At 46.6% G+C, this 285,497-nt stretch overlaps 8 protein-coding genes across 17 annotated transcripts; 4 read left to right on the top strand and 4 right to left on the bottom strand.

Moving 5' to 3' along the window:
- Positions 1-397: 397 nt before the first annotated feature.
- TTLL9 (tubulin tyrosine ligase like 9) lies at positions 398-41,029 on the bottom strand. Its single transcript, XM_024743223.1, has 12 exons — positions 40,947-41,029; positions 36,811-36,922; positions 35,685-35,870; positions 23,385-23,453; positions 21,434-21,524; positions 19,835-19,875; positions 18,895-18,982; positions 8,852-8,907; positions 7,868-8,064; positions 5,686-5,799; positions 4,347-4,471; positions 398-474 (listed from the first exon to the last, which is right to left on the bottom strand). The coding sequence occupies exons 1-12, from the start codon at positions 41,000-41,002 to the stop codon at positions 398-400; spliced, it is 1,212 nt and encodes a 403-aa protein (XP_024598991.1). The 5' UTR covers positions 41,003-41,029.
- A 21,341-nt stretch (positions 41,030-62,370) lies between these two features.
- On the top strand, positions 62,371-71,053 carry DUSP15 (dual specificity phosphatase 15). The gene is made up of 7 exons (XM_024743209.1): positions 62,371-62,447; positions 63,142-63,175; positions 65,088-65,170; positions 67,246-67,295; positions 68,277-68,351; positions 69,504-69,675; positions 70,510-71,053. Exons 1-7 carry the CDS (start codon positions 62,427-62,429, stop codon positions 70,780-70,782), a joined length of 708 nt encoding a protein of 235 aa, XP_024598977.1. The 5' UTR covers positions 62,371-62,426; the 3' UTR covers positions 70,783-71,053.
- Positions 71,054-74,453: 3,400 nt separating this feature from the next.
- On the top strand, positions 74,454-85,807 carry LOC112398563 (interferon regulatory factor 4-like). 2 transcript variants are annotated; one of them, XM_024743208.1, is made up of 8 exons: positions 74,454-74,776; positions 79,659-79,848; positions 80,159-80,259; positions 81,045-81,132; positions 81,252-81,317; positions 82,083-82,454; positions 83,106-83,192; positions 83,419-85,807. In XM_024743208.1, exons 1-7 carry the CDS (start codon positions 74,603-74,605, stop codon positions 83,168-83,170), a joined length of 1,056 nt encoding a protein of 351 aa, XP_024598976.1. In that variant the 5' UTR covers positions 74,454-74,602; the 3' UTR covers positions 83,171-83,192; positions 83,419-85,807. The 2 variants fall into 2 exon arrangements, with proteins under 2 accessions (XP_024598976.1, XP_024598975.1); XM_024743207.1 differs by having other exon boundaries at positions 83,074-83,192.
- Positions 85,808-85,924: 117 nt separating this feature from the next.
- On the top strand, positions 85,925-87,581 carry FOXS1 (forkhead box S1). The gene has a single exon (XM_024743122.1). The coding sequence runs from the start codon at positions 86,327-86,329 to the stop codon at positions 87,317-87,319; it is 993 nt and encodes a 330-aa protein (XP_024598890.1). The 5' UTR covers positions 85,925-86,326; the 3' UTR covers positions 87,320-87,581.
- A 9,699-nt stretch (positions 87,582-97,280) lies between these two features.
- On the bottom strand, positions 97,281-109,549 carry MYLK2 (myosin light chain kinase 2). The gene is made up of 12 exons (XM_024743218.1): positions 109,498-109,549; positions 108,546-109,020; positions 107,232-107,533; positions 105,556-105,661; positions 104,899-104,992; positions 102,598-102,707; positions 102,375-102,516; positions 99,522-99,592; positions 99,272-99,400; positions 98,635-98,787; positions 98,306-98,438; positions 97,281-97,361 (listed from the first exon to the last, which is right to left on the bottom strand). Exons 1-12 carry the CDS (start codon positions 109,547-109,549, stop codon positions 97,281-97,283), a joined length of 1,848 nt encoding a protein of 615 aa, XP_024598986.1.
- A 14,506-nt stretch (positions 109,550-124,055) lies between these two features.
- TPX2 (TPX2 microtubule nucleation factor) lies at positions 124,056-181,749 on the bottom strand. Of its 4 annotated transcripts, none has more exons than XM_024743298.1 (18): positions 181,638-181,749; positions 177,808-177,922; positions 166,912-167,080; positions 164,440-164,559; positions 157,159-157,285; positions 150,327-150,455; positions 149,316-149,444; positions 147,437-147,558; positions 146,323-146,474; positions 144,724-144,895; positions 142,576-142,714; positions 141,545-141,761; positions 132,494-132,589; positions 131,294-131,470; positions 130,715-130,861; positions 127,103-127,214; positions 126,267-126,454; positions 124,056-124,865 (listed from the first exon to the last, which is right to left on the bottom strand). In XM_024743298.1, the coding sequence occupies exons 3-18, from the start codon at positions 167,015-167,017 to the stop codon at positions 124,755-124,757; spliced, it is 2,244 nt and encodes a 747-aa protein (XP_024599066.1). In that variant the 5' UTR covers positions 167,018-167,080; positions 177,808-177,922; positions 181,638-181,749; the 3' UTR covers positions 124,056-124,754. The 4 variants fall into 4 exon arrangements, with proteins under 4 accessions (XP_024599066.1, XP_024599067.1, XP_024599068.1 ...); XM_024743299.1 differs by lacking the exon at positions 181,638-181,749 and adding an exon at positions 181,415-181,596; XM_024743300.1 differs by having other exon boundaries at positions 124,372-124,865; positions 126,267-126,433.
- A 13,025-nt stretch (positions 181,750-194,774) lies between these two features.
- Positions 194,775-245,706, top strand: BCL2L1 (BCL2 like 1). 3 transcript variants are annotated; one of them, XM_024743012.1, is made up of 3 exons: positions 194,775-195,396; positions 195,689-196,175; positions 244,051-245,706. In XM_024743012.1, the coding sequence occupies exons 2-3, from the start codon at positions 195,801-195,803 to the stop codon at positions 244,186-244,188; spliced, it is 513 nt and encodes a 170-aa protein (XP_024598780.1). In that variant the 5' UTR covers positions 194,775-195,396; positions 195,689-195,800; the 3' UTR covers positions 244,189-245,706. The 3 variants fall into 3 exon arrangements, with proteins under 3 accessions (XP_024598780.1, XP_024598778.1, XP_024598777.1); XM_024743010.1 differs by having other exon boundaries at positions 194,821-195,396; positions 195,671-196,364; positions 244,051-245,699; XM_024743009.1 differs by having other exon boundaries at positions 194,827-195,396; positions 195,689-196,364; positions 244,051-245,699.
- Positions 245,707-261,143: 15,437 nt separating this feature from the next.
- COX4I2 (cytochrome c oxidase subunit 4I2) lies at positions 261,144-273,528 on the bottom strand. Of its 4 annotated transcripts, XM_024742859.1 has the most exons (8): positions 270,730-270,804; positions 270,012-270,128; positions 268,690-268,726; positions 267,083-267,118; positions 265,978-266,059; positions 264,255-264,419; positions 263,314-263,445; positions 261,144-261,384 (listed from the first exon to the last, which is right to left on the bottom strand). In XM_024742859.1, exons 5-8 carry the CDS (start codon positions 266,057-266,059, stop codon positions 261,248-261,250), a joined length of 516 nt encoding a protein of 171 aa, XP_024598627.1. In that variant the 5' UTR covers positions 267,083-267,118; positions 268,690-268,726; positions 270,012-270,128; positions 270,730-270,804; the 3' UTR covers positions 261,144-261,247. The 4 variants fall into 4 exon arrangements, with proteins under 4 accessions (XP_024598627.1, XP_024598628.1, XP_024598626.1 ...); XM_024742860.1 differs by lacking the exon at positions 270,730-270,804 and having other exon boundaries at positions 270,012-270,399; XM_024742858.1 differs by lacking the exons at positions 270,012-270,128; positions 270,730-270,804 and having other exon boundaries at positions 268,690-269,412.
- Positions 273,529-285,497: the final 11,969 nt, after the last annotated feature.

The following is a 285,497-nucleotide window of genomic DNA, read 5'->3' as shown; positions in this document are numbered from 1 at the left end:
CCCCCCCGTGGAGACATCAAAGGGTCAAAGCCAGGAAGATTTGGTTGCAGCCAACAGCATCCCCTGAGCCAAGCCTGGAGCCCGAATAAAGACTGTGATCCTTTATTAGATGTGATCTCTGGGGTAGCAGAACTTGCTGCATTTGTCCTCTTGGGGCCTGACCGCCAAGCCAGCTGATCCGTCAAGGTTAAAGTCTATCCAGTCCTGGGGATTGGCTCTCTCCTGGTGCAGAGATGCCCAGGGTAGGGTGGGGGTGCCAGGCTAGCAAAGCAGCTGCCAGGCCGCAGGGAGGGGAGGGAGGTAGGTGAGTTCTCTGAGGTGCTGCTGTGCTGGAAACTGGGAGCAGGGAGAGAACTGGTGTGGCACCTCCCCTGGTCGCTCTCCTCTGTGCTGGGGATTAGTTGGGAGTTTTCTTCTGGCCTTGAAGGGAGCGGAACAGCTGCCTCAGCTGTTTTTTCCGATCATTGACGCAGCCTGGAAGGAAAGTGGAGTGTTGCCTGGGATGGGCTGTCCCAAGTAGAGGGGGATTTAGGGGGAGTGGAGGGGCCTGTGCTCCCACTACCTGCGGGAAGAGGGGACAGCAGGAGCCATGCAACCACGGATGGCCTGTGGTTTGCATCCTGGCTCCCCTCCTGCCTGTCATGGCCCTTAGGCAGGTCATTTACCTCTTTGAGCATCCGCTTCCTCATCTGTAAACCAGGATCCCTGCTTTATGGGGTGAATGTAAGGATCATCAAAAGAAGGCAATGTTCACTGGGGGCTTACCTCAAACCAGGGGCTGCTTCAGGTCCAGAATGTGGACTGACTTGTTGAACTTTCACGGGAATAACGTGTACAAGAGAAAACTGAGGCTCGGAGAGGTTGAGTAGTTTACTCCAAATCACACAATAAGTAGCAGGACTGAGGGCTAAACCCAGGCTATCAAGCTCCAGAGGCCCAGCCCTTAACCACCACCCCACATTGCCTTACCTTCTGGCTTTGCTCTGAAAATGCACTTAAAGCTAGCACAGTGCCTGGTACCTAATTGGTTAAATGTTAGTTTCTTCCCTTATCCAACCCCATGTGTCAGGCACTTTCATCTAAGAGATGGCTCTTCCCCGCAGGTGGCCCCTACTCTCATGAAAATGTGTCCCAGGCAGTCCTGACATGACCTCCCTTCTCTGAGCATGTTCACAGTGTTCCCTCCCTTTTGCGCTCAGAGCTGATCCTTGAGGCAACTCCGTGGTCATTTGATCTTGGGCCAGGCACACTGATGGCACTCACGAATGGTGGCTGACTGACTGAATCCCCATGGGGACAACTACTGACCTGGAGGTGTCTGCCATCTTCTCAGCACCCCAGAGCCCCATCCCTGCCTCCTAGGCACTCACCAGCCATCAAGGCTTCACTGAGCCGAGAGTCCACTAAATGCATCCTCAGGGTTTTCCAAAGTGAGTTCCATGGAACCTTAGCTTTAACTGTAATTGACTTATTCATAATTCTCAAACCTTTGTGTCCAGTGCAAATCTCTTCTTGGAGTTCTAGACTCATCTCTGAGTTATCTGTTTATCTTTTCACCAGTCTCAACACATCCCTAACTCATTTCATCAGTACTCTTCCATCCCCAGCCAGCTCCTCCTGTATTCAAAACCACCCACCCGGACACTCAACTGGAGACTTCTGAAGCACTGGCTCTCAACGTAAACTGTGCTTTAGACTTATCTGGGAGCTTTGAAAAATACTGACGTCCAAAGATATTTATCTCCAACCGGCATCAGTTTTTTTTTTTTTTTTTGGCATCAGTATTTTTTAATTCTCTCGCATGATTCCGATGTTCAGCCAAGGTGGAGAACCACTGTTCTGAATCTTTGCTACTCAAACAGGGTCCAGGAACCAGCAGCATTGATATCTGAGGTGGATTGTTAGCAAAGGCGGCTGCAATGATCCTCCCAGGCCTATATGCACCTCTCTGCAAAGTGTGCCGCTCCTCCCAACAAGAAGTTGAGTCTATCTCCTTGTCCCCAGAATCTGGGCTGGACTGGCTTTGGCTAATGGATTGTGGTGGAATGACATTGTGGGATTTCTGAGCCTAGGCCTCAAAAGGCTTCGCTACATCTTCTCTCGCCCTCTTGGAGCCCTGAGACTACCATCTGAAGAACCTGGGGCAGGGCTGCTGGAGGATGAGTGGCCACCTGGAAAGAGAGGCTGCGGACAGTCAGTCTCAAGCACCACGCATGTGAATGAGGCTATCCTAGACCATCACGTCTCAGCAAATCTGCTAGGTGCCTGCAGCCCTGTGAGAGACCCCGGGCGACACCTGAAGAATCATAAGCAAATAAGATAGTTGTTTTAAGCTGCGAGGTTTTAGGAGGGTTTGTTACACAACAGTAGCTTGTTAGGTATGCAGGGTCTTAGCCCCCTGCTCCAGACCTACTGAGTCATAACTGCATTTTTAACAAGATTCCCAGGTGATTGCACAACTTGAAAGCATTGTATAGTCATCCTCCAACAACACCATGGGCAGGTACTAGGGGTCTGCTGTGGGAAAACCATTCACAAACCTTCTCTCCCTTGCTTTCCTGAAGGCAAACTACTTGACTTCCCAGGCTTCCTTGCGGCTGAGGTGCCATGTGACCCAGCTCTAGTGGGTGGGAAGTCAGCAGAGGTTGCTGGGAGGGCTTCCCTTTTGGAATAAAGAGTCAAAGCTTGAAAGAAAGGCTTTGGCCCTTGGGCCTTCCTGTCTCTTCCTGCCTGAGACAAGGACACGGTGTCTGGAGTTGGAGCAGCCGTTCTGTAGCCATGAGGCAACAAGCATGAGCATCAAGGCAACATGCTGAGAGTGGCAAAGCAGAAAGAGGAAAGAGCTGGGTCCTTGTGCAGCTGTTGTGTACGGCCTACCCCATGACTTCCTGTGGCTTAAGATAAATCAGTTCCTATCTGTATAACTATTAGTTGGCTTGTTAGTGTTTGCAGCCGAACCCAATCTAAAAGATACTTAAAACTTCTTTTCATCAAAAAAGAGAGAAAAAATGCCACAAACAAAATTTAAAAAGCAAAATGACAAACTCAGGAAAATGTTTACAATAAGTTTGACAGAGGGATGATATCCTCAATATATTAATATCCAAGGCCTTTACAAATTTAGAGAAATGTAAGCCCATTGAAAAATAGAGTATGGACAGCTTACAAAAGAAGAAATGCAAATTTAAAATCTGAAACCCCACCCATAATCAATGGAATGCACAGAAAACAAGTCAATATTTTTACCAATGAAGTTGGCAAAGGTTTTTTGTTGTTTTAAATTCAGAACTGGCAAATTTGTGTAATATTTCTAAGAAAGCAATTTGACTGTAATAAGTGCGTCCTTCTGACCCAGTAATTCTATTCCTAGGAATCTGTCCTAACGAAACAGCCAGAGTTTCAGCTGAGCTTTATGTGAGAGGTTGTTCTCACAGGATTATTTATAAAAGTGAGAAAGTGGAATCATGCCAAATGCTCGATAATATGAAATTGATTTCATAAATTTGGGGATGTTTTACAGCCATATGGTAATTTTGGTTTTAATTGTGCTAAGGGACAAGCACTAGCAGCAAGCATTCGGGTTTTGGAGTCACAGACAGATCAGGGTTCAGGTCCCCGCTCACCACTTACAACCAAGCCCATCAGCAAACGATGTAACATCTGGAGGCCATTTCCTCATCTGTAAAAGAATAAAAGCTGCCTAAAAATTAAATGAGATAACGTATGTAAAATAGGTAGTCTGGACCTGGCCATACAATGTTTCCAAAAGAGAGGCTCTTATTACTGAATGAGATGAAAAACGCTACATGGGAAATTAGACTCAAAGCTCCAGCCCAATGCCAATTTTGTAAAAGAAAAAGCATGAATATATGCATTTTTGAAAAACTGGATGGAAATACACCAGACTGTTAAAGATGGTTACGTCTGGATGGGTTCTTTTTTCATTTTCTTCTTTAATTTTCAAATATTCTACAATGAGTATGAATAATTTTTATAGTCAGGGAAATTTTTCACTTTTGAAAAACAAAATTTAAAGTCAAGCCCCGAAGTCCTTAATTTGTCTTAACAACATATCATGCTTTTTGTTTGGGTGCCACTTAGGCCTTTTGAAATCCACCTCGTGACAGATTAATAATATCTCTCACTACGACATATATTAAGACAGAAACGATTTAATCTCTGTTTTACAGATGAGGAACAGAGAGGTAAGTCCCTTGCCCAAGGTCACACAGCTGGTAAATTGTAGATCAAATTCAGTCTAACCACTGTGGCAAGCTGCCTCTTAGACTACTTGGCACCTCCCATGACTCATCCCTGGTGCCCACTCCCCACCTGGCCCCACATACCAAGGTGCGTGTTGGTCACAAAGTTCCCCAGCCCTGACAGGTCATGAGCCCCGTCTTCTCTGCTGACAGGGCCATCGTTCCACATGAGGTCGAAGCCTCCCACTCGCTTCTCCCTTCCCGTGAGTCTGGACAGGCAGGAGACAAAAGGGGTTAATGAAGGTGCACCTGGTAGGGCCCTAAGACTCAAGCTAGGTCCCTGACTGTTCCCTGCACCCGACTGGTGCCCACCCTGTCAGAGTACCTTCTTTTGTCCATCCATTCACTGGCCATTTCCCAGGCGCCCACACAGGCCTCAGAGGGGTCATCCCCCATTTGTCCCCAGGCTTCCACACTTGCCCCCAGTAACATGCGCCTATTCGTGCTTTCTGGTTTAAAGTCTGCTGTTCTTCCCAGACCACAGACTCCTTGAAGTCAGGGACTAGGCCTGTCGTGTCCTTTATTGTGTCCCCAGTGTGTGGCACAAGGCCTAGCATATAGTAGGGGCTCAAATGTTTGTTGAATGAATAAGTGATGGTGGATATAGTGGACACCTGAGGTTCTGCCTGCTCAGCATACATTTCACCATTTTTTAGCCTGTGGGTACCTGGGTTTTTCTTTGGAAAACCATGCCTCCCTCTCTCACTCTCATGGCTCAGGTGGGGTTAACCGCACCCCCTGGGAGGTGGGCACAATACCTAGGTCAATCAGAGTCACAGTGATTGGTTCCGGGAGGGGCATGCGACTCAATCCCCACCAATGAGCAATGAGAGTCAGCCCTCAAACTTTTGCCAGAATAATTGGGGAAAAGTTAATACGGAGGAAAGAGATGAGAGAGAGGGAAGTGAGAGCAGACAAACCAGCCAACACTGCCTGAGCCATTCCTAAAGTCAAACCCTGGATCTTTCTATTATATACACATCATTATATCAATAAATAGCCTCTTACTGAGTACTTTCTGTGAGTTACACACTTTATAATAAATTATCTTGGTAAATTAATCTAACAAAACTGAGAGGTAGACAGATATGAAATCTCCCATTTTACAGATGAGAAAACTGAGGCTCAGAGAGGTGAAGTGAGTGGTTCAGGGTCACACAGTCAGGAAATATTGAGGAAATCCTGCTGGACCAAATCTCAGAAAGCTGTCGTTGGCCTGCTCTGCTGGGACAGGGCTGAGTCCCTGGGCCAGGATCTGACCCTGTGTGGACATTGCAGTCTCTCCATCTGTAGAATGCTGGGGCGGGGTGGACAGAGCCATCTCTGAGGGCCTCTTAAGTCCCAAGGTTCTGAGTTCTCTATCCTCGGTGGGAACCCTGATGGTCAGGTACAGGGATGCATGAGCAAGGTTGCTCTCCCTCACCTGGCCTCCATGTCCACGATGTGCAGAGTGTCTTCCAGGAGGCAGGTCTTGAGCTCATAGTCCTCCTGGCTGCTGGCTGTCAGTGATGGGGATGCATTGACCTCCAGGAGCCACCTGCGGAGGGAAGGGAGTAGAGAATCTTAAGTGTACCTGGTCCCTGAGGCCCCTGGAATTTCACTGAGAGGCTAGATAGGGTGCCTGGGTCTCACCCTCAATTCAACCAGGGATGCTCTCTCCACATTTCCATTTGAAGAAAGCACTCAGGGGCTAAAACTTTCTTTTATTAATTTAATTAATTAATTAATTGATTGATTTTTGGCTGCTTTGGGTCTTCGTTGCCGCGCGCAGGCTTTCTCTAGTTGCAGCGAGCGGGAGCAACTCTTCGTTGCGGTGCGCAGGCTTCTCATTGCGGTGGCCTCTCTTGTTGAGCAGCACGGGCTCTAGGCGCGTGAGCTTCAGTAGTTGTGGCACACGGGCTCAGAGTTGTGGCTCGCGGGCTCTAGAGCGCAGGCCCAGTAGTTGTGGCGCACGGGCTTAGCTGCTCCGCGGCATGTGGGATCTTCCCGTACCAGGGCTCAAACCCGTGTCCCCTGCATTGGTAGGCGGATTCTTAACCACTGCGCCACCAGGGAAGCACAAAACTTTTGAAAACAACTGTCACAAACTTGGGCAGTTCCCACAGGGTCCAGCTGGTGACTTATATGATGCAAGTTGGTGGGAGTAAGAATGATTTTGCTGCCCTCACGCTTGTTATCGCTTTTCCTTCTTTCAAAAGAGCTGTGAGTACAAGAAAAACTCCTTTCCTAGTGAAACTTTGCCCATAAATGGTAACCAGCCTGACACGTCAGGGGGTGGGGAGTAGCAGGGAGGGGTAGGGACTGTGGTGAGCCAGAAAGAGCATTCCATGTCTAAAGAGGTGGCTATGGAGGCTCTAGGAGAGCATTGCCCTGTGAAAATGTGAACCCAGAATTGCAAGATCCTCTGACTCTTCCAGAAAAGCCAAAAAATCCAGGTTTTTGTGTAAACGTCTTCCAGTTATTGGAGACTGTCAATGAAAATCAACCAAATGCAAAAACGTCGGGAAGGCCAAACTCAAAGTGTGCGCAGGCCAGAAGCAGCCCAAGGGCCGCCAGCCTGCAACCGCTTGTTTTGTGCAACCCTGTCATTTTACAGACAGGAATCTGGGGCACATAGAGGGCAGGGCTCACCCAGCAGGTCAGTGGGAGACTAGGGCCCCCTTTCCACTATCTCCTGCCTCCTGCCAAGCTTGTTTCCCCTTTCAGTGTCCACTTTAATGCCCATAGCACATCTTGCATCCCCGGGGGCAAGGGAGAGAGACCTGCTGGTGCCCGGCCCCTGTTTCTCTTGAACTTGGGCCTGACTTAGGTCTTGCTCTAGGGCTCCTACTCCTAGCTCAGAAAGCCCCTCAACAGCTAAACAGTGACCCTGGGGAGGGGGTTGGGTCCAGGAACCTCAGTGCTGTGGGAGCAGCTCAGCCCAGGAACGTGGACCCTGGGCCTGGCTCAGCCCTTGACTTACTGCATGACCTCAAGCTGCCTCAACAACCCCACTGGGCTTCTGTGCCCTGTTGTATCACGTAAGGGCCATCACTGTGTTCCCTGATAGTTCAGGTTTGTTCTACTCATCAGCTCAACCTCCTCGTGGGCACTGGGAGGGCACAAAATTCTTGGCAGGGATCGACATGGTAACAGTACTTCCTTACATGGCACTTTGCATCCTCAAAGCACCAGGGCTAACAGAGGGGAAGCATCTTGCCTGATAGGAGGGGAGGATCGCTGACTCAGCAGATGCTCAGGAAAGGCCTCAGTGCCAGGCATGGGGCTCAGTACCTCACTTCTTCCTCATAACAATCTTACAGGCAGAGTGACCGTTTTATTTTATTTTTTAATCTTTTTTGGCCGCACCGCGCGGCATGCAGGATCTTAGCTCCCCGACCAGAGATCGAACCCGTGCCCCCTGCAGTGGAAGCGCAGAGTCTTAACTGCTGGACCGCCAGGGAAGTCCCACAGTGACCATTTTATAGACAGGCAAGCTGAGGCACAGAAAAAGAAAGTGTGCCCCACTGGGAAGTGGCAGAGCTGAGCTCAAACCCGGGCAGTCTGGGTGCAGAGTGTGTAAAACATCCCTCCAGGCTCTCCGGGCCGCGAGCCCGTCCACTTACGGCTTGAGGTCCTGGTCTATGAGGATGTCATAGCCGTACAGCTCGAAGCAGTGCTTGTCGCTGATGATCGCCTTCTGCACGCTCTGCAGGCTTCTGATGAAGATGTTGTCCATGTCACTGAAGAGCGTCTCCACTGCCTTGGGCCCATGCTTGGATGCCAGATACTGCCGGAAGCGCTGCAGCATCCACTTGCAGCCCTGGGACCCCGCCGCCGGGTTGGGAGAGGGAGCCTCGGTCAACCCGGACCTGGCCCGTCCAGACCATCATTTACCATCAGCACAGCCCCTAGGCTTGGACGAGAGGGGCCCAGCCCTGAGCCCTGTGATTAGGAGAACCCAAGTGTGTCCCTCCTTGAGGGGCGAAGATTCTACACGCCCAAGAGCCTGTGCCTCTCTTTCTAGAGCACAGCCTGCTATCCACCACCCCAGAAGTCCCTGACCAAATGCCCTGCGCCAGCTTCCTCCCTGGGTCTGCCCTTATGCAGACAGACTGCCCCGACCATGTGTGCACCCCAAGGCCCAGGGAGTCACCAACAGCTTGCTGTTTTGGGTGTGTGTGTGTGTGTGTGTGTGTGTGTGTGTTTGAAGGAAACCCCTCGGGGTGATGGGGAGCTGGGGACCATCTCTTCCTGGGCTCTTCTGTTCTGGCTTTTAACTCTGAGAAGTCTGAGTGTTCTAAATATGAACCTGGCCTTGCAGGTTATTAGATACATAGATGATAGATGATAGATAGATAGATAGATGATAGGAGTATATCTGTCAAGGTAGGAGGATACAGCACATTTTTTTAAAGGGTGTGTTCATTTGATTTGTAACTCTTAAATATTTGGATACATGATGTGTGGGCCTCCATTTGTACTCTTGCCCTGGGCCCTGCAAACGGGAAGGGTGATCTGAACCCTCTTGGGCTCCTTGGCATCCCTCCTCCTCCCCCCAGCGCAGTCCCAGAGGCCATACCCGGAGGGCAGAAGCCCAGGTTCCTCACCTTTGGGTGGTAGTCGGGAGACGTCTTTTGCACGGCGACATTGGTGAGGTGAACATCTGGTAGAGATTAGTGGTCAAGGGCCAGTGCGGACAAGAAGGTGCTGAGCCTTACGCCAAGTAGCCCCCAGGGACCAAACTGAGACCCTTGCTTGGGAAGTGATGGGGGAAGGCTACCAAACAAGCCCAGAGGTCACGTGCGGGGGCTTTGGAGTCAGATGGGCTCGCGCCCCTGAGCAAGTCACTTAACCTCTCTGAGCCTGTTTCCCCACCTATTAAATGGGGGCGTGTAGTAGTATATTGACCTCACAGGGTTATCTGAAAAATCAGATAAGGTGCTGTGTAGAAGCGCCTCTTACAGTGCCTGGCGTGGCTGATATTAGATTAGGGTTGTTCCACTCAAGAGGAGAGAACACTCTCTAACACGTAGAAAGACCAAGCACAGAACAGCCATCTCAGGACATTCTGAGCTCTCTGTCACTAGAGGGGTTCAGGCTGGGTGGCCACTTTGCAGGAATATCAGAGAAGTGACCCAGCATTGGGATGGGGTCAAGTTGGCCGCCTTTGAAGTCCCAGCCCTGAGAGTCTGCCTTTCGGTATCATTACCATCGTCACCACCAGTGACATCGGCAACACTTTGAAGCTTACAGAGCATGTTCACACACTTCAGCTCATGTATTCCCCAAATCATTCCCATCTCACAGAAGAGAGCTTCGAGGCTCAGAGAGGATGACACCCGCTCAGAATACCCCTTCTCAACATTCTCCTCCACATAGCTAAGTAGGATGGATCCCCAAAACCTTGTGTAGTGACAAGACATAACTTTCACTTGGACTTGTTGGTGAGACAGGCTGAGACCTTTTGCTGCAGTGCTTGCACCTGGATACACAGAATCTATAAGGGACTAAAAATAACTGCATGCATGCGCAGTTGGGGCAAGTTATGGACAACAAGATACAAAGAGACCAAAAAGCCCAACTGCCACTTCTGAAGAGCCAGGAGCAAAAGCAGAGGGTCGGGAGCAAAAGCAGGGTATTGCACATGCCCCCTACACACCACCACCACCAAAGCGTTGGGCAAACCACCTAAGCCACCCTTCTGGCCCGACCCCTGGACACACCCCTACCCTCATCCCATATAAGGAAACAGCTCCCCCCACCTTGGTGAGTAAGGGAACTTGTTACTTGTTCTTGCCCCCCACTGCTGCAGCAGGGGCCCCAATAAAGCCTTGGCTGAATTTCTTCTCTGGCCTCTGATCAATTTCTATTGATTGAGGAGGCCAAGAACCCTGGTTGGTAACATTGGGACATTTCACAGATGCGGAGGTAGAGGCTCTAGGTCACTGACCCAAGTCTAATTCCCCTGACACGTATGTTTCTCCATATTTGTGGCATATTGGACAGGGCTTCAGCCTCTCCAGAGAAGGTGGGTATTCTCTGTAGCACCATTTTCCTAGAATGTCTTCTTTAGGGCTTTTCAAAGACTTTTTTTTTTTCATATTTGTCTGAGAGATTTTCTGCCTTAATTTCAAAAGAATAAGCACATAACAAACCACTAAAAGGAAGGGAGCCCTTACATTTTTGGTCAATTGATTTTCGAAAAGGGTGCCAAGACAACTAAGTGGTGGGAAGCAAAGTATTTCCAACAAATGGGGTGGGGATGCCTGAATATCCATGTGTGAAAGAATAAAGTTAGACCCCTTTCTCATACCATAGACAAAAATTAACTCCAAATGGACCACAGACCTAAATATAAGAGCAAAAACTATAAAGCTCTTAGAATAACATTTAGGAATAAGTCATTGCAACCTTGGGTTAGGCAGAGCTTCTTAGCTGTGACAACAAAAACACAGGTGAAATACATGCAGAAAAAACTTTTGACAAAATTCAACACTGATCTATGATTTAAAAATTCTCCAGAAAGCGGGCATAGAAGGAACCTACTTCAACATAATAAAAGCCATATATGACAAACCCACAGCCAACATCATTCTCAATGGTGAAAAACTGAAAGTATTTCCTCTAAGATCAGGAACAAGACTCTCACCACTATTATTCAACATCATTTTGGAAGTTTTAGCCACAGCAATCAGAGAAGAAAAAGAAATAAAAGGAATCCAAATTGGAAAAGAAGAAGTAAAACTGTCACTGTTTGCAGATGACATGATACTATACATAGAAAATCCTAAAGATGCCACCAGAAAACTACTAGAGCTAATCAATGAATTTGATACAGTAGCAGGATACAAAATGAATGCATAGAAATCTCTTGCGTTCCTATACACTAAAAATGAAAAATCAGAAAGAGAAATTAAGGAAATACTCCCATTTACCATTGCAACAAAAAGAATAAAATACCTAAGAATAAACCTACCTAAGGAGGCAAAAGACCTGAATGCAGAAAACTATAAGACACTGATGAAAGGAATGAAAGATGATACAAACAGATAGAGAGATATACCATGTTCTTGGATTGGAAGAATCAACATTGTGAAAATGACTATACTACCCAAAGCAATCCCTATCAAATTACCAATGGCATTTTTTACAGAACTAGAACAAGAAATTTTACAATTTGTATGGAAACACAAAAGACCATGAATAGCAAGAACAATCTTGAGAAAGAAAAACGGAGCTGGAGGAATCAGGCTCCCTGACTTCAGACTATACTACAAAGCTACAGTAATCAAGACAATATGGTACTGGCACAAAAGCAGAAATATAGATCAATGGAACAGGATAGAAAGCCCAGAGATAAACCCATGCACCTATGGTCACCTTATCTTTGACGAAGGAGGCAAGAATATACAATGGAGAAAAGACTGCCTCTTCAGTAAGTGGTGCTGGGAAAACTGGACAGTTACATGTAAAAGAATGAAATTAGAACACTTCCTAACACCGTACAAAAAAATAAACTGAAAATGGATTAAACTTACCTAAATGTAAGGCCAGACACTACAAAACACTACTCTTTGTAGTTTGTACAGAACTACAAAACTCATAAGGCAGAACACTCTATGACATAAATCACAGCAAGATCCTTTTTGACCTACCTCCTAGAGTAATGGAAATAAAAACAAAACTAGGGCTTCCCTGGTGGCGCAGTGGTTGAGAGTCCGCCGGCCGATGCAGGGGACACGGGTTCGTGCCCTGGTCCGGGAAGATCCCACACGCCACGGAGCAGCTAGGCCCGTGAGCCATGGCTGCTGAGCCTGCACGTCTGGAGCCTGTGCTCTGCAAAGGGAGAGGCCACAACAGTGAGAGGCCCATGCACCGCAAAAACAAAACAAAAACAAAAACAGTCTGAGAAAAACCATAAGTCAAAAAGATACATGTACCACAATATTCATTGCAGCACTATTTATACAATAGCTGGGACATGGAAGCAACCTAAGTATCCATCAACAGATGAATGAATGGTTAAAGAAGATGTGGCACATATATACAAGGGAATAGTACTCAGCCATAAAGAGGAACGAAATTGAGTTATTTGTAATGAGGTGGATGGACCTAGAGTCTGTCATAGAGTGAAGTAAGTCAGAAAGAGAAAAACAAATACCGTATGCTAATGCACATATGGAATCTAAAAAAAACGGTACTGATGAACCTAGTGACAGTGCAGGAATAAAGATGCAGATGTAGAGAATGGACGTGAGGACACTGGGGGAGAAGGGGAAGCTGGGATGAAGTGAGCCGGTAACATTGACAAATATACACTACCAAATGCAAAATGGATGGCTAGTGGGAAGCTGCTCCATAGCACAGAGAGATCAGCTCAATGCTTTGTGACAACCTAGAGGGGTGGGGTAGGGAGGGTGGGAGGGAGGCTCAAGAGGGAGGGGATATGGGGATATAAGTATACATATAGCTGATTCACTTTGTTGTACAGCAGAAACTAACACAGCATTGTAAAGCAATTATACTCCAATAAAGATGTAAAAAAAAATTATATTGAGATTAAAAGAAAGCACAGGTGGCAATAAAAAAGTAGATAAATTGGACTTCATCAAAATTAGAAACTTTTGTGTTTCAAAGGACTTTATGAAGAAAATGAAAAGGCAGTGCGCAGAGGATTTTTAGGGCAGTGAAATCACTCTGTATGATACAATATGATGGATACATATCATTATACGTTTGTCCAAACCCATAGAATGTACAACCTTAATGTAAACTATGGACTTTGGGTGATTATGATGTGTCAACATATGTTCATCAATTGTAGCAAATGTACCACTCTGGTGAGTGGTGTTGATAGTGGGGGAGGCTATGCACACATGGGGGAAGGGGTATATGGGAAATCTCTGTACCCTCCTCTCAATTTTGCTATGAACCTAAAACTGCTCTAAAAAATAGTCCTAAAAAAAAAAGGACAACCAGGGACTTCCCTGGCAGTCCAGTGGTTAAGAATCTGCCTTCCAATGCAGGTGATGCAGGTTTGATCCCTGGTTGGGCAACTAAGCCTGCACGCCACAACTGGAGAGAAGCCTGCGCACTGCAACGAAGAGCCCGCGCTGCAACAAAAAGATTCTGTGTGCCTGCAACTAAGACCCGACCCAAAAATAAATAAATAAATAAATAAATAAACATTTAAAAAAGAGAAAACAAACAATGGAACAGTATATATTAAAAAATATAAAGGATAACCCACAGAATGGAAGAAAATATTTGTAAATCGTGTATCTGATAAGGGAGCAGTATTAAAAATACATTTAGAAACTTACAGCTCAACAATAAAAAAGACAACCTAATGAGAAAATGGGCAAAGACTTTGAGTAGAGATTTCTCCAAAGATTTACAAATGGCCAGGAAGCACACAAAAAGATGCTTAACATCATTAGTGATCAAGGAAATGCAAATCAAAACCACTTCACATCAACTAGTGTGGCTATAATAAAAAAGGACAGATAATAACAAATGTTGGCAAGGATGTGGAGCAACTGGAACTCTCCTACCATGCTGGTGGGAATGTAAAATGGTGCAGTGCTTTGGAAAATAGTTTAGTGGTTCTTCAAAAGGTTAAACATAAAATTACCACGTGACCAGCAACTCCACTCCTAGTATATACCCAAGAGAAATAAAAACATATGTCCACACAAAAACTTGTACATAAATGTCCATAGCAGCATTATTAATAATAGCTCAAAAGTAGAAACAACCCAAATGTCCATCAACAAATGAATGGATAAATAAAATGTGCTATATCCATACAATGGAACATTGCTTAGCAATAAAAAGGAATGAAGTACTGATACCAGTTATGACATGGGTGAACTTTGAAAACATTATGCTTAATAAAAGAAGATACGAAAGACCACATATTATATGAATCCATTTATATGAAATGTCCAGAATAAGCAACATATAGAGTAAAAAGTGGTTGCATAGGGCTGGGAAGTGGGGTTGGAAGGAAATGGGAAACGACAACTAATGAATATGGATTTTCTTTTGGGGGATGGTGAAAATGTTCTAAAACTGAATGTGGTGATGGTTGTGTGAAGATGATAAGAACCCAATGAGTTGGGACTTTACTGGTGGCGCAGTGGTTAAGAATTCGCCTGCCAATGCAGGGGACACGGGTTCGAGCCCTGGTCCAGAGGATCCCACATTCCGCAGGGCAAGCCCATGTGCCACAACTACTAAGCCTATGCTCTAGGGCCCAGGAACCACACTACTGAGCCCGTGTGCCACAACTACTGAAGCCCATGCGCCTAGAGCCCATGCTCTGAAACAAGAGAAGCCACCACAAGGAGAAGTCTGCACACCACAACGACCCCACTCGCCACAACTAGAGAAAGCCCGTGTGCAGCAACGAAGACCCGACACACCATAAATAAATAAATAAATTTATTTGTTTTTTTTAAAAAAAGAACCATTGAGTTGTATGATTTAACTGAGTGAACTGTGTAGTATGTGAATATATCACAATACAATTGTTATTTAAAAAATGGAAAAAGAGGATGTTCAGGCAAAGTGAGTTACTGGCTTTAAGAGGGGAAATCGCTCCCTTGTGATGGAGGAAACACTCACATTTCTCCGCACACTGCTCCGGCCTGCGGGGAGGAGACATCAGGGACTTCCCTAGTTTCCAGGGAGAAGCAGAGGCTAAAAGAGGAGAGTGGGTGACTGGTCAGCTGACCTCAGAGCCTCCCCTCTCCACAGATGGACCTGAAACCAGGTTCCAATGGACCAACAAGCTAAGTGGCAAAAAGTAAGCAAACAAATGGTCCAATTCACAGAGAAGTGGAACTGATTAGCTGTGAGATCTTCAGGGGGAAAAGGATTTTCTTATCTTAGAAATGACAATAGAAATCACAGAGGAAATCAGTGGATATAGTCAACTATGTGAAAAGGAAATTAATCAGATGTCAAGGCAAAAATGAAAGGCAAACATGACTAGAGAAAAGATTGTAACAAATATGACAGGCTAATGTTTTGTCACGTGAAAATCACGCATAAATTGTTAACAGTAAAATTGTATGACCCTAATAGATAAATAGATAAAGGATATGAAAACATAAAAGAGAAAATATAACTGGTAAAAGACCATCTGGGAAAGTGCCCAAAGTTTCTAGTAATAAAAGATACACAATTTTAAAGGGATGTAAATGGGGGAAAAATGCAAATTGGAAGAGATGCAAACTCTAAGGCAAAAAATCTGCTTCCCCATCAAGTCAGTTACATTTTTTTTTTAACCTTTTTATTGGGAAAAAATTTAAAACCCACAGAATACTTGAAAGAATAGGACAATGAATTCCCATATATGCTTCACCTATATATGCCAATTGTTTTGGAAATGTGTTTTTTTTAATAAATTTATTTATTTTATTTATTTTTGGCTGTGTGACGTCTTCGTTGCTGCGCACGGGCTTTCTCTAGTTGTGGCGAATGGGGGCTACTCTTCATTGCGGTGCGCGGGCTTATTGTGGTGGCTTCTCTTGTTGTGGAGCACAGGCTCTAGGTACGCGGGCTTAAGTAATTGCAGTGCACGGGCTTAGTTGCTCTGCAGCATGTGGGATCTTTCAGGACCAGGGCTTGAACCCGTGTCACCTGCACTGGCAGGCAGATTCTTAACCACTGCGCCCCAGGGAAGCCCTGGAAATGTGTTTTTTAATTGATCGTCCCCAGTACTGGGGAGCTGGGATGAAATGTCAGTGGGAGGGTAAAAATATGAGGAAATCTTCTGGAAAACAATCTGGCCGATGCCCTTGACCCAGTATTTATACCCCTGTGGCATCATACAAAGGAAAACATTTTAATATAGTACAAGATTTATGAAAAAAATATGTTTCTTTGCAGCATTGTTTGTCATAACAGGAAGAAATTGACTATTTCCCAAATGCCTGCAGCAAGTAGGATCAGTAAACCGGTAAATCTATTCAGTGGAATACTTTGTAACTAATAAAAAATGTCTATAAGGAAAATACTTAAATAATGTTCAGTGAAAAAAAGGTTATACTTATACAGTGGGATCGCTCATATATAAAAGGCCAAACAACAACAAAAAACCTGGGAGGAAAGACATCAAAAAGGTAAGTAGTTATTTCTAGAAAGTGTGACTAGACAAGGTTTCTTTTCCTCCCTCCCCCCTTTTTGTACATTTCTGTATTTTCTGATTTGTCTTTAAAGAGCTATACTTTTATTATGAAGGCTATATCCTTTAGATGTTTTATTCTCTTTACTATTAAAGTAATTCATAGCAGTTATAAAGAACAGTTCATAATATAGAGAAATGTGTAAAGTTGCAAGTAAACGTTTCCTGACCTGATTCTAATCCTCTGAATTTTTCAAAGTTAATAGATTCATGAGTATCCTTTCATACTTTCTTCTAAACAGAAACGTACTTCCCTAAAAGCAAAAATGGGATTGTAAGCACATCCCAGTTCTACACCACACATGTTTCCACCTCATGGTCTGTGATAGATACGTTGGGGGTTTTTTTTTGTTTGTTTTTCTTGGCAGAGCTTTGCAGCTTGTGGGATCTTAGTGTTCCCAAACAGGGATGGAACCCGGGCCCTCAGCAGTGAAAGCGCAGAATCCTAACCACTGGACCGCTAGGGAATTCCTGTAGGTACTTTTCCATGACATTTCAATCACCTCATTGTATTCAACAGCTACACAGGATCCTGGAAATGCTTTATCATTCATTTCACCATCCCTCTAGGGTGGGTTAAGCTGTTTCTGCTTGTTTACTCCTACAGTGTTGAGGTGAACATTTTTGGATTTTGGGTGTGTGTATATGCGTATATGTATCTGAATAATTGTGTGTAAACTATATATGTTATATATATTTATTTAAAGTCGGGTTAATAATATTATATATTATTATTTTGTGATCCCAAGTTGCTTTATTATTTTAAAAGTTGCTGTGTTTCTAAAGCAAATATGGCAAAATATTAATATCTGCTAAATCTGGATGGTAGATGCATAGATTTCTGTTACAGCCTTTCCTGCAGTTTTTGTAGAATTTAAATATTTCAGTATTTAAAAATTAAGAACAATTAAAAGAAGGGATGGAAAATTACGTGTATTCACTCACTGTGAAAACAGCAAAGGCTCATTAAACAGAAACTAGCCCCGGGAGAGGCCTCAGTTTAATAAGGCCCCGTGATGCCTGGAGATAAGCAAGCACTTTTAAATGGGGGTCGGGAGACCACTAACGTGTACTGAGTAGTCATTCTGGGTTAGGCATTATCTAAGTGCTTTACATGTATCATTTAACTTTAATAAGAAATGAGGTGGCAAAAAATGAAAGTAAAATAAATTTGATGAGTTGCATATGGTAAAGGCTTGTTAGAATCACAAAATAAAACAAACATACTGGAAAGGCTGAAGTTGGCTAAATAGAAAGAAACAAATTGTAGAAAATTCTCAGGAAGGCCTGAGCCCTTCTATCATGCAGGGAATGTATTACCTTGGACAGACACTTAATTGAATAATGAAATTAAGGCACAGTGATGTGAACTGACTAAAAGCATCAGCTGGATTGCCCAAGCCAGAAGCTTGGCAACATCACTTGTCATTTCCACCTCTCCCATATGCAGGTAATCTAGTCGTGCTGATTTATCTCCTAAGTATTTCTGATCATCTACCCCTTTTCCTCTGATGCTCATGTCTGAAAATCTTAAAAACAATCTTTGATGTTTATATCTGAACCAGATAATACATTCACATAGTTCAAAAGTCAAAAGGTATAAAAATGTATATAAGGAGTATCTCCTTCCCACCCCAGTCCCCACCTATCCATTTCTCCTCCCAAAGGCAAATTCTGTTTCCTGTTTCTTCTACATCCTTCCAGAGATATCTAGGCACAGATAAAATAACCACTGCGCTACCAGGGAAGCCCCCCATTCCTTTTTAACAGCTGTATAGTACTCCACTGTATAAATGAGTAATTCATTTAGTTATTTCCTTTTTTAAAAAGTCTCACAACAAGGCTGTGCAGTGAATAACATTGAACCCCCTCTTTTACTATATTGTTAGTGTACCTGCAGGATAAACTCCAGAAGGGAATTGCTCGGTCAGAGGGTCTGTGCATTTGTCTTTTGATAATTTGCCAGATTGCCTCCTAAGCGGTTGTACCAGTTCACATTCCACCAGCAATGTATGTACTCCCCTAGCCTCGCCAATATAGCATGTTATCAAATTTTTCATATCTGTCAGTTTGATGGGTGAAAAGGACATTGTATTCAAGTGAATGAGTGAGCCGATGACTAGGCATGTAAAAGGATGAAAACATTCTCCAAAGGGACTCAAACATTCCTATCCTATGAACATGAATCAGTGTGAAATGATTGGCAAGCAGAGAAGCCTGGGGTGAGACTGCTCTCCTCAGATCACTGGAGGATCCCCCATCTCCACAAGATTGTAAGCTCCGGAAGGGAAGTGACCAGGGCTATCTTGTTCACTGCTGTATCTCCTTGCCCAGACCAGAGCCTGGCACTCAGCAAACATCTGTGGAATGAATGAGTTATCTCAGGACCAGCCAGAGGACAGGCAGAGCAGGGTATGTGGAGAACGCTTAGGGGTGGGGGGTGGGATGCCAGGATACACTGGTCATCGATGCTGTTCAGCGTGAAGCGGGTGTTGGAGAATCGGGCGAAGCCGTCCCGGTACAGCCAGGCTCGCAGCGGCATGTACTGTGGGGGAGGTGGAAATGGAGAGAGAGAAAAGGGAAGGGGAATCAATACCAGCACTTTCACACTCCTAGCTTTTGCACCTGCTGTTTCCTCCGCCTGGCATGCCCTGCCTTCTCTCCCACATCATCCTTCATGAATGTGCTCAAACATCAGCCTCCTTTGATTCGATCCCCCTCCTTCCCTGGAGGTAGAAGTAAGGGTAGGGAGATGCAGAAGGGAACAAAATTAATGGCTGTCTTCTCTGCTCCACCACCACATGTGACACCCACCAGCTCACGGTGTGTCCATATTCCCCACCAGACTGTAAACTCCAGGAGGACAGGGGCGGAGCCTGTCTTGGACACATTTATATCCTGTTCCCAGCAGAGAATGTTGCACCATGAAGGTTTAAGTGTTCGTCGAATGCATGGGTGGAGGGAGTATAGCACCTCCTTTGTTAAGAGAGTAGGATGCCTGGATCCCAGTCCCAGCCCTGCCACTCACCATCTGTGTGACCTCAAGCAAGTCACTCAGTCCCTCTGATCTGTTTCCTTATCTGTAAAATGAGGCCAATAAAAGATCCTACCTCCCTGGTTATTAGGAGGACTGAATGAGATAAAACCTGCTCAATAAATGCTAGCTGTGGTTACCATGGACGACTGAATGAATAAAGAAGGAAGGCAGAGTGACAACCAGTTGCTGGGGTCTCTGAGACGGCAAAGCTTGGATCTGTTTACCCACCCCCTGGGCTCTCCCAGGAAGATTAAACCAGACAGCTCACACGGGTGCCCCCAGAATGGCTTCTGCCCCTGTCCCCCAGTCCAACTGTCCCTTCCCCGCCACTGGAGGAAGGCACCTGTACTGGTCACTCACCGACATCACCAGCACGTAGACACGCAGGTCAAACTTGCGGCCTGTCAGGCAAGGAAAGAATTAATCACTGTAACGAATATTGATTGTGTACCATGCTAGGTTTGGGGGATACAACAGTTGACAGGCAGATGTGAATCCCAGTGAGCCACAGGAGGTACCGGGTGCCTGCCTAGCCCAGAGGGGGCGGGGCCTTCGCGCAGGAGGAGCTGCCTGGGTAGAGGCCCAGAGGCACAAAGAGCTTGGTCCAAGGGCAGAGTGGAAGGATATGTCAGTGAGGTCAGCAGAGGCCAGGTCATGTGCAGTTTTTGGATTTTGTTCCACCAACCATGGGAAGCTACTGAAGGGTGTCCGATCCCTCTGGCAACTGTGTTTGGAGTGGAGCGAAGGGGGCCAGAGCAGTGGGCATCAGTGCGGAGGCTGGCGTGTTGCCTGGGAGGGAGAGGACAGTGTCCGGAACTGGGATGGAGGTGGCCAGCAGGTTCAAAAGCTGCATGGGAGCTTGATGAAGAACCGGATGTGGGAGGGAAGAGAGGGATGCTCCCAGAATGGTCTCCACCTTCTGGCTTGGGGGTGCGAGGGCTGTGTCCCCGGGGGGAGGCTGGTGGGTGAGCCAGATGGTGGGGGGAGGACAAGGGCTGGATTTTAGTCCTGTTGGATTCGAGTTGCTGAGAGATGCCTGCGAGGGGATGATACAGGCTGCAGGGTCTGGGGTGCGGGGCAAGGTATCGGCTGCAGACAGAAAGCTGGGAGTCACTGGATCTGGGTGGTGGTTAAAGCCACGAGAGAGGATGGGGTCACTGGGAAAGGGAGGGGTGGAGAAGACACCACGGACTGACCCGGCGGAAGGACATTGCCTGAGGAAGTGAGAGGAGGTAAGTGATGTTGTCCCCTTCGGAGCACTGGCTCCTTCCTCTCAGACCAGACCCTCCCAAGACGCCCCTCCTCACATACTGCCTGACGTGTCTGTACTTCACGGCCCCTGTGTGGGAAAAGCAGAGGTGGAGACGGCCTGGGGAAATCCGAGAAGGTTTCATGCGCCATAGCCTGGTTCCGCCTCAGGCCCTTGGCCCTTACAGCTCCCCGGGGCCTCCAAATCTACCCACGGGTGACTCCTAGCTGTCATTCCGGGTTCAGCTCCCGTCACCTCCGCAGAGAGGCCCTCCCTCACTCTGCACTTGATTTACTTCCTAACACTCACCGTTGTGTGGAACTATCTTACTTCTTTGTTTCTGGTTTATTGCTGTCTGCTCATTGGAGTGTAAGCTCCAAGAGAGCAGGGTGGGCAGCCAGCACCCTGGACAATGGTTGGCACTGACTAGGCACTTTGTAAATATTTGTTGGATAAACGCATGAAGGAGCTGGTTCTTGAAGAATGAAGAGGATTTTAGTGAGCCAGGAAGGGAGAGGGAAGGGCATGCCAGGCAGGGGGAACCTTAGGGGCAACGGCTGGGAGGTTGGGAGCATGCAGGGTGGGATTCTGTCTTTGCATCCCATCATGCCTGGTGTCAGGCTGAGCCCACGTTGGGCTGCTAATCAAGGCTTGTTGACTGACTGACCGACCATTCCATGGAAGGGCAGGAGCAGAGACAGCCATCTTACCTCCTATCAGGTAGGGATTTTCGATGTAATGCTGAGCTACATAGTTCTCCACGGGAATATCATCTTTCTGGTCATCAGAACTTCTTGTGTCCTAGTTGTAATAATAATTGCTATTAACATTTTTTTTTAGCATTTCCTGTATACGAGGCTTTGTGATAGGCACTCTACTTGGGGGTATATGATCTGATCCTTAAATCAACCCTGTCGGGAAAGTACTAATGTTATTCCCGTTTTACAGATGAGAAACTGAAGCACAGAGAAGGGGGGTGACTTGCCCATGGTAACACAGCCAACTGGTGGTACAGCTGGGAAGTGGACCCACACAGGTGGGCCCAGAGCCTGGGTATTTAGCCTCTAGATCTGTGCTTCCCAGTAGGGCAGCTACTGGCCACATGTGGCTATGTACATTTATATTTAAATTGATTAAAAGGAAATGATGTTACATGCTACAATATGGAGGAACCTTAAAGGCTTCATGCTAAGTGAAATAAGCCAGACATAAAGGGACAAATATTGTATGATTCCACTTATATGAGGTACCTAGAGTAGTGGAATTCATAGAGACAGAAAGTAGAAGGGTGGTTGCCAGGGGCTGGGGGCAGGGGGGCAGGAGGGGATTAGTGTTTAATGGCTACAAGTTTCAGCTGGAGAAGATGAAAAAGTTCTAGAAATGGATGGTGGTGACTGTTGCACAAAACTATGAATGTACTTAATGCCATTGAACTGTACACAGAGTTAATTTTATGTATATTTTACCGCAGTAAAAGAGGAAATAAATTAAAAATCCAGTCCTTCAGTCGCACTAGCCTCATTTCCAGTGTTCAGTATATCAACATGTCGCTAGTGGTCAGGGCACTGGAGAGCACAGGTGTGCACCGTTCCCACCACTGTAGAAAGTTCCATTGGTCAGTGCTGCCTGGAGTACCACCCAGGCCTCCAGGGACGTTCCTCTCCCTTCTCTACCTGCTGATTCTTTGCAGGCCAGCCCAGCTCAGGAGGATAGCATGCTCCTTTTCACCTCACCATCTGCAAAGCCCTTTCCCACCCACTGTCCCCTTCACAGTAACCTTGTGAGAAAACTGAGGCCCAAAGGCAAATGTCACACGCCTGGTAAGGTCACACAACAGCCAGTGGCAGTGAGCGCTGGAACTCAGGGCTTCTGGGCCCAAGGGCCAGAATTTTCTACACCTACCATCACCCCCACCCCCAAGCTGCTTCAATATCGAGGCAGCCAGGTCTTCTCTTTCTGGGACCCAGGGCTACCCCCACCTATACTCGTGTGGCTGCCAGAGGGGTTGACAGCGCTTGGAGCCGGCTGAGCCTCCAAGCTGGTGAGCTTCTTCGCGGCGGTGCCCCGACAGTTTCATGGGAGGAATCAGGACACACGGTGGGGAGGAAAAATTCATTTATTGAGCACCTGCTGTGAGCCTGCTGACAGGGTAGGTGCCCGTTGTGGAGTTCTGTCATCCTGCCCCTCACACCCACCCTGCACATTATCATCCCTAAGGGGTTCAGCAGTTTCCCCAGGACCACACAGCTGCTGAGGCAGGATTGGGACCAGGATTTCTGCTGTGACAAGGACGGGGTTGGGGGAGGGAGGGACCTGCCTTAGGCTCAGTCCAGGACCTGGAGGAAGAGTTAGCCAAACTCTCCGCAACCAAGTGAGCAGGAGGCCCGGGAAAAGGATGCACCGTTCTCTTAGACATATTAACCTACCGATTCACAAGGGCACAGAGAGGTGAAATGACTTGCCCAAGGTCACACAGCTATTAAGTGACAAGGTGAGGATTTGAACCCAGGCAATTTGGCTCCAGAGACCCTGCACCCATAGGCAGGCCTGTGGGCACAGCTTCTTGGCCAGCCCTCCAAGCTTTGAGGGCAAGGAGGAGGGGCCCCTCATCCATGCAAGGGCAAAGGAGGGATGGGGAGGAAGGGGGAGGGGCAAGCTCACCTTCTTCCAGTCCATGATGTCCTTCAGCCTCCGGAAGAGGAAGATGCCCTTCCCCTGTGACCGGGCTACCTGGGTTGGGGGTGAGGGCAGAAAGGTTGGCTCTCAGCTCTGTGTAGTTCCCTGTTGGTCCGTGGGCTTGGGGGCCTGGGGGGGCCTGGGGCCCCTCCCCAGGGGCCCCTCCCCAGCATTTTTCTGTTTCCATCTTCCCCGAGGGCCCCCCAGCTGTCCCTGAGGAATGGCCCAGCCCAGCCTTGAAGGGGTTGGGACAGAGAAGGTGCTAAGCATGGTGGGAGGGAGAGAGGGAAGTGGGAAGGAAAGTGAGAGACGACTGAGCTCACAAAGGCACACAATCGCATGAATAATACAAAGGAGCAGACAATTAAAAAGCCATTTCTAACAGTCCTGGGGACACATCATCCACTTCTTTTTTTGGAAATCAATTTGCCTTCCTAATTAGATTTTACTTCAGCTAATACTGCAATCAGCCTGCCTTTATTGAATCCCAGCATGGATAATTCAAAGCTTCACAGAGTCTAGGGGTTGGGAGAATCTTTCATACCATGCAGGGCAGCAGGCACCAAAGGCATTGCTCCCTCTGTGACATCCCTCCACAATGGTCACCTGCCTGACCTTTCACATTCACAGTGCCAGGGAGCTCACTACCTTCCCCCACCCCTTGACAGCCCATTCCATGGCAGGATAGCTCTATTAAGCAGTCGTTTCATCCAGAAGGTACATATTAGGTGCCTACTGTGTGCTTGGCTTTATGCCACAGCAGTAACCCAGACCTCATGGAACTTTCACAGCCTAACCTGTGTTGAGTTAAAATTCGCCTGCCTGGTTCTGGCCTCTAGGCCTCCTACAACAAATCTGGTTCCTGGGCCCCAGAACAGCCCTTTGGTTATTTGCAGCGACTGAGCAAGTGCCCCGGAGCCATTTTTTCTCCAGCATAAATGCACCCAGCCTGAGCAAACTCTCATTTCGTTCTCATCTCCTCTGAGCATGGCCCAGCTGGTCAAAGCAAGGCCACTGGTACAATGTGAGGCGGGCAGGGCCATCAGGCATGGCCGCGGGTTGTCGCGAGAAGGGCTCCCAGCGGTGGGGGCAGTGGGAGCTAAAAACCCAGCCCTGCTCTGCCTGCCATGCTGTGCACCCTGGTTCAGGGTTGTGTGTGCCCAAAAGATGGGTTGCCCAAAATACTGGAGCACTGGCAGTGGCGCAGGGGCAGCCACACGTGCACATATCCTTTGGAAAACAATTACTCAGTGTGCATCCAGGGCTTCCAATGGTTCACAGCTGTGCAAAGACTTGACCGGGCACTTCGCGAGAGATGACCCAGAGTAAGCAATGAAAAGGCACTGACCCATAGTCTTCACGGAAACGCAAATGAAAACCCCAATATGATAGCACTACACACTCCCCAGGAATGGCTAAAAGTAAAGGCAGACACTACCAAGTGTTGGTGAGGATGTGGAGAAACTGGAACGCTCACACACTGCACTGCTGGGAAACTGTTGGGCAGCATCCACTAAAACTGAAGGCAGGCACCCCTGTGACCCAGCGATTCCTCTCCTAGGTAACTCCGTGACAGAAACGTGTGCACGTGGGCATCCGTGGACACGCACGGCAATGTCCAAGCAGCACAATTCATAATAACTCCAACCTCGAAACTCTCAAATGAATAAATATTCTCTCAATGGAATAGTATACAACAATGCTTAACAATTTACAGTTACCCACATCAGTATGGATGAATCGCACGGACATAATGTTGAAGGAGAGAAACCAGACACAATGTAGCTGTACTGCATGATTCCAATTATATAAAGTCCCAAAACGGACAAAAGGAACCTATGCTGTCGGTGACTGGGGTTGGTGGGTGGAAAGGGGTCTGGGGGAGCTGCTGAGGGGCTGGCAATGCTCTGTGTATAATCTGGGTACTAGTGTTCACCTTGTGAAAATTCATCAAGCTATATCCTTAATAATTTGGGCGCTTTCTGTTTTATTAAATTTCAAATAAAAAAATTTTTTTAACAGTTCATACCTTTTGATCTAGTAACCGCCACCCCCACCCCTGTTGGTTGACTTCCCTAAAGCCACTCCACTTCCTCTTGTTCCTGGCTGACAAAACCCACCTCTCAGGATGGAGGCTAGAAAGACCAGATACTTGTTTTCCCAGCCTCCCTTGCAGCTAATGGAAACCATGTGACCCGTTTTGGCCAAAGAGACCTAAGGAGATATCTGCTTGGGGCTTTGAGGAAAGAATTTCATCCTTATTAAAAATATTAGGGTTGGGGAGAGATTGGGGGTGGGGGAGAGAGAGAGAGAGAGAGAGAGAGAGAGAGAGAGAGAGAGAGAGAAAGTGCCTGCCCCTTGTTTGAATGCTACATCTGAGGAGGTGATGCCTGCAACTACAACAGCCATCTCACATCCATAAGGTGACAAGTTTGATGACAGAAACCCAACACACTGAGGAGGCAGAGTGGACAAAGAGAAGAAGCCTGGGCTTTTAATGGCAACTTTGAGCACATCCCTAAACCTGGAACTGCCTACCTCCAGCTTTCTTCTTATATAAGATAATGAAAAGCCTTTATTGTTTAAAGCCTTGTTAGTCACTGACATGGCCTATTCCAGGAGATGTCCTCCTAAGGGAATAATCCTAAAGAGTGGAAAATAAACTTCCTGCATGGTTATATACCAGGGTTGTTGAGACTGGAAATCACCTAATATCTAGCCCCACCAGACTGTCGTTTCCAAAAGCAATCACAACGATATTCCCAGTCCCACATGTCTTCCACAACCTTGCTACCCACCACCTTCCAACAAGAGGAAAGTCAATGTCCGTCCCCCTTGAATCTGCATGAGCCTTCAGGACTGTCTCAACTAATTGTGTACAGCAGAAGTGATGCTGTGGGAATTCCAGTGCTGGGTCATAAAAGGCAACACAGCTTCCACATAGCTTTCTCTTTGGAGATGGTCACCCTTGGAACCCAGCCACCATGCTGTGAGGAAGCTCAGGTCACGTGGAGAAGCCCACACTGGGGGCAACTGAGTCTTCCAGCCCCCAACCCTGGCTGAACTCCCAGCCAGCAGCCAGCAGCCAGCACCAACTTGCTAGCGGAGCGAGTGAGTCAGCTTGGCAGTGAATCCTCCAGCCCTCAGTAAATCCGCCCAGGTAGATGCTGGAGCAGCCGTGAGCCTTCCCTGTCAAGTGCTGCCCAAGCCGGAGGCTCATGAGCTAAATAAGAGATGATTGTTGTTTCAAGCCACCGAGTTTTGGGACGCAGCAACAGAAACAAAACTTTAGGGGAATAGTTCCTAAACAGTGGTAATATTAGAAGCTAATACTTCTCAACAATGAACCAGGCACAAGGATTTTATACACATTTCCTCATTAAAGCTTTATTTTTTTCATCTTGCATTTTCTGTTTACTTTTTTTTTTTTTTTTTTTTTTTTTTGGGGCGTTTTTGGAGCACAGGCTCCGGACACGCAGGCTCAGCGGCCATGGCTCACGGGCCCAGCCGCTCCGCGGCACGTGGGATCCTCCCGGACCGGGGCATGAACCCGCGTCCCCTGCATCGGCAGGCGGACTCTCAACCACTGCGCCACCAAGGAAGCCCTCTATTTACTATTTTACATTAAAATTTTCTGACATATCAAAAGCAGAGAATAGTACATACTCCCAATACACAAATTCAAAATTATCAAACTTTCATTTGAAAACAAATCCCAGATGTCATGTTACTTCACCCTTACAGACTTCAGTGTGCATCTTGTTTTCAAAAAATTGACACTCTGCTATATAACCATAATACCATTATCATACAATGCTCTCTCACTTCGTCCCAGCTTACCCTTCCCCCCTCCCCGTGTCCTCAAGTCCATTCTCTACGTCTGTGTCTTTATTCCTGTCCTGCCCCTAGGTTCATCATTTGTTTATTTTTAGATTCCATACATATGTGTTAGCATACGGTATTGGTTTTTCTCTTTCTGACTTACTTCACTCTGTATGACAGACTCTGGGTCCGTCTACCTCACTCAATTTCGTTTCTTTTTATGGCTGAGTAATATTCCATTGTATATATGTGCCACATCTTTATCCATTCATCTGTCAATGGACACTTTGGTTGCTTCCATGTCCTGGCTATTGTAAATAGTGCTGCAATGAACATTGTGGTACATGACTCTTCTTGAATTATGGTTTTCTCAGGGTATATGCCCAGGAGTGGGATTGCTGGATCATATGGTAATTCTATTTTTAGTTTTTTAAGGAACCTCCATACCGTTCTCCATAGTGGCTGTATCAATTTACATTCCCACCAGCAGTGCAAGAGGGTTTCCTTTTCTCCACACCCTCTCCAGCATTTGTTGTTTGTAGATTTTTTGATGATGGCCATTCTGACTGGTGTGAGGTGATGCCTCATTGTAGTTTTGACTTGCATTTCTCTGGTGATTAGTGATGTTGAGCAGCTTTTCATGTGCTTCTTGGCCATCTGTATGTCTTCTTTGGAGAAATGTCTATTTAGGTCTTCTGGCCACTTTTGGATTGGGCTGTTTGTCTTTTTAATATTGAGGTGCATGAGGTGTTTATATATTTTGGAGATTAATCCTTTGTCCATTGTTTGGAGGCTATCTTTAAGGAGTCTGAGATTTTCTGTCCCTTTTCCTGTTGACAGAGGGAGAAAAGCAAAACAATTTCTATAGTAGTATCATATGCAGTAGTTTTCTTGTAGTTATCCCTCCACATAATTATAGCTGGAATTATGTGTCCATTGATTCGTTTGCAAATATTTTCTCTCATTCTGAGGGTTGTCTTTTCATCTTTCGTAGTTTCCTTTGCTTTGCAAAAGATTTTAGGTTTCATTAGGTCCCATTTGTTTATTTTTGTTTTTATTTCCATTACTCTAGGAGGTGGATCAAAAAAGATCTTGCTGTCGTTTATGTCAAAGAGTGTTCTTCCTATGTTTTCCTCTAAGAGTTTTATAGTGTTCGGTCTTACATTTAGGTCTTGAATCCATTTTGAGTTTATTTTTGTGTATGGTGTTAGGGAGGGTTCTAATTTCATTCTTTTACATGTAGCTGTCCAGTTTTCCTGACACCACTTATTGAAGAGACTGTCTTTTCTCCATTGTATATCCTTGCCTTCTTTGTCATAGGTTAGTTGACCATAGGTGCATGGGTTTATCTCTGGGCTTTCTATCCTGTTCCATTGATCTATATTTCTGTTTTTGTGCCAGTACCATATTGTCTTGATTATGTAGCTTTGCAGTGTAGTCTGAAGTCAGGGAGTCTGATTCCTCCAGCTCCGTTTTTTTCCCTCAAGACTGCTTTGGCTACTGGGAGTCTTTTGTGTCTCCATACAAATTTTAAGATTTTTTGTTTTAGTTCTGTAAAAAATGCCATTGGTAATTTGATAGGGATTGCGTTGAATCTGTAGATTGCTTTGGGTAGTATAGTCATTTTCACAATATTCATCCTTCCAATCCAAGAACATGGTATATCTCTCCATCTGTTTGTATCATCTTTAATTTATTTCATCAGTGTCTTCTAGTTTTCTGCATACAGGTTTTTTGTCTCCCTAGGTAGGTTTATTCCTAGGTATTTTATTCTTTTTGTTGCAATGGTAAATGGGAGTATTTCCTTAATTTCTCTTTCAGATTTTTCATCATTAGTGTATAGGAATGCAAGAGATTTCTGTGCATTAATTTTGTATCCTGCAACTTTACCAAATTCATTGATTAGCTCTAGTAGTTTTCTGGTGGCATCTTTAGGATTCTCTATGTATAGTATCACGTCATCTGCAAACAGTGACAGTTTTACTTCTTCTTTTCCAATTTGTATTCCTTTTATTTCTTTTTCTTCTCTGACTGCCGTGGTTAGGACTTCCAAAACTATGTGGAATAATAGTATGCTCTCTGCCTTTTCATCTCGTCTGTCTTTCTGTGAATGTGGTTTTTGTTCCACAGGCTGCAGGATTGTAGTTCTTCTTGCTTCTGCCGTCTGCCCTTTGGTGGATGAGGCTATCTAAGAGACTTGTGCAAGTTTCCTGATGGGAGGTACTCTTAAGCAACTTTGAGCTCAATCTTGACCTACAAATTACAGCTAGCCATGTGACTACCCTTTAAGAGTGCTTGTAACCTTGTGTGTCTGTACAGTACTTGAAAACTTTTAAAATTATTATTATACAAGCCATAGTCACCGTAGAAAATTCTCAGCCCCGGGTTTACACTGGTAGCTGCCTTTGCCACCACAGCCGAAAACCAACTTCCGATCCTCATTAAAGCTTTTTAAAACACTTGTATGTAGGCATTAATATTATCCCCATTTTGCAGCCAAGGAAACCAAGGAAGAGAGAGGCCAAGCACTCTGCTCAAAGTTACCCAGCCAGTAGGTGACAAATCCGGCCTGGTTAAATCTGTCTTTCACAAGCCTGGGGCTCATTCAGCTCCTGCAAAGTGTGAGGGAGTAAAAACAGAATCACGTGATAAACACGGTGCTACATCTGGGAGCATCAGTCTTACTTGATGATTTGGGAGGAAAATACTTTTATTAAAAGATATGTTATTGATTGGGAAACAATATTAGTGGATTATTTAAATGAACCATACTTTGATTTTGTGCCACCTGTGGCCACTCATGGCCCTTCACCTCCTGCCTCCCGCTGCCTGGCCCCTGGGGCCCGTTCATCACGGGGCATTCAGCGGGTGTTGCACATGCGGTTGGTGGTCTCCCCAGCAACGATTCTCTTTTTTCCCTGCCAACAGAGCCCCATTTGGATCTCCTCTTTCCAGTAGCCCCACCCTCTGGGGGTGTCTGAGCCCTCACGGTGGTCCCATGTCCCTGCCATGTGATCGGTTCAGGCATGAGCCAGCAGGATGCCAGGGGAAGTCTGTTGCAGGAACTTCTGGGACTTTGTGTCTTCCTCAAAAGGGCCACAAGACCAGGGTATTCCCTTATCCTTGCGGCAGGTGGAGATGTGAGGAGGTGAGTTAGAGCTGCAGCAGCCTTGTTGTGACTGAGAGGAGCAGTCAGCCCACTGAGCTGGGAATTGGTGACAGTGTTGAACTGCCCACTGAACCAGCCCTGGAGTTGACCTTTCATCATTAAAGGAAATTCCCTGGGGTCTGTAAGCTTGAATGAGAAAAAATTTTTCATCTTTATTTTCATTAATCCCTGACCAGATTTTCACATTTCCTTCCACTATGAAAGCAGGCAAGAAATCCTAGTAGTATTAGCCAGGCCTGTGACTTTGTGCTCAAAAAAAAAAAAACCAGTTATTTTCATATCACATTACAACTGTTGTCGGTTATCTATCTCCAAATACTGGTTATATTCATTATGACCTTGAAATTACGGTAACGGTTGAGCCTGCTGTTAGACTCTCTTTAATTGTTAATGAAAAGAACATATATTCCTACAGCATAAAGAATGTGTTCATATTTGTGGTGGCTCCGTGAGAAGTACCCGCAGGCCTCTGACTGCAGGAGAGTAGCTGACAGAGCACCAGCTGCTGTGGCAGAAATCCAGCCCGGCTTGCCAGGCCATCGATGGGGAGGCAAGGACCCGAAGACTGGCCCACTCCTGGGAGACAGGGGACTCCTGACAGCGACTTGGGCTTGAGGCCTCCGCAGGCCTCGTTGAACTTCCGTCAGGCCACAGGGCATTAGGAGACTTCGCCCACCCTTCCTTCCCTCTCTCCCTCACTGGGATTGGCCTTGGTGGGGTGACAGCTCCCTCAGCCTCCACAGGCTCACTCCCCCTCGTCTCACAGGCCAAACTCTGGCCTGTTAAATCTTGTCTTGGCATCTGTTTCTCAGAGGAGCCAGACAAACACAGCTTGTAACTGTTTTTCAATACAGTTGCTTTCTTTTATAATCAAACATACTTTATGTTATGCTTTTAAAAACGCTCTTCTGTGATGGGGTCCACACATTACACCAGATGCCAAAGAGAACAGTTCAGAACCCCTGCCTTATTGTTTGAGCTACTGTGAACTGGGTTTTCTGTTATCTGCATCCAAAACATCTCAACTCTTAGGAGATTTCAGTGAAAAGGTGTGAGAAGCTCTGGTTGGGGTAAACCCGTGTAAGAGAATGTTAAAACTAGGCTCTTACCATCCTGCACTTTGGACAGAGGCCCCCCAAAGCCCAGAACAACACAGTGGTTGCCCAGGATGCTCACAGCCCTGAGCGAAGTGTTAGACCAGCTCTGTGGACACACAGAGAGACGGACAGACAGGGTCCTGAGAGCCTAGCACCTGCTTCCTAGCCACACAAGGGAGGCTAGAGGAGCAAGCGTGGTCCCTAGGATCTGGGTCCTGTCCGTTTCCCTGACAAACCAGAGGGCCTGGGCTGGTGGGAGGGGAGAACACTTAGATGGGAAAAAAAAAGTTTGGATTGAGATGGGCTTTACACTAGACTGATGGGGTGGCGTGAAGGGGGTGATGCTGCCTGCTCCCTTCTGAGTCCAACTCAAACCCCGCTTTCTAGGACTGGTCTGCCATCACTGGGGAGGAAGATGGAGGCTTGCAGGCCCTGGAGAACAGGGCAGAGGAGACATCTGAGGGAAAAGGCAGGCGGGTGGCTGCCCCCACTGGCCCGGCCACTGCAACTATGTGAACATGTTTTCTTTTTAAACATTTCCCCACACCAAAGGAATCCAAACAACAGGATCCCAGAGCTAATGGTCTAGCCCAGTGGTTCTCAGAGTGTGGTACCCAGACCAGTAGCATCCTCATAACCTGGTATGATGGTTAATTGCATGTGTCAACCTGGCTGGGCAATGGTGCCCACTTGTTTGGTCAAATGCTCGTCTAGATGTTGCTGTTAAGGTATTTTATAGAGGTGATTAACATCGAAAATCAGCAGGCTTTAAATAAAAGATATCAGTCTGGATGATGTGGGCGAGCTTCATCCAATCAGGTGAGGGCTTAAGAGCAAAACTTGAGGCTTCTGGAAAAAGAAAGCAATTCTGCCTCAAGACTATAACAGAGAAATCCTGCCTGAGTTTTCTGCCCTCACAGATTTCAGACTTACCAGCCCCCGCAAGATCACACAGCCAATTCCTTATACACACACTAATGGTTCCATTTCCATGGAGATCCCTGACTGCTGCACCTGGGAATTTGTTAGAAATGCATAGTCTCAGGCCCCACACCAGGCCTACTGAATCCAACACTCTGGGGGTGTGTACTTTAATAAGCTTTCCAGAAAATTCTCAAGTTTGAGAACTGCCCCTCTATATTCTCACTACTCAAAATGTTGTCTGTGGACCAGCCCCAGTCGCATCACTGGGAGGTGGTTAGCAATGCAGACTCTCAGGCCCCACCCAGACCTGCTGAAAGGGGCTCTGCATTTTAACCAGATCCCTGATGATTTGTGAGCACGTTAAAATTTGGGAAGCACTGACCCAGTGCTCCCCAGGGGCAGGGGGAAGAGGCAGTGTTGTCTGGACTCTCAGTGATAACAATAAAAATGGTTAATTATTGGGCACCTAAGTGCCAAGCCCTTTATACAGCTTGTATAATTCGTGTATACAACCCGTGTAACTTCACTGAACCCTCTCACAACCCTGTAAGGCAGGTGTATACCCATTAAGGCCGTTTTACAGACGAGGAAATGGACTGAGAGGGGTTTAGTAACCTGCTCAGGATCACACAGCTCATAAGGGGCAGATCAGAATCAGAACCAGGCTTCTTCTAACTAGAAGCACCCACTCTCCACGCCAGACAGGGCGCCTCAGCGATTCAGGAGCGAGGACACACACACACACACACACACACGCACGCACGCACGCATGCGCGCGCGCGGAGCCAAGGTTCCTCCTCGTAATTACAGCCGTCTCCGCTGCTGACAAAGGCGGGGCTGGGAAAGGAATCAACGTAATATGAAATTGCTTGCTCCCAATTTGCACAAATGACCATTTGTCTGAGGAGATAATGGTGGGAATTGGGATCCGCCCGGTGGGTTGCCGTGTTCATCCGCCTGACACCCTTCTGAGCCCTCCTCGCTGGCCTTCCCGCCTTCCTGGGAAGGGGGCCGAGCCTTCCAGTGAGACTTCAGGAGGCCTGGGTAAATCCTGGCTCTGTCCTCTTTGGGAGCACTCGGTGTTTTTTGCCAGTTTCCCCCTCCACTCACCTGTGCTATTGGCTAAATCTGCATCAGCCAACACTAGCCCATCTCCAGCTCCACAAGGGGGGCTGCCCCCTCCTACCTTACCCTCCAACTCCCTTCCTGGGGCCAAGCACATTTCCAATCCCAGAAAATACTAGGGGGGCTTTGATGATGCCATTCAAGGCTATGGTGGCATTGTGGTGAGAGCCAGTCCTGGCACGAGGAAGGGCTGAGGGGCCGGCAGGTGCTCTGGTACCCTTGCCCGCCACTCAGTTTCTTGATCTAGGGCTTCCTCCAGATGCAAAGCCTTTGGTCATGCAGTTCCCTCTTCCTGGAATGCTCTTCCCTACCTCTGCCCTTCTCCAGGCTGACTCCTCTGCATCCTTCAGGTTGAAGCTCAATACTAATTCTTTTTTAAAAATTTATTTGTTTTCTTTTGTTTGTTTGTTTTTCATACTAATTCTTATAACAACAACTATCATTCATTGAGGACCTAATATGTGCTTTACCTGTGTTAACCCATTTAGTCACACAACATTATGTGATAGGTGCTATAGTTATTCTCACTTTGCAGATGGGGAAACCGGGACACAGAGTAGTTAAGTAATCTGCCTGAGGTCACACTGTAGGTGGTACAGCTAATATTTGAACCAAGGGGTTTGGTCTCAGAGCCCAATCTCTCACTTCTTCCAAGAAGCCTGCTGAAGGGCTGGGGGAAATCCTCCTGCTGTTTCCTCTGCTGGCACCATTCTCCTTATTGACACTTAGCACAGCTATAATCACACGTGTATCCTCTGCATATTGTCTGCCCTCAAGGAGGGCAGAGACCCACGTCTGACTTGCTGAGAGCTGTATCCCCACCATCTAGTTCTGTACCTGGCACATGGCAAGTGCTCAATAAGCATTTGTGGGATGCTTGAATAAATAGGTCTCAGGCTCATCATCTTTAAAATGGGGCTGGTAATACCTCCTCCCAAGGACCATTACAAGAAGTGGGGCAATGCAAGTAAAGCACTTCTCACAGCCTGGCCATTGTTTTCATTCATATCAGGAAGAGAGACTCTGGATTCCCTGCCTTGGTGTCCTGAGGACCACTTGTTTATCTAGTGAACATTTATTGAGCATCTACTGTGTACCAGCAGTCATAGGTGCTGAGTCCACACACTGCAGAGAGGAGGAGATGTAGTCAGTCCTTTAGGGCAGTGGTCCCCAACCTTTTTGGCACCAGGGACCAGTTTTGTGGAAGACAATTTTTCCCACGGACAGGGGTGAGGGTGGGGGTGGTTCAGGCAGTAATGTGAGCGATGGGGAGCAATGAGTAGCGGCAGATGGAGTGATGGGGAGTGATGGGGAGTGATGGGGAGCAGTGGGGAGCGATGGGGAGTGGGAGATGGAGCAATGGGCAGCAATGGGAGAGATGGGGAGCAGTAGATGGAGCGATGGGGAGTGATGAGGAGTGATGGGGAGAGATGGGAAGAGATGGGGAGCGGGAGATGGAGCAATGGGCAGCGATGGGGAGAGATGGGAAGCGATGGGGAGTGATGGGGAGTGATGGGGAGAGATGGGGAGAGATGGGAAGAGATGGGGAGCGGAAGATGGAGCAATGGGCAGCGATGGGGAGAGATGGGAAGCGATGGGGAGTGATGGGGAGCGATGGGGAGCGATGGGGAGCGGCAGATGGAGCAATGGGGAGAGGTGGGGAGTGATGGAGGGAGATGGGGAGAGATGGGGAGCAATGGAGAGTGATGGGGAGTGGCAGATGGAGCAATGGGGAGAGGTGGGGAGTGATGGGGAGAGATGGGGAGAGATGGGGAGTAATGGGGAGCGATGGGGAGCGATGGGGAGAGATGGGGAGCGATGGGGAGTGATGGGGAGAGATGGGGAGCGATGGGGAGCGATGGGGAGCGATGGGGAGCGATGAGGAGCGATGGGGAGAGATGGGGAGCAGCAGATGAAGCTTTGCTCCCTCGCCCTCCGCTCACTTCCTGCTGTGCGCCTGCTTCCTAACAGGTTCTGGACTGGGAGTTGGGGACCCCTGCTTTAGGGAAAGGCAAATGGTGCATCTAAGGCTGAATTCCCAGGCAGAGTCCTGTCCTTCTCCATTGGCAGACTCCTGTGTCAATGGAGGATCCCTGCTCTGGTCCCTGGGACACCCCCTGTCCCCAGTCCCCAGCACTGGGCACTCACAGGCTTCATGATCCAGGTGATTCCTGGGTTTTTGCGAAACTCCTCCACAAACAGATGGTACTCGCAGGGCATCTCAAAGGTTTTGGGGAAGAAGTCGCACTTGGCTGCCTCCAGCTTTCCCGCCTCGCGCTCCAGCTGTTTCCTGAAGCGCTTCAGGTTCTTCACCATGTAGTTCTTGCGGGTCAGCTGAGCAGCACGATGGACAGGAAGGCCATTGGCGCTCATGCCCACTGCCCTGCACCAACCGTCCCACCAACTGCCCCTCTCCAACCACCCCACCAACTGCCCCCCACAACCCCCATTCTCTGTACGGTAAAAGTAACAATAAGAGGGACTCCCCTGGTGGTCCAGTGGGAAGGACTCTGTGCTCCCAATGCAGGGTGCCTGGGTTCAGTCCCTGGTCAGGGAACTAGATGCTGCATGCTGCAACTAAGAAACCCGCATGCTGCAACTAAAAGATCCCACACGCCACAACGAAGATCCCACGTGCCTCAAATAAGACCCGGCCCAGCCAAAATAAATAAATAAAAATAAATCTTAAAAAAAAAAAGGATTAAAAAAAAAAGAGTAACAATAAGAGTAACTTTGACTGAGAGCCTGCTATTCTATAATTATCCCCACTTTACAGGTGAGGAAAATGAGGCTCAGAAAGGTTGTCAGTTGCCCAGAGCTATCCAGCTAACAGGCAGCACAGCCAGGGTTTGAGCCAGCCTGTCTGATGCCAAAATTCTTTTTCTAACTGCTAAGCTGCACTAAACTTTTTAAATCTCCCACCACTGGCCCCTCGAGTCCCATCTTTGTGGTATGGTTCCTTCCAGAGCTCCCTCCCATCTCCAGACTCCAAACAGCTCAACTTGCCTCACCCTGAAATCACATAATCCCTCAAGCATCCTGCTTCTTTAGGCTTCGCACCTGAAGTCAGACGGCCCATGACCTCAGTCCCCTCCCCAAGGTGGGCTGTTCCTCAGGTTTGAGATCCCTATTCCCTCAATCATGAATCTAGGGCACATATCTCTCACCTGGCATGTACCCCAAATTCCCTTGTACTTTTCCATTCTGGTCCTTGTACCCCCAAGCCAGCTCCTGCTCATTGCCACACCCAGTCCCCTGGGCCCACCCGGCTCACCTCGTAGTGGTTTCGGAAGTGACTGATCCGCACGTGCTCATCCATGTAGGTGTGGTCGAAATTCTCCCGGAGCCAGCTGACGTCGCACCAGTAGAAATCCCACTCCCCTTCACTGGGGGTGGGGGTGGGACAAAAGTCAGGACCTGAGGACCTCAGCACTGCTGGGGATCTGGGGCCCAGGGAGGTGCAGCTGAGGGGTAAGCAGCGGTGTGTCCATCAGGTAAGTCTCAAGGAGGTGGCCTCGGGCTGTCGCTGCCCACCATGTACTTTGTGAGGCCAGAGTGAAAACTACAGAAATGTCCCTGCAAAAATCCAGGCTACTGGTTTCCTTCGAACAATCAGCCGATCTGGCCACGTTGAGCCCAGATGCCCCCCGGCACCCACCACCTTAGACAGGGCACACCCTCTCCAGATCACAGTCCCCACCGTGCCCTATGGCCCATGACAACGGGCCAACCTTACCTGGTCATGTTACCTGCCTGGGCTCTGGAAGCATCCAAGTAGCCACCCCCGAGCCCACACTACCAGGCAACATTTATAAGCTCTTCCCAGTTCAGAAAGCCCTCCTCTCACTGAATCCTCAGAGCAGCCCCAAAAGTGACTACGATCATGCCTGGATCCCTTAGAGAGGGACAGCCTTGCTCAGTGAGGACACGGCAGCCTAAGGATTCACACCCAAGCCTGCCCGACTCCAAATTCTGACCCTGTTCTTCACCACCTTGCCAGAGAGGGGGACAGGAAACCAGACTGATCTACCAAGTCCAGATACCAGAGCTGGAGTACACAGAGGAGGTGCTTCAAAAAGACTTGACAGGAAATGAAATGCACAACCATGATTACTTCCAAATTTTTTAGTAAAAAATTACAGATATAACTGAAGCCCCGCGTAGATTCCTGACTGATTCTATCTCCTACTCTCCTGTCCAAAAGGAAGCCATTAGACTGAATTTGGAATCATTTCTATGAGTGTCTTTATAGTTTTACTGTGTATATATGTGCGTACCCATATGTGGCACATGGCATCGTTTGGCATGTTCTTAAAACTTTCTAATGGCTAATACTTACTTCCGCTTCCCATGTGCCAGACACTGTTCTAAGTACTTTACAAATATTAACTCATTAATCCTCACAGTAACTGTTAAGCGTTAGGTTCTTTTATTATGCCCATTTTAAAGATGAGTGAAGTGAGGCACAGAGAGGTTAAGGAACTCACCTAAGTTCATAAGCTAGTACGTGGCAGAGCAGGACTGGAACTCAGGCCATCGGGCTCCAGATTCCAAGCTCCGTGGTTAGAGCTACTCTTGTCTATTTCCTTTCACAATTTGCTTTTTTTTTTTTAACCCCCCTTTGTTTTAGTTGAATGAATAATGGATGAATGAGTGAATAATGAAGTATTCATTCATTCATACAACACATAGGTGTTGAGGCTGTCTTGGTGTCAGAGACAATGTCGGATGCAAGGATATAGGGGGAACAAAAACACCTGGCTAGGTGGTACATACAGTCCTGTGGGGAAGATAAAAAATAAACAAGGAAACAAATACACAACTCTCTAATGAGGAATTGCGAAATGTTATAACCCAGTTGGAATAACCCAGTTGGAGGCCATGGGGCAGGGCAGCTGAGGAACCTGTTTAGGTGGAGGCTACCCTGTGGAGCTGGCTTTTCAGCTTAGATCTGAATGGTAAGGAGGGACAGCCAGATCAAGGGCAGTGGGGAGAGGGTTCCAGGAGTGGGAAGGGCAGGAACTGAGGCCCTGAGGTTGGAAAGGGCTCATTCAAGGATATGAAAAAAAAGCCAGAGTGGAGGGAGAAACGTAAGGGATGACACTGAAACTGGGGTAGGGCCCAACAAACAGCGCCTTGTAGACCATGATGTGGATTTTGGATTCTTTTCCAATTCCACAAGTTTGTTCATTTTGTACACCATCTTCATGATTATCACAGTCAAGTTGCTCTTAAATCACCCAGGAAGACCTTAAACTGCTCAACAAGGCCAACAGGAAATCCAGGTTCTTTCGACCTCCTCATCCTGCCATCCTTAACACGTTGTCTTCATGCTCATCACCTCAAGGTCACAAGATGGTTGCTGCAGTTCCAGGCATCAAGGACAGCTTTCTTTGTGGGAAGCAAGGGAGGGGACAGCTCTGGCCACATCTGTTCCAAACTCTGACCTAACAGGCTGATGGTCTGAATTGGGACCTCGTTCTATCTGGAAATACCAGACCCCAGCTTAGGTCCTAAGGAAAAGGCCTCACATTCACAGAGCCATGTCTGGTGTAAAGGCCCTGGCCTCTAGCCTTTCCTGACTTGAGGACTCTCGAGGCAATGTGGGATCAGCCAGGAAACAACCTGCTTCATGGACTCCCACACCATCAGCACCAGACAAACCCTCAGACCTTCTTCCACTTGACCATGGAGAAAGGCTGAGGAGAAACAGGGGGCAGCTTCAGATCACGTGGCAGGTCAGGACAGTGCCTTCTCCCATATACCTGCCGGTCACCTCCCCTGCCTCATCCTCCACTACATCCAGTTCTTCTGGATCCAGGGAAGGAAAACTCATTCTGATATTAGTGTGATACATGAGAGAACCAAGAAGGAAAATCCACAGTAGCTGCCGTCATCACCACCATCACCATCATCACCATCATCACCATCATCACCATCACTGTAATTAATACTCCCCAAAGTGCCGGAGAGAGGACTCTGCCATCTTGGATTCCCCATACCACGCTTGCCACCGTCAGCCAACTCCTAAGTTTTTTGTGGGATGATTTAGTAAGTGTCTGTCTCCTCTGCTAGACTCCAGCACCAGGCAGCAGGGAGCATGGATTCACCTATTCACTCATTTGTTCCTTCAATTACTGAGAGGCTGCTAGAACAGGGAGGATGAACCTGGGACTCTGCAGACAGCCAGACTAGGTGAAAACCCTAGCTCAAGCCCCGACAAGATGGTATATTCCAACACTTTCCAACATGGTATATTTTTCCACTTTCCAACATGGTATATTTTTCCTTTTTGTCCAGATTTTTCACCAGGAAAATGGGGATGATGATAGCACCTACTGGAAGGTTTACTGGGATGATTCAAAGAGGTCATACGTGTAAAGTATGGAAGAGTGTCTAGGAGGCTTAGTTGTTGTTATGCAACAAATATTTATTGAGGACCCTGGCAGGGTAGCTGGTTGCCCTCACCCCTCATATCTATTCTCTCCTTTTCCTACAGTCATAGAATTTCCAACGTTTACCTGGAAAATGTAGTCTACATTTTTCAGATTCCCTTGCAGCTAGGTGTGTCCCCATGGCTAAGTTCTGGCCAGTGAAATGTGAGGGACTTCTGGGTTGTGTCCTTCAAGGGTAGGACATGAATTTTCTTGTCTCCTTCCTACCTCCTGCTGCTTGGAATGTACAGGAACTCCACCTCAGACCGTGAGGATGAGGGCCTCACTCAAAGGATAGCAGAGTGGAAAGACGGAAGCAGATGGGTCCCACATTTGCATACCATCTTTGAACCTCCTACATCTGGACTTCAATGGGAGGGGTAAATAAACTTCTAGTCTGTCAAAGCCTCTTTTATCTTGTGTCTCTGTTACATGCATCCAAACCTTAACCTTCACTAATATTAACACCTACTACGTGCCAGGGATTGTTTGCTTTTTCATCTCAGTATCCCCAGGGCCCAGCATAGAAGAAGAAATGTAGGCTTAGGGGTCAAAAAACTTGTCCAAGGTCACAGAACTAGTAAGTGGCCAGGACCTGCCATCACCAGAGGATTCACCCCACAGGTCTGTGATGGTTGCAAAGAGAGCTATAGGACACTGGCTGTGGAATAGTCAAACTGAACTGGGTTTGAATCCCACTCTGACACTTACATGCTGTGTAACCTTAAACAATTGGCTTAATATTTCTGAACATAATCACATCTTTCTGGATGGTTATAAGGCTTAAACAAGACAGAGGTGGCATCAGTAATGCACCTAACACATTGTGAATGTTAAATAAATGTCGGCCCCTGTCACGGCCAAGTTGGGACAAGTCCCAGTGGCCACCCAAGGGAGCTGGGACAAAAACGAAGGGAGACAAGGACCTGTGAGACAAAGGGAAGGAGAGACAAGGCTGGGGGTGAGGGCTTCTTACTCCTTTACTTCCACCCATCCTGGCCTGTGGTGAAGGACATCCATGAGGGTATTCATAAGAGTGGCCTTGAACCGGATTGATGCTCTCTGCTCTCTGCAAGACACGGCAATGGAACACTTGCTCAGAATCAACTATTTCCCTAGGACAGTCCAGGGATAGGAAAAAAGGGAAAAGAAGAAAGGTCAAGTTCCATACATGGAAATGCCAAAACATAGAATTACTGAATTTTAGAGTTTAGCATCATAGCGTGAAACAAAATAATCAAATTGAGAATGATAGAATCTTTGGATCATTGAAAAATAATAGCAATCATTGTCTTCAGTGCCTTTCATGGTCTGGTTGCTTTACGTATGCCATGGCTAATCCTTATACTAAATGACACATTTTTGCAAATCCCCCTTTCTGTCACTCATCTGAGAAGATGGAATGGATATACTCTTCCCTCTTCCTCCTACCAGGACAACTGAAACCCCAGGGCATAAGATATAAAACAAGTATAAGAAGACCTTGAAAGGTGGACAGAAGAAGGCAGATCGGCTGAGGACCTCAGGGCCCATGGAACAGCACGTGGTGAATTCCCTGGGTTATGTCTTTGCCTCATAGATCCCAGATGTGGAGATGGAGAAGCTAGCAAGTCCGAAACACCGATGGGCACAGACAAAAAAAAACCCCAGCAAAAACCTGCTCTCTCCAGCTGACAAAACCACGAAAGGAACACTTAAGACAATAACTTCTCTGCTCTGGCCAACCCCAGCAGAAACAAATCTGTGGCCCACCCTCACTTATGCTAGCAAAGGCGGAGTGGGGAATCTAGACTTCCCACCAGGTTGTAACAAGGTACCCAATATCCCCCAAGACCCCTGGCTAGGCTGGTGTCAGAGAAGGTCAAAGACGTAGCCGGGACTTTCATCCCTAGCAGGTGGTAGTGAGGTGCCCACCCCTGCTGTGTCAGTGGAGATCATGTGCCTGGGCTTCCACCCCCACCTAGAAGTAAGGAGGCACCCCTCTCCCTTGGGCTGATGTCAACGGAGGCCTAGTGGAGAGTCGGGACTTTCAATACCACCCAGTGGTAATGAGGCTGCACTTCCTGTGGTGTTCATGTGAGTCAGGTAGGGAGCGGTAGCAAGGAACTCCTAACCCTCCTGGCCAGGGTGGTATCAGCAGAGGCCTAGTGGAACCAGAACTCCCATTCCACCCAGCAGTAAGAAGGAACCTCCTTTACCCTCAAGCGTCAATGGAGATCAAGTGGGGAACCTGGACTTCTACACTCTATGGTAGTAATGAGGTGGTACCATGCCCCCTTCCCTGGCCGGAGTGATGTCAGAAAATGTCACCTAGAAGAGGTTTAAACAAGATCCAGAGTTCTATGGCATAATACCCCAAATGTTCAGGTTTCAACTGAAAATCACTTGTCATACCAAGAATCAGGAAAATCTCAATGTGACTAAGAAAAATCAATAGATACCCAAGAGGGAAGAGATATGGGAACATACATATATGTATAACTGATTCACTTTGTTATAAAGCAGAAACCAACACACCATTGTAAAGCAATTATACTCCAATAAAAATGTTTAAAAAAATCAATAGATACCAATGCCAAAATGGCACATGTGTTAGAATGATCTGACAAATATTTTAAAGCAGCCATCATAAAAATGTTTCAATGAGTAATTAAGAACACATTTGAAGAATATGTGAAGAACACTGGAAGGAAGCAAGGGTGTCCGCTCTTACAACTCTTATTCAACATAGCACTAGAAGTTCTAACCAGTGCAGTAAGTCAATAAAAGGGACACAGATCAGAAAGGAAGAAAGAAAACTGTCCCTTTTTGCAGATGACTGTGTAAAAATTCCCACGGAATCTAAAAAACAATTCATGAACTAATAGGTAAGTACAGTGAGATCACAGGATATAAGATGAACATACAAATCAGTTATATTTCTATATACTATCAACGAACACATGAACTCTGAAATTAAAAATACAATTTACAACTATTACTTTTAAAAAAAGGAATATTTAGGTGCAAATCTAACAAAACATGTGCAGGACTTAGGTACTAAAAACTACAAAATGCTGATGCAAAAATTCAGAGAAGGTCTAGATAAATTGAGAACCCTACCATGTTCATGGATTGGAAGACTCAGCAGTGTAGAGATGTCGATTCTTCCCAAACTGGTGTGCAGACTTAATGCGATTCCTGGGATCAAAATCCCAGTAAGATTTTTTTGTAGATATAGATAATTCTAAAATGTATGTGGAAAGGCAAAGATATTAGAACTAGAATATCTAAAACAATTTTGAAAAGAAGAATAAAGTGGGGTAAATCAGTCTAACCAATTTCAAAACATTATGTAGCTACAATAATCAAGACTGTGTGGTATTCACAGAGAAAGAGATACAAAGACCAAGAGAACAACCAACCAACCAACAACAAACAAACAACCAAGAGATGGACCTGCACAAATATGCCCAACTGGATTTTAAAAAATTATTTATTTGGCTGTGTGCGGGCCCTTGGTTGTAGCATGCGGGATCTAGTTCCCTGACCAGGGATCAAACCTGGGTCCCCTGCACTGGGAGCGTGGAGTCTTAACCGCTGGACCACCAGGGAAGTCCCTGCCCAACTGAATTTTGACAAATGAACAAAAGCAATTCAATGGAGGAAGAATAGCCTTTTCAATAAATGGTGCTGGAGAATTGGATATGCACATGCAAAAAATGACCCTAGGCTTAAACCTCATACTTTATATAAAGTATAAAGTACTTTATACTTTAACTCAAAATGGATCACAAACTTAAGTGTAAAATGTAAAATTATAAAACATAGAGGAAAATCTTTGGGATCTAAGAGCTAGGCAAAGGATTTTGAGACTTGACACTACGAGCATGGTCCATAAAAGGGAAAACTGATAAATTGGACACCTTCAAAATTAACGATTTCTGCTCTTTAAAGGACTCTGTTAAGTCAATGAAAAGGCAAGGTACAGCCTAGGAGAAAATATTTACAACCACATATTTGACGAAGGACTACTATCTAGAATACATAAAGAATTCTCAAAACTCAACATTAAAAAGAAAACCCAATTAGAAAATGGGCAAAAGACATGAACAGATATTTCACCAAAGAGGATATACAGATGACAAGTGAGCACATGGAAAGATGCTCAACATCGTTTACCATTAGGGAAGTACAAATTAAAACCACAATGATATAGCAATACACAAGTATCAGAATGGCTAAAATAAAAAACTCTGACAACATCAGCTGCTGGAAAGGACACAGAGAAACCGAATCACTCATGCGTTGCTGATGGGAATATAAAGTGGTTCAGCCACCTTGGAAAATAATTTGGCGGTTTCTTCAAAAACTAAGCATGCAACTACCGTATAAGCCAGCAATTGTACTCCTGGGCATTTACCCCAGGGAAATGAAAACTAACACACAAACCTGTACTTGAATGTTCATAACAGCTTTATTCATCATAGCCCCAGACTGGAAGAAAACCCAGATGTCTTTCAATAGGTAAGTGGTTAAACGCATGGTGGTATATCCGTTCCCTGGAATACTAGTCAGCAATAAAAAGGAATGAACTGTTAATCCACTCAACAACCTGAATATATCTCTGGCAAAGTTGCTGAGTGAAAAAGGCCAGTCCCAAAAGGTTAGTATATAATGTGTGATTCCATTATAAAAACTCTTTGGGGCTTCCCTGATGGCGCAGTGGTTGAGAGTCCGCCTGCCGATGCAGGGGACACGGGTTCGTGCCCCGGTCCGGGAAGATCCCACATGCCGCGGGGTGGCTGGGCCTGTGAGCCATGGCTGCTGAGCCTGCGCGTCCGAAGCCTGTGCTCCGCAACGGGAGAGGCCACAACAGTGAGAGGCCCGCATACCGCAAAAAAACAAACAAACAAACAAACAAAATCTCTTTGAAAGGACAAAATTATTGAAAAGAGAACAGAACAACAGTTGCTGGGGGTTAAAGATAGGGTACGTTGGGATGGGGAGGAAGAGGGGGAGGGAGGGGAAGTGGATGTGGTTATAAAAGGCACTATGAGGGATCCTTGTGGTGATGGAAATATTCCCTATCTCGACTGTATCAATGTCAATATCCTAGTTGGATGCTGTGCTATAGTTTTACTCTGTTACCACTGGGGGGAACTGGGTAAAGGGCACATAAGATCTCTCTGTATTATTTCTTACAACTGCATATGAATCCACAATTAAAATATTCAATTTTAAAAATTAACATTTTTTTTTTTTTTTGGCTGCATAACTTGCAGGATCTTATTTCCCTGAGCAGGCATTGAACCAGGCCCTTGGCAGTGAAAGTGCGGAGTTCTAACTGGACTGCCAGGGAATTCCCAACACATCTTTAGATGTCTGGATAATGGCTACCTTTATCGAGCAATGATTAGAAGAGGGCATGCTGGTGATGTTCTGTTTCCTGATGTGAGTATATTAAGTTTATGAAAATTCACTGAGCTGTAAAATTATGATATACTCAACTTTCTGTATATATAACAGAACTCTATAACAAAATATACCACAAATAAAGTTAAAGGACTACCTATAGATTAAGAAAAAATATTTGCGGTGCTTATAATCCATAAGAGATTTGGACCAAGTACATAAAGAACGACTACAAATCATTAAGAAAAAGACAAACTCGATAGAAAAATGTCTAGAAGCTATGAACAGGCAATTAATAGCATAGGAAATTTAAATGACCAACAAGCAAGTTAAAAGATACTCAACCTTACCAATAATTAAGAAATGCAAATTAAAATACCAAGAAGAGGACTTCCGCTTTGGGTTATGATGTAAAAGAATGTAAAAGACTTTCAATCCTATAGTAACAATGAGAAAAAAATGTACAAAATAAATATACTTGTCCATGGGGCTAGTGGAGAGCAATAGACAAAAGAAAACTTGATGAACTGATTCCAGAGAGAAACAAGGCCTTCATGGGGGGGAGCAGAGAGATGCAGCCGTTTCCAGATCTGGGCTGGCTGCCTGGCCTGGAGTGGGCAAGTGGAGGAACAAGCCAGCCGTGGAAGAGAGAGTCTGTGGCACCGGGAGAAATCAGCTGAGCTTATACGATATGTAGGATGGCAAAACACATCAAAACCTGGAAGGGCCCATTCCAAAACCAGACCAAACAAAACCGGATTCTGGCAAATTTGCTTAAGAAAGGAACAGTAGAGAAAACAGTACAGCTGAGAGAAAACCCAGACTCCTGCATGTTTACATGGTCTTTGCATTCCGGCAGCCCTGCCAGAGTTGAATTCAAAAATGAACAACAATGGGCTTCCCTGGTGGCGCAGTGGTTGAGAGTCCGCCTGCCGACCCAGGGGACACGGGTTCGTGCCCCGGTCCGCGAAGATCCCACATGCCGCGGAGCGGCTGGGCCCGTGAGCCATGGCCGCTGAGCCTGCGCGTCCGGAGCCTCTACTCCGCAATGGGAGAGACCACGGCAGTGAGAGGCCCGCGTACCGCAAAAAAACAAAAACAAAAACAACAACAACAACAAAAATCAAACAAAAAAACTGAACTGCAGTCCAATCTCCTCCCAGGTCAAATACTAACAAGCTCAAAATGGTAGTACAGGAGGCTGGGCTTGGGGTGAACTCAGTGTAATTAAAGCTTTGGTCCAACCCATGTTCCCAGTGCATATAAAAGTTATGTTTACACTATACTGTAGTCTATTAAGCGTGCAATAGCATCGTGTCTTTTTAAAAATGTACATATCTTAATTAAAAAATACTTCATTGCTAAAAAAAGCTAACCATCATCTGAGCCTTCAGTGAGTTGTAGTAGTAACATCAAAGATTGCTGATCACAGGTCATCATAACAAATATAATAATCATGAAACAGTTTGAAATGTTGTGAGAATTACCAAAGCATGACACAGACACGAAGGGAGCAAATTCTGTTGCAAAAATGGCACCATAGGCTTTGTTGATGCAGGGTTGCCACAAACCTTCAATTTGTAAAAGACATATCTGTAAACTGCAATAACGCAAAACACAATAAAATGATGTATGCCTGTATACACACGCACACATACACATATGTGGGTGTGGGTGTGGGTGTGTGTAATTTTTTGGTCTTCACTGCTTTTTATACACAATGACCAGAATGGAATATAAAAAATAGAAGACATGCAATAATAAAGCAGAAAAATTTTAATGCGTGATCAAGAGGAAAAACTCTATATTTTGTTACAGAGTTCTGTTATATATACATAACTCATAAATGACCCAATTATTGGAATTATTAAAGACTTTAAACAGATATTATAAATGTGTTAAAGAATTTACATGCAAAGTGAGAGAGAGGCATGGACATATATCCACTACCAAACGCAAAATAGATAGCTAGTGGGAAGCAGGCGCATAGCACAGGGAGAACAGCTCCGTGCTTTGTGACCACCTAGAGGGGTGGGATAGGGAGGGTGGGAGGGAGGGATACACAAGAGGGAAGAGATATGGGAACATATGTATATGTATAACTGATTCACTTTGTTATAATGCAGAAACTAACACACCATTGTAAAGCAATTATACTCCAATAAAGATAAAAAAAAAAGAATTTACATGAAAAGGTGGATATAATGAGTAAATATATTTAATTATTTAAATATATTTAATGACATTTAATCAGTATAATGAGTTATTGCAGAAAAGACACTGAAAGTCTAAAACAGAACCAAAATGGAAAAATGTAGAGCTGAAAATTATAGTATCTGAAATTAAAAATTCATAGGATGAGCTCAACAGGGGATTGGACATTGTAGAAATAAGGATAGTAATGTTAGTCAAAGGGTACAAATTTCCAGTTATAAGAGGAATGAGTTTTGAGGATCTAATGTACACCAGGGTGACTATACTGTATGATAGGCTTGAAAGTTGCTCAGAGTAGATCTTAAGTGTTCTTAAGTAGACCTTAAGTGTTCTCAAGTAGATCTTAAGTGTTCTCACCATAACAAAAACAAAATGGTAGTTATGTGAGGTGAAGGATGTGTTAGCTAACCTTATTGTGGTAAGCATTTTACAATATATATATGTGTATCAAATCATCACATTGTCCACCTTAAATCATACAATGTTTTATGCCAATTATATCTCAATAAAGCTGGAAAAAAATTTAAGATAATAAATTTGAAGACAGGTCAGTAGAAATTATTCAATCTGAATTAGAGAAGAAAAAATTTAGAAGAACAGAATCTCAGTGCCCTATGGGATAATATCAAGCAACCTAACATACATGTAACTGGAATCCCAGAAGGAGATGGGAGCAAATAGGACAGAAAATAGTTTTCAAAAAAATGATGGCTGAAAAATTTCCAAATTTGACTAAATTATCAAGTCACAGATCCAAGAAGCTCAATTAATTCCAAGCAGAATAAATACAAAACACACACACACACACACACACACACACACACACAAAGGCAAACAAACTATAGTCAAATTTCTGAAAACCAGAGGAGTCTTAAAAACAGACAAGGGAAAAAGACACATACAGGTGTGTGCGTGTATGTGTATGTGTAACTGCCGGGGTGGTGGTGGGGAGACAGTGTAAAGGACAGCTGACTTCTCATCAGAGACAATGCAAGCCTAAAGACAAAGGGACATCATCTTTTAAGAATTTTAAAGGAAAGTTCTTCAGGTAGAAGGAAACTTATACCAGAAGGAGATTCAGACCTATAAGAAGGGATAAAGAGTGGAGTAAATTTGAAATACTTTCTTCCATATCTTAATTTAAAAAAACAAACAGTTAACTATGTAAAGTGAACATAATGAGAATGTATTGTAGGGCTGGGACTTCCCTGGCGGTCCAGTGGTTAACACTCCACGCTTCCACTGCAGGGGGTGAGGGTTCGATCACTGGTCAGGGAGCTAAGATCCCATGTGCCAGGTGGTGTGGCCAAAAAGTAAAAAAAACAAAAACAACAACAACAAAAACCTACATTGTAAAAAAAAAAACGAACGTATTGTAGGGTTTATAATATATTTACAAGTAAAATATACGACAAAAATAGCAGCACGAAAGATGGGAGGGGAGTAAACAGAGCATGCTGTTCTAGGGCTCTTATGTTGTACACAAAGTGGTATAATATTGAGTCAAGGTAGATGGTGATAAGTTAAGGATGCATATTGTAATTCCCTAGAGCAGTGGTTCTTTTTTTTTTTTTTAAATAAATTTATTTATTTATTTTTTGGCTGCGTTGGGTCTTCGCTGCTTTCCCTAGTTGTGGCGAGCCGGGGCTACACTTTGATGGCATGCGCGGGCTTCTCTTGCTGTGAAGCACCTGCTCTAGGCATGGGCTTCAGTAGTTGTGGCACGTGGGCTCAGTAGTTGTGGCTCACGGGGTCTAGAGCGCAGGCTCAGTAGTTGTGGCACTCGGGCTTAGTTGCTCCAAAGCATGTGGAATCTTCCTGGACCAGAGATGGAAACCGTGTCCCCTGCATTGGCAGGCAGATTTTTAACCACTGCACCACCAGGGAAGTCCCAAAGCAGTGGTTCTTGACGTGTGGTCCAAGTACTCCTCAAGGTCCCCAACTCTCAGGGGTACACAAAGTCCTCCCCTTTCAACAACATATCTTTGTGAGGCTAGATTTTCTTCCTACTCTGCAGGCAAAACAACGTATCACAACAGATTGAATACAGAAAATTTGAGAAGCTGAATGTTTTCTATTAAGCCAGACATTGAAGAGCCTCACAAAAAATGTAAAACAACCACCACTCATCTCAGTAAATTTGGGGGAGGGAGAAAATAGTTACAGTTCATAAAAATATGTTATTTATGCTTCCATGTAATGAGTACGTGATTGCTTTTTAAATGAATTAATAAATAAGTATTTTTTAAATTTATCATTTAAAATTTCTAATGTGGTAAATATTGATAAGCCGCATAAACAAAAGTTATTACAGTCTACAATGATTTTTAAGTTGTAAAGGGATCCTGAGGTCAAATTTTGAAAACTACTGTTCTAAAGTAGTGAAATATTTAAAGCTAATCCAAAACAATAAAGAAATACAAGTTCAAATCCATCAGATTGGAGAAAATATTTAAAATCAGGCAAATACCAAGTGTTTGCGAGAATGTGGAGAAATGATAGTGGTGCTGATGGGAGTGTAAATTGGATAAACTTTTGGAGAGAAATTTGGCATATTAAAACCATCGATTACTGTTTCATACACATTAGACTGGCAAAAATCTAAAAGTCCAAGTTTTAGCAACAATGTGCTAAAATGGAAACTCCTCCTCTGCCAGTAGAAGGCACTTTGAAGAACCACATGGCAGTATTTAGTAAGTTGAATGTGCATATACTTACACCCAGCAATTCTATCCTAGATCTACACCCTAGGTAGATACCCTACATATGTACTCGGCAATATACATACAAGGATGTTCATCTGTAACTGTTAATATTTTTATGGAAGTAATCCGCAGCACACACTGTTGGTGGTCCATCCTTATCCCTTGGGCATTTGCCATTCCTGTGCGTGCAAATCACAGGGCTTTCCTCTGCCAGCACCTGCAGTTCTTTACCTGAAGTCTTCTTCTAGCCCTTGGTGTGCTCAGCCAGTGCTTGGAGTAGATCTGAAGTACCAGGGAGTTAACTGCCCTCCCCCCAACAGCATAAAACCAATGATGACTGAAGTTTATGGATAAATCCTCCAGCTCTTTCATCACTCAGTTGGAGTAAGTCTACGGTATGTTCTACACTGTCTCATAGGAATCCCCGGTGGGATGGAGCCCCACCTGCTCACAGCAATAACCTGTCAATAATGCACTTTTTATTGGTTTCTCTCCCTTAGCTGTCTCACTTCCCCACTTCCCGGCCGATGCTTACTGGAATCACCTTCCAGATAAACGATCTGCTCTCACATCCTTATCTCAGGGTCTGCTTCTGGAGGAAACCAATATAAGACACAACCTAAGTGCCTTTCACAAGGCAGATAGATAAATAACTTGTGGTATATAATGGAACTCATACAGTAGTTAAAATGTATCCAGAGCTACATGCACCAACATGGATAAATACTGAAAGTATAATTTTGTGAGATAAAAGCAGGGTGCAGAATATAACAGTATAATGCCACTTATGCAACTTTTATTCCTAGCCACTCGGGCAGCTAGGGGTGTCCATGTGACACAATTTGGGTCGATAAGATAAAAGCATAAAACCGCTAAGGAGGGTAGGTTCCTGGGAAGTGTTTATTCTTTTGATTTGAGAGAGAGATGGCTTGAGTCTGCCCTCCCCCCTGTTTCCCATCTTGATCATGACATGAAGGCTGAAGATGTATCAGCCACTTGGTGTCCATCAGGAGAATGTGAAGGCAATCACAGAGACACTAGCTCTGACATTGTTGAACCGCTGCACCAGCCCCACAGAAGCTTTGTTACATGAGGAAAAGAAATACAATTTTTTAAAGGTACTATTAGTTGGGTTTCCTGTAGCTAAATGCATTTCTAATCAATATCTGCCTTGATAAAACAGATGGATGGGTCCTGTTAACTGAAGTGCTCTTTGTTTTGTTGAGGTGGCAGTGGGTGTGTAAGTTTAGGGCCAGGAGCTGGAACACAGTGGAACACTGTGCATGCAAGAGTGAAAGGTTTGAAATTGGTGGAAAGGAGTCAGTACAGAGACAAAGAAGGCAAAGAAGATGGGTGCTGCATGAGAGGAAGGTCAGAGGCCATGCATGCCTGCCCCAGAGGTGGTGTAGCCAGGAAGGGCATTAGAAGGAACAGAAATATATCATGAAATAGGGCATAGAAAATTCTAAAATATTTGCCATGGTGTGTGCAATGTAAGCTACCTCCCCTAATTCGCACAAAAATCTTCGGTAAAGTCTGCATTGCTCGCTCCTGCTTTGTGCAAGTGGATTATTTTTAAGAAATCCAAAGAGGTGCTGAGTTCTATAACCAGGTTATTGGTGCAGAGCGATGCAGAAGTTCAGAGTGCAGTTGACATTTGCATTATCAAGTCAACTTCACGTGGTTGTTGAAGGAGGCAAGGAAACACAGTTAGACACAACATGGGCCATGGAGTCCAACAAGCTCTGCCACTAACAGGTGCTATGGTCTTGAGCAAGTAACAGCCTCCCTGAGCTTCAGCTTCCCCATCGGTAAAGTGGACATAAGAGTAGTATCTATTTCAAAGAATTGTGGTAAGGATTCGATGAGATATACAAGTAAAGTAACAAGCCCAGGGCCTGGCACATGGTAAGTGCTCACTGATCGTTTATTATCATTATCATTATTTAAGTAAAGAAGTGGGGAGGGAGGGATGGACAAAGGGAAGGAAGGAAGGCAGCAAGCAAGCAGGAAGTTAGTTCTGGGTTTATTGGATTGGGTGGGACCACTCACCGCTCTCTTCCCTTTGGCAGTCCATGCCCCTTGTAATTTTGATTCTGCAATGAGAAAAGGAAAGTGATGTAATTTTATGCATATCTACCTGCTTCCCAAATCAACTTAATGTAGATATTAAAATGCTCAAACTCTCAGACTCAACACTGCCCAGATGCTATGACATGAAGGTTCAGCCTGGCCAATTTCTTATTAGTCAACATGTGCCTAGTAACTTGGTCCTTGAAATGAACCTCCAAGAATCCGAGGGTCCACCTCACTGTAGGCTTACTCCACAGGCATGACCAGTATAGTGAACGTCCGGTTTTCAATGCTCTAAAAGTCCAACCATGAACCCCAGTTTGAGGGCTGAACTCAGCAGGCTCTGTGAGAAGGATGTGGACCTACTCTAACCTTGAATGTTTGATTAGACCCATGATCCAGGAGGAGCTGGGTCAAGGACTCAGAGCAATGTTAATTCCTTCTACCCAAAATGGACCTTCCAAATCCTCAAAGGGTGGTAGGTATTATTCTCCTCCAACTATGTCCAAAACAGTTTCGACCTCAGTCCTGATAAGACTAATCCCTAAGGCAGATATGAAAAAAGAACTAGAAATTGGTCCGATGCAGGATGACCTTTGCACCTTGGACAGACGTGCCATCTGTATTAGTTTTCTACTGCTGCACTGCATAACAAATTACCACAAACTTAGTGGCTTAAAACAGTGCAAATCTATATCTCACAGTTTCCTTGGACCAGGGATCTGGGCACATCTTAGCTGGATCCTCTGCTCAGGTCTTGCAGGCTGCAATCAAGGTGATGGCTGGAGTTGTGTTTCTCCTCTGGGGCTTGGGGTTCTCTTCCAAGATCATCCAGATTGTTGGCAGAATTGTTACTTGGGGTTGTAGGACTGAGGTCCCTGTTTACTTGCTAGTCATTGGCTGGGACTGCTCTCAGCTCCTAGAGGCCACTTGCAGTTCCTTTTGAAGTGGCCCCCATAGGCAGTTCACAACATAGATGTTGCTTTTCTTCCAGGCCAACAGGAGCATGTCCTTCTGATTTCCAACCTTCCCCCCACTCCAAGTCAGCTATGGCAGAGTCTTATATAATGTATTGTAATCATGGTAATAACTATCCCATCAAATTCAGAGGCTCCATTGACACTCAAGGGAGGGCATTATACAAGGTGTGTACACCGAGGATGGGAATCTTGGGGGCCACCTTAGAATTCTGCCTACCACACAATCCTCCCCCTCAAAAAGCCAGTGGAAGGGGATAGAGCCCCTCTAATTCCTCCAGAACTAGTCAAGTGTCCTAATCTTTTTTCATAATATCTTTTCTATTCTCATATGTTTATGTATGTTTATTCAGTTGCTCCAGAGTCTTTGCTTGAAAAACCTTCCCTTTCCTCACTGAATTGCCTTGCCTCTTCTGTCAAAATTCAATTGACTATGTATATGTAGGTCTATCTCTAGACTTTATTTTGTTCTGTTGACTTATTTGTCTACCCTTATGTCACTACCACACTGTCTTAATTACCATAGCTTTCTAGTAAATCTTTGAAATCAGGGAGCATAAGTCAAACTTATTGTTTTTCAAGATCGTCTTCGCAATTTGAGGTCCTTTGGACTTCAGTATAAATGTTAGGATCAGACTTCCCTGGTGGTGCAGTGGTTAAGAATCTGCCTGCCAATGCAGGGGGCATGGGTTCAAGCCCTGGTCCAGGAAGATCCCACATGCCGCGGAGCGGCTGGGCCCAAGTGCCACAACTACTGAAGCCCGTGCGCCTAGAGCCCATGCTCTGCAACAAGAGAAGCCACCGCAATGAGAAGCCCTCACACCACAATGAAGAGTAGCCCCCGCTCGCTACAAACTAGAGAAAGCCCCCGTGCAGCAATGAAGACCCAACGCAGCCCAAAATTAATTAATTAATTTTTAAAAATGTTAGGATCATTTTGCTATTCTATCAAAAAAAGTATGTTGGGTTTTTTATTGGGATTGTATTGTATGTACAGATCATTTTGGGAAGAAGTGACACCATAAACTATTGAGTTCATCATTCCATGAATATGGTCTATCTCTATTAATTTAAGTCTTCAATTTCTTTCCACAATGTCTTCTAGTTTTCAGTATAGAAGTCTTGAACGTTTTTAATTAGATTTATTCATAGGTATTTGATTTTGTGATGCTATTGTAAATTTTTAATTTTCCAATTATTTGATAATAGTATATTGTGGTAAACAAAATGATGCTCCCTCAAAATGTGTCCATGTCCTCAGGCTTCCCTGGTGGCGCAGTGGTTAAGAATTCGCCTGCCAATGCAGGGGACACAGGTTCAAGCCCTGGTCCAGGAAGATCCCACGTGCCACAGAGCAGAGCAACTAAGCCCGTGCGCCACTACTACTGAAGCCGACACGCCTAGAGCCCATGCTCTACAACAAGAAAAGCCACGGCAATGAGAAACCCGCGCACCGCAACGAAGAGTAGACCCCGCTTGCAAAAGCTCGCGCGCAGCAACGAAGATCCAGCGCAGCCAAGAATAAATAAATAAATTAATTTAATTAAAAAAAAATTTTTTTTAATGTGTCCATGTTCTAATCCCTAGAACCTGTGAACGTGTTACATTACATGGCAAAGGGAAATTAAGGTTGTAGATGGAATTAAGGTTTGGAATCAACTGACTTTAAAACAAAGAGATTATCCTGAAGTACACAGGTGGGCCCAATGTAATCACTCATTTTAATGCTCTGGGAGGGAAATAAAGAAATTTATTTCTTTAGGTACCATTCATCAGAGGTGCAACACGGGATAAGAAGCAGGTTGGGGTGGGAGAGCTGGATTCTAGAGTAATTCATTCCTCTCTCTGGGTCTATTCCTCTCTCTGGGTCTAATCTTTCCCACTTCTGAAATGGGGGAGTTGGCCTGTGCACTCCTAGAGGGCAGGGGCTTGTCAGATTCACCTCTGTGCCCCCATTGGCCAGCACTGGGGTCGCCTGGGAAAAAAACACATTAGCGTTTCGGGGGTGGATGGATGGAGGGATGGATGAGCGAGTCACAAGTGGGCGCGGGGTGAAAAGATCTCTAAGAGCTTTTCCAGGTCAGGAAATCCGAAATTCTGAGCTTTCCCGGGGGTCACAGAAATCGCTGAGTACAGTTTAGAATCCTAGAGTTTCATAAATTTCCCGCCAGCAAACTGGGTTTCTTGGACTCTCGCAGGAACTCCGGCGTTGCGCGGCATGCCGGGACTTGTAGTTTTTTCTCTGAACTCGTCATTTTCTTCCCATTCTAACCGGAATCCCTCCACGAGGACCCCACAACTTCTGAATCCCTCCGCGATTTCCCTCCCTCTCTGGGATGATGGAACATCTGGATCAAGGGGCACCCCTACCTTCTGTCGCGACATGATACGATTCCCCAGGGCCCGACCCAAACCGTCACCGCGTCCCGCTCGAGCGTTTGCGTCCCGTTGCCAAGGCGACGGAGGGAAGGATCTGCAGCTCTGATTGGTTGAGGCAAGGACACGCCGTTTGGCGCAGCTCGCAGTCTCGAGCTGATTGAAGCCCTTGCGTGTCATTGCGGCCCGGACCCCTCTACTCCCCTCTACTTTCTCTCCCAGCCCCATGCCTCCGCGACCCTGGGGCACACCGGGCCAGAGACCGGCTGCTAGCCGCGGGCACTCACTGCCTAGCGTCTCCTCCGGCTGCACTTCGGCTGAACTAAATAGCGCTGCGTCTGAAAAGTTGTCAGTTTTTGGTCAATGCGATGGTTCTAAGTTTCCTTACTCGGTCCCTCACTGAGTTACCTGGTCAGTTGGTCACCTGGCCAATCGGTCACTTCTGATCTCTCCCAGTCACTCTAATTCTTAGGCACCAACTATGCTAGGACTCGCCTCAATGCCTGCAGTAGCCTCCTGTCTAGTTGTGCCCACTTTGCCCTATCCATTCCAATTCATTCTCTGCACTGCAGGCAAAGAGCCCTTTAAAACACAAATCTGATCTTGTCTCTCCCCTGCGTATAACCTGAAGTGGCAATTTATTCGTCATTGCACCCTGTATTGGCTCCCTGTCCTTCCACTGCCCTGGAATCTCTATACCTATATCTATATAGCTGACTAGAAACTATTAAAAAAATTTTGTTGTTGTTGTTGTTTTATACCAACAAAACGTAAGTTATGTAGGAATGTATTTAACAAAACATATGCAAGACATTCATTAAACAGCAAATTATTATTAAGCATCTACTCTATGTCTTGCCCCATTCTTGACTCTGAGGATACAGCAGTGAACAAAACTAGTAAGGATTGTGGAGTTAATATTCTCATAGAGAAAATTACAAAACATTATTGAAGGACATTAAAGAAGGCCTGAATAAGTGGAGGGATATACCATGCACGTGGGTGGGAAGACTCAATATCATAAAGACATGTATTTTCCCAAATCCAATCAGGATTTTTGAGAGCAAAAACAACCAAAACAAACAAAGTGTATTTGTTGGGGAAAGGAGATATTTCTCTGCCTATTAAGTCACATTATGGTGCAGGGAGAGGCAAATATTAATGGAGATCCTAGAAACAGACACAGGTGTGTGTGTGTGTGTGTGTGTGTGTGTATGTGTGTGTGTGTGTGAACTTGATGTACCATAGAGGTGGCATCATAAATCAGAAGGGAAAGGATGGAGAACTCAGTAAATGGCACTGAGAAACTGGCATTCCATAGGAATAAAAAATAAGATACCTAATTCAAATGGATTAAAGAATAAATATGGCAAACAAATATTTCGGACTACAGCTGACCCTTGAACAATGCGGAAGTTAGGGGTGCCAACCCCAAGAAGTTGAAAAACCACCTATAGCTTTACAGCTGGCCTTCCCTATAGACGGTTCCGCATCCTTGGGTTCAACCAACCTCCGATTGTATAGTACTGTAGTACATATTTATTGAAAAAAATCTGCATATACGTGGACCTGCTTAGTTCAAAATCATGTTGTTCAAGGGTCAACTGTATATACATACATACATATATATATAATTTTATGACTTAATGGTGAAGAAGGATTTCTTAATAAAGCATAACTCATAAGGGAAAAGTTGATCTGTGACTCTCTCAAAACTTAAACTGCCATGTAACAGAAGACATTGCAAATTGGATTAAAAGACAAGCAATAGACTAGGAGTAAAAATCTGCAACCTATATAACAAAGGGCAAGCATTCAAAGAACTCCTGAAAACCATTAAGAAAGACTCTCCCCCACAATCTGCAAAAGAAAAGTGAACAAAATATATAAATAGGGAATTTTCAGCGGAAAAAAACTTGAATTGCCAATAGGCAACTGAGATACATAAATCAAAATAATTATAAGAGATGATTTTAAATACATCAACTAGACAAAATTAAAACACATATGCATGCCAAGTGTCTGTGAGCATGTTGGGGAACAGGAATCTTTATATGATTACATTCACACTTTGGAAGGCAATTTGGCAATGTCTCATAAAGTTGAAAAGGCACACACCTTACAACTCGTCGATTCAACTACTGGATATACAGCCCATAGGCTCTCTGAATACAGCTGCACAACCCATGGACTACCTTTTGTTTTACAGCTAATGTGCAAGATGACAACCTTCCCTAAAGAAATTTGAACACTTGTGCATAGGTTGTATGTATAAGGATGTTCTTTGCGTATAATATAAAGCATTCTTTATATTAGTGGAAAATATTAGAAATGATTTAAATGTCCATTGGTAGGGTGATGGATGAATAAAAGGGGATATACCCTAATAAAAAAATACTATACAGTGATTAAAATGAATGATCCAGCTCTATATCAACATGGAGATATCCCCCAAACCTATTGTTGGATCAATAAAAGAAAGTTGTAGAATGATAAATATTTTTAAAGGTTACATTTGTGTTAATTATAAACACACATACAAAAGCATATTCTATATATTTATGGGCATATAGGTATTACAAGTTTAAAAACACAGACTGGAAAGATGCACACCCAATTCATGATAGTGTTGCCGGTGGGGAGAGAATTAAGGAGGAGGAGAGAGGAGAGGAAACTTCAACTATGTCAAGTTTATTTGAAATGGTTTTTTTTTAAAGAACCCAGTTGAAGCAAATAGGTCAAAATATTCTTATCTGGATTTGTTTTTCTTTTTTTTCTAAATGAAAAACAAGCCATAGTAATAAAAGAAAATCACTACTATGATAGAGGAAGTTTAGGATGTTTTGGGAATGCATAACAGTGAGGTCTAACCAATTCTAATTGGGGTCAGCAGAGACTTCCAGGAGGAAATAGGAGTTCATCTGGTAAAGGGGATGGGAAGGGCATGCCAGGCAGAGGGAACAGCATGTACAAAATTGGAAGACAGAGTGAAGCATGTTTGAGGAAGTGAATGCAGATCAGTGACCAGGAAAGAGTGAAGAGAGGAAAGATGAGACGGCCAAACCTGTATGTTTTTGTTTGTTTCCTTTTTTACAGATGCAGAAACAGAGTCCTAGCGAGGGGAGTAGAACCCAGGCCTCCTAACTCCCTGTCAATTGCTCCGTGATAATAATAATGACAACAAAAATGATGATGATGATGATGTGCTGTGTGCAGTCTCTCTAGTAGGTACTTTAAATATGTCCTTGCATTTAATCTCACTACAGACCTAGAGGGGTTTTTTTCCTCCCCATTTTACAGATGGTAAAACTGAGGCCCATAGAAGTTAAGAAATTTGCTCAGAGTCACAGTGGCAGAAGCCCAGTCCCACAAGGCTTTGTGTGCCGTACTTAGCAGGCTGGACTTTTCCCCAAGGGCACTGGTGAGTGTATTAGGTTCCTATTGCTGCTGTAATTACTGTAAACTGAATGACTTAAAACAGTACAAATGTATTAGCATATAGTTCCTGATGTCAGGAGTCTGAATCGGGTCTCACTAAGCTAAAATGAAAGTGTTGGCAGGGCCGAGTTCCTTCTGGAAGCTCTATGAGAGAGTCTGTTTCTTTGTTTTGCCTTCCTCATGGCCTCCTTCCATCCTCGAAGCCAGAAATCATAGCACTGTGACCTCTGCTGCTGTCATCACATCCCCTCTGACTCTTATACTCCTGCTTTCCTCTTTCACTTATAAGGATTCTTGTGATTACACTGGACCTTCCCAAACAATCCAGGATAATCTCCCCAACTCACGGTCAGCTGATTAGCAACTTCAATTCCATCTGCGGCCTTAATTTCCTCTTGCCATGTAACATAACACGATCCCAATTTCCAAGAATTAGAGGATGGACATCTTCGGGGAGACCATTAATTTGCCTACTATGGTGAACCACTGAATGGTTTTAAGCAAGGAAACCCAAGGTGAGAACTGCATCTTAGCATCTTCATATTACTGGTTTTAAAAAACTGTCACTTCCCGTGACTCATTTAAGGCTTGGGCTTTGTAACAACTAACACTTTCAAAGGCTGAACAGTATATAGATATTAAATGTGTTAAATCTAATAACTACATTTTTTTCCAGGGTTTTTAACCTGATAGAGTTCTTTCCTACCTGTGCTTTGATTATTCCCCCAAAAATCAAGTAGAGGTACATAGGGCTATGTGGTAATTGCCCCCAGATGGATGAGGAAACAGACCCGGGGCATTCGGTCACCTGCCCAGGTTCACGGAGCTGCAAAGGCCAGGGTCATGATGAGGAACTGGTCTTCAGGCCGCCTTCTCGGCATTTCTTTATGCCATCCATAGGGTGGGGCCTTCTGGAAAACTCAAGTCAGACAGTACATCTTTGGTGCAATATTTCATGTATAACCTGGGGCCCAATAATTATTTGTTGAATGGATTACTAACCCTGATTTTATTTCTGAGGCACAGATAGCGATTTTCAAGGCAGGAAAACTGGGAGTCATCCTAGAATTCCTTCCTTTTCCCCACATATAATCTATCTACAAGTCGGTTATGCTGCCAAAATACTAATATATGCTGCATCTCTCCCCTTCTTTCCAGCCTCTCCACTCCCTCTTTGTCCCAGGGCACCTCATCTCTTGCCATCTCTCACCATCTCTCCTCAAAGCCTCCCTTCTTTGCCTCTCTAATCTATACTCCAGTTAGGGGCCAATATGATCCATGTAAATCAGATGACATGGCCACTCTGTTTAAATTTTCCTACTGGCTTTCCATCATACTGAGAAGGAAACTCTAAACCCCCACTCATGGCCATACATGGTCCTTCATGCTTGGCCTCTTCTCCTCTTTAGCCTCAATCTTACCACCTCCCCTTGGCCTCCTCCCCTCCACTCCTACTGGCTCTTCCCAAAGACCAAGCTTTCCCACCGCAGGGCCTTTGCTTGTGCTGTTCCTTCTGCTGGAAATCTCTCCACTCTTTAAACAGCTGTGTCCTTCTTACATGTCAGGTCTTATCCAAATGTCTCCTATTTACAGAGGTTCTTCCTGTCCCCCAGTTTGTTTCCTCCATAGAAAATTGTGACTGTTTGTAAATGCTTTGTCTATTTTGTTTGCCTTCCCTCCTAGCCCTGATGTCCAGTATGGAGCTACCAGCCACATATGGCGATTAAGCATTTGACATGTGGCTAAACTGAATTGAGATGTGCTCTAAGTATAAAATACACACTGGATTTTAAAGACTTAATACAATTAAAAGAATGTAAAATGTGTCATTAATAATGTTTAAATATTGACTACACATTGAAATGATAATATTTTGGCTATACTGGGTCAAATAAAACCATTAATGACAACCTGCTTCTTTCTACTTTTTTAATGTGTCTACTAGAGAATTTATGATTACCCATGTGGCTCACATTGTATTCCTACTGAGCAATGCTGGTCTAGACCGTTAGCCAACAAAGGTAGGAACCACTGCCACCTTATCTGTTAGGGACACCCCTAATGCCTACTATATAGTGGGTACTCAGTAAGTATTTGTTGAATAATTTGGTTTATATGAGAACCTTGGACACAGAGCTGAGACAGGCAGCCCCATGTACACTGTGAATTTGAGGAAGAAAGACATACCAAAGAAACACTATTTTCCTGCAGTCACTGCATTTCAAACAGGTTCCTCTGACCCTGTCCTTCTCTGTACCCACATTCCTCCCACAGTCACTTACCACTACAGATGGAGGGGGGCAGGTGACGGCTAGAGGAGTAAAGCTGGTTCAGCTGCTTCTATTTCAGTCCCACAGGAGGTGTGTGCTCTCAGTTACTTCACATTCTCCATCTTCGGTCCTAGTAGCAGCACACTAGACATACCGTTTGGGTAGCTGGGAGCCCAAATGGATTTGCCCAAGGTCACTGAGCAGGTCAGAGGTGAATGAATAGGGCCTGGAACCCTGGTCTCCAGACTCACCTTCTGAGACTCTTGCCTCTAACTACATCCTGTCGTAGTCTCCTTTACTCCAAGGAACCCAGGTGACTGTAACCCTCACTCATCTCCCTCTCCTCACATGCACCTCTGATTTACTGGGGCCCCTAAGCAGAGTTATGCCTGGTCCCAGCAGAGCTGACCCAGATGGCACTACCCTCAGAGGCCAAAGTATATGTGGGAGGAAGAGATGGGAGGATGGCTGGATGAGTGACCAGACAGACGGAACAGTGAATGGATGGAGTGGAGGATGGGAGGACAGACTGGCTGCAAGAGTGGGGGAGGAGGATGGTTGGCTGGTAAGATGCCTGCATGGGGGGCGGAGCAGGGAGATGTACAAAGGGAAGGAATTACCCACTTTTCTCGTCTCAAACAGAATCTGAAGATCCAAGTCCAGCCCCCATCACGTTTCCGCTAGAAAACCGAGGCCGAAGGAGCTAGGCGTTTCGCCCCAGGGCCCGCAGGGAGGGCCGGTCAGAGCTGGAGCTGGGATCCGGAGTCTCTGAGCCCGCGGCTGGGGGCTCTCTCCGCCCCCGCCCCGCCCGCGCCTGACGGTGCCAGGGTGGGGGGAGCGCCCCGCCCCCACCTCCGGAGGTGGACGCCCCTCGCGGCCCCAACAAGCTGCCGTTGTCCCGCGGGCCCCGGGCCCGGCACACTGGGGCTTTGTCCAGCCCCCTAGCTGTGACCCTTGCGCTCAGCGGGTGGCGAGCTGGGGGTGCGCCCGGATCCCCGCCCCCGGGATCATGGGGAATGGCATGACCAAGGTAGGGGGCCGGGATGGCGCAGCCCGCACCTGGCCGGCCCCAGCGCCGGCCGGGCGCCCGCCTCTGACCTTCTGGCTCTGGCGGTCTGTGTGTCTATTTCTCTGTCTCCCTGGGACCCTGAGATCGTACGTCTCTGTCTGTCTCTCTGGGGCGGTATCTCTCTCTGACTCTGCCTCTCTGTGTCTCTGTCTCTGACAGCTTCTGTGACTCTGTATTTCTTGCTGTGTCTTTCTGTGGCACTCTTGTCACCCCCAGACTATCTCTTCCTGAGTCTCTTTCTCTGTCTCCATGTGTCTCTGTCTCCCTGGACTCTCTCTAATGCTGTTTCTCTATCCTTCCCCATCCCCCACCCCAAGGCACGACCCCCATCTGTCCCTGCCTTCCCACCTCCTTCTCAGAATTCCCCATCACCCACCTTAGCAAGTCCACCTCTCCCTTTGCCACCCCCCCTGTGCTCCTCCCACCCTCTTTCCCTAGGTCTTTGTGCCCCTCTTTCCTCTTTCCTCTCCCACTACCCAGGCTGGCCTCCCTTGATGCCCCCCTGCTGCCCTCCCCAGACATCATTCATAGAGCATCCAGGCCCACAAGACGGGGGTGATCGCTCCCTGAGTCCTGAGGGCCAGACGCCCTTCATGGGACTGAGAGGGGCTGCATGCACCCCTACCCGGCTGACCCCGGCCTGTCTCTCCTGTAGGTACTTCCTGGACTCTACCTCGGAAACTTCATTGGTGAGCACCGCCCACTCTGTCCCAAGGCCATGGCACACTCCCTGTCCCAGGCCTGTGTCCACCATTCATGCTCCGGCCCACACACCCTGGACATGCTCAGGAATGGGGCCGGGGGCAGGGAAGCGATGCCAGGCTGGGAGGAGGAAAGAACTCATGAAGACTAAGGGGGACGTGGGTGGAGGAGCGTCCCCAGTACACAGGGCTCAGAACACTGGACACTGGGCAAGGCTGTACCTGCTCTGAGCCTCAGCCTCTCGCACAGCACAAGGCCCACCCCCGCCTCTAAGGATTTTGCCAGCCCTGAGGTTCTGGGTTGAGGTCTGTTTGGAGGTGTTGCTTCTAGCTGGGAAGCTGGGAAGGCTTCCTGGCACAACCTCCTCCTCAGAGGAGAGGTCTCTAGAGACTGGACTCTACATCAGAAACTTCACCGGTGAGCACTGCCCGCTCCGTCCCAAGGCCACAGCACTCCGCCTGTCCCAGGCCTGGGCTAAGAGAAAGGCCGGTCCGGAGCTTGGGAGACCCAAGGCAGGAAAAGTCACTTCCATCTGTGGAGTCAGAGAAAGCTTTAGGGAGGGAGGGGCATCGGCACTGGGGCAGAGCTTTCCCCATCCACTCCTGTCTCACTCTGGGCTTAGGGGCCCCACTTTCCTAAACCCTGGTGCCTTCCTCCCCGGGAGCTCCCTCAGCAGCTCACACCACACCGACTTCTGAATATTTGGTAAGTAAGGTCTGAATCCCCTTTAAGTGTGTAGGCCCATGAGGGCAGGAGCCATGAACTTGACCCCACAATGCCATGCCCAGCCAAGGCTGCACATGGTAAACACTCAGTAAATGTGGTGAACGAGGAAGTGGGCATGTGGAGATCGAGTGTTATTTACTTCGATTATAAAAGGTCTGCATGCACTGGAAATCCAGCCCCTAGAGATGGCTACTGATAGCTGTGGGAGGTATATCCCTGGGTTGTTTTCATGTATCTTTGTACATATAGATATAATATTTAAAACAAAAATGGGGGCCTATTCTGCATGCTGTTCTGTAACCTGTGTTTCCCATTTAATAATATATTGTGGGCTTCCTTGCATATCAGCACACAGAGATCTTGTTAGTGGCTGCACAGTATTCAAGTATGAATATACCATTATTTATCCAGTCCCCTTGTGGTTGCTGCATTGGGTCTTCGTTGCTACACGCAGGCTTTTCTCTAGTTGCGGCGAGCGGGAGCCACTCTTCATTGTGGTGCGCAGGCTTCTCATGGCCGTGGCTCCTCTTGTTGTGGAGCACGGGCTCTAGGCGCACGGGCTTAAGTAGTTGTAGCACGCGAGCTCAGTAGTTGTGGCTCGCAGGCTCTAGAGCGCAGCCTCAGTAGTTGTGGCACACGGGCTTAGTTGCTCCATGGCATGCGGAATCTTCCCGGACTAGGGCTCGAACCCGTGTCCCCTGCATTGGCAGGCGGATCCTTAACCACTGCACCACCAGGGAAGCCCAGTTCCCATTTTTAACTGTTTCTGATGTGTTGACAGTCATAAGCAGCAGTGCAGAGAACCATCTTCTACACACAGCTTTCTGTGTGAGTTAACCCTTCTGTAGTCAAGATTCCTAGAAGAATTGCCTGGTGAAGGATATGCCACAGAAGGGTGTTTGCAATGGAAAGAACAGCAGGGGCAAGGCTGGGGAGGTGCTGGGCTGTTACCTGTGGGTGCCCCAGTGGAGAGACTGAAGCTTAGGGGTGTGACAGGACCTGTCATGCTGGGAGCAAGAGGTGGTGAAGGAGCAGGGAGCCGGCAGAGGGTGGGCCAAGGTGGAGAGGGCGGGCTGAGTAGGAGAGTGGGGCAGTGAGCTCCCGCCTCACTTGGCCATCGGAATATATAGGTCACACCTGCCATATTGGCTCAAGCATCCTTGTTTCTTTCAGACGCCAAAGACACGGATCAGCTAGGCCGGAATAAGATCACACACATCATCTCCATCCACGAGTCACCCCAGCCTCTGCTGCAGGTAAGCCTTACCCGCATCCCAGAGCTGCACATGGGTGGGAAGGGGGGTTTCAGACCCCCACAGCACCCATTTATCAAGTACCTACAACGTGCCAGATCCTCTACTGGCACACAGGCCTTCCTGACCCATATGCTAACTCATTTGCTTAAAAACTGGCCTGTTTTACATTAGCATCCCTATTTGCTCCCTCTTTGGCAACTGAGGACCAGAGAGGTAAAGTAACCTGCCTGAGGTCACACATCCAGGAAGCTAAGGAGCTGGAATTTGAACACAGGCCATCTGGCTCCAGAGGCCTCACACTAAACCTTAAAAAGTCTCCCACAGGGGCTTCCCGTTGTCCAACTGAATAGATGACTCCACATAGATGTTTCTGGGCTCTGTGTCTCGCTTGTGACCTGGGGCTATGATTTCACCTGTCTGGGCCTCTGATCCCTCAGCCCTATCTGCCCCCAGGGGACTGTGATATGGTAAAGATGCTTTGCACACTGTACAGCTGGCCCCCACGGGGAGGGTTGGAGCTGGTATTATCGAATCCTGGAAAAGACGGGGTGAGGCTGTTATGACCTAGAGTAGGGAAGTAGGAAATCCAGACCACATGTGCTGGAGTCAGGAGCTCTGAGTTCACATCTTCACCACATTCTGTCTGTAACCTTGGGCACAGGACTTCACTTCTCTAGACCTCAGTTGCCTGATCCGTAAAAGGGGAATTTTATAACAGTACCTACCTCACTGGGTTGTTGAGAGCCACAAAATAGGCGCTCAACAAATTATAGCTGACATAATAACAAAGTTAATCATATTCTCAATCGATAAACAGAGCCCCTTCCTCTTTATCTGTTAGAGTCTGGCTCACCCATCGACGGGAGAGAACTGTGGGTGGGAAGGGACTCTGGAGATCTGAGATCCAGACCGGGTTCTGTCACAGCTTTGCTGTGTGCCCTTGGGCAGGGTCCTCGCCCTCTCTGGGCCTTAGTTTCCCCTTGTGTCGTATTTGATGGTCTCTAAGAGCTACCTCCAATAATCTGTGGTTCTCAGTGTCACAGAGACACTAGAAGAAATTTCCAGGTCAATGGAGTCTGATTTTGCTTTATAGAGCAGGCTTGTTTTGGAGTATTTGGAGTATGCAAGTCACTAGAGTGCCTGGGGAAGGTTGTCTAGGCATGACTATATTTACTAATGAAATGACTACTGGCAAAATGAGTCCCTGCTCCGGCAGCCCTGCCCTCTTCTGCCTCCCCATCCATCAGTGAATTTACCAGTCAGGGTTTGATAATGCCCTGCAAATCCAAGGCCAAATGTGTTGCAAAGCGAATTTGCGAACCTTGCAAAAGATGCAGGCTTGCAAAAGATGCAGGCTCATGTGACCTTGGGGAGAGTGAGTTACAGAGAAGGGCTGGAATCTCACACAAAGCCACTAACAGATGAGGACCTAGCCAGGCGGTCACTTAGTCACTGGCTGGAGGTGCGCCAGTCCCTTGAAAAGAGCCATTTGAATATCAAAGGACTGAGAGAGGTCCCTGAGAAAAGTGATTCTTGGAATGTGGGCAGGACTCATCTTTAAGATCTTGTGTGAAGGTTAGGCGTGGAGTGAAAGCTGTGGTAGCAAGTTTGTTGGAGAAATTCCTGACAATTCATTCCTTGATTATTTTAATAATTAGCACAGAGTTTTATAACCACAATTCATGAACTAAAACTAATCTTCATATTTCTTGTTTGTTTTCAAGAGAATAAAATCTGCTTTGCCCTTCTTACTGTGTAATTTTGTAATCCTTTTATGGAGGGGAGTCAAGTTAAGTGGCCCTTTCCCAGCTCTTAAATAAAAGGTCCCTGAATCCTTTTTGGCAAGTCTTTGTGCCCAAGTCAGCTATGGGGTTAGGATAGCATCTTCTCAGAAGGTTCTGGAACCACAGATGGTCAGACCTGGGAGGCCCTCAGAGGAGGTGTCTACCCTCTTTGGACAGAGACAATAACAGTGGCCCAGAGAGGGGCAGGAACTGGCCTAAGGTTGCGAGGTGCTTGGGAGGCCCAGGCTGGGGTTGGGGTGCAGGCTGCCCATGTGTGTTTTGTACTTGCAGGACATAACCTACCTTCGCATCTCAGTGGCCGACGCCCCTGAGGTACCCATGTAAGTTCCTCTGGATGGGCTGACAGATGGACAGACAGCTGCTTCATGTGGTGGGAAGAGGGAGGGTGGGAGGTGGTCTGAGGGAGGACAGAGAGGACTCAGGCCACAAAGCTGTCCTGGAGACCCCAGCACAGGTGTTCTCCCAGACCACCTGGACTCTGTCTCAGCCACACCCTTGCCTATGCCGCTGGCCAAGCCCTAACCTCCCAGAGCTCAGTCTCTTTGGCTATGAAATGGAGAAAACACCCTGTCCCTCAGGCTCAGACGCCCCAGTGGATTTGAAAGGGTCAGGCTCAGCCTGTTCCTGGCCTTGGAGTTAAGGCATCTGGGTTCAGGCCAGGCTCTGCCATTTACTTGCTGTTTGACCTTGGACAAATCACTTCCCCTCTCTGAGAGAGAAAATGGGTGTGTGAGGGGTTGGGGCCATCAGCACCAAGGAGGCTGTCAAAGATCAGATAGCACAGGTTGAGGATCTAGGACAGGGCCTGGCGTGTGATGAGGGCTCAGAAAGCAGGATTTTGGTTTATGTTATTAGCAGTAGCACACCCCAGCCTGGGAGGGACCCAGCCAGACACTCCTGCCCCTTGGGACTCTTGCTCCCAACCCTGTTGTTGACCATTATTGTCCCCAGGTGCTCTGTTTGCAGACCCCAGAGGAGTGGGACTCCTCACACCCATTCCTTGAAAGGTCAAGATAAACCCTCCATGAAAATAGGATCCACAGGACCCATTGAAGAGGTGCTCCTGCCTCTGTGGTGGGATTTGCCATCATTGGCCTCTCTCACCTCCTGAAACGCCACCATTATTGCTTCACACACACCTCCACCAGTACTACAGTATCAGCCCCTAGTCACTGCACGTGCTGGCTGACCTGAGGATCCAGGGCTCTGTTTCTTGCCATCCCAGAAGTGGGGAGGGGGACAACTCCTAGAAGACCTGTCCCCCCGGCCAGTGCTCTGTACCTTATTGCTTTCTTTTCTAGCAAAAAGCACTTCAAAGAATGTATCAACTTCATCCACTGTTGCCGCCTCAATGGGGGAAACTGCCTTGTGCACTGGTGAGTTAAGAGGGGAGTGGGGGGAGGGGAAGTGAGTGGCCTTCCTCCATCCTGAACATGCCCTCATCCTGTGGGGAATGCAGAGCCTGCGATGGATCTTCTCCAGCCTGTCACAATGCCTGACAGTCCACCATTCGTCTGACAGGCTGATGGAGGACTCAGATCAAGGCTCTGTCTATTACCAGCTGTATGGCCATGGCCAGATAGCTATTTCTCCCTGAGACTCAATTTTCTCATCTGTAAAATGGGAAAAAAGAATGTTGACCTGGCGAGCTATTGGGAGGAATAGGTGAGGTCAGGCAGGTAGCCCAGCATCCTTCAGTAGTTCCAGCTCCTTCTCCTCCCCTCTAGCCTTTGAGGCAGTAGTACAGGGCAGTGAGGAGCCCCAGGCGGGGAGATGGGACCCCTGAGTTTTCCCAGGGGCCCCTGGTCCTGTTGATTTCATTCATTCCATAACTTCTCACTACGCCTGGCTCAGGGTAGCTCTGCCTGAGCCCCAGCCATAGGGACGGCTCCTCCAGCCTGCCTCTCCCCTTCTCTTCCTCCTTTCCTTGCTCCAGCTGTGCTGGCCATCTCCCCATTCTTCAAGTCCACCAGGATCCCACCCACATGGTCTTTGTACACTGCCCAGAACATTCTTGACAATCCTTACCCGTCTTTCAGGATTCAGCTTGACGTCACTTCCTTGCGAACCCCTTCCCTAATCCTCCGCGTCCCTTCCACTAGGTTAATACCTCTTCTTATACAATCTCCTAGCCACTGGGCTCATCTTCGAAGCAGTTACCACCACCTGAAATTGTTTCCCTTGTTAGTGTCTGTCTCTCCCAACCACATTGTAAGCCCCAGGACGGCAGAGACCACGTCTGTTTTATTCGCCACTATATCCCCAGTACCTGAAAAATCACAGATGATCAGGAAACGTGTACTGAATGATTGAGTGAAGTGATGTTTCACTCAGGCCTTTGATGTGGGTGAATGCCAGGCAGAGGGAACAGCATAGACAAAGGCCTGATGTGGGAAGACAGGTCCTGGCAGTTTCCTTGTGGTTGGAGCTCAGGAGGCAAGGGTGGGAGAGCTGAAGTGGGGATGGGGTGCCTGGAGGACACGGAGGAGATTGGGCCTTACCTGAAGCCTTGGGGTGGGATGTCCCAGCTTTGCAGGCGTCTCCCGAAGCACCACCATCGTGACGGCATATGTGATGACTGTGACAGGACTGAGCTGGCGGGACGTGCTTGAAGCCATCAAGGCCACGCGGCCCATCGCCAACCCCAACCCAGGCTTTAGGCAGCAGCTTGAAGAGTTTGGCTGGGGCAGTTCCCTGAAGGTAGGGGCAGGGGCAGGGGTGGGAAACTCTTCTTACTTGAGCTGAGCACTGATTGGAAAGAATTTAGCCTGTGCTTCAGACCTGGCAGAAGATTTTTCTGGGGTCTTGAACTCGTGGCTCTTGAGCTAACCTAGCCCCTAGGTTGGACGGCCAGGTGTTTTCTTTTCCTTTTTAACTTAGGATTTGAATGCCCGTGGGCCTGATTATGGACCCTTCAATCTGGCTAGGTTCCAGCATTGCCTGCTCTGCCTACCTGGAGCCTGAAGGCATTTGAACATTTGGCTCCCCTGGGGAGACATGTCCAGTCCTTATTCCACCCCTGGGTCCTTGATGAGGCCAAAGCAGTTCCTTCTCTTATGCCCACTGGGCAGATGGCACATGGAGATGTCGGGGACTGAGCCGCACCCTCCCCCACCCGCAAACAAGAGATGAGAGAGAGAAGCAGTCAGTGCAGGAAGGCAGGCTGCTGCCCAGAGACTTGTCTGCAAGGCTGCATTAGGAAAGAGGCAGGCAGGCAAGAGGGCCTGCTTGAGTAGTTGTTGGGCAGTGTGGGGAGGGGTTAATGTGGTCCCCACTGTGCAGGTGGGGGGCTCACTTTAGTAGGTCTGGAAGATGGAGTGTCAAAGGGGAAGGGGATTCAGGGAGAGGGGAGGGATTCGGAGGGAGAGGGGCTCAGTTAGGGGGATGGGGACGCAAAAGAGACGCTAAGAGGATGGTCAGGACGGGAGGGGCTTAGCGAGGTGTGGGAAGCTCGAAGAAGAGCGGAAGCTCTGAGGATTGGGGAGGGGACCGAGCCGGCGGCCCGGCACCGACCCCGACTCCACCCCACCCCAGCTTCGCCGGCAGCTGGAGGAGCGCTTCGGGGAGAGCCCTTTCCGCGACGAGGAGGAGGTGCGCGCGCTGCTGCCGATGTGCGCGCGCTGCCGGCAGGGCTCTGCGAGCGCGGCCTCTTCCCCCGCGCCCAGCTCCTCGGCCTCGGAGGGGACCTTGCAGCGCCTGGTGCCGCGGTCGCCCCGGGAAGCCCACCGGCCGCTGCCGCTGCTGGCGCGCGTCAAGCAGACTTTCTCTTGCCTCCCGCGGTGTCTGTCCCGCAAAGGCAGCAAGTGAGGATCCTGCCCCGCCGTGGCGCCCCTCGGCCTCTCGACCGGTCCCGTTCGGGGATTGTCTGCGCCTCCCACGGCCTTCAGGACGGGCCCAGAGCCTGTGGGAGCCCCGCGGCGGCCTGATCCCCGCCCCTGCCCCTCTTCGCGCCTTGCTTGTCTGCGTCCGCGGTCAGTGTGTCCTCCATCTGTGTGTGTGGCTCTGTGTCTGGGCCGGCCTGCTGCAGCTACCTGGTGCCTTAGTTCTTGGGCTGGGGGAGGGTGCCCCCGGCCCCCCGCTCCCATTAAAGGCGGTGGGAGTGGGAGTGGGTGGGTGGGGTAGTTGGATGGGCCCGGAGGATATTAAAGAGCCACAGAAGCTGCCTGTCTGATCGCCTCCCAGTCGTTCCTTCATTGAGAAAAGGCAGGGCTGCAGGACTCTGCCAGGGGCTGGAGCCTGCCGGAAAAAAGAATGGGAGGGGGTTTGCATCCCCTAGAGCCTGAGGAGCCTGCCACCCTCCGTGAACTGCAGTCTGCAGGGCTGAGTTCCTCTTCCCTGACCCTCACCCCTATCTCTCCCTGGAACCCTGGTCTCCAGACAAGGCCGCCAGCTCCTCCTCTCTGAATCGCCCCCACCCCCGCCTCCTCCCCAGCTCCTTTCCTTTCCCTATCCACAAATCTTAGCTAGTAAATGTATAGTAGTAGTACCTGCATCATGCCTGACTTTTGACTTGAATGAGTTCACTTACTCCTCGGGGAGGAAACTGAGGCTCAGAGTGGTCATGCAGCTTGCCCAAGGACACACAGCTAGAGTAGGGGAGGCTGGGTTTGAAGCTAGACACTCCGTGTCCCATGATGGTTGTTAAGAAGCAGCTCCTTCTGGTCTTGAAGGTTATTGGCAAGGAGGATCCACCCCCAGCTAGTGGGAATGGCCCTCCCCACCTAGAGTTTAAAGGCCAGGGGAGCCACTGTGGAGGGAGGGTCTCAGGGCAGCCCATAAAGCAGCAAACTGACCCTGAGGATGAACAGGGGTCACCCGAGCTGATTTTTCCTAAACTAAAATTAACTTAGAGTTAAGAGAGATCCGAAATCTCTGTAATCTAATAAACACCCGTATGGGGGTTCTTATTATGCACCAAGCACTGTGTCCAGGGCTGTGGGGGAGGCCCAGATTCCAGTATTCGGGGTGGGAGGGTGGATGAAATAACCTTCACCTGCTACCCAACCTCCTCCTCTGCATTCATGCAACATGAGTTCATTGAGTACCTACTGTGGGAAAGTAGGTAGATTCTGGTGGGAAAGACACTAGATAAACAGATAAACAAAAGAAAAAATATGTCCGGGGGACTTCCCTGGTGGCGCAGTAGTTAAGACTCTGCGCTCCCAATGCAAGGGGCCCGGGTTCCATCCCTGGTCGGGGAACTAGATCCCACATGCATGCCGCAACTAAGAGTTCTAATGCCTCAACTAAGGAGCCAGCCTGCCGCAACTAAGACCCAGTGAAACCAAATAAATAAATATTTTTTTTAAAAATGGGGGGCTTCCCTGGTGGCACAGTGGTTAAGAATCCACCTGCCAGTGGACACGGGTTTGATCCCTGGTCTGGGAAGATCCCACATGCCACGGAGCAGCTAAGCCGCACGCCAAAACTACTGAAGCCCCCGCGCGTACAGTCCGTGCTCTGCAACAAGAGAATCCACCTCAGTGAGAAGCCCACACACCGTAACGAAGAGTAGCCCCCGCTCGCAGCAACTAGAGAAAGCCCATGTGCGGCAACGAAGACCCAACTCAGCCAAAAAAAAAAACACTCCATTCCTATCATCTCTAGGACAAACAAAACCCCTTGATCTGATGTTCCAGGTCCTTCATATGCTCCCCGCCCCCTTCCATTGCTGCTTTTACCACAATCTGGCTCAACAACAGCAATAATACCACTCATTTACTGAGCACTCACTATGGGCCAGGCAATGTGCCAAACACTTTACCTGCATCTCATTGAATCCCCAAGCAGCCCTGTGAAGTGGCTGGTCAGCTAGCAAGTGGTGGGGCTGGGATTTGAATCCAGGCAGTCTGGCTGTGGACCCCATCCTTGTCATTACTATGACTCTGCCCACCCCCCCCCAGAAAAAAATGAAGAGATTGCCTGACACAATCAATACTCCTGCTTAGATGTAATTATTACTCTTGTATTTATTTTTTAATTTTATTTTTAAATTTTTTATTTTATTTTTGGTTGCGCTCGATCTTCGCTGCTACACTCAGGGTTTCTCTAGTTGTGGCAAGCGGAGGCTACTCTTCGTTGTGGTGCGCGGGTTTCTCATTGCAGTGGCTTCTCTTGTTGCGGAGCACAGGCTCTAAGCGCATGGGCTTCAGTAGTTGTGGCATGTGGGCTCAGTAGTTGGGGCACATGGGCTTAGTTGCTCCGTGACATGTGGGATCTTCCTGGACCAGGGATCGAACCCGTGTCCCCTGCATTGGCAGGTGGATCCTTAACCATTGCACCATCAGGGAAGTCCCATACTCGTGTATTTAATCATATGAAATTTTTTGTGCTCCGTCAGAGTCCTACAGCTCTGATTTTGAATCCTGGCTGTGCCTGTAGAAATGTCAGAACTGGGTGGCTGCTGCCATATGAGGACAGAAGGTGGGGATCATGGAGCAAGGCCCCTGACAGGTACACATGAGGGACAGTGCTCCCAGCCTCTGGGCAACACTGGCTGGCCATCCAGCTCGGTGCTCCCTGCAGTGAGGGGTGGTTTCTCCCTCTCAGAGCCTCAGTTTCCCCAGGTACACAGCCAGGGTGGAGCAGTCTGAGCTACTTGACCACTTTCATATCACAACCCCCCTTTGACAATTTAATGAAAGATACAAACCCTAGAAGAATGCGTAGAGATGAAAAACTTGCATAAACTTTGGGCGGGTCACGGACCCCACCCAGAATCCATAAACTCCAGGTGCAGCTGTCGGGAGGCAGTGTGGGGCACTGTTCAGGCCCCTGGGCTCTGGGGGCAGAGAGTCCTGGGTTCAGATTCTGGCTCCCCCAGGCACTAGCTCTGTGACCTCAGTCCTCTTAACAAAGTAGGTAATTACACTCATCTCACGTGCTGTTGTGAGAACCAACTGAGACACTGCAGAAAAGGCTTCAGCCAGGCCCAGCACCATGGTGAGCAATCAGAAAGGGACTCCCAATATTTAAGGAAATATTTCTCCAAGGGTGACCCATGGACCACCTGGATCAGAATCCCATGGTGGGACTTGTTTAAAATGCACGTTCCTGGACTTCTTGCCCAGAAAATCTGATTCTTCAGGTCTGGGATGGCGGCTAGGAGTATGCATTTTAAACCAGTCTCTGCCTCCCAATTCTACTGGGAGTTAGTCTGAGAAGCACTATGCTTTTCCCACCTCTACAGTCCAGGTCCTGAAAAGAGACTAAGTTTCCGGTAGGCTGGGAAGAGCAGAAAACAGGTGCAGGGATGGTGCAAGGGACGCCTCTGAGCGGGGGCCCCCCTCCAGGGATGAGCAGAACCCGGGCTACCCCACCCCGTACCCTTCAGTGGGTCTTGGTGGTGCCTCTAGCTGCCCCCGACGTGAGGACCGACGCCCTCCAGGCCAGGCGACACGGGGAGGGGCGACAGGGCCTCTGGGGAGCAGAAAGGAAAGTGAAACCTCCTGCCCAGCCTTTCGCTTTCGCCGCCTCCACTCGCCGTCCAGGTGGCCCCCGCGATCCCCTGTCGCGCTGGGGTCTGGCCGCCGCGCTCCCCAGACCCGGTCCCCGGAGCACTGTGTCCCCGATGGCCGGCGACCAATAGCGGAGGGACGAAGGGAGGGTCCCCGACAGCAGGCGACTCATGGCGGGGGCCGGGGGTCCCCTGCGTCTCCGCGACTGGCTGGTGGCGCAGATCGAGAGCGGGCGCTACGCTGGGCTGCGCTGGGAGGACGCGGGCAAGACCCTCTTCCGCATCCCCTGGAAGCACGCAGCCAAGCAGGGCTACCAGGCGCAGCAGGACGCGGCGCTCTTCAGGGTAAGGATGCGCCGGCCGGGGGTCGCCAGCCCGGCCCGGGAGGGCTCTGCGCTCACACGGTCGCAGAGTCCGGAACCGACCCGACACGCTGTCACCTCAGGCCACAGGTTCACCCCTTAACCTCAGTTGTCTGTAGGTTGAGGGTAGTGTTCTCTGTACGTGGGAAACCCTCCCACACCCTCTTAAAAGAGAATCAGACAAGGGCTGCATAACCTGCACCATCCCCACGCCTCAGGGGACCTCTCCTCCCTCTCCTTGAGGAAATTAGATGCCACCGCCACCATGGAAATTCCCTCCGCTTCCCACCCGTAAACTGTTAACCCCAGCAGCTTCGGGGACATTTTCTGTGCTTTCCAACACCAGCCCTTCTCAGGGACCTCCTCCAGGGATGCCCTCCCTTTCCTTAGACACCATTAACTTCCTCCAAACTGGCTCTTTCCCACCAAGACTGAAACTGGAATCTCTCCCATGAGCAAAAAGCAACCAACCGCATCCCAGGCCACCGCCACCATCCCAAACACCACGTCTCCAGCTCCTGCTTCTCTGGCCTCCCCTCTCCTTTCACAGGGTGAAGCACCTAGAAAGGGTCTTCTGGACATCAACGCCCTCACTCATAACCCCCCTCCCCAACCCCCACCCACAGTGTGGTTCCTCTCCCTCCTGCTAACGTCTCTAATTTTGCCAAATCCAAGGATGCCATTACTATCATCTTCTTGGACCCCTGGGTGGGTTTGTGTCTAGTGGACCCTCCCTTCTTGAAACAGTCTCACTTGGTTTCCAGGATCTGTGTCCCCTCCCCACTCCAACCCTGACCTGTTTTCCTCCTACCTTCCTGGACCCCGCTTCTCAGCCTCCATCCCTTCTTCTCTTTTGGGGCTCTCAGCACTCTCTCCTGGACCTCCCTCCTCACGTCCCACTCTCCCCTTCCACAGCCTCAGTGTGGAGCCCAGCGTTTCCCAGCCTCCCAGCCAAGCCCCAAGCCTGCTGGTCTGACAGCCCAGACCTCTCAGACTCAGCACCTCCTTAATAGCACGGTCATCAGCTCCCTCCTACAAACGTCTGTGTTTCCCAAAATGGAAGATGGCACCGATCGCCACCTAGACCCCGGAGCTGGGCACCTGAACCCTGGCCGCTCCCCTCTCCTGCAATCTCATTCTAATCCATTTCCAAGGCCTTCGGCTCTCACTGCAGAACTGCTCTTTCATCCGTCTACGTGGACCCGTTCCCACCATCTCTCACCAGGATAACTGAATGACCTGCTTTCCCATCCCTCAGCTCTCCCCTCAGTCCTCCAGAGGGATATTTCTAAATGTAAATCTTGCCTTGGCACTCCCCTACTCAGAGTCCTTCCATGGCTCCCCATTGCTCTTGTGATAAAGTCCCAACTCCTTACCAAGACCTCAAAGCCCTGCATGAACTGCTCCTCCCTGGCCTCTGTCCGTCTCTCTCCACTCCTTCCCCAACTTTAGACCCAGCCAGACAGTTCTTTCAGTCTCCAAATGCTTCCTGTCTCTCTCACCGTGAGAACTTTGTACATTCTGTTCCCCCTGCCTGGAACACCCTTTCTTCTTCACCTTCACTGGCCAACTCCCATCATGCTCAGCTTAAACATCTCTTACTAAAGAAAGGCCTTCCCTGATGCATTCATTTGCTTAATGCATTTATGAAGCTCTCAGTGCTTCTCCCAAGTCGTCCCTGATTCCTTCTGCTTCCTCCATGGAACAGCTTTCCCTATGAATTATAAGTGCCTTGTATGGGTCTGCCTCCTCCAGCTGCCCGTGGGTGGTGACCTTGAGCACAGTGCCTGGCCCACAGAGGACTGGTTCAGTAAGTGTTGAACAGGTGGTTACCTGGCCTGCCCCTTAAGGCTATGTGCCATTCAGAAGTGGGAGATTCTGGGGACTGGCCCTCCCTGTCCCTCTTTGGCACTGCTTTAACCCACCCCTCAACCCACCACTGATACACACATGTGACTCCCTGGCTTCAGGCCCTCCTGGTGCCTCAAAGTCCAAGGGATAAAGCTTGGCCTTTGAGGACATTCATGATCCAGCTTCAACCTGTCTTCTTCCTTAATTCCTCTTCCCCTTCCCCCCACCACATACAGTTGATCCTCATTATTCACAGATTCCATATTTACAAATTCTCTTACTCGCTAAAATTATATGTAATCTCAAAATTGATATTCAAGGCACTTTTGCAGCCATTCACAGACATGCACAGGATGGCAAAAAAAAATTGTCACCAACATGCATGTTCCCAGCTGAGGTCGAGCAAGGTGACAACTCTAGTTTCAGCTCTTCTACTGTAAACAGGTGTCCTTTCGCAGACAATATTTAGTCCATGTTTTTAATATTTTTGTGCTTTTTGTTGGTGATTTCACTGTTTAAAATGACCCCCAAGCTTATACAGTGTTGAAGCACTGTCAGTATTCCTGAGCACAGGAAGGCTGTGACGTCTGTAAGCTTCTTTCAGACGTGAGTTACAGTGTTGTTGGCTGTGAGTTCACTGTTAATGAATGAACAGCTTCTATTAAATAAGGTGTCCTTCAACAGAAACACTCACAGAACAAGGTTATGTATTGACCAGTTGATGAAAATGGGGTGACCAGAGGCGCGCAGGAACCTAGCCTTGTGTTTCCCTTAGGAGTGATGGTTCAGTGTTTGCTAACTCAGTGGTTGTGTAAATTTTATAGAACACAACTACCATGAATAACAAGAATCAACAGTACACATACCCTCAGACACGCACATCAGCTCCAGTCACACCAGGCTGCCCACTGTCCCCTGCGGGCATCACGTGCTTCCATGCCTTTGCGCGAGCTGTTCCGCCTGCCGGAACGTCACTCCACCTGGCAACTTCCTATTGATCCTTCGAGGCCCAATTTGATTCATTCAACAAATATTTATTGAGCATCTCCTGTGTGCCAGGCACCACTTTAAATGCTTAGGGGCACGGCAGTGTCCCCAGAGATCCCCCTCTCATCATGGTGATAACTCCCTGTGCCTTGAGCCCAGGTTACCTTTGAGTTAGAGCATCCTTAACATAATGAATAAGTACTGCGATAAATAAGCAGCGTGTGCCAGGTGCTGCGCTAAGCACATTACATAGACCGCTCATCTTACACGTGCCACAACCAGGTGAGGTGAGGTATTATTGGCACAGTTTACAGACAGCAGAATCAAGCCTTAAAGGTCTCACCACTGGCAAGAGACACCAACAAAGGAACTGTGGCTTTTCAGTCTGGTGTCCCACTAAGCCTGGGATCTCCGAGAGCAATGACTGAGTGTGATTTATCAGTTAAATCCCCCGCCCCCCATCCCTGAAAGCGAGCAATGCGAACAAGACATCTCATACTGTCCTCCCCTTTGACTACTGTGCTCCAGCCTCACTGGCCTTCCTTGAATCTCTCCTACCCCAGGACCTCTGCACTCACTGTTCCTTCTACCTAGTACAGCCTTCCCCCAGATCTTTGTCCGACTCCATCCTTCTTTTCAATCAGGCTTCAGCCCAAATACTGCTTCCTCCGCGAGGCCTTTTCTGATCACCCTCTCTAAAGCAGTCCCTCATATTTATTTAGTCCCTCTACCACAACAGTCATTCTAATGTGTTTAATGAGTATCTTTGGTTTGTGTGTTTTCTTGCAAAGTGGGCATTGCTGTTTCGTGTGTATTCTTACCTTATATACATCATAATTGTGTCATAGATCTAATTCTGTGTCTTACTTTTATTTCACTCAAGGTCACGCTCTGAAGATCTATTCTTGTTCTCTGTCCATCTAATTTGTTTCTAGATGCCGCATAGAACTCTACAGTGGGCATCTATTACACGCACTCCCCCACCTACTTTCCCAGGGATGGACACAAGTTTGCTTTCCAGACCACAAATAACGCTGCAGTGGATCTGCTTGCCCTGGTCCCCTCTTGAGCCTATGTGAGAATTCCTTTGGAATTGGAATTTCTGCTCACAGGGTATGCTTATACTTAATTGGACTAGGCATGCCTGATTGCCCTCCAGAGACTCTGCTCCCATTCCATGCCCACCAACTGTGTCCACATCCCAACCAACTACTGGCTTATCCAACTGGCTAAATTCTGTAAGCTTACAGGTGATATCTCATACTTTTATTTGCATTTCTCTGGCACTAATGAGTTTCAGTACCTTCTCCTATGCTCATGGGATTCTGGTTTCCTCTTCTGTAAACCACCCATCCTTGTCCTTTGATAAGAATGCTTCTTTAGGGGATGCTTTCTGTTTCTTACTGATTTGCAGAAGTTCCTGTATGTTCTAGATCTTAGCCCCCTGCTGATTTCAAACATTGCAATGTTTTTGCCTTATGGTTCATGCCTTTACAATTTTGGTTAAGAAGGATTCTCTGCCCCAGAAGATTTTCTTCTACATTCTTTCCTATTAAGTTTATAGTCTTACCTCTTACTTTTGGTTTTTTAATCATCTGAAGTCCACTTTGTTTGTGGCAATAGGTAAGGATTCAGTTTTATGGCTCTCCAGATAGCAAGTCACTGCCAGCATTTTATATCCCATCGTATTATTTTTTTTATTTATCACAATCCATAATTTGGAATATAGTTATTTCCTTTCAGCTGTTTGCGGCTGCTTCTCCCATTAGACTTGAGTTCCTTAAGAACAGGGACCATGTATGTCTTGTTGTTCCCCATTTAGTCCTTAACTTGGGCCTGGCACACAGCAGGAGCTCAAGGAATATATGTTGGATGGAGGGAGGGAGGAAGAGGAGGAAGGAGGGAGGGGCCGAGGGACAGAGGGAGAGAGAGAAAAGGGTGGGAGGCAAGGCAGCCCTCATCCCTTTGCATGGCACCAACCCCATCTCCCACGCTATTCCTCCCCCAATGCCCCTGCTCACCCCCAGGCCTGGGCCATATACAAGGGCAAGCACCTAGAGGGCGTTGACAAGGAGGACCCCTCCACCTGGAAGACGCGGCTCCGCTGTGCCCTCAACAAGAGCGCTGACTTCTGTGAGGTGCGCTCGCTCAACCAGCTGGACATCTCCAACCCCTATAAGGTCTACCGGCTCCTGTCTGACGGTGCCCACAACCCAGGTACCATCCTGTCCCTGGAGGTAGCAGCTGAGGATGGCTCTCTGGGCAATAAGGACCTCACATTGCCCATCTGTAAAATGGGAAATGGTGGGCTTATTGAGCTTAAATAAGCTCATGGGCTGGTAAACCTAGAAGGACCTTACAGTTTATCTCCCCATTCGAAAAGGAGGAAACTGAGCCCAGAGAGAGGTGGGCCTTGCCTGAGATCATGCAGTGAGCTGGGTTACTCTGGTCTGGGCTCACCTCAGACAAGGTTGGGGGGTTCCCCTTGGGGCCCAGGAAACCACAGACTATTTCTTCCTTCATCCAGTTACCAGGGCTTGTGCCCCCTGTAAAGAGGAGGGCATTCTTCATAGCCAGCAGGTGCCCCCTGGAGAAGTGACAGAGCCGGCCTGCAAGACAGAAGAGCAGGTCAGTGAGTCCTTCCAGCCCCTATAGCCTTGCTAGCCCAGGTACCTCGCACCCATACCACCCCCTATATAATCTCCAGCGCATTCATCTCATCCTCTCCATCAGCTCCTGCCCATCTCTGTTCCCATCCATCAGCTCTACTTCCTGCCTCTACTCCATCTCTGCCATCATTTTCATCTCCTTCATTCTATTCTCCTTGACTCCATCATTTCTGTCCCATCGTCTCCACCATCTTCACCTCCATCTCTCTGTCTGCGCCAGCCCTATTTTCTCCCATTTCAGCCCCTCTTCCCTGTCATCATGGGATCAATCACTCTGTCCCCACTCATCCCATCAGATCCAGTTCCATCACTGTATTCCCTTCACCTGCATCACCTCTAGCTCTCATTGTTGCCATCACCCCTGTCATCTCTATCTCCATCACTGTCTGTATCACTCTTACTCCACCCCATCACCTCTCCCCCGTCATCTGCGGTTCGTTCCTCTGTTCCCATCTCCCCATTGTCCCAAGTGCCCCCACTCCATTGCTCTATCACCCCATTTCTATCACCCCATCTCCTCATTCACTGCTAGCACTTTTCTCTCCCTATCACAATGAGCTTCACCTCCAAAAACCCCATCAACTCTCTCTTTAACTCTACGGGGTAAACTTCCAAGTCCCTATCAAGCCCGGCTGGCTTTCAGTCTGTCCAGACCTGCCCCTGCCCCAGTTTAGACTGTCTGGGAGCTCCTGTGGCCCACAGGTCTCCTCTTCCACCCTCACGACCCTTTCTCCCGATGCTCAGGTTGGCTCCAGATTAGCCACAGAGGATAAAGACAAGAAGCGGCCCCCCAGGCTGGCCTCCCTGCCCCCAGGCCCTTTGGCTGGCCACAGTAAGGACTGGGTCTCCTCACCCACCCCTGCCTCCTCCCCGGCCTCTTCCAGGACCTTGATCTAGGGGTCGAGGGACCCAGGGTGAGGCGATGCCTTACTGCTTCCCCTCCTTCTCCAGGGTACCAGGCTCAGGATCCTGCGCGCCCCTGGGGCCCCTCGCCTTCTGAGGACTTCGGCAACCCCGGTAAGGAATCCGAAGGCCCTCTCCCCTGACCGCTGTGCAGAACTGGGGGGGACCTAGGGTTGGTGCCGAATAGCCTCTGTCTCCCACCCAAAGCACCCAGCCCAGACTCCAGATAACAACAGCTAACATTTGTTGAGGGCTTAGCTTATACCAGGCATCCTTCTAAGTCTCCCCACAGTCCTGTGAGATAGATACTGCCATTCTCCCCATTTTACAGATGCAGAAACCAGACACAGAGGTTAAGAACCCTGCCCAAGGTCACACAGTTAGTAACCCTGGGAAAGTTACTATCAGATCACAGCTCCTAAGGGGCAGTGAGAGATTAGAACCCAAGGGCCTGGCTGCAGAGCCCACGGCCCTAACCACTGAGCATACCGCTAGCTCTTCATATGGGAGGCTGCTGTTTTGTTGTTGTTGTTGCTATTATTATTATGATTATTTCTACCGGCATTAAAAATATTTGCCGGGAAGAAACTCCTAGAATCCCAGAAATTCGGGCTGGGAGGGCGTCAGTGTCATGCCCCCATTGTACTGATGGCCCCAGACCCTATGCTTTTGAAGCTCAACTACCAGTTTGTTTATACTGGAAGCTGCTATTATTTACTACCACCACTACTACTAGAATCACTATTATTACTTATCGGGAGGGAGTGTCAAAAATTCCCGAGGTGGCGGCCGGGTGACCTCTGGGTTCCCTGCCCTGTTGTGAGGGGAGGGGGAGCCGGCGCCGCCAACGCCGGGCGCGCGTCCCTCCCTTTCCCGCAGAGTTTTGGCTGCACGTGCGACTCTTCTATGGCGCGGAGCTGGTGCGCGAAGCCACAGCGCGCGCGGCCGAGGGCTGCAGCCTGAGTCCGCGCGCAGACGCCGCTGCCGCCGAGCTCCTGCTGGGGTCGCCGCCGCGCGTCGCGCAGGTTCGTTTCCCGGAGCCGCCGCCCGGAGCCCGCGTCCTGCGGCGCCTGCTGCCCCACCTGGAGCGCGGAGTGCTGCTCTGGGTGGCGCCCGAGGGCGTCTTCGCCAAGCGCCTGTGCCAGGGCCGTGTGTACTGGCGCGGCCCGCTCGCCCCGCACCGCGCGCGGCCCAACAAACTGGAGCGAGAGCGCACCTGCCAGCTCCTCGACACGCGCAGCTTCCTCGCGGGTAAGAGCGCGACAGCGGGGCCGCTGGCGGCGCGGGGCGGAGTGGCCGGGCACTGGGGTCGGCAAAGGAACTCGGACAGAGGAGAGTGGGCACACGAGATGTGGGCGCGGGGCGATGGACTTGACGATGCTGGGCTAGAGTGGGAATGGAAACAAAGGACATGACGCAGAAGCACCGGGGGTGGGAACGAATATGGGCATCGGGAGGGCTGGGCACAGATTAGACATAGGCGTATGGGAGGTGTAGGCACGAGGCAGGCTGGGGCACTGGGTGTGGGACATAAGCATAGGACTTGGGCACGTGTTGTCATAGGGCGTTATGCACAGGGTGGGCATCGGGGGCACTGGGCACAAGATAGGCATAGGTGAGTGGCAGTGGGCATGGGGTGGGCATAAAGGCATGATAGTGAGCATAGGGCACGAGGCACGGGGCATGAAACCTAGAAGTGGGAGCAGATGTGGGACATGAGGCAGGTGTGGGGACGTGGAAGTGGGCATAGGGCATGGGCACACAATGGGGATGTGGGCTTACGGGACGTGTGCATAGGATGTGAGCACAAGGTGGGCACCAGGTGGGACGCCCCATCTTGGCCCAGACCCCACAGTCTCGGTGCCCGTAGAACTGAGAGCCCACCTGCATCATGGTCGCCAGGAGCCCGAGTACCAGATCCGGCTGTGCTTTGGCGAGGAGTACCCGGGGCCCCCGGACCAGCCTGAGGAGCGTCTCATTATGGCCCATGTGAGTCACCTCCCACTCCAGCGGAGAACCACACCCTCCAGCCTCCCCGAACGGCCTCTCACTGCTCCTTCCAGTCCCAGCTCCGCCCCGGACCTGCCTTATCTGATCTGGAAGACCTTGCGTGTAAAATGCATGTGGAGAGGAGCTGTCACTCCCGCCCCCCCACCCCAACAAAGGGTGTGGGTAAAGGGGAAGGTTGGCTCATTGCCCCACCCCCACCCCGCAGGTGGAGCCAGTCTTCGCGCGGGAGCTCGTCCTACACTCGAAGCTCCACGGCCAGGTGCCTCGGTGGCGCGTTCCCAGCCCCGCATCCCCGACAGCCTCACTCACCTGTTGACACAGCTGAGTCAGCCCTGAGCGGTTGTTTCCCCCTCCCGTACCCTCTAAAGCAGTCCCCACAGGGTGCAGATCCCACCCCAGCCCTGCCCCAGCTGAGCCTGGGGACTTTAGGTCTCGCCTCACTCATCGCCCAGGTAGGTTGAGACAGCGGAAGCCAGTCACGGCCTTCAACCTCTCAGCCAATGAGATGGAGCCCCGGGAACCCAGGAAGGAGGCGCGTAAGCGGACAGCCGGGCAGCTGGGCCTGAGGCGTCAGGCTTGGGAACTAAACTCGACCTTGAGGTTCCAGAAATAGCAATTAGGTCAGAAACAAGACTTCATCTTTTTGTGAAGAGCCGGACATGCCCATAGCGGTTTACCTAAAGCAGACCTTACCTGCAATTGATCCATTATAAGGTTTGCTTAAAGCTGAGTTTACTGGGAGTTCCCTGGTGGTTAGGACTCTGTGCTTCCACTGCTGGGGGCCCAGGTTCGAGGGATCCCTCGTGGGGGAACTAAGATCCCACAAGCCCCCAGGTGCAGCCAAAAAGAAAAGGGGCTGAGTTTACCAATAATAAGATCCTCCGCATAGATTAGACTGAAGCCCAACCAGTAACAGAATTGCCCCACCTCTGAGGGGCTGTGAGTTTCCAGACCCTCCTTTCACCTGCCACAAGTCTCTCTTCTTTGGGGATTGTGAGGGGAGGGGGTCCCAAAACAGAGGACTTAGCCTGAACCTGGGGCTTTAAATGCTAACCACTGGACCACCGCCAGTAGATACTGTCTTTGGAGAAACTGAGGCAGGCCTAGGACAGAAGCCAAAGTGGGAGCCAGGAGTCCAGCCCCTGCCCAAGCCCCCCCAATCTTTGCAAACTGTAAGTTGCAGGGAGTCCTTGAGAATTGGGAGGGAGCCCTCTCCACCATGAAAGTGGTGACCCTGCCTTGTCAGTAAAGTCACTGTTTTCTACCCCAGATATCAGACCTTTTACCTTTTCTGATTTCTGACTTTATTTATAGGAATTCTCTTACAGATGGCAACATAATAAATCTTTTAGTGATACATTAATAAGCCACTTTTATGGGGGGAACCTGTATGATTCAATAAAGGGCGATTCAATAAAGGGCAGAATCAGTCTTAAAATTCATTCAATGACTGTTTATTGAGCACCTACTCTGTTCCAGGCAGATACTGGACACTTGGGATAGAGCAAAGCATGGTTCCCTATTCCCTTGGGGGTCACAGCCAGTTTTCCAGTGGGGGCCCAGTGACAGTCCTCTACCCCTGCCCCTCACGGAAGGAGTAGTGTTAAGGAGTTACGGAATTCTGGGTTGAAATCACAGCTTTGTCACTGACTAGCTGTGCCACCTCAGGCAAGTCACTTAACTTCTCTGAACCTCGCATTCCTCATCTACTCAAGAGAAGCTGTTAAGGCCTCCGGAGCAGAGTTGGTCTGAGAAGTAAATGTCGAGAGGGGAGGGGAGCTGGCCTGGCATGGAGAGTGGCACACAGTAGGGGCCCGATGACTTGGTGACTTGTGGGTGGGAGAGTGTGGAGGAGGTTGCCCCATCCTTCAGAAGGCTTGACTGTTCTGGGCTTCGCTGTACCCTCGGCCCAAGGCTGCAGCTATCGGGGAGCCTCAGCTCAGGGTGACAGTCCTCGTCATGCCCAAGCCCCTACTCTGTACCAGGCTCTCAAAGGGCACTGGATTCAGTGTAAGGGAGCCCGTTGCCTCTCCACCACAGCCCGGACAGCTGCAGAGTCTTCAGTCCATTTTAGAGATGGGAAATGAAGGCTCAGCCAGGGTCTTGGTTGAGAGCCTCTTGGGAGGGTGGATGGCTCTGTCCAGATGTCTGTCCTCCCCACACTAGTCACTAGAGGGCGCCAGGGCTCAGCAAACAGGGTTGGGCCGGCCCTCGTCCCCACCCTAGGCGCCCCACCCCTCGTAGACCCCAGAGCTAGGAGGGCAGGGAATAGTGTGACCTCGAGTGCTCTGCACTGTGGGGAGAAGAAAGTAGACCCCAGGCCTGGGAGGAGGAAGAGAAAAGAAAGGGGGAACCAGAGGTGGGGACTCGAGAGGCCCCAGAGGCTTTTCTCACAGGAACTCCCTGTTCTCCAGTTCAGACACAGATGCTACCTCTCTCCTCTCTCATTAATGTGTGTGTGTGTGTGTGTGTGTGTGTGTGTGTGTATCCCTCTTCCTCTCTATCTTTGTGGATTCCTTTCTTTCTCTCATTCAGTGATTCTTTTTCTGTACTGTGTGCACGTGTGCACGTGCGTGGGGCTGGCTCTCTGTGTGTCTCCCTGTTTTCTGTCTCTTTCTGCTCTTTGTCTCTCTTTAAGTCTCTGCCTCTGTCTTCTCTGTATGTTCCTGTCTCCCTCTTATTATGCCCTTACCTCTCTTTGTCTCTGTCTCTCTGTCTCTTTTCACTCTCTCTTTCCATCTCGGCCTCGATCTCTCTTTGTTTCGTCTCAGTCTCGCTCAGTTTCACATCCTGTCCCTCCTCAGCCACCACCAGCCAGCACATGTGGGCTAAGGGTCTCAGTCCCTTCCCTCCTGTCTCCTCACCCCCGGCAGCTGCTCACGGCTTCCCAATCCTGGCCTCTCCTGCCCGCCCCTCTTGGGCCTTGTGGGAGGGGGGCGAGGGAAGAAGGGAGGGCAGCCTGGCGGGCCCACCCCTTTTTGCCTTTCCAGGCTGGGAGGCTGGGCCAGTGGGCCTTTTAACCAGCCTGGGCAGGCTGTGCCGGACACCAGCCCTGGACACCGTGCCTGGCCCCCGTGGTTCCGGCAGCCGCCAGCCTGGCCAGCCCAGTCAGCATGCAGCAGCAGCCCCCACCCGGGCCCCTGGCCCCTGCGGCCGAGCCGACCAAGCCCCCCTACAGCTACATCGCCCTGATTGCCATGGCCATCCAGAGCTCACCGGGGCAGCGGGCCACGCTCAGTGGCATCTACCGCTACATCATGGGCCGCTTCGCCTTCTACCGCCACAACCGGCCCGGCTGGCAGAACAGCATCCGCCACAACCTGTCCCTCAACGAGTGCTTTGTCAAGGTGCCCCGTGATGATCGCAAACCGGGCAAGGGCAGCTACTGGACGCTGGACCCCGACTGCCATGACATGTTCGAGCACGGCAGCTTCCTGCGCCGACGCCGGCGCTTCACCCGACGGGCAGGTGCTGAGGGAGCCAAGGGCCCCGCCAAGGTGCGCCGCAGACCCCTCCGAGCCACCAGCCAGGACCTAGGAGCCCCCGACGCTGCGACCGGCATGCAATGCCCGTTCCCACTGGAGCCGCCAGAGCCCAAGGGCCTAAGCTTTGGGGGTCTGGTGGGGGCCTTGCCAGCCAGTGTGTGCCCGGCCACCACCAATGCCAGGCCTCGGCCACCCTCGGAGCCCAAGGAGATGCCCACGCCCAAGCCTGCAGGTCCAGGGGAGCTCCCCGTGGCCACCTCATCTTCCCCGAGCCCCGCATTTGGCTTTCCTGCCAGCTTCTCTGAGGCTGAGGGGTTTAGCAAGGCCCCTGCCCCCATCTTGACCTCCGAGGCCACCATCGGGGGCAGCTACCAGTGCCGGCTGCAGGCGCTGAATTTCTGCATGGGGACTGATCCTGGCCTTGAGCACCTCTTGGCCTCAGCAGCCCCCTCCCCTGCACCACCCACCCCTCCAGCCTCTCTCCGGGCCCCGCTGCCCCTGCCAGCAGACCCCAAGGAACCCTGGGTTGCAGGCAGCTTCCCTGTCCAGGGAAGCTCCGGCTACCCACTGGGGCTGACCTCCTGCCTATACCGGACGCCAGGAATGTTCTTCTTTGAGTGAAGCCAGCCGGCCTCAGGCAGTCCCTGCAGAGACTCTGCCAGCTACGCCCTCCAGGTTGAGCCTGACTCTAGGATCTGGGGAGCTCTCAAAGGACGCAGGCCTGGCAAGCCCACAACAGCCGGGACAGGAAGCCAAGATTGGCGTGGTGAACGCTCAGCCAGCGCCCAGGGTCTCTGGACAGACTTGGGGGTGAGGGGAAGCAGGGCTCCCTTGGGATTTACTCTATGGCTCTCAGGGCCAATAAAGCCAGTGTGACGATGAGGGTCAGTTTGCTGGATGGTTGGGGACTGAGGGCCAGGACACCTGGCTCCGTGGGGGGCATATGGTTGTGGGGTGGTAAGGCAGGGACGGGGGACCCCAGATAGGAATGTCCCACATGAGGCTTTCTCCTGCTGGGGACCTTCTCAAGGAGTTTCCCAGGAAGGCCGAGGAAGTGGGAGCAGGGAGTGGGAGAGAGAGAGGAGGGATGCAACCAGGAGAGACACCAGGCGGGAGTGAGGCTGGGCTGGACCAAGGGGCTGATTCTCCAGCCCCAGACTCTGTGACTCAGCACCTCACGTTACGAGCAGCCACAATACCTGTGACCATTTGTGGCAGTTATCCTGTCCTGGACTCGTGTATATCCTTTCACCGAATCCTGGGTGGTACGGAATGTTATCTCCATTTAACAGTGGTGGAAACTGAGACTCAAAGAAGTTGGGGCTCACTAGCTCCGGCTCCAAATGACCAATGAGTGGCAGAGAGGAAATCAAAACCAGGTCTGTGTGGCTCTACCCCCCTGCCCCTACCTGCAGTTTGCGTGAGGATGCAGCGTGGCCCACAGGGTGACCCCCACCCCAGGGGGAGGCGGGCTTTTTTTGAATCCTGGCATGCCAGGGTTAAAAAGCCACCCCTCACCCCTTGCACAGACAGGGAACCCAAGGTTCAAAAGGCAGGCACGCTTCCCTTGTCTGGATTTCCGGCGTGACTGGGAGAACTCCCCGAGCCCCCAGCTCTCTGAGGTCTCCTGGTGACTCTGAGAAAGCATTTCCCTCCTGGGGGGAGGCGGTGGCTACCCTGGGTACAGATTAGAAGAGACTGAGCCTTGACCTTTGGCCTTCTGTAGCTGCCCCCTTGGGTAGAAGCAGGAGAAGTGGGTATAGTCGTGGCCCCCATCAGAGGAACAACTTAGGGACCTGAAACCTCACTGTCCCCATACCCTCCAACACCAGACTTGCTAAGGCAGATGGCTTTCTTCCGGAACTTCAGTCCCCCCACCTGGATCATGGGTATAGGGAGAGAAGAGGGGCCAAGGATACTTTCTGGTCTTTGCTGGAGGGTCTTATGTCCCATGAGGTGATGCTCAGGAGGCTGGAGACCCCTTTGCTGGGCAGGCAGCCCTGTCCCCTCCAAAACACCCCCCTTGGGCAGGCGGCCACGCTGGCTTCAGTCTCTGTGGCTCCCTCCTCCCTCCGCAGGTCCCCTGGGGCCTGGGAGGAAGTGAGCCCGGCTGGACAGCCCCAACTGTCTGGTTCCCACAGACTCCAGAGCCGGGGTGGAGGGGGCACCTGCAGGGTGCGGGCTCAGTGCGGCCAGAAGGGGGTGGAAGAATGCCCAGCCAGCTGTGCGGACCCTCCCTAGCGTGTGTGCCGGACCCCAGCCTGGAACTCATGGAGCAACGGGGGGAGGGAAAGAGGGTCTGTCCTGTTGCATTCAGGCAGCCTCGTGGCTGAAAGGGGAGGGGACAGAGGCCTGCGCGTGCGGGGCACGGGTGAGGAGAGGTTCGCACCACCGTGTGTGCCTGAGTGGGTCAGTACGTCTCCGTGTGTACGTGAGTGTGTGTGTGTGAGATGCGCAGAGACAGTTACGGAGACAAGGACAGATTCGCGGGGGCGGGGGTTCTTTCTCAGCTGGATCAGGGAAAGAGGCCTCCGCCGGGCACTGTTCCCTGTGGTGCATTCCTGTGGAGACCTGGTGACCCCAGTCCCTTCCCAGCCTGTGTCCTGAGCTCGTAGGAGGATGGGGAGGCTGGCCCGACTCGGGGATCCCAGGCTTCTGCATCCTGCCCCGCCCACCACCCCCCCATGAGGTTGAGCATCTAGCTGGGGTGGGAGCCTTGGGGGAAGAAAACTGCCCATGCTCTGAGGTGGGGGAACATGTAGAGGGGTCAAGTGCACACAGAGGCACAGACTTAGCTCTGGGCATGAGCCCCCTCCATGTCCCTCTCTGGTCCCTCCAGAGAGTCAAGAAGTGAAGACAGTCCCCTCAGCCCCAGTCCCTAAGCAGGGCCCTGGGCTCAGAGCCTGCCTTGGACTTGCTGTGTGAGCCTGGACCAGTGCCCATCTCTCTGGGCCCTGATTTCACTCCCTTTGTCCAGTGAGGGGGTTGCAGGGTGAGGGAAAAGGGCAGCCTGACTCTTTGAATCCGGATCCCAGGGAGGGTCTCACCTGGGGGACAGCCTGGAAGCGATCCCATCCCCAGAAATACTGGACCAGGAGGCCCAGACACCATGATCTCATGTTGCCCTCTGCTTGCTGCCCAGCCTGGGGACACCACCCACTGGGCCTCCTGCCCTCACATTCTTTCCATGACCCACAGACACCCCCTGCCTCTGGCCTGGCCACCCAGGAGTGGACAGTGCTTAGCAGAGATTCAGAATGCCTAAGCTGGGCCGACCCAGAGAAAGCTCCTTGGCACAGATGGAGAGACCAAGGCCAGAGAAGGTAAGTGACGTGCCCAAGGTCACACAGCAGGGCAGGAGTACCCCTCTGCTGCCTTAACTGTAGAGCTCTAGGGGACAGGGGCCACCCCATCTGACTCTCCTCACTGGAGGCTGGTCTGTCTCCAGGAGGGGATCCCAGCCCCCACTCCTCCTCAGCAGGTCGGAGCGAAAGAGGGTGCAGAGGGGCCTTGTAGAGTTAGGCTAAATCGAAATCTAAAATTGTAGGATCAGTGGTATTTCAGAATATTCCAGAGTTTTTAATCACAGCAGCTCAGATTCTTGGAATATCAGAATTAAAAGGGCGTCTCCTGCCTGATTTCTGAACCCCCTCTACACCGAGCAGTTCATATCAGGTGGGAGGGGCAGGTTCCAGGAAAGGGGAGCCTGCTGCTTTCAGAGCCGGCCCCTTCCCGACCAAGTTTGGCAGCTCTGAAGGGCAGTCAGGAAGTTCTTCACCTGCTGGTCCTTTGCTCTCTGCTCTCTCTGCCTCCAGGGAGGCTACCCCCACCCACAGGGCTGGGCCTTCCTCAGCCTCTCCTCCACCCTCCACATCTTATCTCCCTGCGCCTCTCCGCCCACCAGCTTCCTTCCCTGGTTTATGGCATTCCACTGCCCTGAGTTCCAAGCTCCTTCCCACACCCCAGACAGCGCCTGGGCCAGGGTGGGGAGACGCTCTCTCTTGGCGGGGCGGGCACTCTGAGGCCACCACAGAAATGAGGAAGACGGTGGGGGGAGGTTGTGTCGGCCAGCCTGGCATGTCTGCCTACTGGGAGTGTACAAACCCAGGAATCCAGGCCTCAGCCGAAATGTCTCCTCCCATCACCCCTGAAAGGCCAGGCTCCCAGAGGCAGTAGGTACAGCTGCTAAGAGCAGGGGCTCTGGACTCCAACTGACTGGCTTCAGATCCCAGCTGTCACTTCCTAGCTGTGTGACCTTGAGCAAGTTGCTTCCCCTCTCTGGGTTTCCCTCATCTAAAAAATGTGGACACTAACAGTACTATATCCATGGGATTGTTGTCAGGATTACATGAATTAATACTTGCAAAGTGCTTCGAACAGGGTCTGACACATGGAAACAGCAATTTAAGTGTTTAAGTAAAATAAATATTTCGGCCCTGGGGGCTTGTCTTCTTAACCTGATTTACCCACCAGGAAGGTCTAGCTGCTGTAGAGGTGGGAAGATGCAGGGGGAGGGAAGGTTGTTATATACACAAAGCTTTGGATTCAATTCCTGGCATCTTTACTTCCTTGCTGTGTGACCTCGAGCAGGTAGATTCACTTCTCTGAGTACTAGTTTCTTCATCTGTAAAATGGGGCAATGAATTCAGCCCCCAGGACTGGCATGCGGGAAACCTCACCTTGCACAATATGTGTACAATTCAGTCAACACGAATGAAATGGGACATCTGAAATTAATATGATAATGTACATCAACTACTGGAACGTGAAACAGCCCCACTGGAGGGCCTTGTACCCTCAGCCCAGTCCTCTCTGCCCATTTGTTGCACACGGCAAAACCTCCTTCCCCACAGGTCCAGACCCCCAGGTGTCTAATCCCCTGTTCCCGCCCTGCTGGTAATTGGGTGGTGACTCAGGGAGGCAGCTGGTGGGGCTGAAGGAAGTGGTTCCAGGCTAAAAACAGACCAGAGTCCCATTTAGTCCCACAGTCCGCCAGCACCCTGCCTGTGGCCCCTGGAAAGGCCAGGGCTGCCTCCGCCAGACCACAGTCCTCCAGTGCCCTGATCTCTCCGGGAGACAAACAGGAGGCCCACCCTCGTGAGCTGAGTTAAGGCAGCTGGCTCCTCTGTGAGTGTTTCCACCTCTAGGCCTTTGCACTGGCTGTTCCCTCGGCCTGGAATGCTCACTCCCCACTAGCTGACTTCTCAGCCTCCAGAGCCCAAGTTAAACATCACCTCCTCCGAGAAGCCACCCCTCACCTCCTTATCTGATTGGATGCCTCTAGATTTTTCTCCACCTCTGCATCCTATTTGTTTCCTCCACCTGGCACCTGTTGCAATGTGGAATTCTGCATGCATTCCCTTCTGCTTGTCTCTGCCTTTGTGTCATAAGCCTCTGGGGGCAGGGGCTGGGTCTGCCTTACTCACTTTATCCACTTCCCTAACCCACTGGCTGGCATATAGCAGGCCCTCAATAAAGATTTGCTGAGTGGATAAATGGATAAATCCATTTGCCATGGATTAAATCTCAGAGAACCCCCCCAGGGGCTTCCTGGCTCACTCAGAGCCAAAGGCCAAGTCCTTACAGGCCTGCGTGATCTGGTTTCAGCTGCTCTTGCCCTCCCTGCCCCCACTCCAAGCAGCCTTTGCATTTGCTAGTCCTTCTGCCTGGACTGATCTTCACTCCCTCATGCCTTTCAGTCTCTGTTCTGAGACTCGCTGACCACCGCATCCCCCATCCACCCCACCAACACGCTCTAAGTTCATTATTGCTGTCCAGGGTCTGTCTCCCAACAGAAGGAAGCTCCACCGGGCCAGGGGTTTTTGTCTATTGGTTGCTTGTCCCCAGCACTTAGAACAGTGTCTGGAACAAAGTAGAGGCTGGAGAAATAGTTGTGGAACAAGCATAAGCTCAGCAGCCTGGCCAGGTGCTAGATCTGCACATCTCATGTCACTTTTGCATTGACCCTGGGAGGCAAGTACTATTATCCCATTTTACAGACAGGAAACTGAGGCTCAGAGAGGGCAAATAAGTAGATGTGAACCCCATTCTGCCTGACCTGCACCCAGTCTCTCTGTCATCAGCCTGTCTCCCTGGCGGTGTATGAGGTCTGCAGCTCCCACCTCCTGTCCCCACAATCCTCACAGCCCCTCAGGCAGACACGGCCCAACCTCCCTCTGGCCTCCCTGCCTCCAGTCTCTCCCTCACTGACATCCCTGGCTGCAGGGATCCTTCTAAACCACAGATCTGATCATGTCCCTCCTTCGTTCAGAACCCTTCCACGGCCCCCTATGGCCCCAATTCAGCCTGGCATTTGAGACTCCCACCAAATTCTCCAGACTTACTTCTTGCTTCCTCATGTGCAAAAGCCCCCTGGGATGCTCCAAGACAAGGTTGTTCTCAGCTCCAAGTCTTTGGAGCTGCCTGGAACACCCCCTCCCCCCAGCACACACTCTATTTGGAAGAGGCCTTCTCCTTCTTTGCTCTCAGCTTGACTGTCACTCCCACTGGAGAGGAGAGAATAGAAGCTAGTGTCTTCTTCCACACCCTTCCAGCTTCACCATGATCCCCAACCTCCCAACCCTGGGGTTCCAGATGCTGTGAACTCCCTGAAGACCGAGACCATGACTAATTCATCTCCAGGCTCTGGGTTAGGGCCAGGCCCAGAAAAGGGGCTCAAGAAATAGCTGTGAAGTAATTGGATGAGTCTGAAGTCCGGCCACCTGCTTTGCATCCTGACCCCACTATTTACTAGCTGGGACCCCATGGACTTGTCCATCACCTCCCTGTGCCTCAGTTTCCTCATCTGTGAACTGCTGATAAGGAAATACCCACTCATGGGGGGAAACGAAATGACTGCGTACATGGGAATCACTTGGCACTGTGCCTGGTGCTCAGTAAATAACACCCATTAGAGTGAAGGCAGGAACAGGTGTGTGGGCAGCTGCATGAGCGGGCGCTTGGTCCAGGTGGGCACATCCTTCAGGACAGCCCTGGCTGCTTCACACCCTCGGGGCAGCCCTGTCACTGGCTGAATCTTTTCCCACAGCTGCCCTGCTGGGTCCAAGGTGGCCAGTGGAATTCGAGGCCACTGGACGCCGACAGGAAAAGGCAACGTCACCAGCCCTGGTGTAATCCAAACCAGATGCGGCCTCAGACCCATGGGGGTGGTCACTGTGGGCCTGGCCAAGGCCCAGAGGCAGGAAATAGTCTTGGAGGAACGCTTTCTGGGCTGGGACCCGTCGGGAGGAGCTGTCCTGTTGAGGGTGTTAACCCTTCTGAGCCCACAAGGGGAGCCCAGGACAGTGTGCAGGAGCAGCTCGTGGTCCTGGCCCCAGGGGGCACAGAGCCCCCTGCAGGGAAGGTTACAGCATCGGCATTGTGATGGGCGCTGGTCAAGGGGAGCCCACAACACAGGCATGGGGTGGGCAGGGCACACCAAGGAAGGGGAATGGGATTCTTGCTGCTGGCTGCCCGGGACTGGCAGAACCCCAGACCCAGACCTGGAGCTTTGGTCCTGGCTCTGGCTCCAGTTGGCAGGCCCAAACGAGCATGGATCCACTCCCTCTCTTGGGTGGCTCAGAGGCTGCTGGGAATGGAAGTGCTAGTGCAGGTCATGGGGCTGGGCCCCAGCCTACAGAAAGACTGAGACTCAGTCCCACCCCAGGGGCTGCCACACCAGCTTTCTCCTGGGTGTGCTCTGTGGCCCTGGGGGAGCAAATTCTCTCTGAATTCCCATCATTTCCCATCCATATTGTTGAGTTCATATCCTTTACTTCCAGGGACTAGGGGAGGCCCAAAGGAGGCACCTGATGAATCAAAAAGAGCTTTCTAAGATGTGCTCCCAGGACCAGATAGGGATAGAGGCAGTGGTCAGCCCTGTTCCATGGTTCTGGGTGGGCTTCCTTCCCAGGACATGTTAATTTGCTGTGTGGCCTTGGGCAGCTCACTTTCCCTCTCTGAACCTGTTTCCTCACCTGTGAAATAGGGTGAATGAGCACCCTATCCCATCTCTGGATTGTTACAATGGCCCTCAGAGTGGCAGAGGACAGTGGAGCTGAGGCTGTCATTTGCATTTTATAGAGGACAGTGGACCTGAGGTTGTCATTTGCATTTTATAGAGGAGGAAATTGAGGCCTGCGCTGGGAGTCAGGAGTCCTGGGTTCTAGTCCTAGCTGTTGCTGTCTCTGCTGAGGAGCCTTCTCATTTTGGCCTCGGTTTCCCTAGCTGGATCAAGGCCCTGGATCTCTGTGCTGGCTGGACCTCATTTCCTTACCCCTCCACTATGGCGGTGACTCATCCCTCATCATCACGCTGTGTGGCCGAGGCTCAGCCTGGGCGGGGGCCAGCAAGGCTGAGAGAACTCAGAGGAAACCACAGGCCTGGCCCAGCTAGCAGGTGGCGGGCGGACAGGCAGGCAGGGATCAACAGCCCTAGAGGCCTTGCCCATAAGCACGTCTCCCACCAAGAGACTAAGCCAGGCTCCCCAGGCCCCCCAAGCCCCAAGTGCAAGCCCCAGCAGGCTCAGATTCCAAAGTCCCCCATACCCTGCCCCATGTGGCACCTGCTGTAGGGGGACTCCGCAGCCATCTGCTGGAACAGGGCAGGGGTAGGGGTGAGGACCTGGCCAATATTGGCCCTCCAGGCCAATATTCATGGAAACAGGGGGTGGAAGGATGAACGGTCAAGGTCTCCGTCCAAGATTTCTCAGAGGCAGATAGTGTGGTGGTTAAGAGCAGGGGCTCTGGGCCCAGACTGTCTGGGTACAAATCCTGGCTCTGCCATTGACTAGCTGTGTGACCCTGAGCAAATGGCTTAGCCTCCCTGAGGCTTGGCTGCCCCGTCGGAGAAATGGACATAACATTGCCCACCGTGCAGGATCACTGGAAGCAGTCACGTGAACATGCAGAGCTGGGCCAGGGCTGCACCCTGCAAGCACTCAGTGCACGTGAGCTGTTGTTACTGCCATTCCTGCTGGAACCAATAAGCCCCCAGCAGGCAGACCAGCTGCCCCACTTAAGCCAGTCCCACTTCTGAGTCAGCTGTCCTCACAGCCAGAAAGGCTGTACCCTATTGGGGTTAAACTCTCTTGCCCTCTGGGCTGCCCCCTCCAGCAGATGGAGCCCCTCCCCTGCCTTGCAGGCCTGGGGTGAGGCGGGCTGGGGCCCATAGGAGGGACCGGAGAACAGCCGTCTCCCCCAGGCCTCCTGGAGGACCCCCACCACTGCAGGCCCAAACCTCTGGCTCCACCTGGAGACTCTGCTTTCTGCTTACACCTTGTTCGGTGAGAAGCGGAGTGGGCTTGCGGGCAGAGCCTTGCTATGGGAGGTAGAAGAGTCCAGTTCAAGCCCCAGCTTCTGACTTGTTGAAAGGCCTTCAAGCTCCTTCCCCTCTCTAAGCCTCAGTTTCCCCCTCTGTAAAAGAGGAATAATAATAATATCTACCTCATGACCTCATAAATGAGTTAATAGACATACAAGCACTTAAATAGAGCCTGACACACAGTAATGTCACCCCTAAATGTTGGCTGGTGCTGTGCCCTCCCTCTCACAGATGAGCAGACTGAGGCACAAAGCGGGCTGCCACTTGCCTAGATCACACACTGGGTAGTCTGGCTCCTGAGGCTGCTAAAGTGCCTGGCCCGCAGCAGTGCTCCGTGAACGGTGGCCAGCTGAGACCTCACCCGGGTGCACACACACTGTGAAAGGAGGCCACTTCCAACCTGTACATTTATTTACAAGGCACGAGCTGAGAGCAGGATGGGGGCTGCCGACGGCCTTCCCACGCCTCCTGGGCCTGCTGACGCCATCATCCGAGGCCGTGGGTGACCCTTGGAATGGGGGCCGGAGTGGCTGGGTTGGGCCGGCTTGGCCTTCAGGAAAGCTCGGGGGTGGTCTCCCCTGTCCTCCAGGCCTCTCCCCTCCCCCTCCACCAGGCCCGGGCTGGGTGTCCTCTCTCTCACACAGAGTTCCTGTGTGTTGGTGGTCGCAAGGAAGGTGGGTGGGGGCCGGGCCAGACCAGATGGTGTGTCAGGCCTTATCTGCTGGGAGTGGGGAGGCGGGTGGGGGCATAGAGGTCCTCCTTCACAAAGCCTGCTCTGTCTCCCCTGGCAGCTGCGCCTTAGGAATCGCCGTCTGCCTTCCTGCCCCACCAAGGACCTCCCACCCCCAACTGCGGAAACCCATATGCCAGGAGCCCCAGCCCTCCTGCTCTAGCTAGGAGCAAGCCCAGGCCAGGGATGCCCCAGGTGAGGCCAAGCAGGGGTCACCAGAGCAGCAGTTCCAAGAAGGTGAGCCGGGCGGCGTCTCAGCAGGGCCCGTGGCATCTGGGCTGTGGCTGATGGGCTGGAGCCCTGTCTGGGGAGGCATTAGCAGGATGGAGTCAGGCCATATCCGAGGCAGCTCACGTCGGGGAAGCAGTCACTGCGCGGGGGCATGGGAGCCCCGAGCCTCCCAGCCTGGTGCAGCCATGTCCTGGCCAGTCAGCCCCAGCAATCTGGCCCGTCTGCTCCAGCCTTCTGGGCTGTGTGGCCTCAGCCCCGGCCACTGTGCGGCTGCGTCCAGGCCTCAGCTGCTCCTGGGGCTCAGACCCCCAGAGCCATCAGTGACCCTGAGCTGCTGATCTTCTTGAAGCGGTTGGCAGCACTGACAGCAATGAAGTTTTTCTGAGAGATGAGGGAGAGGGGTCCCAGTCAGCAGCAGAGGAGGGGGAAAGTTGTAGGACAGCTGAGTGTCTCCCAAGGTCACCTTCATTCCAGGAGGGCTCCATGCCAGGGAGGGCGCAGTGCCCAAAATGGCCGCAGGGGGCGCCATGACACTGCAGCCTCCAGGACTCCCTCCCTCATTCAACCTGAGTACCCCTCTGCTCAAGGCAGTACAGTGGTTCCTATTTCACTCCAAGTAAAAACCCCTCATCATGGCCGAGTCCCTCCACGCCCTGCCTCCCGATCCTCTTGGACATCTCCCTTACCCCTTGCTTCTTCCACTCCAGCCGTGCTGGCTTCCTACCTGTTCCTCACACTTGACCACCATGCTTCTGCCTCAGGGCCTTTGCACCAGCTGTTCCCTCTGCCTGGCACACTCCTCCTCCCATACCAGCCTGGCTCAGCCCTCACCTCCTTCAGGTTTTTGTTCACATGTTCCTTCTCAGTGTGCCCTCCCTGGCCACCCTACTAAGAAGTGCAGCCTCTCCCCAGAACTCCTGACCATCCTTATTTTTTTCTAGAGCCCTTCCTTAACTCCTTTTAGCAACTCTCCATCCTCTACCAAAAGCAAGTCCACAAAGCCTGAAATCCTTGTCTCTTTGTCCACTGCTGTATCCCCAGTGCCTAGAGGTAGTGTACGCTCAAGAAATATTTGTGAAATGAGGGGAGGAAGCCTGTGATGGGTTCAGAGACCTTTTCCTGAGCCCGAGCCACAAATGGACACCCCTCCCTACGGTGGAGATGGGTGGGTGGAGGGCCACTACCCAGGGCAGTAGCCAGCCCAGGACAAGAAGAGAAAAGCCAATTCTGTTTTCCAGACCGAACCGGCTGACACAGGGCTAGTGGGGCCAGGACTCTTCCTGCCCTGTATCCCCCGCTCCGCCCCACCCTCAGTTCTGTGGTACCTTCCAGCGCCTCTTCATGAGGTATTTCTTAAGCAAGATCTGGGACTTGAGGCGTCGGTTACAGCGCTTGGCTTTCTCTGCCAGATTGTTGAGCCAGGGGTGGGTGAGGCACTGGGCAGCGTTCATCCGGGCTCTGTGGGGGGGGGGGGCAGTGCGGTGAGGGTGGGTGGCAGGCCAGGGAGGCACCACCCCACTGGCCTCCTGGCCCAGTTCCCGCCCAGCTGGCACACACACACACATACACACACACACACAGACACACACAGACACACACACACACACACACTGGGCTTGCACACACGGGGTTCGTGTCCTGGGGTGAGCCTCACCTCTGGTCCTTGACGATGAGGTTGGAGACAAAGTCTTTGGCCTCGTCTGACACGGCCTCAAAGGTCTCCTCATCAAAGTACCAGTTGCCCGATAGAACGTTGTTCAGGGTCTCGGTGTCGTCGTCTCCCAGGAAGGGGGAGAGGCCACTCAGCCTAGAGGGAGGGGTTGGCAGGGAACAGGGAGGTGAGATTGGGTCAGTGATGGGGACAGAGCCTAGGAAGCAGCACCGTGCACTGAAAAGACCCCCAGCCTCTCATATGGGACAGACCTGGGTTTGAATCTGGCTGGGTGACCTTGGGCAAGTCACTTCCCCTCTCTGAGCCTCACTCTTCTCATCTGTAAAATGGGCATAATCATCCCAGCTTCCCAGGGTTAGAGTGAAGAAGAGGAATGATGAGTGCACTGGGTCATCAAAGCTCTGCTGCCCAGAGCCCTGGGCTGGGACACTATGCCTTTGGGGGCCTTGGTTTCTCCATCTATAAAATGGGTACAGAGTTCCCTTTCCTGGTTCACCCTAGCACGCCCAATGCCCCACAAACCCCTGACTGAGGGAGTGGGGAGGTGGAAGCAATCTAGGCCTCAGCTGCCCACCCATGTGCCCCAACCCCATAAACAACAGGCACCCTCAGGACTCACAGCATGTAGGTGATGACCCCCAGGCTCCACATGTCTGTCTTATCAGAGATTTGGTCATAATTCACCACTTCAGGTGACAGGAATTCTGGGGTCCCAAAATTCACTTTCAGCTTCTCGTTGGGGTTATACCTGGAGGTGAGGCCAAGAGCTCAGAGCACAACTCCCAGGCCATTCCCAGACACCCTCCAACCTTCCCCCAGCCCTGCCCACCTCGAGGCTGGCCCTGCCATGCCACCCACCCAGGTGGTACCTCCGTGCCAGGCCGAAGTCAATGATCTTCACCAAATGGCCCGTGGTGTTGACACACAGGATGTTCTCTGGCTGAGGAGAAGGGGGTGGCCTGGATTGACCTCTGACCTGGCTCACCCTCCCTCCCCGCCCAGGTCCATCCAAGTCCCAGGCTCCCGGGACTAGAGGCCCAGGCTGCCAGAGTGGACAGCCCATCAGAGACCCTCAGACCTGCCTGCTCCAGGCAAAGAGGAGGATCCTGACGCCCGAGAGGGGCTCTTCCAGGGCAGGAACCACCTTCTCCAGGCCTCCTTGCTCCCCACCCTCAGCGTCTAACAAAGCGCCCAGCAGACACTCAACCAAGGCTCCCAGAAATCCTGTGCCCCAAGCACAGGTGAATATGTGAGTCACATGCAAGGCTAGTCCCTCCCACTCTGGGCCTCCATTTCCTCTTCATGTAACACAAGGACAGAGGACTAACCTGAGGTTGCAGGGCAGAAACATTGTAAGTAGTTAACAGTGGTTAAAAGGCAGATTTTGCGCAAAAACCCTGATTTCCAGCACCTCCTGAAACACTGGAAGCCCCAGCCGCATGGCTACACACGGCTTGGGGGGAGTTGCCCCTGAGCCCTGTGATGGGCAGAAGTCCTCCACTCCCCCGGGGCCTCCACCTCGTTTAATGGGGTTCTGTTCTTCGTCTGGGCTTCGTGTGCATCTGACTTGAGGCCCCAAATGATAGGTTTTCTGAAGGTCCTTTCACACTGCTGCACTCATTCAGAGCCGGATGCTAGTGACTTCAGCAGCCCAACCCAGTGCTCCCCGAAACAGGGAAAGGAAAGAAAGGCCCCAGGACACAATTGGTAGAGGAAATGAGACAGATTCAGACCTCCTTTTGGAGGACAGGGGACTTCCTGAAAAGCCCTGCAGCCAGAGCCCTGGGAAGTGCCTTCAGGCTATGGTTCACCCAAGTTACTTCACGTGAAACCCTTTATTGATGAAAACCTTACTGCTTTCCTGAAAAAAACACACTTTAGGATACAGAGACTTAAGGTTGACCTTCTTCCCAGGACACTGCATTTTAATTGGAGACCCTGCCCTACCCCAAAGAAAATGGCTTTCACGGGAGAAGGGCAGGCTCCGATGCCACCACGCAGGCACCCACTCTGTCCAGAAACTCAGGAGTCACCCACACTCCTTCCTTTCCCTCTGTCCTCCCCCATCCAAACCATCAGAAACCCGGCTGGCTCTATTTTCAGAATGCATCCATCATCTGACCACTTCCCATCCCTCCCCCACTGCCACTGGTTCCAGCCCCATCATCTCTCTCCTGGCTTATTATGACCGCCTCCTAAATGCCCTGCTGCCACGGTGGCCCCACTGAAACTCATCTCTTTACCCTCCTCGCTTCCTCGCTTGTCAGTGGGGATGATAACAGCACACCTGACCCAACGGGCTGTCACACACTCTGAACACACCCTGAGCAGCTCTGACCCCTAGTAAGCACGGTGCAGGTGTTAGCCCACAGCAGCGGGAGCATCTCCTGCTTTGGACCTCGAATGCTCCAGCCCTTGCCTGCTTCTCCAGTTACGCCTTGTATGTTTCCCCATTACTCTCACATACTTTTTCATAACGCTTTTAATGGTTTAAAATGATCTCTTCATTGGGTTATTACTGTATGAGTGTCTGTTTCCCCCACTGACCTGTAGGCTCCGTGGGACAGGGGCGTGTCCTCACCATCTTGATGGCGATGCCCATGCTCCGCACTGTACACAGTAGCACAGGAGCAGGTACTTGGCACGTATCTACCAAGTGAATGAACGAAAGGACCATCCACTTTGCTAACCCACATCAGTGTTCAGAATTCATCTTCTCCACTAGCCTTGCCACTGATCCCACGAACATTAACACCTGCCATAAGGATGGGGCTACCCACTACTCATGGGGCTCCTGCCCACTCCACGCCACGGCCATGTCTCTCAGCTCCAGACAGCCACTGCCAGCTGATCAGAGGTGGTGGGACGCGTAAAATCTATTTGCTCTCCCTGAACTGCTACATGCAGGGTACTAATGAGCAAGGTCAGAAGAGAGACCTAATCTTTCACTACACATTTCGTTAGCACCTGCCACGTGTGTATTGCTGCACTGACACTACACTTACTGATGTGTTTTTCTGACTCCCCTTCTAGAATGTAAGCTCCATGAGGGCAGGCGTTTTTATCTATTTTGTTCACCACTGGATCTCCACCACCTAGAACACTGCCTGGCATCTAGTAGGCCCTCAACAGATATTTTTGGAATAAATGAACAAACATTCGCAGTGCCTGTCAGAGGCCTGCACTGAGGCAGGCGCTTTTGCAACGCTTATCAGCAAGTTTCACGTGTGAGACACTGAGTGTGGGGCAAGAGACCCCTTCAGCAAGTACTTAGTACCAGACTAGGAGCTCCTGAGAGCTGGGACCAAGTTTTTTTTGCTCTCTGATGTGTCCCCTGGCTCCTGGTACTTACTAAATGCTCGATAAACCCTTTTTTTTTTTTTTTTGCGATACGCAGGCCTCTCACTGCTGTGGCCTCTCCCGTTGCGGAGCACAGGCTCCGGACGCGCAGGCTCAGCGGCCATGGCTCACGGGCCCCACCGCTCCGCGGCATGTGGGCTCTTCCCGAACCGGGGCACGACCCCGCGTCCCCTGCATCGGCAGGTAGAGTCACAACAACAGCACCACCAGGGAAGCCCTCAATACACCCTTTTTGTATCTACAGATGGAAGGCTGGATGGAGGAGGAGGAGGGGCTGGGGGATGGAGGGATGGCTGGCTGCGACGCTGGTCTCAGGTGGTTGGGGGCCACTCCCGACCCCTCCCGGGAGCCCCCCCCAGTACCTTGAGGTCCAGGTGCAGAACCCTCATCTTGTGCATAAAGAGGATCCCGTCGCAGATCTGCCGGACAAACACCATGGTGTCCACCTCAGTCAGCTGGTAGTCCTCGTCCACAATCCTCTCGAAGAGCTCGCCGCCCTCGATGCTGTGTGCACAGACCCCTCTGCAGGCTTGCTTCAGGGCCCACTGCCCCCTCCCCAGGCCCCACCCCACTGACGGCACTCACTACTCCATGAAGAGGACGATCTCGTGCGAGGTCTCAATGGCTGCATAGAGCTGGATCAGGTTGCGGTGGTTCAGCTGGTTCATAACCTCGATCTCAAGCATCACCATTTCCTGGGGACCAGGGAAGTCAGGGGTACCATCCGAGCATCATTACTCCCTACCCTCCACCCGCCACACCTTCGCCCTTGACCAGACCTGTTGGGCCTTGCCTGGACCACTGCCCACCTCCTCCTCGCTGGTCTCCTCGCCTCCCACCTCTCCCCACCCTCAAGCCTGTGTCCTCACCACACAGTCACTCCTGCTGGGACACCTTTCCTTTGCTGGTTCTTCTCTTCCCCCTGGCTGAATAGTGGGCTCCATCCTCCCTGCTCAGCACCACCCGCTCTATACTCTCCACCCAGGCGTTCTCCTCAAGTACCAGGACTTGAAATTCCATCCAAATGTGATTGATTTCCAAATCCAGATCTCCACCCCCGAGTGCTCCTTTAAACTCCAGACACCAATCTCTCCAACTGCCTACCTTCCCTCCCCTTTAATGTCTGACTAACAGGTATCTCAAATCTCTCATGTCCGAAATTAAACTCTTGATACCACCCCTTCCCCACAATTGAGTTGCCCCCAGCTTGCCCATCAGCAAAAGACCATCACTCTTCACCTGGGTGTGCAGGACAAAAAGTTAGGAGCTTTCCCAGATTCCTGTCTTATTCTCACTTCCTCACACCCTTCATCCAACCCATCAGTAAATCCTTTGACTCTACCCTTAAGCTAGATTACAAATCCAATAATTTCTCACCTCCCCCATCACTGCCTTCCTAGTCTCAGCTGCCATTATTTGTCACTTTCAGAAAGTTTGCAAACCAGTGGTCACATCTGTGAAATCAACAATAGTAGGAATATTTACACCAGGGAAATTGGCAAATGCTACAGATCAGGTCTCTTCCTGGAACTATGCCCCCAGAGCATTGGATCACTACCTGGACTGCTCCGTTTTCCCCGTTATTCCATTCCTTGGTTGATATCTCACCTTCCGTGCCACTTCCTCAGAGAGGCCTAACCTCACTTGACCCTATCTGAACAGCCCCCATCGACCCTGTTCCTACTTGGCTTTACTTTTCTTCCTAACGCTTCTCAGTTCCTGACACCATGCTTTTTGTTTTACTTTGGTTTTAGCCATCTGTCCCTGCTCTCTAGCACATCAGGACTTGTTTACTACCATTTTCCTAGCACCTGGCAAATTGAACAGCACAGAAAAAGTGCCCAATAATTAATTAATCAACAGCTGACTCCAATTAATTTACACAGTACCTATGTCTTGAGCATCTATGCTGAGCCAGGTCCATGATAGAGGCCTTGGACCCAGCAGTCAATAACATGGATCCAGGCCCCGTCAAGTGGAAGTGACAGAGAAAGACAGAGTCACATAGAAAATCCATGCTGTTCATATGTGCTCAGAGCCACGGTGAGGAATTCAGGGCTGCAGCACTTCCTCCGGAGCTGCTTCTCCTGCTTCTCCAGGCTTCTGCTGTCTGCTCCCCTGGCCTTGACCTTGACTCAAGCGTTCCCAGCAGGTACCTGCCGTTTCTGGCCCTCAGGCCTTTCTTTCCACAGTCGTCTCTGTTTGAAACTCTCTCCCCTGCCTTCCCCACTGGAAAACAGCTCCTCCTTCTTCAAAGTCTTCATTCAGGAGAAGCTTCCCTGAACCCACAGGTGAGTCAGGAGCCTCCTTTGTGACCCCCCACCCCCACCCCCCACCCCAGCTTTCCTGAATTACAGCTCCCACCATGCCAGCCTGCTAGGTCACCATCACCTCCTCACACACCCGACTCCCTCACTCCACATGAGCCTCTGCCTCATTCATTCAGCCATTCATTCACTCCTTGAACAAACACTGCTCTGAAGCGGGCCTGGGCTGGGTGTTAGAGGCAGAGCCCTTGAGGCCTGTTTACCCTGGTGCTCTCTGAGGGCAGGGATCAACTGACTTCCCTCTGAGACCTCCAGCACCAGCACAGGGCCTGGCCCAGAGCCTGTGCTTATTGGCAGTTATTGACTTGAACCGAACAGAGGGCATGAAGGGGCTAAGTCCCCAGGATAAATTCACTAACCGCGGGGTCAAGTTTATGGTCAGGGGCATCAGGCCCCTGTGGCAGGGCTACCTGTCTGTCTGTCTGTCTATCTGTGTGATATCTTCAGTGCATTAAGCTTCGTACACCAGGCCCCTGGTGCAGATGGGTGGGTGGAGGGAGGTGAGAGGCACCCACTCCAAGGATCCCCTCCCCCTCCCACACAGCCAGACCCCCACTACCTTGTCTTTGGGTGTCTGTTTCTTGATGACCTTGGCTGCTAACTTGAGGCCTGTGGCTTTCTCTGTGCAGGTACAGACTGCTCCAAACTTGCCACTGGAGAGAGAAGAGGCTGGGAATGAGGGAGTTCTAAGGGCCATGGGGTGAGGGGCTGTGCTCTGTTCCCTGTGAGATGGGGGCGCACATCCCAGCCAGCTCCGATTCCCTCCAGAAACTGTGAGCTCTACTGCAGGGACAATGGCTGAACCACATAGACCTCAGGCCCAGGAAGGGTAGGCTCATCAGAGGATGGCCGCTGATGTGCAGCTCGCAGACTGTGGCAGGGAGGGGCCCTGGGCCCTGGGGGAGGGCACCTTCAGGACTTTTAACAAAGCAGGAATCGCCTTGAGCGGGTCAGTGTGGTGCCTGCAACTGAGACACACAGGAAAATAGTATATGCTTCCTATGGGAGACACTGAATGACCAGTGGTGTGTTTGTGTGACAGTGACACACCAGCCATGTGACAGGCTGCACACAAGTGTGACCATGTGGAACGAATTTTGTCCACATGGCTCATGTCCAGTCGGAGTGTCTGGGCCTCTCATGGGGAAGATGTAAGGCCTTGGGGGCTCGATGCTTTCCTGCTGGTGGGCTAGGGGCTTGAGGCCCCAGCTCTCACCCGCCCAGTGCCTCCTTGGAGTTCAGGCTGAACTGACTGCTGATGTTCCCAGTCCTCAGCTCCACGATGCGGTGGGGGAACGGGGCCGGGGGTGGCGGGCAATCATCTGTAGAGCAGAGCAAAGCCATCACAGTCAGTGCCGGGGCTGCTGAGGACCCACCCTGGCACCACACCCTCCTGCCTGGCCTGAGCCCCATCCAGGGAAGTTCAGCGAGTGATACCTGGGGGACAGCTGGCTCCAGGATAGGGGCTAGGGGCCTAGTTTCCAATTTCAGCTCTGCTACCAACACACACCCTCCTTGGGAGGCCTCTGCCTCTGTCAGAGGGGGCCTCAGCTTCTCCCGGCACAACAGTGGGGACAGCTGATTGGACTTCTCGGACCCTCCCACATTATAAGGTATGAAGACTCCATCCCAAGCTATCTGCATTTCCATTAAAGAAAAAAAAAAAAGGCATCTATAATGGTGGAGTGCTCGATAGGGGTTACTATGTCTGTTGCGGTAGGGGATGGGACCTGCCTACCATCCCCTCTAATAACACTGCAAGCTCTCACCAGTTGTGGAATGGGTGTCCTACCTGGACCTGGCCCAGAGGCAGAGTTGGGGGTGGGGTGGGGTGGGGGTGGGCCAGGGATGGAGATGTTGGTAGGGAGAGGCTGCCACCTAGTGACATCATGGGGAACAGCACGGGGAACAGCATGTGGACAGACAGGCTGAGTCATGGGGAATGGAAACCTCTTTATAAATAGCAAGAGGCCGCAGGGAAGCCGGTGATAAATCAGGCGGCCCTTGGAGGTTGTTCAGGTCCGTCACTCGAGGATGTGATTGCAGGGTGGAGTGGGCCCGGAGGTCTGGGCTGCTGCTCAGGGGAGGAGGCAGGGCTCCTGGCTGCCGCCCAGCCGCCTAGGCCCTCCCACCCTGTCTGGGTGGCACTGTGCCGCTCACCAGGCAGGTTGGCGGGTCTCCCAGGGCACCTCAGCCTGGAGAAGGGGGGTTGTCAGGACACTCTGGGCTCTCCTGACCCCATCTCAACCCACCCCCAGCCCTGCCACACTCCTGCCCAGGCCCTTTTCCTATTCACCTGCTCGCCAAGCTCACTCTGCTCAGTGGCTCCCTGCTGCCCGCTGAATAAACCGTCATCACTTAAGGCCATTCCACAGTCCTGCCCCATCTCACGTGCCCAGCTACCTTGGTCACCCTCCCCCCACCACACACACACCTGTGCTCTTCAGCTCAAGAACCCTCTATGGCTCCCAGGAGCCTCCCCACCCGCCCAGGATGCAGTTTAACTACCAAAGCCCGGCACTTGAGCCCTTCTACGGATTGACTTCAAATCCCACTGTCCAGAGAATTGGTGTTGCTCCAATAACGTGCCTGATTTTTTTTTTAAAGCCCCATTTTAGTCAAAGTAGAAGAAAGTAAAAAGTGAGCTCTGGAGTCAGGCTGTCCTGACAGGTTCATATCCTGTTCTAGCTATGGGTTTGGGGTGCCCCACTTCCCTTTTTTTAGCCCTCGTTTCCCCATCTCTCAAAGGGGACCAGGAACTCATACTTCCTGGGGTTGGGTGACAGATGGATCAGGCTGGATGAGGCAGCTCAGAGGGGTTGAGTCCTCTAAGTGGGGAGACATGGGGAGCCTGCTCCCTCTTACCTCAGCCCCAGGGCAGCCCCGGCCTACCCAAAATCTGGAAGCAGTCCTCCTCCCTGGCTGTGGGACTGAGGGCCTGTCCCACCTCCGATCTCTCCGAGGGAACAGCCTGGAACTCGATCCCCCTCGAGGTGTCCCCTTGCACTTCAGCCTGGTCAGCCTGGCCTGGAACCTTCTCTTCTGCTTCCTTCTGGCTGCCTTCCGGGAGGTTCTTCTCTCCTTCTGCTACCTTGGCTGGCTCAGGATCCGTGGGGCCTGGGGTCACGGGCACCCCTTCAAAGATGAGTTCTGATGCCTCATCTGGGGGCTTCTCAGCCAGCGGCTTCTCAGGGCTAGAAGTGAGAACACAGAGGTGACGCCCTCAGCAGCCACAGCCCCGCCAGCAGGCAGGTCTCCCAGAGCCCCATCTGCAATCTGGAGCTAATACGACCCCACCCCCACCCCACACGCGTGGGGTGATGCATCTGAATTCACTTCATACAAAATCAAGGGATGTTAATAATACCCTAAATGTCTATGGGTTTTTTTTTTTTCCTGGCCACGCCACATGGCATGCGAGATCTTAGTTCCCCGACCAGGGATTAACCTGTGCCCCCTGCAGTGGACGCGCGGAGCCCTAACCACTGGACCAACAGGGAATTCCCATGTCTGTGGTTGTTATCTTGCGTATCAATGCACTAATAGATCATTAATAACTGTTAACAGGATTGTTGATTTGGTTAGTCATTATGTGGCAACAATTAGGAAGGTTAGGTAGCTCTTGATTCATAAAACTGTGGTGATGCAATTGATAATGTATTAATGATATTAATTTATATTACCACATAATTCAAACTGATATGGTAAGTGTTATTATTGTGGCTTACGATAAATACATCATTAATAACCTCATTAATACGACTGGCATTCAGGTAAGGATAACGGATTGCACCATGAGACTGGTGCTATAGTATGGTTCTCAGAGTATTGGTAATGATCTATCGGTCTGGTTATTAGTCATCTTTCCAGATTATACCAATAATTCTATTAAGCAGACGGGTTATCTTTTCCTCCTGACATCTCAGTCCTGCCCTTGGTGAGACCCAAGTTCATGGGGTAAGGGGAACTCTGGACTCCAGATGCCTGGAGAAGAGGTCTTTGAGGCCCTCTCCTGCCTGACATTCCAGGCTTCTGTGAACTATCACAAAATCCTGGTTTCTGCAGGGAGACAAAGTGGTCAGGCCGATGCCCAGGACAGAGGGAGGTGAACGTCAGAGCTACCCCATCTAGCAGTGAGTGTGATGGCGGTGCCCAAGACAGAGGAACTGCAGGGCCCCTCCCCGCTCCCGGCCAGGGGCCATTCACCTCGAGATGGCGGCAGGGCAGCTGGGGCTGTGCAGAAAGGCGGGTGAGCCCCTCCTGGCTGCTGCTTGGCCCTCTGCTGCCTTCTTGTGCAGCTTGGGTTCTCCGAGGTCCTGGCTGCCTGGGGTCCCCTGCTTGGCCTCGGGCTTCTTGACACTGACCTCGGCTGTCGCGGTCTCCTGGGGCAGGGCGGCCGGCTGCCCAGCACTGCCCTCCGCAGGCCCCCCACCCAGGTGTCCTTCTCCCTTGGGGTCCTGGCTGCTGGTTGAGGGTTGGGCCAAGGCACTACCCCCTTTCTCTGGGGCTGGGGCTTCAGCATCTTTCTTCATGGTGGGTGGATGAGGTTCTTCCTTTGGGTCTGGGGGACCAATTTCTTTCTCTGGGTCTAGGGGACCAAGTTCTTTCTCTGGGTTTAGGGGATCAGGGTCTTTCTCTGCAGCTGGGGGTCCTTCACCTGCTGCACCTTTAGGTGCCTTGTCTGCAAAGGAGGTGAAACACCAGTCAGGATCCACCCTCCTACACCTCCTTCCCCAGCTAGGCTGGCTGGAGACCAGCTCCAGGCCCAGGTCCCCACCCAGGCCACAATTTGCAAGGGCTTGTCCCACTGAGCCTCTGGGGCCACTCCATGGGCTCTAGAGATGGGCTGCCAAGACCTCGGCGGCCCTGTGTAGGAGGCTCTGGTCTCCTGGTGGGCCTTGATGCCCCTGCCATCCCTCGCCCTGAGTGTTCAGGCGCCAACAATGGGGACTTCATGGTTTCCCAGTCTCTCTGGGGAAGGCTTCATGTTGGCCCTTGATCCAGCCCCACTGTACCAGAGATAACCCTGATTTCTTGGTCCTCCATGCACCATAAAGGAGGCCTCAGGCACAGAATTCCCCCTGAGGAACAGGCCCAACTCTGGATTCAAACAGCCCTTCCCAAGCTCCTCCCTCCATCTCCTGCCCCAGCTTGGCACCTGTTGATGGGCTCTGGACTCCCAGTTCCACTGCTCCGTTTTCTGTCGCCATGAGGTAGGGAGGCGTGTGCTTCTGCTTGTCTAACTCAAGTCTTTCTAGCTGCAGAAAGAAGAGAAAGGTGTGTCGGACTGCAGGATTCCTCCTCCTGTCTGGCTGAGAGGAGGCCAGGGCCAGCTGACTGAGGGGAGAGAGGCACCTGGAGTAGAGAGAGGCAATCTGGTGTGTCTGTCTGTCTCGCAGCGGCTGCCCAGGAGCAGTCCTGGGGCAGTTGTAAGGGATTGGGCCGGGTGGGCAGAGGCGGAGGCAGGGGCACAGGCAGGCAGGCGGGGGCGGAGGAGAGGATCTCTTACACCAGGGGCCATGCAGCTCAGACTGCCACCACCTGTCACTCTTGGCCCCCATTCAGAGGACACGGCATTCTTCCCATGAACTGACTGGGGGGAGAGTGGTGTTGGAACAAGCAGGAAGAGAAAGAGGGAGGGGGCACCTGGGGCCCTGGGGGAGCAGGCTTCTCCCAGGCTTTGCCTGGTATCTCTGGCTTAGACAAGATGTGGGGGGGCTTGAAGAAGAGGGGCTCTCAGGCAGGGCTGAAGGGCAAGACTATGCCCAGGCCAGGCTCTGGCTCTGCCTGCATCTCCTGGGGTTCCCCAGAGCCTGGTTAGAACCACACAGGCCCACAGGTAATCACCCTGACCCCAGCGCCCAGCTCGGTGTCCACAAGCCCTGCTCCTGGCCTCTGGATCTGCTTGGAGCATCTTTGGGTAAAAAATGGTCTCGGGGCACTTGCTCAACGTGCCCATGGGCCTGAAAGCGCTTTCTTTTGAAAATGTCTTCTTCCTGGGCCCCTGGGGAGACGGAGGCTGCCCCAACAGCTGCCCCAAGATGGTCAGTGCTCTCACGCCCCTCCCCTGAGCTGATCCAAGTCTTTTCAATGGCCCGCCTGGAAGGATCCTAGGAGGATCCTAGGATCCTCCACCACAATGGTCACCCAGGGGCCACTCCAGCCCGAGGTGTTCCAAGTGGAGATAGGATGCAGAGAGATATGATCCAAAGGGCCTTCCATTACCCAGGGGCTATCTGCCCAGAGCCTTTCTCTGTGGGGTGCTTGAGAACTAGCCCCAAGCTGAGTGCATTGGAAATAGATCTGGAGTGGATGTCTGGGTTCAGGTCCTGACTGTGGTGACCCATCCAGTCACTCCAACCCCACTCCACGGTCCAGCTCCTTTAATTATCAAATGGAGAGATCAACTCCTGCCCCCTGTTGAGAGGAGTGGGGAAATGGCTTGAGAATGTAGCACATCTGAATAGTGCGAAATTGTGTAACTGTAAAAAATATGGAGGAAGCTGTGAATGAACTGACATGAAGCAACCTACAAAGTGGGAGCAGAAAAAGCAAGGTGCAGAATAGCATGTAGATGATGCTATCATTTGTGCAAAAGGGGTTAAGATTTATAATAGAGAACATAATACATCTAATATATAAAATTTCCCTTTACACACATAAGGGTTTCTTTGGCAGAATAAGAAACTGGGGACCAGAGGTGGGAGAAAGATATCGCTGCATACATTTTTACTTTTTTATTTGAACCCAAAACTATGTGAACAGATTACTGTTCAAAATGAGTGATGTTTTCTTAAGTGAGCAAATGCTCGGGTTGTCTGTCCAAGGCTAGCAAAAACCAGAGTGGGAGCCCCTTCCACAGTCTTGCTGCCTTGTGTCTGCCTGTCCTCCTCTTCTGACCTGGCCCTCCTCTCTTCCATTTCTCTCCTTCAGCATCTAGTTGACAGCCTGCCTCTTATAGGAAGCAAAAATACTAATGCCTATACAGTACTCATCACACGTGCAGGGCCTCTAAGTGCTCCTGTGTAGGTTCACTCACGTGATCTTCAGAACAACCGGATGAGGTAGATACGATTACAGATGGGGAAACTGAAGCTCAGAGAGGTTAAGTAACTGACCCAGGGCCATCGGGCTTGTAAGGGACTGAGCAGGGATCTGAACCCAGGCTCTCTGAAAGGAGGGGAGCTCCCATTTTTTGAGTGCCTCCTATTATTAGCTTTATCCATATTGTCTTAAAACATCATCTTGATAATAACTCTGTGAGATTTCATCCCATTTTCTAGATGAAGACAGGAGGATCAAAAGAGTAACTTGCCAAAAGTCACTCCACAAGGAAGAGAGTTGGGCCAGAAATGTGCTTCTTTACAGCCCCAAAGTCTTCTTTCTTGCCTAAAATTTCCCAGCCTGTGTCTCACCCCATCTCCCTGCTGGGTACTGGCTTTATGGGTCTCATAGCATTCTGAAGGTTGAAATGCTTCCTGCCTGTGCCTATGATCTGGAACCCCAGTCTTCTATTTGGTTGTCCCCACAGGACATTCTGGTTTAGCTTGAAATGTTGGACCCCCTCTTCTGAGCTCCTTCAGCTCCAGGCTGATCTCACCGTTACCACTGTCCGGGAGCCCTTCGAGGGCAGGGGCTGTTATGATGCTCACGTGTCCCCAGCACAAAGTGTCCTTGCCAATCAGTGTCCGATGAATATCCAACTGACTAGCAAGGCTCTGGACCGGGTTCTACCGTGATGGCCCTTGCTGATGTCCTCTCGCTGACAGTGGTTATCAGTACTGATCATTTACTGAGTGAGTGCCCATGAAGGGCCACTAAGGGCTCTGCCAAGGGTTTTGCCCAGCTCATTGGATCTTCACAAAGGACTCTAGGGGCCAAGTTCTAGATCATGTTAAAGATTCGGAAAAGCTCGATGCTGAGAGAGGGTAAGAGGCTTGTCCCTAGAGTCACACAGCTATTGAATAACTTCAAACTACCCAGATTCATATCCAGAGCCACCTCCCAATGAGACCAAAATCCAGGCTGGGACAGTATAAGGGGTTTTAATTGCTGCACTTGTTACTGTTATGATTCCAATAATAACTAGCATTTCTTGAACTCTCATTAAACGGACCAGGCCCCGTCCTCACACTCCATACTTACCACAGTCCTGCTGAGCAGTGGTTGAGGAACTCTGACAGTGAAGCTCTCAGACTAATGACCCTGAGGCTTGGGCAAATGCTTTCCCTAGTCTCCTCATCTGTAGGACGAGCACCTTCTTCACAGGGGGAGATATGTAAAGCATTTAGAACAGTGCATGGGTACTCAGTGAGTGCTGTATAAATGTCAGCTATATCATCCCCATTTCACAGATATGAAGGGAAAACTGAGTCACAGGGCAAAGTCACAGAGTTGGGTTTGAACCATCTGACACAATGCTCAGCTCATAACTGCTCTGCCCCACTGCTCTCTCCCGGAATGGCTGGGAGCGTTTAGTGAGAACATGTATGTAGAGTGCTTGGCACGGTACCTGCAGCACTGTGTGTGAGGTCTCCATAATGTGGACACCCAGAGGGCTCAGCTGTCCCTGCAGGCTACTCCACAGTCCCTCACGCTGAGATGAGAGCCTGGCCTGGTTCCGGATCCACAGGATTACCTGCAGCTTACTCGCCCGCCCGCTGGGGCTGAGCTTAGCTCAGCCAGCTGCTCCCTGGGAGTCCCCAAGCTTCTCCTCAGAGCTCCCTTGGAGGTGCGGGGTGGGGGGAGGGGGGCACAGGGAAACCTCCCCCACCCAGCTGGGGGCTGCCAGAGCCCCTGCCCACCCTTAAGAAGGGGCTTTCCCGCCCTGCACCAGCTGTGCAGCCACCCTCCTTGCCTCTACAGGGGCAGGGCAGGAAGTGGGACAGTGCCAGGACCAATTAAACCCGCCAGGGGAATTAAGGTCAGCAGGATGCAGTTATGCCTGCTGGGTTTAACAAGGCAAGAGGGGAGGTTTCTCCAGCCAGAGTTCACGGCTCCTTAGGCCTCTTGCCCTGGAAGGCTCTGCATTCCAGAAGCCTGGGCTCCCAGGCTCACCCATCCCTGGGAGAATTCCTGGGGCGTGGAGGGGTTAACTCCACTCGGGCACTGCTTCCCTGGCTCCTGGAGGAAATAGACCCAGCCAAGAGGCTTTAAAAGGACCGGCTCAGAGGAGACATTTCCTGGCCTGACCCTCTCCCTGCTCGGCTGTGATGGAAAATCCAAGGAGTTGAGCAATGATCTTTCTGACTCCAAAGAAAGCAGCCAACTCCCCTCACGACTTTCCCTCCAGTCCTGATATGGGAGCCACTCAGGGCTGCTTTCTCCTGCTCTCTCCCACCTTGGGCCCCTGAGCCTGGGGCTTTGGCAGTACCAGCCCCCGGGGAAGCCCTGGTAAGGCTGCTGTCCTTACTGCGTACCCTGTCCTTCCCTCCAAGGCTGGTAAGCAGAGATGTATGGACATTCTGTGTGGCCAATTGGATGTAGATTTCTCTGGAAGTTCGAATGACACTGTTCCAGCCCAGGATTTGTAGTTTTATCGCTAAGATTATTACTCAGTGCTCTACTCTGTGGCAAGGAATAAACTGGTCACTTTGGGGACACAGAGATGAAACTGGGGAAAAGCTATAGAATCACCATGCAGTGCATTTTAGGTGAAAAAAGACTGTAAAATCATTCATGAAGTGGGTCCTTTTTTGTTGCTAAAAATATTTGTAGAGAAAATATCTGGAGACATATATATGTATACACACACACACACACATACAGGTGTGGGAGTAGAGATGATTTTGATGCTTTGTCTGGATTTTGCAAATTTTTTTTAATGACTATTTGTAACTGTTAGGAGATAAATATTAATTCAAGACATAGTAATATGGATAGATTTCTACAATTCAAGACAGAAAATAAGAGCTACATATGAGATATGAAACACTGTAGGGTCTCATAGGCAGTCTTTGGGACTGATGATCAGGGGTGACTTCTCAGCTGAAGGCATGGCTGCAGCAGGCTTTCTCAGTGCCTAGGCCCCAGAGTTTAAAATGAAGCCTCCTGCAAGTAGGGCCCCAGGAATCTGTCCTTATAACCAGAATTTCAGGTGGTTTTCATGCACACCCCAAATCTGAGAACCCACGAGTCAGAGGGCCAGCTTTGAGGCAGTCCTGAGGCAGCTGGCAGGGTACTTCCAGGACACATATCCTTCTAGTCTGGGCTGTGTTCTCAACCGTGATGCACGTGGGAAATGTCTAGAGAGTTTTCACAACTTCTGAAGTCTGAGCTGCTCCTGGGCTCAGATCATTAAATCAGCGCATTTGGAGTGGGGTCCAGAAAGTTATTTTTCAAACCTGCCCAGAAGATTCTGATGTGCAGTCAGCGTTGAGAGCCACTGCTCTGAGGTTCTCCCAGGGCAGGAACTTCACCTGTTTCCCTGGAATGCACCTGCAAGTTAAGGTAAAGTGGTGCACATGGCAGGTATCCCCTTCTGACTTGTATTGACTGTGTGTATTGTCCCAGTACCTGGGGCCCTGGGGATCAGGTGCCGGCTCAGAACAGACAGGGACCAAGTCAGTAGACCTCATATCCCAAGGACCTGGTACAAAAAGTGGTGCTTCTGATGTTAATAATAACAGCTGCTAGTATTTACTGTGCGTTTACCATGCGCCAGGCAAAGATATTAACTCCTTTAATCTTTATAGCAACATTATGAGGCAGACACTATTATCAGTCCCATTTCCAAAAGGAAAGTGAGGCACAGAGGAGTAACTTGCCCAAGGTTTCAAAGGTAGGATTCCAGTGGGACCAGAATTTACACCCAAGCTCAGAGCCCTAACTCTTGATTACTATTCCATACCAAAGTAAATGCCTGCTGAAAAATGAATTCATGGGTGAGTGAAGAATACTTAGATGATGTCACAACTTGGTAGCCCCAGGGCCTGACATTCAGTAGGTGCTCTGTAAATGTTGAAGAATAAACGTTCCTACTTTGGTAGGGTACTGGGACAATGAGAAACCAAGACCGGCCCCTCCTTCACTCTTTCTCCCTCTCCCCCATCGCAGCCCAACTTCTCTGCAGCATAAACAGCGAAGCCAAAAATAGCTATCTAATGACGTCAGAGGAACAAGGTCATCTGAAAATTGCCCATGGCCACTGGACACCTCCCTATAGGATCAAGTAGCAGGAGGGTACCCCAGGATGGTGCAGCTGTTCCAAGAACAGGAAACGTCCCAGGAGCAGACTTGGAAGCACCACCTCATGAAGGCAGGGCCCGTGGGGGCAGGGGACAAACGCAAACACAGAAAGAAGCAAAACCCAAGTGCAGAGTGCAGACCCTGGAGAGGAGAGTAACTGGAGTTTATCTGCACTAGAAGTCACTCCCAGCACACGATCCTAGGAAATGGCTCAAAAAGGGGGGAATGCATGTTCTATCCTGGTAGGCTTCCTGGCCTCCATTGTGCTATTTATAACACTTCAGGCTCGTCTGCAGAACTGGGTTACCATATAAGCCAGGGGGTGTATGGCAAGCTCTGAGAGCCTGCTGGGAGAAGAGGGCCCTGTCTGGGATGGTGAGGGGGGTCCAAACAAAGGATGAGGAATGGGCCGGGGCAAAGCACTTCTGGCTGCAGTCACGTGGCACTGTGACCACCTCGGCTATCATTCAGGCCTGCCGAGGCTCGTGACTTAATAATTGACTGACAGCTGCCACATCCCTGATAGGAACGCAAGCATCCAGCAAGGACCCAGACGGCTGCTGGGTGAAACCGAGGAGAGAGAACCTGCTCCCAGCCTCTGGGAAGCGTAGCTGGAGGTTCCCACAGAAATGTCAAGAGTTCAATGAGGGCTACAGCCCAAACTTGCTCCAAAGTCCTGAGTTGTTGGCCCTGGTGGGTGACGGAAACAATCTCTTCTTCACCCATGGGGCTCTTTGATCAAGTGTCACTCAATTCCCAAAAGAGCTAGGCCCTATCCTCCAGGAGCTCCTAAGAATGTCCATCCATCCTCTCAAGGGATGCAACTGGCGTGGTGGAAAGGGCACTTGAGGGCACAGACTTGGGTCCAAATTCTGACTCTGCCACTTACCAGCAGTGTGACTTTGGGAAAGTAACTTAAACTCTGAGCCTCAGTTTCCTCATCTGTCATATGACTTGTTGGAAGGACATATGGAAAAGCATTCTTCCTTCCATCTTTATTTTGGTAATAGAGTCTTGGCTGAGGAGATAAACACTTACTCAACAAATTCAGCAGCTCTCCTGGGTAACACGAACAGGCTGCATAAATGTGACTCCCCAGGGAGCTCAGAGGAGAGGTATGCTCTTGCCCTCCACAGGGCTCTAGTTTGGCCTGCGTGCTGAGGCTCACAGGAGAGAACAGCTGCAGGCTCCCTGGTCCATACATAGGGACCTTTGAGTTGAGAGACCTGCTCTCCACCAGGACATCTCCTGACACAGTGGTCCTCACACTTGGGGGTGCATCACAGACCCCTGCAGGGCTTGTTAAAACACATTGCTGGGCCCCAGGTCCATGGTGTCTGATTCAAGAGGTCTGGAGAATTTGCATTTCTAGTCCCAGTGATGCTGATCTTCTGGTCTGCAGGACACTCTGAGGACCACCGCCCTAGAGAAAAGTCCCCCAGCCCAAGTTGCTGAGCTTCCTAGCCTGCCAATTCCTACCCATTTTCCTGGGTCCTCTGGGTAGGAGGAGTGTTTTGGTATGTATGTGAGGAAAACACAAACACTCAGACCCAGTAGTGGTCAGTACAGCTAATGTTTCAAGGAGAGGGAGAGGCTCAAAAAGTTGTTTAGTGAAGGTGGGCAGATACTGACAGCCCCTCCCAACTCCTACCTGCCTGCCGTGTTGCTTCGCATATTAGTTTTCTATTATGCGAAGTGGTAACAAATTACCACAAGAGAGAGAAAACGGCTAATGGGCAAATAAGAATCAGGGAGGCTACAGTGTAGACATCAACCTCCAGCCCAGTAAGAATGAGATTTCTAAAAGCTCAACTCAAATCCCTTGCCTCTCTTGCTTGCACCAACTCCCACGAGCCTCCTTCCTGAGGAGCGTCCCTGCTCCTCTCGCTGATGGCTGACTAGCAGCTGCTGGCCCTGTCTTGTCAGTTTGTTAGCTTTGGATAAACAGCAGGGGCTTCTGGCAACCCCTGATGACACATACCCACTGACAATTAATATAGTGAATATACGACTCAAGCAGGATCACGCTGAGTCACGCTGGCCAACAAGGATGAATAACTGCCCAATGTGACAGTCACCGTGGCTGTCAAGACTTGCTTTTGGGTCATTTTAAAGCTAGGAGCAAATTCTCATCCATGGAGCCAGAGGAAAGATCCTTTCTAGAAACATCATTTTAAACTTCTAAGATAAAGAAATTGAGACTCACGAAATGCAAATGACATGCTCAAGCTACTCTCCCAATCCCCAATCTAGGGTTCATTCCACTAAATAATTTTGTGCCCCTCAGAACCCTGTGACAATTATCTCAAATCAACCCAAGTCCTTTTGACCACAAACATTATAAAAACTGAACTGCAGCAGAGAGAAACAGAAGAGCTGCAAGGTAAGGTGACATCCTGAAAATGCCAACAATTAAAGAACGGATACTAGCAACCTTACATCTTGGAAAAGCCAAGGATGGGAGGGACTTCCTTGCTGTAGTCTGTTAGAATTCACTGAGCATTCTGTGCCGCTTTTAAGTTCCAAGGTCAAGAGAAACATCAGAAAGTATGTGCGTGTGTCAGAGGACATTATTCAGAGGTTAGTCCCCTGGAGTGATCTGGGCTAGATTTCTGCTTCCAGAACAACCCTTGGAAAGTCCTCCTCAACGAGCTAGTACACTGGCCTCCAACATACTTCACTGACGTTCAAATGGAAATCTAGGAGCAGGGAGCTTGCTAGAGGTACCCTCTTGCAGTGACTGAGCAGCTGACTATAGAAAAATATAACTGTTAAAGTAGGGCTAATGTGGTTAGAACAAATTGCCTAGAAAAAGAATCTGAAAATATTCAAGCTGGAAAGAGCCTTATTTATCTTTCTAATTCAATCTCCTCTTTGACGATGTGGAAACTGAGGTCCAGAAAAGGGGAGTGCCTTGCTAAAGGTCACCCCGTGTGCCAGTGCCAGGAAGGAGATTATATTTCCTGCCTCTACTCTTCCCAAAAGACACATCACAGCTCAGCTAGAGTTAAGAAAGACAAAGGGCATTCCCTTTCAAATGTGGTCTGAAGGCTTTGAGACATCTACTGTGTAAGCCTGTCTTAAGATGTAGAATTCTAAGACTTTAACATAACTAGAATTCTCTCCAGAAAGGCTTTGCTAAATGCCAATAAACTTTTCGCTGGGCACCAATCCTAGTAACATTAGCATTATGTCAGCCAAAAGGAGGTTCCCAATTTGCAAATGCGTATGCCAGGATGATGTCATTAACTACGCTTTTGGGAGGGAATTACATTTTCTTTTAATACTTTAATTACAAATATTGACTAAGTGGTTTGAAACAACCATTTAAAGTTCAGAGACAGACATAATACATTAGGGGGACAAAGAAAACTGTCTTATAAATAGCCTAGGAAAATCCTTTGCAAAACAAACATTTTCAATGGGGAGAAACAAACTCTGGACGATGGAACAGTATGCTGCTATTAAAATTGGTATTTACAGAGTATGCAGTAATATAGGAAAAATATTTGAGCTACTACTCTAAGTTTAAAAAAAAGCAGAATACAAAAAACATATATACATAAACAGAAAACCCCTACAATGTAGAAAAACAGACTAAAGTTCTATATAAGAAAATATTATACAGAGAAACACCAGTGTTCAAGGTGGGTGATGGGACCACAGATTTTTTTCTCCTTCCTCCTATTACCAGGTATTTTCTGAATTGTATATAATTAACAATAAATCCCAATTTTATAAATAAAAACATTGCAAAACCCTGTTGAGATTTTCATATAGAGCAAATTCAAAGTCACTTTCTAGTCCCTTAGTCTGTGTAAGAGAGTGTGCCTGTACGCCGTGAGTAGAGGATGTCAGTGCCAGGCCAGAGATTTTTTCATCGTTCCTTACCACCAAGCTTGACAATGCTGCCCTAAACTGCTTTTCAAATTACAATTTACAACCACTGACTATTTAGTATTTGACCCACTGAAAAATACCTCTCCCACCCTTGCTCCTGAAAGAAGCCCTGAGAATACCATCAGTGCCGAAATAAGCTAGGCAACAATTCTTAACCCGTTCACACACCTGCCTGTGAGGTTCTGGGATACCAGTTCTGGGATACCTGTCCCATGGGTTTTGGCAGATCATGCAGGCCAGGTTTTTACTTCCCTTCTGTTTAATAAAATTTTAAGAAAAAGAGAGAAGGCAGTTGACGCCTTCAGGTTAGGCTTAGTCTGGTGAAATAATTCCTGATAAAACCTAGTATTTCCCTAAGCCCCTCCAACTATGGTTTCTCCAAGTACAATGTTAGCATTTGTGAAGCCCTTTCAGGAAGCTGATACCTTCAGCACATAAGAGCCACGCTTTGACCGCAGCCCAGCCTCATATTCTCTTGCAAGGAGGAGAAGAGCAAACACCATCAGACATTTCTGTTAGGTCAGTAACCTTCACTACAGCACTAGAAAATAGAGTGGGTATGCAGGAAGACAAAAACAAGGAAAAAGCATGTTTTTGTCCCCAGGCTTTTCTGTAGCAACTACAATGGCTTAAGCTGGATAACAAATTGTCCTCGAATTCTTGGCATTGGAGCAAACATGTCAGCTCCCTGGTTATGCCTTCGTCACTGCTCAAAGTACCACACACTTTAACCTTCCTGCTCTTTCCATAGGCCTCGGTTTGTTCCGTATCCAGGAAACTTTATATGTTGTCTAAACTGAGCACCCCAGCAGGCTGCAAGGCAGATGGCAGCTCAGGATTCAGAATGTTGACCAATTCCTACCTGGATCCACACCACCAAGCTGTACTCAGCCTGCCTGTGCAGAAATAGGAGCTCAGCCTCGTGGCTGACAGCTTTTTTAACTGCTACTCTCAGCAATGAGGAACTTCCCCAGCAGACAAGATTCAGAAGGGAACTGAAAAGGAAGCATATCAAGAGTGACCTAAGGGGATACACAGGTTTAACCAGATACTCAAGCCAATGAACCCCCAAGGCTCAGCTAAGCCAGGAGGAATTAAAAGAGCAGGCTTTGCTGACCTGACCTCGAGCCTTTGGGACCTGAGGTCACTAGGCCAGGACATCTAGACCCCACACCAGGTCTGCCTCCATGTCACTAGATTCTCATAAGAGGCTTCATACTTCAGCCAGGGAGAAAGCTAGTACATGCCTAAGGTAGTGCCTGAACCACATTATTCAATGCAGAACACATATGAAAAGAACAAGCTACAGAGTGTAAATTATGACACTATTTGTTGAAAAATAAGAGGGAGCAGGTACGAATACATATAGGCTGATGCCATCTCTGCAAGGGAACACACCTGGCAGCACCAACTATCTCTAAACCCCTTTGTAGCTTTTGAATTTTGAAAGACATGATATATAACCTTCAAAGAACAAATTAAAATTAAAGGCAAATGCGTAATGCTATAATCTTATTGTTATAAAAAATGCTCTATAAATCTGTGTGTGTACATAAAAAACATTCTGGAAGAATACACAACTGGTAATACTGGGTTACTCCTGGGAAATGGGAGTAGGGGAAGTAAGAGACTTTCGTGTTTTGTTTTATACAGTCTGTACTGTTTTGTTTCCAAAAGGCAGTACAGTCAGCCCTCTGTATCTACAGGTTCCATATCTATAGATTCAACCAACATGGATCAAAAATATTTGAAACAAAAAAGTCCAGAAAGTTCCAAAAAACAAAACTTGAATTTGCTGTACATGTGCAACTATTTATGTATAATTTACATTGTCTTTACAATGATTTACATTGTATTAGGTATTATAAGTAATCTAGAGATGACTTAAAGTATATGGGAGGATGTGCATAGGTTATATGCAAATACACCATTTTAAATGTGACTCGAGCATCCGTGGAGTTTGGTATCCACAGGGGGTCCTGGAACCAATCCCCTGTGGATACTGAGGGATGACTATACTACTTTCATAATTTTTACATAAAAAAAGAAACATCTTTAAGAACTGCAATCTCACCTCCAACAAGAACCTCTAAACTCCTCCTGCAGCATTTTTTCTGTCTCATGTTACTCAATCACATCTTATCCTGTGTTACAATTGTTTGTGTATAAGACTTATCTATTAAATGCTGGAGCAACTGCCACTGCAGTGTGTCCACCACTCAAGCTCCACTTTCCAAGGACAAAATTCTGTGGAAAAGAACTGTTAAAGCATAAAACAGCAGTCAAAACGGGAACAAAGCAATTACACAAGAACAAAATGATCAACCAAATTAAGAGTGAAAGGTAATCTTGTATTAATTAGCACAAACTGTTAGCAATGGGGAATCATGACCAAGTCAAAATAACACTGAAAACAGTCCTTCCCAGCAAGTGTGGGAATTCTAACAATCTGAATGTGCACATGTGCTAGGAGTTTTGCAAAACTGCCAAGCAGATTGTGGCAGCCAGATTTCTCAGTAGAATTCAGTAAATCCTATTAGAGGACATGTTCTTTGTTTAGGAAAATTCCAGGGTGACCTCTGAGTGTTGAAAGAGAAGCTCTCTCTTGGACAAGGCCTGAGGGATAAAGAACCTGAATTTCTCTGTAAAATAAAAGCACAGTTTGAGTTTCAGGGGAAACGGGAGGCTGTCCTAGAAAAATGAAGGTCATGTGAGGTGGTCCGGAAAGAAAGGGCTCAATACTAGACAGGTTGTGCTGAGGAGGAGACCACCAGGAAATTGGGAAATTCTGGGAAGCAAGGGCATCTTAATTTTAAAAGCTATTTGCTCTGAAATAACATAATCCCTCTCTGTTGCCGTAACAGACTGCCAAACAATATCACCCTGATGTGGGTGTGTCCAGAGGGGGCAATCCAGAATGGAGCAAATGGGGTGGAAGGATCCCACAGGTCCATAATTCTCAATACGTAACACTCTTTCTAAAACCCTCAACTTGAGGGCCAGATTTATTCTTCTACCTGAAACAAACAAAACGAAAAATGAATAAAATATATGAGAAAATGATACTAGATGGCAATATATGAATGACAGTGAACTATTAGAGAACTGCTGATACATGGGAGAGAGAAAAGCTACAGAGGAAAGACACAGAGAGGGGATCAAGAGATGAACAGAGAAAAACCAAAGCAAAAGGTGTTCAGAAAAGGAAGTTGTCCCACCCCCACCCAGAGAATCCACAAGAGATATGAGGACTGGGGTAGAACTGGATTTTTCACAGCACAAGGGATGGAGAACTCTATTTCTGTTTGAGGCTGATATCTAAATACCATCCTTATCTACCCCCCACCCCCGCCTCTCTCTCTCCCCCCGCGTCCAATCTGTTAGCAAGTCTTGTCAGTTACAGCTTCAAAATCCATTCAGAATCCAACCATTTCTCATCACCTCCACTGCTACCACCCTAGCCCAGGCCACTATCAGCTCTTACCTGGACAACATCAAGAACCTCCTCACTCTCCTGTTTCCAATCTTACATGCCCCCAAGTCCCCATCCTACTCTATTTTCCACACAGTCAGAGAAACATTTATCACCTGACAGAAGAGGACAGTTACTTGTTTATTGTCTGTCTCCCCTTCTAAAAGGTAACCTCCATGAAGTCAAGGTCTTCTATTTCTGTTCATTGCTATATGCCCAGAGACTAGAACAGTGCCAACGTATATATAGTTAGTACTGAATCAATATTTGTTAAATGAACTACACAAGTTGTTATGGAACTGTACATCACATATCTCTAGGAAATGAATAAAGGAACTGCACTTTGTATCACTCTGTGGGCCTTCAGGAGGCCCAGGGATCTGCAAATCACATCTTGCTTTGTTGCCCGTCACTAAATCTACAATGGCTTGTACATAATGGTCACTGAATGAATAAACAAAGGAATATAACATAGGTCTAATATCATATATAGTGCCTAGGCCTAGCCTGGGCAGAAGATGGATGCTTTTATATCTCGTGGCACAGGAAGAGATGACTGGTACAGAGTAGAGTTCATAAACAATATCAAGTCTAAAAGAAAATACACTATTGATAACATGGACCTAGCAAATTCTGTGCCAACTATGAGAAATACAGATATGATTAACATAATTTTTATCTTCAAGGACTAACATAATTTTAGTTATCTTCATCGCTACTAGCTTGTAAACAAGTACAAGTAACTCAGTGGTATAACTGTTCTACTAGAGATATACATAAGAAACATTTGGGAGGCACAAAGAAGGAAATCTTACCTTACCTGAGGAGGTCAAATGGTCAAGGAAAGATTTATGAAAAAGATTTTACTAGAGCTGAGTCTCATAAAGAAGAGTTTACCAGATGAGAAAAAACACGTTTAGAGAAGAAGGCACAGTCTGTTTTGAAGGCATAACAGGCTTCCAGAGTGGTTCCTAGGAGGGAGTTAACAAAATATGGAAGGATATTCTGACATAAGACAGAAAAGTCACAAAGCTCTTTCCTTTAAGGACAGAGCCTATGCTTTTAAAAGTTCCTAGACCCTCTTCTCAAAGTACCCACTTCTCCAATAAGATGTGACCTCCAAAGGGGGACAGATTTAAAAACATCAAATAACAAAATCAGGGAGGGAAGACAAACATATTTATTCCAGTCTAGGTCACTGGAGGACTTAAAACGTGTACTACTCAGCGCCCCCTATTATCATCAGCACCAACAAGGGAAGAACGTGCCTGAACAGCAGGCTCTACCCGAGGCCAGCCGATGGCTGCTGTGAGGTTCCCGTCAGTCAAGTCTCTTCCTCGTCATGCAGTTAATGAGGCTTCCCCCCTCGTAGCGAAGGGCTCCTTAACTCTAAATTCATTTTGCACAGAGAAGAGGAAAGAATCTGACATACTACTGATGGTTCCTCTTTTAATTCATGACTTAAATCCTATCTCAGTATTTAACTATCTTTATTTTCTGATTAAAACAGGAAAAAAAGGGGGGCGGGGGGTAAGGGCAACAGAAATTACACTGTACTGATACAGAGACTTTAAATTCTAGTCAGAGTTAAGACCCATATTAAAGGTCAACTGATGGTTCCAAGGAAATAACTACAGGGAGTCTGGTTGAGACATACATGAGTTGAGTCTCATTATTAGCCACAATAATGTAGGAAAACAGCTCTCAATGAAATTGGAGTCCACACTTGTCAGGCATGGGTAGGAAAAAGCCTGGAGAAATGGGTTCTCTCCATGCCCCTGTGACAAAGAAGGCTCCTGGTTTAATGGGAAGAGTAGCTCCGGTTCCCAGACGGTGTCCACAGCTCAAAGCCGAGTTTAGCAGTGGAATCGAGTGGAGAACTTAGGCGATACAGGCACGGTCAAGGGCTGGTCACTTGACTTGACTTCCACACCCTGGTACCTACGTACTGGATTTGCCTTGTGTACCTGCAGAGTGAGAAAAATAAAGTTACCATTGATAAGGATGTTAGAGAACTACACTTATGGGTGTTTTTGCTCCTCTTCTTGAGAACATTTTTGTATAGTTTTGCAAATCCCAGTCACTAATTTGGGGGTTGGTGGGAGGCAACACAGTCTAGCAGCAAAGCACAAGAGCTCTGGAGCTCAAGTAGGTTTCTATTCAGGTCTTGCTGGATCCCTCAGCTTGCACCTATCTCCAGTTTGACTGTTCAGTACCAGGGTATAACGGGGCTGTACTCAATTGCAGCAGAAAGGAGATACATGTTAAGAATTTGCCAGAGTACAGTCTTAAGATTACTGCGTCTTAGTATTCACCAAAAGCATGGACAAAAATAAGTAAATAAAATAAAATAACCAAGAAAGGTTGCCAGGAGAAGGCATGGTCCCATCCATCCTTCTTACAGTCTAAAATCAACCCTGAATCAAGCCAGATTAGTAGAGAGTTCTATGATACAGACAATCACAAGAGGCAGGATTCAAGTGCTGAAGAAAAGTCAAAACACTTGAGGCTGGTTTTGTGAGTACATCCAATCAGCATACGGTAGCTTGGATTTTGTCAGGAAGCTAGTCCCTTTAATAGTTTGTCCCTAGAGCCCTCCTGTGGCCAGTCACCTCTACCAACAGCTGTATCAGCTGCTGGCTTAGCACTTTTAGACAAAACCTCAACAACTTACATACTGCTATATTCATCCTTTTACTAAGCATATGAAATTCTATCTAAAACTGTGTTCTTCCTTATTAATGCAGTTAATGTGGCTTGCTGCCCTCCTAGTGAAAGGGTCCTTAATGTGAATTAAGCTTTCTTTTTGGATAACTAATATTTAAATCATTATCTAGTGTTAACATGGAAGGTCACCTGGACTGATATGCACTATAACTCCAAGGAATTTGAGTCAAGTATTAAGAGGAAAATGAAAATATAGTTGTCACACAATTCCCATGTCCTTCCCTACCTATGTATTCTAATTGTAAAACACATTGGTTTCCTTAAGCCTTAAGGCAATAATAAAAAGTTAAATAAAGAGTCCTACAAATATATCACTGTGCACTGGTATAGCACCTGATGTCCTCCTTATTTAGACCCCTGGAAGAAATTCTGACTGAATTCAGGATCAAAGATAAATGTATTTGTTAAATAACTAGCTTGTTTATATCACTTAGCAGATCCATGGATCACAATGTATACATCTTTAGCCTCGTTCACTCCTCAACTTTGTCACCACCCCTGGTTTGTCTGACTTCTCATTTTCACTCAACTTTGATGTATCCTTGGAGGCCACCTTAGATCCTTTCTGGAACAAGGCAAGGTACAGATAAAACAAAACAGACGCAACCATGGGTTAGTCAGTGCTCATGCTGCCCAGTTACCAGTTCTTTCCGTAGTCTGGCCAGCTCCTCCTTCTGTTGCTCTTCCTCCTGTTGCCTGGCCTCCTCCAACTGCTGGGCTTTCTGGGCTTCCACCTCAGCCATTCTCTTCTCCAGCTCCTGCCGCTCCTTGGCTCTCTTCTCAGTGGCCAGCTGAAAAGTTTCTTGAACTAGAGAACCAGAAAGGCCCTCTGAGTACAGAAACAGAGAGAATATTGGTGCACAAGCAAGACTTGCATAAACCTAGCCCCACAGATCTAGCAAGTGATAGATATGCATGGCAACAGAAAGGTGGAGCTCTAAGGAAGCCTAGTTGGGAGAAAGGTGGAGTAAACCACATACAAAAAGTCCTAAAATTTTAAGGACCCCTATAAATCATTGGAAGGGCCCTTATAAATCATCTAATTAGGAGAAAAGCAAGACCTACACAGGTGAAGTAGCTTGCTCAAAACTACACAGTGATTGTGAGACAGATTTAGGAAAAGAATCCCCTTTTCTGAAACACTGCCCAGTGCTTAAGGAGTCAAATGTTTTCTATCTAAGGTTTGCTTTAGGGTGAACTCCAGAAAGAAGTCCTGGCTCTCCCTCACTTACTTGCTACTATCTGGGTGGGGAAAGTAAAATTGTTGTTGAAATGCCAGGTGCTTGTTCTATGAATCTGACCCCAACACACTCTACAGATCAACATAGCTGCTGGATTCAATAAAGAGCTAGGGGAGAAAAAATTAGATCCCCTACAGGCAGATGCTTCTGGTTGACACAGCATTGTACCGACACAACTGAGTCCCAGGAAGTCTAACCATTCTGCCCCAATCCCCCAAGAATACATAAAATACTACCAGTAAGGGATTTTTTCTCTCTCTTAGGAACAAAGGGCTCCTGGGAGATGACGGTGTTTGGACGAGCCTTGAAGCAAGCTGCTTCTTTCTGCTGTTTTAGTTCTTCCTCCAGCTATTAGAAAGAAAATCTGTCAGATAAGCAGCCACACTACTTTCCATAACTACCATCTCAATGACTCAAGTTCGAATGTTTCTGAACAGTTTCATCTACAAAGACAGCAGGTGATTTAATCTAAACTCAATTAAAATCCCTTTTACATTAAGTAGATCAGACTAACAACATCTGAACCCACTGAGAACTAGAAAATACCTTTAAGATACTTTTAAGGCCTACTTAACATCACAAAAAATAAACAAGTAGACCATTAATATACCCCTGGATGTGATCACCTGTAAAGTATTCTCCCTCCCAACCCCCAAAAGAATCTAACCAGAATTTAGTCAAGCCTCTGGATCTGACTATTCATTTATAGGAAATACAGGAGATAGAGGAACATATTAATCAACACGTTGGGAATACAATGAGCAAAATCCAGATTGTAAAACCTATAGGAAAACTCTCGCCACTATTACTCAACATAGTTTTGGAAGTCCTAGCCAAGGCAATCAGAGAAGAAAAAAATAATAAAAGGAATACAGACTGGAAAAGAAGAAGTAAAACTGTCACTGTTTGCAGATAACATGATACTATACATAGAGAATCCTAAAGATGCCACCAGAAAACTACTAGAGCTGATCAATAAATTTGGTAAAGTTGCAGGATACAAAATTGATGCACAAAATCTCTTGCATTCCTATACACTAATGATGAAAAATCTGAAAGAGAAATTAAGGAAACACTCCCATTTACCACTGCAACAAAAAGAACAAAATACCTAGGAATAAATCTACCTAGGGAGACAAAAGACCTGTATGCAGAAACTATAAGACACCGATGTAAAGATGATACAAACAGATGGAGAGATATACCATGTTCTTGGATTGGAAGAATCAACATTGTGAAAATGACTATACTACCCAAAGCAATCTACAGATTAAATGCAATCTCTATCAAATTACCAATGGCATTTTTTACAGAACTAGAACAAAAAGTCTTAAAATTTGTATGGAGACACAAAAGACACCGAACAGCCAAAGCATTCTTGAGGGAAAAAAACAGAGTTGGAGGGCTTCCCTGGTGGCACAGTGGTTGAGAGTCAGCCTGCCGATGCAGGGGACGTGGGTTCATGCCCCGGTCTGGGAAGATCCCACATGCCACGGAGCGGCTGGGCCCATGAGCCATGGCCGCTGAGCCTGTGCGTCCAGAGCCTGTGCTCCACAACGGGAGAGGCCACAACAGTGAGAGGCTTGTGTACTGCACACAAAAAAAACCTGTCAGAATGGACATCAAAAGAAAATCTACAAACAACAAATGCTGGAGAGGGTGTGGAGAAAAGGGAATCCTCTTTTTTTTTTTTTGAAGAGGGAACCCTCTTGCACTGCTGGTGGGAATGTAAATTGATACAGCCACTATGGAGAACAGTATGGAGGTTCCTTAAAAAACTAAAAATAGAATTACCATATGACCCAGCAATCCCACTCCTGGGCATATACCCAGAGAAAACCATAATTCAAAAAGACACATGCACCCCAATGTTCATTGCAGCCCTGTTTACAATAGCCAGGTCATGGAAGCAACCTAAATGCCCATCAACAGACGAATAGATAAAGAAGATGTGGTACATGTTTGCAATGGAATATTACTCAGCCATAAAAAGGAACAAAACTGGGTCATTTGTAGAGACATGGATGGATCTAGAGACTGCCATACAGAGTGAACTAAGTCAGAAAGAGAAAAACAAATATCATATATTAACACATATATGTGGAACCTAGAAAAATGGTACAGATGAACCGGTTTGCAGGGCAGAAAGAGAGACACAGATATAGAGAACAAACGTATGGACACCAAGGGGGGAAAGTGGTGGCAGGTGGTGGTGGTGGTGGTGGTGTGATGCACTGGGAGATTGAGACTGACATGTATACACTAATATGTATAAAATGGATAACTAATAAGCGCCTGCTGTATAAAAAAATAAAATTCAAAAAAAAATGGATGAAAATTAAAAATGAAATTCTATAAGGTCACCTATAACCCCACCATAAATAACTATTATTAACATTTTAGTGTATAACCCCTTTCATATCATATACATGTAAACACATATACTTTTAAAATAAATGGTCATATTATTTATATAAAAAAAGCCTATAGGAAAATCAATCCAGTTTATTCAACATATAAAATGCAAGTAGAGCAGCCTTTAGATTAAAAGGGATTTAGAGATTTATCAAACAAATATAAAATGTGGACCTTTTCTGGATCCTGACTTGAACAATTTAACTGTTTAAAAAATGAGAGATTAGGGGATATATGAATGCTGACTATTTGTCACTATTAAGGAATTACTGTTAATCTTTTTAAGTGTGATAAGAGTATTATGGTTATGAAATTCTTTTAATCCTTATATTTTAAAGTTACACATTGAAGTAGTTTTGGATGAAATGAGATGACACCTAGGATTTGCTTCAAAGTAATCTTGTATAGGCAGAAGTATCCAGTATAGAGATGAGTAGGTAGAAGTGAGATGAAATAAGATTTTCCATGTTTTGATCCCTAGAAAACCAGGTGACAGTTCATGGAAGTTCATTATACTATTCTACTTTTATATATGACTAAATAACTTTAAAAAATCTTTTTGTTATGGAAAATATCCCACATACAGACATTCTATGTCATGGTCCTTGAACGAGAGATTCACTACTGCTTCCAAAGCAACTGTCCTAAGTTCTCCTAGAGAACAGTACCAACAGGGAGCCTACATTTAGTTACTTAAGCAATCATATCTCTTGGGCTTCAAGAGGGATGACTTTCTACAAACAAAGATTAGGCCAGAGCCCCTTTTGGACAGAGTCCAGAATAAGAGACAATATCAATACTGACAAATTTAGGGATTCAGGAGATTTTTTTCCAGACAGGGCAGAATTAGATCCAATTAAACCAGCCAACAACCAATTGACTGTTTTAAATCACCTGTCATCTATAAAGAGCAAATAGCACACTATGTTGCGAAAACAACATACCATATTAAGAATCTATTCTCACCTCTCAGTTTCTTATCAAAGCACCAACAGAAAGGAGTGAACATTTAATGAACAAGTCTAATAACTGGAATAGATGAGATCTTTAAGAATCTCCTGACACAAAAAAAGCCTAACAGTTCTCACATTCCCCAGGTGATCACTTACAGCAGAGATCAGCAAACTTAAGCCGCAAGCCAAATCCAGTTTGCAACCTTGTTTTGTATAGCCCTTGAGCTAAAAATGGTTTTTATATTTTTAAAGGGTTGAAACACACATACACAGAGAACATGTGACAGAGACCACCTGCACAGCCTAAAATAATATATAGCAAACTTTTTTATAGAAAAAGTTTGCTGACCCCTGATTACAGTGACAGCCCCTAAAATAATCCAGTATGTTAGTTCCCAGAAGTTCAGTGTAATGGGTCTACCTATTGTAACAAATCAACAATCAAACAATTCACATTTTAGCTGCTCTCCCCAGCCCCACCTGGTGCTTCCAAGTCTGTGCCTTCAGAGCACCTCTTCTGTCAGTCTCAAAGCAGAAAGGCTCAACCTGGGTTGTATTCTTCACCTTCTTCTCCGGCAGGTTAATGGTGTCAAAATGAGGCAAAGGAAGCGCCTTGAATTTGGGCATCTAATAGAAAAGAAAATGTAAGATTTAAGATAAGGCCTTTCTAGCCAGAAAGCAACAACTATTCCAGAATATTTGGATGAATCTAAAAAATAGGAAAGGCCAGTTTTCAAAGCAGCATGGTGTAGCAGAAAGAGTACTGGGTTCAAAAGGAAATCAAGGTTTTCCTCCCAATATTGCCGATGACCAGCAGCATGATCATGGGCAAGTCACTTAAGCTCCTTGTGCCAGAATGGCACTTAAATAGCCTTATGAAGTATAAATAGGGCAAGTAATTTAATGGCACTTTAAATTACTTGCCCTATTTATACTTCATAAGGCTCTTAGAGGGATCAAAGGAAGTCAGTGATTTATAGTTAAAAGTGCAACATAAAAGATTACCTTTGAGGCATCAAAGAATAGTACTATGCTACTTGGAGGAATGGAAACACCTACCTCCCCTTTCTGCAGTTCTTTTATTTTCTTCTCCTTCTGTAACTGACGTTCTTTGTCTCGAGAATCAAAAGAGAAGGGGCATATTTCCACAGTTCTCCCCACTGGGATTTGGGGCTTAAAAGGCATTCCAAAATATGGCACAGGTTGAGCTCTTATCACTACTGGCTCCTCCTCTTCCTAAAGAAAAAAATGCAGTTTAGAAACAAGATTCCTCGCTCTCTCTCACCTCCTCTGAATGTGGAATCAGAAGACATTATATGAGAGAAGTCATTAATTAAGGCAAGTCACTCAACCTCTCAGGTGTCTTAGCTTCCTTTTCTATCAAAGAGGGGTATCTACCAACTCGCAGGGGTGAAACCAGTGTGAAAGCATTTGATAAACTAACACAATTACTCTTAAAGGATCTAAAATTTTTCACAGGAAGGTTGTAAAAACTAAATGAGATCAAACAGTTTGAATAAAATGAAGAACAGAAGAAAAGTACTAACCAAGCATATACCTTGGCCTCTTCTTTGACCCAGACTTCAGACTCCACTAAAACATGTGACTGGGAGTATTCCCAGTTGCCAAACCCAGAATAGGACCAAGTAAGTTGATTGGATTCAAGCTGGTAACATAAGATTACTGTGTATTTTAGTTTCAAATGAACCTATAAAAAGGCTTATGCCTGAGATCTGCTGTAAAATTACCCTAACTCTGGATATTTATAGATAAAATGGGGGATGTAACAAGAAACTAGCCTGATCAATGACAGTTTATATATTCCAACTTCATGAACCATCACCACACAGTCACCTTTGCAACCCTTGGATTAATGGAGATAGTTAAGGACAGGGTGGATATAACTGCTTAGTATGAATTTTAAAAGTCCCTCACTGAATGGTGACAATAGCTGGGGCAAAATAGAGTATAGGTCTTGGGAACTTTTGATCCACGTTACAACAGGGTGATTTCCAATGCAACAGAAACAAAATAGTTCCAATAAGTTACAACCAGTTACCACTGAAAGCCAAAAGATTCATACCCTTACTAACTACTGTGTTCTTGGAAGAGCAAAAACAGATGATCAATCATTCATACCCATTGTTAAGACAACTCCAGACAAGAGTGATGGCCTTTGTATTCCACCAAGTTTAAGAAAGAATAATACTTAGATTGATTATGTAGAAGGAGTAGAAACCCCCATCCCAGGGAAATCACCTCATCTTCTTTGGTGGGCATTCTGATTCTGTTCTTCAGAGCAAAGGCCGGTGACTTGGGGACAGTGATTGGAAGTACTTTCTTTTCAGGAACACCCTGGAAGGAGTAAGCAACTCAATTAGATATCCTAGAACAATCTCTACTAGGCTGTGTGATGAGATCAATCCCTTTCTTAGAAGTTCACATATCAGGAATCAAAAAAAGCTAGTTATTTCAGTATGTTGTTAACTTATCCAACTAAGACTGGTATGTGTTAATGCTCCAAAGGTGGATTAACATGACAGAAGAACAGCAAATAACAAAAACATAGTTTGACTTACATATTCAACAAAAACAGGATTCATCAAAATCTTTTTTGGTATTTATGAAAAACACTACAAAATAAACTGTCAATATTTTATTGTTTCTCTCCCATTTTATACCCCAATCCCTTAAAAACAAAATCAAAAAGGACTTCCAAATGTTATCTAGGAACAGAATAGATACTGTCCATTCTCTTAAACCTATTCCACATACATCTCTAAAATAAGAACTTATATTTAAAAATATTAACCTCAAAAGGCAAATGGAAAAAAGTACGGGGCAAGGGTTAGCTTAATTTCCTTTTGCCAAATAACTGGACAAAGAACAAGCAGTTTACAAAGATATACAAGAGGCTCAATCTCAATAATTTTTAAAAATATAAAGTAAAATAAAGTATTTTTCACCTACAAGACTGAGTAATAATTAAAAGACTGGTTAATACCAGTGTTGACAGGTGAAGAGAAATGGGCACTCCTATACAGTTGGGTAAGGTACAGAGCACAAATTGGTACAACCTTTAGGAATTAGCTACTAAATCTTTAAATGGTCATACTCTTTCACCCAATATTACATCTCTAGTATTTGATCTCTAGTTTAGTTTTTAGGTATATTTCAATACAGCATTTTTAAATTTAAATGAATAAAAAAATTGCAAATAACCCTATTATCTATCAAAAAAGAACTGGCTAAATCCTTTCTTAAATTGTGGTACATAACTAATTGTGGTACATGACTAATAAGAACCTACTGTATAGCACAGGGAACTCTACTCAGTACTCTGTAATGACCTATATGGGAAAAGAATCTAAAAAAAGAGTGGCTATATGTATAACTGATTCTCTTTGCTGTATAGCAGAAACTAACACAACACTGTAAATCAACTATACTCCAATAAAAAATAATTTTAAAAAATTGTGGTACATCCACACAATAGAATACTATAGTCATCAAAAAGAAGAAAATAAATCTTTATTACTGACAGAACAGTATTCATAATGTTGAGGGGGGAGGGACAAGTTGCTGAAACAAAAAATACTATTATTAAATATTATTTCTGTGTGTTTTTAAGATGTCTTTTAAGAAAAACAAATATATGATATCACTTATATGTGGGATCTAATTTTTTTTAATTATATAAATGAACTTGTTTACAAAACAGAAACAGACTCACAGATCTTGAAAACAAATTTATGGTTATCAAAGGGTGGTGGGGACAGGGGTAAATTAGGAGCTGGGGATTAACACACACACACTACTATATATAACATCAATAATCAACAAGGACCTACTGTATAGCACAGGGAACTCTAAATATTCTGTTAATAACCTATATAGGAAAAGAATCTGAAAAAGAATGAACCTGTGTCTATGTATAACAGAATCACTTTGCTGTACACCTGAAACTAACACAACACTGTAAATCAACTATACTCCAAAAAAATTTATTTAAATAAATTAACTGAATTGAATTAAATTCTTAAAAGATACTTGTGCATATACTAAAAAAATAAAATAAAATGTATATATAATTAATCTAAGCATAGAAAATGAAATATGGAAAGAACACCAAGCTGTTAACTCTCACATCTCTTTGAGGGTAGATTAAAAGAGGGATTTAATTTCTATATTCCTTAATTCTAATACATTCAACTTCTCCAAAGATTTTTTCCCCCTTTGTGATTTCAAAACACTGCCAACATCTCAAATCTTTTCAGACTGAATTATGTATACCATACTATGCACATTATCCAAAACTAACATAATTCTAACTCTCATAGAGTTTACACTATCATGAATCTGGCAATTAACCCTAACTGCAAAATGGTATCTCTAGGGCTACCGTCCTGCATGAAGTGTATGACCAGATCAATTTTAAAAAATCGGGCTTCCCTGGTGGCACAGTAGTTGGGGGTCCACCTGCCGATGCGGGGTACGTGGGTTCGTGCCCCGGTCCGGGAGGATCCCACATGCTGCGGAGCGGCTGGGCCCATGAGCCATGGCTGCTGAGCCTGCGTGTCCGGAGCCTGTGCTCCGCAACGGGAGAGGTCGCAGCAGTGAGGGGCCCGCGTACCGCAAAAAAAAAAAAAATCAAAGCAACCTTGAGACATCCTCAGTAACTCCTTATTTCTTATACCCACATCCATATGCTGGCCCCATCAGCTCTCTATTCTGCTTCCTCTCTAACTCTTCACTGTCATGACACAGGCCACATCATCTATTGCCTGTACCATTCCACTAGCCTTCTAACAGTCCTTCAGCTTCTCTCATTCCACCAGTCCATCTTCTTATACAGTCAGAAGATTTGATGTTACTTCCTGACTTAAAATTCTTTAATGGCTCCTACTGCCTACCTACAAGAGTATAACATATTCCTTGGCATGAAGTACAAGGTGTTTCATAATTTGGAACCCTGCCTGACTTTCCAGGCATACCTCTTGCCCCTCTTTAGGCATCACCCTCCATCCACAATGAACTACTAACAGCTACCAAAATTTAACACTGGTTCTCATCACAATGCAATACCTTTGCTTATGCTCTCTCAGAAATGCTCTGGCTGCTTGGAAGCATCTAACCCTTCTTTTCAAGCCTCCACTAAAGCATCTCCTCTCTGATAAAACCCTTCAATAGATCGCTCCACTCCTCCAGACCTACTGACCCCACTCTCCCCTGTATATAGTCTATCGTGGTACATATGAAACTTCATTGCACTTGTTTATTTAGGTATTCATCTCCTCCTGCTAACCTATGAGTGCTTTGAGAGTAGGGACTGTTATTCCATCAACCCCTAATACCTAACACAGACCTCGGCAAGCATAAGGCATTCAGGAAATGTTTGTTGAATGAATACAGTAAGCATGAATAACAGAATTTATACCTTGGACTTGAAGACTCTTGGACTCTAATTTATACCCTGGGAGACTTCTTAATCGCAACAATGCTGCAACTGCTCCAAACATGTTTGGAATATCTTTCTTGGAGTGGCCTTCAAAGCCAGTTTTAGGGCCATGCAAGGCAATTGCTCAACCTTTACTTTTAATTAAGCAAAATTGTTTCCAGCTCTATTATTTTAGACTACTCAGAAGTTTTAGTTCCCAATGACTTTAGACCAGCCCCTAAGAGCAAATTAATCTTTAAAATATGAAGACTTGCCATCGTTGAAGAGATCCAAAAGACTGTGCCACAGGATCCAAGACCAGTGGCTTTTCCAAAATGCTTTCTATAATATCCATCTTTGGAAAGAATTAATAAACTCTCAAGGTGACCACTGTAAAGGGAATGCTCATTCTGCTGTGAAAGTTCTCATACATTTTCTAAAGAAAACCAGAATCACTAGTATAGTAAAATTTAATACAGCAGAACTTGTAATCAGAATGACAAAAGTCTATGAAATGGGTTTTCAAATAATGCTCGCCAGAAAACGACAACAAAAATCTGTTGTTCTACAACATCCTGGACACCTGTGGACACCAGCCTGTAGCTCGAACACAGTCAAGGATACGCGGTAATAGGAAGTACACTGAGCAAGGAGTCAAGAGGTCTGTTTTAGCCCGGCTCTGATTCCAGTCTGTACAACCTGTATAACATGAGATAGCCTTTTAGTCCTTGATTTTTTTCCTTTCATAAAATATAGTAATTGAAATAAATATCTGAGGACTCAGTTTTAAAATAATGTCACTTTTCCTATTTTTCCCCTCTCTCTGCATCCTCCCAACAGAGAGATGTGCATTTTAAAAGAAATCTCTAATAAGTAAGCCATGAAAGAGATATTTACAAGTAGGATCAATCCTCATAATTACTTGGGGGAGAAGGAAAGGTGATTTATGAAAATCAACCTTGCAGCAACTATTTATCCACACCCCATCTCCACTGCAATCAAAGCCAATAGGGGGCTCAATCAGAAATAAAGAAAAAGACATTGGGTTTCTAGGGACAGAGAAGGCTTCTTGTTTTATTATTTTAAGGTTTTTTAGTTTTAAGCTCCTTGAGGGCAGCGATATTGCCAATTGCATTCCTTTGCATTCTCCACAGCACCTACAAGAAGTAGTAATTGTTCAATGAACATATGTTGATTAGCATTACTGTCCTTATTTGTTTACATGTCAATCTGTTCTCCCAGACTGTGAAAGCTTTGAGGACAAAGGCTGTGCCTAATTCCAGTCGAATTCCCAGTGTCTAACACAGGCTGGTGCACTTCAGCTTGTACTGCTGCTCATGCAGTTATCCAATATAGCAATGCCCATGCTGTGATGCTTAGGTGCTGGGGAAACAGGAGTGAACAGTACAGATATACATGGTCCCTGCGATCAGTGAGTTCACATTCTAGTGGAGGAAAGAGACAATGAAAAAGTAACAAATCAAGTATTTCCTGATTTTCACAAGTGCTCTGAAGAAACCCAACAGAATGTGGAGCTGAAGGATAATGGGGGAAACTCTGAAAGGAAGCTGAGGGCAAGTATCTCTAAAGAGGTGATACATGGTTAGAAGTGGGCATTGTGGGTGGACAGATGACACATTTTGGAAAAGCAGCCCAGGATGGGGGATGGGATGTTAGGGGTGAGCACTTCTCCCTAAGGCAGGGTATGCCCCCAAGTGCCCTGGGACAATTTCTCAGGCCTGTCCCAGAGCAATTAGGAGATTACCATGAAGCAATGTTATATCTCAGGGAGTATGAAAAAAAAAATTTTTTTTTAAGCCTGCTGGTCTCCCCAAGCCCCTAAAATGTTGCTGCTAAAATTACTCACTGGAGAGCACAAGAAACACCATAAGGACGCATGGAAAGAGAGCTTCAGCACCAGGGGACACGGATGGAGACAACAGTGTCAGACAGATAGCTGCATTCCGACTCTGGGAGGCAGGCTCTTCTGCTGCCTGAGGGTCCAACACTAGAAGTTAAGACACCTAACCTCAGTTCTGCCACCAACTTTTAAAAATGTTTCTATGGGCAAGCCACATTCTTCTTTCAAAGCCTCCCGTTCTAAAAAATGAAGAAGAGTGGAAGGGAATAAATACATCTTTGCCTCCTTTTCTGGTTTGCTTCTCTAGAATCCAAAAGTTGAAGTGATGTCACTGGAAATTTCAGTAGGGAGACAGCTGCAAAGAGCCAGCATCAAACTCAGATACTGCATTTGCCAAAATAAACAATGATAACAGCATTGTGGGGTAGAATAAGTGTTTAAGGAGATGACAGGTTCAAATCCTGGTTCTGCATACTAGACACCTCTCAGTATCTCTTTCCTCATCTGAAAAGTAGGGTTAAAAATAGAACATTGTATAACTGATTCACTTTGTTATAAAGCAGAAACTAACACACCATTGTAAAGCAATTATACTCCAATTAAGCTGTTAAAAAAAAAATTATCTCTAGTCGTTATGAGAAATAAATAAGATAATCTGCACAAAACAGTCAGTACAACGTAAGCATGCAATAGTTATTACTATTAACAACACGACTGCTTACTGTGTGTCAGACACTAAGGTCTTCATCAGGGCTCTCTCTAATCTATGCTGCACCTAACAAAGCAAAACTCCAGGAGTGGAGCCCGGGAATCTGTTTATACAATAAAATCCAAGAGGATTCTGAGAACCAGTTGGATTTGGCAATCACTTCCCTACCATTCAGTAGCATCTAACATACTTACCTAGTGTTTTGCTCATCTGTTTATCCAGAATTCTCAACAAGGCCTTACCTGGTACAATGCTACTCTAAGATCTCACTTAACTCCTAATGAACTCTAGTCACCCTTCCCCACTTACCACTTCGCCCCAACATTTCCAAAGTACAACAAACTGCCAAACCAATTTCCTAAATCAGTGTTTCTAAAAATGGAGTTCAGGTAATACCGGTGATATGGAAAAGGATGTAGACCATGTTTTTTTAAAAAATAATCACATATTTTCCTAAGAACCTTTTAGTTTAAAAGGTACCTTCTATTTTAACACAAGAGCATGGACCCTGGAAGCATATTCAGATCCCAGCTCTGCCACTGGCTAGTTTGTGATCTTGGGCAAGTTATCTGACCTCTACAAAACAGACTGATAATAGTATCTACAGTGTTTACTTCATAGGGTTGTTATGAGAATTAAGTAAGTTATCATATAAAGAGCTTAGAATAAAACTTGGCACATAAGCTTTATAGGAGTATTAGCTATTATTGTTATTCATGGCAAAAAGTACTGATTTTCCATTTACATAATGATTTAAATGTTCCCCTTAAAATTACTTTTAAAATGAGTTGATGATTTTAAGACTATATAAAGTCAATTAAAGTCAATATTGGTATAGGAGATACAAAGAATACAGTAAAAATCGAGAGGGTGATAGGTAAATTAAATAAAAAACAAAAAACTTGTAGCAGGGGGAAAAGCCAGGAGCTTGGAGAAAAAGATGTTATTAAAAGTAAGGTGCCAAATGCACGTTACAGAAGCCTCATGGAAGTTATTTCTCTTTTCTGGGCCTTGGGTTTCTGATGTGTAAAATGAAAACACTGAGCCCTTCTGGGTCTAGGATTCTGAGGTCTGCATACAAACTACAGTTCCCTTGTTGTATTCAGAACAATTTCCTCACCAGGTAATGACAAAGAAGGCACAGCTCTTGGAGACTAATCACTTGAGTGGGCAGAGGTTTCTTAAAAGTTTGCGTAACAGGGCTTCCCTGGTGGCGCAGTGGTTGGGGGTCTGCCTGCCGATGCAGGGGACGCGGGTTCGTGCCCCAGTCCGGGAGGATCCCACATGCCGCGGAGCGGCTGGGCCCATGAGCCACGGCCTCTGAGCCTGCGCGTCCAGAGCCTGTGCTCTGCAGCGGGAGAGGCCACAGCAGTGAGAGGCCCGCATACCGCAAAAAAAAAAAAGTTTCTGTAACAGAGTCTAGCCTATCATACGTATGCATAACAGAAAAAAAGAAAAAAGAAAGAAAAAGAGAAAAAGAAAAGCGTTGTGAATAGAAAAGAGGTCTCATGTGCAGAAAGCTCTCAAATTGAAAGAAGATATCGGTGAGGGAAGAGAGGAAGAACCATTTGTAAGCATCACCATGCTTTTTTTTTTTTTTTTTTCGGTATGCGAGCCTCTCACTGTTGCAGCCTCTCCCGCTACGGAGCACAGGCTCCGGACGCACAGGCTCAGCGACCATGGCTCACGGACCCAGCCACTCCCAGGCATGCAGGATCCTCCCGGACCGGGGCACGAACCCACGTCTCCTGCATCGGCAGGCGGACTCTCAACCACTGCGCCACCAGGGAAGCCCCACCATGCTTTTTTTAAAGCCTGGAAAATATAACTTCGGATTGCTTCTGACTTAGTGCTAAGAAAATAAACAAAACTAAATAGCCAGTCAAAGGTAATACAGTTGTCCCTCAGTATCCTGAGGGAATTGGTTCCAGGACCCCCAAAGATACCAAAATTCGAAGATGCTCAAGTCCTTTACATTGGTGTAGTATTTACATATAACCTATGCACATCCTCCTGTATACTTTAAGTCATCTCTAGATTACTTATAATACCTAATACAATGTAAATGTTATGTAAATAGCTGCCTGAGAGCAGCAAATTCAAGTTTTGCTTTTTGGAACTTTCTAGTTTTTTTCCTGAATATTTTCAATCCATGGTTAGTTAAATCTGCAGATACATAACCTATGGATAAGGAGGGCCAACCGTATATTGGTGCACACTTTCACTTAAAACTGTGGGGACCCTAAAGGATAAGCAAAAAGAAAGAGGACGGGAAAACAGTTCTTAGTACCTGGACATAAGGTGATCCAAACTGGGAGGAGGATGATTCCCCATCTGCCCAGAAATATACCTGAAAACCATCTTTGCACTTATGCAGGTGCTGAACTCCATTACTTCTTCTCTGACTGTGGCATCTCCTCTTGATTGTATATTTTCTCTAAAATCATGACTGTGAGCCCATCATCAAACTACAACCCACTTCTCTAATCTAGGTTCCAGGTGCTCCTCTTGATATACTTCTTTTCTCCAGCTTAAATGACCCATTTACAGTTCCCAGTAGCCACCCCATGCCTTCCACCTTTGGACTTTTATTTATGCTACTCCCACTGCCTGGAATGCTTGGCCAGTCCATTTCATTTGCATTTCTACAAGTCCAAATTCCACCATAGAGTGGAGAGGCAATATAATGAAGTGTAAGGTCACAAACTCTGGAGCCAGAGTGCCTGAATTCTTATACTTGTTCCACTACTTACCAGCTGAGTACCCTAGGAATGCTACTTAACCTCTCTGTGCCTCATCTGAAACTGGTGAGAATTAGAGTACACAACCTGAAGGGATTCTGATCAAAATGAATGGGTTAATACACAGAAAGGGCTTGGAGCAGTGCCTGGCACATAGCGAAGGTGTCAGCTATTATGACAGTAACGACAGGAAGATGACGATGATGAGGACGACTATTATACATTGCCAAGGCTCAGATCAAATGCTTTCTCCTCCACAAAGCATTCCCTGAACCTTCTATCTGGAAGAAATCATTATTTCCTTTGAATACTTATAGCACTTTTAACTGTCACCTCTCTTAGAGCACTTCTGTCACTCTTTATATTATTTATACCTATACTGTATCCCTTATTGGACTTTAAGTTTCCTGAGAGCAAAATCCACCTCTGACATGTCTCTTTATCACCCACAGCTCCTAATATGATGCCCTGATCACGTATCTACTCAAACATTTGTGAATGGGTGGATCTGTGGTCATGAGCAGGGCACTTCTGCCAGCTCACCGAGCCTCCCCACTCTTACCACAACATCTTCCAAGATCTTAGTAGGGCAGGGCCTAGAATGAAATTCAAAGTGTTCATCCTCTAATTTCTTCTTTGACTCTCGCTCCTGGATCCTCTTCTCAATTTCCAAATCAAAGCCAATAGGCTGAGTGGATGGCTTCACAGGTGGTTTCTTAGGCAAGATGGGCCCACCTTCAAGAATTCTGTGATCAAGTTCCTGTGCTTTGAATTTGTATCTGTAAGGTGAGGGTTTAAGTGACAACCACAAAACATATTTTTTTAATAAAATGAAAACTACATAAACAACAAAGTAAGCCAAAACCAGAAAAATAATACTCATTAAGATTACCCATCATGCACAACAAAATTTCAACTCTCTTCATAGCCACTGTCTCTACCTCTAGAGCAAAGAATAAATGAGACAGTCTAATATTCCCACCACTTTAAAGATTGCGGTCTCTCTGCAAGAGGAAACTCCCCCTTCTAAAAAGAAGTAAAAGAAGGGGACTTCCCTGGTGGTCCAGTGGTTAAGACTCTGAGCTCCCAATGCAGGGGGTCCAGGTTCGATCCCTGATCAGGGAACTAGATCCCACATGCCACAACTAAAAGAACCCTCATGCTGCAACTAAGACATGGCGCAGCCAAATAAATAAATAAATAAATTTTTTTTTTAGAAAAAGAAAGTGCAAGAAGGAAGAAAGAAGAATACAGGAGACAAACTCTAGCACTAATCACATTAAGTTCCAGTTCCCTTGGGTAGCCATAAAAGGGTGAGATCTACCTAAATTAACCTCAGAGGACACTCCTTATTGGAATCATAAGTAAGTTCTCCCACTGCAACCTCCACAATAGCGTTTTGCCAGTTTACACTTCAGGACAGCTCCATATTCCCACTTTCAATCCTTTCATCACAGTGGCAAGGCAGAGCCTGTAGCTCAAATGCCATAATTCCCAAGGCAAGAAAAATAGTTAACTGTCCCCCTTACAGAACTGAAAAGAAAGTAGGCACGTTCTTGGAACTCCTCCTCAAACACTGGCAGTGAAACTTACTGCTGCAGTTTCTCGAGCTCCTCAGCCTCCTGTTCTGCTGCACTTTTGTAGGTCACAGGTCTTGCACGCTGTTTGGTTTGCAGCACAGGAGTCTGTGGGTCTCTGCATATCTTGGCCACAGATTTGGAGGGTAACAGAGCTGTAAACCAAGATCACAGACATTCATTTAGCTCTCCAAGACCCTGTTTACCTGTATGTGCTGACTCAGCTAGGCAGCCCAGAGATGCCAAACCACAGAGTGGCTGGCCCTCTACACTCAGCTCAGCTCATGTCAGTCAGTCTGATAAACATTCAATCCTTTCTCCCCTATCACTCTTTACTGAAGGGTATGATGAAGGCAGCCCTTGGGTAAACTCTGCTATCATCTTCTGAATCTGAAATCCATTTATGTCTGATGGATTCCTTTTCACTGCACAGGCCTGTACTGACTTTCTATTGACAGTGCCAACTATTTTGCTTGTTATTGACAAATAAGATTTTCACTTATTCCAGCTTTAAAATAAGGCCTTTCTAAAGACCAAGTAATAACTCCCAATATTATGAATTCCCTAAAAGTGTCTACATCAAAACATTAAGACCACCTCTCACAGAAAGTCAAATGGAAAAAGTAAGAAAAAACTATGTCAAAGCATCAATATTAAGATCATCACCACCACTCATAGAAAATAATGATTTATCTGGCCAGGAGCAACCCTGTCAATTTTCATAATTACATAGGATGAATCCTCTAATTTAGACCTTATTACCTAACAGTGGGAGATGGAAACCAAATCTACTTATTTTAGAAATAAGCCAGCCTTCAAGTATACATATAACTATTTTTGAGCTATAACGGTACAAAGTTTTAAATAAAAATTGCAGAAAATAATTTTTCTATTTGCCAGGACCAAGATTCTAAGAGCAATGTATATATAAGACTCTTAACAGTCATGTATTATTTGGAAAGTCATGGTTAATATTTACATTTCCATTAGAATAAAGAAAGATATTTCATTATTTTCATAATATAAAATCTGACAAATGGTTACTAGAACATAATAACAATATTAGGAAATGCTGTCCTTAAAGGAATTCATCTGGCTACCTAACATAGCACTAAACAGTGCCCATGCAAAGGCAGAAAAAATTTAGAAACCTTCAAAGTCAAAACAAATGGATTCTGCTTTATCCAGAATACTACCCTATACTCTTGACAACTATTGTATACCACACCTCCACTCCTGAAACTTCTTTACCTTCTTTTCGTAGGAATTATTTTCATAAAGATAGATGCTATTAGATTAGATTACTCTTATCTGTTCACCACCAAATCTACAAACTCAACAGCACAAAAATATACAATGGAGAAAAGACAGCCTCTTCATGGTACTGGCACAAAAACAGAAATATAGATCAAACTCAGCAGCACCTGCACCCACTGCTCTCTTCCACCCTCCTTTCAAAGAACAATCACTCACTCCACTTGTGCTGAGTATCCCTCTCCTACCTGCCTGCACAGGGACTTAATCATCGGTTATCTCTTTTCTCTCCTCTATCTTCATCTTCTTTCCCTGCTAAGGACTTCTCAGCATACAGACGTGCTCTCCCTATCTCACACCTCCCTTGATTCTTACATCTCCCTCCACATGCACAGCACGTACCATAATTTGTAATGATCTATTTGTTTATCTGTCTCACTGAATTAGAAACTTGATATTGAGTAGCACCAAGTCCGTTTTGCTCACTTCTATACTCCCTACACCACACAGAGTGTCTGCTTTGTAGTGGTAAAACATTTATTGAATTGCTGAACAAAAAGTACACAACCTTAAGTGAATGGAATGCTTTCATTTTCTGTAGGTGAGTAAATGCACACTGACACATGGTAAAGATAGCCTTGATGTGTAATGACATCTCAGGTTAACTTAATTCCCCTTGGCCAATTATTGATCAGGAGGATCAAGGTGGTTGATGGGTATAAGTGGACAGATAGCTGGGTGGTTTGAGAAATGCTCAACTATGTATACATTTGTTGTCTGCATACAGGCACATGCCATGCTTTAGTTCAAAAGCGAGGATTTCAACTAAAGGCAAATTTGCACCTAAGATGTAAGGAAAGGGAATTCTAGGGGAGGCTCCAGCCAGGTATGATACTGGAAAGAAACTTACTAATATCATCCTTCTTGCTCCTCAAGTGATATCTGTTAGGGGTTCGTTTATGGAAGGCTTCGACCTGCTGTGCAAGGGGCACATACGTAGAAGCCGTCTCACCAAATGTTCTTTTCTTTCCCTGGGACAGGTTGAAAGGCATAACAATGGTGCATCCCTTAGTCACTCGGGCCTGAAAAGAAAGAAGTTGTTCCCCAAATGAAGTGTTATGGAAGAGCTCAGATCTACTACAAGCCACAGACTCAGTACAGAGGATCAAAAGAAAAAGGGTCGGGGCTTCCCTCGTGGCGCAGTGGTTGAGAGTCCGCCTGCCGATGCAGGGGACACGGGTTCATGCCCCAGTCCGGGAAGATCCCACATGCCGCGGAGCGGCTAGGTCCGTGAGCCATAGCCGCTGAGCCTGCGCGTCCAGAGCCTGTGCTCCACAACGGGAGAGGCCACAACAGTGAGAGGCCCGTGTACCGCCCAAAAAAAATAGAAAGAAAGAAAAAGGGCCTGTGTAAAGCCAAGATTCTTCTTCTTCTTAAGTTGTCAGTCCTTGAGCAAGGGTTATAAACAGTCTATTCCCATCTTTTAAAAAGGGGGAGGGGGAATTCCCTGACGGCCCGGTGGTTAGGACTCTGTGCTTCCACTGCAGGAGCCGCAGGTTCAATACCTGGTTGGGGAACTAAGATCCCACAAGCCACACAGCGTGGCCAAAAAAATTAAAAAATAAAAATAAAATGAAAAGGGGGAGAAAGCATCTAGCACTTAACAAATTATCTGTTCTGTAAGAGTACATAAGGTGATTTTTCCCAAGCATGTTAATGTTTTGAAGCAATCAAGAGCAAGTTTTCTTAGAAGCAAAAAAAGCTGCAAAGGTATCCCATCCCCAGTCCCATTTAAAAATTTTTAATTGGGCTTCTGGACCTGAATCAGGTCAGGCAGCTGCCTGAATCAAATTCTCTCCACACATCCTACCAAAAACTGACTGATGAAGAAGCCTACTCTTTGGGTCATTAATTTTGATAAAATTGGTCTCTGATTGGAAACAAAGCTCTTCAAGGACTTACATCCCAAAGGAAGAAGCACAACCCCAAGATTTAAGACTGCAAAGGACTGACTTCAACAAGTCATGATGGTGACTGCAAATGCAAGGAGAAATTCTTAGTGCTAGGATTTTTATTTAGGATTGTTACTGTTTTTGTTAGTGCTCTGATAACAAAACTGGATTTGAGTGGTCTGCCCCAATCCCATTTTCCCCATAAACCCTGTTATATTTTGCACACAACTTTGCAGACACAAGATTTTTTCAAAAATTTTGTTATAGCACAAGCTGTAACAAGCCTGTACCTACAATTTGCCACACATAATTCTATGTGTTTTGTGTACATTCTCAATTCAGTTTTCACAGCAACTTGATAAGATGCTTCCCAGAGACACAGAGTGATTTATCCAAGATTACACAGCTAACAGGGGCAAAGTGAGGATTCAGACCTATCTTAACTCAAAAACATATGCTCCTCTCAATTATATTATTTTAACTAAGTGACCACAAATATTACACCAGAATCCTCACTGAATTATTAACAAGAATATTAATTTAGTCTATCAACTTACAGGAGATGGAGGATGCTTTCGCAGTTCAGATGTAAAGTTCACTTCCTTATACTCCTCCTGGTTCTTAGGATGTTGTTTGATTCGCTCATCTGTGAGGAAGTGGAAGTCAACTGATTTGGTTACCTGGCTCACTGATTTCTTCACAGGGAGCCCTGAGTGAGGAGCAGAGTAAAACACACAGATAATACTAAGAATAGAGAACATAAAGTAAGTCCCCTTTTATCCAGTCTTTTTGGTATTTCTATTACCATGGATCTAACTTTGTTTACTCTCTACATATAAGCCAACACTTGAAACAGTCCTCAGGGACACCAATATATGTGCCTTATTCATTTAGTACTATGAGGTTTGAGGCCTTTCAGTCAGAGGCAAACTGTTATAAGGTAGCACAGGGGAGAAGAATCCCACCTCCCAGTTGTGGTCTGGAGACAGAGAAACTGGAATACTTTTGATAGGAAAAGCTATGAATTGACTTTAAAAGCACACTTAACTAAGCATTTCTAAGAGGGATACCCTATAAACTCCAGAGATGCTTTTCAACCCAGTAAGCAGAGCTTCACAGCTTTGCCTCCACCAATGATAATTATGCCAAAGCAAAGCAGAACTCTGATCCCTTCAGCTCTCTCAGTTATACTTTCCTCCATAAGTACAACTGGATTCACTCAGCTGTCTTTTCCTCTGACTAGGATAAAATGGGAAGACAATAACAGAAAGCTGGTCTGCCCAATTGCTCTATCTTCTGTCTCAATCCTAGTTCCTTCTTATTCTAATACAAAGAAAAAGAATTAGGAGAAAAAAGGAGGGAGGAATTAACTCCGCTTAGAGAAAGGAGGTAAGGACTCATGGAAAAAGGCCTCAAAAGATGGGTGTGACTTCTTCAGTTAGAGATGGAGAGGAACAGCATGCTCTAAGAAAGGACCAACATATGTAAAATGTTCTAGGGAATGATCACTGGGATATGAATGGTACCCATGTCCAGGTTTCTAAATAAACACATCTTTTTATGCTGACTACTGACCAAGAAAGACTTTTGTGCTTTAGAGACTTCAAAAACCCTACCAAGATTATGAGAAGCACCCCCTCATAAATCAGACTCAATCAGAACCAAGCTGACCTGCTCCTGCAAGAGCAAATTTTTTGAATTCTTCATTCTTTTTCCGCATCTCTACCACCTCTTGCTGCATTTTCATTCTCTTCTCCAACTCTTGCTCCTCAGTACTTTTTAGAATCTTCTGCCTAAAAGGCAAATCAGTAAAGGAGATGAGAGAGGAGAGGAGAGGAGAAAGTGACTCAGTGGTTAAAAAAATTTAAAGGCATTATATAGATTAGATTTTTAACCTGTGATAAAATAACCATCAAAACCAAAAAGTATTACCTAATAAATTGATATTAACTTAGATAACACTATGAAAAAAAGATACAAAATTTATTCTAAAATATTGAAAAAGTTTCCGAAAAAACAGCTAAAATAGACTATAGAAGATATTATAAAATATCCACAAATTTGACTATATAATGATTAACTTTTATGCCACAAGAAAAACTAAAACTAAAATACCAGTAGTAATATTTTCAACAAACATGGCAAGAGGTTAATATACATAAAATATATACTGTGATAGAGAGAACAGACTTAGGAGTAAAGCCATCCAGAATTCAAATCCCAACCTTGTTGTTTCATTTTCTGCCTATGTGATCTTGAGAAAACTATTTAACCTCTGTGAGCCTCAGTTTTCTCCAATGTAAAATGGATAATATGAATACTTGTTCTCACAGAATACTTGTGACTATTAAATAAGATAATGTTTCTGAAATACTGGACACATAGCAAAAGTTCAATTTAAAGTAGCCATTCTTAAAAAACCAATAACAATAAAATAAAGTAGCCATTCTTAGTAATGAGAACATCACTAAGACCACTTATAGATAAATAGGAAAGGAAAACAGATGATTCACCCAAGAAGAACTTTGGAAAAGATGCTTACAATAACAGTTACACAATCTTGTCAGCAAACATAAAAATTAAAATAATCTGATGCCATCAACATATCAGTTAAATTTGAAACAATTTTTAAAGTAAAAAAAATTCAATGCCGATGAGACTACAAGGAAATAAAAATATTCATTCAAAGTTGATGGCACTGTAAATTCACACATTCATTTTGGAAATAAAATTAGCAATAAATATCAATAGCCAGAAAACTGGCCATAATCTTAGATCAAGGAATTCCTCTTTCCTTATCCTGAGGAGACTAGTCAAAGAAAAGGATCTGCCTGTAAAGATGTTCATTGATTCCTTATAATAGTGAAAAATCGGAAACAGCATTTTCAACAGGAAATAGTTAAATATAATCTGATAGAATGCTAACAATCTATCAAAAAAAGGTTTTGTAGCAGTACAGAAAATAAAATAGTCTCATAGCGAGTGAATAAAGCAGAACCCAAAGATTGCTTATACACTGATTGTAAAAATATGTATTTTACTTGAGTAAAGTCCAGAAGGGAGCTTGGCAAAATAAAAACTGTTCAATTTAGGTAGTAAGAACCTTCACTAACTTTTTCCTTCTATATTTCTTTTACGTTTGTTTTAATAGTTAATTTTTTTTCAATCTGTAACACTCAAGCACCCACAAGGACATAAAACAATTTACCTTACCATGGTTACGGCTTTCAGAGTTTCCCAAGCTCCATATGCATCAAACAGACTGTAGATGTACCCATTTGTAATTTTTTTTGTGTGTGTGTGGTACGCGGGCCTCTCACTGTTGTGGCCTCTCCCGTTGCAGAGCACAGGCTCCGGACGCGCAGGCTCAGCAGCCATGGCTCACGGGCCCAGCCGCTCCGCGGCATGTGGGATCTTCCTGGACCGGGGCACGAACCCGTGCGCCCTGCATCGGCAGGCAGACTCTCAACCACTGTGCCACCAGGGAAGCCCCCCGATTTGTAATTTTACTCTACTGACTCTAAAGCTGAAATTCAGTATAGAATCATACCTTACAGGTGGGATACAAGGCACAGTATGTCTGCCCTTGGCTTTCTCTGGGGAAGACTCATTCTTTTCAGAAGTATCTTGATGAGCACTGCCCTCTTCCTCTTCCTCTGGCTTCTTTTTATTGTGAGAACTTGAGTTGAAAAGGACAAAAAATAACCTCTCAATTCCCTACAGCATATCCTGCTCTACCCTCCTCCCCAGATCTACCACACATGGCTTAAATTTTCTCATTCTTTAGGACAAAAACCATGTTTCAACAGGAAGATTCTTCCAATAGTATCATCAGATCATATATACCAATGGGTAAACTTTGAGAATGCCAATAGAAGTCAGGGTAAGAGCTGTCTGGTGATGGTTCAGGAGGGTAGGAAGAGATTCCAACTGCTCATCACCAAATGAACAAATGCCAGACAGCTAGTTGTCTTCTCAATATTTAATTCTACTTTCTTATTAACAGAACGCCAATTTTGCTTGGGGCAGCAATGTATGAAGGCAGAAGTATTGTACTTGCTTCAACGGTCTCTACTGCAACTAGAGGGGATCTAATTTACAGTTCAGTCAACTGAGGCATAACATAAGCGTTTCTGGAAAATACTTCGCTTTCCTGATATGGGTGCTGCCCCTCTTTCTTTGCCAGACCCTTCTTCTTCCTCTCTCAAACATGGATATGATACCTAGAGATATAGTAGCTATCTTCAGATAATGAGGCAACAAGCACTAAGAAGAAGCTAAGAAACACATAGCAGCCATCTTGAGCAACAAGTATGAAAAAAAAACCTAAGACTCAAAGAGATGTCATTGAACCAAAGCAAACTACTTTCAGACTTCTGTGAAGCAAATAAATCACTATTCTTTAAACCTCTATAGTTAAATAGAGAGGTCTTATTACCTTCAGCAAAATACATTCCTAACTGATAAAAATAAGAACAAGCACCACGTATTCTGCTTGCTATTACCATAGGAGCAAACGGAGTAAAATCTATGTCAACAGACAGAAGCTGTGGCTACTTACACTCTCATTTTTTTGGAGGGTGGAATTTCATTGACGATAACAGGAGTAGCACATCTCTTGGCTTTCATTTGTACATGATGTTTTTCTTTCTGTTCCAAATTCTTCTGAGCAGAGAGTCTAAGAGATCTTCTATGGTAGAAGAATTGACAAAACTTATTTGTAATAAATACATCTACTATATATGCAAATACTCCTCAGAAATGTGAAAATATGTCAAACTACAAAGGGCTATAAAAAGTGGTATTATTTCTGCTCTAAAAAAAAAAGTGGCATTATTTCTGCTCTAAAAATCTAATACCTTCTTGTCTTACTGATAGTTTTTGAAAATTCACCCTAAAATGTTGGTACTTAAGTGCATTGGTGTTTGTAAATTAGACCTCAATAGAGCTGATTTAATTTTGTAAAAAAGCACTGGCAATCACCTAGTACAACTCCCTCCTTTTGGAAGTATGAGTAAAAGTAAAAAAAGATGAGGTGACTTGACCCTGTAACACAGCTGATTGCTGTCAGACTTAAAATTAGAAATCAGATCTCCTGGAAATTTACTACCAAGTGTTTATTTTCTCCACTTTCTTTTAGCCATGGCCCCCTATTTTTGTTAAAATATATAACACATAACAAAAAGTACACAAAACAAAAATTAAGTTAGGTGATTACAAAGTGAAGACTCATGAAATCACCACACAGACTAAGAAACGAAACACTGGCAGCAGATGCTATCTTGACTTTTACAGTAATGATTGCTTTATCATTTTACCATACAAACATGCATTCCATAAACATGGTCTGTTAGCTTGGAAAGGAAACAAAAAACGTTATGTAATAGTCAGACTACTGCGAGCATTTTTTCTGTCTTGGTTTATTTTACTCAACATTATGCTTGTGAGATTCAACCACACTGACTCACGTAGTTCGAATTCACTGGCTTTCAATGCTGTGTAACATTCATTGTAGGAACATACCATTATTTATCCAGCTTACTGTTGATTCTCACATAATGTCTCTTGATGCACACATTGCTGTTGGGTATGTTAAGGTGTAAGATTGCTAGGTCACTGATAGACATTGGTTTATCAACTAAAGTTATTTTCCAAGGTGCTTGTACCAATTTATGCTTACACTGACAAATTTACAAAGTCTACACTGCTCTACATTCTCCAAAACAGTTAGTATTGTCGGATGACTTAATTTTAATCATATAAATTGGTATAGAGTAGAAACTCATTGTGGTTTTAATTTGCTTTTCCCAGTGAGACTGAGCACCTTTTCACGTGTTTACTGGCCATTTGGCCATCCTCTTTCATAAAGTGCTAGTTAAGTCTCCTGGTTGTTTTCTACTGCATTGTCAATCCTTTTCTAATTGATTAGTAGGAATTCTTTATATTCTGTGAATATGAGGCCCTTTGTAGGTTTTTAGTGTTACAAATATCTCCTCCCAATCTGAGGCTTGGCTTTTCACTCTCCTTATGGTATCATCTGATTAGACAAATATGCTCAAATACAACAACCTCCTTCCCTAAAAGCATGTCAGTGTTTTTCTGTGTGGATTCTATTTAAGAAATCTTGCCCTATTCCAAGGTCATGAAGATATTCTCCTATATTTCCTTACATGAGCTTCAGCTTTCACATTTAGATCTACAATCCACCTTGTACGTCTGTTTTCTATGGAGTGAGGTAGGGGCTAATTCTCATTTTGTTTTATGTGGCTATCCATTGTCCAATCATTATTTATTGAAGGGGGAAAAATAAAAACACCCTCTCCCCAAAGGTCTGCAGTACCACATTTGTCGTATATTGTGTCCATATATGAGAGAGTAAGCTTTTATTTGATTCCATTGGTCTCATTTATCCTTGGGTAATACCACAAAGTCTTAATTACTGTAGCTTTATAATATTGCTATCTACTAGACACTTCAAAAGTATTTTGACTATTCTTGGACCTTTGCATTTCTGTATAAATTTTAGCATCAATTTATCAATGTCCAAAATGAAAATCTTTGGGATTTTTGTAGAGATTGCATTGAATCTATACATCAGATAAGGAGATTTGATATATTTACATTACTGAGTCTCTCAAACCATGAACATGGTTATGTCCTGCCAGTTATTTAGATCTTGTTTAATTTCTCTCAAGTCTTAAGATGTATTAGCATATATTCAAATTTTTATTAGATTGCATAGAGTACCTAATTTTAAAATCTTTATCATAAAGAATTTAAAACTTAGTAAAAAGTGAAGAGAATAATATAATGAACCACCAGGTACTACTTATCATTCAGCTTTAAAAATTTCAACTTATAGCCAATCACACTGTCAATTTTCCCTCCATCCACACCCGCCTAGCTTTTGAAGCAAATCCCAAATTTCAGATCTTTCATCTGCAAATAGTTTCATATCAATCTCTAAAAGTACTCATAAAAACAATTACATGGAGTAATGCAGAGTGCATTTATAATGCAAATCTTCTTGCATATTATTACAAAATGTACACAATATATAAAAATATGACTACTTGAAGGCACTGAAAAGTGACCAAAAGCAGTCAGAAAAAGAGAAACATTTATCCATGAAAAGTAACTACAAAGGTTAAGAGTTATAAGTTAGTAGCTTTTTTGCCTGAGGGCACACCCCAAATGCGGCAGCTCCAGCAGCAGAAAACTCTAATCGCACTGGCCGTAGATAACGAAAGATAGAATTCAGGCCAGTACAGCTGCTGGAAACAGGAGGAAAGTCCCGGTAGTGAAAGAGCTACAGAAAAGGTATCACCCAAAGTCTGAGCCAAAACTCTGCACAAATTCCTATGTATTACTATATATGCTAACTATGCATGTTTAGAGGAGACTGGGGGGCCCAGTGAAAAAGCAGAAACTGGTGAGGTGTCCATCCTTAAAAGACATAAATGCACTAGGTAAGACACTGGTGAGTTCACTGGTTTTTATTTGAATTAGTGCATTCCCCAATGTGTATATAGTAGAATGGCACACAGCTAAAGTCTTACTAGCTTTAGGTATCAGAAGACAAACACTAGGGCTGGCAAAACAACTGGAAATTTAGAGGCAAAATGAGAAGCAAGAGAACCAGAGAGGATGAACACTTAAGCCTGAGTATAAACTCTACACGGTCCTGGCTGACCACTAACATTTTCAGGCACAGGGGAGACTCCAGGGAGCCAGACTAAAAAAACAACTGTATATGCAGATATATGAATGGCCAGTAATCAAATGAAAATGTGATCAACATCATCAGTCATCAGAAAAATACAAATTAAAAACACAATGAGGGACATCCCTGGTGGTTCAGTGGTTAAGAATCTGCCTGCCAATGCAGGGGACACGGGTTCCAGCCTTGGTCCGGGAAGATCCCACATGCCGCAGAGCAACTAAGCCCATGTGCCACAACTACTGAGCCTGTGCTCTAGAGCCTACGAGGCACAACTACTGAGCCCACGCACCTAGAGCCCGTGCTCCACAACAAGAGAAGCCACCGCAATGAGAAGCCCACGCACCACAACGAAGAGTAGCCCCCGCTCACTGCAGCTACAGAAAGCCTGAGCACAGCAATGAAGACCCAAAAAATTAATTAATTAATTAATTAATTTTTTAAAAAATACAATGAAATATCATTAAAGAGACTGACAATACCAAGTGTTGGCCAGGATATGGAGCAACTGATACTCTCATATACTGCTAATGGGAATGTAAAATGGTACAGTCACTTTGGAAAAATTCTGTTTCTTATAAACATACACTTAGCAGTATGGTCCAGCAATTTCACTCCTAGGTATTCACCCAAGAGGAACACGTCTTCACAAAAATCTATAGGCAAACTACTCATAGCAGCTTTATTTATAATAACCCCAAACTGGAAACGACTCAAATGTCCTCAACTGGTTAATGGATAAACTGTGGTATATCCATCCAACTGAATTTATTATCAGCAATAAAAAGGAACAAAATATTAATATATGCAATGACATGAATGAATCTCAAAAGCACATGCTAAGTGAAAGAACTCAGATATAAAAGAGTACATACTATACAATTCCATTTATAAAAATATCTAGAACAGGCAAAGTTAATCTATGGTGACAGAAATCAGAACAGTGGCTGCCTCTGGGTGGGAGGCGGGAAAGTGAGAAGGCAGAAAGAACAGTAAAAGTTGAATTTAAAGGGAGAGGAATAAGGGAATGTTCTGAGGTGATGGAATCTGTTCTATATTGGTATCATGGCTGCATTATAGACTTGTCAAAACTAATCAGACTGTGCCCTCAAGAGCTGTACATTTTACTATATGTAAATTATACCCCAATAAAATTAGTTAATTTTTTTTAAATGGACAGGGTTTCATTAAAAATTAGAAGGAAAGAAGGCAACATACATGAAGACATGGCCATTTTGGACCACTACTTAAATTCAATATACAATGATATTATAAAGTCAAGAGAAGAATTGCTGAATGTCTTTAGGGAGAAGTTGCTAAGAGATGAGACTATAAAAATTAAAACATATATGTGGGGCTTCCCTGATGGCGCAGTGGTTAAGAATCTGCCTGTCAATGCAGGAGACACGGGTTCAAGCCCTGGTCCGGGAAGATCCCACATGCTGCGGAGCAACTAAGCCCGTGCAACACAACTACTAAGCCTGCACTCTAGAGCCTTCGAGCCACAGGTACTGAAGCCCGCACGCTTAGAGCCCGTGCTCCGCAACAAGAGAAGCCACCACAATGAGAAGCCCGTGCACTGCAACAAAGAGTAGCCCCGCTCGCCACAACTAGAGAAAGCCCACGCACAGCAACAAAGACCCAACACAGCCAAAAATAAATAAATAAATAAATTTATTTTAAAAATATATGTGGTAAAGCAACACCTGCATGGAAAAATTATTATTATAGACTAAGGCCTTATTGACTTTTAACTATTCTGAGTCAAAGGAGTTTTGGCCATCTTTTAGCTTATCCATCAAAATCATGTGAGAAGAAAATAGTAGGAAATTTGTATGATTATCTATTCCTTCCTATTCCATCTGCTCTTCTTTTCTAGATTAGGCATCCCTAGACTAAGATAAATATGAGATCTAAGATAAATGGCACTAATGTTTTACCTCTTTATGCATTTGCATAATGCAGTCTCATTTACAAACTACTACCACATGTTATCCTATTTGGCCATTTCTTGCAATAAGCCTGAGAGAGACGGTTATTCTCAGTAAACTAAGGTTTTGAGTAGTAGAGATACCTGCCTTTAAAACAAACGAAACAAAAACAATTCAGATCTTCTGATTCTGTGAACAGCTGGCTTTCTGTCATACCATCATTTCCAAAAAGCATTCAAAACTTCATTCAGAATGTGGGGCAATTTTAGTAATATACATATTCAAAATGCAGAAGCCAAGACACTAGCACTATCTTGGACTCTGAAGGAATCTATAGGATACTGGGTCCCTTTTCCATAGGGACTTAACAATCTAAACGTGGAACAGAAACCATAGAATCAACCTGTAGCAATCTCTTAAATTTCCTGTGATAGCTGGTTGAATCTCACAGAAATTTTCAATTAAACGGGGCTTCTTCACCAGAAAAGATTAAAATAAGCATGTATGATACCAAATTCAAAAGGTGATCCCCTTATACCAGCATGAGGGTTTGTAAAGGGTAATTTCATTACTTCTGAACAATAGTATTATAAATACTCTGCCATTCCTCAATATTGTTGACATCAAAGTATAAAGCATTAAATAGTTCTGGAATTTATTTATTTATTTTTAAATATGTATTTGTTTATTTGGCTGCACCGGGTCTTAGTTGTGGCACTTGGGATCTTCATTGCAGCATACAGTTCTTTTAGTTGTGGCATATGGAATCTTTAGTTGTGGCATACGAACCCTTAGTTGCAGCATGTGGGATCTAGTTCCTTGGCCAGGGAACCAACCCGGGACCTCTGCATAGAGAGCGTGGAATCTTAGCCACTGGACCACCAAGGAAGTCCCCAGTCCTGGAATTGAAACTCTATGGGTGAGTGGTAATTATTAGATGGTGAAAGTTTTTTTTTTTTTTTTGGCCATGTTGTGCGGCTTGTGGAATCTAAGTTCCCCAACCAGGGATTGAACCCAGGCCATGGCAGTGAAAGTGCTGAGTCCTAACCACTGGACCACCAGGAACTCCCAAGGGAAAGTTTTAAAAAATCTAATTCAAATAATCTTTTGATTAGTGCCATCTGAAGGCAACTAATATTAAGATTAACAGCTTTGTTTTGGTTAAAAAGAGGATACTGATATAAAGTGCAGCATTCAAAGACATTTTAAAGCAATTATACCCCAATAAAGATGTTTTAAAAAAAAAAAAAAAGACATTGGATTTTCAGAGGTTCCTAGTGCCAAGAGTACAGCTTACCCCACCCATCCATCCACCCCTTCACTCAAGACTTTATTCAGCTTTGCTCCTGCAAGACACTGTTAGGTACTAGGGATACATGACACTTGCCCTTATGAAGTTTATTTACAACCTATACACAGGAAAAAAAAAAAACCTGCCACATATCCATACAAATAAATGGCAACCCATGTTGAACCCTTGCAAATAGCAAGGACTTTGGAACCAAAGTGATCAGTCTGAATCCTATCTCTGAAATAAATCTGCCTTGGGCAAGCAACTTAGTACATCTGAGCCCTTGTCTATAAATTAAGCATGTTACCTACAACTCATAAATGTTATGAAGATTAAATAAGGTAACATGAAGAGTCTAATGTAGTAATGGAACACATAGTAGGTGCTCCAGGAACTCTTCTTTGAACGTTATTAATATAACCACCACTTCTGAACACCAAAACAGTCTTACCTCTGAGGCTGAGCTAGAATATTTCTTGATGTGGTTCCTTTGACTTTCAGAGAAGAACAAGCATTTGTTGGAATGGACTCTTCCACCAGGTTTTCTTTTTCTGCCTCTTTGTTATAAATGTTGTCAACTGCAAGAGAGCAAAAACTAGTCAGTCCTCAAATCCCAAGGAAATGAGTTGGAGATGAGAGATACATGTGTATATATATGACTTAATACAGAATTCTAGATTGTAAATTGTGTGTGTATGTGTGTGTGTATCCCTCCTAAGCAGTGAAATCTTATGCAGAAGAGCGATTTATAAAAGCTACTTTGGTTGAAGCAGAAATGAAGTATCCAGGGCCCTGCTTATTTGTCAGCCTAAGGCATCACCTCAGAAAAAAGTATCCCAAACACATTCTTATGACATTTTTTTTAACATCTTCTCATGACATTTTAAAAAGATAAAATTCTGAAAGCTTCCATAGAGAAAAAGAAGTCACCTAAGGAAGGAAAATAGGATAGCTGAATTCCTCATCAGTAACACAGGACGATAAAAGATAACAGAATAATGCCTTCAGAGAAGTCAAGAAAAAAATCTTTTAATCTGCAATTCTATATTAAAAGTAGCAAGGAAAAAGCAACAAGTTACATACAAGGAAATTCCCATAAGGCTATCAGCTGACTTTTCAGCAGAAACTGCAGGCCAGAAGGAAGTGGCACAATATATTTAAAGTGATGAAAGGGAAAAACCTACAACCAAGAATTCTTTACCCAGCAAGGCTCTCATTCAGATTTGATGGACACATCAAAAGTTTTACAGACAAGCAAAAGCTAAAAGAATTCAGCACTACCAAAGGCAGCTTTATAAGAAATGTTAAAGGGACTTCACTAAGTGACAAAGAAAAGACCACAACTAGAAACATGAACATTACAAAAGGAAATATCTCATTGGTAAAGGCAAATATACAGTAAAAGTAGTAAATCAACCACATACAAAGCTAATAGGAAGGTTAAAAGACAAAAGTAGTAAAATCATCTGTATCTACAATAAGCAGTTAAGGGATACACGAAACAATTAGATGTAAAATATGATGTCAAAACAGTAATCATAAGGGGAGGAGAGTACAAATGCAGGGTTGTTAAAATGCATTTGAAATTATGAGATCAGCAACTTAAAATAATCAAAGAGATATACAGATTGATAAATATAAACCTCACGGTAATCACAAACCAAAAATCTATAATAGATACACACACACACAAAAAGAGAAGGAATCCAAATATAACACTAAAGACAGTCATCAAACCACAAGGGAAGAGCACAAAAAAAGAACAAAGGAACAAAACCTGACATACAAAAACAACCCCAAAACAATTAACAAAATGGCAATAAGTAGATACATATCAATAATTACTTTACATGCAGATGGACTAAATGTTCCAATCAAAAGACACAAAGTGGCTGAATGGATACAAAAACAAGACCCATATATATGCTGCCTACAAGAGACTCACTTCAGATCTAAAGACACACTCAGACTGAAGGTGAGGGGATGGAAAAGAGTATTCCATGCAAATAGAAATCAAAAGAAAACGGGGTGTCAATAATTATATCAGACAAAATAGACTTTAAAACAAAGAATGTTAAAAGAGACAAAGAAGTACACTACATAATGATCAAGGAATCAATCCAAGAAGAAGATATAGCAATTATAAATATATATGCACCCAACAGAGAACCACCTAGATACATACAGCAAATATTTACAGACAGAAAGGGAGAAATTGACAGTAACACAATAACGGTAGGGGACTTTTAACACCCCACTTATATCAATGAACAGATCATCCAGACAGAAAACCAGTAAGGAAACACTGGCCTTAAATGACACATTAGACCATATATAGAGAGAGAAAACATTCTATCCAAAAGCAGCAAAATACATATTCTTTCCAAGTGCACACGGAACATTCTCCAGGATAGATCACATGCTAGGCCACAAAACAAGTCTTGGTAACTTTAAGAAAACTGAAATCATATTAAGCATCTTTTCTGACCATAACACTATGAGACTAGAAGTCAGCTATAAGAAAAAAACTGCAAGAAACAAAAACACATGGAGTCTAAACAATATGCTACTAAACAACCAATGGATCACTGAGGAAATCAAAGAAGAAATCAAAATATACCTGGAAACAAATGAAAACAAAAACACAACAATCCAAAAATCTATGGGATGCAGGAAAAGCGGTTCTAAAAGGGAAGTTTATTGCAATAGAAGCTTACCTCAGGAAACAAGAAAAATCTCAAACAACCTAAGCTTACACCTAAAGGAACTAGAAAAAGAAGAACAAACAAAACACAAAGTTAGTAGAAGGAAAGAAATCATAAAGATCAGAGCAGAAAGAAATGAATAAATGGAAATAAGTGAAATAGAGACTAAAAAAATAGAAAAGATCAATGAAACTAAGAGCTGGTTCTTAGAGAAGATAAATAAAATTGATAAACCTTTAGCCAGATTCTTCAAGAAAAAAAGAGAGGGCCAAAATCAATAAAATCAGAAATGAAAAAGGAGAAGTTACAACTCACACCACAGAAATACAAAGGATCATAGGAGATTACTACAACCATCTATATGCCAATAAAATGGACAACCTAGAAGAAATGGACAAATTCCTAGAAATGTAAAATCTCCTAAGACTGAACAAGGAAGAAATAGAAAATACAAAGAAACCAATTACTAGCAATGAAATTGAATCCGTAATTTTAAAAAAACTCCCAACAAACAAAACTCCAGAACCAGATGGCTTCACAGGTGAATTCTGCCAAACATTTAGAAGAGGTAACACCTATCCTTCTCAAGCTATTCCAAAAAACTGCAGAGGAAGGAATGCTTCCAAACTCATTCTATGAGGCCAGCATCACCCTGGTACCAAAACCAGACAAAGATACCATAAAAAAGGCCAGTATCACTGATGAACATAGATGCAAAAATCCTCAACAAAATGTTAGCAAACCAAATCCAACAATATATTAAAAGGATCATACACCATGATCAAGTGGGATACCATATCTTCTTTATCCATACCACATACCACTATAAGGAGAAATAAACAAATCCACAATTATAGTCTAAAATTTCAATACCTCTCTCTCTAATTGATAGAACAAGTTGACAGAAAAATCAGTAAGATTATAACAGCCACAAATAATATATAAGCAAATGAGCATGGCTGTATTCCAATAAGACTTCATTTACAAAAATACATTGTGGTCAAATTATCATGAAGATGTAACAATTACAAACATATACATACCTAACAACAGAGACCCAGATACCCGAAGCAAAAACTGATGAAACTCAAGGGAGAAATAGCCAATTCGGCAATAATAGTTGAAGACTTCAATATCCCTACTTTCAATAATGGACAGAGCCATCAGATAGATGATCAATAAGGAAACAGAAGACTTGAGCAACACTATCAACCAACTTGACCCAACTGACATTTATGTAACTCTCCACCCAATGACGGCAGAATACACATTTTTTTTTTAAGTACACCCAAGTACATTTACCAAGACAGACCATATTCTGGGCCATGAAACAAGTCTCAATACATTTAAAAGAGTTCAAGTCATACAAGTATGTCCTTTCACCACAGTGGATATCCCCCAAGAAATCAATAAAAGATAAGATTTTTGGACCACCCCCACCCCAAATATTTGGAAATTAAATAACACACAGGTAACTAGCAACTAGTAGATAAAGTAAGTCCTGGAGATCTAAATGCATAGCATAAATGTTATAATCAACAATACTGTATTATGAACTTCAAAGTTGATGAGACTAGATCTTAATTGTTCTCATCACAAAAGAAATGATAATTATGTGATATGATAGAGGTATTAATTACATTGCACTATATAAATGCATCAAATCAACACTCTGTACACCTTAAACTTACACGATGTTATAAGTCAATTATATTGCAATTAAAAAAAACACATAGGTCGGGACTTCCCTGGTGGTCCAGTGGTTAAGAATCCGCCTTCCAATGCAGTGGACGTGGGTTTGATCCCTGGTCTGGGAACTAAGATCCCACATGCCACTGGGCAACTAAGCCCACACGCTGCAACTACTGAGCCCACATGCTCTGGAGCCCATGCAGCACAACTAGAGAGCCTGTGCACCACAACTAGAGAAGCCCGCGCAGCCAAAATAAAAAAACAAACAAAAAAACCACAGGTCAAAGATCTCAAAAGGGAAATTAAAAGTATTTTGAATGGAATGAAAATAAAAACATAGCATTTCAAATTTATGGGATGTGGCTAAAGCGGTACTTAGGGGATATTTACAGCAGTAAACACATTAACAAAGAAGAAAGATTTCAAATCAATGGCTTCAGCTGCCACCTTAAGAAACTTTATATATATATTGAACCCCAAAGTAAATAGAAGGGAAATAATAAAGAACAGAATGGAAATCAATGAAATAAAAACCAGAAAAACAATAGGAAAACAAAACAAAACCAATGAAGCCAAAAGCTGGTTCTTTGAGAAGATTATTAACACTGATAAATCTTTAGCCAGACTGATTAGGAAAATAGAGAGAGATGACACAAATTACCAATATCAGAAGTGAAAGAGGTGATATCACTACAGAATTTATAAGTATCAAAAGGATAATAAGGAAACGTTATGAACAACTTTTTGCCTATAAATTCAACAACTTGGATGACACAGACAAATTACTTGAAATACAAACTACCAAAGCTCATTCAAGAAAAAACAGATAATTGATATCTGTTAAAGAAATTGAATTTTTAGTTAAAAACCTTCCTGCAAAGAAAACTCCAGACCCAGATGGCTTCACTGGTGAATTCTACCAAACATTTAAGAAAGATGTAATATCTATTTTACACAAATTCTTCCAGAGAAATGAAGAGAAGGGAATATTTATAGAGTAAGGCCAACATTATTCTATCAAAATCAAACAAACGTATCATAAGAAAGGAAAACTACAGATCATTATTCCTCATGAACATAGATGAAAAAATTTTTAACAAAAAAATGTAGCAAACTGAACTTAAAATATATATAAGAAGAAAAATACCATCCTGACCAATTGGGGGTTCATCCCAGAAATGAAAGGTTGGCTTAAAATTGGAAAAATCAGCATAACTGAGCATAGTTAAAGAATAAAAGAAAAAACAAAAAAATCATGTAAACTTCTTAATAAATGCAGAAAAAGCATTTGAGAAAATCCAGCTTCCATTACTATAAAAATTATCAGCAAAATAGGAATAGAAGGGAAATTCCTCAGCCTGATAAAGGGCATCTATGAAAAAACTACAGTTAACATCATACTTAATGGTGAAAGCCTGAATGTTTTTGCCGTAAGATCAGGAATAAAACAAGCATGTCTACTTCTCTACTCCTATTCAGCATCCTACTAAAGGTGCAGTATGCAAGAAAGAAAAAGAAACAAAAGGCAGATAACAATCACCTTTGTAGAAATCTGATGGAATCTACAAAAAAGATACAAACACTACTGAGTTTAGAAGATTGTAGGATATAAGATCGACATAGAAAAATTAATTGTATTTCTTTGTACTAGCAACACAATAGAAAGTTGAAATCAAAATAGAGGTCTGAAAAGTGCTTTGAGAACACAGATAAGGGGAATCAATTAGAGAAAAAAAGATATTTGAGCTGGAACTTGAATGATAAGTAAGGACTTCTCAGTTAGATTAAAGGTATTCAAGGCAGAGGGAATAGCACTGAGGTAAGAATGTGTGCTAAAAAAAAAAAAAAAGAATGTGTGCTAACAAAGAACAAAAAGACTGCGGGGCCCAAGAGGTATACATGCACAGAAGCAGTGTACATGGCCTTTGCCACATGATGGGCCATGCAGAGGTCTCTTGCTCTGGGGTTTACTGCTGATATAACAGTCTTAAACTGAAAGTGGTCCAGACAAACTAGGTACATCGCATCCTCTTTCAATTCAAAAAGAGCACAAAGACCATCAAAGCAACAGAAAATCTGCCACACTTCTAAGCACCTCAAGTGAAACGTGCACATAGTTCTAACCTCTTATGCAAGAAAGATGGATGTAAAAGTTCAGGATCCTTGTCCAGATCCCAAATTCAATAGATATCACCTGTACTCATGAATGAACTATTTAAAAGTCAGCCTAGGGGGCTTCCCTGGTGGCGCAGTGGTTGAGAATCTGCCTGCTAATGCAGGGGACACGGGTTCGAGCCCTGGTCTGGGAGGATCCCACATGCCACGGAGCAACTAGGCCCGTGAGCCACAACTACTGAGCCTGCGTGTCTGGAGCCTGTGCTCTGCAACAAGAGAGGCCGCGACGGTGAGAGGCCCGCGCACTGCGATGAAGAGTGGTCCCCACTTGCCACAACTAGAGAAAGCCCTCACAAAGAAACGAAGACCCAACATAGCAAAAATAAATTGCTTAATTAATAAACTCCTACCCCCAACAACAACAACAAAAAGAGTACATGTGAATTCCAGAGTTTACTTATGAGGAGGTTCTATAAAAAAAAAAAAAAAGTCAGCCTAGCAACTCAGACTCTGCAAACTACACAAGTTCACTGAAAACAGCTATTTTCTGATATGGCCCTCTAGTTATTGGTGTGACTGAGGCTAGTTTCAGATTTACCCATAAGATTAATTTTCAAATGTTCTAAATTGATTGTGGTGATGACTGCACAACTATGCTGTGAATATATGAAAAAACATTGAAATGTACATTTTAAGCAGGTGAATTGTATGATATGTGAATTATATCTAAATATAGCTACTATTTCAAAATAAGAATCATTTTTGAGGATTTAAAGAATACTTTTGTTTTAATCAAATAGACAGTATCTTGCAGATTTAGTAACTACTAGTTTAAGTGTCAATCATCTTTTAAAATCAGATACATGACTCAAAGAATTCTTGTACAGTTAGCAAGCAGTACATTCTTCCCTCCTGCTGTTTTGTTTCCCAGCCAGACCGAGGTTAGGTTACATTAAATCTAGTCATAAAAAGAAAATAGTTATATATCTGGCACTAAATTTCTATGTTAGCTTAATTTCCAACAGACTGGAAAAAAAAAAAGAATGCAGCACATCATTAGTTTCACGTTCACCATGAAATGAATAAATGAATTAGCACATTTCACCAATTAAAATCCAAGGGATACATCATTTAGGTAATTTCCCCAGATCCCTCAGGTTCCTAATATACTGTTCGACCATTCTGCCAAGCAGCTTTTTTTTTAAGATGTTCTTTCTTACCTGGTCTCAAAGGTGTGACATCTTGCTGAAGATTAGCTGTTCTCAGAGGAGTTTTGCCCTGAAAAAGCCCTCCTGTACCATTCTTCCCAGGAAACTTATTCTCCAAATTCGCCTTCTCTTCTGTGAAAAGGTAAAATCACCATCGTGTAGACAATCAGCAAAGAAAGCAAAATAAATTAGTGCCATACACTTAATATGGGGCCTAAATAAAGCCTCCTACCAGTATACTTCTAACTCATTTGCAAGTACCAGCAAAGTTCTAGTGATCAAAAAGGAATAAGTACATATTATATGTCAGAGATAGCGACTGCAAAAACTATCACCAAAACACTGAACAATGTATTATAGAAAAGAAGTGCAGACTCTGCATTCTGAATAGCTCCCTATCTTTGCTTGATACACATTCAGGACCATACAAGCATAAACTGGTCTTATCTACCACCTAAATACAGCATGTTCCTCTTAAAGAAAACTGTATCCAGCAAGACTTGCAAGGCTTACAAGGGACATCTGATAGTCTAATTGTGTTGAGGTTCTTCCTCAACTAGGAGAGTGTGGGGTGTATGAGTATGACAGAGTCAGGCTCTCTTAAGGAATTTTATCTTAGATTCTGCTGTGCCCAAAAGCCAGTGCAAAACAGTGAAAAGTGTTTTCTACCAACAGCCTACTGATAGAAATTTTAGGAATGTGGCGAGCCCCAGCAATAACTCTGTGAATGTACACTCTGATTGCAAAACTGTGTAAAAAGATTTGATTATTTGGAAGAAAATTAGAAAGTAATATATTAGAACTAAGGTGATTTTGAAAAAAATAGTGGGATTCATTTTTTCTTCTAAACTGTCTCTAATAGTATTGCTATATTAATATTTCCTTTCTTGTTTTCAAGAAAAACTTGGAAAAAGAGATAGACAACTCAGCTACTGCCTCAGGGTTTCTGTGGGCCAAGGGCATGGGGAAGACTTCTGTATGGCAGCTGGCCGTCTTATCCACCCTTCCTCCTACACCACGCCCCAAAGACCCCTCCTCTCAGGATACCCACTGGATTTTATTAGAATCCTTTTCCAAGAGAATGGCATATGCCATCACATTTGGACACTGCATTGTAAGTGTTAAGTACAGCTGCAGTGGACTAATTTCTATCCCCCATCACATACTGATTTCTCTTAATGAGGAGGATAAGGACATGAAATAGAAGAAAATGAAGGAGCCCCAGCAAATACTAGCCTCACATATCACTGGGCTCAGATATTATTCCAATGTAATATAAAAACAAAACCACATCCTTATTTGTTGACCTGGTGTCAAAGTTTGTGTCATATCACCTGCCCCAACATCAGGCAATCCTATCTCTATTTGGAGATTGGGCTCTGAGTAGCATAATCCCTCCATTTAAAAATGAACTGGGGGAAATTTCCTAGAGGTCCCGTGGTTAGGACTCCCTGCTTCCACTGCAGGGGGCACAGGTTCGATCCCTGGTCAGGGAACTAAGATCCCTCAAGCTGTGTGGTGGGGCCAAAAACTTAAAAAAAAGAACTGGGGAGAAGCAGCAAGAGGGAGATGAGTATAGTTATAAAAGGGCAACACAGGATCCTTGTGATGTTAGAACTGTTTGATATCTTGACTGTGGCAGATCAACAAACCTACACAGGTGATAAAATTGCATAGAATTTAATACACATAAATAAAAATAAATACAAATCAAACTGAGGAAATCTGAGTAAGACTGTCAACATCCCAGTTCAGTTGTAATATTATACTCTATGCCCAGTGACAGTAGGAGCAAGTTTTTATGTGACTGCCATCACTACAGACATGTCCTAGAACTTCACTCAACTTTGTTTCATCTAGATTTTACCATATGTCCCTAAAGCTTAAATATTTGTCATTCTTAACTGGAAAACATTGATTTCTACTGATAGTCCATTCCCAAAATACTGGGCGTCTCGATTATTTCTATCATATCATGGATGACAAAGTATCTTGGTGCAGAAAAGAATTTATATTTTTTTAATTTATTTATTTTTATAAATTAATTTATTTATTTTTGGCTGCGTTGGTTCTTCGTTGTTCTGCGCAGGCTTTCTCTAGTTGCGGCAAGCAGGGGCTACTCTTCGTTGCAGTGTGCAGGCTTCTCAATGCAGTGGCTTCTCTTGTTGCGGAGCACGGGCTCTAGGCACACAGGCTTCAGTAACTGTGGCACGCAGGCTCAGGAGTTGTGGCTCACGGGCTCTAGAGTGCAGGCTCAGTAGTTGTGGCACACAGGCTTAGTTGCTCCACAGCATGTGGGATCTTCCCAGACCAGGGCTAAAACCCATGTCCCCTGCATTGGCAGGCGGATTCTTAACCACTGCACCACCAGGGAAGCGCAGGAATTTATATTTTGGTTATCTACAATCCCTTCTATTTTTGAAAGGTCTCCAGCACAAAGCAAGTCACTAACCCTTAAAACAACCAGAGAAAGCAGATACTTACCAAACCAGGAATCTATGTTTTGGGTATCTTCCTCATCATTCAAAGATGTAAAATTGATGAAGTCTGTTGGAGCATCATAGGAATAGGAGGTTGTAACTTGTGACATTTTTCCCACCCTTGGTGCAGAACAGCAGGTTTGCCCAGTGTTTGTTTCTCAATAGGTCACCTCCTAAGGAAAGAAATAGTTCAGAAACTTGGTGGCACATTTATCTTAAGGTACTGATTGCCTAACAATTACTTTGCTTTTATGATCACATTTGCAATTCTGAAAATCACCTGGGCAGTATGCCTTACTTTTCAAATCACACTAATAGTTAACTTCGCTTTTTCAGTAACTTGAAGACACTCCTTGAGGTAAATATATTGGAATTAGAAAGAGGTCAAATTTGATGAATACCTACAACATGCCATGTACTGTGCTAGGTGTTTTACATTCATTATCTTATTTTCCTCAATTTACCGTTTTCTCATTTCCAGTCTCCTCCACATCCAGTGTGCTTTCTCTCTGCCCTGAATAACCCAATTTCTGAAACACACCATTAAATTTTATACCTACCGACCAAAATCTTACTCATTATTCAAATCCAGTCCAATTCTCTGTAAAATCTTTCCCAGTTTCCACCTATCATACCTAATTGTTGCCTCTCCAAAGCCATAGTGCTTTTATACCATCTAATTTTATATTAGTTAACTATGCAAATGTCTCTCCTAGTAGATGCTAAGTTCCTGTAGATAAGGATGAATTTTACTCACTTGTGTATACCTCATCCATCAAGGTGCTTAGAACAGTATCTCATACATAGTAAAAGCTCAATATAGTTTTGCCAAGTACAGGTTTTTTCTTTAGAAATACTTTCATAAAAATACTATTCCTGGGCATGAAGAGAAAGACGTCAAAAAATACATAAAAGAAAAAAAAGTATATAAACGGCACAACGTGCAGATTAGGTAAAAGAAACATGTCAAAGACATGGGTCCATCCTTACTTCGGCATACTTTGTACAGAAGTACTGTACTGTGTCCTCTGTGCTGTGGAAACCTGTGTAGGTTTAAAGTCAGCCCCCACTCCAGCCTTGTATGGTTAAAAAAATAGCTGGAAGTAATCTGAAAAATAGCCAAAAGGCCACACTCACTGGTAAATAATTTCCCTATGAAACCCAATGAGCCATTTGTCTTCATCCATGAAATGACATGTACTTAAAGTATTCTGAATCTTGGAAGAGAAGTAGATATCAGTAACAACTGGCATACAGTTATTAAACTAAGTACCTTTCTGTAAGCCCTTATTTTAGAAATACATGCTCATTTTAAAAAATTAGATCACAAAAATAGTTTTCATAAAAATCTACAGTGCCACACTGCTCCAGACACACACACGATACCTCTCTCAATCTCTCTCTCTCTCTCCACACACACACACACGCACACATTTTGTTTTTTCAAATGGGATCATTGACATTTTGAATCTGCTTCACATATTGTGAGCATATTCCTTGTCAATAAATATAGATATATCAGCAACCACAATTTACTTATCCCTTATTTTAGGATTTTCCCAATATTTTCACTTTAAAGATACTACTAGAAGAATAACCATGTAGCTAAATTTCTGTACATATTCTTAATTCTTCCCTTAAGACAAATTCTTTTTTTTATTATTTATTTATGTTTTGTGTTTTTGTGGGGTTTTTTGTTTTGTTTTGTTTTTGCGGTACGCAGGCCTCTCACCGTTGTGGCCTCTCCCGCTGCGGAGCACAGGCTCCGGACGCGCAGGCCCAGCGGCCACGGCCCACGGGCCCAGCCACTCCGTGGCACGTGGGGTCCTCCTGGACCAGAGCACGAACCCATGTCCCCTGCATCAGCAGGCGGACTCTCAACCACTGCGCCACCAGGGAAGCCCATGTGGGGGTTTTTGGCTGCATTTGGTCTTTGTTGCTGTGGGTGGGTTTTCTCTAGTCGCGGCGAGTGGGGGTTACTCTTCGTTGCAGTGCGCGGGCTTCTCCTTGTGGTGGCTTCTCTAGTTGCAGAGCACGGGCTCTAGGTGCACGGGCTTCAGTAGTTGCAGCACGCAGGCCCCAGAGTGCATGGGCTTCAGTGGTTGCGGTGCATAGGCTCAGTAGCTGTGGCACGCAGGCTCTAGGGCACACGGGCTTCAGTAGTTGTGGCACGCAGGCTCAGTAGTTGTGGCGCACGGGCTTAGTTGCTCCTTGGCATGTGGGATCTTCCCAGACCAGGGATCAAACCCATGTCCCTTGCGTTGGTAGGTGGATTCTTAACCACTGCGCCACCAAGGGAAGTCCCAAGACAAATTCTTAAAGATGGAATTGCTGGCTCTTGACACATACTGTGAAAACATTCCTCAGAAGAGTAATACCCACTAGCATTACCAGAGAGGTGTGCCCCTTCTCTTTTGGGCACTAACAGCCCTCAGTGCTCATTTTCTCTATTTTATACCACTATACCTAGGCTGTGAGATAAATCATGAGATTAATTTCACCCAACCTCATTGCTGCTCAGTGGTTTAGCCATCATTTCATTAGCTTCTCTCAGTGGACTTGGGTAATTCAGAAGGAATTTGTTCTGACAGATATTTAGTTTATATAGTGACATCAACCTATACACCAGAGAACCTCATTCTCCCATGGTCTCTCTTATGAACTCACTGAAGCCACAACTCCACAGATACCTTTATAACAATGTGCCGACTGAGGAACTTAATGTAGAAATATGACATTTTGGAATTGGGAGGAATTTTAAATAACACCTAACTTTTTAAGTTTATAGATAAAGATTAATTAAAGCGAAACGAGGTCCTCCAAGATCACACAACACTTCTAATGATTATGGTAAAAACAGTTCCCAAAGGTGATTATACATGCCAGACACCATGTGGTACTAAATTGTACTATTTTAATAACCCTCAACAATCCTCTAAAGCATCAATTATTATTTCCATCCTAGAAGAGGAAGCTGAAGGTAAGGGAGATTAAAAGACTTCCCAATATCATACAGTTATATAAAAGCAGAATTAGATCTAGAACTGAGGCCCCTGACTTCAGCACAGTGTTTTTCCTATATCGTTCTGCCCTCTCACCCTATGAATTAGAGAAGCATGTTAATGTAGTTATAGTCTCTATTTGCATAGAAAATAGTACGGTATTTCTTTCCAAGTAGATCCATTCTTCATAGTCTTTTGCCCTGAATAAAGGATTCTTTATTGTCCTCCTTCTAAGTTTTCATTCTCCCCTATTTCTACTTTCATTATTCAGTTTAACTCAATAAGCTATTTATTAGCAGTCCACTCACATTACACACTTGCTAGAGGTCATAAATGTGGGCTTGATAATATCGGAGCTCCTTTCTCACTAATATTCAAGGATGAGACAATATGTCTCATACAAAAGGTAGATCTAGTCTCAGACACAAAGGAATTAAAACCTAGACAGAAATCCTATCAGACTCAATAAATAAGACAGTATAAATATTTAAATTATATAGTATAAACCATAAGTATAAAGAAAATTAGAGGGACTTCTCTGATGGTGCAGTGGTTAAGAATCTGCCTGCCAATGCAGGGGGACACAGGTTCTAGCCCTGGTCTGGGAAGATCCCACTGCCGTGGAGCAACTAAGCCCACGCACCACAACTACTGAGCCTGGGTGCCGCAACTACTGAAGCCTGCGTGCCTAGAGCCTGTGCTCCACAACAAGAGAAGCTACAGCAATGAGAAGCCTGTGCACCACCACGAAGAGTAGCCCTCGCTCACTACAACTAGAGAAAACCCATGTGCAGCAATGAAGACCCAACACAGCCAAAAATAAATAAATTAGTTTTAAAAAAAAAAGGATGAAAATTAGAGATGACATGGCTTAAGTCAAGTTATGATTAAATACTTTTCATTGAACAGCATCAAAACAGTAACAAGTGCACTGTAACAGAAGTCACCTCCTTGATTGCCAAGTTTCCAAGCTTGGAGTAGCCATGGGACAGTTCTGGCCAATGAGAATGATGAGAATCTGCTGAGGGATTCATAGGAAAACTCGTACTTACCTGATACAGCAACAGCCCTTGCTCCTGCCCTCTTCCTTCAGCTTTCTTCTTGCCTTGAAGGCAGATGTAATGGCTAGAGCTATAGCAGCCATCATATACACAGGAGTAAATGATCAAGAGAATAACATACAATGGCCCTGATATCACTGAGCTATTGATCACTGATGATCAAATATCAGCAACCACCTACCTCTAGACAATAAAACTCTTTTCATATAGGCTGTTAAAGTCACATTTTCTTTCACTTAAAGCCAAAAACAATCCCAACATAGAAATCCAGAATTCTAGCCCTCTCCCTGGCATTACTTGATGTATATGATAATGGGCAAGTCACTCCACCTTTTGCCTACCTACTTCCCGTAAACAAGTGAGAAGGTATTTTGAGTGCTATGAAATACACTACCGTATGATATTATCACTGCCTTTTGACCTACTGATACCTTTCCTCTCCTTTACCACATTTCTATTCAAAGGACATTGTTGAAAGATTCTCCAGCAATTGACAGTGGTTAAAATTCCCCTGCTGCAAGGAGGACGTTTTCCAGTTCTTGTGAACAAACATGCTGGAAGACATGGGAAAATCTTGGATTCCCATGATCTTAATGCCTAACCCAGGTCACTGGGAAGACTTCCCAGGCAGGAATGTAATGAAGACAACAAAAGCTGGGGGAGGGAAGAGGCAGGAATGTAATATGCAGCAACCCCACTTAGCCTCCTAAAAACTATGATTCCACCAAAGCATGCTGCTGAAAACCACCTGGAAAGTATTCAAATTTAAACCCTCACATCCTTTTTTCCTTTTTTTAATTATGGAGCTACACTGCTAGCCCCTGTGGAGGGCAATTTACATTTTTCTTTTTGATACATCTTGCCAAATGTAGAAATTTATCTTACAGATATGTATTTATACATATGTAAATATAAGAAAATTCACATAGCAGTGTTCATAAAAGCCAAAAAACTGAAAACCCCAATTCCACCAATAGATTAGTTGAATAAATTATGGCACAACCATATATTGAAATATTAAGTAACTTTAATATTAGATAACTTTACATATGTGATTTGTACAAAATGAGCTCCAAGAGCTACTAAGTGAGAAAAGCAAAATGCACAAGTGTGTGCTCCCATTCGGGTTATAAAAGAGGGAAAGGGGCAGGGTTTCCCTGGTGGCACAGTGGTTAAGAATCCACCTGCCAATGCAGGGGACAGGGGTTCGATCCCTGGTCCGAGAAGATCCCACATGCCACGGAGCAACTAAGCCCATGTGCCACAACTACTGAGCCTGCGCGTCCGGAGCCTGTGCTGCGCAACAAGAGAGGCCGCAATAGTGAGAGGCCCACACACCGCGATGAAGAGTGGCCCCCACGTGCCACAACTGGAGAAAGCCCTCGCACAGAAACAAAGACCCAACACAGCCATAAATAAATAAATAAATAAATATAAATATAAAAATAAAATAAAATGTTCCTGTGTATTGACCTAAAAAAATAATAGCTATTAATTACTGAGTCCTTATGACAAGCCAAACAGTGTTTTCATATATTAACTCACTAAATCCTCACAATAATCCTATAAAGTAGGTACTGTTATTATCTTAATTTTACAGATGAGGAAAATGAGGCACAGAAAGATTTACTATTTGTTCATGGTCATGAAGCTAAGAAGTAGCAGAGCCAGGATTCAAACCCAGACAGGCCCTAAAGGAAGTGTCCTTATCCACTGCCTCTCATATTTATTTAAAAATAGATATTTATGTAGATCAATATCAAATGTCAAGGAGCAAGAGACAAAACCATTTACAGATAATAATTTCCAAATACTGATTGTCTACCTCAGGCCAAGCACTTTACGAGGCACTTCACATAAATCATCTCATTTAAACTGCATTAACAATGTATAAGGTAGATATAGTCATCACCATCTTACAAATAAGGAACTGGCTCAACTACTCCAGGATCCTGGTGATCCAGGATCACCAACTAGTATGTAGCAATATTGAGTTTTAAGACCAGGTTAATAGGATTCCAAAATCTGGGGTCACTATAATATACAGGGTTTTCCTATAAATATTCCTTCAAAAATGAGGCAAGTAGGGACTTCCCTGGCAGTCCAGTGGTTAAGACTCTGTGCTTCCACTGCAGGTGGCATGGGTTCAATCCCTAGTCAGGGAACTAAGATCCCATATGCTGCACAGTGCAGCCAAAAAAAATGAGGTACGTAACCAAATCTTACTAACCTGTTAGACAAATACAGAAATAAACTCTGCTCTACAGAAAAATTAAGTATTCCTGACAAGTTGTGCAAAAAGAACACTTTGGTAAATTAAAAACCCTATTCTAAGTATACCAGGAAAACTCTGAGCTGAATCTTCTCATAAACTAAAATATCACCCCTTAATTTCTCTTTTTCTAAGTTTGTACTCTTGCATATAAATTTTTGCTATAAACAAGACGGAGGTTAGTCTGAACCTCTCAGTGGATATTCCAGAGTAGACTATTCACGCATCTGGAGGGATGTCCTCTGAGGTCTAGGACTGCATTTGATCGGTGGGGGTTAAAAGGCAAAGGGGGCTGAAACCTAAATATACCTTATCTTTATTTAGATGAAATTTTAAAACCAAAATACTATTTTTTAAAACAACCTCTTGCTGGAGAGGGTATGAGGAAAGGGAACCCTCCTGCACTGTTGGTGGGAATGTAAATAGATACAGCCACTATGGAGAATAGTATGGAGCTTCCTTAAAAAACGAAAAATAGAACTACCATATGACCCAGCAATCCCATTGCTGGGCATATACCCTGAGAAAACCATAATTCAAAAAGAGTCATGGGGCTTCCCTGGTGGTGCAGTGTTTGAGAGTCCGCCTGCCGATGCTAGGGGACACGGGTTCGTGCCCCGGTCCGGGAAGATCCCACGTGCCGCGGAGCGGCTGGGCCCGTGAGCCATGGCCGCTGAGCCTGCGCGTCCGGAGCCTGTGCTTCGCAACGGGAGAGGCCACAACAGTGAGAGGCCCACGTACCGCAAAAAAACAAACAACAACAAAAAAAAGAGTCATGTACCACCATGTTCATTGCAGCACTATTTACAATAGCCAGGACATGAAAGTGTCCATCGACAGATGAATGGATAAAGAAGATGTGGCACATATATACAATGGAATATTACTCAGCCGTAAAAAGAAATGAAATTGAGTTATTTGTAGTGAGGTGGATGTACCTAGAGTCTATCATACAGAGTGAAGTAAGTCAGAAAGAGAAAAACAAATACCGTACACTAGTGCCCTTATATGGAATCTAAAAAAAACACTACAGATGAACCTAGTGGCAGGGCAGGAATAAAGATGCAGATGTAGAGAACAGACTTGAGGACACAGGCTGGGAAGGGGAAGCTGGGACGAAATGAGAGAGCAGCACTGACAATATACACACTACCAAAATGTAAAATGGATGGCTAGTGGGAAGCTGCTCCATAGCACAGGGAGATCAGCTCGGTGCTTTGTGACGACCTAGAGGGGTGGGATAGGGGTGGTGGGAGGGAGGCTCAAGAGAGAGGGGATAAGGGGATATATGTATACTTAGAGCTGATTCACTTTGTTGTACAAGAAATTAACATAATATTGTAAAGCAATTATACTCCAATAAAGATATTAAAAAATAAACGACCTCTTTTTCAAAAAGCTTCTTTTGAGCTATCTTTTGGTCTAATACAGCCCCTTGCCCCCACCCCCCCACCAAAACAGGGGAACAAACAGATAAATACATATCCATTGAGAAGTCTGATTCTCCTCAATAAAGAGTGATGGCACAAGTACATGAACAAAACCAAAAGTAACTACTGGGTTATGCTAGCGTCACTACGCTGCCTCTCCCACAAATAATAAATATTAGGATGTGAAACCTTCAAAGATTAAAGGACTGGCCTTCCCTGGTGGCGCAGTGGTTGAGAGTCCGCCTGCCGATGCAGGGGACATGGGTTTGTGCCCCAGTCCGGGAAGATCCCACATGCCGTGGAGCAGCTGGGCCTGTGAGCCATGGCTGCTGAGCCTGCGTGTCCAGAACCTGTGCTCCGCAACAGGAGAGGCCACAACCGTGAGAGGCCCGCGTACCGCAAAAAAAAAAAAAAAAAAATTAAAGGACTAGTGGGAAATGGAACAGGCCAAGGCCAAAGCTAACTGTTTAAATGAGAGCCCCAAGCAAGGTGGAACTGGATGCCTTCCTGCACCGCTTAATCAAGATTGAATTTCTGTCAACAGGTTTCACTGAAAAAAAAAAAAAAAAAAGGCACATGCGTCAACTACATTCCCCCACACAAATCAAGCTGCCAAGCAAGAGAATCGGCTTCACATTTCAAAATTATCTGAACCCACCGCAACTTCAGACTCTTGCAAAACTAGAAACATTCTGAGTGAAGAAATAGCTCTTCCTGACAAATAATCCTATGATAGACAGGTAAAGGTTTCTCCCATATGTTATGAACTAGTTAGGTTCCTTTTAAAACTGCTTATCAAGTGCCATCCATCACATCACGTGGCTAATTTTTGTTTCCAAAAAACAAAGATTGAAAAGATATATATAATCCTTTCCCTTAAGGAACTCACAGTAATTTTGACACAGGGTGATCTTTGCTGTGGAAGTGCAGAGAGGGGGAGTAGATGAAGGAGGGTCAGAGAAGGCTTCCTGGTGGAAGTGATACATAAAAGATACAGACAGACCTGCAGAGTTCTACAGGCTAAAGATGAATATTGACTTTTTCTAGGGGAAGAAATAAATGGAAAGGGAAAACAAACAGGGGGAAGTACACAATTAAGGAAGATTGCAAAAGAAGCAAAGTAACCTATTTCCACATTCATCTGAAATTAACCTCCAAGGGTCCCTGTCTCTCTTCACTATCAAACCAAAAATATCCAGCCATGACAAGCTCTGTAAATCAAAAGGTGCAGGTTCAGAGCGGGTGGAGGAAAGCTGTAAAAGGCTGCATTCTAAGTAAGGTTGAAAGAGACTAGCAGCTCCTGAGCAAAACGAAGACTTTGGTGTGATAAATGATCTCAAGTACCTCACTATACAAGCTTGTGAACTGTGTATTGCCTAATTCTATTGGAGGAAAAATCATGAGTTAAATAAATGGTAATGTAATAGAATAAACAGAGTAAGGCAAGGTCTCATTAGAAGTGTAGTTAGTTAAAATGGTCCCATCCCAGGCAGTGCCATTTCCCCAGGGACACCCTCTCCTATTTTCACAAGGGATAAGAGATCCTGTTACACTACCACAAGTTAGAGTTGAGTTATTGTCATCTTAACCAGGGAGAAAACACCTACATTTTTCTTGTACATAAGGATTAGCAGGAGACAGTAAATGGCAACATAATACAGACAGCAATTTTAAATGTTCATCAAAGTCACAAACTAAGTCTGAAGGAAGTTAATGGACTTTGTGTTTCCACATTTGTTTGCTAACTTCTATGATGAAATCGGATCTATTTACAGAAACAGATCTATGAAGCTTCCAAAATTGGGTCATTTTAAAATCCAGTGACAATCTCTCACTGTCCAAGCACTTAAAACAGCACAGGACACATGGACACTTGTTCTAATTCATCACTGTCCAGAAATCTCAAGCAAATACATTTTTCTACCATTTTCCTTCCAAACTTGTGAGTTTCTTATCACTGTTTTTGAAGGATTACAAATTCAGTTCCGCTTTTTTTATTCATCCACAGAACTCTATAAACCATAATCCACTCTTACATGACTAACAGGACCTGGATAGAAATCAAAGATGCCATTTACCTCTAGGCCAAATAACAACACAGATCTTTTTAATACCAAAGTTTTCTATGTTCCAAAAGTAAGAAGCTGAAAGAGTTTGTAAGGGTTGACAGTGGGGCTACAGGAGATCACAATCCTAGTCAAATCTCAATCATTCAGTCTTGTAGAGATTTATATCCCTCAAAAGGTATCTGATTTGGAAAGGAGACAGAGACACACCCACATACACACACACCCTAAAAAAGTGATAATCAATGAGGTGGCAGGGAGTGAGGTAGACAATGAGAGGGTTGGAAGGTTTTTAACTATAAACCTTTTTATATTATTTTGATTTTTGCACCACTTGAATCTATATTTTAAAAATAAAAAATTGTGCCTGTGTGAACATACACTGCTGGTGGATGTGTAAATCAGCACAATTTTCCTATAAAGCAATTTGGTGCTACGTACCAAAGTCTTAAAAATACACATTCTTTGGGACTTCCCTGGCAGTCCAGCGGTTAAGACTCCGCGCTTCCAATGCAGGAGGCACGGGTTCAATCCCTGGTTGGGGAACTAAGATCTCACATGTCACACGGCCATAAATAAATAAATTTTAAAAATTAAGAAAATAAAAATATGCATTCTAAAAAAAAAATATATATATATATATATATATATGCATTCTTTTTGACCAATGGTTCCACTGGGTAAAATACTATGGTAGAACAATATAATGGAATAATATATAACCATTAAAATTATGTTATACAAAATTTTAATGAAATGAAAAACTTTTCATAACCTAATTATTAAATGAAAAAAAAAAATGAAGGTTATTAGAGTATCGTTTCTTAAAACCAAATATAGATACCCTCCAAAATTTGGAAAGAAATCTATCAAAATGCTAGCCATAGTTTATCTGAGAGGTAGGATATTGGGTGACATTATTTTCTTTTGCTTTTACATATTAAATAAATTTTCTTCCAAAATAAGTGTTACTTTCTAAAGATAAGCTAGTTATTTAAAGAATTTTGAAGCTAATATATTAATGTCCCCCTTATTCCTTTTTAATGTAATACTGTGGATACAGCTTTACCTGTGGTTTAATCCGTCTGTCAGTCCACCTGTCTACAGGCTTGACTCAAAGTTGCAATATACTCTTTCACCTCTCCTGAAATCTTGAAGTCTAGAAAGTACTTCTTATCAAGAACCTGGAAGAAGCAGAAAGGTGATGAAACAGGTTCAAGTTCTTTGTAGTAAAAAAGATTAACAGAGAACAGAAGGAGCTATAAAACCCCAACCCCCCCAACCCGGGGTCCCCAACCCCCCGGGCCATGTACCAGTACCAGTCCGCACAGCAGGAGGTGAGCAGCAGGCGAGCGATTGAAACTTCATTTGCCGCTCCCTGTCGCTGCTCCCTGTCGCTTGCATTACCAACTGAACCATGCCCCCCACCCCCGTCCAAACCCGTCCGTGGAAAAACTGTCTTCCACAAAACCAGGCCCTGGTGCCAAAAAGGTTGGGGACCGCTGCTATAAAATACCAAGGATATCCACTCTTAAAACCAAAGAGTGCTTCTGAGAGCTAAGGTCTAAATAGCATGGATCCCCCCAAATGCCAGACTTCTTAAAAGATTGTTGTTTCATTAGTGTAAAAATGTTCTTCAAGTTTTTTAGTGTACATGTGCTGTTTCCCAGTATCTTTGTGGTTACATACTCCCACTTTAAAGCAATCTTTCTGAAACCTGCAACTTAGGAACACTGACATCAAGGGGTTGCAGTGCGCACTTCTATCCTATTCAAACATCAGGACAAAGAGTAGGCACACTCAAAATATGAAAAAACTTCTACTACCCTTTTAAATTTAATAAAGTAGAAATAGGGATTTCCCTGGTGGTCCAGTGTGTAAGACTCCACGCTCCCAGTGCAGGGGGCTGGGGTTTGGAACTAAATCCCGCATGTGTGCCACACCTAAGAAGTCCACATGCCACAACTAAGACCCAGCACAGCCAAAATAAATAAATAATAAATATTTTTTTAAAACTTAGCTTTAAAAAAATTAATTAAAAAGTAGAAATAGCATTTTATAAACATTTTCTAAAGTATGCTCCTACATACAATTTTATACCTTTCTCACTAATCTTTAATTTCCCCCATAATCAAGTTTCTCTATGCAAACAAACAAAAACAGAACCCCTCCCAGTTATCTGTACTTTTTTCACAAAGTACCCTAGCTGCTGATCTGTCTCAGACACAGATCTATTCACAGAATTGATTGGCCTGTTCCCTGGTGACGCAGCGGTTAAGGATCTGCCTGCCAATGCAGGGGACATGGGTTCGAGCCCTGTTCCAGGAAGATCCCACATGCCGTGGAGCAACTAAGCCCGAGCGCCACAACTACTGAGCCTGCACTCTAGAGCCCAGGAGCCACAACTATGGAAGCCCGTGCGCCTAGAGCCCGTGCTCTGCAACGAGAGAAGCCACCACAATGAGAAGCCAGCGCACCGCAACGAAGAGTCATCCCCCGCTCTCCGCAACTAGAGAAAAGCCTGTGCGCAGCAACAAAGACCCAGCGCAGACAAAAATAAATAAATAAATTTATAAAAAAAGAATTGATTGGCCTGTTCAATCTCCCTGTAGTAAATTCTGCTTCCTACCTTTACCCATATGGCAAAGAAAATTCAGTTTGCCAAAGGACATTTAAATCTCTCCTCCTCCTTTCTTCCCAAGCAATTCAAAAAGAATTAGGGGGCTTCCTTGGTGGTGCAGTGGTTGAGAATCTGCCTGCTAATGCAGGGGACACGGGTTCGAGCCCTGGTCTGGGAAGATCTCACATGCCACGGAGCAACTAGGCCCGTGAGCCACAACTACTGAGCCTGCGCGTCTGGAGCCTGTGCTCCACAACAAGAGATGCCATGACAGTGAGAGGCCCACGCACCGCGATGAAGAGGGGCCCCCGCTCGCCGCCCCGCTCGCCGCAAGTAGAGGAAGCCCTCGCACAGAAACGAAGACCCAACACACCCCAAAACAAAAATAAACCCAACCAAATATTAAAAAAAAAAAAAAAAAAAAGAATTAGGGAAGAGACCCAGGAAAGGCTGAGGAAAAAATACATATAGGAAATAATATAGGTGGATTCTGAACCTCTCCTGATACCTGAACAAGAAATGAAGGACCTTCCCACATAATCCTGTCTCCTGTTGAAGCTTAATTGCAGCTGCAGGATAAACTAACTTTATTAAGGTTGGAATACACAGACTTAAGCATAAGGTGGGCCAAAATAACTATTTTCTTTAAATGATTTGAAAGTTTAAACAAATTTACCAATCTAATTCAATATATCCAGTTTTTCATACCTGAAATTTTGTAGTCAATTTAGATAATGCCTTCTTGTCTTTCCAATTCAACAGATATTGAATGGGTGATTTCCATGCACCAAGACTGTTCGGGTTCCTGTCTAACTAAACTCTGCTTATCAAGAACGGTTTCTGTCCCACCTGCTTCACAAAGCCACCCTTGCCTGTTTTAAGCCTCACTGATCTCCCTCACCTCTAAACTGCCAGGGCGCTTACAATACAAAACAATAGAGCACTCAGATGCTTTCTTGTCTTGTTCTAATTGTCACTTGTCAATTTGAATCAGACTTTTGGCCTCAAGCATACCAGAAACCATTCATCTGTATACACACAGTATCTAATACTGAGCACACAGTACAACCTCAAAGGTCAATTAATTAGCTAAGTGAGCTGGGAGCCACAATAATTTTGATCCCAAGAGTGCCAACTTAATACTGAATTGACAAACCCACAGTACAACTCCAAAACAACGTAAGTTTGATTTAGAGGTGGCTTGACAGGGGGTGATACACTGAGGCCACAACACAAAAATATCCTTAGTATTGCAGCAAACAGTTTGAATTTTGACATCTGATGAGTGAGACAAATTGAAAGGCCATAGAATGTCAAGACAAGGTAAGGCTGAACCAGGGAGAACTCCAAGTGATGGTCTTAAAGCAAAATCAGCAGAGCACTCAGATGCTGTCTTGTCCTAAGCAGGACTGATAGGGAGGAAGTCCTTGGTACCTAAGTACTAGGAAACTGTAGGTGAGAAAAAGAAACCATGTATCAAGAAACCAGGGAAAAAAACAATCCTACAATATTACAGCCTGGTTCACTTTTCCTTCCCTCTCCGATCTATAAGTGTTTTAGGACAGGAAATTAGAAAAGCAGTAATACCTAGTGATACCACACAAAGGGGAAGGGCTGGGCAGACAGGGATAAAACAGAATGAATTTTAAATCCCCAATTAGAAAGACAACTCCAAGTGGAATTAAACTTGTCCTCAATTATGTTCTCACCTCATTTACCTTTCTATCTTGCACAACAGTTTTGAAATGTAGTTGTTTGTGGCCACATCTTTTTCCTCCACCAAATGCCACACGTCTTGAGGGCTGGTGGGACCATTTCGAGAAATGTATCTAGATTACGGGCTTCAGTTTCCCTCCCATAAAGGAGGGCTAAGACTAGCACCGACTTCACTGGATTGGGGCGAAAATTAAATGAGAAAACGCAGAGTGCTTGGTCCGGTAAACGCTTATTTCATGTGTGCTGGGTAATAATATAATTGTCGTTACCGTTATCCTTAGCCCACAGCCTCCCCCAACTCCTCCTTCCACCTATTTCCCACGCCGGCCTCCGCCTCTACCTGTAGACACAGCCCGCTAGTCCCGGTCCGGCCGGGGAAATCCTGTCATGAAGGGAAGGGTGGGCGGAAGCCCGGCTCCTGCTCTGCGGGTCAGGTCGGCGCCCCAGCAGCACACCGTCCCAGAAGCTGAGCCCTCGAGGAGGAGGAGACCTCCAGCCACTTGGAAATCAGGGAGAAGGCTGCCCGGCGCCCCAGCTGCTCCCCTTTTCTCCCCTCGGCTCACCTCGCCTCAGCGCTGACAACCGACCGCCAGGAAGACCCGCCGCGGGACTCATTCAGTACCGTTGAAAATTTGAACCCAGACTCTCCAGTCAAACGCACCAATCAGAGTGCCGGGAACCAGCTATCCCAGCCTTCCGATTGGCCCTAGAGATCGTAGGGAGGCCGGAAGTCAGGATGAGGGACAAGAAAACAACCGGCCCCGGAGACTCCTGGGAAATGTAGTGCGACTGCGCGAGCCGGCTGCAACAACTCGAAAGAGGAAATTACCACAAGGCCCAGAAAGGTCGGCTACACACTGTTTGGGAAAGGTGGTACTACCCACCGAAGAGAGAGGGAGTCTATTTAGGTAACAGGCGCGCGTCCTGAACTTCCCCAAAACTTTAACGGAAGGAAATTCTTCATTAGTTTATAATTCTCCCTGTAGTTGTGCATCGTGCCTTTGATTATTCTTAGGAATTCACTTCGTTTTAACATCGAGTCCCCTGCAAGCAACATAGTCTCGCCCCCAGATTCTCTGCCAATCGTGAAGGAGTCTCTCAAACTCTTTATCCAGTCCACGCCCCAATATTACTGGCTAAAGCCGGCGACTTTTTGGAGGTTTCACGTGGGATCCTCCCGGACCGGGGCACGAACCCGCGTCCCCTGCATCGACAGGCGGATTGTCAACCACTGCGCCACCAGGGAAGCCCTGGTCTTTCACTTTTAATGCCGTCTGCATCCTTGGCTCTATTACCCTCGTATTGTAGAAGAGAAAACAAATGCTCACAGAAGTTGAGTAAATTTATCTAAGATCACATTTTTTAAGTAGAGGAGATGGGATTTGAGTTAAGAACGTCTGATCCTATATATCATCAATAGTCAATTAGAAGATAATAGCAACAACAAGAACAAAAAGATCAACGTTCATAATAACGAAAAAGGCAACAAAGTTTTTAAAAATAAGCCTAAGACCTTTACGGGAAAATTTAAAACTTCGTTGAATAACTATAAAAATAATTAAATAAGCTATAGACCTTATTAATGGATGGGGAGATCTAATATTGTAAATTCTCCATATTAAAAGTTCAAGGCAATTCCGATGAAAATCGCAATAGGTTTGTCATGGAATTTGCCAAGTTGATTTTAAAATTCACATGGAAGGAAAAAAGCACAAGAAGTGGCATCTGAATTTTGAAAAATAATAGGGGGCAATCGCCATAACAGATCTCACAAATATTAACGTACTACGAAATTATAGTAACTTAAAAAGTATCGTCAGTTGAGTCTATGGGGATACAATCAGCAAAATCCAGACGAGAAAACTCTACAGGACAAAAGATCTAGTATCTTCAAAAAATAAATAGAAAAAACAAAAACAAACAAACAAAAAAAAAACAGCAAGAGTTGGGTCTTTTTGTTTGTCTTTGTTTTTCAATATTCCTTATTTTTAGAGATACACATGGAAATGATGAGGATGAAATGACTCTAGAATTTGCTTCAAAATAATCTGGAATATGCCAGGAAGGGAAGTAGATGGGAGTATAGATGAAACAAGATTCACCACAAATTGATAATTGCTAAAACTGAGTGACAGGTTCAATATACATATATACATACACATACATATATGCATTTGAAATTTTCCACAATTTTTTTCAGCAGGGTATTGGCATAGAAAATTTTTTTAACAACAAAAGATCAGTAGAAGAATTTAAGAGTTCAGACACAGGCATGTATATCAGAATTTAGTAAATGCTGAGTAGAATTTCAAATCAGATGGAAACAAATAATGGAGTTAGGACATTTGCTTTTCGTTTGGGGAAAATATTATGTTAGATTTTTATCCAACACCATTTACAAAAACAAATTTCAGATGAATTAAAACCCTAAAGATATTTAAAAATTAAAAATTTTAGGGACTTCCCTGGTGGTCCAGTGGGTAGGACTCCACGCTCCCAATGCAGGGGGCCAGGGTTTCATCCCTGGTCAGGGAACTAGGTCCCAAATGCATGCCGCGACTAAGGAACCTGCATGCCACAACTATGAGCCCACATGCCGCAACTGGGAGATCCCACATGCCACAATTGAGGATTCTGCATGCCACAATGAAGTTCCCGCGTGCCGCGACTAAGACCCAGTGCAGCCAAAATGAATAGACTTTTTTAAATTAAAATTTTTAAGTTAAAATATATGTTTATGACATCGTGTAGGAAATTTTTACGTAAGACATAAGGGGAAAACTAAGACGTAAAGGAAAAGACTGACCAAACCAAAATTTTAAAATTCTGTTTGACAAAAGAAAAACAAATAAAACTGAAGGATAAAATATTTCCAACACATGTAACAAAGTATTAGAACCTAAAATGTAAACAACAACAACAAAAACTCCTAAGAATCAGTGAGAAAAGGACAAAAGCTCAATAGGGGGAAAAAATGGGGAAAATAGGCAATTCTTAGAAGAAGAAACAAAACTGGCCATTAAAGACATGAAAAGGTGCTTGGCCTCAGTAGTAATACTGAAATTAAATTTTAAACTTAATTTAAAGAAGTACCATTACTTTAAATTAAACTTAATTTAAAGAAGTACCATTTTTCACCTATCAAACTGACCAAAATTAAAAGTTTGATGGTATCAAAGATTTACAAGGTAACTCAGAAGGTTGGGGAAAAGGATGGGTTCAGCTGCTTTAAAGGGCAACTTGGCAACACGTACTTAAAATGTCAAACGTGTGTGCCCTGTAACCTAGCACTTCTATTTCTAGGTTTAGTTCCAAGAGACACACTTATCAACTTTCACACAGAGAAACAGAGGCACAGTCACTGCAGCATTTACTGAGCACCTACAATGTGCCAGTCGCTGTACTAAATGTGGGGATATAGCAGTGAAAAGACAGACAAAATCTCTGTCTTCAGGGAGCTGACATTCTACTGGAGAAGACAGACACTAAACAAGGTGAATAAATAAATAAGTAAATAATATCTCATAATAAGAGATGATAAATGCAAAGCCATGACAAGAAGCGGAGGAAGGGAGGACTGGACAGGGACAAAGGAAGGGCAGGGTCTGCCTAGGCTGTGGCTGCCCACCGACCTCAAGGTACATGCAGGGCCACTGGTAGGGGTGGAAGTAAAGGTACTTGCTTTATATTAGGAGGGAAGGGGTATCAAAGCTGTGCTGTGTCCAGGGCCTGCTAGGCAGAAAGTGCTCGGTGAGTGGATGAGTGTATGAGGCAATGCCAGGAGGCCAGGATGTGTGCAAGATCTTCCCAAGTCCTTCCAGATTAACAAGAGGTAATAAGCCTGGCCCAAAAGATTCCCCTCTTGTCATTCCTTCTGCATCCATTGTAGTGTAGGCTGGGTCTCAAGTTCCCATTATTTACGAATGGGAGACTTCAAGGTCTGAAATCACCAAAGCAGAATTTTAGACCTGGAAGGAAGCGCAGACATATCTGGTAGACCCTAACCACAATTTTAGTCATTACTCTTTTATTGGTTTATTTTGTATATTTATTTATTTATTTTCTTCATTTTTTTTTGGCTGTGTCAGGTCTCAGTTGCAGCATGCGGGATCTTTCGTTGCTGCGTGCGGACTTCTCTCTAGTTGTGGCGTGCGGGTCTTTCTCTCTTTAGTTGTGGCAAGCCAGCTCCAGAGCGCGTGGGCTCTGTAGTTTGTGGCATGCAGGCCCTCTCGTTGAGGAGCGCGAGCTCGGTAGTTGTGGCGGACGGGCTTAGTTGCCCCGTGGCATGTGGGATCCTAGTTTCCGGATCAGGGATCGAACCCACGTCCCCTGCATTGGAAGGTGGATTCTTTACCACTGGACCACGAAGGAAGTCCCTCAGTCATTACTCTTTTGGCCTTATCCATGTGAAAGGGGTTTGCAATTATAAATAGGGTAGCTCAGGGACGTTTGAACAAAGACCTGAAGGAGGTGAAGGAGTAAGCCATGCAGATATCTGAAGGAAGAATGTTCCAGGCAGAGGGAACAGCAAGTGCAAAGGCAGGAGCAGAGAGGCATGTTTTAGAAATAGCTAGGAAGTCAGGGTGACTGGATCAAATGGACAAGGAGGAGAGTATCAGAAGATGAGGCCAGAGATATTCTGGGGCAGGATGCAGACCAACTGGGCCTTAGTAAGGAAGCTGATTTTTACTCTGAATGAGGTGGGAGTCCTGGGAGGGTTTTGAGCATTGATTTACTCTCTACTTTTAACGGGATAACTCTGGCTGCTGTGCTGAAAACAGGGGGAAGGGGAACAAGAGTGGAAATAGGGAAATCAATTAGTAGGCTGCTGCGTTGTAGTTGTGAAAAATTGGAAACCACCTAATGGTCCATTAGTAGAGGGGGGTTGTTCAATAAACTGTCTATGGGATGGAATACTAAGCATCAGTTCAAAAAGAGTTTGGGGGCTTCCCTGGTGGCGCGGTGGTGAAGAATCCACCTGCCAATACAGGGGACACGTGTTCAAGCCATGGTCCGGGAAGTTCCCACATGCCATGAGCAACTAAGCCTGTGCACCACAACTACCAAAGCCTGCGCGCCTAGAGCCCATGATCCACAACTACTGAAGCCCGCACGCCTAGAGCCCATGATCCACAACAAGAGAAGCCACCACAATGAGAAGCCCGCGCACCGCAACGAAGAGTAGCCCCCATTCACCGCAACTAGAGAAAAGCCTGCACACAGCAACGAAGACCCAATGCAGCCAAAGATAAATAAATAAATTTTTTAAAAAAAACGAGTTTGATAGATCTGGACTGATATGGAGATAATGTTTGAGACACATTCTGGAGTTAAAACACAAAGTGCTGATTGATTATGGGTGGTTTTTTTTCATTATGAAACCATTATGGGTTTTTTTTTTCTGAACTTTAAGAACTATATTTTCTTACTGAAGTATAGTTGATCATAATGTTTTTTAAAAATATGCAAAACAGTGTACCACTTTTCCCATGGGTGTGATTAAGTATTAACAGCTAGCACTTACCTGGCACTTACCACAGGCCAGGCACTGTTTGGAGTACCGCGCACATAGTTAACTCATTTCATCCTGACAATAACCCTGTGAGGTAGGTAATGTTATATATCCATTTTATAGATTGAGGAAGTTGAGACTCAGAGTGGTTAGAAAACTTCTCCAAGGTCACATAGTTTGTATGCAACAGAGCCAAGATTTGAACCCAAGTAGGCCAGCTCTAGAGGCCAAACCCTTAACCACTGCCCTATATTACCTCTCCTAAACATGGATGTGTATATAGAGAGAAAGGTATGGAAGAATTCACAACAACCTGACAAGAGTGGGAACTTCAGAGGGAAGGAGCTAAACAGGACTCGTGGACAGAAAGGATAGATAATTGGATCTTTATCTTTAATTTTTTTAAAAGAATATATCCACGTGTTACTTGTGTGCTTTGAATTTATTATTTCTTATTATAGAAGGGGAGAGGAGTCTGCAAAGGAGAGAGGAGGGGGAGACAAGCTCTATATTTAAAAAGTGAGAGGGAAAGACCCAACGTCTACTCCTGCCCCTTCCAAATCTTCTTCACTCCGTGTCTGTCACTCCCTCCACCATCCAACCTGTGGTCACCAGGCCAGAAATCTGGACCTGCCTTCCAGCTCACTGGAGACCTCCTGCTTCATGGAGAACAGACAACAGCTGGTCACTGGCTCTGGGTAGCGACGTAACCCTCAGACACCTCCAGGCAAGGTGGCTGTGATCACCTAAGGACACCCCCTGGAGAAGGTTGCAAGTGTGAGCCATTGGTGACAGTCATCAAAAAGATCTGTCTTCTGCAGTTCCCCTCCAACCAAACACAGGGATCTCTGTGGGTGTCCTGGTCTCTTCCTTCCTAGCTGATGTGTAATCCATTTTGGAGGAAGGATTACAGACACCTTAGCACACAGTGATTAAAAGCGATGAATTATAGAAAACAACCCAAGTATCCACCAACTGATGAGTAGATAAAATGTGGTAAATCCATACAATGGAATAGTATTCTTGAATACAAGGAATAAAATACCGATACATACAACGTAGGTGAACCTGAAACATTATACTAAGTAAAAGAAGCCAGACTCAAAAGGACAAATATTGTATGATTCCATTCATATGAAATTTCCAGAATAGGCAAATCCATAGAGACAGAAATTAGATTAGTGGTTGCCAGGGGCTGGGGGCTGGGGGGATAGAGAGGAACTACTGATGCAGGGTGTTTTTTCAATAAGCTCACGTAAGGTAAGTGGTAGCCAGACTCAAGGAGTGCCTTTGTCTTCTTCTGGGAGTTGGAAGAGGGGAATCACTTGAAATTCCATCCTCTCCATTTGCAGTGGGCCCTGGCCTAGGTCAAACTACTTTAATATGGGATTTAATATGGGAGACTTTTCTATGTTAAAAAAGTTTTTAAATTACAAATATTATACACGCTTATGACAGAGTGAGAATATATGTTAGGTGCCGTATATTTATTACTTTATTTAATCATTGCAACACCCTTACCAGGTAGGTGCTATTATTTTCAATTTCCAGATGAAAAAAGCCGAGGCTCAAAAGAGGTGCCATAGGGCTTCCCTGGTGGCGCAGTGGTTGAGAGTCCACCTGCCGATGCAGGGCACGTGGGTTCATGCCCCGGTCCGGGAAGATCCCACATGCTGTGGAGTGGCTGGGCCCGTGAGCCATGGCCGCTGAGCCTGCGCACGCGGAGCCTGTGCTCCGCAACGGGAGAGGCCACAACAGTGAGAGGCCCGCGTACAGCAAGAAAAAAAAAAAAAAAGAGGTGACATAACTTACTCAAGGTCACACAGCAGAGTTAAGATTTGCAGCCAGATCCATATGAGTTTATAAATATTTATGAAGTAAAAAGTAAAAATGCCCTAAGCCTCCCACCCTACCCCATTGTCAATCCCACTCCTCAGTTTAAAAATTAGTGTTAAAAGACGAGTGTGAATCTTTCAAAGGCTTTTAATGCAAATACAAACCCTCATATATCTATATCTATAAACGCATGCCTTTTTGTATTTTACATATGTGTGTGTTTATATATTTAAAATTTTTTCATTTCAAAAGTATTGCCTACTTTTTTGTAATATTTAGCAAATATAGAAAATAATAAAGAACCAAAAAAATAACTATAACCTAGCCTTTAGAAGCAACCTCCCCACTCTTCGCATTTAAGTGTATTTCCTTCTAGTTTTTTAAATCTAATAAACTGATTTTATTAGATATTGAGTAGATACAAATATAAATGTATGTATATGTAAAATGAATGAAAGGTATAAAGAATAGTAAGGCAACACATTCTGTACACATACATACGATTTAATTTAATAAGAAGAACATTTCTATTCTCTTTCAAGCTCCCAACTTTATCCTGTTCCCTGGTTCATCTTGTACCCTCCCCTGTGAAGGTGCAATGGCTGTCTTGAATGTTGTGTTGATTATTCCCTTATACTTCTTTATAATTTTACCACATAGGTATATTTCCCTGTATGAATTATCTACTTATTGATGCAGAACACATTACCTCCAAACTTAGCAGCTTACCATGACAAGCATTATTATCTCATACAGTTTCTGAGGGTCAGGAATTCAGTTTAAGAGAGTGGTTCTGGCTCAGGGTCTCAAATAAGGTTTGTAGTCAACCGTTGGCTGAGTCATCTGAAGGCTCGGTGGGGCGGGAAGATCTAGTTTCTCATTACACATGGACCTCTCCATACTGTTACTCTCCATGGCTGTTCACAACATGGCAGCTAGCTACTTCCAGAGTGAGTGATGAGACAGAGAGATAGAAGAGAGAGAGAGAAAGAGAGGCATGCCATCATCTCTGCCATTTGTTATCAATCACACAGAACATTGTGAGAGGGGACTACACAAAGGTGTGAATACCAGGAGGCAGGGATCTTTGGGGGCCTTCTTGGAGGTGGCTGGCTACCACAAACCCTACACAGTGTGCAAATTAATTTTGCCTGTTTTCAAACTATATATAAATGGAATCATACTGCATTATTCTTTCGCAATGTTTTTCATGCAATGTGTTTCTAAGATTCTTTCAAGCTGTGTATAGCTAAATCTGCTTATTTTTTCACTGTGTCATATTACTATGTAAAAACATACTACTATTTGGTTAATCATTTGCTATAATTAACAGTTGGGTAGTTTCCATATTTTTGCTAAAAGAAGTAGTATTGCTATAAACATCCTTATACCTGCATCTCACACGTGTTAAGAGTTATTTTAGAGCATATATCAAAAAATAGAATTGCTGGGTCATAGGTTGTAGGCATCTTCAATTCTACTTGGTAACAATACAATTTTTTCCAAAGTTATTCCATATTCTTGAATCACACTTGATTTTATCAAATTTTCTTGGCCGAGGTGAGGGAATTGTTGGCGAGGCAGTAGTGCCATCAGCAGAGTAGAAGGACTTGAGCTCACCTCCTCTCACGAAAACACCAAAATCACAACTGACTGCTGAATAATCATCTACCAAAAAAAGGCAGATTTTCTCATTTTTGCCTATCTGGTGGGTGTGAAATGATATCTCACTGAGGTTTTAATCTGCATTTTTCCTGATAACTAGTGAGGTTGAGCATCTACCTCAATCTCTGGTTTATTGACCGCTCTATTTCCATTCCTCTTTAGCATCTGCACAAGGCCTTTCTCCATTTTTCTTTTGTCTTTATCATATTGATTTCCCAGCCTTTTTTCCTACACATGGTATTTAGAGTTGAGATCATGTCACACATATAATTTTTTTTTTTTTTTAAACATCTTTATTGGGGTATAATTGCTTTACAATGGTGTGTTAGTTTCTGCTTTATAACAAAGTGAATCAGCTATACATATACATATGATCCCATATGTCTTCCCTCTTGCGTCTCCCTCCCTCCCACTCTCCCCATCCCACCCTTCCAGGCTGTCACAATGCACCGAGCTAATATCCCTGTGCCTTGCGGCTGCTTCCCCCCAGCTATCTACCTTACTACGTTTGTTAGTGTGTATATGTCCATGACTCTCTCTCGCCCTGTCAAAACTCACCCTTCCCCCTCCCCATATCCTCAAGTCCGTTCTCCAGTAGGTCTGCGTCTTTATTCCTATCTTACCCCTAGGTTCTTCATGACATTTTTTTCCCTTAAATTCCATATATATGTGTTAGCATACGGTATTTGTCTTTTTCTTTCTGACTTACTTCACTCTGTATGACAGACTCTAGTTCTATCCATCTCATTACAAATAGCTCAATTTCATTTCTTTTTAAGGCTGAGTAATATTCCATTGTGTATATGTGCCACATCTTCTTTATCCATTCATCCGATGATGGGCGCTTAGGTTGTTTCCATGTCCTGGCTATTGTAAATAGAGCTGCAATGAACATTTTGGTACATGACTCTTTTTGAATTTTGGTTTTCTCAGGGTATATGCCAAGTAGTGGGATTGCTGGGTCATATGGTAATTCTATTTGTAGTTTTTTAAGGAACCTCCATACTGTTCTCCACAGTGGCTGAACCAATTCACATTCCCACCAGCAGTGCAAGAGTGTCCCCTTTTCTCCACACCACACATATAATTTTGTATACTTTTATTTTCACTTCATATTACACCATAAGCATCTCCTCATCATCTAAATCTCAGCAAATGTGTTTTTTAAACAATGCTTTCCAATTAAAAAAAAAAGTCATGTTTAGATAATATAGAAATTATAAAAAGGAAAATAAAATCATCCATAATTTGATTATGTAGCAATAACCACCTTTTTGCATCCTGGCATAATTCTTTCTACTATATGTTGCATGTAATGTACATTTTTTAGTAAATTAGAGTAATTCTTAGTATAGCTTTGTAACCCTTTTTTTTTTACAAATTGTTATGTTTTGAGTATTTTTCCCCATCATTAAATATGTGTGAATTTAACCCATTTAAAGTATCACCCTATTTACTGAATTCTCAGTTTTAATTTTTCTTTCCTGTGTTATAAATAACCTAGTATAAACATCTCTGTGGATAAAATTTGGTTGCATTTCACTTCTTTTCTTAAATTCAATTCCAATCAAAGATTATTTTTCAATGATCTTTCCAGAGCCATTTTTAAGGCTCTTGATAAATATTGCAAAGTTCCCTTCCCCAAAGGCTCTATCTTCCCCCAATATAAATCTCTTCATGTCCTTTCTGTTCAAAAAGCCTGGTTGGCTCCTCCAGTGCCTATTTAGTGTCCTGCACATGCAGATACATGTTTACCTTCAGTCTCCTTTGCTACCATTCCCTCTTAGCCATCCCATCTGGACTCTCCTGTTAACTCTCCATGCCTTTGCTGAGGCAGCACCTTCCACCTAAAATACCCCTCACACCTCTGCTCTCTCCTGGCCTCCCAAAGCACATCAGAGACTTCCATAATAAAAATTTCCAGGGCTTCCCTGGTGGCGCAGTGGTTAAGAATCTGCCTGCCAATGCAAGGGACACAGGTTCGAGCCCTGGCCTGGGAACATTCCACACGCTGCGAAGCAACTAAGCCCGTGTGCCACAACTACTGAGACTGAGCTCTAGAGCCCGCAAGCCACAACTATTGAGCCCACGTGCCACAACAACTGAAGGCTGCACTCCTAGAGCCCGTGCTCCGCAACAAGAGAAGCCACGATAATGAGAAGCCCGTGCACTGCAACGAAGAGTAGCCCTGGCTCACTGCAACTAGAGAAAGCCCATGCACAGCAGCGAAGACCCAACACAGCCATAAATAAATAAACTTATTTTTTAAAAAAATTTCCACATTGAAGTGATTGTGACACCACAGGTTTTTAAAATGGAAATCAGATCATGTCCTGTACCAGTTTAAAACCTTCCCATGGGGACTTCCCTGGTGGCACAGTGGTTAGGAATCTGCCTGCCAGTACAGGGGACACGGGGTCGAGCCCTGGGCTGGGAAGATCCCACATGCCACGGAGCAACTAAGCCCATGAGCCACAACTACTGAGCCTGCACTCTAGAGCCCACGAGCCACAACTACTGAGCCCGCGTGCCACAACTACTGAAGCCCACACACCTAGAGCCCGTGCTCTGCAACAAGAGAAGCCACCGCAATGAGAAGCCCGCGCATGGCAATGAAGAGTATAGCTCCTGCTCGCCGCAACTAGAGAAAGCCTGCCTGCAGCAATGAAGACCCAACGCAGCCAAAAATAAAAATAATTAAATAAAATAAATTAAAAAAAAAAAACCTTTCCATGGAACATAAAAAATTCAGAAATTGACACAAATACACTTGGGAATATAGATTATGGTAATGGAGACATTTCAAGTGAGTTGGAAAAGATGATGATATTGGGATAATTGGGTAGTTATTTAGAAAAAATTTATGGATTCCTGCCTCACATCTTACACTGAAGGGAATTTATGATGGAACATAGATTGAAATGTAAAATATGAAACCAAGTAGAAGAAAACAGAATTATTTTTATGATATCACACAGAGAAGGTCTTCATAAGAATGACATAGAACCTGGAAACCACAAAGGAAAAAGACTTATACGTTAAAATACATAGAAAATAAAAGTTTTTCCATAATAATAAATAATAAGCTGGAAAACTATTTATGACTTATATGTAGAAAAAAAAGGATAAACATTCCACAAATCAATGAGAAAAAAGTTCAACAGAAAGACCAACTGAAAAAAGGGCAAATGAAATGAATAGAGAATTCATCAGAATAAGACATTCCCCCCCAAAAAGACTCATAAATATGAAAAATTGCTCAACTTCACTCTTAATAAAAAGAAATCAAAATAAGAGTGTCTCTCAGTTTTTATCTGATTGGTGAGGATAAAAAGGTTTGATAACACACTGTGTAGCTCAGGATGTGAGGAAATAGGCAGTCTCATACTTTACTGATGGGAGGACAAACTGGTACAGCTGCTTTATACAATACCCTGATTTGCCTTCTTAGGAGCACTAGTCACTATTTGAAATTACCGTGTTCGTTTTCTTAGTTGTTTACTGTCTCTCTCCATCTCAAGGGTTTAAATCTCTATGAAAGCACGGGCCATGTCTTGTCTTGTTCCTAACTCTAACTTCAGCAATCCAAACAATAAACATTTGCTGAGAGAAATTATGCAGCGTATACTAGGGACTCCACAAATAACAACTTGTTTAATCATCACAATAGCTCAATGAGGGAGGTTGGTTTTTACTCATTTTACAGTTAAGGATAATTGAGGCACGCAGCAGTTGAGTAACTTGCCCAACCGGCAAAGCTGGAATCCCAGACACAAGGTTCTTAGCCACAACGCGATGCTTTTTCGATATATAAACTGACGGGTGGATGAAACTGGCTAAATGAATGAATGAATGGAAATGTGAACGTAAACGCTGATTTTTTTTTCTTGCGTCTCCGGGTTCCCCAGCTCTACCGCAAGGGGGCGCTCTCGCCCAGTTCTTGACGCCAGTCCTCAAGGCGCGCACTCCCCTTGCGTCTCGGGCTCGCGCGCGCTGCCGCGGCACCGGAAGTGACGGAGCTTGCAAGTTCTCCCGGTTTCTTCAGGGGAAACTGAGGCCGACTCGTTCGGAAGAGACAGCGCGAGCCTTCAGCCAGGTAGGCCGGCCCAGGTCCACGGCGCGGAACTTGGCCGCGAAGAGCGCTCGCGTCCGAAAACGACCTGGCCCATGAAGGGGGTATGTGGCCCCCCACGGTTCGCGGGGCTCGCAGGTGAGAGCGCCGCCTCCCCTGTGCGTGGCAGGCGCTGCGCCCAATGGGAGCCCTCGCCGTCCTGCTTGCGTGCTACCTGGGCTCGCTGATTGGCTACGCCGGGGCGGGCCGCCGGGGGCGAGACCCCTCCTCCCAGAAAGGTCTAGGGGGCGCCCCTGAGGGAGAGTAGTTACCTAGCAACGGGGCGGTGGCCGGGCGGGTACCCGGCCTAACGCGCGGAGGAAGCTGCGAGGCCGCAGCCCACCGACCCCGGGCTCCGGAGAGGTGCAGCCCCCGGCCCCCAAGCCGTCCCGGGGGCGCCAGGAAGCCGGCCTGTCCCCAGGAAAACGTGGTCTCAGCTGTGGGGGGTCTCGAGGTGGCCTCGACCCCTCTCTCTGACACGAGAAGAGGCCCGGCGCCTCACCCTCGCCCGGTCTTTGTGTAGGGCGCCGGCGGCCATTGTGTCCGTGCGGGGAATGGAGGACCCGGCAATCCCGCATCGCCAAGTCCAGGGCCTTTGGGGAATTCAGAGAAAACCAGCGGCGTTTCTGGGGGGTCCCCGGCTTTCAGCCTCCCAGAAAGGCCCGGGGATGGCCTTTCCAAAGTCAGAGCGCAGATCCGAGGCAGTTTTTCCCTCTCTCCGCCCCTCATCGAAACCTTGAGCCCCATTGAGAAGTCCCTTCAGGGTTTCTTCGGAAACCTCACCTTGGGCTGGTACTTAAATAGAAAAAAACAAAAACTAAACCCCACACCAGCCATCTCCGAGAGAGTTCTCCTGGCTCCCAGTAGGAGGCGGAGAGCCAAGGGGCGTGCAAGAGCGAGGGGGCTGGGCTCCCGGGTGGCAGGAGGCCGCGGCTGCTGAGCGGCCGCCCTCGATCTGGGCGATGGAGGAGGAAGCAAGCGAGGGGGCCGGTTCTTGAGCTTCGTAATTCCTGTGTCGCCTTCTGAGCTCTCAGTCCGCCGGGTCGCATGATCCCTCCAGCCGGAGCTGCTTTTTTTGCCAGCCGCCGCGAGGCCGGTTGAGTTACCGGCATCCCGGCTGCCACCTCCTAGCCCGACCTATGATACAAAAGATTTTCCGGGGGCTGCACCTGCCTGCCGTTGCCCGAGACATTTGAATGTAGGTGGTGCGGGGGTGGGGTTGGGGGCAGACTACCCACTGGGGTGACTTTCTGAGGAAGACATTTTGGGGAAAATGGGATGGTTGAGGTAAAAAAAAAAAGCCGGTGTGATGATTCAGAGCCCACTGGTGCTTTCAATTTGACTTCATTGAAGTCCCTTGGAAAGTAGACCCAGACCTTCATAAGAGCCGCAAAGAACCCAGGGCTGGTACCTGGAGAGGGAATGGGATGTTGTAGGGTAAATGGCATGCATATTAATTTTTTTTCCTGAAGCTCTTTCTCTCCCTTCAGAACCTTATCTTGGCTTTGGATCTCAGAAGAGAACCACTAAGCAGAGACCAGACTCAGTGAGTGAGCAGGTGTTTTGGACAATGGACTGGTGGAGCCCATCACTATTATAAAAATGTCTCAGAGCAATCGGGAGCTGGTGGTTGACTTTCTCTCCTACAAGCTTTCCCAGAAAGGATACAGCTGGAGTCAGTTTAGCGATGTGGACGAGAACAGAACTGAGGCCCCAGAAGGGACTGAATCAGACATGGAAACCCCCAGTGCCATCAATGGCAACCCGTCCTGGCACCTGGCAGACAGCCCTGCGGTGAATGGAGCCACTGGCCACAGCAGCAGCTTGGATGCCCGGGAGGTGATCCCCATGGCAGCGGTGAAGCAAGCGCTGAGGGAGGCAGGCGATGAGTTTGAACTGAGGTACCGGCGGGCATTCAGCGACCTGACATCCCAGCTCCACATCACCCCAGGGACGGCATATCAGAGCTTTGAGCAGGTAGTGAACGAACTCTTCCGGGATGGGGTGAACTGGGGTCGCATTGTGGCCTTTTTCTCCTTCGGTGGGGCACTGTGCGTGGAAAGCGTAGACAAGGAGATGCAGGTATTGGTGAGTCGGATTGCAGCTTGGATGGCCACTTACCTGAATGACCACCTAGAGCCTTGGATCCAGGAGAACGGCGGCTGGGTAAGGACCACGCCCCTTGTGTGTCCCTTTTCCTTGGCCTCTGGTCAGATTCCCAACAGCCTTTCCCCTATGTCTCTCTCTTATGCTGGGTGATTATTGGAGACGTTGTTTGTTAAGGAGACCTGACTGGCCTCATTGCACCACAAGAGGTTAACTGTTCTGAAATACAGGTGACCTAGTTCTGCAAGGACCAGACATCTTCATTCTGGCCATCCTCATGACCCTACTCTTTCATACTTGTGTTCCAGTTTCTCTGCAGAGGAAAACATAGCCTGTGTGTTCATTTGGCCCCAAACCTTTGAGAGTGGGAAGTGAGTCCAGTGTTCCCCTCACCCTGACATAATGGCTCCGTGCTAAGGGGTGATGAGTGTAATGCTTGCAGAAGATAGTATCAGTGACCCACAAGCCCCTTCAATCTTACTCCCCTGGGATGTCAATCCTTTCCCGGGCTTCCCTCCCCCAAATCAAGTTCCCTTTATTTCAGAGTTTGCATGACCAGACTTTGCATCCCACTGGCTTGGATGGCTGAGGATTGTCTGATTTTAGGGTGTAAGCTGTGCCAGTGGGTCAGTTATGTCTGTGCTGCGCCCCTATGTTCATTGGCTCTAAAGTGTGCAACTTTCTGTGTGGTTGGCCAGTTTGCGGAGCTCTTGCTGTGTCACTCATTAAGTCCAGGGACTTTGCACCTCACTGCCTGGGGTTGGTTGGGGAGCCCTGTTACGCCTGTTGCTTTCCGGCGGGGCCCTGGGGCCTCTTCACTGAGCACTGTTTGCTGGCAAAGCAAGAACCTGGTCTGTGGGGCTCCTTGGAACATTGAGATTCAGTGACAGACTTCAGAAACAAACTGACACAGGTGTGAGTTCCAGCCCTGTCACGTAACTAGCCGTGTGACCTTGGACCGGACAGTTTACCTTGAGCCTCAGCTTCTTCCACTAAAAAAATGTGGCAAGCCCTCCTTGCCTTGCAGTCCTTGGAGCTAATGTGAGCACAGTGATGGACACCAGCAAGTTTGCTGTAGTAGTCGTCGTCGGTCCCAGGTACACTTTCTGGGCCCAGCAGTTGTGCCTCGTTCCTTTGCTAGGGAGGGGAATTCCCTTGTCCATCACCAAGTCAGGGTGAGCTGGTGGTGAGAGATTCTTTACTGGTGGTCATTGTAGGCAGTTTTTGCTTTTCTGCAGTGAACTCAGTTCTATCTCCTTGCTTATCTCCCTGCCTCGGGGAGGGGCAGGGCTTATGAGAGGTATTTTGTCCCCTCAGAAAACCCAGAAAATCAAGCAGCCTGTGGAAAATAAGTCATTGATTGAAGGAGCCGAGGTGGACAGGGCCATGCATCGTGGAGTCAGGAATGTTAAGAATGCAGTTATCCAGAGGCTGGGCCTAGGGTGTGGTAGACACTTAAGTTTACCACAGAGCAAGGGACCTCCTGGAACCCCACCCCCTGTCTTATTTCCCATTTCTTTGCAACTTCATCAACTCTTCCCACTCCCAGTTCTTGTAAAAGGCAAAGGGGTCAAGTCAGTAGAGGTCAGAAGACTGGGGTGGGGTTGTGGAAGGTAAAGATAGAGGGCTTTCTTTAGCTAAGGCTGACCAGACTTGAAAGCTTTTCTGTAAATGAACTCCCTGGAGAGATAAATGATTAAATAGTTCCTATTGGTTTGTGGGATGACCTCTCTTATTCCCCCCTGCTTTGATTCTCTTTGGGGGCAAATATTTGTTTAACTTATTACAGGAGGGACAGGATTCCAGCATTTCTGACACACCCTCTGAGGCATCTCCAAGTAGAGACTTGGGCCATTTGCCCACTTTGCCTGACCGTTGTCTTTGGCCGGTGGTCCTAATACAGGTGGGTTGTTGGCAGCTATTAACAAAAGGCAATATGGGAAAGGTTCCTGGCCTGCCAGACAGCCTCTGAGAGGGCTGCCTGGACCAGAGAATTGCTAGTCACCAGGTATTGCACGTAGAAAGAGGTTTTAGACACAGCAGCACTGGGCAAGTTCGTTAGATCACCACTGGATTGAAATTCCATCTTCTGTCTCTTTGCTCAAGAAAGAGGTTTTAGACACAGCAGCACTGGGCAAGTTCGTTAGATCACCACTGGATTGAAATTCCATCTTCTGTCTCTTTGCTCAAGAATTATCAGAGCCCATTGGACAGCATACCGTATGTTACTTCCTCTTGGTGAACAGAGGGGATGTGTGCAGAAGAGCCAGTTATGTCAGAACCATTTCTGGGCACGCATTCTCCCTGAGGCCAGGAGGTAAAGAACATGTGACATGGGATCCTTTGGGTAGAAGGCACCCACCCACTTCCCTCTCAGGGACCATCCTGTTTGACTTACCGACTGGCTACTGCAATGGCATCTCATAACCTTCCTGGAGGCTGTGGCTGGGGGATCCATGAGTGTAAGAGTTACGGGCCATTCCACCCTGGGATGTGCTCTAAATTTAGCATCCCTACAGGAAAGGAAAAGGAAATGAGCCTTTAGAGAGTACATTTTATGCATGAGGCATTATGTTAGGTATTTTACTTATGCAACCAAAATTCACTGAGCATCTACTATGAGGAAGGCATGTGCTAGGTGCTGGCCATAAGCAAAACATGGTACTTTCTTTCATGGAAATGACGTGCTATTTCATATACTCCACACAATAACCTTATAAGGTAGGTGGGTTTATTCCCAGTTTACATATGAAGCTCCTGGTAGCTAAGTGACTGGCCCCAGGTATTCCTCGGCCAGTTAAGTGACTGAGTGAGAATTTACACCTAGGTGGGCCTGACTCCAAAGCCTAAACTCTTTCCCTCCATTTCAGGTTGTCCTAGGAGTAATAATGTGAGCCAAAGGTGCTGTTGGGCCAAGCAAAACATGCCTGTGGAGGTGCTCACTCGAGTCTGACGCTGGCCTTGGTCAGGAGTTGCAGGAAGAACAGCACCTTTGTTGGCAGTAGCAGGCTGCCAAAGGCATGTGTGTAGCCTCCGCACATTCTGGCACTGGTAAAACTCAAGTGGGTATCAGGGTTTTGCCTCTCCCGTTGCGGAGCACAGGCTGCGGACGCGCAGGCCCAGTGGCCATGGCTCACGGGCCCAGCCGCTCCGAGACATGCAGGATCCTCCCAGACCGGGGCACGAACCCGTGTCCCCTGCATCGGCAGGTAGACCTTCAACCACTGCGCCACCAGGGAAGTCCTGAGAGTGGGCTTATTAATTTTTCATTGTTAAAACTTCCTCAAGCCCTACCAGTAGGTAAGAATTGTGTGCATAAAGGGAGAAGATGGCCTGCTCCAGGTATGTCTACTTAATTGTGGGTGATGCTCCAAGGACTGGAATTCCACACATATAACCACACCACCGCCTACCTGGAGTCACCTGCCAAGATGCTGAACCTGTTTATCTCTCTTGTCCATCCATCTCTCCCACCTGTAAAATGAAATAAAGATAGACACCTGCCATAGCTTGACTCTAGTAAAGGATCTAGAACAAAGGCTCTCCTTGGGCCTTAATTGTAGGATGGAGGCACCTCTTTTAATGAATGGGCTATCTGCCTACGAAAACTGAACTTTGCCCCCAGAGTTTCTTGAGAAACAAAGCCAGCCACTGAGATGTTCACTAGAATGATAGGGACAGAGTGTTTCTGGGGCTTTCCAATGGGAATGTGGACAGTTATGTGGTGGGAACCCAAGTGGGCCAGGCCATTTTGTTATCACTGTCCCTGGGAAACCCCTTAGCTTGATGGAAACACCATTGTTGAAAGCAATGAACAGTTGTTGGGGCGGGGGTGGCGGAGAAGCCATAATTTGGCCTTTCCCAGGCTGCATAGCTCTGTAGTCTTCTAGTTTCTGTAGGTTTCTTCTTGCCTGTTCTGTCTTCTTTGGCACTAATGTATGCTTCGCTGAAGCACCTCAGCGACTTTTGCAGATCTCAGCAGCTGTTCGCAATTCTGTGGTTTTCTTGGGGAAACCCCATTAGAAACCCCAAACGTGGAAATTTTTAGTAATCTCTCATTCAGGTCCCAAAGTGAGGTAGAAGTGTCTCAGGGGCTCCCCCTCAAAACACCCGGTTCTTCTGGATGTACATTTGAAGTTGCCCTTAAAATGCCATCACCATCACAGGGTTTTCCAGGCTTCCTGAGACTGATTGCCCCAGTAGCCCCACAGAGCCCTTCAGCTTCTGGTAGAAAATACCCAAGTATTTTTTCAGGGGGCCCCAACAGAACCTAGAGGGTTTTCTTGGCTTTTGTGTGGGTAGTCATCAGATTTGTTTGGGCTACAGGAAGCAGCAGTTGTTACTTGTCCCTTCCCCAGCAGGTATCTGTCCTGAGGCCAGTGACTTGAGCGTCCTCCCTGGTTTTTCCAGTGCCCTCAGCCTTCCATTACAGGGCTTTTATTTTAGTAGCGATGGTTTTGTCTGGGATTAGCATGGATAGGTTTAGGGGTAATTCCCAGTGAGCTGCTCTTCTACAGAAACATAATCTCCTACTACCTAATGAGCAGGGCTCTGTCGCCACCCCCAACCTTCAACCTAATTCCATGGAGTTCCTCCCCAAGGACTCCCTCTCTTTTCTTTGAAGGAGCCACTCTGCTCCTGGATCCGCTTCTCTTCTGTCTCTCCAGCCGACAGTCTGTCTTCCCCGTTCCCAGTTGGCAGATCTGAGTCAGACAATCCCACTGGGTCTTTTTGTTTAGCCTGGGGAAGAGAAGACCCAGGAGACCACGGTCACTGGTTTCAAATATCTGCAGGAAGAGGGTCTAAGACTTTTTTATTGGTATAGTACCCAGCAGAACTTGGATAGGTAAATCACAGTGGTAGAGTTTAAATTAGTATAAAGAAGACATCTAACACTACCATACCTCTACCAGGTTTAGGAACTTCCTGAGGGTGGAGTCCACATCTTGTCCATACTTGTTTAATCAGCACTGAGCAGAGGTCTTAGGAGTAGCAGGTACCTAATGAAAGAGAAGCTGCCTAAATTTCTGAAGAAACAGACATTTATCAAACCAGAATAATAGTAATAGGAATTGCCCTTTATCTAATCATTCATTCTTTTTTTTTGGCTGCATTGGGTCTTCATTGCTATGCGTGGGCTTTCTCTAGTTGTGGAGAGCAGGGGCTATTCTTCATTGGGTGTGCGGGCTTCTCATTGTGGTGGCTCCTCTTGTTGCGGGGCACAGGCTTTAGGTGTGCGGGCTTCAGTAGTTGTGGCTTGCGGGCTCTAGAGCACAGGCTCAATAGTTGTGGCACACGGGCTTACTTGCTCCGTGGCATGTGGGATCTTCCTGGACCAGGGCTCGAACCCGTGTCCCCTGTATTGGCAGACGGATTCTCAACCACTCTGCCACCAGGGAAGTCCCTAAACATTCATTCATTGATTCAGATAATATTAATTGAGCTCCTGCTGTGTGTCAGGCTGTCCTAGGCACTAGCAGTACAGCATTAAATAAAATTAAGTTTGCATTGTGGAGCTTACATTCTAGTGGGGAGAAACAGACAACGTGTAATTACATACATACATAACATATATCAGGTGATACTAAGTGCTATGAAGAAAATAAAGCACATTGAGGCATAGGGCATGCCTAGCAAAAGGAGGTAAGGCTGCAATTTTAAAAGAGTGCATAGAGAACGCATCACCAAAAGGTAATATTTGAGCCAAGGCCTGAAGAAGGTAAGGCGGTGGTCGATGTGGGTACCTGTAGAAAGAGTGTTATAAGCAGAGGGATGGAATCAGGAGGGAGTGTGCTTGCCATGCTCAAGGATGAGCAAGAAGGCCAGTGTAGCTGGAGAAGAAACAGTAAGAGAGTGGTAGGAGGTGAGAGGGGAGAGTGGTTGGCATTGAGGGGGGAGAGGTAGCCAGGGGCCCAATCACATGGCCCTTTGCAGGTGATGGTGAGGACTTGGCTTTGGTAGAATGAGAGAGGCCAGGAGAAGATTAGGAGCAGAGGTGAAACGATCTGAATTCTGCAAGGGTGGCAGCCAGGAGCCCAGTGAAGAGGCTGGTGAAAGCTGTCAAGTGAGAAAGAAGAGTGGCTTGGATCAGGAGGTAGAGGTGGAAATGGTGAAAAGGGACCAAGACTAGGCTTGCACATGGCATATTGATGGGTCTGGCCACCTTGAAAGCCACATTTTTTAACCACTTGGAGATCATAGAATCAGGGCTACATAAGCTAGATGTTCTTCTGGGATAGTCTCTTCAAATGTGGTGTGCTGAATGGTCCTCCTCCACTCTAGCGCTAATTCTGTGTGGATAACTGCACCATGTCTGGGTTGAGGTCCCACATCACCCATGTCTAGCTCTGTGACCTTGGGCAAGCTCCTTGAACTCTCTGAACCTTGGGGCAAATATTACCTGCCTCACACGGCCATGGCGAAGACCTAACGAGATCTGCCTGAGATGCATAGAGCCCGGCACAGGTTGGTATCATAATTCTGATCATCTTTGCCACAGAGCTCGTGTTGGAGACCCATTCACAGAATCTACAGCGTCTTTTCTCCGTTGTTTGGACTCCGTAGTGACCTTTGGGCATATCCTTAGGGCAGGCAGGCCGTAGCAGTGTTCCTATCCTGCCAGGAGCTCCGCAGTGTTCCTTTGCATGTTGGTCAAGCACTGGTCTTAGTCAGGATCCCAGTTCTAGTCTCAAATCTGCCTTGACTCACTGTCTCACTTTGGCCAAGTCATTTTACCCCAGGCCCCAGTTTCCCCATCTGTAAGATGGAGAGTTGAAGTTGAGTCTGGGAATCCTGCTTCTCACTGGCCCTAGGCCTTGTGGATTCCATCATTATGGCATATTTCACGATAGTTATGCTTTAGGATGGCTCTTTCCTATCAACAGCTGCAGCACTTTAATTGCTAAAAATTAACTAATCCCAGTGTTAACGTAGGGTGGTTTATCCCTGACCCCACAATATTTCTGCTTCACATTTATGTAGCACTTTACAGCTTAGAAAGCACTTTCATATCCACCTTGCCTTTAAAATTTTTTTTTAATTTTTTATTATTATTTTTAATGGAGTGAGTTCTACTCATTATTTCCCTGAGGGACTGTGGTTCCCAGATACTTTGTATTTTTTTGGCCGTGCAGCATGCAGGATCTTAGTTCCCTGATGAGGGATCAAACCTGTGCCCCTGCAAGTGGGAGTCCTAACCACCGACTGCCAGGGAATTTCCCCCACCTTGCTTTTCTGATGCTTATAACCAACCACCCAGGGAGGTGAGCAGAGAGAAATCAGGCTGAGAAAGATGAAGTGACTTACCCAAGGTTACATCAGGAGGAAGATGCAGGGTTTGGGCTTTCACACCTGGACTAGACCACTTATGTCATGTGTGACCTTGGGCAAGTCTTTTAACTTGTAAATGGCTATAATAATAGCGCTTTGCACTGAAGATTCAGTGAGTTAATTCATGTCGAAAGGCTCTCAGAATAGTGACTGTCAGTATCAGCAGCAACCAGCAGCCGCAAACAAGGGCTCCTTCAGTCACATCATCTGGCTTCCCGTTTATTACATATTGATTTTTGTAAATAGTGTTTTTGCAGAAAGAAACTGCCTTTGGGACCTTCTGCTACTTGGTTTCATCCCTGATGAGACTCTCAGGCCAAGCCGGAGCCTTAAGGCTAGCTACAGGGCTTTTTGGGCAGACTCCAGAGCTCCCCTCGGAACTAGAGGTTTTTCTCTCACTCTTCAGGAAATGCCATTGCAGTGACTTCCATGGACTGCTTCCTGTCCCAGCCCTGCAGTCGGATTCCTGCTGGCTAGAGTGTGGAAATTGGAAAGTAATATCCCTAAAGGCTCCCCCCTCACACAAACTCCTTTTTTTGGCCATGTCTCTCCCTTTCCTCTTGTCAGTTACTTTCTTCGCTTCCTCCCCCTTCACCCTTCACCTAGCTTCTCTCTCCAGCCTGTGATCATCCCTTTAAGGTTTAGAAAATGTATTTCCACTGAGTTCTGTCAGAGTTTTACACCCGCCCCACACTGGGGGTTGGTCAGAACTCCTGGGTTCTCTCCTGGCTCCACACTAAGTAGCAGTTTTAGTCTTGGACTCCCCCTAGAGGGACATTAAACCTGTCGCTTGCAGGGCCTTGTGTCATCCATTAACCCTGGGTTCCCCCGGGGTCCCCACCCCACACCCCGCACAGGCCTGGGACTCCTAAGAGAGGTCTTAGAGGTTGGCACGTAGAAATCCTGCCTCTTGGAGACCGATGACAGAGGGAAGTGGAGCCTGCCACTCCCTCCCGAGGTCACCTTTCAGGAGGAAGCTAGAAGGTTGAAAACCTTGTTGGACAATCATCTGAGGAATGGGAGCTAGCCTGGGAGGGGATTGGAACGCACTCAACTATGCCTCAGATCCTTTGTTCCGCTCTTGAAAGGGAAACATTCCCCTCCCTCCTCCCTGGCCACACACGTGCCTTTGTTCCCCTGAGTCAGGCGGGGCCAGGAACACTGTGTCCTTCCAAGCAGCCTGACTTGCCTCCCCAGAGACTGGCCTGCTGGTCATCAGGACTGAGATTTTTGCTCAGGAGCCCCCAGCCTCATGTCCTTTCCATAGAAGAGTCTTTCTCCCAGAGGCTGAGAACTTGCCTACAAACAGCTGCCCAGGGATTTCCCTAGAATTCTTCCGTGGGATACCCGTGTCCCAGGATTACACAGTCCCTCCCTCTTATTCCACTTGGTGATTAATACTATTGTTAACGTTACTATTAATAGCACCTAACATTTATCAAGTGCTTATTCTATGCCAGGCGTTGTTCAAAATGCTTTGCATGTATGTATTTATTCCATTCGCAGAGCAACACTCTGAAGTTGCTACCATTATTATCCCTATTTTACAAATGAGGAAACTGAGGTACAGAGATGTTAAGCAACTTATGAAGGGTAGCATGCTTAGTAAGTGGCAAAGCCTGTGAGGGTAGCTTCCAAGCTCCCACTTTTAAACACTACACCTTGCCCCCTCCCCTGACTGTACCAGTGTCTAAATGATTGTTGGCATTTATTCAGTGCTCACTATGTGACAGGGCTTTCACCAATTTTATCTCTGTGTTACTGTCCAACAATCTCAGCATTATAGGACAGTGAGATTTGGGGGGACCCAGTTAGTGGGAAGCAGAGTCAGGATTTGAAACCAAGTCTGTCTTAGTCCAAGCCTGTGTTCTTTATCTCTAAGCCATCTTAAAAAACCCTACAAGGTAGGTGGTATCATCTTCATTTTATAGTTGAGAAGACTGAGACTCAGAGAAAAGTGACATGCTCAGGGCCACACGGGCTGGTGCCAGGACGACCCAGGCTTCAAACCTGAGGTGCTTGTCTTCACAACACTTCATTGCCTTAGTGGTCTGTAGCCTGATGATAATTGCTTTTATATGCATGATAACACTTTATAACTCACCAGACTTCTTTGTATACATGATTTCACAGTGAGGTGGGTATGTTCAGTCCCATTTCAGGGAGGAAACTAAGGCAAGGGGCCTTAGTCCCACAGTAAATGGCTTAGAATTCTAGCTTTTAACTCAGTGTTATCAATGTTGCCTGCCTTCCCTAAAGCGGGATTCATTGCTTGGAGCTGTCTTCAGAGTTTTGTTTCATTTGTTAAATCAGCAAATACTGGTGAATACTTTATTTGCGCTAAGGGCTGGGGATACTGTGGGTACTGCAATGAGGGGGACCGGGTCCCATCCCTCAATGGTCTGTTTCCATGCCCCACACCTTGGGCCTTGCTGGTGTCTTTCTGCCATCTGAGTCAGGCTGTGTGCATCACCCATCCGTCCCCTCAGCTCCCAGACACTCCAGGCAAGGGTCATGGTAGTATGTATTGATCACTTTCTACATACCCATAGATAAAACTCTGCACTCAGATTTGAAACTTAGCTTAATTTCTTTTTTTTTTTTGCGGTACATGGGCCTCTCACTGTGAAACTTAGCTTAATTTCTTGCTGGTGGTGTAGCACTAGACAAATCAGCTTTAAATTCTCATCCATAAATCTGAGAGAATAGTACCAGCCTACCAGAGTAAGCGAGGCTCAAATGAGAAAGTGAAATGCAAAAGTGTTTTTTAGTAATAATGACAGGTGCTATGTGTTGAGTGCTTGCTCTGTGCCAGGTGCTATGTTTATGCCCCTGACATAATCATCGTGTTTGGTCCTCACAACTGCTTTGGTGTGGAGATGGAGAATCCAGAGCTTCAAGAGGCTTTATAACATGTCCACAGTACCACACCTTGTAAGAGGCAGAGCTGGGTCTTGCACCCAGCTGTATCTCATGCCAAAGCCTACCCTCAAGTCACGGCATCATTGCTTCTTTGCAGGCCTGGACTGGCTTACTTTACCCTGAGTACCTGGCACAGGACCTGGGGTTGGGCAAGGGCTCAGCCAGGATCTGTTCAATGAACATGAAGGGTTGTTATTATTAGATGCAGGTTAGGCTACAAAAATGTCTCTGTCCTTAAGGAAGCAAACTCATTTAAAGCAGTAGGAATAGACTCACAACCCTTGGTGAATGGCTCCAGGCAAACTGCCAAATCTGTATTGTAGACTCCAGAAATGGAAGAGGACAGACCCCCTGGCTGCATCCCACAGGTGCCCTGGACCCCTGCCAAACCAGCCCACTTCCACCATCAGCTAGCTACTCAATTGGTGGCTTGGTCCAGGGACCTCCACCCTCAGCCTGCATCACCCCACGCACCTTCTCCCTCACCAACTGCATTACCAGCCCAAACCCTAGTGTCAGGAAGGAGAAAGGTCACTAGAGGCTTGAATAATAGCTTTCTCAGCAGTGTGCCTTTGTGCAGTTCACACCGAGTCCTCAGTTTTCTCATCTGTAAAATGAAGGTAGTAATCATCCCTTAATGAAGATAATCTCTTTGTCATAGGCTTGCCAGGGTCACTCTTCCCCTAGATCTGATCAGGGCTGTCTTAGCATTTAGGTCTCAACTCAAATATCACCTCTCCTAAAGAGTAAAGAGGCCACCTTTGTTTACCTCCTTACTGCCTGACTCCTCTTGTAAAAGCTAAGCTCCCGGAGTGTAGGGGGTTTGTTTCAAGTTTCCTTCATCCCCAGCATCTAGCAGAGTGCTTGGCACATGGGATCCACTCAGCGAATACTTGCTGAATGAGTGAGTGATTCTGTAGCCTACCTAGCACAGTGCCTGAGTACAGTATGCTCAGTCGGTGTCAGGCATCATTACTACCTACTAGGAAGATTTGGACCGTGAAGGCTTTCAGTAGGTGAAACGAATGTGGCGAGGGCAGCCTTGATAGTGTGAAAGATCCACACAGCTGGAGGGTGGAATGTATATGATGAAGCATTTGGGAGACAGTGAAGAGGCAGTCTGGCGGAAGAGGGTCTGGGCTGTCAGTAAAGCTGGTCAGGGAGAAGGGAATTGTGACTGATGGTGGAGGCCCCTGGGCAGAGGGATGGAGATAGTTGCTGGTAGAGGTGGGCCCAATGGGGAGAGGCCCAACACCAGAGCCATGCAGCCAGGTCTCTAGTTATCGCTGGCAGAGAGAATCCCTTGCCAGCCAGGGCTCAGCAGGGAGAAAAAAGACAGATGCACCTGCGACCTGTGGATCAGGTAGGCTGCCATGGTTGTTATTTTGGGACTCCAGGCCAGGTGCAGATTCAAAGGCTTGATTGAAGCCTTTTGGCAACTCTGGTCTCAGCAGGGGAAACATCATCTGTCTCCTGCCACCTGTGGCAACAATGCCAGGAAGGTACCCTGGGCAGGTCCAAAGGAACCCAGCTTTCTTGCTGCCCTCAAGGAGTAAGAAATACCCCCCAGGCGAGGCCACTCCTTCCCTGCCCCACAGCTCCCTTTCCGAAGGGCTAAGGTGGCAATAAGGTACCTCCTGTCCGAGAGGCCCCCATAGTTCCGGCCCATGGAAGGCAGGGGTGGGGCATTGGGAGCCGTTGACAGCTGGGCCCAGCTAGGGGGAGGGGTCAGTTTGGGAGCAGGTGCAGATTTCAGGGAGGGCGGGGCCTGAAGGGAAGTAGGGATCTGGGTAAACTGCAAAATTTCCCTCCCCATCCCCCATCCCCAGACACAGCTGGCTTCTCCAGGAACCTGATGACCTAGTTACAATGCTTAGAAATTGTTAGCTTAGCTTGCAGTTCAGGGCTGTGCCAGTCTCTCCTCTCTGAGTCTTCTTGGGTCCAAAAGGTACCCTGGCATTCCCCTGTGGGGCTTCCATGTGCAGGACACACACCACATCACATGTACGGGCTTCTTGTCCAAGAGAGGAAAGAAGCAGTCATGCTTTTTCCCTTCTTCCCTGGTGTGCCCCACCCCTCCCCAACCCAGGGAAAAGACTCCCCTGCCCCTATCCCCTCCTTCCTTCTGTCTCTCTTGTGGGGGGTTGGTGGTGGCAAATGAAGGTCACAGACTCCTCCCCTGGAGGTTCAGCAGAGAGAGAGAGAGACTCCTGTTGCCCTAGGGGTAGCTTGAGCTTACTTAACCTTTCCCTCTCTGTCTGATGTTCAGACCTGATAAAAGTGGGGGAGGAAGAATCTGTTGGGGGCTCTGGAGGTCCCAGCCCTCCCAGGAAGCAGCTGCTCTTGGTATTCTTGATGTTTCCATCTCCAGTGCCTCCCTGGGAGAAATTCCATCACTGTTCAGAGCCAGATACAAAATTTGACAAACCAGTGCTGAATCCTACTTGCTCTATGGTTATCCTTGGACAAATTGCTTAATCTGTCGCAGCCTTAGTTTCCTCATCTGTTAAAAGATGAAAATAATGCAGTACTTTTCTTGAAAGACTCTTTTGATCATAAAAATAAGTGGTAAGATACATGGAACATTTATCATGGAGTCTGGCATATGTAATTACTCAGTATGACAGCTACTATTACAGCTGTTATTAGCAGATTGCCTTCACAGGTGATCAAGAAGCTGTGATCACTATCGGAGCTACACTCCAAGAGCAGACTTTTAGGCTGACAGAGTATATGTATATCCTTTGAACCAAGAACTTGGAGATTTTAAGACTCGTGAAGCTGGGGGTTGTAGCTCATAACCTTGTCCCCCACCTCCTCCACAAGGGCCCCAAATCATGCTGTACACAGTGGGGGTTTGGCCATTGTTGCTGGCTGGACATTTGGTGATGGGGCATATTTTCTTTGGCACTTTGCCAAGTGCCTCCAGGAAGGCAGGGATCTCCTCCTCTGCTTTTATTCACTGCTGTATCCCTAGATCCTGCCACAGAACCTGGAACATAGAAGACATTCAATCATTATTTGTTGACTGAGTGGAAGACTTAATGAGTTGAATATTTAAAGAGCGTAGGAGCATGCCTAGCATATAGTAGGTGCTTGACATGCGTCTGAATGATTAAACAAGGTGCCGTGGGGACTCTGGAGTTTTCCAGGATGGCCCCACTCCTTGTTTGCTGTGTGGTTGTAAGTCTGTTGCCTCATCTGCTGAAGAAAGATAACACCCGCCTTGCCTCCCTCATGGGCTATCTGAGAGGCCCAAGGAGATGATAGATGAAAAAGCACTTTGAGAACTATAAATGTTTGGTCTTGTTGCTGCTCCTTGACTGAGGTCAGAACCCTGTGTCTCTCATTCTTTCATTTCATTCTTTCACTCATTAATTCATTCAACCAACAAGCACTTTTTGAGTGGAAGCAATATCGTAGCTCTCTCACTTATCTAGCTTCATGAATTTGGACAGGTTACTTTACTTCTTTAAGCCTGAACATCTATAAAATGGAAATAATCATTTCGTAGGATTGTTGAGAGAAAGACTAATTAAGCAAGGTGTGCTGAGCTTACTGAAGGTAGAAACTGCATCTCATTCACTGCCATCAGCTACTCTTGTGCCTGGCACTTGGTGGCTGAGTGTGTAGTGTCCAAGTTAGTGAACATTCATAATGATGAATGGTGTATGTAAAGTGCCCCAGCACAGAGCCTGGTATGGAGTAAAAGCTGGTTCCTTTACCAAATGCTGGGTCTTTCCTTTTCCTCTCACTGTGAGGTTTGGTCATTCATTAATTCATCCATTGGTTGCCCTCTGCAGTCTAATTACTTGGCAAGGACAGATCTATGAGTAAGGGTCAAATGGGAAGTAGAGATGACTGTTAACTCCTCACCCCCAGATGTTCTCACCCACCTCTAGGCTCCACAGACTGCTGAGTGGGAGCTCTGACTGGCCAGAATCAGTGCTGCTTAAATATAAAACTAGGAGGCACAGTGGGCCTCACCCCACACTCACCTCTGATTCAAAACAAGAACAACCACCCCTTGTTCTACCCACTCTCCTTCTGCTACTCGGTAAGAAAAATTTCCCTTTGCTCACAGCACCCACATTCATATGGAACCCTGGGGGTTACCATATCAAGGAAGTCTCCAGGGAGTCACTCAGAAATGGCCCTTTGGGCAGGGTCCCCTGGGACTGGGTCCAGCAGCAGGTGCAGGCAAGAGGCCCCAGGCTGGTGGCTAAGTGATGAAACTGAGAGGTGTGTAGAGCCAGACAAGAAGTCAGCCCAGAGGAAACTGCCTGCCTGTCCATGCAGGTGTCCAGGCACCTGGGAGCAGTTTCTGGGTCTGATTTAGTGGTGGAAGGTAGGGTTCCAAATTAGACCACGCTTCAGTGAGGGGAACCCATAGGACTCCAGAGCAAAGCCTGCAGTTGGCACCCAGGTCAGTTTCCTTTCATCCCTTCTCAGACCCCTTCAGGGTAAAAGAGGTGCTTCCTCTAGGCTCCACAGCACCTACTACTGGAAGATCTCCAGGAACAATGGAATAACAACCATAGCTCCCTTTACGGGGCCTCTGCTGTGTTTGGGGCACTGTGCTGTGAGCTTCTGAAGAGAATGGGATCATTTCATTATTGGAAGTATGGCCTCTGGAGTGGGACAGAGCTGAGTTTGAATCTGGCTCCATCACATACCAGCCGTTTGATCTTGGGCTCATTCCTCCCCCTTTCTGAGCCTCAGTTCCCCTATCTCAAAAATGGAGATGGTAATACCTGCCTGGTAGGGTTTTTGTAAGGATGAAATGAGACCATACATGTCGAGCTTGGCACAGATGTTATAGTAATTTTAATAATAGCTAACATTTATAGAGCACTTACCCTTAAGTATTTCATGTGTGTTAATTCATTGAATTCTCAAAACAGTACGATTGAGGTAGGCATTCTTACTATAATTCTCATTTTACAGAGGAGAAAAGTGAAGCATAGGGAAGTTAAGGAATTTGTACAAAGATGCTAGGTTGGTAAGTGGTGTAAAGTTGTGATTTGAACCTTAGTCTGGCTCTAAAGCCCACAGTGCTCTACTTGTGGATAAAGAGGGCCTAGTAAATGTTGCTGCTGTTACTCTTATACCCAGCATCGTAGCTGTCTGTGGTTTTTGGTCTATCTGCTGACTTCTGAGCTCAGTGAAGGCAAGAAACCCATCTTAATCACCTTGTATCCCCAGAGACCAACATAGTACTCATAGTACTCATTAATATTTGCCTAATGGCTGAGAATATTCCCTCTCTTCATTAATCAGTCAGTAGCTCTTTATCGACCATTTCCTGTAGGCTAGATTTGAGCTAAATCCTGGGAGGAATGCAAAGTACAACTCTGCCTCTGTAAACGGAAGATTGGGTGTGGGTGTGGGGGTGGGGAGAGCATTCCAGAGCACTGTGTCATGGCAGAAACTTCCACACAGGAGGCAGAAACAATACAGGTGGCTTGGGGATGTTTTCCAAGCTGGGATTCCCACCCCTCCCTGATGGGGCCACTCCCTCCATCTCCTGCAGAACAAGGTGACACAGATTCCTTGCTTCTGCCCGGGGTAGAAACTGCTCCTTCTCTTTGCTCTCTCTTTATTGAGGAGGATGCATCTTTCTTGCTTTGGCAGCCAGTTTGTGGGAGCCTAGAATAATGACAGGAGGAAAAGTCAGCTATTTGGAGCTAAGGAGGGACCTTAAAAAATCACTTCTGCCCCAACACTGCAGACAGAGTCGTCTTTTGAAAACCAGTTCGGATCTTGGCACATTCTTGCTTACAACCCTCCACCCAATTGGAATAAAACCCAGTCCTTACCTAGGCCTCTAAGGCCTGCATGATCTGGTACTGGCTGCCTCTCCATCCTTCAGCACTCCCCCTTCCCTCTCTGCACTCATGGCTCAGGGGCTCCTGCTGTTTCTGGTTCCTGGCTCACTTGTCCCTGCCTGAGGGTCTGTGTAGTTGCTGTTCCCTCTGCCTGGAGTGCCCTGCCCCTGGTGTTTGCCTTGCTGGTTCTTTCAGTTGACTCAGCTCACAGGTCACCTCCTCTGAGAGGTTCTCTTTGACCTTTGGTCTAAAGTAGCCAAGGTACTTCTAAATCACTCTCTAGTCTTTTACTTTCTTGTATTTTTGTCACAGCACCAACCTCTATCTGAAATTTTCTTTTTGTTTGTTTATTTGGTTTTTGTCACTCTTCTACTAGAATATAAGCCCCATGATTATAAGGACTTTAGGTGGCTCATCATTTTATCTCTAATACCTAAAACTGTTCCTTATAGGTAGTAAACATTCAGTGAATGATTTTGGAATGAATGATTGAACAAATGAATAAACCTAAGAAGTTGTTTTTATTTTACACATGAGAAAACTGAGTCAGCCCAGAGAAGCTAGTAAGAATTGTGAGTGTTTTTTCAACTTACCTTTTGAATGCTAAGTGCCATGTACTATACTTAGTGATTCACATGCATTATTTTTGTCACTTATCTTTGTTATAATGAATTGTTTCGGACATCATTTTTGTACACCATTGTAACATTTAAAAGAGAACTGGACCAACTCATTTTATTGGAGCCTCACTTTGTTTTACAAAGAGTTGGAGGCAACTTAGGAAAATTCATATGATCAAAAGGATAAAATAGCAGGGGGAGTCAAGGGAAAGGAAAATATGGATAAGAAGATGATAAGATGGGGCTTCCCTGGTGGCGCAGTGGTTGAGAGTCCGCCTGCCGATGCTAGGGGACACGGGTTTGTGCCCAGGTCCAGGAAGATCCCACATGGGGCCCGTGAGCCATGGCCGCTGAGCCTGTGCGTCCAGAGCCTGTGCTCCGCAATGGGAGAGGCCACAGCAGTGAGAGGCCCGCGTACCACACACACAAAAAAGAAGATTTGATAAGATGGATAAGCTTAATTCACAGAAGCAGATAGCATGGAAGTCGCATTGAACTGAGCAGAGTTTTTCTATCATTCTTTATGATTGATAAGTAAATTATGCCCAGATTCGTGAAAATGATGGAGTTTTAAAAAGCCAGTTACACACATGACCTTGGGATTGTCCCAGGCTGCATGTGATAGTCCAGGATTTGTTGGCTCCCTCACTGCCTCATGCCTGGGCTCCTGGGCTGAGACAGCATGATGATCTTTCTCCTCCTTCACCAGAGGGGCCAGTGCAGCAGGGAGGAGTCCCCCAACCCTTTTGGGACCCAGCCAGCTTTGTTTCAAAGAGAGCCTTTTGGGAGCTTCCCTGCTGGCACAGTGGTTAAGAATCCACCTGCCAATGCAGGGGACACAGGTTCGAACCCTGGTCCAGGAAGATCCCACATGCTGCAGAACAACTAAGCTGGTGCGCCACAACTACTGAGCCCGCACGCCTAGAGCCTGTGCCCCACAACAGGAGAAGCCACCGCAATGAGAAGCCTGCGCACCGCAACGAAGAGTAGCCCCCGCTCGCTGCTACTAGAGAAAGCCCATGCACCAACAAAGACCCAATGCAGCCAAAAATAAATAAATAAACTAATTAAAATAAAAAAGAGAGCCTTTTTTCCAGATTTATTAATTGAGATATCTCCATTTGAAGACCCAGTTCAATCCTTGAAATACTTCCAGTTGAATTAGAAAAGACGTAATGCACATGAAAAGAGATCTTGTGAAAGCCAACAATAAATGCTAAATGCCAAATAAGAGCAGCACTTCACTGGAGAGGTGACTTTTGTGCTGGGACTTACCGCAGAGTCAGGGAAAAGAGGAGCTGGTGCTCCATGTGAGCTAAGTTGTGCAGGCTGGCATGGACTCTCAAGAAGAGACCCATAGGAGTGGCAGTCCATTTTGGAGTGTGTGTGAAAGGGTCACTTATTAGGTGATAAAGCCAGAAAGGTCAGCTGGAGCCAGATTTGTGGGAGCCTCAAGTGCCAGGGAGAGAGTCCAAGGCCCTCCTCGGCAGTCCTGGTATCCCAATATATATATCCCATTGCCAGGTACAGATGCCCATCCTGGCCACCTTCTGGTCCACTGATTCCCAGGTAGCAATGCCAGCATCTGGAATGAGAGCCAGGACCTAGAACTGACAGTGAGCAGAGGAGTAAGTGTGGGGTCCTTGTCAGTTTCGCCGGTGGCTATCCCAGGTGCATTCATTCATTTGTTGATTCAGCACATGTTTATTGAGCACCACCACATGCCAGGCCCTGTGCTGAGTGCTGGGGGTGCTGTGATGAACTAGACAGTCAAGGACACTGCTTTCACATATGTGAGCTGGGGAGGCAGCTAGCCTGAGAAACAAATAAGATGATTTCAGATAGAGAGTTAAATAATTTAAAATGAAACTGAGTAATGCAGTGTCTAGGGAACCAACTTTATACGAGGAGATCAAGAAGGCCTCTCTGAGGAGGTGACTTTTGACCTGAGAGTAGATTAAGGAGCAAGCCAGCCTGGGAAGATTTGAAGCAAAGATTTTGCAAACAAAAGCAAGGCAGATTGAACTTGGCTCGTCCAGACTTTGGGCCCACGCAGATACTCGGCTCTGACACTGGTGGGCCCAGTGTGGGCCTTGCTTTCCCTTTGTGTTATGGGTCTTTCACTCCTCCCTCCCAGGGATCCAAAGGGAGTTACGGCGACTACCACTTACTGAGCACCTTTCCCAAATCAGGCACTCTACATCCATTTTCTCGTTTATTCTCCCACCCAGCCTGTGTGATGAGTGGGCTATCGGCTCCAGTTTCTTTTCCATGAGGAAATTGAGATTGAGAGAGATGAAGTTCCATGCCTAGGGTCCTGCAGCTTGGACACAGTGGATCCTGGATTCAGACCCACATTGGTCTGGCTCCAAAAGCCAGGCTTCTTTCCAGTGCTCCACCCTCAAATAAGCGAAGCATTGTTAGTTCAGGATGTGCAGAAAGCTGCTGAGCAAAAGGAGAGTTAGGGCAGCATCTTGGAATGAGGGTCTTGAAGGACACCTACTGTCCTCACATCTGATAGGACTCTTTGTTAAACTTCAGGAGGATGCTCCCAGAGCCCGGGGTTACTATTGGCCTTTTCCAGAGGCATGTTCGGGCTTAGCCAGCTGAGTATCCCCCAGTTTCCTGCTTTTACCATCTCAGCTGCTGGTCAGGAGGTTTAGGAAGGTGACATCATCTAGCTGAATCAGCTGCTGCTTCTAGACACATTAACGGGAACTGAAAGTCATTGCCCCTTCCTTCCCACTCTGCAAGTCTCTTCAGAACGAGGCTGGGGTACAGACATTCCACCTGTCTGCAGGGTCTTAGCTGGAACAGTGCTCCCCACTTTTAAGGAACTAGAAGGTGCATTTTCCTGGACAAAGGTGTCCTCAAGGCTTCTCAAGCTAAAAGGAGCAGTACCCTTGAGGGGTAGGATTCACAGGAGGGCCTCCATCCCTCTCCTCCACCTTCATTTATCCCTTTGACGAGAATTCCTGACCCTTCTGATATCCTTTGCCCAAGTCCAAGGCTCAGGTCCAGCACTGTAGGATGGGCAAACAAATGTTATTTGTGGACTTTGACCTTAAGGCATGTAGCGTCGGGTCAAGGGGACAAAAAGACAGCTTATATTTTAGAGCAGAGCATCCACCACACTATGATCTATTGGATATCCTCCCTTGACCCAATGACTGAAAAGGAAAAAAACAAAGAAAAAGAAAAGTAATAAGATGGCTCAGGGCCAGGTGACTAGAACAATAGACAGCTTACTTGCTCTGTGACTTTGCCTCCCTCAGCTTCACTGTTTTCATGTGTAAAATGGAAGTCACCAAGGTATGTGGCTCCTTTGATCACTGGAATATTACGCAGCATATCACATGTACAGCATTCAGCAGTGCATGCAACACCCAGGGAGTACTCAGTGAATGGAAGCCCTGTAGATAGGTTCTCAAAAGAAGGCCATTGAGGAAGGGGAACTGGGCTTTGGCATCTGGATAGGCTGTGGATGGATGCTGGCTGGAAGCAGACTATTCAGATGAGAAGAGGACAGACTTTGGATGCTGACAGTCTGCTGTGGAGTCTTGACAGGTGACTTTACCTCTTAGAGCCTCCGTTTTCTTCTCTCTAAAACTTCGGTACTGCTAGAACCTGCTTCACAGGACTGTTGAGGGGGTTAGTGAGGTGCTATCTTGATAATGGAAGCTGCTGAGGGAGTCCCCAGCATGTGCTGTTGTTGTTTCTCATTTGGCAGGAGAACTAGCCTGGTTAATGGCTAGAAGTGGGGGGAATTCCCTGGTGGTCCAGTGGTTAAGAATCTGCCTTCCAATGAAGGGCACGTGGGTTTGATCCCTGGTCGGGGAACTAAAGATCCCACATGCTGCAGGATGGCTAAGCCTGCGCACCACAACTACTGAGCCCGCACGCCACAACGAAAGATCCCGCATGCCATGCCACAACTAAGACCCAGCACAGCCAAAATTTTTAAAGTTTAAAAAAAAAAAAAAAAACTAGAAGTGGGATGTGAGAGGGCAGAGCTATTTTTTTTTAAACATCTTTATTGGAGTGTAATTGCTTTACAATGTTGTGTTAGTTTCTGCTGTATAACAAAGTAAATCGGCTATACGTATGCATATATCCACATATCCCCTCCCTCTTGCATCTCCCTCCCACCCTCCCTATCCCACCCCTCTAGGTTGTCACAAAGCACCGAGCTGATCGCCCCCGTGCTATGTGGCTGCTTCCCACTAGCTATCTGTTTTATATTTGGTAGTGTATATATGTAATTGCCACTCTCTCACTTCGTCCCAGCTTACCCTTTCCCCTCCCTGTGTCCTCAAGTGCATTCTCTACATCTGCGTTTTTATTCCTGTCCTGCCCCTAGGTTCTTCAGAACCATTTTTCTTTTTTAGATTCCGTATATATGTATGAGCATATGGTATTTGTTTTTCTCTTTCTGACTTACTTCACTCTGTATGACAGACTCTAGGTCCATCCACCTCACTACAAATAACTCAATTTCGTTTCTTTTTATGTCTGAGTAATATTCCATCGTATATATGTGCCACATCTTCTTTATCCATTCATCTGTTGATGGACACTTAGGTTACTTCCATGTCCTGGCTGTTGTAAATACTGCTGCAATGAACATTGTGGTACATGACTCTTTTTGAATTACGGTTTTCTTAGGGTATATGCCCAGTAGTGGGATTGCTGGGTCGTATGGTAGTTCTATTTTCAGTTTTTTAAGGAACCTCCATACTGTTATCCATAGTGGCTGTATCAATTTACATTCCCACCAACAGTGCAAGAGGGTTTCCTTTGTCTTCACACCCTCTCCAGCATTTATTGTTTGTAGATTTTTTGATGATGGCCATTCTGACCAGTGTGAGGTGATAGATACCTCATTGTAGTTTTGATTTGCATTTCTCTGATGATTAGTGATGTTGAGCATCATTTCATGTGTTTGTTGGCAATCTGTATCTTCTTTGGAGAAATGTCTATTTAGGTCTTCTGCCCAATTTTGGATTAGGTTGTTTGTTTTTTGATATTGAGCTGCATGAGCTGCTTGTAAATATTGGAGATTAATCCTTTGTCAGTTACTTTGTTAGCAAATATTTTCTCCCATTCCAAGGGTTGTCTTTTAGTCTTATTTATGGTTTCCTTTGCTGTGCAAAAGCTTTTAAGTTTCACTAAGTCCCATTTGTTTATTTTTGTTTTTATTTCCATTTCTCTAGGAAGTGGGTCAAAAGGATCTTGCTGTGATTTATGTCATAGAGTGTTCTGCCTATGTTTTCCTCTCAGAGTTTGATAGTGTTTGGCCTTACATTTAGGTCTTTAATCCATTTTGAGTTTATTTTTGTTTACGGTGTTAGGGAGTGTTCTAATTTCATTCTTTTACATGTAGCTGTCCAGTTTTCCCAGCACCACTTATTGAAGAGGCTGTCTTTTTTCCACTGTATATTCTTACCTCCTTTTTCAAAGATATGGTGACCATATGTGCTTGGGTTTATCTCTGGGCTTTCGATCCTGTTCCATTGATCTATATATTTCTGTTTTTGTGCCACTACCATCCTGTCTTGATTCCTGTAGCTTTGTAGTATAGTCTGAAGTCAGGGTGCCTGATTCCTCCAGCTCTGTTTTTCTTTCTCAAGATTGCTTTGGCTGAGGGCAGAACTATTGCTCATTCCCTCTCTCACCTGGACAACTCTACAGCCACCTCCATGCTTCTGCCCTTGCACACCGCCCCCCCTCCCAATCCGTTAGCCATATAGCAACCAGTGATGCTTCTAAAGTAGAGGTCAGATCCTGTCATTCTTCAGTTCAGAACCCTCCAGTGACTCTTCATTCATGAGAATGAAAACCAACATGTATACAGTGCAGGAACGGTCCCCTAGAAATAAGTGCCCTAGGCTCATTCCTAATCAGAAGCAGTCCTGTTCCAGCACCTTTGTCCCTGTGTGTGTGTGCATGTGTACAGGCACAAGTAGATGACACAGTGGTTATGCTATACATCCGGGACATTTCATAATAGGGAAGGATGTTGACCACTGCTTTGGAGTACCAAAGGTCATCTGGGCTGAGAAAGCTAAGGGCACTCAGGCACGTCTTCCTCCCTTCTGAATCTGAGTCATTTCCTGAGAGATGTTGGTCATTCATTCATTTGTTCATTAACAAATAGTTACTGAGTACCTGCCATGTGTTAGACACTGAGCTATAGGTTGGGCATACAGTGTAAACAAACCAGAGTCCCTGTATTCACTATATGAGCAAAGGTGGGAGCAAGAGACCAGTAAGAAGCTGGGCAGGTGATGATGGTTGTTTGTACGAGGGTAGAGATGTGGCCAAAGTGGTGAGCAGTGGTCAGAGCATAGATATAATTTGAAGGTCAGGGCCACTGGATCTGCTAATGATTGGATAAGGGGTATGTGAGAGAAAAAGGAGTCCAGGTTTTTGGCCTGCGCAACAGGAAGGAACTTGCTGCAGTTTAATGAGAAGGGGAAGGCGTCATGGCCAGTAGTTTCCTGCAAGGGCTCCTGCATGCAAGTCCTAGTTTGTTCACTCTTTGACTTTTGGGCAAGTGTTTAAGTATACCAAGTCTAGGTCTCTTTGAATGTAAACCTGCTCTCTAGGCCATAGGCAGTCTGGTGCTGTGAAAACTAAATGGAGGTAATTTGTGTGAAGGGCTTTTAGGACAGTGCCTGGCGTGTAGTAGGTCTCTGATCATTACTATTGTGGAAGACAGGGAAGCCCAAGACCAAGCAGGCATCAGCTCCCACCCCACCTCCACCACCCTCTCAAGGAGGCAGCTCAGACACCATCTGTCCAGCAGAGAAAAGCTGTAGGGAGACAGCTTTTGGGGGGCATTAGATAGATGAGCCCTTCCCAAGAAACCTAATCTCATTCTCAGCAGGTGCTAATCCCAGCAGCCTCCCTTGGTATCTGAGCCCAGCCCACCCAGTTCCTTCCCCGCCTCCACGCTGAGTCCCAGACCCTCTTCCCACTTCTCACCATCTCTAAGCTGCCACCAGCACACTTTCTTACCAGATGGAGGGGCTCCTAAAGGAGGAGACTGCCATCCATCTGACTGGGCCCAGTCCCTTACATGTGCAGGTCATCAGGGGCTTCAGGTGCCACCTGTCCAGAGGGCCCTGCCCCCACAGGTGCCAGTTCCTGGGCGTGGTGCTTGATCCAGGCAGATCTAGGCTGGAGCCAGCTGGAGCCAGAGACTCCCACTGTGCCCCAGCTGCTGCCTGCCCTCCCACCCACAGGCTGAGAAACAGGCTTAACTCTTTGGACACCACACATGTAGCCAGAGTTAGTGGTTGCAGTTCTGGCTCCAAGTATGCACTGTTCCAGTATACCTTTTTTTTTTTTTTTAAGAAATTTATCATAAATACAACAGAGAATATCTTATGTGTATGTAAAGTTTCAAGACTAGGAAAATAATCACCTGTAAACTCATAACCCAGTTTATGAATACCTTAGAGCCCCCTGTGTGTCCCCTCCAATTACAGCCACACCCTACCCATTCTCCTGAGATTTGTGTCTGTCGTTCCCTTGCCTTTAAAAAAAACGTTTTAGTGTGTGTGTGTGTATGCTTCTGCATGCTTTTAAATTTCATTTAAATATCATACTGTGTGTATTCATCTGCAGTTTTCTTTTTTCATTGAACATTGTGAGATCCCTCGATGTTCTGTGTATAGTTGTAGTTCATTCATTTTCATATCCCTTTGTATGATTATGTCTCAGATTATGTATCCATTCTACTGTCAGTGATTATTTGGGTTGTTCCCTTGTTTTTGCTATTTCAGACAATGTGGTTTTGAACATTCTGTGTGTGTCTCCCTCGCATGCACACGTTCAAGAGTCTCTCCTGGGCAGTGGTTCGGAGACTTCAGCTGCTTATCAGAATCACCTGGAGGGCTTGTTAAACCACAGATTGCTGGGCTCCACCACCAGTGTTTGATTCTGTATGTCTGGGGTTGGGGCCCTGAGAATTTGCATTTCTAACAACTTCCCAGGTGATACAGCTACTGCGGGTCCAGGAACAACACTGTGGGAAACATTGCTGTAGGGTATATACTCAGGAGTGGAATTGCTTGATGGAAGGTAATGCCCAAATGTTTCCCTATGTGTTTGTAAGAATTTATGCTGGAAACAGCAGCATTTGAATTTCCATTGCTTTACATCTTAATACTTGATATGGTCAGACTTTAAAATTTTTATATAGCTGGTAGGTGTGAGATGGTGTCTTGGGGTTTTAATTTGCATTTCTCAGTGGAGTTGAGAATCTTTCCTTACATCTGTTGACTGTGTTTCTTCTTTTGTAAAATACCTGTAAAAGTCTTTGTTTTCTTTTCATATGCCTTTTTCTTATGGATTTTTAGAAATTCTTTACGTGTTCTGAATACTAATCTTTTTTATATATAAATTTATTTAGTTTTGGCTGTGTTGGGTCTTCGTTGCTGCACGTGGGCTTTCTCTAGTTGCGGCGAACAGGGGCTACACTTTGTTGCAGTTTGTGGGCATCTCGTTGTGGTGGCTTCCCGTTTCGGAGCATGGGCTCTAGGCGCACAGGCTTCAGTAGTTGTGGCGCATGGGCTCAGTAGTTGTGGCTCATGGGCTCTAGAGTGCAGGCTCAGTGGTTGTGGCCCACGGGCTTAGTTGCTCAGCGGCATGTGGGATCTTCCCGGACCAAGGATCGAACCCGTATCCCCTGCATTGGCAGGCGGATTCTTAACCACTGCGCCACCAGGGAAGTCGTATTCTGAATACTAATCTTTTGTCTGCGTGTGTGATGAATATAGGCTCGCAGTTTGCCTTTTCACTTTATATATGATGTCTTCTGATAACTAGAATTTCTTAATTTTAATGTAGTTGAATCTTTTCTTCCATGATTTACACCCTTTATGTTATGTTGAAGAAATACTTCCTTAATCTGTAGTCCTAAAGACATTTGTCTATATTTTCTTCTAAAAGTTTTGAAGTTTTGCCTCTCACGTTTAAGTTCTTAATAGATCTGGAATTGACTCTCGTGTCATCTTAGTATTTTTGTTGGTGGAATACCCTTATTTCGATAGGTTTTAAACATCTACAGATCTGAATTATTTATAACTTGAGTTGTACCTGGAGCTTATTATATACACTGCATTAATATTTCATATTGAACAAAGGTGCCCTCTTTGGGAAAGAGTTTTGATCACATTTAAAACCCTTCCAAGACTTTTGTTGGATTTTTCAAATTTAGATATGATAATGGTATTGTGATTATGGATTTTTTTTTCTCTTTTAGAAATACATGCTAAACTATGTCTAGAATTTGCTTCAGAATAATACAGAGAGGTGAGGGAGAGTTGAAACACATGAAATCAGATTGATACTGAGTTGATAATTGTTGAAGCTGAGTGACGGTGGTTCATTTTATCATTCTGTCTACCTTTGTACATGTTTAAATATTCTCATAATAAAAAGTTAAAAATATCCAAGGACTATTTCCAGGGTTACTTATGAGGTAAAGCATCTTTTATTATATTTTATTAGCCAGGTATATATCTTACAGAGCCAGCTGGGTCTCCATCTACTTCCAGGAGTCCCTGATAGAGTGTTTTTAGCATGCAGGCAGATTGTTAAGGAAAACAGGAGGAGAAGGAGTAGTAGGGGCCTTAGGGGAAGAAAGGTGGGGCTTCCCTGGTTGCACAGTGGTTTAGAATCCGCCTGCCAGTGCAGGGGACACGGGTTCAAGCCCTGGTCCGGGAAGATCCCACATGCCGCGGAGCAACTAAGCCACCCGCGTGCCACAACTACTGAGCCCATGTGCCACAACTGCTGAGCCCGCATTGCCACAACTACTGAAGCCCGTGCGCCTAGAGCCCGTGCTCCACAACAAGAGAAGCCACCACGATGAGAAGCCCATGTGCTGCAACGAATAGTAGCCCCTGCTCACTCACTGCAATTAGAGAAAGCCCGTGCACAGCAACTAAGACCCAACGCAGCCAAAAATAAATTAAAAAAATTAAAAAAAAAAAGATCCAATGCCTTCTTTAAAAAAAAAAAAAAGAAGGAAGGAAAGGTGGGAAGAGGGCTCCCTCCAGGACTAGGTTCCCTCCTTTCCCTTTTTTCTTCTGAGACTATCAGGGATAATTTTTACTTTAACCTGAACCTTCTTTCCCTGTTACTCTACCTGGACAGACTTAACCCAGAGGAGAGAGGGACCTCATCATGGATCCTGGTCCTCTCCTAGGGCCAAAGGATCAGAGATGTTGGCAACCCTAGTGCAGTTGGTCACACAGCAGTGATGTTATTTTGCTGTCACAGGATGCAAATACCAGAGTCGTCTTTTTTTTTTCTGATAGTGTGATAACTGGCCAAAGGGTCTGTCTTTGGGGAGTCCCAGCTGCTTCTCGTAGGAGAATTAATTTCTCTCCTCTCTCAAACCACCCCCTCTTTAACTTTTTATTAGTTTTCTTGGAATAGATAATATATTCATGGGGTTCAAATTTTGAAAGGAATAAATGTCTCCCTCCCACTTTTTTCTCCTAGCCACCCAGTTCCCTTCCTGGGAGAATGGACTCTGTAGACATAAGCAAACACATTTGTTTCCCCTGGTTTTTATACAAATGGTTGTGTGCTATAAATACTATTTGGTACCTTGATTTTCTCACTTAACAGTGTCTCTTAGAGATCACTCTGTATCAGTCCATCAAGAGCTTTCTCATTCTTAATAGCTGCGGAGTATTCCATACATGGTACCGTCCTCTATTTAACCAGTTTCCAGTGGTAAACACTTTTTTGCAGTCTTTTGCCATTAGGATACTCAATGAAGAGCCCAATATATTTGTCATTTGGCCCATGTATGACTACAGGGTATCTGTGGAGGATAAATCCCTAGATGTGGAATTGCAGGGTCAAAGGGCATGTGCACTTGTGATTTTGATAGATGTCACCAACCTGGGCTGGTAGCAGCAAGTGCCAGTTTACAGGAGCATCTTTCCTCCCCGCACCCCTTCCACTGGGCAGGGTTTGATTCAGCACATTTATTGAGTGCTTTCCAGTGCCAGGCTCTGGATACAAAGATAACACTTTCATGTATCAAGTGAAATTGTTACTGTGTGCCAGACACAAGCACGTTATCTGGTAATAAAGCCACCCAAGGAGGAAGGTTTTTAGATGAGAAAATTGAAGCTCAGGAAGTTTAAATAGTGTGCTGTGGTCACTCACTCAAGCTAGTAAGTTGCGGAGCTGGGATTTAAACCCAGGTTTGAATCCTCTAACCCCTGTGTTCCGTGCTCTTAAAGAACACCCTGGCTGCCTCTTGGAAGGAGTAACACATGGTCTTAGAGTCTAACACAGATGAGGAATCAGACTCACAGTAACTGGCCAAAAGAACACATAGCCAGGAAGCTGTGGAGTCCCCAGGGGGGAACCACATATGTCTGATCTGAGGCCTCTGATCTGTACTGAGCTGCCTCCCTTCCTTCTATAGAAAGAGTTTCCAAATCTAATCAGGATTCTGTCAAGAGGACTTTCTCCATCCAGAGCCATAAGTCGTACTGGTTCTTGGTGTGCAATCTATTGGCCGTCAGAGGGGCCCATAGACATAACCCCATTTATTGAGTACCTGTTATGTGCAAGGTGCTGTAAGGTGCACTATGTCGTATTTTTAACCCTCACAATAATTCTGCTTGGGAAACATATTATTGTCCCCGTTGTCCAGATTAGTGAACTGAGAGTAAGACAGGTCAAATGCTAATAAGGGCAGAATCCAAATACAATCTGTTAGACTCAGACATACTCACTCGCTCCCTCTGGTGTCCATTGATTTCCCTTGGCTCTCTCTGCCTCTTCCATTTTTCTGTATTGCTTGGTGCCCTCTCCAGATGGTGAATCTGGCTTCTCCACCTCACACTGACTGCTTTAGAGGAGAGGGCCTACAGCTTCCATTTACCTCATACTCCCCACCCCTGTGCCCACTATTCAGCACAGGGTAGCAAAGAGTGTGCTGCAGTGTGATGCCCGAGGATTGGTTGGTGATCATTGGCGATGGCCCCCACTGATATTCCCTCAGAAAGAACCCATCTCCCAATGGTATAACAGGTGCTCTTTGCACACCTGTCATGTGCTCACTGCTCCCATGGAAGAGAAGAGATGTATAAAGTACGGGCCTAGCTCTCAACAGCTTAGGTCATGAGACTGCAAGTACCAAAGTCAATGGAAACGACTACAGGATTAGAAGAGTTCAGAAGAGGGAGGAAGCGTAACATAATTAGAATCATAGCAAACATTTATTGAGCCCGATGGGGTAGGTCTTATGCCCATTTTATAAACAAGGACCCTGAGACTCAGAGTTTAAGTGATCAGCCCAGAGTGCACCGCAAATAAGTGTCAGATTTAGGACTCTGAGCCCCTCCACGGCCTCTCAGGGAGAGCACTGTGGGCTCTATGCTCGGTGGCCTGGAGACATTGACTAAGGTTTGTCCAGTGCTGCTTTGTGTTCATATATTATCTCATTGAGCCTCTGTTTATGCCAGGAGGTGTAGAGGAGGTCTTCCTCTTACCATGGAAGCTACTGAGGTCTTCTGACTCCAAATCCCAAGTCCTGTCCACCATCCGTGCCACCTCCACATTTCTGTAGTGGGAGAACACAGGCTCTGCGATCAGACAGAAGGGGGTTAGAAGGGGGTTCTAACCCCCTTCCTCCATTTTGTGTCTCTGGGATCTTAAGATTTGCAGGTTGAGGCAATTGCAGGTGAAGAACATGCCCTTTGGGAGGCAGACATACTCTAAGGGGTGAATGACATAAGGGAGGCATAATAATGCCAAAGTTCCTATAGTGCTTTTTTCAACGAACTTTCAAGTCTTTGGTTTACATATGCAGAAAGTGATGTGCCCCCAGAGGTAAAGTGACTTACCCAAGACCACACAGTGAGTTAATAAACAGCAACACTGGGATTAGAACTCGGGTCTCTTGTCACCTAAGAGAGTTTACTTCTTCCCTATACAATACTGCTCCCCCGCAGGGGTACGGGGGTGCTGGAGGAAGGCCTAGGGATGGGATCATAGCACTCTGGAGCTGGAGAGAGAGCCTTAGAGATCCTCTGGTCCATCCTCCACACTTGACAGATGAGAAGAGTGAGGCCAGGGTGATTAATTGACATGTCCAGAGCCAAACGTGTCTCTGTCACCACAGAGCAGTAGTAAACCCAGCGTCCTGACACTAAGGTCCCAGGTCCTTTTCATACTATCTTGCAAAACTGGATTCCAAATTGCTTTTTTTCTATGCAAATCTAAACCTCACTCCAAATGCCAGCAGTTTACAATTAGAACAGCTGTTTAGTTTGGGGAGTTTTTTCCCAAATAGAATCTCATTCTCATTTTCTCTCTCTCTCTCAATTCTTATTAAGGATGATATACTAGAAGGGGGAGCAGGGGGAAGTTCAGTGGAAGACCTTGATAGAAAAAAGGTAAAAATTTGATAGATTCTCTGAAGTCTAGGGAGGTCCTCAAAGCCAGGAAATAATTTAGAGGCCAGCCCCTAGACTATCCCAGCCAGCTCACCACTGGTCCCGCCCAACTCACAATAGGTCTTCAGAAGACCCAGCCTTCCCTTGGCAGCTGCATCTGGTGAACACCAACGGAAATCCCTGGTATTTTTCTTTGCATGCGACCAACCGTGGAGATGTAGGTCAGGCGTTGCTGGCCTGGCAGTTACAACAGCTCTGTCTCTACCCCTGCACCTGCAGCCATGTTTGCTAAGCCCTGTGGGGATGGGAAAAGGATGTTCCTCTCCAAACAGGAATCAAATCCTCACGGGCCTACGTAGGCGGAGCTGGCTGGAATTAGGAGGGTGCTGGAAGAGACCATCTGGAATGTGGGGACTAGGAGGGTGTCTCTGTCTCTTTCCCCTTTAATGTCTAATGCCTGCTGTGGTTAGTAGTAGCAGGGTTGGTGGTCCTCTGCTCAGCACAACTTAGCATCATCATCACTGATGGAGGAGACTGGGAAGGTCTCAGGTTCATGCTGGGCTCAGCTGGGCCCCTAGGCCTGCACCTGAATCCCCATGCCTGTCTGGTGTTTACGGGATTGAAGCTGCCACCCTTTGGGACCTAGCCTGTTTTCATTTCTGCTCTCAGCTGTCTGGTGTCCGCAGACCTCACCTACAGGTTTATGCATGCCCGTCCCCCACGATGCAGCCCCACGAGGCTCCTTCTGCCTGGCATACTCCACTTTGGCCTTTGTTCTCTTCAGCAGAGCTGCCAGTTCTGTGCCTGGCCAAGGGGAGAGCTTTCTTGTCCCCTCAGATAGGCTCTGTTGGTCCATCCTAGCTGTACCCATCCCAAGATTGAATCTCTCTGCCTGCACTCTGGGGGGCGGGGCTGTGGTTCCAAGGCAGGGAAGGGGCACTTGTGTGGCTGCTCTGGACTGGCCTCTAATGGGCTGGCTGATTTTGTCCTGAGCTTTCTCCTGCCCTAGACTTCATGTATCTCCTTTGTAAAGATGTGGGACCAAGATCAGTACCTGTACCATTGATCTTTAAGGTAACTTATAGTTGATATGCAGATAAACATTTAAGATTTTTAATAGTGTTTTTATTTTATGTTGATTTCCATCTGTGGCAAATGATACTGGTTTTCTGTTTATAGTAGTATTCATAATAATATAAGTTGCCTTTTCATTTCATTTATTCATTTAGCACATACTTACTGAGTGTCTGCTCTGTGCCAAGCACCGTTCTAGCTACTGGGGATATCTGCCTTCATGAAGTTAACATTCTAAAAAGACAGGGAGGGCTTCCCTGGTGGCACAGTGGTTGGGAGTCCGCCTGCCGATGCAGGGGACATGGGTTCGTGCCCCGGTTGTGGGGGATCCCACATGCCGCGGAGCGGCTGGGCCCGTGGGACGTGGCCGCTGGTTCTGCACGTCCGGAGCCTGTGCTCCACAATGGGAGAGGCCACGACAGTGAAAGGCCCGCGTACCACAAAAAAAAAAAAGACTGGGAATGATGGTGGGGGTGGAGGGTGGCTAGGTATCTGTTGGTATTTGTTTGTTTTAATAAAGAGTGATTGGGAAAGGCTTCTCTGAGGAGGAGCCATGGGAGGAGAGATCTGTATGACCTGAAGGAGTAAACCATGTAACAGTCTGTGGTAAGGACATTGTAGACAGAGGGTACAGGTACCGAGACCCCAAGGTGAGAAGGGTGTTTTTGGCATGTTTGAGGAAGAGGAGAGGAGACCAGGGTGGCTAGAACAGAGTGTCAGAGGAGAGAGTGGTAGAAGACAGAGGTTTGTGTGAGCCGTGGTGAGACACTGTGGCTCTTCCTCTGGGTGAGATGGGAAGGCGGGGGGAGTGGTTTGACCAGACAGGCTCGGGTCCAACTGCTTTTATTTATTTATTTTTAAATTATTTATTTATTTTTGGCTGCGTTGGGTCTTTGTTGCTGCGTGCGGATTTTCTCTAGTTGCAGTGAGCAGGGGCTACTCTTCCTTGCGGTGCATAGGCTTCTCATTGTGGTGGCTTCTCTTATTGTGGAGCACGGGCTCTAGGCACGTGGGCTTCAGTAGTTGTGGCTTGCAGGCTCTAGAGCACAGGCTCAGTAGTTGTGGTGCACGGGCTTAGTTGCTCTGCAGCCTATGGGATCTTCCCGGACCAGGGCTCGAACCCGTGTCCCCTGCATTGGCTTATGGATTCTTAACCACTGTGCCACCAGGGAAGCCCTAATTTTTTTTTAATTTTAATTTTTTGGCCACGCTGTGTGGCACGCGGGATCCTAGTTCCCCAACCAGGGATTGAACTTGTGCCCCCTCCACTGGGAGCACGGAATCTTAACCACCGGACCACCGGGGGAAGTCCCCTGACTGCTTTTAGAAGGACCCTTCTGGCTGCTGCGTGAGGGACCAGAGAGGGAAGTAAGAAGCTGGGAGACCAGTAAGGAGGTTGTTATAACAATACAGGCAGAAGGTGATGTTGGCTTGGACAGTGGAGGTGGTGAGAAGTGGTGGGATTTTGGATAAATTCTGAGTATGTATCCAGCGGAATTTGCTGACAGATCAGAGCTAGAGAGGACTTAAGGATCTTGACTCTAAGGTGTTCCAGGCTTCAGTACCTGGACGGATGAAGCTGCTACCATTCAGTAAAAGGGGGAAAGATGCAGAAAGAACAAGTTGGGGGATGGGTTAAAAATTTTCAATACATTTAAGTGTTTAAAAAGTGAGTCAATTGATAGAAAAATGTTAATAATAATCATGACACATGGATAAGGCCAAAACAGTGACAGCTAAAATTGTGGATAGAGTGGGCCAGATGTGTCTGTGCTTCCTTCCAGTTCTAAAATTCTGCTTTGGTGATTTCAGACCTCTAAGTCTCCCATTCATGAAGAATGGGAACTTGACACTCAGCCTAGAATGTAATGGATGCAGAAGGAATGCCAGGAGAGGAATCCCTTAGGCTAGGCTTACCTGTTGTTAATTTGGAAGGACTTGGAAAGTTCTTGCACACATCCTGGCCTCCTAGCATTGCCTCATTCACTCACTCACTGAGCACTTTCTGCCTAGCAGGCCCTGGACACACACAGCACAGCTCTAATGCCCCTTCCCTCCCCATAGAAATCAAGCTATCCCCACCCCTACCCTGGGCCTGGCTACTCCATGATCCTGCACATGGCTGGAGGTCAGGTGAGCAAATGGCTTTGATAGCAGAAATGGTTTTATCTCTTTCTTCATGTCACAGGGTTCCCATAGTTATCAAGCTGGAAAAAAATCCCCTGCCTTTTGTAGATGAGAAACAAGGCCAGAGAAGAAAGCAACTCCCATAGTCCACATCCAATCCATTAGCAAATCCTTTCAGCTCTACTTTTTTAAAAATTTTATTTATTTATTTAATTTTGGCTGTGTTGGGTCTTTGTTGCTGCACGCAGGCTTTCTCTAGTTGTGGTGAGCGGGGGCTACTCTTCGTTGTGTTGCACAGGCTTCTCATTGAGGTGGCTTCTCTTGTTGCAGAGTACGGGCTCTAGGCGTGCGGGCTTCAGTAGTTGTGGCTCGCGGGCTCTAGGCTTGCGGGCTTCAGTAGTTGTGGCTCGCGGGCTCTAGAGCGCAGACTCAGTAGTTGTGGCGCACGGGCTTAGTTGCTCTGCGGCATGTGGGATCTTGCCGGACCAGGGCTCCAACCTGTGTCCCCTGCATTGGCAGGTGGATTCTTAACCACTGTGCCACCAGGGAAGTCCTCAGCTCTACTTTTAAAAATAAATTCTGAATCTGACTGCTTCTCTCCAGCTTCCCTGGCACCATCCTGGTTAGGCCACCCTCATATTTTTCCCAGATGACTGCATCAGCTCCTCACCAGACCTCTTGCTTCCACCCTTACCCCTGGAGATCTCCACCCAGCAACCAGAGGGAGTCTGTTAAAATCATGGAGATCTCCACCCAGCAACCAGAGGGAGTCTGTTAAAATCAAAGTCAGATCATGTCCCTCCCCTGCTCAGAACCCTGCAGTGTTCCCATGTCACTCGAAGGACAGGCTCAAGTCTTTAAATGGCCTTACAGGCCCTGCACAATCTGGCCCTTGGCTACTGCCAGACCCTACGCTATCATTCTCCCCTCATTCACTCAGCTTCAGCCACACTGACTGTCTTTCCTGCTCCTGGAGCACCCCAGGTGTGTTCCTGCCTCAGGGCCTGGCACTTGCTCTTCCCTCTGCCTTTCCTCAGATCCTTGCAGTGCGGTTCCTCATTTCATTCAGGGCTCTGATCAGATGTCACCTCTTAAAGAAGCTTTCCTTGACCAGGGTTTTAATTCTGCCATCTTCCATGTTTCTCGCTAACCCCTTTCTCTCATTTAGTTTTTCTCTAGCACTTATCACCATCTGACATTTGTTTGTTGCCTGTCTCGTCCCATTAAATGATAAACTTATGCAGGTAGGAATTTTCTTCTAATTTAGTCACTGCTTTATCCCCAGCACTTAACGTGGTGCCTGGCATTTAGTGGGCTCTTAATAAAGATTTATGGAATGAATGAGTGTCCAGAGCTAAGCAGGGAATCCTCCTACAACCCCACAGGTCAGCCCAGAAAGGAGTCATGGTCTGTCTTTAAAAACTCAGCTAACAACTCCACCAAAGCTTTATGGCATGGCTTTTGTTTCCAAGATAATGACTAGGTGGAGGGAGGGACTCTGCAAGGAGTGGCCTTGCAGGGGCTGAGTTGGGGGGCAGTGGGGAAGCACAGAGCAGCCATCTGCATACCTCTGTCCTTCCCACCCCCAAGGTACCTGGGGGGAACCAAGAGATGTGCCTCTGCCCTGTCCTCAGAGTCATCTCTGATGCAAGGCCCAAGATCCTCAGTAAGTAGTGGGCAGTGGGTGGGTGAAAGGGGAAGGAAGAAAGAGCTTAGTCACATCCTTCTGCATCTGTCCTATTGCGCTGGCAGATTTAACGAGCTGTGGAGTCAGACACCCTCACTTGGTAACCAGAGATCTCAGGCAAAGTCTCCTCACCTCTCTGAGCCTTAGTTTCCTCGTTGGTAAAATGGGGACAAGACCTACTTGGAAGATTTTGAGAATTCAAGCAGAGGCTGAGTCAGTATGAGCTGTTTTGGGTTTTTTTGGGGGGTTTGTTTGTAGCTATAAATAATGAGAATACCACATGAGAAGCACAAATGGGGCCATTCATTTTTAGCTATAAAAAAATAACAGCTGGGCTTCCCTGGTGGCGCAGTGGTTGAGAGTCCGCCTGCCGATGCAGGGGACGTGGGTTCGTGCCCCGGTCCGGGAGGATCCCACATGCCGCGGAGCGGCTGGGCCCGTGAGCCATGGCCGCTGAGCCTGCGCGTCCGGAGCCTGTGCTCCGCAACGGGAGAGGCCACAACGGTGAGAGGCCCGCGTACAGCATAAAAAGAAAAAAAAAAATAACAGCTAACATTTATTGAGCACCTTCCATGGACCATTTAATTCTTGCTGCTAAGCCTGTGATGTAAGGACAGTGTTCTCACTTTGTAGACAGGCCCCTGGGCTTGGAAAGGTAAAGTCTTGACCCAGGTCCCACAAGTAGGCAGTCACAGAGCTAGGGTTGGAACCTGTACTTTTGTGCTCCAGGGCTCAAGAGGCCTTGCGGGGGAGTCCCTTCAACTCGTCAGGTCTCAGTTTTCTATCTGTTTAGGGTAGGGGTTGAACTAGACATCTCTGTGAACCACAGGTCATGCCACATCAGGTGGGACAGTGAGTTGCTTCTCGGCTTGCCTGGTGATGGTGGTGGTGACCTTCTGCAGTTTGTTGGTGCTGTGGGCACTGACCGTGAACAGCAAACCTCCAGGTGGCCCCTCCTCAGCGTCATGGCTACAAGAGTACTTCAGCTCTCCTGGCACCATTTCAGGCATCTTGCTGTTCTGTACCTTGTGGGAGCTGGTGGACCGGGGTGAAGATGAAACGGGGAGACTAGAAGGAACCAGAATGAAAGAAATGCACCCTGAGGGCGCCTTCAGCTCAGGTTTTGGTTACAGGGGTGTGTGTGTGACCATTTGTATGTGGTGGGGGCTGCATGGATTTGCTCCTGTCCCCAAATCCTCCAGAGCCGTTGCCTTCTGCTGTGGAATTCCAAACATTTCCCATCAGATAAAGGTGGCTGAAAATACCCGGGACTTGTCTGGACTAGTTGGAGGCGGTGCTGGGGTGAGGAGGTTGAGGCCACTGGGGCACAGCCCGGCGAGGTCTGGCCCTCTGAGGAGCTGGCCCTGGTCACAGACATGCCCATTGCCCTTTTCCCCTGGAATCTGCAGGTTTGAGGGCAAGGCTCAGCAGGCTTTAAAGTGGAGGCAACAAGTTCTTCTACTCCAGAATGTTGCCTCTCACCTTCTGTACTAAATTATTGGATCTTTTGGATACCCCTGAGAGAGAACACAGGTAGTCACTTATTTGCCCGTGTGTGAATTATTTTCATCCTCCTCATGCTGCAGCGCTGGTAAGAGTGATTTGAGATGATCCCCTTCATTTTGCAGATGAGGAAAGTCCCAGGCTTTCCCAGCATCCCAGACAGAGGAATGGACTCACCCCACGCAAGCCAGTGACAGAGCTGGGACACAAAACCCACACCTGCTGATGCTCAGCCCATTGCTCTTTTTTCCACAGCATGCAGCATTGATCAGCACCAGATGAGGGAATGGGGGCAGCTCTGGGCAGAAAGGAGGAGGGAGTGGCTGCTTTGGACCATGGAGTATTTAGAGGCATAGACCCCAGAAAGCAGCAGAATTTTAGAGAGGGGTTTGACCCCAGAGACCAAACCCCTGTTCCTTTTGTAGATTGCTACCCTAGTCCCTCCTGCCTGTTGCCTCAACACAATGCGGAAGACGCCTTTTCCAGAACTTTCTCATGAGCCTGGGAGAACTTGGTGTCTGGGGAGCCCCAGGTACCCTGCCCAATCACCTGGTGTCTTGGGGCCTCCTCCTAGTTTTGCCAGGCAATGAGGGTGGGGATGAAGAGAGAGGGAACTGGCCTTCTTCCCTTCCCACCAGTCAGCCATACTCATCAGCACCTTCTCTGGGCCCAGCACTGGGCTAGGCCTGCGGGACAGAGCTCATGGTCAGAAATGAGCAGCTCAGCAAACTGGTGAGAGAGCCGAAGGAGACTTGGAAGGGGAGAGCAGGAGGCCTCCTTGAGGAAGTGGCCTGTAGGTTAAGACCTAAGAGATAAGCAGGAGAGAGTTCAGCATAGGGACCAACATGAGCAAAGGTCCTGAGGCCGAACAGAACATGGCATGTGAGGAGTAAGCAGCTTGGCCCTCGACAAAGCTAAGGAAACCCTGCAGACCATGGAGAAAGGTCTAAGACTCGGGCTGAGCCTTGGTCTAATAATAAGAGCAGTATAATAGCTGGCATTTACTTAAAGTCTACTATGTGTCACATATAGTTCTAAGCCCTTTATATGTATTACTGTTGAATTTTCACAATGTTCTTGTGAAATAAGTACATTTTTAATTCCCGTGTTATAGATGAGGTCCAAAGCTAAACATCTTAGTCTAATTGCAAGACTTTTTGGGTACCTGCCTATTCTTTGCTCTGGCAGCGCAGTTTGGTGGAGAAAAAGAAGTTAATTTGTCACCAGCCTTGGCCTCATCTGGATAGCACTGCCATTTTACAAATGAGGAAGCTGATACTCAGAGAGCAGCAGGACCTGGTCCAGGGCCTTCGGCAAGGCTGGCATAGCTTCCTTTGCCAGCTCATGTTGCCTTCTTGGGTAGCCCTTGGGACAGAGTTGGAGGAGAGCAGCAGAGGAGAGAGAACCAGAACTAAGGCCCAGCAATGGCGGGAGGTAGAGGGAAAGAGGCAAAAGTTTTCCAGGAGAGCTGATCAAAGGGAAAAGTTTTCCAAAAGAGCTGTCCAAAGATGAAATGCTCCACACAGGAGGGAGGGAGCCCCTGCTCACAGTGTGTAAGCAGAGAATGCCCTGGAGATACTCCATGAGTATGGACCATCTGGAATGAAACAGACCTACTATGTGATCTGGATGTTCCACCTTTCTTTTTGTTTATTTCCTTTCAGTTTTATTGAAATATATTTGGCATACAGTACTGTAGAAGTTTAAAAGGTTTATAGCATAAAGATTTGATTTACATACATCATAAGGTGATTACCACAGTAAGTTTAGTGAACATGTCATCTCGTATAGGTACAAAATCAAATAGAAAAAAAATTTTTTTCTTATGATGAGAACTCTTAGGATTTATTCTCTTAAAAACTTTAATATATAACATACAGCAATGTTAATTACATTTATCATGTTGTACATTACATCCCTAGTACTAATTTATCTTATAATTGGAAGTTTGTACCTTTTGACCACCTTCTTCCTTTCCCCTCCCCTCACTTCCCTCGGCCCCTGCCTCTGGTAACCACAAATCTGATCTCTTTTTCTATGAGTTTATTTTTTAAGTACAATTGACCTACAACACTATATTAGTTCCTGCTATACAACGAAGTGATTCGGTATTTCTATACAATTCAAGCTGATCACCACAGTAAGTCTAGTTAAGATAAGTCACCATACAAAGATACTACATAGTTATTGACTATATTCCCCATGCTGTACATTTCATACCCGAGACTCATTTATTTTGCAACTGGAAATTTATATCTCTTAATCTCCCTCACCTATTTCTTTCCTCCCCCAGCCCCCTCCCCTCTGTCAGACACCTGTTTGTTCTGTGTATCTGTAACTCTATTTATGTTTTGTTATGTTTGTTCATTTGTTTTGTTTTGATTGAGATTCCACATATAAGTGAAATCATATAGAATTTGCCTTTCTGTGTGACTTATTTCACTAAGCGTAATACCCTCTAGGTCCCTCCATGTTGTCACAAATGGCAAGATTTCATTCATTTTTATGGCTGATATTCCGTTGCGTTTGTGTGTGTGTGTGTGTGTGTGTGTGCGCATCATCTTCTTTATCCATTCATCTGTTGATGGGCACTTCGGTTGCTTCCATATCTTGGCTATTGCAAATAATGCTTCAGTGAGCATAGGGGTGCGTATATCTTTTCTAATTAGTGTTTTTGTTTTCTTCAGATAAATATGCAGGGAGTGGTATTGCTGGATCATATGGTAGTTCTAGTTTTAATTTTCTAAGGAATCTCCATACTGTTTTCCATAGTGGCTGCACCAGTTTACATTCCCACCAGCAGTGCGTGAGGGTTCCCTTTTCTCCATGTCCCCACCAACACTTGTTATTTGTTGCCTTTTCAATAATAGCCATTCTGACAGGTGTGAAGTGATATCTCATTGTGGTTTTGGTTTGCATTTCCCAGTGTTTTGTGATGTAGAGCATCTCTTCACATGCCTGTTGGCCATCTGTATGTCTTCCTTGGAAAAATGTCTGTTCAGGTCCTCTGCCCATTTTGTAATCTGGTTATATGTTTTTTTGAGTTGTATGAATTCTTTGTATATTTTGGATATTAACTGATTATCAGCTGTATCATTTGCAGATATCATCTCCCATTCAATAGGTGGCCTTTTAGTTTTGTTGATAGTTTCCTTCACCATGAGAAAGCTTTTTAGTTTAATGTACTCCCATTTGTTTATTTCTGCTTTTGTTTCCCTTGCCTCAGGGGACATATCGAAAAAACATTACAAATCAAAGAACATACCACCTATGTTTTCTTCTAGGAGTTTTATGGTTTCAGGTCTTACATTTAAGTCGTTAATCCATTTTGAATTTATTTTTGTGCATGGTGTGAGAAAATCATCCAGTTTGATTCTTTTGTATGTAGTTGTCCAATTTTCCCAGCGGCATTTGTTGCAGAGGCTGCCTTTCCCTGTTGTATCTTCTTGCCTCCTTTGTCGTAGATTAATTGACCATATAAGTGTGGGTTCATTTCTGGTCTCTCTGTTCTGTTCCATTGGTCTATGTGTCTGTTTCTGTGTTGGTACCATACTGTTTTGATTACTATAGCTTTGTAGTATAGTTTGAAATCAGGGAGCATTATACCTCCAGCTTTGTTCTTCTTTCTCAAGATTGTTTTGGCTATTGGGGGTCTTTTGTGTTTCCATACAAATTTTATAATTATTTGTTCTCTTCTCCACCTACCTCTTTCCTGAAATAACCAAGTGAAAAAAATGCCATTAGTATTTTGATAGAGATTGCACTGAATCTGTAGATTTGCACTCCACCTTTCTGAACCTCATCTGGGAAGTGAGGATGAGTTAGGGCATCACATGGAAGGTTGGATGGGTATCTTGTAAGGTCACTTTTGAGCCTCTGACTCTGTTTCAAGGGTGAGCCTTGGTCCTTCTCACCCTGGACACTGGGAGAGGAATGAAAGGCTGTGGCCATCTACTCATGAAAGAATAGGGAGTTAGTTACCAAGGAAGAGATGAGAGAGGATTGAGATGAGGGGAGTTCTCAGACTGCCAGGGAATGAATGCTTATGAGCAGGTAGCAGCTGCCCAGGAGCCATTAAGCATTTGGGCTCTGGAGCCAGACTGCCTGAATTCAAATCCCTACTCTGCGATTTATAACTGTATGGCCTTGGGAGGTCACTTGACCTCTCCGTGCCTGTTTCCTCATCTGTAACTTGGAGAGTAATGATAGCACTTACTTCATGGGGTTATTATGAGGATTAAGTGAATTTGCATACATGACGAAGCTCTTAGCACCATGCCTGGTGCATGGTAAGTGCTCGGTAAAGAGCAGCCATCACTCCCTGGGAAGGTGGTCGAAAGCCCCAAAATGAGCATCTGTGCCCCCAGTAAATGCTTTTCTGAATTATCTCTCTCTGCCTCCAAGACTAGCACTCCACTTCTGAGCTGAGGAGGTGGAGAGCCCACGCTCGCACTGCTGGGCGCGATAGCTTTCTCAATTCCCCAGCGGAGGTGTTATCTCCTCCTGGCACAACCACTTCCTTTTCTGAGAAGTAAGCACATCTGTCAGGCTTAGCTTCTTAGAACTAATGGTGGGGGAGGAGGCGGGGGAGGAGAGGCTGGCAGCTGACAGGGGCAGACTTAGAGAAAGATTAACATGAAGTTTGCTGTGAGGATGCTCCAAATATTACCTACAGCCCGGATGGCTTGGGTCCCCCATGCCACCCTCCTCAGCCAGTAACACCAGGGTCACCTTGCTTTACCAATGCTGGTCTCACCATCACTGCCTTGTGAGGTCAAATCAGGAGAAACTAAGGCTCAGAAGTAGAGCTGCCTGCTGTGCCACCCACAGCTGGGCTGGCTAGACTGAGGTGTCGGCCCAGCAATCTGACAACCCATCTCTTTGCCCTGCCCCACTGAGCCGCCTCTGAGTTGCCCACATCCAGGCCCGTGTTCCCCAGGGTAGAGGAGAGAGGCTGTGTTCCTCTCACATTGCTGAAGCCAACAGCTCCCCCAAGAAAGCCAGGGGAAGTGGATTCCAACCACAAACCTCACTTCTTCCGAGTCTCCGCCTGCAGCTCCCTGCCAAGAGGGTGATAAGACCTCTTCGTTTGCCCCACCACCCACCTTCCTGCCATATCCTTGGGATCTCCTAGCAAGGCCTCATCTGTCTCTTCAGCCAGCATTTATCAGCCTCTCCTCCTGGGAAATTGAGGCCAGGAACAGAAAGTGACTCACAGCCTGCCCATGCTGGGCTGTGGTGAGGCCGGGTAAGGTAAAGTCTTGATGTCCCTGGCACTTTCCCTGGGCTGCTAGGAGCCCCTTCCTCTTCTCCACCTACCTCTTTCCTGAAATAACCAAGCAGGAAGGAAGCAGTGGGCCTGGGCCCTCCAGAGTCACCCTAAAGGAAGGAAGGGCCCGTCTGGCAGAGGTGCTTGTTCTCCACTGAAGCCAGGACGGGAGGGTTTCACTTTCTCTCCTGGCCTTCGTCACATCCTTTTCCTGTGGCACCCAGTTCCCCTCAGCTGGCTAGGGGCCAGAACTTATTCATTCAGCTGGTGGCCTCAGGCCACCTTCTTCCTCCTAGAGGGACTCGGCTATAGGCCTGGCCCAGAATATGAACTGGCTTCTCTACTTATCCACTTGGGACAGGTCTCTCAGTATCTCTGAGCCTCGGCTTACCTGGGTTTAGAGTGAGGACCTCCTTCAGTAACATAAGTGCATGCACCTGGCCCATGATGGGGCCTTGAGGCGAATTATCCTTTTGAAAGTGAGCAGGGTGCTGTGTATAGGATAGGAGCAAAGGCACTGGAGCCAGATTGTTGGTGCAGGCAACCCAGCCATGTCACCAGGTCACTGTGTGACCTTGGGCAAGTCACAGATCGTCTGTGGGCCTCAGGTCCGTCAGCTGTATGCTGGGTTAATAGTAGTACCTGCTGGCCGACAGAGCATAGAGACAGTTAAATAAACTAATCCACAGAAAGGGCCAAGAAGAGTGTCTTGCAAGATAAGTGCTCGGGAAAAGTCAGCCACTGCTGCCGCCACTGAAGAGGCTAGTTCTCTGTGGGTGGAGACAGCAGGGACCCAAGATGGCAGGATTGGACATCAGAATGAGCAGGAGGCCAGAACTCAGACAAATCCCAGTCCTACCACTTCCTAGATAGAGCTTGTGGGGAAACGCTGAAGCCTCCATCTTCACGTCTGCAGAATGAGGCTCTGACAGATGTTCTGAGGATTAACTGAAAGTAGTCATTCATTTGTTCATCTCAAATAGTAGGTTCATTTAGAACGGCACCTGCTATGTTCCAGGTACAGCACCAGGTTCTTTAGGTACAAGTGACAAAAACTACACGCAGTCTAGTGGGGGAGACAGGACAAAAAACAATCGCTCAAGTGAACGTGATTGTGCAGGGAGTATGGCCTCCTTGGAGTCAAGTGCTTTAGCTCAGTCCCTGGCACAGGTAAAACATTCAGCTGTGTGATAAGGGTCAGCTGCCATAATAACAGATACTTTATTGTCATCTAAAAAGTGAGGACACTGTGGGCTGGAGAATCGAAGTAACCTGCTCAAAGTCACACTGCTAGGAAGAAGCATGGAGACGTGGGAGGTGAGAGAGGAGAAGGGCGGGGAGTGGAGGACTGACCGGATTCAAGCAGGAACTGCGCCCCAGCCCCTGGGCGGGGCGGGTGGTCCGCTGGCACTTGGGCCACTGCCCCAGGGGCACTGCTGTGCCAGCCTTTCTCCTGACTTCTCCAGGGTTGCAGGGGGCCGCAGGATAACCTGCATTGTGCAGTTGGCTGTCTCTGGGCAGAGATCTAGCTGAAGCCAGTCTGTGCCTGTCTGGATGGACCCCTGGCTTCAGACATGGGTCCTTGGTCCCTGCCTGCACTGAGCCCCCAGACTGATGGGTGAGACCGACATACAGAAGGCTTCAACCTAGGGACGCCCCTGCCTTTCCTTCCCGCCTCAGGGCCTTTGCACTTGTTGCTTCTGGTGGAACATGCTCTTTTTCACCCGAGATTTTTAGTCCTCTCTTGGCCACTGCCACCTAGTCATTCAGGTCTCAGTTTAAACCTCGCTTCCCCAGAGAGGCCTTTTCTGGCCACTCCACCTACATCAGTCCCCTGGTATTCTTTATCACCTGCCCGGGACTTACTGTCTTCAAAACCTCATCATATCTGAAATTGTCTTGCTTCTTATTCTCTCTGCTTCCCACTAGGACAGTGTTTCTCAACCTTTTTCTCTCTTCACCACTTCCCACGAAGGAGTCCTTTTAGACATGTTTGTCCTAATTGCCCTGCCGTGACTTTGAATACCACAGCTGTGTGATCTCTCTCTGTGCTATGCCCCCCGCCCCCCAACCAATGGAGAATGCATGGACTAGAATGTAAGCTCCGGGAAAGTGGGGATCTTATTTGTCTTGTTCACTGCTGTGTCTCCAGTACTGGGCCTGGAGCATGGTAGGCACTCAGTAGTTAACGGTGTGAACGAAGGTCCAAAAACTCTGGGAGCACAAAGGAGACATTCCTCGTGGAGTTGAAGACGGATAAATAGGGAAGTCTTCTCGGAAGACAGGACTCCAGAGTGGAGTCATGTAAGCTGAGTAGGGTTGGCTGACTGAGGAAGGGAGGTGTGGGGAGGGTGACCAGTTAAAGGACACAATGCTGGCAAAGGCACAGGGGCATGAAACGCTCCGGAGTGTGGGGCTGGGCCAATCCACGCATGTGGCCAGGACTGTTGGAGGGAGGACCTTGAAAATGGCCCCCGCCTTAGCTTCTCCTGGGGACCCTGGTTCTTGTCTCGCCACTCTGAAGGGCCCCCGATGCTAGAGGGTTGAGTCCAAGCTCTACCACAAACAGGCTATTTGAAACTGTAGAGTGCGCAAATGGGTTGGCCTTGTTGACTTCGGGGTCTGTCAGCCTAGGAGTCCACGGTTCTCCCATGGAGGTCATTAGCCACTGCCTGTCCCCAGTGGTCCTGAAAACCCCACATGGGTCCCATGGTAGTGGTCATAGCTACAAAGAGAAACTTGCCCCACTTTTGCCCTAACCCACACTGAGGATAGGTCTCCTGAAAGCCTCTGTGACATCAGAGACCTCCCTACAGCCCACTCTTACGTCTGACCCCCTGTCCACCACGCCAGCTCTGGCTCGCAGCAGTGGGGGCTTATCTCTGCTTTTCCAGACCAGGGCAGCTCCGCAATCCTGTTTATTTATCCAGAGCAGGCGCCCGCTGAGAAAATGGCTGTGTTTGTTTCCAAGTGTGTCGTGTGAACCGTGGGCTAAATATACCCACACCACTGCCTCCCCGGCACCGCCCTGGAACAGCACGCCCCGTTTTGCTCTTGCTCTCTCTGCAAAAGCAATCCCCAGAATCCTCTCTCCCCCCTCCGTAGGAGAAGGAGCTTCTGAAATGGAGATGAAGGTTGTCCAACCGCGAATGCATGGGGTGGGGGTGGGGGTGGGGCTGGGCAGATCAGAGCCTTGCCTCTGTGGCACCGACAGGAGAATGTTCCCGCCACCCTAGAATAACTGTTCCTGGACAGTGAGTGCTTTGTGCCTTGCAGCAGGGCCTGTTTACTCCAGCTCAGCCTCAGAGCCGAAAATTTCCTGTGGCTGCCAGCCCTCTACTTCAGGAAAGTTCCCATCGAGGGAGCCAGGCCTCTCCCACTTTGGCTGCAACCCAATGTCCCTGGTTTCTTGTGGGACATTTGGTCCCTTGGGATAACCCAGAGCCTTCTGGCCATGGCCTCCCTCTCCCATGCTCCCCACAGCCCGGGACTCTCCCTCATCACAGATAATCTTTTTTGTGACTTCACCTGGCCCTACTTCACTTGGGACCAGAAAAATTTTAATTCCTGTAAGAATTTTCTGGTCTGCCAACACTCGTGGAGGCTAACCAGGATGCAGGCCAAAGAGTAAGGACGCTGGCTGCTGCCACTGCCCCTGCCCTTCTCTCCCCAGAGCCAGGGCTCCACCTCCACTGCAGCCCCCCACATAGGGAAGTGTCCTGCTGTAGCAGCACTTGGGTTGGGGCCAGGCAGTCCTGAGTTTTGATCCTAGCTCTGCCATCTGTTAGCTGGGTGACCCCAGGCAAGGTCTTTCCGACTCTAAACCTCAGTTGTTTCACCTGTGAAATGGGGCTCAGATCGCTACATCTGGGGATTCTGATGAAGGAGAAGTGGGATGACAATGTCTGGCACTTAGAAGACATGTAAGACCTTTGTTCTACTCATGTATTTATTGAGCACCAACTATGTGCCAGACACTGTTCTGGGTATTTAGAAACAAGACAGGCTTTCTGCCTCATCAAGCCATGACTACTGCAGGAGACAAATCAAAACAAAGACCAAAGGTAGGCTCTGCTTCTGAAAAGTGCTGAGAAGGAAAATAAAGCAAGGTAAGGGGGTACGTAGAGAGAGATCAGGGTGGTGGGTACCATTTTAGACAGGGTAGCCAGGGAAGGCATCTCTGAGGAGATCACATTTGAGCAGAGTTAGGAGTGAAATGAGGGAGCCTGGGGTCAAGTGCTCCAGGCAGCAAGGGCAGCAGGTCCCGACCGAGCTCAGCGGATGTTCAAGGAACAGCAAGGAGGCCAGTGCGACTAGAATGCAGTGTGCGGTGGGGAGGGGCCGAGTCCTACCAGACCTCGCTGGCCGTGGTGAGGACTTGATTCTGTGTGTGATGGGGAGCCTTGGAGAGCTTGAGATGGTGGAGTGACATGGTCTGAATGGTGGGGTTTTCCCCACCTGCCTGCCTTCCCCTCCCAATGCCTCTTCCCCAGTAGATGGTGAGCTTTCTGGAAGGGCTCTGGCTCATGCATCACTGCTACCTCCCTAATGGTTTAATAAATGTTACGGATTCTTTGAGTCAAGGTGGCAGCTCAGTGCGCATGGCCCTCTGCTAGGTACCAGGGACATGAACAGACATGACGCTGGCTTTCTAAGTGCAAGGGAAAGCTGTTGGTGTGCCACGATCTGACCTATGTTTTTAAAAATCTTCTTGGCGTGGAGTTAAGGGAACGTCATCAAGACGAGAAGTAGGGCCCAGCAGATATCACAGTCAGCAAACTGGCCGGGTGGGACCTGGGGCCAACCAGAAATGGCAGGTGCTGTCTGAGGGAGCCGCCTGGTGGCTCAGCCAGTCGGGCCCAGGTAGAGGTGTGGGCCCATGATGTGAGTTCTTGGTGGAGAGGCAAGAACACAGTCTCTGGAACCAGCCAGTGATCTGTTCCCTCTCTAGGCACACAAAGCACACTGATTTCTAGGCACCAGGCACCAGGTTTGGATTCTGGTTCCACCAGAGAGTTGGGTGACCTGATCAAGTCCCTCAGTGCTCAGAGGCCAGGCTTCCTGGTCTGTCAGTGGGGAGAGACAGCATTGCTGAGAGGATTAAAGGACAGGTAGGGTGCGAAGCACACTCATTAAAGGGTGCTCCAAGCTCCCCTCTCCCTGCGCCACAGGCTGACTCCACCCCAGGCCTGGTCATTTAACCCACTGCCCCTCCTTCCCTGGATCACGTGCTTCCCTCCTGACTAGCTTCAGGGAGAGGGCTATTGCTCACCTCCTCCTGGGCCCAGGGTCACACCCCCTGGGGTGGGGGACAGGGCCTCATAGACCCCATCCCAGTCCTGCATTGTTGTTACCCTCTCTACTCTGCCCTGCTCTGCCCACCCATCAGCCTGCCCTGGTCAGAGGCTCCCTCCAGATCTGCTCTGCTCCTGAATCACTCTGGGAATTTAGCCCTGGCTCTTTTCTCTCCCTCCCTCCCTCTGTTGCAGCAGTAGAAAGGCTGAGGCCTGGTGGTTCTGCACCACCCTTGGGCTCAACTCCAGGCTCCTCCGAGGCTTCCAGACCACACGTGGTCTAGCTCTTGCTCACCCCTGCACACTCATCTCCCTTCTTCTCTCCACCCTGCTCCAGACCCCTGACCTCCTGTCAGTTCCCTGACCCTGCCCATCTCTTTCCCAACTCAGGTTCTGAAGTACTACTTCCTAGCTGTCTGACCTTGGACAAAACTCTTTCCCCACTCTGCACCTGTTTTCTCAGCAATAAAATGGGTTGGCTATCCCCAACTGAGGGTCAGGAAGAAGGGCAGCCCTTAACCCTTTATCTGGCATGGACGGCTACAGTTTTTCATTTCACCAAGGCCATCGCATGCAGATGGTCCCCCTTTGTCCCAGCCACATTAATGTTGAGGACTCGAACAGCATGTTCCCTTCTCTTCTGTCTCCCTGCAGGACACTTTCGTGGAACTCTATGGGAACAATGCAGCAGCCGAGAGCCGGAAGGGCCAGGAGCGCTTCAACCGCTGGTTCCTGACGGGCATGACTGTGGCTGGCGTGGTTCTGCTGGGCTCGCTCTTCAGTCGGAAATGACCAGACACTGACCACCCACTCACCCTCCCACCGCCATCCTGCCCTCACCACAGCCCTCCGTCCAGCCACCGTCGCCACCCGGAGAACCACTACATGCAGCCCACGGCCACCCACACATCACAGGGTTGGGCCTAGACCTGGTCCCCTCATTTAGTTTTCTAGAATTTACCATGCTTCTGTGAAAGCCGCCTTCCCCGACACCTCAGTTCTCCCGGCCTCAAAACCCACAAAATTTCCCCAGAATCTGTCCCGTGGAAGCTGACAGGTTTGGGGGGATTGTGACTGGGGGCTGCAGTGCCCTGCCTGATTAGTGGAACCCCTTGCCCCCTTAGCCTCACTGAGGATGCTTTCCTGCCAGGGAGCTGGAAAATTTTCTGACCCTTTTCCCCAGAAAGAGAGACTAGATTGCCTTCATTTTGATGTTTGTGGCCTCAGAATTGATCATTTCCTGTCGCTCCCTCCTCCCGGACCTGGGCTCCCCTTCCATTTATCCCCACCCTCCAAGAGCCGCTTAGGGGCCACTTCTGACTAATTAGGGATTCAGACTGCTTGGGATACAGAAACAAGGACCAGGACCCCCTCCCCACCTCTGGCCTGGCCAAAGTCCCTACCCTCAATCCCAGTGTCCTCTAGAGGCCTCTGGCTAGAGGCCAGCCCCACCTGGGATGGGGGAGCTGTAGCTGCAGGAAGCACCCCATGCCAAAGCTTGGGTGGCCCTTGCAGTTGAGCACCACCCCAGTTCCCTTCCCCTTCTCCGGCTCCCATGACCACGACCGAGGGACCGACTGGGCCCAAGATAGGTGCCCCAGAGCTGTTTATGGCCTCAGCTGCCTCGCTTCCTGCAAGGAGATCGTCCTGTGGCACCTTTGCCTTGGGCTGCTGCCCATGGGGTTCAGGGGCCTCCGCCCAGAGGTGAGGGGGAGCCACGGGGAACAGCTGTGGGAGCCCTGGGGTCTTCCCTACCTCAGGCAGGAAGGGCGGGAAAGAGCCTTGTGTGTGGGGTGGAGGTAGGGCTGGCTGGAGGGGCCAGTCCTGCCTGGCCTGATCGATTTGTGCCCCACCCCCATTCAGCCTGGGCAGCCGGGCTGCCAAGGTCAGGGTGGCCTGGCCAGGAGCTATTCAGGCCTCCCTCTCTCCTCTGCTCCACCCATGGCCTGTCTCATCCCTGGGGATCCTGGCCTAGCTCTGGCCACCCCGGGCTCTCTGCTGTACATATTTGAGACTAATTTTTATTCCTTGTGAAGATGATATACTATTTTTGTTAAGCGTGTCTGTATTTATGTGTGAGGAGCTGCTGGCTTGCTGTGCGTGTGCACGTGGAGAGCTGGTGCCCAGAGATTGAACGGCCTGATGCTCCCTCCCCTGCCCTGGTCCGGGGAAGCCAGCCAGGGGTCCTGGCTCCTGAGGGGCACCTGTCCCTCCCCCAACCCCCACCCCACACTTGTTCCAGCTCTTTGAAATTGTGTGAAAGTGAAAGTGAAGTTCAGTAATAAACTGTGTTGACTTGGTGAGCAAAGAGCCTGGGCTCTTGTGTGCTCTGGGGCAGGGAAAGGAAGGGATGCTTGGCTGGCAGAGGGGCTGCAGGAGAGCTGGGTACCGGTGCTAGCTCTGCTGCTCTCCGGGGAGGACGTTGGGCAAGTCTCTTCCTCCCTCTGGGCCTGAATTTCTCCACCTGTACACTGGGTTTTTATTGAGCACCTGCTGTGTGCTGGGCATTGGGGCTGTGTATTAACAGGACAGACACAGTCCCAGCCCTCAGGAGCTGACATTCTAGTGGGAGAAACAGTCAAATGGCCACTTGGCAAGTGTTTACTGAGCCCTGCTCTGTGTAGGCACAGTCCTAGGCACTGGGGATCCTGCAGGGAACAAAGCCCTTGCCTTTATGGAGCTTCATTCTGGTCGGGGAGACAGCCAGACGAATACAAGGATGGCTGGCTGTTGCAGGGCAAAAGTGGAAACAGGATGACCCTGAGGAAGCATGGCAAGACATGAAGGACGTAGTGGGGAAGGAGGTAAGAAGGGGTCAGACTTGAGATAACATTTTAAAGATAATCCCACAAGATCAGCTGATGTATTGGAGAGAGCTCTAGGAAGAAAGAGGAACCAAGGGTGATTTTGAGGTTTTGAAATAATGATATTATTATAATCACAAAATGAAGCACACATCTGAGGCCAGTGCAACACGAGAGGCTCATAGTGAGTGCTCTAACAGCATTTAATACGGAATCTGAGCCTGTCTGAGAGTCAGGGAGGGCTTCCTGGAGGAAGTGATATCACAGCCAGTGCCTGAAGAATCTATAAGAGCTATCCAAAAGAAGCAGGGAGGCAAGAAGAGTGGTCCTGGTGAAGAAGAAGGAAATGCACAGGATGAGCAAGAGTTTTCTCCGGGTTGAAGAACAGTTGCTGTGTCTGGAGGCTCCTGGGTCAATATGATGCCAGACAGGTGGGATGAGGGGACTGTACTTGGTCCTGAGGGCAGTGAGAGCCAGAGAGAGGTTGTCAGGGAGTGCTACACCACTTAGAGCCCCCAAAGTACCCTCTGGCTGCTATGTGGAGAAGGTTCTGGAGGGGGAGCAGAGTGGAGAAGCCATGGTTTGGTTAACACTCCAGTTCTGAGAGTGGACAGGCCAGGGGTGTATCCTGGGTCGCCATTCCTGGTCTTTGGGCAAGTTACCTAGCCTCTCTATGCCCTAGCTTTCCCATCTATGAAATGGGTAAGAGAGCAGTACCCATCTCAAGCGATTGTGGTTAAAATTGAATAAGATAACCTAACGAAGACTGGAAGTTGAGGGGAGAGGCATCAATGACCTTGCCATCAAGCAGACCCCCAAGAGGAAGAAGGAGGTGCTCCACACGGAGCTCCACGTGGCTGTACCCGGAGGTCGGGGAAGGGCCTGGGAAAGGGAGCAGGACTCCAGAGCCAGGCGCTCCGGCCGGGGGACGGGCCTGGAGGCGGGGGACCTGCCTCGGGTGCTCCTCCCTGCCCGCTTCCAGGAGCGAGCTTGACTGCCCCCTGGTGGCCGGGGGCTGCCAGCTGAAAGCTGCTCCAACCCCAGATACCCTTGCGCATGCCCGCGACCTCTGTCTCCCGCCTGACCAGCTTTCCGTGGAGTCCTCCATCCTCTGTCCTGCTCACCAGAAGGACGTCTACACTACCACCCCTTGGGTACCGGATTCACAGCTTACCACGGCTCTCTCAGGGCTCAAGGTCACCATTCTCCAAAGCCTCCAGGCTCCCGCCACCTCTAGGCCCATGACGCTGGCCCCCATCCCTTACCCTAGCCACTCAAGTCCCCTCCCCAGCTTCTTGAGATCCTTCCAGAAACGTCTTTTCACATAATACATAAATATAAATATATTCTGATACTTTTTTTTTCAAAAATGGTAACAGATACACTGTGCCTTGCTTTTCCCACCTAAATGGTGTATCTTATAGAAGTTTCCATGTTCATACGCGAATCTCCCACTGTTGTGCAGCTTCAACAGTTAACTCATGGCAGATTCATTCTTTTTTCTAGCCATGTAATATTCCACATTTTTTTAACCAGACCTTGAACTCAGTGATTCCAACCTTAAGCATGCCATGGCACACACACAAAATACTGGAAATGCACACTGAGGAAAAGCTGGAAGTGGTTTTGGACTGTCTATATGGGTCCTGGGGGGAAATTCATTCCATTTCTATATATTTTTATGATGAGAGATGAAATACAACATATTTCATCGGATATGAAGAATTAACTTTGATTAATATATCTAAATACACTATTTAAATTTTTTTCCTTGAGACACTTGATCTTGTTCCTACGAACACAACTTTTTTATATGAGGTTTTATGATCAAAATGGTTTACACAGTTCCTGATCAAAGTTTTAACAATGATCTCTTCAAATTCTTGGTAGTCAGCATTAACAAGACTTTGTAACCTCAAGTAGGTGACAAAAGAAAATGTTAAGCCATTCCAGAACTTACAGTTGAAATTATATTTTAATGTTTTAATAGTTTTTCCCTTTCTTTAATTGACAAGTACAGTGTTGTAATCAAGTGGATTTCAAATCCAAATGAACTTTTTCATTTTGGGTATTTTAAAATAATTGTGAGTTCCAGAGCACAGGAAATGACCTAGAGCTTTCAAACTCTTTTTCTTTTTTTTTTTTTTTTTTGAGAAAATTATATAACTGTTATTAAAACGGAACAAGGCTGTATAGCGCAAAGGAAGAGAGGGGAGGCAGGAAGGCAAGGAAAGCGCATTCTAGGCCAATTATGAACATGCAAGCCAAAGTTCTAAGTATAATATTAACAAATGGAATCTAACAACATATAAAAAGAATAATAGTTCATGACCTAGTAGGGTTTATTCCAGGTAAACAAGATTGACTCCATATAGGAAATCTTTCGAGGTAATTCATTGTACCGAAACATTCACAAAGAAAATCCTTACGGTATTTCAGTAGCTGTTAAAATAGTATTTATTTATGATTTTTAAAAAATCTTTTAGCAAGCCGAGGGTTTAAAGTTAGCTTTCACCCTTCTGAATTTCATAAAAGTTTAAGATAATGATTGTGTGCATTGCTTGTGCAATTTTTAAAAATTAACAAGTTTTTCACGAAAATCGGCAACTTATATCATGATCAAATTCATTACATAATATCCAGCTCTCCATTTTTCTATCTCCACCATCACAGCCTTTGTCATGAGATAAAAAAAAAAACCCAAGAACTTTTTCTTAATATATAGACAATAATAGAAACAAACATATATGATGCCTACAAGTTTGTCCTCTTTGATGTTTAATAAATATCCATGCACTAATGTTAGAATTCAGGGCATATGGAGTATTAATTCCCTCCTAAATTATATGGAGTATAATTCCCTCCTAAATTATTATCCCATTTCAGTAGGTTCACACGTGGATAATTAGCTTGAATAATTTCATGATAAAGAACCTTGCGAATTCTTATGACTTTAAATGGTCTTCCTACAGAATTTTAAGGAGTCAGTCTTAAAGTTTGAGGAAGTCAAACACTAAGGTACCAAGGATAGGGACATAAAGAAAACGGTCTTCTAAGAATAAAATTTTAAAATATATAACATAATATAGTGGCCTGGCCTGCTACATTTGTCTTACACGTTTTACATGGTTTGTAAATTTGTTACTGAGTGGGAAATGACCAGTGCCCGCATCAGCTTGGCTTAAGTTGCACTGGTGTGAAAAATACTCCCCCCAAACCCCAACCCCCTACACCCCACCAAGCAAAACAACTGTGTAAAAGCAATAACAATAAAAACAATGATAAGGCCCTTATTTGCAAACTATTTATGTGGTGGGGCACCCCCAGCAGCTAGTTGGCCATCCCTTTTAGGAACATCAATCTCTCCTAGGCTTCGCGCCAAGCTCCCTGGGCACCTGGAAAGCAAACTTCTCCAGTGGCTCCATGGACTTTGTGGAGGGTCCTTGTGGAGGGTGGGTGGCCCTCCTAGATGGGAGGCCACATGCTGTGCAGGTGATCACTGCAGTTAGGTGTCCAGGAAGGAAGAGCCCAAACTTGGCCATGCTTAGCTCATCCTGGTGGAACAGTGGGGGCCGCAGGAGAGACAGGCTGTGTAGTGGTTAGTAGCTGGACTCTGAAACCAGACTTCCAGGGCTAGCTGGGTGCCCTGGGACAAGTGACTTAACCTCTCTGTGCCTGAGTTTCTTCACCTGTAGAATGGGAATGATAACTATACCTACCTGATGGGTGGTTATGCAGATTTAATGCTAATTTTATGCTTGTAAAGTGCTTAAGAAGGGTTTCTGGCACCATAAATATTATACAAACTTCATCAGTCTATACTGTCAGACCTCCCACCCCTCACCACCAGAGCTCTGGGGACGCCTGAGGTGGCTAGTCTGGGGGCTGATTCTAACCTTATTATGGATACCCCCCAAACGCAAAGCCTAAAATAAGGATTCAAGTATAAGTAGTTTAAAAGGTGATCCCAGGGTAGTGGGGACAGTGAGTCAGGGAAGGACAGGAAGTCAACAGAGGATGCAATGATGAGTAACCTGCCAACTCAGACAATGGGGCTCCTTCCCAGGGGATCCTTGAAAGACCCGTGGAACATTCTAGGGGAAAGAACACGAGGTATTTATACACTAACTCCCATCCCTCATCAGCTGAGGGCTGCTCCTAGGTCATTTCTCCTCAGTATTTGGCACTTCCTTCCTGCCAAGCATAAACCTATGGTCAAGGAGGCACAGGCACCTGTTTCTTGAGTGAGAACTGTCCACCAAAGCTGCACCTGACCTTCGAGGGTGTTCTGAAGGCACATGGCGGGGGTACCATCACGTCTACCACAACTTATGAAACTTAGTAGCATATCAGTTGGGAAATTCTGCTTGAGGGAGGAACAATTGGTGGTGAGCCACTTTCGCTAATCCAAACGATATGCAATAAAGAACCTCACTGATCCATCATTTTGCACACACATGTGTGTATCCACAGGATATTCGTAGAAGTAGAATTGCTGGGCCATTCGTCATTTGGAAGGGGACGCCCCAAACCGGAATCCTGTGAAACTGCCTGTCTTCTGCACACTTGCCAACATCCGTGTTAACACTCTTTGACCTCTGACAATCTGGCTGATGAAAAAATAGTATCCCATACTTTAAAATTTCATTTTCAAACCTCTAATTGAGGCTGGCATCTTTCAATAAGTTGAAAGCCATCTGTACCCCTAATAAGTTAATGAATCTACACAATGACCAACGAAGGCTGCCAATGGCACACAAGGACAGTGAGGCAGCATGTACCTCCTGGCAAAAGAACACCCATGAAATACTCTTGCCAGGGAGGGATAAACTGGGAGATTGGGATTGACATATACACACTACTATATGTAAAATAGATAACTTAATAAGCACCTGCTGTATAGCACAGGGAACTCTACTCAATACTCTGTAATGGTCTATAAGGGAAAAGAATCTAAAAAAGGGTGGACCTATGTATATCTATAACTGATTCACTTTGCTGTCCACCTGAAATTAACAACACTGTAAAGCAATTATACTCCAATAAAAATTTTTTAAAAAAAGAAAAAGAAAGAAAGTCGGTCCCAAAAGGGTACATACAGTATGATTCCATTTATAGAACAATCTTGAAAGGACAAAATTAGAAAAGAAGACCAAATTAGTAGTTGCCAGAGTTAGCAGGGGCTTGGGAGGGAGAGAAGTGGGCGTGGCTAGAAAGGAATCTTTGTGGCGATGGAAATGTTCTGTACCTTGACTGTGTCCATGTCAATATCCTGGTTGTGATTTTTTATTTTACAAGACATTACCGTTGGGAGAAACTAGGTGAAGGGTAGATGGGATCCCTCTGTATTATTTCTTACAGCTGCATGTGAACCTACAATTATCCCAAAATAAAAAGTTTAATTTAAATTAAAAAAAAAAAGAAATACTCTTGCCAAAAAGTCAAATCTGCATCTGACCAAAGCCTCTAAATGTGACCACCATTGATGGAAAATGCAGGGGACAGAGGGACACAATAAATGATACATGGGAATGCAATCAGTAAAATGCAGACTGGGGGAAACTCCTCAGGACAGATGACCCCCCTCTGCACTTCCATGTCTGGGAAGATGGAGCAGAGGAGCTTTCCCCTATTTCTCCTGCTAAGTAAAACTAAAATCCCTGGACATTGTATATGCAACAAGCATAAGAAAACTGAAAGGTAAAGAGAAGGCAGGCTGCACGGGGACCTCAGGACCTGAGGAACAACACGATGGTGAGTTCCCCAGTTTTTCCTCTCTGCCTCAGAGACCCCAGACTTGGGGCCAAAGAAGCTGGAGTGGGCTACCCAAAAAAGCCAATGGGCACAGAACAGAAAAAACAGCCCCAACCAAAGCCGGCTCTCTCTATTCAAAGGATTAGGAAAGGATCATCCTAGCAGGACAGAAAAGTTTTAGACAATAACAGCTCTACTCCAGCCAAATACCACTAAAAAAACTATGAAGACTATGGCCAGCCACATCAGCAAAGGCTGAGTGGGGAGCCTAGGCTTCCACCCTGATTCAAGGTGCCCTGACCCCACTCCCACCAATGTGGGGTGTTGTGAGATAAGGCCAAAGGAGCCAGGACTTTCATCTCTGCTGGCCAGTTAATGAGCCCTCTCCTGCTACACCTACTCCCCACAGTGTCAGTGGAGACCACATTGGGAGCCCGGAATTCCACCCCTACCTGGCAATAATGAAAGTGGGTAAAGAGACATAAAGAAAGGTAAGCTTTCTACACTTCACTCAAATGGGGAAAATGATAACATCAGTAGACTGTGACAAATTATGTATATGTAATGTAATACCCACAGTAACCACTAAAAAAGCTGTACAGACATACTTGAAAACACTATAGATAAATTAAAATGGAATTCTAGAAAACAATCTTCAAATAACCCACAGGAAGGCAGAAAAAAGAAAACAGGGAAATGAGTAACAAAGAGAACACACAGAAAGAAAATTAGGAGATATGTCTTAACGTATCAATAATTATATTAAGTGTAATGGTCTAAATATACCAATTAAAAGACAGATATTGGCAGAGTAAATTTACAAAACCAACTATATGTTGTCTATAAGAAATCCTTTTAAAATATATAGGCAGGGACTTCCGTGGTGGCGCAGTGGTTAAGAATCCGCCTGCCAAGGCAGGGGACACGGGATCGAGCCCTAGTCTGGGAAGATCCCACATGCCGCGGAGCAACTAAACCCATGTGCCACAACTACTGAGCCTGCGCTCTAGAGTCCGCATGCCACTACTACTGAAGCCCGCCCAGAGCCCATGCTCCGCAACAAGAGAAGCCACTACAATGAGAAGTCCGTGCACCACAATGAAGAGTAGCCACTCGCCACAACTAGAGAAAGCCCGTGCGCAGCAATGAAGACCACAGCCAAAAATAAAGAAAATTAATCTTTAAAAAATATATAGATAGATAGATAGAGGCAGGCTGAAAGAAAAAGGATAAAAAAATATATCATGCAATCAACAATCAAAGGACAGCAGCAAAACTGATGGAACTAAAAAGAGAAAGAGACAAATCACAATTAATACCCTTCTTGCAACAAGTGATAGAATAACTAGACAGAAAATGACCAAAAATATAAAGAGTTCAACAACACGATCAACCATCAGGATTCGATTGACATTTATAGAACACTTAACACATTCTTTCCAAGTGCCCATTAAATATATACCAAGATAGACGATAGTGTGGGCCATACAAAAACCTCAATAAATTTAAAAGAATTGAAATCATACAAAGTGTGTTCTCTGACCACAGTGGAACCAAACTAGAAATCAGTAACAGAAAGATAACATGAAAATGTCCACACTTGGAAACTAAACAACATAATTCTAAATAACTCATTGGTCAAAGAGGAAGTCTCAAGGGAAAAAAAAAAATACATTGAACTAAATGAAATGAAAATTCAAGATATTAAAATTTGTGGGACAGAGTTAAAACAGTGCCAAGCGGGAAATTTAGGCAATAAGTGTATACATCACAAAAGAGAAAAATTCTCAACTCATTAATCTAAGTTCTCACCTCAAGATGTAGAGAAAGAAGAGCAAAGTAAATTCAAAGCAAACAGAAAGAAGGAAATAATAAAGATAAAAGCAGAAATCAGTGAAATTTGAAGACATATGAAGAAATAAAGAACTCTGATAAAGACAAATACATAGGTAATATAAAAGGAGTATTGGGCTTCCCTGGTGGTGCAGTGGTTGAGAGTCCGCCTCCCGATGCAGGGGACACGGGTTCGTGCCCCGGTCCGGGAGGATCCCACATGCCGCGGAGTGGCTGGGCCCGTGAGCCATGGCCGCTGGGCCTGCACGTCCGGAGCCTGTGCTCTGCAACGGGAGAGGCCACAACGGCGAGAGGCCTGCGTACAAAAAAAAAAAAAAAAAAAAAAAAAAAGGAGTATTAATGTATTTTTGGTTTGTAACTCTATTTCCTACATGATTTAAAACACAAATGCATAAAAAATTAGAAACCTATGTTATCAGGGCACACAATGTATAAAGATACAAATTTTGACAAATATAAAGGGAGAGGTACAGAGTGGTATAGGAGAAATTTTTATGTTATTGAAGCTAAGCTAGTAACAATTCAAACTAGGTAGTTATAAATTTAAGATGTTAATGGTAATTAACTGTAACCATTAAGAAAATATCTTAAAAATATACACAAAAGGAAATGAGAAGAAATAGAAGACTTTGGGACCTCCCTGGTGGTCCAGTGGTTAACACTCTGCACTCCCAATGTAGGGGGCCCGGGTTCAATCCCTGGTCGGGGAACCATGCCACAACTAAGAGCCTGCATGCCACAACTGAAAAGATCCCACATGTCGCAACAAATATCCCACGTGCTGCAACTAAGACCCGGCGCAGCCAAATAAATAAATATTAAAAAAAAAAAGAAAAGAAATAGAGGACTTAAGCAAACTACAAACCAATTAGACTTAACAAACATCTATAGGACGCTTTACCAGCAACAGCAGAATACACATTCTTTAGTGCATATGAAATTTTCTCCAGGATAGACTATATGTTAGTTCGCAAATCAAGTCTCTACAAATTTAAAAGATTGAAATAATATAAATGCATCTTCTCTGACCACAGTGAAATAAAACTAGAAATCATAACAGAAGGAAAATTGGAAAATACACAAATACGTGGAAATTAAACAACACACTGTTAAATAACCAATTAGTCAAAGAAGAAATCACAAAGGAAATTAGAAAATACTCAGAGACAGATGAATCATAACACACCAAAACTTATGGGATGCAGTAAAATCAGTGCTCACAGGGAAATTTATAGCAATAACTGCAACTTTGATGAATGGACCAATTTCTTGAAAAGTACAACCTACTAAAAAAAAAAAAAAGTACAACCCACTGCAACTTACCCAAAATGAAATAATTTGATAGCCTTTTAAAAGCTAAGCGAATTGAATTTGCAATATAAAAATTACCCTACCCCACCCCCAAATCTCCAGGCCCAGATGATTTCACTGGAGAATTCTACCAAATGGTTAAAGAAAAAGTAACACTATTTCTAGATAATATTTTCCAGAAAATAGAGGGAAGGAAATTACCCTGATACCAAAACCAGACAAAGATTCAGATGACCACCTGCAATCTAGATTTAAGGTTGATCCTCATTCCAAGAAAATTCAAATAAAAATGTTTGAGACAATCAGGGAAATCTGCATACTGAATGGATATTTGATATTAAGGAAATATTAGGATTTTTTATGTCTAGTCATAGTATTTTGGTTATGTATATTAAAACAGTCCTTAATGACATACTGAAATATTTATGAATGAAATGATATAATGCCTGGGATTTATTAAAATAATTCAGGGGCAAGGGTGGGAAAATGAGGACCATGTGCAGATAATTGTGAACTCCCGGGAGACACATGGAGGTTTATTAAACTATTCTTTTTGTATGTTTGAACTTTTTCTTAAGAACTGTTTAGGGCATTTCTATTCTTTTTCTGTAATCTCCCTGGTGATGACTTTTGTTTACTTTCTACTGCATTCTTGTTTTTTTCTTACTGATTTGTTAGATGGGTTTAAAAAAATCTTTTTTAAAAGGAAATCAGCCCTTTATCTGTCATACAGGTTAATACTTTTTAGTTCCTCATTTGTCTCCTGAGTTTCTTTCTCATTTTTTACAGAAAATTTCAATATTACAGGCTAATTTGACCCAAATGTTTTGACCTCGTATATGTGTTTACCCCAAGACTATTTTGACTATGACTTTTGAATTCAATTATTTTTATCAGAATTACACTAATCCAATACATCAAGAAAGAGTTTTCTTGGGCAAGCTGAATGAAACAAATTTAATCCCTCCATTAGTTATTTTATGACCAAAATTAAATTCTTTCTAATGTTTCCCACTTTAAATTTAATTTTACGAAATTATTTTTTCATGAAAAGCACTTAGTCTCATGGGGTAAATGCCACCATGAAGATTTAATTCTTCTCTCAGTCATTTTTAGTCTATATCTGATTTCACCAGTTTCCTGCCATTGTGCGTTGTCTACTATGTCCATTATTTTTAATTGGTCCAATTTTTTCAGGTCACATTTGATTATCTAAATGTCAAAATTTTACTCCCTGTTTGAATTTTAGTCAATATCTAATTTAACATGTCAGTTTTCGTTTCTGTCAACTTGATTTTGTGTTGGTTATTTCTATACATCTGTGGTAGTTTGTATTATTATTATTTTTTTTTTTTTTTGCGGTACGCGGGCCTCTCACTGCTGTGGTCTCTCCCGTTGTGGAGCACAGGCTCCGGACGGGCAGGCTCAGCAGCCATGGCTCACGGGCCCAGCCGCTCAGCGGCATGTGGGATCTTCCCAGACCGGGGCACGAACCCGTGTCCCCTGCATCAGCAGGCGGACTCTCAACCACTGCGCCACCAGGGAAGCCCAGTTTGTATTATTTGCTCACAGTTCTGCCTTCCCTCCTCACGCTCTCCACATACCCTCTACTGGAGGACATTTCTCTACTCATTGATGTTGAACTTGACTGTGTTGGCAGTCTATATTTTCCAAAGATGACCACAATGTATTTCCCATCTCACATTCATCTCTCAACATTTTAAAAAAAATTTTATTGAAGTATAATTGACTTACAACGTGGTGTTAATTTCTGCTGTACAGCAAAGTGACTCAGTTTTATATATATATATTCTTTTTCATGTTCTTTTCATTCTGGTTCATCACAGGATATTGAATATAGTTCCCTGTGCTGTACAGTAGGACCTTGTTGTTTCATTCATCTCACATCTTACATTGACCTTGATGTCTTCCCATCAAGTAGGGGAGGTCTCTGTCCCCTCCCTCTTGAACCTGAGTGGATCTCCGTGAGAGCCTTGAGCAACAGGGTTCAGAAGTGATGTGTCTTCTGCGGCTAGATCATAAAAGTACAATACACTTCCCCCTTGCTCTCTTGGAACCCACCCACCATGCTTTGAGGGAGCCCAAACTAGCCCACACAGAGAGAACACCTGGGGAATGCCACAGAGAGGTGTTCTGGTTGACGGCTCCAACTGAGGTCCCAGCTGACAGCCAATGTTAACCACCAGATGTGTAAGTGAAAACACCTCCAGAAGATTCTGGCCACAGCCTTGAATGTTTCCAGCTGGCGGCGCAGACAGTCTAGAGCAGAGGCAAGCAGTTCCCAGTGTGCCCTGCCTAAATTCCTGAACTACAGAATCAGTGAGCAAAAGGAAATGGCTGTTTCATGCCTTTAAGTTTTAAGGGGGGTTGTAATGTAGCAGTTGTAACCAGAGCACCACAGGACTTGCTTTGACTGGTGGAACGCAGTGCTGGTTCTGTGTGTGGTTCTGAGCCTGGGCTTTCAGAGCATCGTGGGTCCCCACTGTCTCTCTGGCCCCTCAGGAGTCTCTGACTTCTGTCATGACAAAAACATGTGCCTGCTGGTCCCAGAAAAAGGAGATACATGAATAACCCTGAACCCAACTGTTACGGGCTGAATTGTGTCTCCTGCAAATTCCTATGTTGAAGTCCTAACCCCTAATATCTCAGAATGTGAAAGCACTTGGAGATAGGGCCTTTAAAAAGGTGATAAACTTAAATGAGGTCATCAGGGAAGGCCCTAACCTGATATGCCTGGTGTCCTTATAAGAAGAGGAAATCTGGACACACATGGAGACACCAGGGATACAAACAGAGAGGAGTGACCACATGAGGACACAGTGAGAAGGAGGCCATCTGCAAGCCAAGGAGTGAGGCATCAGAAGAAACCAATCCTACCAACACTTCAATCTTGGACTTCTAACCTCCAGAACTGTGAGAAAATACATTTCTGTTGTTTAAGCCACCCAGTCTGTGGTATTTTGTTATGGCTGCCCTAGGAAACCAAAACACCAACCCAGAGCCTGGAACTAAACCTGGCAGATCCCAGCAGAGCCTCAGCCAACCCACAAGCCCATGAAAGATAGAAATAAATGCTCAAAGTTATAAGCGATCAAGTTTTGGTGTTGTTTGTTACACAGCATTATTGTAGGCGAAAAAATGACTAGTACGACATCAAATTTTCCCCAGGCCAATTTTGACAATTTTCTTTATTACCCACAACGTAATTCCTTAGCAAGTTATTAATCTAAACAAAGTTTATCACCTGCATAGTTCAACATCTTCAGTTATGTCGAAACTGCCCCTGCTGCTAGCAAAGCATCAGGGCCTGGGTCAAAATAATGGGGTCAAAACATACTATCAAACATTTCTATAGCTTTTATCCCCCTTAGCCTCCCACTGGCCATGTTCATGCCAGTCCTGCCCGCAGGCCAGGAGACCTGAATGCCAGGGCTCCTTTCTGCTCCATGTCTGCATCCCCAGCATCTTTCATGCTAAGGCAGTGAAATGGATCCCTCAGGCCAGACAGAAACTTGCACCAAGGCAGCTGTCTTTCTCAAATAAAAATTAAATGGATGTTCAAGGCTTCCCATGCTCTGGCCCCCACATACTCCCTCAGCTCCATCTTTCCCTGCTTTTCCCCAGACTTGTGTCTTCAGTAGAGGCAGCAGAGACTCCAAGGCCCTGTATGAGTCTCCCATTTCCCTGTCTCCCCTTGTTCATCTCTTCCTTATCCTGTGACAACCCACTGGCTTCCTTTATTTCCTCTTTCATGCCATGGTCCTCACTACCACAGGGCCTTTGCACATGCTTTTCTTTGCCTAAAATGCTGTTCCACCACCCCTTTCATCTAGTTTACACTCAGTCATCCTTCATATTGTAACCAAGCAGGACCCTATGAGGCCTTCCCTGAATAGATCCCCCCCCATCTCCTCCACCTGCTTTTTGTCTGTAGAAAAACTTTAGTCAAAGTTTTAAAGAATAAAGTTAATCAGAGAAGTGAGAAAATGCAGAAAGAAAGGAAAACAGTCAAGCAAGACAAAATAATAATACTTTAGCCATTAAACAAAGTCAAGGACCTTTAGTTCTTCCTCGAGGACTATAGATAACATTCTGAGCCATGTCCTTTGAGCTGTTTTGCAGATACTGAAAACCCCACCAGGTGGGAGAAGTTAACTGTAGGCTGCCCGCAAGCATGTAGACCCCAGTCCACCTGGAACAAGGCGGCTGATGATGCTGACTCCTGATTACCTCCCCACCAAACAGTCAGAACAATGTCCATGAGCTGATCACACCCTGCTCCTTGAATACTATAAGACTCCTCACTGGGTTCGTGCCCCGGTCCGGGAAGATCCCACATGCCGCGGAGCGACTGGGCCCGTGGGCCATGGCCGCTAAGCCTGCGCGTCCGGAGTTGACCCAAAAAAAAAAAAAAAAAAAAAAGACTCCTCACTACCCCCTCCAGGGCAGGACACACATTCCTGAGGGCATTAGCCCACTGGGGCCCCCTTTGCCTGGCAAAGCAATAGAGCTATTTCTTTCTACTTCACTCAAAATTCTGTCTCTGAGGTTTAATCTGGCACCAGTGTACAGAGGATGAATTTCGGCAACAATATCTCAAATATGAAGACACTTCTTCAGGGAAGCCCACCCTGACTTCTCTAGATTAGGTCAGTCCAAGTACCATGTATCTCCCCTTCTTAGCACTCATCTGTTCTATAATTTATTAGGGTGACCATTACAGACTTTCAGATTCATGAGGACTGGAAAACACGACACTGGAATGAGGTCTCATTCACTCTGTCCCCAGAGTCTGGTACATAGTGGACGCACGATAAATATTTGTTGATTGAATGAATATTGTCCCAATTGCCCTGCTGAATCCCTCCATTGGCATCCAGGGTGTCCTTGGAGGTGTGCCGCTCAGATGTCTCTTCAAGAGGACCTGCTATGAAGAGGATAGGTGTATGACCACCTCCAGCTGCTGCACTTTCAGAGCTGCTGCAGTGTTCATGCCAAGGCCACAGCCCCCCTAGGAAACCAAGGACTACAAAGGACTGAGCACGGTGGGACTCTAGGGATGGGTCAATTTTGCCCAACACAGGACTCATCTAATGGGCTTTTTTTGCTCTAAGGCTCCCCATTGGCCTGGCCAAGACTTTCTCAAAGATGCTGTGCCAGTTATCAATGTATTGCCCCTCCACCCCAAATTCACCCCTCAGTGCCTGCTCTAAGATAATGAGCAGGACTCTGGGCACTGCCCCCTTTACAGTGAGATGCTAAACTTCTCCAGTAGAGGGTGCTGGAGGGGACATACCAAGAAGAAAGGAGGCTTCTCTTCTTGGTTCTGGGGTATGTGTGTGTGTATTCCTATATAATCTGCTTTCTGCCCCAAGACCAACCCTCTCCCACAACACACACCTTCCTACTATTCTCCAGGGCGTTCTACTCCAGTCACTGTGGCCTCCTTGATGTTCCACATTCCACAAACTGACAAACTAAAATCCTGTCTCAGGATCTTTGCACTTGCTGTTTTTTCTTGTCATATGCCACCTCTTCCAAGAGGCTTCACCTTCCACCCCCAAACCCCTTTTAGCTCTGTCCCTTTATCCTGCTGTTTTGTTCCTTCATAGCACTGATTACTGTGTAACATACTGTATATTATACTTACTTATTCCTTTTTCTGTCTCCCCCACTACACACACACACACACACACACACACACACACACACACATAAAGAAACACCTCCTCCATGAGGCCAGACACTTTGTGTGTCTCATTCACTGCTGCATCCCCGGGGCCTAGATTAGTACCTGGCACACAGCAGATACTCAGTAAGTATTCTGCCTTTCCTAATCCCACCTATCATTTAAGGCTCAACCCCAACCTCTACTCCTCCAGGAAGCCCTCCCTGATAAGTGGCGCCCTGGAAAGTGGCTTACTGCCTCTCACCTACTGTCCTGCCCAATTTTAGGTATAATGTAGGCTTTATGGCAGGTAGAGACTGCGGTGGAGACTGAAGGCAGATGAGAGCAGGCCAGCTTTATTGGGGTTAAGTGGCGGGGAGGGGCCTCCGTAGGCTCCGGGCCAGGGCAGAGCTGCAGCGCGAGCAGCTGGGATGCCACGTCACTTCTTCCACTCCTTCCTCTCATAGTCCCACCGGGGGGCCAGGCCTTGCACAGGGTTGCCCTTCATGTCCAGGATGCGCTGGAGCTGCTGGGCCTTCCACTCATCCATCAGGGTGATGGGTTTCTTAGGGAACACTGCAGGGAAGGAACCGGGTAGGGACAGGGGCATGCGGGACCCTGCCAGGCCCACCCCCTCTCGCTGAGCCAGGGTCTCCAGGCACAAGGTCAGGGTGCCCTGCATGAGGACCCCTCGCCACCCTGTCCATCCGCCACCAGACTCCCCACTAAAGCTGCACTCTGGGGACCTCTGAGTTATGATCCCTGCTCTGCCTTAGACTTGGTGTGGGAACTGGGCCAAGGTCCTTCCCCTTTCTGAGCCTCAGTTCCCTCACCTACTCTGTGACCCAAGGGTAAGAGGAGCACTGGTTTGAAGTCTTTCTGGGTCCAAATCCCAGCTCTACCACTACCTTGCTGTGTGACCTTGAACAAGTCACTTCATCTCTGAGCCCCAATTTCCTTACCTGTCAAAAACAGGTCCTGTCCACCAGGGTTGTGGGGATTGAATGTGTTAGTATTTATAATGCAATTGGCAGAATGAGGGAAGATATGAAAACCCCTAATACATGATAGCTACTATAATTACTGAGTTTGCTCCCACTTATTGGGAAGGGTCCAGGATGAGACAGTTTCTTATGCTTCCTGAAGGGGTTGGGAGTGGGAGGTAGGATAGGGGTGTTCACTTTAAAGCTGTGGGGACCCAAAGGGTGAACTCACGGAGGCATTTTAGGTGCCTTGATGTGTGGACCTAGAAAGGCCTGGGGGCCAGAGCTCCCAGCCCTGCTCACATCCTACTTCCTGGTCCATCTGCGCCTGAGGCCAGCTTAACCTGCCTGACCTTTGTCTCTGGTACTTTCTATTCCAGTGGGTGTGAAAGAAGGGAAAGATCTTTATGGGCACCTATTAGTACCAAACATTGGACTAGAATAGAATTTTTCCCAAAGGTTCTCTCATTTCACCCTCATGCAAGGTAGGAATTCCCATCACACTTTTACAGAAGAAGAAACAAAGTGAGGCCTCTGGAGGTGAAGTCAATTGAGGCAGAGACTGCCACCTCATCCCCAGCACGCTCCCCTCTACTTCCAGAGCAGTGCTTCTCAAACCTGAGTGCGCATCAGAATCACCCAGAGGGATATTAAAACATAGATTGCTGGGCTCCAGCCTCAGAGTGTCTGACTCAGTAGATCCAGAGTGGGGCTGAGAATTTGCATTTCTAAGTTCCCAAGTGAAGCTGTTGGTCCAGAGACCCCACTTTGAGAATCACTCTTCTGTAGTAATAAATGGTCGGTTGGGTACATGATTATTCAGCTAAAGACTATATTTCCCAGCTTCCCCTGTGGCTACGCATGGTCATATGATCACTTCTAGCCAATAGGATGTGAGCAGAAGTGGTGGTGCAAATTCTGGACCTTAGAGAGAGCGTGTCCTCCCTTTCCCTCTTCCTGGCTGGAATGTAGGCTTTATGGCTGGAGCTGGAGCAGCCATTTTGTATGTCAAGAAGGAAGCTGCATGTTAAGGATGGCAGAGCAACAAGACAAAAGGAGTCTGATATTGTGGAATCCCCATACTCCCCCTGGCCTTTTTTGTGAGAGAGGAAAAAAACTTCTATCTTGTTTAAGCTCTTGTACATTGGAGACTCTTTGTTACAGCAGACAAAACAATATACTGAAAAGTTCACGGTTAATAACAGCAATCAGTAACAACACCGTTCATAACTATGTGCCAGGCACTAGGCAACAGTTTTATAATTAAATCCTCACAAGAACCCTGAGATGTGGGCACTATTATTCCCATTTTACAGATGAGAGAATTGAGGCCCAGAGAGGTAGGGTCCCTACATTGCAACCCAGGCAGCCGTGCTCTGCCCTTCCCCATACACCTCTTTGGGGGACTTTTCAAAACTCTTCAGATGAGTGCCAGCATAATTCCCTTATCAAAGCTTGGCGGGTGGCTGTGGCCACAAGGGCACGGCCGAGGGCTGCGGCCAGCTGAGACACTGCCACTCACCATAGACCCGCTGCCACCAAATCAGCAGACCTGTGAATCCAAAGAAGAAGAAGACACAGCCCATCACTGTCTTCCACTCGTTGGAGCGACGGTTCATCTCTGTGAAAGTCTCATGGAACTGGAGCCGGTACACTGGAGGCAGGTGAGGGGTGGGGGAGGAGGGGCCTCAGGTGCATCCATTCCAAGGGCCCTGGGCCAACTCTTGGCCTCAGGGACCTCCAGCCTCCCCCTCCCTGCAGCAGATGCTGTCCATTCAGCAAATTCTTATTGAGCATCTAGCATGTGCAAAGCATGGCCAGGAGCTGATGGCAAAGCTGGCTCCCAGGGGCACTTCTGGTGGGCAGCACTTGGGGTCACACATCCTTCCTGCTTCCCAGGGTCAGGCCCCTGCTCTCCCACCCACCTCACCTGCCTCTTTCTGCTCCATCTCCCCATACCACTCAGTGATGCCCAGGACCCTCCATGCTCTCCAGCTCTTATATCCTTCCCCATGCTGTTCCTACTACCCGGCAGCCCCTCCTCCTCAGCATCCAAAGCCAGCTGGAACAACCCTCCTCCTCTGGAAGGCCCACCAGGATTCCATCTTTCTCTCTCCCTTGGGTTCTCACAGCCCCCTGAACACACCTCACCCAGCCGCATATCCTGTATTACAGCTATCTGGGCTTGTGTTGGTTCCCCCACTGGACTGGGAGCACCCTGAGGGCAGGAACCCTCAGGGGGATTCACTTCTGTGTCCCCAGCATCGCCTAGCACCAGGCTGTACACAAACAGTTCAACGAATAAAAAAAGGAATGAAGAAAGGAATGAATTTCACCCCAGGTATGCATTCGAGTCTTTGGGTGGTTCTGGCTGTCTTGGCTGGGGGCTCTCCCTGCCCACTGCTCCGTGACAGGCCAGGCCCTTCTTTGCAAAGTCGCCCCCAGCCCCGCCCTGAGACCTACGGGCCACCTTCTCAGCATGGCTCAGCTGCGTCCAGCTGCCCTTCTCCTTCTCCTTCAGGGCCTGCTGCTCTGCGTTGAGCTCCGTGCAGAAGGGCTCATCGGGCATGGGGTAGGAGCGCTGGGCATGGTAGTTGGTGTAGGGGGGCATCTTCTCCTTGCCGTGGGCTGCGGGCACAGGGAGGAACTGAGTTCAGGCTGCCCCTGGGACGTCCTGGCACTAACCGCAGTATTAACAAAGAGGGTGGCACTTATTGAGCACTTACTGTGTGCCAGGAGCCATGCTAAGGCCTGCGGGCGAGTTGACTCATTGGCTCGGCATCACTCTGAGACAGTGATATTGTTCTCTTAATCTTACAGAGGAAGAAACTGAGTAGCTAAGGGACTTGCTGAAATTCACAGAGCAAAGGGAGCCGGGCCAGGGCTGCAATTCAGCCCCTGTGGCTTCAAATCCTGTGTCCTCTGGGAAGATCTGGGGTGAGGAGGGCACATCAGGCAAAGGCAATGGGTAGGGAAAGGTTCAGTGTGATGAACCTGAGATGGCAGATGGGAAACTGCCCCACATACTGTAAAGCATTATCCCTATGCTTGTTTTTTTTTTTTTTAGAAGATGTTGGGGATAGGAGTTTATTAATTAATTTATTTATTTTTGCTGCGTTGGGTCTTCGTTTCTGTGCGAGAGCTTCCTCTAGTTGTGGCAAGCGGGGGCCACTCTTCATCGCGGTGCACGGGCCTCTCACTATATCCCTATGCTTTTAATGAGTGGTCAAGGGCACAGCTTTGGAGTTGCGGAACCCCAGTTCCACCCCGGCCCAGCTCTGACAAGCCCCTTTACCTCACTGTGTTCAACGTCCTCATCCGGAAAGTGGGGAGAGTAAAAGATCCAACCCCACACTGTTGTGGAAGCTTCAAGATAATGCACTCAAAAGGCTTAGCACAGTGCCTGGCACACAGTAGATGCTCCATAAATTACACTGATAGACAGCGGTTGGCTTTACCTCTGGCTTCCATTCTTGGAAGCTTTCCCTGATGGCTAAGCCCTCAAGGGCTCCATGTGAGTGTCCAGAACAAGGCTGGGTGCTCGAAGGGTCTCAGTAAAGCTTCTTCTGTTTATTGTCACCAGCGATGCCCTCAAGGAGGGCATTGGTACCACCTTGCCCAAATAGCATGGGAACTGCTTTGGGCAAACAGTCCTGGCTCTGGGCCTGTTTGTTTACCTGAGAAATGGAGATAACAGCATAGCATCCACTTCATGTGTTTGCTGTGAAGTCTAAATGTGTTAATCTCTGCAAAAAGTTTATCACAGCTCAGGGTACATAGTAAGGGCTCAATAAATGTTATCTGTTTTTATTCTCCAGAGGGTCAGGAAGGCCCTTCTATCTGGCTGAAGTCTCTCCTACTTTAGGCCTCTTTCTTCTGACTAGCATGGACACAAGGGTCTGGAAAGGCGGTCCAAAGTTCTGTCAGCACATTCAGCCTCAGGGCACAAAGGTCTTAGGGGCCTGAGATATGGGGGTCAGACCCTGAGAAAGCTTGGGAGGAGGGGACGGCTGTCTCTATTTCCTGGAAGAATGTGGCCCCGGACCAAGGGGTAGGATCATGGGAAATGGTTTGGGGCAGGCCCAGGGCAGCATGAAAGGGACCAGGGGCAGCCTGCAGACAGGACCCTTGCCCCTGGCCTTGCAGTTAGGCGAGGGTCAGGGCGGGGTGGGTGTCCAGGTCTTACCAGTGCCTCCTGGGCTGTGGATCCCTCGCATTCCAAGTCCTCCTTTCCTCAGCACCAAGCTCCAGGCAGCTCTAAAGGACATCTGGGGGTGTGTGTGAATGAGTCCTGCCCTCTGCCCTCTGCCCTTCCCCTCAGGATCCAGAGGAACAGCTTTTTCACAGGTGCTGTGGCTGGGGGACTGGTCCCCAGGATTTCAAGGTCACCGCCTGCCCCTTCTAATTTTGTGTGATATACCTATGGGGGTTGATGGGCATCCTAGACATTTGGAGCCCCCTCCTGGGACCTCAGTTTACCATCTGAGAAGTGGGAGGAGGCCTAACTCTTAAGGCAGGACCTGAACAGTTTGGGTCTGGGAGCCTGGGTTCTGGTTCCAGCCCCAGCTCATGGTGGCTAGGTTGGGAAACCTCTCTCAGCTGTTTGTCCTCTAGAGGAAACAGGGTGGGAGTCCAGGTAGGGAGGGAGCAGGTCCTGGGCTAACTCTCCTAGCTACAGGGCCATCTGCCAAGGTCTCCTGCAGATGGTTTGGCCCCCACCCCTTCCCCCATAATTGGTTGCCTACGTGCCTGGAGAGCCTGCTCTGCTGGACCTGGTGGGAGAGGGAGACAGGCGAGCCCAACCCTCCATCCCCGGGGAAATCTCAGGGTCTGGCATCCCAGGGGGGTGAGGAGGGAACTTAGAGGAGGACACGGACCAAACTGGGACAGAGGGAGGAAGAGAGGCACACATCTGGGGAGAAGAAGGGGGTATCCCTTCTAGGGAAACAGAGGCACCCAATCATTAGAGAAAGGGAGGGGCGTACCATATATGGAAAGTGGGAAGGGGCTGCACATCTGGAAAGGAAGGGCTCCCCATTAGTGATAAGTGGTTGAGAGCCCCACCTATGGGGAGGGAAGGAGTAATCTACATTTGAGGAAAGAAATGGCTCCCCATATGCGGACGGAGGAAAGTTCCCCTCAACTCTGAGCTGCCAGTAGCCGCCCGCCCGCCCCACCCCCCATGCTCCTCTATAGCAGCGCCCCCACGGGTGGTAAAAGCCGGAGTCCCAGCCGCGTCTCCCACCGGCTCGGGTTTGGGCAGCCGGGGCTCTTCCCACCCACTCACTTACCGTGCGGCTCAGCGGAAGCCAGAACGCGACCCGGGTCTGCGGAGCAAGTAACGGAGAACAGGCTGCAGAGGGACCGGAGTGCTGGAGCCCGCCTCCGGGCCCGCCCCACAGCCTTTCCCAGGACCGCCTCCGCGTGGGAACGTCCTGCCTGGAAGAGCCCAGCCCTCGTCCCTGGGGGCTCCCAGCCACAGACTGGGGAGAGGGGCTGCGTAATGACTCCCCGCCTCAATTTCCCTGCCCACCGGGGTCCTGCCTCTGGAGACCACCAGCTGACGCAGCCCTGGGACCAGCTGGCTGTGTGTCCTGGGCTGGCCCAGCCCTGTGAGTCTGGTTGTCCCAGGAGCTGGATCTTCCTGCCTTCACACCTTTGCTCACCGCTGTTTCTTCCACCTGCAATGCTCTCTTAGGGCTTTTGAGGACCCAAGTCTTGGCAACTTTCCAGCCCAGACCCCATGCCTTCCTGCTCCAGGAAGCTACAAGCATCTAGAATCTGGGAGCTGGCCTGTGGTGTACCACCTGGCACGAATGCCCTCATACTCAATGACAGGTGAAAAAAGCCTCCCCCTGGGTTCAAATCTTAGCTGTGTGACCTTCAACAAATGGCCTAACCTCACTGAGTTTCTGTTTTCTGAAAAAGAGAGCTAATGATATCTCTTACCTTACATGATTGTAGTAAAGATTAAATATGTCAATAGAAAAATGTGCATCAGGCACATTTATTCAAGAACTATTTATTAAGACCTATTACAGCTGGCATTATTGTCTACTGTTTAACAGGTTAAATGCTTGGGGATTTAGAGACAAACAAAATCAAACATGGTCCCTGCCATTTTAGGGCTTACAATCCAGTCCAAGCAGAGAGGGGCCTGTGCAAAGGCCCAGAGGCAGAAAAACACAGGTGTGTTCACAGAACAGAGAGAGGCCATCTTGGCCAGAGTGTAATGGGCAAAGGAGAAAGCTGGAGAGAGGCTGGAATACCAAGCAGGGCCTCATAAGCCACGGTGTGGATCTTGGATTTTATTTGAAAGCTGGGAAGCCAAAGAAGGTAAGTAGGGGAGTGATGTGGTTAAATGGAGCAGAACATGCGTTCAGTAAATATGGCCTGGAATTGTTAGAATACTGATTCTGGACTGATGGGTGAAGGCTGTGAATCCTTTCGTGGCCTGGAATTGTTAGAATACTGATTCTGGACTGATGGGTGAAGGCTGTGAATTCTTTCGTGGCCTGGGGCCAGAACTTTCTAGGTCTGCAAGCTCTGGTCCCCTGAGGTGTGCCGAGCACCCACCCACCCATCAGGGTTCCTGTAGCCCATTGAAGCCATAGAGACCCACTCTAGCCAGTGCCTAGAGGAAGGGGCTTAGTGCCCTGGAAGCAGATGAGTCTTGAAGAGCAGGGACTCAGGGGGAGGTACTAGAGAGACCGTAGAGTGGGCAGGATGCATGTCACCTCCATTCTGGGAGGTGAGAAGGCAGTGTGGGAGTCTGCTGGATGTCCAAGAGACCCCAGCTCCCAGGACTGGCCATGCTTACTCCTGGGGGCAGCTCCTCCCCCTTCCCCATGATCAAGGGAATTCCAGATTTGAGAGAACCCAAAGAGGACCACCTTACCTCTTGGATGCCGTCCAGGGTGTCCTGAAGATTAGCCCTAAGGATAGAAGATGAGGTAAGGCCCTCCTTCAGGCAAACTGGGGAGGACACACCTTGAGTCTTGTCAGATCTTTCCAGGGGCAGGTGGGTGCTGGCTGCACTGGGGTGAGTGGCAAATGTGTAGGCTTTACTGCTGCCACACTCGTGACTAAGTGGCTCCATTTCTGGGCCTCAGTTTCCCCATCCATTACAAGGGCCTCCCAACGGAGAACTTGACCCTCTGTTCTTCTCTACCGTCTCCCACCCCCAACTCTGTGGGAATGCCAGGCTCCAGATGTGGAGCAGTGCTGTGACAAGGAACATCTGTTTGGGAAGCCGGCCCCAGGGCTGAGGGTGATGGGGTGATGGCAGGCTCCCCGGCGGCTCAAGGTTGATATAGGGCAGCACCACTGCCTAGAGGGCGATGCCCAGCAGCGTCTTGAGGTCTGGAACCTGGAAATAGTCAGACTCTCCCATAAAGCAGGTCACTCAGGTGTCCTGGGGCCGAGGAGTAGGAGTCTTCCGTGGGAACCTTGGTGGGCACAAGGTGGGCTCCAGATGAGGCATTACACACCACTCACGGCAAGGGGCCCTACATGTGAATGCAGGCTGAGATTTCAGAAACAGCAGGAATAGGAGGTGAGAGGGATCTGTCCCTTTCAGGCGGCCCTGCGGCTCCAACCCCCCAACAGGAACCCATACAGAAAGGAGCAGCTCTCTCTCACTTGATCAGATTCAGGGATGCCCTGAGTTTCTGCTCAGACACAAAGACCTGAGCCACAATCTCAGCATCCTGCTGGTACGACCCCTTCCCCTCCCATTCAGGCTTCATGCAGGACCCACCTCTGGCCTCCCAGCCCAGAGGAGATACTGAGGAAGAGCTAGGCCTCATGGAGGACACAAAGCCGAAAGTAGGAAGAGGTGTCGGACAAAGCGTTGCGGACCCGTATCCCCAGCCCCTGGGGAGCCCCTGGAGCCATTTGAACATGGGGAGGAGGCCTGGGATAGGAGGGGACGAAGCCAAGAAGTGCAGGGACTGGGGAGGAGACATAGGGTAGTCGGAGACCGGAAGGTAGCAGTAGGCGGGGCTTATCCTTAGGGGCGGGGACTGCGTGTAAGAGTGGGCCAGGGAAGAGCAGGGCAACCGAGGCACTAAGGGGATGGGGCCAGTTGGGCGGAGGGGGGGGGGGGGTGGTGGCCGGTAAACAGAGGGGGCGTGGTCAGGACCGAGCAGAGCCCGATCCCGCCCACCAGCTGGAAAGCTGACTCCCAGCAGGGACACTGTGATTCCGGGACACTGCGACCTTCAGGGCGACGGGCAGCGCCAGCGTGAAAGTGCCCGGGCGGCAGCGCAGGCTCGGAGGACGTCGTGCGAAGACCCGCAGATCCAGCAGGGACCAGTCCAGAAAGCGCTTCTGCAACTGTAGACAGGAGGGCCGGCTCAGAACCGACGCCGAACCAGGGCTACCACGGGGGCGGTCGCTAGTGGCGCGTTTCCCGGCCCTAGGAACGATCCCGTGGCGCGATCAGGAGCAGGTGGACGCCCTCGGATGGATTTCATTGGGACGGGACGGGACCGGTGGTGGCCTGGAAGACGGAAACCTCCTTCCTGCAGGTCTGTTATCTCTGCACCACCACACCTGGGGCACGAAGTGAGCGAAGCCCGCGTTGTTCAGCCGGAAGAGGAATTCCTCGCAGAGTTGCAGGGGAGACTTTTGAGGCCGACCCCTCTGGCTGTCACTCATGGCCTCTTGCCCCCCCCCCCCCACAGGCGGCCGTTATTCTAGGTCCCGCCACCTGCCTCACTCTACTCACCTACGTCCCTCGTTTCCTCCCTCCTTCCCCGTCCTCGAGCTGCCAGTCATCTTTCCCTGGCCCCTTGCACAGTCATTGTGCCCCCACCTCTGGACTCTACGTAGTAGTCTAGCGTTCCACCATCTCCAGCCCTACCCCAGTCCCGTCAGTTATCCCTGGCCTCGCCCAGCTCGCCTAGCTGAGCCCGCCCGCCGGCCCCGCCCGTACCCTGAGGGTCCTCCTCAATCGCTCAGCCCGCGGCCGGCCCCTTGCCCAGTTAGTCCTTCCCGCACTGCCTTCGCAAGACTCGTTAAACCCTCTTCCTGGCTCTAGCCTTGCTCTTTCAGTCATTCTGTGGTACCGCCCACTCCCGAGCCCTGCCCTTACTGTCAGCAGCCTGCTCGCCACAGCACGCCCCAGCCGAGCCCCCACTCTGTCAGCAAGCCCCGCCCCCGCAGGGCACAGCTCACTTTCCCTAGATCCTCCCCGAGGCCCTGCCCATTCTGTCACTCCCCTCAGGCCCGCGCCTGCTCCGGCCTCGCCCAGACTGTCACGCAGGCCCTCCCTGTCTGTCCCCAGGGCCCCGCCCCCTCCAACCCGCTCAGACCCCGCCCCCACCACGTGGTCAGTGAGGGTGCAAGCCGGAGCCCCCACGTTGCAGGCGACCGCAGAGGCAGAGGAGGCGAAGACGTTACCCGAGCGGAGCAGGACGGTGAAGCTCTCAAGCTCTGACCACAGGAAGGGCACGAAGCAGCCGGACGGGTATCCAAACTCGCCTCGAGCCAGGAGAAGGGGCGCGGGGGTGGGGCTTCTACAGAACTCGCTGCATTGGCACCCCGGGCCTGGGGTCTGGGTCCTCATCAGCACCATCCCCGACCTGGGCAGATGTATACAAACGACATCAAAGGACCCCCTGGTTATCAGGGGCCGTTAAACTGAGCGCTTGGGAGGCCCACATCTAGGATTCTAGTCCCAGCTCTATCCTCTGCTGGTTTCAGCCCCTCTTCGTGGCTGCCTGCATGGCCTCCTTTCCACGTTTCTATAATGCCAGTCACACCCAAACTCTGCTTGGGGACCAGGAGGGTGAATGCGATGGTCTAAGCGGAGCTTCTCCTAGAGGTGCCCACAGCAGTGACGTATCAGCCAAGCTATGGATGGAGCTATGGGCAGTGTGGGCATTGCCTTGAGGTCCAGCCCAGTGTTCTGCTCTGACCACCGATAGAATAGTCCAACTTGGCGAAGGGCTGTGGCCGTGGGATCCTGGGGGTGCAGGGGGTCAAATTAACTCTGGGGTAGGCACTGGTCCCTTCAGATCCCGCCCTGGGGCTCCACACGGAATGGTGTGCAGCTTCTGTTCCTGATCTCCCAGGGCCTTCTGCACCACAGGACAAACCGAGGGTGCACAGGGCAGGGTGTGAGGGACCCTGGCCAAGTCCCAAAGCCTTGTCTTCTCAAACTCAACTGCCTCATGGGCATGGGGATAATGCCCCCTGATGTGACTCTGGCCCTTGTGGGGACAGCTTCATGGCATCCTTCAGACTTCCTTAGCACCCACTGGCCTCCCAGCAAACTCCTTAGCCTGACATTTAAGGTCCCTCCTGCCGAACTCAACAAATGCAGCTCCCCCCATCAACCTCTCCTCCTCTCCCACCATGCCCCAGCCATGCTGCCTTTCAGGTCTTGGAACATACTCCACTCTTGCCCATGGCAGGGCCATTGCAACTACTCCCTCTGCTGAAATGCTCTTCTCTCAAGAACAAGGCTCATTTATTCCCACTGGCGTGTTTCCATGAGAAAGGCTTTACTGGAGCAACACACCTCACTTCTCACCCGCAGACTTAAACTCTGGCCTACAAACAAGTTTATCAGTTATTGTGGCCTTAACAATATCTCCAATTCCACACGTTCTCTTTACAATGTGACCTTGACACTCCTGTCATCAAGCGGTGGCATCTATGTCCCCATTCCTTGAACTTGAGTGCGCCTTTGTGACAGCTTTAATCATAGGACATGGTAAAAGTGACGCTGTGTGACTTCCAAAGCTGGATCATAAAATGCCATGGACTCTCTTGGGATGCTCTCTCTTATAACCCAGCCACCATGCCGTGAGGAAGCCAAACTAGCCCATGTCATATTTAGGTGCTCTGGCTGCAGCCCAGCTGAGGTGCCAGCCTACACCCAACCTCAACTTCTAGCCGTGTACATCTCCAGACGATCCCAGCCCCTAGCCATCAAGTCCGCCTCAGCCATCGAGTCTTCCCAGCTAAGATCCTAGACATTATGGAACATCTCTGCTGTGCCCTTTCTGAACTCCCAACCAATAGAATCCATTAACATCAGACAGCTGTTTTACACACTAAGTTTTCAGGTGGTTTGTTATGCAGCAGTAGTAACTGGAATGGTAACAAAATGTTATTTGGATTCGATATATCTGACTCCTCATTTGACTCAGTTGTTTCAGAACTTGGGCAAGAAAGAGGGTATTAAGTATTGACACCCCAAACCCCACCATTGTCCTCCCAATTTCAACTCAATATCATCTCCTCAGAGAGGCTTTCCTTGACCCCCGTGGAAAGTACCCTCTCTAATCAGTCCAAAATTACACACATAAAAACCCACAGGCTCACTTTTCCTGCATGCTCTACCCATCAAGCCTGTTCACTCAGGTCCCTCTGCTTCCAGACTGGGATGAAGTGGGATCTAGCTGTGCAATGGATTATTTTGTTATTCTTACTCTTCCATTTTAATTTACTTATTGGCTTTTTGGCTGTATATCTTTGTATTAATTTTCTGTAGGTTCTGTGTTTCTCTAGGGATTACAATATACATACTTAACGTTTGACAGTCTATTTAGTGTTCATACTTTACACCTCAAGTAAAAGATAGATGCATTAAAACCATAAAGGTGCCTTTACCTTTTCCCCTTTATAATGGTTATCATATATGTATTACATCTACATTCATTGAAATACCCCCAAAAATGTTAGGATTTTTGCTCTCAAGTCATATGTATTTTAAAGAACTTGACAGGAGAAATATAATCTATTATACTTATTCATATTTTTACCCTCTTGTTGCTCTTTATTTATTCCTAAACTCCCAAGTTTATCTCTGGGGTCATATCCCTTCAGCCTGAAGAACTTCCTTTAACTTTCTTTTAGAGCAGGCCCACAGATGATAAATTCTCTTAGTTTCCTTCACTGAGAATGTCTTTATTTTACTTTCATTCCTGAAGGATATTTTTGCTAGATGTAGAGATGTTAACAGTTCTTTTCTTGCAGGACTTTATTTTTTTATTATTATTTATTTATTTTGGCCGTGTTGCGTGGCATGCGGGATCTTAGCTCCCCAACCAGGGATTGAACCCATGCCCCCTGCAGTGGAAGTACAAAGTCCTAACCACTGGACTGCTGGGGAAGTCCCTTGCAACACTGTATTTTTATTTATTTATTTATTTATTTTTGTCTGCGTTGGGTCTTCGTTGCTGCACGCGGGCTTTCTCTAGTTGTGGCGAGCGGGGGCTACTCTTCGTTGCGGTGCATGGGCTTCTCATTGCAGTGGCTTCTCTTGTTGCGGAGCACGGGCTCTAGGCGCGTGGGCTCAGTAGTTGTGGCTCACAAGCTCTAGAACACGGGCTCAGTAGTTGTGGCACACGGTCTTAGTTGCCCCGCGGCATGTGGGATCTTCCCGGACCAGGGCCCGAACCTGTGTCCCCTGCATTGGCAGGCGGATTCTTAACCACTGTGCCATGAGGGAAGTCCCAACCTGCAGCAATTTAAAGATGCTGTTCCACTATCTTCTGGCCTCCATGGCCCCCTAAATGTAAAGTGTTTTTGGCTTTTGGTTCTTTTTTTTTTCCTGGCTGCTTTCAAGATTGTTTTTTCCTTATTGGTGGTTTTTAGTTTGATTATGAGATGTGTGAGTGTGGGTTGTCTTTGAGTTTATCCTGTTTGGCGTTTGCTGGATTTCTTGAATCTGTAAATTTAAGTTTTTCACCAAACTTGAGAAAATTTCAGTCGTCATTTTAAAAAATTCTTTTTCTGCACCTTTAAGGGACTCCAATTTCGTGCATATTAAATCTTTTGATATTTTCCCACATGTCCCTAAGTCTCTGTTCAGTTTTTATAATATTTTCTCTCTCTCTTCTTTAGATTGCTTCACTCCTATTGATCTAGCTTCAGGTTTACTGAGTCTTTTCTTTGTCATCTCCCTTTGCTATTGAGACCATCCTGTGAATTTTTTTTTTTTTTTGCGGTACGCGGGCCTCTCACTGTTGTGGCCTCTCCCGTTGCGGAGCACAGGCTCCAGACGCGCAGGCTCAGTGGCCGTGGCTCACGGGCCCAGCCGCTCCGCGGCATGTGGGATCCTCCCGGACCGGGGCACGAACCCGTGTCCCCTGCATCGGCAGGCAGACTCTCAATCACTGCGCCACCAGGGAAGCCCCATCCTGTGAATTTTTAAGATCTGAGATATTGTGTTTCTTAAGTTCTAAAATTGTCATTTGGTCATTTGGTTTTTTTTTGTTTTTTCTTAGTATAATTCAGTGATTCTTTTTAAAATCATTTTATTAAGGTATAATTGACATAGAGGAAGCTACAAATATTTAATGTATACAACTTGATGAGTTTGAAGGTAAGTATACACTACTGAAAATTTCACCACAATAATCAAGGCCATAAATTTATCCATGACCTCCAAAAGTTTCCTCCTGCCCCTGCCTTTAAAAATATTGATTTCCTTTGTGTGGTGAGAGCAATTAACATAAGATCAACCCTCCCAGCAAGTTTTTTTCTTTTTATTCTGTAAAACTTTTTTTTTTAATTTTTGAATTTTATTTTATTTATTTTTTTATACAGCAGGTTCTTATTAGTTATCCATTTTATACATATTGGTGTATATATGTCAATCCCAATCTCCCAATTCATCACACCCAGCAAGTTTTTAAGTATACATACAATACAACACTAACTACAGGCCCTGTGCTGTACAGATCTCCAGAACTTGTTTGTTTTGTATTACTGAGGCTTTGTACCTTTTGACCAACACTGCCTGCTTTTTGGCTCTTTTTTAATGGTTTCTATTTCTCTGCTGAGAATGTCTGTTTTCACATTCATTCTAAAGCATCCATCTTTCCCTCACAGAGTACTGTTATAATAGCTGCTTTGAAGTCTTTGTCTGACAATTCCAACATCTGGGTCTTTTCATGGTTTGCATCTATTGTCTTTTGCTTTGAGAATTGGTTGGATGTTCCTTATTGAGTAACTTTTTATTGTATCCTGGACATTTTCAATATTATCTTCTGAGACTCTGGGTACTGTTAAAAAGCCTCTGGAAATTTGTTCTTTTTTAGTAGCAGGCAAACCTGGTTAGGTGCAGACTGCATGTTCTATGTCACCTGCTGCAGGGAGTGATTCTAATCAGTTTTACTTTCAAAGCTTTGCTATGTGGTTTGGGTCTGCCTGGTGCAGGGGTTAGTCTGGGATATGGGCAGTGGTTTACATGGTGCCAGTACCCAAAGCTTTGCTCACCTTCTTGGGGTGTCTTCCATATAGGCTCAGCTTGGGGTTCAGCCCAGGACTTGTGTTGGTTCATACACAGAATTAGAGGGTTTCCTTCATCCATTCTCTCCTCTCCAGCATTTTATCTACATTATCTGGCTCTACAGGCCCATTTTTTCTGGTCCTCTGGTCTGAAACATGAAGTTCTCTCAGAGTTCTAACCACCAGCACTGTCACCACTGGGCCTACCCCTGGGGCAAAGCAGCAAGAGAAAAGACAGAAAACTGAGGATTTGCCCCACAGTATTTACACTCAGGGGTCCCTTTTCCAAGTTCTTTTCTCCAGCAGGTGGGTTTTCTCAAGACTCTTCTCTCAACGACTTTGGGAACTGCAGAGCAGACTGGGGCTGAGAGCAAAGATTAAATAAAAATAATAACAAGGAGGGCTTCCCTGGTGGCGCAGTGGTTAAGAATCCTCCTGCCAATGCAGAGGACACGGGTTCAAGCCCTGGTCCGGGAAGATCCCATATGCCACAGAGCAACTAAGACCGTGTGCCACAACTACTGAGCCTGAGCTCTAGAGCCTGTGAGCCACAACTACTGAGCCCGCGTTCTGCAACTAATGAGCCCGTTTTCTGCAACTACTGAAGCCGGCGCCCCTAGAGCCCATGGCTTGCAACAAGAGAAGCCACTGCAATGAGAAGCCTGAGCACCGCAACAAAGAACCAACACAGCCAAAAATAAATAAATAAATATTTAATTAAATAAAAAAAAATAATGCCAAGGAATTCCTCACACTTTCCAGCTTCCGGAGGTCCATTTTCCCCGTTCTCTGGCCAGAATGTTGGGCTTCTCTATGGGAGTTTTTGCTGCTCATGTCAGGTGTGCAGTTTCCTGAACTCAGAGTACCCTGGGTCTAAGCAAGAAGATACAGGAAGAACATCTACCAGGAAACTCACTACTGCTGTGTGGGTTATCCTTCATATTTTGACTTTTCACTCCAGTCTGCTCTCTATTATTTACTTTACAGTGTTCTTTCTTATTTATTTATTTTTGGCTATGTTGGGTCTTTGTCGCTGCACGCTGACTTTCTCTAGTTGCGGCGAGCGGGGGCCACTCTTCGTTGCGGTGCGCGGGCTTCTCATTGCAGTGGCTTCTCTTGTTGCGGAGCACAGGCTGTAGGCACGTGGGCTCAGTAGTTGTGGCGCACGGGCTTCGTTGCTCCACGGCATGTGGCAATCTCCTGGATCAGGACTCGAACCTGTGTCCCCCTGCATTGGCAGGCAGATTCTTAACCACTGCGCCACCAGAGAATGGCTTTCTTGAGTAGTTGCTTTTTGTATTTGTCCAGAGTTTTTAGCTGTAACCAGTGGGAGAGTTGGGCTGTAGGAGGCTTACTCTAGCTTAGCCTTCATTCTCTCTCTTTTTTATTTTAATGTCTTTTTCTTCCTTTTGAGGTAGTTTTAGACTTACAGAAGTTGCAAAACTAGTACAGAGTTCCTGTATGTCCTATGCCCAGCTTTCCCTTTTGCCAACATCTTACATAATGATAGAACCCTTATCAGAACTAAGAAATTAACCTTGGATATTACTATTAACTGAAGTTCTAACAACAGAAGTTATTTGGGTTTCATCAGTTTGCCTATTAATGTCCTTTTTCTGTTCTAGGATCCAGTCCAGGAAGGACCCCACATCACATGCGGTTGTCACGTCTCCTTAGTCCCCTCCAATTTGGACAGTTCCTCTGTCCTTCCATCTTTTTCACGATCTTGACACATTTGAAGAATACTAGCCAGCTCTTTTGTAGACTGTCCGTCAATTTGGGTTTGTCGTAGGTTTTCTCGTGATCAAATTGAGGTTATGCATTTTGGGGGAAAAACACCACAGAAGTGACATATGCCCAAGACCTCATGAGGTTGATATGTATAACTGGTGACATCACCTTGATCCCTTGTTTAGGGGAGTGTCTGCTGGATTGATATTAAAATTAATATTTTACTCTTTGTAATTATTAAATACATTAAGGGGGATATTTTGAAACTGTGAAAATATCCTGTTTCTGCTTAAAGTCTGACCCACTGAATTTAGCGTCCTTTAGTGGATTGTTACCTTTACAGTCAGTACTTTAAGAAATTACAATCATAATGTTGACGATGATGAATTGGATCCCAGCCATGTACCTGGAATTTATTTTTCCTCTTGGAACCTCAGCTTTCTTATTTATAAAGTGAGATAATTATGAATCTGACCTCACTGGGCTGTGGAGGTGTTGAAATGAGATACTGGCAGCAAAAGGCCTAGCAGAGGGCTTGACACATAGGTATCTTGGGATGGGGCTGTCCTTGTCAGGGGACTGAACTGCAGGAAAGAGGGCTGTGTGTCCTTGTTGGGAGATAACAGTATAGGGCAAAGAGGTGTTCTGCAGGCACTGAGCAGGAATTATCTTAGAGAAATCCCTGGAATTGTCTGTGATCAAGAAGCAGTTGAGAGACTTCCATCGTGGCGCAGTGGATAAGACTCTACGCTCCCAATGCAGGGGGTCTGGTTTTGATCATTGATCAGGGAACTAGATCCCACATGCATGCTGCAACTAAGATTTCTTATGCCACAACTAAGGAGCCCATGAGCTGCAACTAAGTCCTGGCACAACCAAATAAATAAATATTAAAAAAGAATAAAGAAGCAGTTGAGGGGACTTGTTTCTGGAGGTCAGGTAGAGAGCCTGGGAAAGTTCCCAAAGTGGACCAGCTTTCTGGAGGAAGTGACTTCAGGTAAAGGAGGCTTGAAAGACATCATTGGAAGGAACTTATGCAAAGCCCAGAGGCTGGACCATAGAAGAGAGGTCATGGCAGGTGGGCACTTACTGGAGAGGCCCTGAGGCCCCAGTGGGCTTTGGTGATCAAAGCAACTCTCAGTACCCACTTCCAGAGCTAGGGACTGGGCTGCCAGGGGATGGCAGGAACTTGGGTACCCCTCTTCCCAATGCCAAGGTATCTGCAGGATTGTCCCCCAACCACTCCCCACCCCAGCAGGGTGAATGGAGCTGGAGCGGAGTATAGTGTGAGTACCTCTATTCATCCACGCCGTCTTTCATTCAACAAGTACTTACTGAGCACCAATTGCATGCCAGGCTTTGTGCTGGACAGAGGTCATACAGCAGAGAACAAAGTAGTCCATGGAGCCCCCGTTCTAGAGAAAGGAGTCACAATAAACAAGGGAACAAACACACAGATTGTTTTGGTTTTATACTGTTTGGTAACAACTACTCCAAAACTTTGCGTCTTAAAAGACAACAGCCATTTTATTATATCTCACAGATTCTATAGACCAGGAATTCAGGCAGGGCTTGGTTGGGCAATTCTGCTCCCTGTGGCGTCAACTGTGGTCACTCAGTGAGATTCAGCCGACAGACGGGTTAGTCCAGAGCATCCAAGATAGCTTCTTGTAGACCTGAATGACCGGATGGCTGAGCTCAGCTGGCAGTGTCATCGGGTGTGCCTGCCCATGGCCTTGCCAGCAGGAAGGTCTCATGGCAGGCTCACCTGGCTGCTACTTCCTCCAGAGTGAGTGCCCCAGGAAAACCAGACGGAGGCTGAATGCCCTTTCCTAATCTAGCCTTGGAAGTCATGTAGCATCAATTGCTGTAAACTATTGGTCAAAGCAGTCACAGAAACCCATCCAGGTTCACAGGGAGGGGACATAGACCCACCTTTCAAAGGAAGGAATAATTGTGGCCATTTAAAAAAACTGCCACGGGCTTCCCTGGTGGCGCCGTGGTTGAGAGTCGGCCTGCAGATGCAGGGAACACAGGTTCGTGCCCCACTCCGGGAGGATCCCACATGCCATGGAGCGGCTGGACCCGTGAGCCATGGCCTTAAAAAAAAAAAAAAAAAAAAAAACCCTGCCACAAAGATAATGAGTTGTTCTAAGTGCAACAAGTCCAGAGAGGTTAAGCAGATTTCCCCAAGGACAATTACAGATGTGAATGTGTGAATGGTACTAGGAAGGAAACACAAAACAGGGTGAAAGGCAGGGAATGAAAGGAGATGGTGGGAATTCCCTGGTGGCCCAGTGGTTAGGACTCTGCGCTTTCACTGCCGAGGGCCTGGGTTCAGTTCCTGGTCGGGAAACAAAGATCCCACAGGAGGAGTGACCAAAAAAAAAAGAAAGAAAGAAGGGAGATGGTGGGCCTTCCCTGGTGGTCCAGTGGTTAAGAATCCATGCTCCCAATGCAGGGGGCCTGCGTTCGATCCCTGGTCAGGGAACTAGATCCCGCATGCATGCTGCAACTTAAGACCTGGCACAGCCAAATAAACAAATAAATAATTTTTTTTTTAAAAAAGAAAAGAGATGTTATGGTCAGGAAGACCCCTCTGATGGAACATTTGGGCTGAGACCTGAGTAACAAGAATATTTATTTGTGGGGCATAGAATTTCAGGCAACAGGCACAGCACATGCAAAGGCCTCCCAGTCAGGGAAGAGTAATTGGAAAGTGACCAAAGTGACAGGAGAGCAGTGAGGTGAGTGCAGGCGAGTGGGAGGACATAGGCAGGAGCCAGGCCTTATTGTGCCTTGTGAGCTGTGGTACAGAATTAGGATTGTATTCTAAGAGCAGCTGGAAGGTACAGGAGACTCTTATGCAGGCAAGTGATATGTTCTGCCAACATTTTAGAAAGATCCCTCTGGCTGCCATTTGGAGAATGTGGAGGGGGGGGGGGACAGTGCTAGAAGCAGGGAGACCAGTGAAGAGGCTACTGCAATGTCCAGGTGTGAGGTAATGGAAGCCAGGGGGATGGGCAGAAATGCGTGCATTTGGGATACATTTAGGGGGTTAGAATTGGCAGGACTTGGAGATGGAGTGAATGTGTGTGTGTGTGTGTGTGTGTGTGTGTGTGTGTGTGTGTCTGTGGCATGCTTTCCAAGGAGTGTCCTTGTTTCTACTTTGTCCAGAATTCTAAAACCAGCCCAGAAGACAATTTTAACGATGAAATAGTCTTGCTAATCCTCAAAATGGGGAGGTCAAGGCTGGGAACTCTGGGCAAGTCACTTAACTTCTCTGCGTTTTCCTTTTCTTATCTCTACAGTGAGTGTGTTGGGTTAAGTGGTATGTAAGGGACTTCCCAGTTCTGACTCCTCTGTTTAATCAAAATAGACTCCAGTCCAACCTAGTAACATTTAAACTGTGTATGCCCTGTGATGCAGCCATCTCACTCCTTCACACACATCTTCACTGGGAGATATGCACAAGGACATTCAGAGCAGCCCTGCTGATAACAGCAAAAATAATGCAACAACCCAAAGGTCCAGCAACAGAGGATTGGGTAAATAAATCACATTATAGGGACTTCCTTGGCAGTCCAGTGATTAAGACTCCCTGCTTCCACTGCAGGGGTTGTGGGTTCGATCTCTGGTTGGGGAAGTAAGATCCTGCATGAGGAGCAGCACGGCCAAAAAAAAAAAAAAAAAAAAATCACATTATAGAATACTATACACAGTGAAAAGTGAGTGAATTAAGGCTACACACATCATTGTGGATGGCTCTAGTGTAATTCATATTGCATGAGAAAAGCAAGTGACAGAAAACTACATACAGTATGATTCTACTTATTTATTTTTTAGTATGATTCTATAAGAGACAAAACCAGGTAAAATTAAGCAATAGATTATTTAAGGATGCATACTGGTACGTATGTGGGAAAAAAGAAAAGAAAAGTAAATGATTAAATAACACAAAGTTCTGAATAGTGGTAAAGTCTTTACAGGGAGAGAGGGGATTTTATCCAGAGGGGCACCGAAAGATTTAATATTCTATTTCTTAAGCTCGGTGGCTGACACTCAAGTGTTTATTTTATTATTGTCTTTAAACCGTATGCATTCGTGATATGTACCCTTTTGTATGTATAATACATTTCACAATTTTAAAAAAGTTCAAGAATTTGCTTAAGATCTCCTCCTCTTGTGGATAAGGTTAATGAGGCTCAGAGGGGGCTGTCATACAGCAAGGAAGAAGGAAGAGTATGAAAGAATGGGGGACAGAGTAACTAAGGCCCTGATCAGAGCAGGAGCTGGGTGGAGATTTCTGGATTCGTCACCTGCTGTGTACATGTACAGACACACAGTCACATACCAGACACAATCACAGCTCTGGCTGCAGTTCCCAGATAGTGCGCCAGAGGCCGCCAAGGCACCAGCCTTCACAGCCCTCGGGAACCAGGCCTGGTTTCTCGCCGGCGCTGGCGCAGTTCCGGGTCTTCCCGGCAAGGGGGGGCCAGTGGTCCGAGAAAGGGCGGAGCGGGCAGGGCGCCCAGGTATGCTGTGAGCTGAGTGAGTTCAGCTGTGCTGGAGCGCGCTGATCCACCCAGCTCTTCTCTGCCGCTCAAAGACCGGGGTCTCGAGCTGAAAACATGAACTACCGAGTAGACATGATTCTGCTCCGCCTCCAGCAGCCTTGTCTTCAAGCTTGGATCCTGTTGCATGCCCTCTGCATATACAGGAGAGAATCTAGGTTTTGTGGGCCTAGATTTTTGCATCTAGGCACAACATCTTGCAAATTTTACAAAAATACACCCACACAAACAAACAAACAAACAAACAAACCCCCACATAACTCATTGCTAGGACTCCTTCCAGATGTGAAGCCTTGAAATGTAAGCTTCAGTCATTTCAGGGTAAATCCACCTCTGATTATGCTTATGCATATTTATTTACTGTCTGTCTTCTTCCACTAGGAACGTAAATTCCAGTAGGGCAAGGATTTTTATCTAAATTCTTAGCTCCTGCAACCCACTCCTAGCACAGGTAGAAACTTTGTAACTACCGTTGACCCTTGAACAATGCGTGGGTTAGGGACACCGACCCAACACAGTGAAAATCCGCGTGTAGTTTATACTCAGCTCTCCTTATCGGGGATTCCGCATCCGTGGTTCTGCATCAGTGGTTTCAGCCACCCACCAATCTTGTAGTCCTGTAGTGCAGCGGTCCCCAACATTTTCGGCACCAGGGACCGGTTTCGTGGAAGGCAATTCTTCCACGGACCGGGGAGGGGCGGGGGGATGGTTCAGGCGGTAATGCGAGCGTGGGGAGCTGCGGACGAAGCTTCGCTGGCTCGCCCGCCACTCACCTCCTGCTGAGCGGCCCGGTTCCTAACAGGCCCAGGACAGGTACCGGTCTGCGGCCCGGGTGTTGGGGACCCCTGCTGTCGTGTTTACTATTGAAAAAAATCCGTTTATAAGTGGACTCCGTGCAGGTCAAAACCACATTGTTCGAGGGCCAACATGTTTGTTGAATGAACCAGTTGGGGCTGGTACAGTTTTCCAGGTAGAGATGACAATGGCCTGGCTTGGGTGAGGCTTGAGGAGTGGATGGGACGGGGATGATGTCACTGAAACCTCAGAACAGTGGCTGTAACACCCATTTTAAAGCTGAGGATGCTGAAGGCCAGGGAGGTGGCAAGTGCCAACCAGAAGTGGCACTGGACCTAGAAGCCAAGTCCCCCTTCCCTTGCCCCCTCTTGGCCTGCAGCATCGCCCTCCCCGCCAGCTATGCCTTGCACAAGGCCCTGATGCAACCCTGTACGGCCCGCCGGGCCCCTCTTGGGGGCAGCGCTGGGAAATCCATTTTGCAAGAGTTGGGGCAGGAAGCGCCAGCCAGGGCGGGTCCCGGGAAGATAAGAACGCCCTACCGCCTTGTGCGCCTCCAGGCCTTTTGATTTCCTCTCTTCCGTTCCCTTCCCTTTCCCAGAAAGCGGCGCCCGGGACCCTGGCTGGGCCATGACTCACCTTTCCCTCTGGTAGTCAGGCTGGACTCCCAGGCCCAACTGTCAATGGAAAGCCTTGCAGTGTGTGACCTGGACAGCCGGGAGCCCTCCCTGTGTGCAGTCCCTGGGACTCAATAAGAGTAGCTGGTGTGAGGAAAGGTTTTACCCCTGAGTCTTAGGCTCAGGAGGCAATGTTGGGGGGCGGGGAGGCAGCTCCAGGGGCACTTTGAGGTCTGGGTGACTCAAATTGGCAAGTGTAAGGTTGGTGTTTGCACATGAAACCCCCTTGACCTCTGTGGAGGGGGGCATGTGCATCCAGAGGTCAGGGCCTAGTGATCCCTAGCCACCAGGATCCAAGCAGACGTGTCCACAGTTTGGTTGGTCACTACCTGGTTCAAGACCTGTGCCCCACTGTGGGACCTGTCTTCTCAGAGCCAGGTCACATTGGACCTGGCCCACGACCTCTTAGAGGAAGAGAGAGCCTGGGCCATTTCCATCTTTCAAGGCTCTCATTAGATTTTTTAAAATTAAGAAATGCCAAAACATGAGTTGCAAAAATTGTGATATGCGTTATGTCTTGCGTTTTTCCAGTTTATGTGTTTAAAACAAAAATATATAATGACCCGGTGTGATTTCGATTGGAAATAAGATGAAAAAGCTAAATTGGGTGCCACGGAGCAACTAAGCCTGGGCACCACAACTACTGAGCCTGTGTTCTAGAGCCCAAGAGCCACAACTACTGAGCCCATGTGCCACAACTACGGAAGCCCACACGCCTAGAGCCCATGCGCCGCAACAAAAGAAGCCACAGTAATGAGAAGCCCACGCACTGCAATGAAGAGTAGCCCCCCCCACCACAACTAGAGAAAGCCCACGTGCAGCAACGAAGACCCAACACAGTCAAAAATAAAAACATTAAAAAACAAAAACTGGTTTAAAAAAAATTCATTCCTATTTTAAAAGGAAAAAAAAAGCTCAATTGGACGTCCTGTGGGAACGTAAAGCCCCTCAGAAGCCTAGTTTCCAGAAAGTTCTAAGTCAGTCCCTGTGTGGCCTTGGGTGGGTCACTTCTCTGATGTCTCCCTTTTATCATCTGAAAAGTAGGAATAGCGATGGGTTCACACATCTGATAGGGCTCATGAGACAATTCCCTTAGTGAGGGCACAAAACATTTTATACCAGCATATACCGAGTGTCTACACTGAGCCAGTCCTGGTGCCAAGCTTTCCATTCACAACCCTTCAATTGATCCTTGAGGCTGAGGTTCTGGAGCCCATTTCCCAGATGAGAAAATGGAGGCTCAGACAGGCGAAGTGAGGAGCATCAAGGCTGATTCAGAAGCTGTGTTCTACCAGCCTCCCTACTAAAATGTTATCTTACCTTTACTGTTGTGCTGCTGTTGTTGCTAGTATCAAAATGAGCATATGATAGCATTGCCCCCTTACAGCTGTGAGGAGAATTAACCAAATTAATTTTGAGTTTAATATAGTACCCGGCACAGAAAAAGCGCTCTAGAAGTGTTTGTTAAAGAAAAGAAAAAAATCCTTCAACTCTTGGGCCCCAAAGCCCTGGAGAGGCAGGGTCCAATGCCCAAAGAACTTTGTCCTGGTTTTTCTCTGCGGTCTCCCCCACCCCCTCCCCGCGCCCAGCTCCTGCCCCCTGTCTGGCAGGGTTAAGGAGTTAATGATTTCCCCAGCGGCGGCCCAAAGGAGCAGGGTTTTGTGTGCTACACACACACACAC

This window comes from Neophocaena asiaeorientalis, unplaced genomic scaffold (assembly GCF_003031525.2).
Source record: "Neophocaena asiaeorientalis asiaeorientalis breed wild unplaced genomic scaffold, Neophocaena_asiaeorientalis_V1.1 scaffold82, whole genome shotgun sequence".
Classification (NCBI taxonomy): domain Eukaryota; kingdom Metazoa; phylum Chordata; class Mammalia; order Artiodactyla; family Phocoenidae; genus Neophocaena; species Neophocaena asiaeorientalis.
Note: the sequence above shows the minus strand (reverse complement) of the source record. Positions and strands in the feature narration are given on the sequence as shown.

What these genes read in the sequence shown, in the direction of transcription:
- TTLL9 (XM_024743223.1), bottom strand. Translation starts at nt 41,002, where the DNA reads ATGAATACCCTCATGGATGTCCTTCACCACAGGCCAGGATGGGTGGAA. An exon ending in ACTTCCGAAACCACTACGAG is followed by an intron (nt 35,871 to 36,810) that starts GTGAGCCGGGTG and finishes CGTGCTGCTCAG; the next exon opens with CTGACCCGCAAGAACTACAT. An exon ending in TCTACGTGCTGGTGATGTCG is followed by an intron (nt 18,983 to 19,834) that starts GTGAGTGACCAG and finishes CCTCCCCCACAG; the next exon opens with TACATGCCGCTGCGAGCCTG.
- DUSP15 (XM_024743209.1), top strand. Translation starts at nt 62,427, where the DNA reads ATGGGGAATGGCATGACCAAG. An exon ending in TGGGGAATGGCATGACCAAG is followed by an intron (nt 62,448 to 63,141) that starts GTAGGGGGCCGG and finishes TCTCTCCTGTAG; the next exon opens with GTACTTCCTGGACTCTACCT. An exon ending in GCTGGGGCAGTTCCCTGAAG is followed by an intron (nt 69,676 to 70,509) that starts GTAGGGGCAGGG and finishes ACCCCACCCCAG; the next exon opens with CTTCGCCGGCAGCTGGAGGA.
- LOC112398563 (XM_024743207.1), top strand. Translation starts at nt 74,603, where the DNA reads ATGGCGGGGGCCGGGGGTCCCCTGCGTCTCCGCGACTGGCTGGTGGCG. An exon ending in TGAGGACTTCGGCAACCCCG is followed by an intron (nt 81,318 to 82,082) that starts GTAAGGAATCCG and finishes CCTTTCCCGCAG; the next exon opens with AGTTTTGGCTGCACGTGCGA. An exon ending in CACGCGCAGCTTCCTCGCGG is followed by an intron (nt 82,455 to 83,073) that starts GTAAGAGCGCGA and finishes CGGTGCCCGTAG; the next exon opens with AACTGAGAGCCCACCTGCAT.
- FOXS1 (XM_024743122.1), top strand. Translation starts at nt 86,327, where the DNA reads ATGCAGCAGCAGCCCCCACCCGGGCCCCTGGCCCCTGCGGCCGAGCCG.
- MYLK2 (XM_024743218.1), bottom strand. Translation starts at nt 109,549, where the DNA reads ATGGCGACAGAAAACGGAGCAGTGGAACTGGGAGTCCAGAGCCCATCA. An exon ending in AACAGACACCCAAAGACAAG is followed by an intron (nt 102,708 to 104,898) that starts GTAGTGGGGGTC and finishes CCTGGTCCCCAG; the next exon opens with GAAATGGTGATGCTTGAGAT. An exon ending in TTCTGCACCTGGACCTCAAG is followed by an intron (nt 99,593 to 102,374) that starts GTACTGGGGGGG and finishes CCTTCTCCTCAG; the next exon opens with CCAGAGAACATCCTGTGTGT.
- TPX2 (XM_024743298.1), bottom strand. Translation starts at nt 167,017, where the DNA reads ATGTCACAAGTTACAACCTCCTATTCCTATGATGCTCCAACAGACTTC. An exon ending in GAAAGCATCCTCCATCTCCT is followed by an intron (nt 144,896 to 146,322) that starts GTAAGTTGATAG and finishes CTTTCTTTTCAG; the next exon opens with GCCCGAGTGACTAAGGGATG. An exon ending in GAGCAAGAAGGATGATATTA is followed by an intron (nt 142,715 to 144,723) that starts GTAAGTTTCTTT and finishes CTTGGTTTACAG; the next exon opens with CTCTGTTACCCTCCAAATCT.
- BCL2L1 (XM_024743010.1), top strand. Translation starts at nt 195,801, where the DNA reads ATGTCTCAGAGCAATCGGGAGCTGGTGGTTGACTTTCTCTCCTACAAG. An exon ending in TCCAGGAGAACGGCGGCTGG is followed by an intron (nt 196,365 to 244,050) that starts GTAAGGACCACG and finishes GTCTCCCTGCAG; the next exon opens with GACACTTTCGTGGAACTCTA.
- COX4I2 (XM_024742857.1), bottom strand. Translation starts at nt 271,371, where the DNA reads ATGGTGCTGATGAGGACCCAGACCCCAGGCCCGGGGTGCCAATGCAGC. An exon ending in GATTGAGGAGGACCCTCAGG is followed by an intron (nt 270,129 to 270,729) that starts GTACGGGCGGGG and finishes TCCTGTCTACAG; the next exon opens with TTGCAGAAGCGCTTTCTGGA.